Source organism: Macrosteles quadrilineatus, unplaced genomic scaffold (assembly GCF_028750875.1).
Source record: "Macrosteles quadrilineatus isolate MER2022 unplaced genomic scaffold, UCM_ALF_1.0 Scaffold_1__1_contigs__length_201487025, whole genome shotgun sequence".
Lineage (NCBI taxonomy): Eukaryota > Metazoa > Arthropoda > Insecta > Hemiptera > Cicadellidae > Macrosteles > Macrosteles quadrilineatus.
The window spans coordinates 128,281,873-128,568,762 of record NW_026542594.1 but is presented as its reverse complement, the minus strand read 5'-3'; the positions used below and the strand labels follow the sequence as shown (position 1 = coordinate 128,568,762).

At 34.3% G+C, this 286,890-nt stretch overlaps 5 protein-coding genes across 6 annotated transcripts; 4 read left to right on the top strand and 1 right to left on the bottom strand.

Annotated features, from left to right (window-relative positions):
- The first annotated feature begins 62,130 nt into the window (after positions 1 to 62,130).
- On the top strand, positions 62,131 to 65,567 carry LOC128999588 (putative gamma-glutamylcyclotransferase CG2811). The gene is made up of 3 exons (XM_054426209.1): positions 62,131 to 62,206; positions 63,522 to 63,761; positions 65,324 to 65,567. The coding sequence occupies exons 2-3, from the start codon at positions 63,639 to 63,641 to the stop codon at positions 65,558 to 65,560; spliced, it is 360 nt and encodes a 119-aa protein (XP_054282184.1). The 5' UTR covers positions 62,131 to 62,206; positions 63,522 to 63,638; the 3' UTR covers positions 65,561 to 65,567.
- A 5,894-nt stretch (positions 65,568 to 71,461) lies between these two features.
- Positions 71,462 to 119,896, bottom strand: LOC128984690 (F-BAR domain only protein 2-like). Of its 2 annotated transcripts, XM_054404032.1 has the most exons (21): positions 119,698 to 119,896; positions 117,414 to 117,505; positions 115,970 to 116,186; positions 112,728 to 112,985; positions 109,944 to 110,042; positions 107,595 to 107,691; positions 104,615 to 104,707; positions 99,641 to 99,778; positions 91,387 to 91,489; positions 86,486 to 86,622; positions 85,720 to 85,853; positions 84,107 to 84,180; positions 83,215 to 83,372; positions 82,077 to 82,216; positions 81,317 to 81,558; positions 80,082 to 80,237; positions 79,391 to 79,535; positions 78,753 to 78,955; positions 77,473 to 77,702; positions 75,384 to 75,500; positions 71,462 to 73,201 (listed from the first exon to the last, which is right to left on the bottom strand). In XM_054404032.1, exons 1-20 carry the CDS (start codon positions 119,722 to 119,724, stop codon positions 75,394 to 75,396), a joined length of 2,850 nt encoding a protein of 949 aa, XP_054260007.1. In that variant the 5' UTR covers positions 119,725 to 119,896; the 3' UTR covers positions 71,462 to 73,201; positions 75,384 to 75,393. The 2 variants fall into 2 exon arrangements, with proteins under 2 accessions (XP_054260007.1, XP_054260013.1); XM_054404038.1 differs by lacking the exon at positions 99,641 to 99,778.
- A 2,045-nt stretch (positions 119,897 to 121,941) lies between these two features.
- Positions 121,942 to 223,000, top strand: LOC128984682 (ubiquitin carboxyl-terminal hydrolase 32-like). Its single transcript, XM_054404024.1, has 33 exons — positions 121,942 to 122,147; positions 135,614 to 135,741; positions 138,235 to 138,340; positions 142,088 to 142,209; positions 143,335 to 143,500; positions 145,447 to 145,686; positions 146,121 to 146,240; positions 147,242 to 147,384; positions 148,020 to 148,202; positions 149,387 to 149,527; positions 150,169 to 150,227; positions 150,407 to 150,509; positions 152,052 to 152,189; positions 152,870 to 153,020; positions 154,541 to 154,713; positions 171,880 to 172,036; positions 174,682 to 174,823; positions 176,733 to 176,838; positions 181,375 to 181,548; positions 182,069 to 182,243; positions 183,529 to 183,680; positions 193,201 to 193,402; positions 194,882 to 194,961; positions 197,257 to 197,412; positions 212,142 to 212,332; positions 214,524 to 214,610; positions 215,749 to 215,869; positions 216,850 to 217,041; positions 218,049 to 218,203; positions 219,104 to 219,156; positions 219,982 to 220,070; positions 221,050 to 221,142; positions 221,843 to 223,000. The coding sequence occupies exons 1-33, from the start codon at positions 122,090 to 122,092 to the stop codon at positions 222,008 to 222,010; spliced, it is 4,524 nt and encodes a 1,507-aa protein (XP_054259999.1). The 5' UTR covers positions 121,942 to 122,089; the 3' UTR covers positions 222,011 to 223,000.
- A 6,773-nt stretch (positions 223,001 to 229,773) lies between these two features.
- On the top strand, positions 229,774 to 238,012 carry LOC128983291 (gamma-glutamylaminecyclotransferase C-like). Its single transcript, XM_054402535.1, has 4 exons — positions 229,774 to 229,881; positions 234,375 to 234,569; positions 236,518 to 236,768; positions 237,677 to 238,012. Exons 1-4 carry the CDS (start codon positions 229,783 to 229,785, stop codon positions 237,942 to 237,944), a joined length of 813 nt encoding a protein of 270 aa, XP_054258510.1. The 5' UTR covers positions 229,774 to 229,782; the 3' UTR covers positions 237,945 to 238,012.
- An 11,327-nt stretch (positions 238,013 to 249,339) lies between these two features.
- LOC128984675 (uncharacterized) lies at positions 249,340 to 278,699 on the top strand. The gene is made up of 10 exons (XM_054404013.1): positions 249,340 to 249,834; positions 255,556 to 255,659; positions 263,847 to 265,118; positions 265,667 to 265,855; positions 268,963 to 269,103; positions 272,245 to 272,384; positions 272,975 to 273,114; positions 275,010 to 275,149; positions 276,052 to 276,202; positions 277,992 to 278,699. The coding sequence occupies exons 1-10, from the start codon at positions 249,408 to 249,410 to the stop codon at positions 278,486 to 278,488; spliced, it is 3,201 nt and encodes a 1,066-aa protein (XP_054259988.1). The 5' UTR covers positions 249,340 to 249,407; the 3' UTR covers positions 278,489 to 278,699.
- The last annotated feature ends 8,191 nt before the right edge of the window (positions 278,700 to 286,890 follow it).

Below are 286,890 nucleotides of genomic sequence, written 5' to 3'. Positions count from 1 at the left end.
TCTGATTTTCACCATTCTTTAAGTTTTTGTAAACACTTCAAAATGAGGTGTCACTTGATGGGGTTCACTTGATGGGAAAGTCACAATGAAAAGTTTTTAGTCGCCCCCCAAATCCCGCCTTTTGGGGGGACACTCAAAATTTTTAAATGTAAACCCCCATTTGGCGGATTTATTTATTTCATACTAAGCTATTGATATTTTAATAAAAACATACTTTATTAGTTTCCCTGTAGCAGCTAACCTAGGTACTCGTTAAACATAAATGTTAATTTAATAGATTAATTGAAAATCAATCTAGGCAAATGGAAATTCGCTTAGTTGGCAGGTTTGCTGCAGTAGGGGTATTTTTATTATAGTTAATATTGTACGTTGATTATAGAATTGCATAAATTAAGTTGTCAACATTAACTTAAGTCAATAGTCAATAATTTATTTTCATACAACGTACAAAGAACCAGAAAACTCAAGAAGTAGGTGAAAAATTGTAAAATAATTAAATACATTACAAATAACATTTAAAAAATGCTAGGGGTTTCCTAGCTATATTTGACAAATTACCTCATGCATGTAAACATTGAATGTGTATTTCTATTTCTAAGGTTTTACACAAGGCGTATTTAAAATACTAACAATAGGTACATATATTAATATTTAGTATTTGCTTAAAATATTCTCGACGCAAAAACGACGCCATCACTTAAACAATTCAGAACCTAAACATATTATTATTGACATTTTCAAATTCGTTCAACAGTTTTTAACTTAGTGAGGGCTCTAGAATCTGAGAAGATGACCATTATAGGCTAACTATTGAATTAAGCATATGGTTCCTCTTGTTCATGTCTTTTTTTTTAGCGAATTTCTCTATAGGGAATGAGCTATTGCTGTATGTGGCACAGTAAGACCTAGGCCCGGGACCGATTTACTTGTTCATTTAGCTGTCCCCAGAGGCCAAACAAACAATTCGATAACATTTGTATGTATGTATATATATATATATATTCAAAATTTTTGTCAGCCATTCTTTGACATCCTTTTAAAATCACCTATACATCGAAAAAAATCTGTAAGTATAAAATTCTCAAACGTAAATGTATGTTTCATAATTCAAGCGAAAAATATTAAAACAGAATCTATTCTTTGTTACTTTTTCTGTATTATATGTTGATTTCTTCTATATCAATTAATTCCTATGATACTGGAACGTAAGGCTTTCAAAAATAAGATAAGGAAATAAAAAACTATTAAGTAACCTGGGCAATGAAATAATTCAGAAATCAACGGGGTTATCAATGCCTAACCCATATTCTCAAACTAACACAGATTGAATAGAAAATATTTATATTTCCCATTAATATACAAAACTGAAAACAAACAATTAATACCTTAGAAAAAAGATCATACAATTATTTAGAATGAAAGCATATTAATAACCAACACACAAAAATCAACATGTACACAACCATTTTCATTTCCTATTAACATTAACATGTAAATTACATTGCATTTTTTATTACTAAAATAAACTACAAAGTTGTTCTTGGAAAAATGAACATGAATTTACTTGAAATATAGCAGTAATCAAAACAAAAAGAAAAGCACTACATTGACTTATACATGGATTGAGTTGGATAACTGATTATGTATATATTTTCCAATAACTACAAACAATGGTCTAATAGAGAATCCTCCAGAGTAAAAAATAGAGATAATTAATTATGAGATAACTCCCAAGATAAACAAATGCATCTTTGTAGGCCTATAGTTTGTTATTGTTTACTTCGGAAAATACCAGTTGGAGGTACGTGGTTGAGGAGAGTTACCTCATGGAATGACTCACGTTTTGAAGCTGTAATCGTCACGTTGAGGCAAGTTCAATGTCAAATTGATCGACACGTGATCAACTCACGTTCTGATCAACACCTGATCATCGGCATGGTTTGTTCAATTCACGATAAACTCAAAAAATATTAATGAATCGAAGTATGAAGTAATTGTTTTTATTGCTTATTTGATTCTAATTTAACCCTAAATGTGTGGGTTATGCTCCATTTTTATTACGCATTCTCTTTTTTGCATAAATTGATAACCATTATTGTATTTTGTAATCTCCGATTTTCATTTTAAATTTATTTATTTATCAGCTGATAAAGATGTTTGCCTTCCATGTTCATAGCATAATGCAATATTATGTGTAAAATTAAATTTATTGGTTGAATTTTAAACTAAAAATATTAGCTTCTGTATAGTATTTTCCAAAACTAGGTAATGTAGTAAAATCATTGTAATAACCGATCTATTTCATTAAGTCAAATTCTCATTCGGTCAAAAGAAGAAATATGTGAACTTTATTATTAAAATTTAATTCGCTGTTGCGTAAGGTCAAATGTCATGAAGGTTGGCTGTACTAAATCGTAGCTATTGTATTTAAGTTTGATCTAATCCAAATTTCAATTAAGATTAATGACGATTATTGATTATTGTGCTCACAAGGAGAACAACAATTTGATCAAACAATACATTTCGCTTTACTCTCGTAGTCAATTTAAATGCTCGATTCATCAAATTTAAAAATAGATTCAAGAGAAGAATATCTAACTGTTTCCATTGAGACATCTAAACTAGACTAGTAAAATAATTTGCAACGATTTCTTACAATATGTGTATTTTCTAATTATGCATACAGGAAATAAGTTTCAATGGCAGTGAATCATCATTGTTGCGTAATTTCTTCATGCGAATGATAAAAAGTACATAACACACTCAATTCCTATCTCGTGTTTGTATAACATTTTATTGTTCTTTCTGCACTTGAAACTAATGAAAAAACCTGAGCCTATGTATCATAGCTTGGTGAAAATCTAAGGAATAATAAAAAATCATTTTGAAGTCCCATTTTCAAGTTTTAACCCCCCCCCACAAAATCCAACATGGCGGACATCTGAAAACTATCCTAGACTGAGGTTCTAAAACCTCATATATTAAAGTAATTTAGCATTTTTAAATATGTACCCCCCTCAACAAATAATTCAACCCCCAACTGTTATTGAACCACTGTCTTTCATCGTCGTAAGGATTTGAAATCTTCCACATTTATCTAGCTCATATGGATGGATAAGAGGTACTCCATAAATTATAAAGCTCGCCAAGCACAAATTGCGGCTCAAAAAGATGACCACTCAAAAATTGCTTGGTTGGACTTTCTCAGAGTTCCCATAATCGTTTGCGTTTCTAATTTAATTAAGAACATGTCTCAAATATAATAATTAAATTATTCCTCCAACCTGAGTAAACAAAATTGTTATTGCAATTACTATAACCCTTTACTTTCGTATTTGTTTATTTCTTATGTAATAAATAGTATATATTTAGTAACTACAACATGTGTAGTGGTATTTGAAAAACCTGACAAGTGGTTAAATCACTCTCCTCATGAACGATTTAATTCTGAGGAAAAATACTTCAAGCTAGGAGCTTCAAAAAGCTATACCCAACTATCCTTGTTGATTCCAGCTCCAATAATCAATTTTGGCTGAAGTAACAGCTGATTAGTTGGTAACCAAAGTTACACAGCTCATCTCACCCCATTCTGCACTAACACTGCATGTATTCATGTTCAACTGAAACGCTTCTATAATGTGCTGCGCTGACTGCTGACCTAAAGAATGTTTTAATGGTTGACGGAGTTTATGAATAGGTCTAGTAAATAGTCGTATTTGCTATGTGGTATTCATTGACAATGACAACATCCAATAACTAAGAGGTTGACGGAACCTTGCCTTAGAGGCAACAATACATACAGAAGACTATTGGTAGACGGACTGACTTCCACATCATCCACAGTTGTAAGTCGGTAATGAATTTATTAACTACAAATTACGTTTTCAGGACATTCATTGGATTGACCGTGTATTTGAGTTCTGTTCTGTGGCTATTGGAATGTATTTGCGAGTAGTGGGATGGATTGGTGTAGTAAAGTGACGGTGGCGATTTCACAATACCATGGCTGTCGGTAGTTATGGCCTTGGCTGAGTGAGTGTGTATTGCTATTGCTATTGGTATACAATGTAGTGGTATGGTATAGTTTGGCGGGGCGGTGGTGACGACGGGTTACGCAACACCTTGGCTGTTTACATGACCTTGGGAACCACGTGAGCCCAGACCACGTGTCGGCGCAGCTGGTTCGCCTTGGTACTGTACATTACATTACATGCGGCTTCGATTGCATAACATATTGCAGTTCTAGTCCCAACCACCTCGCCTAGAGCTGAGATACTCTAGCTATAGCTGTAGTAGCTGCAGACAGGGATGGCTGTTGATCCGCTCTATCCTCTCGGGTAACCACGGCTAGCTATCGTCAGTGCTATGGCTATAGTAGCTGCAGACAGGGATGGCTGTTGATCCGCTCTATCCTCTCGGGTAACCACGGCTAGCTATCGTCAGTGCTATGGCTATAGTAGTTGCCGTCAGGGATGGCTGTTGATCCGCTCTATCCTCTCGGGTAACCACGGCTAGCTATCGTCTGTGCTATGGCTATAGTAGCTGCAGACAGGGATGGCTGTTGATCCGCTCTATCCTCTCGGGTAACCACGGCTAGCTATCGTCAGTGCTATGGCTATAGTAGCTGCAGACAGGGATGGCTGTTGATCCGCTCTATCCTCTCGGGTAACCACGGCTAGCTATCGTCTGTGCTATGGTTGTAGTAGCTGCCGTCAGGGATGGCTGTTGATTTGCTCTATCCTCTTGGGTAACCACGGCTAGCTATCGTCAGTGCATTTGCTATAGTAGCTGCCGTCAGGGATGGCTGTTGATCCGCTCTATCCTCTTGAGTAACCACTAACCACTGCTAGCTATCGTCAGTGCTATGGCTATAGTAGCTGCAGACAGGGATGGCTGTTGATCCGCTCTATCCTCTTGGGTAACCACGGCTAGCTATCGTCAGTGCTATGGCTATAGTAGCTGCCGTCAGGGATGGCTGTTGATCCGCTCTATCCTCTTGGGTAACCACGGCTAGCTATCGTCAGTGCTATGGCTATAGTAGCTGCAGACAGGGATGGCTGTTGATCCGCTCTATCCTCTCGGGTAACCACGGCTAGCTATCGTCAGTGCTATGTCTATAGTAGCTGCAGACAGGGATGGCTGTTGATCCGCTCTATCCTCTCGGGTAACCACGGCTAGCTATCGTCAGTGCTATGGCTATAGTAGCTGCAGACAGGGATGGCTGTTGATCCGCTCTATCCTCTTGGGTAACCACGGCTAGCTATCGTCAGTGCTATGGCTATAGTAGTTGCAGACTGGGATGGCTGTTGATCCGCTCTATCCTCTCGGGTAACCACGGCTAGCTATCGTCAGTGCTATGGCTATAGTAGCTGCCGTCAGGGATGGCTGTTGATCCGCTCTATCCTCTCGGGTAACCACGGCTAGCTATCGTCAGTGCTATGGCTATAGTAGCTGCAGACAGGGATGGCTGTTGATCCGCTCTATCCTCTCGGGTAACCACGGCTAGCTATCGTCAGTGCTATGTCTATAGTAGCTGCAGACAGGGATGGCTGTTGATCCGCTCTATCCTCTCGGGTAACCACGGCTAGCTATCGTCTGTGCTATGGCTATAGTAGCTGCAGACAGGGATGGCTGTTGGTCCGCTCTATCCTCTCGGGTAACCACGGCTAGCTATCGTCAGTGCTATGGCTATAGTAGCTGCAGACAGGGATGGCTGTTGATCCGCTCTATCCTCTCGGGTAACCACGGCTAGCTATCGTCAGTGCTATGTCTATAGTAGCTGCAGACAGGGATGGCTGTTGATCCGCTCTATCCTCTCGGGTAACCACGGCTAGCTATCGTCAGTGCTATGGCTATAGTAGCTGCAGACAGGGATGGCTGTTGATCCGCTCTATCCTCTCGGGTAACCACGGCTAGCTATCGTCAGTGCTATGTCTATAGTAGCTGCAGACAGGGATGGCTGTTGATCCGCTCTATCCTCTCGGGTAACCACGGCTAGCTATCGTCTGTGCTATGGCTATAGTAGCTGCAGACAGGGATGGCTGTTGATCCGCTCTATCCTCTCGGGTAACCACGGCTAGCTATCGTCTGTGCTATGGCTATAGTAGCTGCCGTCAGGGATGGCTGTTGATCGGCTCTATCCTTTTGGGTAACCACGGCTAGCTATCGTCAGTGCTATGGCTATAGTAGCTGCAGACAGGGATGGCTGTTGATCCGCTCTATCCTCTCGGGTAACCACGGCTAGCTATCGTCAGTGCTATGTCTATAGTAGCTGCAGACAGGGATGGCTGTTGATCCGCTCTATCCTCTCGGGTAACCACGTCTAGCTATCGTCAGTGCTATGGCTATAGTAGCTGCAGACGGGGATGGCTGTTGATCCGCTCTATCCTCTTGGGTAACCACGGCTAGCTATCGTCTGTGCTATGGCTATTAGCTGCCGTCATGGATGGCTGTTGATCCGCTCTATCCTTTTGGGTAACCACGGCTAGCTAACGTCTGTGCTATGGCTATAGTAGCTGCCGTCAGGGATGGCTGTTGATCTGCTCTATCCTCTTGGGTAACCACGGCTAGCTATCGTCTGTGCTATGGCTATAGTAGCTGCCGTCAGGGATGGCTGTTGATCCGCTCTATCCTCTTGGGTAACCACGGCTAGCTATCGTCAGTGCTATGGCTATAGTAGCTCAGTGGATGCAGTCAGAGAAGCCTGTTGAGTTGCTTTATAGCTATGGTAGCTGCAAAGAGAGCGAGGTGGCTATTGATCTATTCTATATAATTAGGTTGTATTTTCCATCTCGTAGATATATTATATAAAGCTGTCAGTGTTCCGCAGACATTCAGAGCAGGCTACCGAGCTGATCTTGTTTTAGCTGTGGAGTATATATAGTATCGTGTTAACATTTTGTAATAAATATAATAAATATTATAAATACTGGCTATCAATATACCACATACCTTTAGCCGTTGAGCTGTTCTTGTTGTATGTATAATATCCCCATACGGAACGCACGTCTGCAATGAGCGTGCTATGATAGCTGTTAGCCGTGGAAGGTTGTTGATTGACACTGGAAGATGACGAAGCGTGGATTCAGTCACGTATTTGTTTTGATTTGCGTCTGAGCCGGAATTGTCAACAAGGAAAACGCTTTGATTTATCCTTTATTCATTTTAGGTAACTGAGAATTCACCAATGAATATTTCAGTACGTATCGTGGTTCAAGGTTAAACTACTTGTCCAAGGAATAAAAACTAATTATTTTTGGAGAATTAGTTGTTTTGTCAAAAACAAATATACGTCTGTTAGCATCATCAGTTCTTGCCTGAATAGCTTCGTATCATTTGAAGTCATTAGTAAAAATTACAAATTTTCATTTCCCGGAGTGGAATGACATACAGTATTTTCAAACTATAATGTATTTAGCTATTTGTTAGTGGGTTTCTAAACACAATTTAGGAGACCGCTTCACAGTTCAATATAACATGCAGAAAGGTGATAGCTTTTCTAACTATTGACCAGTCTAATCTGTTTGGTCAATCATAGATTAGGTTGATGAAGGACATATTTCCAGAGATGGATATTTGGACCCAGTGGAATCTCTTACGACACACACTTATCCACTCATCGTGTCACCAAACGTCACGAGACCTCCGATAGATTGTTTTGTTGCGAAACTTTTTTGTAGCACACATTTAGTAATGTCAAATATTGGTTTGCCTCCGGATTACATAATACGAAAATTGTGAAGTACCTGCTCACGGCAATTCACAGTTTTACAGAGCAACTGGAATTCGTAGTTTTGGCTATAGAATGACAAGGTACATAACCTCTTTTTATACTTATATATTATACTTTATGGAAATACCTCAGCATGGTGCCATCTTTAGGCTGTACCCGGCCAAACGGGTGTGGTAGTAATCTTCTGTTGAAGGCCGGCAATTAAAAAATCACTCCTTTCCTGAAAGGACCACTCATTCACAAAAGATGTTACAATAACCACATTTTCACGTTGAGGGTGGCACTTTGGTGCCGAATCCCGAATGTAATAGTTACTAAAAGCAATCCTAGAATTACCGTAAGCAGGCATTTTCACAATTATCAATAATGTTCTTTGAACGATAGTTTCTGCACGAATCGGGATGAGGACACAATGCGAGAAGAATTTAGTTTTACTGATGTATTCCATATATTACGTGATAAAATGAAACGTGCCATCAATTTTGAGTTGTTTAAGATTATAATTCAGTAAAAATCTGGCTATTTTATTTATAATTTAATCATCGGTTATTAATTAATTAATTGAAATGGGGACGCCTCATAGGTGCGTATTGTTACGCAAATATAAGTTAAGGATGATTGTAGAATGGTGTGAGATGATCTGTGTAGCTATGTTCAACTTTTCTTAAATAAGGATCATTTATTTAAAGCCCGATGATCAGGGCCAGCTGGGTCCAGTTCCGAACCATCAAAAAGCTACTGATTTTTCACAGGGACAGGATCGACTCGGGTTGCTGAGATGTAATGCTCGCCTAGTTAGCAATAACTAATTGAATTTAGAGAAAAGTGAGTAGCTTTTGAAAGGTTTAAAGCTGGACCCAGCTGGTGTTTACTAAATTAGCCGGGGTAAAAAGGAAGTCCCGATTTTAGTCAGTAACCAAGCATCATGGCATCGACTACCTGTGGTTGCTGCTCTACACTCATCCTTCACTAATAATCAGGTTAAAATACGAATATTGTGTTTCTAGCTATCGTCAAAGTAGTCGAGAGTAGTAGTAGAGTTTTGGGTCATCTCTATGTCATGAAGTGATGAACAAATATTAAAATGGTCAGTGAATGGTATTGATTACTAAGATTTTTAATGAGGGAAAAGTTCCAATGATATTACTGCATTTTAAGCTAAGAAAGGCCATTAAAATAATTAATCTCTATTGTTTACCAGCAGTGTTCGTTGGGGTTTTACACTGATAAGAACTCGATCACTCAGCGTTCATCGTCGATGATTGCAAATCTTTAGCAAAAGCAAACTACTTAAATTATATTATTTATTTATCAGTTCAAAAGCTTAAAAATTTTTTATTTCTGATGTACCGACTGGTGAACACATTCCAAATGGATATTTAACATCAATGATCTGAAAACTAAGTTACAGTGTTGGATATTTATTTAGCATTTGGGATCGTGCTCAGATTATGATTTGAATCTAGAACCTAGCATATAGCTGTTTATGTAAAACAATCCTGAAAAATATATTTGGACTCATAAAGCCCACTTACCTTAGCAAAGGGTTTGTCGAAAACAGCATAAATTTAGTGCAAAAGTAAAAAATTACGTAATTAAAACTAGTAATTTAACGAGAGTTTTGGGTAAAAAAAACTCTAGTAAGTTATATATATTTTTTAAGTATACCTTTTTACACTTATAATGCTCTAGTTTCAGACATCATATTCACATTCATATTCTTTTTACTCGAAGTTAAATCACTGTCTGATTTTTTATCACAGTTTTATTTCGAAATGGCTAGAGTCATTTCATTAATGGTAAGGTTAAAACATTATTAATAATCAGGATGTCCAGCTGTTTACCACTCTAAATATTTATAAGGGTTTGTAGCAATTTAGAATTTCAATGTCTACATGTTAAAATTTACGGATACGGAAGGGTAATTATATTGAGAGTTAGAATACCTGAAAAAACATTTAAAAATATTATTAATAATTAGAATATTTCAACAATTAATTTTTGTTCGCTGATACCACAGACTTGTACTTGAACTGTATATATTCCACGTCCATCCTTGAAAATAATGCATTTCTAGATGGGTAAGCAACATAAATGTTTATACCAAGCAAAATGTGTCTGCTAATACATACACATACATCCTCAAAATCACCAGGTTAATGTGCTTTTTGACATTTCTAATATATGTATATTATAACTTTATAATCCTTAGATTCCAAAGATACTCTTTAATAAATTATCTGGGTGGATGTTATTCATTACTAAATCGTCATCAACTAAACGAAATTATAGGAAAATGATAAGGTTTTATTATTAATATTCACTTGCAACTATTTTTTTTACTAATACCATAGATGAAGTTACTTCATCTATGCTAATACACCCGTTTTTATCCGGCACGAAGGACCATATTTTTAAAGGTACAGCACAGTGAAGTAATATTACTTCTCTGACGGGTACAGTTATTTTACACTCAATCATTCGACACGTGATTAACCGACGCTGTAGTGTAGGATGTACAACGGTTTTGTCTGCGTAATAGGTACATCATTACTCGAGTTTTAATGATTTCTAAATCGAATCTTGTATTCAAAAGTTATGTTTCCATGGAATAATGCCTAAAATGATACATTTTAATCCGTGATAGCCAAAGCATGCATAATGAATTGCCATCAGTTAATTTTTCTTAGCTCACAATTACCCAATTCCAGAATTATCTTTTTATAATCGTACGTTTTATATAATTTTGTTCCAACTATAATTATAACTAGCGAACTGTAATGGTAGGTCTGAGTAAACTTTCTTCGTTTTTACAATTTTGGTAGTTGTAAGTTACACTAAAGAGTTACACGTAAGCTGAAAATCAATCAAAAGAGAAACAAATTACATCGAAACTCTTTAGATACATTGTCATATCTAGGTCACAACTGTACACTATGCTTGCTGTTCTAAAAATTACATGATCATATTAAATGGGGGCGGGGGAATTAGACCCTGTATCATACAATTTCATTATTTCAAAAATTAAATGCCATTAGAAAGTCGGTTTGTAGTTCTAGAGGTAAAATTAAAGGTTTTAAAAAACATTTACAATGAATCTCATTTCGTTGTAATCAGGTAACATAATTTTGCACTATACCAGCTGTTCACAAAAAGTTACATTTACTTATCCAACAGGGGAATTACAGTTTATCAGGTGACTGCATCGACTAGGAAGTGAAATTGAATTATATAGTCAAAGTTTGGGTAAATAGATTTTTGCGTACTTGGTTTTGTATGTCGAGTGGTGCATGGGAAGGAGGGGATGGAGGGGCGAGTGAAGGCTATGGCCGTGATGGAGTGGAGTTGGAGGGCGATGGAGGGGGAGAGACCGAGAGAGAGCTAGTGAGATCGCTCCAGTTCCAGGGAAGTGGGCCACCAACCCCAGGGTCAATGTCCCTCTACCTCCGCTGACGACGACCCGGCTGAGCTGACTCTGACATAATCCGGTGGATCCGTTGATATAATACAGTACAACAAACATATCATGTTATGAGACAAACATAACCCTGGCGTCAATGCACCCTCCAAGACAAACTGAGTGACACAATAGAGATTGTGAAAGAAAAATGCACACTGTAAGAATGTGACGTTGAAGATGAGGAAACTTTGGGTTCACCTAAAATTGTTCATGGTCAATATGGGATTTTGAGTTTAGGATCGTGAAATGTGCAATTCATGACTTGCCTGCAAATATTTATTTCTTTTCCTATCAAACTTTTCAGTATGAGCCGCTGGAGATTGCAGATCGTTGGGTTCTCCTGAAATTGTTCTTGATCAATTTGGAGTTTGATACAGTGAAATGTGAAATCAATACAAAACATGTAGATAAGCTTCGTCTCATATCATCAAGCCCTTCAGAATATGACACTGAAGATGGAAAACTTTTGGGTCACCTCAAATGGTTCTTCTTCAAACGAAATTAGTGTTTGAGAAATTGGCAATCAATCGTATGGCTGTAGTTCATCTTTTCGTTTCTTATCCTACCAGCTCCTACAAACATGACAGTATCAATAAAAAGGGGAATAAAAATATGTCTAAATGTCAGTAGTATCTCGTATATCATGGTCAAAGCCACTAGGCCTCCCACTGTACCTAAGAAAAATTTTCACGAATGTGTTTTTACAGGCTACCAGAATTTTCACCACCCATGAAAAACAGAACAATACCTATTAATTTGTATCGTGTTATAAATAACTGTATACGTAGAACCTTGATAAAAAGAGTCCCATAGGGATCATTAAATAAAACTTAATATCAAGGTTGACTTCTTATCGAGGTTTACAATAACATGTGATTAAGGGGAAAATAAATTCAGGGGGGGTCTGAAAATTACACTTGTTATCAAGGATGACTGTTTCAAGGATGACTTGTTATCAAGGGACTTGTTATCGAGGTTCCACTTTTAAATTTCCCCCCTCTGTGAAGAAGTTTGCAACCCGAAGAATCGCAGCCAAAATTCGCCCATGCTACTTCACTAAAAATAGGATTTCGTAACAAGACATTGATCTTCACAAATTTGGGGGATTTTTATTAACCTGTGATGATAATTCAATAAAGTTTTTTCTCAAAGTATTTAGTATTGTATCTCGTACCTGTCTTTTGTAAATTGCATTTTAAAATCCGTAAATGAGGGTAAGGTAGTTTTATAATTGAAGTACTATATTCTTGTATCATCTATTGTAATCATCTATTGGCTGTGTTACTTAGTTGAGACGTGATTTTTCACTGCCCTGCATAATAACAAGTGTCAATAAATTTGAAATTAAATATTTGCACATTATTTACATTAAACATAATCAAGTTCTGTACAGAAAATAATTAAAAATGGTTTTTTTTTCGAGAAGCTTTTCATTGTGAATGGCTAGCAGCCCCTATTATATTAATTATAATCCGAATTAGGTACTAAAACATAGTACTGTAAACCTAATGTAACATTAAAATATATAAACTTACTCTTTATTCATAACATACAATTTTTTGATTCAAGGTCAATGTAATCTTGAATCATATGATATCGTATGTATATCATGCGATAATATACATACACAATTTTCCGTCACAGCTGTAACTTGTCCTAGAAGTGAATGACCAGAGTTTCGTGTTTTGCGTTCTTCATGAGTAAATCTGTTCGTTGTTGCAAGAGGAGTTTTCTAAGCCATGAAGAAAGATACGATTATGACTTGATAGAATCCGGAACCCAGGTCATCTACCACAACTCGAGCCAAAGCGGTGACGGAAAATTTAATATGCACATTGACATTATAAAAAAAATTGAAATACTAGATATATATTATCTTAACTGAATGATTTGAATGATCATATATAAACACATTAATAATTAAAATAAGGTTTGTTCTGTTTACCCAAATCTAGCCTATATAACTACATAACCAAACAAATTACACATGCACCACACCGATGCTTCTAGGCAACGAGGTAATTTGCTTAGGATTCCCCCCTTTCGTGAAATTTCAGTAAGTTCCGTAAGGACATATCGATATTATTGTAAGTTATTCAGGTAGTAAAACTATGCCGATTGAAACATTTTACTAGAAACATACTATGTTGCATTCGTGATGTAGTTGCAGTAGAAAGTTGAAAGTTGTCACTAACTTGGCGAAACTGTTGTTCTATTGTGTTTTTATCGGGTCGTATGTGTAATCTTGGTCCCTTTTGCTAGTTTAATAGCTTGTGTTTGCAATAGCAGCTAGCTCATCGCTGGCGAGAGGCCCCATTATAGTTCGGCGGAGAGAGTACCTACTGCGCAGCCGTGTTGCTGATGCTACTTTCTCCCTTCTACTTCTAGAGTCTGCTTGACGCTACGTCTGCGTCGTACGTCCTGAATTCGCCACTTCTTCATTCTCTTGCAGCTAAACTGTATTTGATTATGAAAAAATGTTTGACTAAAGTTGTGGAGATCTAGGGGTTTTTGCCAAAAAAGAAAGCCTATGGTGGTAAAGAAAGCATCAAGATACTCTCACAAGATTTATGTCGATTGTCTTCATAAGTCATGTTTCTATACCCACGCTGGTTTATTGGATTATTATGAGCTATTCGCAAAGATATTTGCAATTTATTAACGATTATTTTGTTTAATTACCATTTGTATGTCTAGATGATTAGAGGTTCTGTATGCAGTCAGTATTTGGGAGATAATAAAATATTGTGAAATTCCAATGGCTAAGCGATCTTAAATTAGGCCTACCTTGAAGTAGGCGACAAGTTTAAAACTATTCTGTTGCCCCGAAAAGAAAAGAAGATAAAAACAACCACAGCACTAAATTCTTTATTAGTGTAAGGTAACTTTGAAAAATTTTCTATTTTTATAAAATTTTGTAATCAAACAAAGACTTAATACGATTTAGAAAGTATCGATCTGTTAAATTAAGAACTCGTCCAGCTTTATGGATTAAACGCGTTGAAAATAACCTCCCTAGACTTCTTGTAATTAGTCAAAGAGTATTTTACCCACCAAGGCTTGCTGCTCTGCAAGAAGCTCTTGCATCTTATCGGGTCATTCCTCATAGACAACTAAAATAATCAATTTACCCTTGCTTCAAAACTGCAGCAGGTGTGAAGGAACAATCACAATGTCTTTGATCATAGGCTTTGGTGAACTTCTGTCAGAAAACTATAAAATCACTATGAAAATCCTTATGGACGAACCATCACATCACAGAAACGCAAGCACATATTATCCTCCAGACATCCTATTATATCAATTAGTTTATTCTTTTGCCACTCAACTTGCTGTTTTCGGACCAATTAGAACCTTTAGACGCAAAAGACTGACTTGAAAGCTTTTAAGAATAAAAAAATCGAAAACTTCAACATTAGTAGTTGCAGTAAATTGCGTTTTAAAAATTATAGAGACTTCTACGATGTATCAGCTTTGTATCAGCCATCAAAGTAGCCAATGCCTAATGCATATCTGTCTAGGCCAGGGGGAATAAAACGTTATCGCTGCTATTGTACACGGGGCATCGGTCGGAATGAGAAATCCAATGGGAATATCTCTGAACTAGATATACCGATATTAGATGGATATTATGAGAGTTTCTTTTGTGTAACTGTTTTGTGTAGAGCAGTTGAATCTGATTTTTCCGATTTTCCCACACGCCATTTTTACTTTAAGACAATTTTAATGGCATTTGGAAAATATAGTTACCCGGAAATTTCCTAATGGAAGTACTTCAAATTATATATAAATAACAAATCGTTATAACATACTTGATTTATTTTTTATGTTCATTGGCTTGTTATAATACAAACAATAAAACATTGTTTTATATTAGATGCTTTAAAACTGTAGAGGTGGATCTATAATGACTTAGATTACTTCCATTTAAACCCCTGAACATTTATAGTACGAACAATATACAGTACTATCATAGATGAAGTAATATAAATGGTATAAATAGTATAAAATAGTAAAATAGTATAAATAGTATAAAATGGTGTTTATTTATTCCATAATACTATATAGCTTGATAAGGACAAATATCGCACGAAGTTATATATATTCAAAAAAATATGCGGATACAAGTAATACAATCTTTAAATATAATTGTGGTACATGTATAGACCTATATTTATTTAGTTTAATACAGGATTAAACTAAGTTTAACTATTGTTAATTTAGACCTAGTTTTACCATTGTAGAATTTAAGTACTTGACAGTCAGGTTAAATTTAGTAACTACGTAATTTAGAAAACAGTTCAATAATAAGTGTGGCACCAACTGTACAAATACAGTATACTAATACTGGCAGATTACTAGCTTCGCACCGCCTGATGGAGAATACCTAACATTTTCATATAGCAAAATACAATACAACACATGACAATATTATACAACTCAACATAAGTCAGTACAATAAGATATCATTTAGTACAGTATAATGACACAAAATACAATGTAAACACATAATAAAACTACTTAATTCAATTTAAAACAATACAATACAATACAATACAATACAAACAACGCGAAGCAAACACAATAATGTACAACAATGTTGAATACATTGCACAAAGTAAATAGTTACTGTTATAGATTTAAAATGGCAATACTCAACTCAACACAATACAACATAATGGAATACAATTCAATATCATACTATACAGTATGATGGAAACCGAGACTATGATACATTTAAAATAGCAATACAAAACCAATAAATACAATTCAAAACAATGGAATACAGTATATTGTAATACAGACAAATTCAATATAACGCAGTACAGTATAATACAAACTTACAAACAGTAAACTTGCAATACAAAACTACTCTACGTAATGCAATACAGTACAGAACAATAAAACAATATACAATATGATGCAATGCAATACAATATAAGTACCATATGATGCAGTACAGTAAAATTTAATACAATAAAAATAATTATGATATAATTACAGTTACTAAATTAATCGTAAACAAACTATTAATATTTTGAAACCCCACAAATTTTGACTGTTTATTCACATAAAATATATATTAATTTTATTTCGTTTTATTTGTCCTAGGACGCTAGGCAAGAGCCTGAGATTGTTTTTCACATTACCTCAGGCTAGACCTAGGGGTTGTGGCATTATCACTTTAAGATTAAATCATAGCCTTCTCTAGTACACATTAAATCCATTGGTAATTTGGCAGAATTTGAACCCGGGACCTCTGGGACTGAAGTATCGCTCTCTAAGCACTAGACCAGCTCGCTCCCCCAGAATTGTATTTAGTATAGTAATGTTAAATAATCATCACAGCATTGTTCTTTCATCAGTACTTGACATTTAGCAATAACCTTGCACCAAACTATTGGCGTTACTATCTTCATCAACGCGCATTGTCTATAGTAAGTGAAGCAGCACTATAAAGCATAACTGCATAACCTTGCACACTATTGTATGCATTAATCATCAAGTGACAGATAAGGCTATGGTATCAGCAAAGAAGTGCACTTAGATGTATCATAAACCTGTGATCGTATCACTTCACTTATAAGGATCAATTAGAGAGCTTTAAAGGCTTAAAGAGCTGGAGTTAAGATACTCTTGCCGCAACAAATTAACACACTCGACAATCGACACGAACGGCAATGCATATTACACGAGTCTATTCCCTGAATATTAATTTGAACAGAGGGTGATTTTGGCCTCTGGGGACCTCAAAATGAAAAAAAGAAAATCGGCCCCGGTCCAGGTCTTACCATGAGACATACGGCAACAGCATAACCCCTATCGGGAAATTCGCTATAACGCAAGTGGGCACAGTTTCGTTACAATGGAAGACCACTTACATAGCTTCTACGTACATTGTAGTGACTTTGAAAATATTCATTAGGCTAAAATAACCTACAAAAGTTTCTTTCGTTTCACCATGTTTACAACCAGTGAACATCAAGATTAAATTAACACATAGGAGAATATCGGACCGGTATTTAAATTTATCAAGGTAGATTTGAATAAAACACAGTTACGATCTATTGTCTGATATAATCCGTACAACTCTTAAAGTTGAACTTTAACCATTAACAACAGACAGAGTAATATTTTAAAAATAACCAAAATATAAAACCAGTCATAGATAATCTGTCAAAATTTGAAGGTTATGTAACTAATCGATTACTATCTGTTGAATAAGGGACGTCGTGCAAGTTCTGCCTATGACATGTTTGGTTGCAGCTTAATATGATACTAGCACACGTGAGTTTGTAAAATGTTAGGTAAATTGTTATGTTTAGTGAATAATGTAGAATGTCTCAATTTTCGTAGTAAAAGCGTAGATTTCTTAATATCATATTCAAATTATTGTAAGCTTAACCAAGCAAGTCGGAAGTAGCCTACTTAAAAAATACTTGCATTGATTTTGGATAGTTAAGTAGGCTTCATATCCTATTGTAAAATCTGAAACTTGTCGTGTGTGTTGAAAGGCAATGTTTAGGAGGCGCTGGTGTCGAGTAAATGTTAATCTTTGGGGAACTTTAGAGGATTTTTGCTTTATCGTTTGTTTATAATACAAGAGGAGATTGTTTTATTTGGTTAAAAGGGGTTTAAAATTAACTAAAGAAAAAAGTAAAAACAAATCTCTACATGAACCGTATAAAACTAAAGTTCTCTTAGCCATATAAGAGTTGATTTCATAGATGCTCTATCTAACTACTTCTGTATCCGGAGGTCATATTGGATTGAACACTTTATTTTAAGACACATTTTTATAGAAGTGCCTAGAAAATGAAAACCGGACCAATATACTTCAGCTTCTGGTTCATCTTGGGAAGTCAATGCACAATTCTACGTACCTCTTTTCCTTGTCTCTGGTTTTCTCAGCAGCTCCAAATAGTGTACCGTGTGACAGAACATCGTGCATAGGCCTCCACAGAGTATAATGTATGTTTATATTATTAAGGGAACGCCACCTATGTGCATATTTTAACCCAAATATGAGTGAAGGATGAGTTTAGAATGGAGTGTGATGACTAGTGTAGCTTTGTTACTGACTAACATCAGCTGTTTAATTAGTCAGGACCATTTATTAAAGGCCCAATGAGCTAGGACAGCTGGGTCCAGTTTCGAACCATCAAAAAGCTAAACATCAACGCATATTATGATATTACATATCCCTCTTCCCTATCTTCCAGTGTTCACACATCTTGGATCCGCTGTAAAGAGGCTTTATTAAGAGGTTATAAACATTCTTCACTTCTTTCTTGCTACTAAATAATATGTACGGGGCTTGTTATTTTTAGCATGATTTGGAGCTTGTATTCTCGTCGTCAATCAAAGAAACTATAAATAGTTAGGCCTAGAAAATAAAGGTTAATGTTACCTATTTTAAAACCAGATATTGTAGCACAAGTTAACTGTAGCTGTTTAGTGCTGCGTAAAATGGATATTTTAAATTATAACAATGACAATTGCAGAATTGCACCCTGATGGAACTTTGAATCTCAAGCAAGACATCACACGAAGACGTGCTGCAAAACCCCATAAAATTTTTGCAATATAACCATTTATTTGTAAATTCAGACGATCGAGAGGTCATATATCATAAATGTCTAGGTGTAATTCATGGATTTCCTTGAGTAGATTCGTCAACAAATAAATCTTAAAAATGAGTTAAAATGCATAGAAGTGTTGGAATTATGTATAGTATAATGTATAACGGCACTAAATGTATTCTTTTATAAAAGTCTATTAATGCATTCGTGTCCAATCTAACTCTCACATACATTGTCTGTGTAGTTGAGTTATAGTGCTCGCCTTCAAATATGAAGCGTGCTGGTTCGATTCAGATCAATATCAACGTTTGTACCATTCCCTTCCAAACACGTAAAATGTCTTTGACGTAGAAAATAACAACAATAAAATAACGAAATCATAGGCTACACAACTGACCAGGGGGCACGTCGCCCTTTAATATTACGACGAGGTTACTACGAAGAATTTTTGACCGAGGGAGGCAAGTGCGCGTATCCACTTACAACAGGTTTAGAATATCCGGGTTAAAGAAACTTGGGGCAGGGTCTGAGTCGGCAAGGTGTTGTATAGATGTCCAAACACCCTCGGTATGATATTCCGACCGTATCATTGGTCCTTCACCTACTAAACCGGTTGTCGTGGGTTACGTAACATACAGAGGGAGGGTACAGTCCTCATATGGCCAAGTGACATTGATCCAGTGATCTGTTACATTGTTGATTATTCAACAATGGTGATTAAGGGAACCTTTATGTTTTACAAATAAAAAAAAAACATTTAGTGTTCGATTGGGTGTGGGGATTGTTGCAATAAAACACCATGTGTAATCGTAATTGTAAGCCTCAAGTCAGATGGTTTACAGAAATTAAGTTTCCTATTTATTATTTAACATCATCATGTAATTAACTAACTGTTCTATATGATCATTAAACTACTGTACTTTATGTAGGAGAAGTGTTGGATATATGATATACGTAACAGCTAGATGTGAAGTTAGATGTAATTAAACTGATAAGTTTTAAAGTTGATAAACAATAATCAATTGTGTGCAAGTGAGAGCCAAACCAATAATTATCTATATAAACAAATGAATAAATGAATTTATTTCCATTGAGAACAAACTTATTACATGCATTTACAGTATTGGAAATTGACTGGCCGCTTTTCAAGTAGTGCGGTCAGTTAGAACAAATAAATACAATAAATTATAACATATTTTGAGTCTAGCATCATGCATTAAATTAAAAATACATTCTTCACGTATTTTTTTAATTTCGTGCTATTGGGGTTCATTGGCACTTGAGAGAAAACTGATTACTATATCTCATAATAGTTGTGGGGACAAATGAACTATCTCTTTGTAGGCGCTTTTGACCACCGAGAGAATCTATACAATTTCTATTTGACTTTTCCATATAACTAGATGGAATCTGAACCATCTAATTTTTTGTCCCTTTAAACACAGAAAACATACTAGTATGTTTTATGTGCTTTAAACTAGGTGGACAGCTGAACTATTTCGTCATTCACCCTCTTTCACGAGGGAGTATCTAAACTATCTCCCTTTTTGTTCATTTAACCCAGGAAGACAACTGTACTATCTATTTTACTCTTATCCCTGTTGATCAAAGAGGGGTTGAACAATATATTTAGTGGCTGAGGATTACTAAAATATTTCGTTTATTTTTTTGACCAGAGGAGGCTGAAAAAGCTCTTTTGCCCCTTTTAATCAGTAGAACTTCTGAGCTGACTGAGGGAGGTGGCTGAACATCCTCTCTGAGCTGACTGAGGGAGTTGGCTGAACATCCTCTCTGAGCTGACTGAGGGAGTTGGCAGAACATCCTCTCTGAGCTGACTGAGGGAGGTGGCTGAACATCCTCTCTGAGCTGACTGAGGGAGTTGGCTGAACATCCTCTCTGAGCTGACTGAGGGAGTTGGCTGAACATCCTCTCTGAGCTGACTGAGGGAGTTGGCTGAACATCCTCTCTGAGCTGACTGAGGGAGTTGGCTGAACATCCTCTCTGAGCTGACTGAGGGAGTTGGCAGAACATCCTCTCTGAGCTGACTGAGGGAGTTGGCAGAACATCCTCTCTGAGCTGACTGAGGGAGTTGGCTGAACATCCTCTCTGAGCTGACTGAGGGAGGTGACTGAACATCCTCTCTGAGCTGACTGAGGGAGGTGGCTGAACATCCTCTCTGAGCTGACTGAGGGAGTTGGCTGAACATCCTCTCTGAGCTGACTGAGGGAGTTGGCTGAACATCCTCTCTGAGCTGACTGAGGGAGGTGGCTGAACATCCTCTCTGAGCTGACTGAGGGAGGTGGCTGAACATCCTCTCTGAGCTGACTGAGGGAGGTGACTGAACATCCTCTCTGAGCTGACTGAGGGAGGTGGCTGAACATCCTCTCTGAGCTGACTGAGGGAGTTGGCTGAACATCCTCTCTGAGCTGACTGAGGGAGTTGGCTGAACATCCTCTCTGAGCTGACTGAGGGAGGTGACTGAACATCCTCTCTGTGCTGACTGAGGGAGGTGGCTGAACATCCTCTCTGAGCTGACTGAGGGAGGTGACTGAACATCCTCTCTGAGCTGACTGAGGGAGTTGGCTGAACATCCTCTCTGAGCTGACTGAGGGAGTTGGCTGAACATCCTCTCTGAGCTGACTGAGGGAGTTGGCTGAACATCCTCTCTGAGCTGACTGAGGGAGTTGGCTGAACATTCTCTCTGAGCTGACTGAGGGAGGTGACTGAACATCCTCTCTGTGCTGACTGAGGGAGGTGGCTGAACATCCTCTCTGAGCTGACTGAGGGAGGTGACTGAACATCCTCTCTGAGCTGACTGAGGGAGGTGGCTGAACATCCTCTCTGAGCTGACTGAGGGAGGTGGCTGAACATCCTCTCTGAGCTGACTGAGGGAGGTGACTGAACATCCTCTCTGAGCTGACTGAGGGAGTTGGCTGAACATCCTCTCTGAGCTGACTGAGGGAGTTGGCTGAACATCCTCTCTGAGCTGACTGAGGGAGTTGGCAGAACATCCTCTCTGAGCTGACTGAGGGAGTTGGCTGAACATCCTCTCTGAGCTGACTGAGGGAGTTGGCAGAACATCCTCTCTGAGCTGACTGAGGGAGTTGGCTGAACATCCTCTCTGAGCTGACTGAGGGAGGTGACTGAACATCCTCTCTGAGCTGACTGAGGGAGTTGGCTGAACATCCTCTCTGAGCTGACTGAGGGAGTTGGCTGAACATCCTCTCTGAGCTGACTGAGGGAGTTGGCAGAACATCCTCTCTGAGCTGACTGAGGGAGTTGGCTGAACACGCTCTGTGAGCTGACTGAGGGAGTTGGCTGAACATCTTCTCTGAGCTGACTGAGGGAGTTGGCTGAACATCCTCTCTGAGCTGACTGAGGGAGGTGGCTGAACATCCTCTCTGAGCTGACTGAGGGAGGTGACTGAACATCCTCTCTGAGCTGACTGAGGGAGGTGGCTGAACATCCTCTCTGAGCTGACTGAGGGAGGTGACTGAACATCCTCTCTGTGCTGACTGAGGGAGGTGGCTGAACATCCTCTCTGAGCTGACTGAGGGAGGTGGCTGAACATCCTCTCTGAGCTGACTGAGGGAGGTGGCTGAACATCCTCTCTGAGCTGACTGAGGGAGGTGACTGAACATCCTCTCTGAGCTGACTGAGGGAGTTGGCTGAACATCCTCTCTGAGCTGACTGAGGGAGGTGGCTGAACATCCTCTCTGAGCTGACTGAGTGAGGTGACTGAACATCTCCTTTGAGCTGACTGAGGGAGGTGACTGAACATCTCCTTTGAGCTGACTGAGGGAGGTGACTGAACATCTCCTGTGAGCTGACTGAGGGAGGTGACTGAACATCTACTCTGAGCTGTCTGAAGGTGTTGACTGAACATCTCCTCGGAGTTGTCTTAGGGAGGTGACTGAACATCTTCTCTGGAATGTCTGAGGGAGGTGAATTGGCATTTCCTCTGAGCTGTCTGAGGGAGGTGGCTGAACATCTCCTCTGAGCTGACTGAGGGAGGTGTTTGAACATCCTCTCTGGAATGTAATAATACATATCATGCGAGCTTTCTAAGGTGATAACTATACATCCCCTGTGTTCTAACCGATTGATGCTACTAATCCATCTTAGTTCACTGTTTTCGACCAGAGGGAGCAGGCGAGCAATCTCTCTGTATTGACTAAAGGGGACAACTGAACATATTTTCCTCCTTTTAGTCACGGGGGTAACGGAATACCTCCTATCCGCGGATAGCGCGGGTGGGTAGGCTGGTAGGATGGCCCGTTCCACCAGGTCATTGTCCATGAATATGAGCTCTGTTTCTGGGTTCGTTGACTGGCAGTTGGGATCGCGGATTGCAACATCTACTCGCTTTTCTACCTCCTCAAGTCTCAAGGACATCCACAATAACTTTTGGTACTGGAACCTCCAATTGGTCACACTTCTTGGTCCTTTGTTTGTTAAAGTAACACAGGTTTTGGTTTCCTATTGACAACAAATCAACATTTTATGTCCATTAAGTTAAGGTCAGAGTGTTTTAATACTGATAAAATCAAGTGTTTCTTTTTATTTGTAAGTTCAATATTTAATACATTTAGGGTTCATTTATTTTTTTGTTAAAAATCATGTTGGCTTAGGAAATATCTGTATGTATTTTGTGTGGATGTGTTTTGTAGTAATTAGTTTCAATTGTACAATAAGATAAAAAAATGAACACTCAAAATAGATTCAATGTGATTAAAATTAAAACAAAAGAGTTAATCAATAATCTTGTCTGTTCAACAAAAGTGGTTTGAAGTAAGGAAACAATCACCGAAAGTTTAATTATTGTAATTTCTATTGATTGAATGGGTATTCAAAAATGTACATATTTTCATGAACGTCATTTGTACATATTCGTCAAATCAATAAAGTTATAAATGATGGCAAAGATCCAGTTTAAAAGGTTAAGAATTTAATTATACGGAGCCAGCCCTAAGTATTATATGAAATTATGCCAAACCAACGAAATACACGTTATCAGGAATCTGCCACATACTTTCTCCCATTAGCTTGTCAAAAACACTTATCATGGATTCGTGTAATAAAGAGGTATGTATATTAGATTTTTGATTGTATAACACTGTATGCTACTGATATGCTGTAGAATAGCGCTTTGTAGATTTAATAAAAATTGAAAAAAGTTTATTCAATATTAATTAAAATAATGATGGGGTTTATTTTCCTTCTATTCTGTATGAAAACCATATAACTGTTAAAACTATAGAACAATATTGTTCCCCAGATATGTAACGAATGTGTACCACTTAAATATAAGAGGATGTCTACCATTATAGCAGACCCTCTACTATAAATATATGGAGCTATTTATCGAATAGGGGCAACTAAGTGCAGAAATAATGTTTCGCCATGGACGCATGACTCAACTCTATGTGGCAATGTTGCATTATCTGGGCAGCCACTACTCGCCTTTTGCTCGCTGGTTTTCAAAATCTCAGTTCATACATTCTCTTACAAGCTTGCAATTCTAACAATAAAATGTTTAAAATGGGATTAATGTTTAAAAATCATATGCCGGCCTAGAATAAATGTGTCTGAATTATAACTATTTCATAAAAAAGAAATGCCCATTGGTTCTCAAATTATTTGGTGTATATAAGAATATTTAATCCCTGTTTTATGAAAATAAGCCACAGTAAAGCAAGGTTAGCTGTTTATTTAAAAATTACCCTTGCTGAAGTAAATTCATTCACCTAATTCAAAGGTTCGTGAACCCAAAAGGGTAAATACCCCCGCCGCAGCAAACCTGCCGACTAAGCGAATTTCCATTTGTCTGAATTGATTTTCAGTTAAATATATTTTAATAACATTAGGTTTAACGAGTACCTAGGTTTGCTGCTACAAGGAAACTAATAAAGTGTGTTTTTGAGTAAAATATTGATAGCTTAGTACAAAATAAATAAATTTGCCAAGTTTGATCAAAATATATCCATAAACAAGCAAACTACAACATTTGACAATATTCTCCTTAAGAATAACGTGGGAATTTTAAATTTACAATTTTTTTAATTTTCTCCGTTACTAATAATCGAACAAAAATACTTTTATATACTAAATTATTTGTTTTTTTAAGCTCTTTAAAAAGGTCTAAAGAGAAATCGGTAAATTTTGTGTTTTGAGGGTCAAAAGTGAGAAAAACCAATTTTTACCCCATAAAACCCCCCGTAAAGCCCCGTTCCCATGGTCCGATCATGCTGGTTCGCGAACTCATTCAAGTTTATCCCGCTTTACACCTTTAAACCAAATTTCATCAAAATCGGACAAAAATTACTCAAGTTATCGCGTTCACGGACGTATATATATATATAAGTCTATATATATATATACATATATAATTTTAACGAATGGTGTTTTTGGCCTCTGGGAAAAAAAAATGATTCATCAAAATGAAAAAGTAAATTGGTCCCGGGTCTAGGTCTTACCGTGCCACCTACGGTAATAGCTACTTCCCTATAGGGAAATTCGCTAAAAGCAACTAGGTGACATTTGGACCGTCTATGAAGGAAATGTTCTGCATACAATCTACTAGCTAAATTACCATCTGCAGCTTCACAAATAAATGTCAGCATATTCTTGAAATGTAAAACGGTTCATAATTTTAATCGATTACTACACTTGCACTCAAGGGTGGGGCTGGTGCAACTCTGGTCACAATTCTTAAACATGTTTAACATAATACAATACAATACAAATCATCTTTATTCATCAAGTATTTTACAGCAAATACATGAATTGCGTCACAGAAAGGAAAAGATAAGCAAAAAATTAGGTATACAAGTATCCTAAATAATAGATTACAAACATAAATCATAACATAACATATTTCTAATTATTTAAATTCCAAAACTCTTCTATTGAATATAATGATTTAGATTGCAAATAGTTTTTCAGTAGTTTTTTAAAGCTACTGTAATTATGTTCATTGAAAATATTTTTGGGTAGGCTAAATAAAAATTTTTTGCCAATGAAACTAGTAATCAAAACATGTTGTCTTACCATTGATTTAAGGTTTAAGATTGCAGTTTTTAAGTACTGTATGATTGATGTTAGAAATGTTTGAGTACTTAATTTGACTTAATTTTTATTAACAATAGATAATGTTTGGCTTACATAATATTGATGAATATAAAGGGAATTGAAAGAACCGATTTCAATCCAACCCCGCAACCGGTTTGAACTAAATAGGAAAAGTCAAATTAGTATTTGTTTGAATAAGCCATTATAAACACTTGGATTTAATTTGACATTAGTGCAAGTAGACTTCTAACCCCATTGTAAAATTGTAAGCTAGTTCTGAAGTTTGTTTCATGTGGAAAAGTTTCAACAGTACGTTAAATGTAAAGAAAACGACTTCAACAATATACCCTGAAGTTGCACTACAAGAAGAAAACACTATGTAGCTCAATATTTTGTTCAGCAATGAGTTAGTTGTTTGATTGGAATCAGCTATTTACTTGTGGTCAGCTGTTTTGTTTAAATAAGCTTATTATTTGATTAAATCAGCTGTTTAGTTGTTTGTTCTTTTCAAGTAGTCGTTTCAATTACCTAAGTAACACATGCTAAACAAAATTTAATTTTCTTGGTCAAACCCCAGTGAATAAGAATAAATTATTCATAATTGTTTTGCTTAACGATTTTGTGTCTTAACAATTTTTATAACAATTTGTACTTTATTTATTATTTAACTTTCAATATTTTTAACTGCTGCCATCTTCAAACGGAAAGTTGTATGAAAACGAAATTTTATTGTAAAATACCTACAGCAACAATCATCAGTAACAATTCAAGTGTAATGATTTTCCCTCAGTTTCGAAGATAGTTTCAACACACGTAGGCACATACAGACAAACAGAAAACGGAATGAGATAGGACACATGTTATATTACAATTTTTGTTTCTTTAGACATGCTGAATAACGCGACAAAATTGTTCATGTGGTTGCAAAACACCCTGTCTGTTTAAATTTGGCCAAATTCTTGTAAATATTATTTTTGAATTGATTGCCAATGGTTTTAATTATTGATTAAGTCTTGATTCTTTATTTTTTCATAAGTTGGGTCCAAATTTAGTTGTTCAATTATGTTTGGGATATTGTTTTCGTTACTGGTTCTTCCTAAGTATTATGTAAGTTTCTCTTTAACGTCCACTCTTTCAATTTTTTTATCATAATATAAAATTTTGACGATGTTTTCTACTTTTCCATAATTATGGTTATGGGATAAAATATGTTCAACATACATTTATTAAAAATATTAAAAAAATATATACAAAGTTTGCGAACCAGTATGATCGGACAACGAAAACGGGGTTGCATGGGGCTAAAAGTGAGGTTTCCAAATTTTGACACTCCAAACGTAAAAATTTGCAATTTCTTTCCAAACTATGTTGTAGAGCTCAAAAAATCAAATAATTTAGTACGTACTTTGAAACATTGCTGTAGGCCTACACTTAATGTTTATGGTAAAAATCTTAAAAACTAACGTATGCATTTGAATTAATTCTTATGGAGAATAATAAATCTATTCTAGTTTTCTTGTTTATAAATATATATATTTTGATCCAATTTGACAATTTTATTTATTTCATACTAAACTTTTAATATTTTACCAAAACCTCCATGTAGCAGCAAACCTAATTAATCATTAATCCTAATGATTTTTAAATAGGGAATACATCTGAAAATTTTAATGATATATTTGAGTGGAAAACCAATCGGGCAATTGCAAATTTGCTTAGTCTGCAGGTTTGATGCGGCCGGAGTATTTTTAAGTTACAAACATATTTAATAAATTATGGATTAATCAATCACAATCCTTTCCTCCTATCTAAATAAATACTAACAAACAATACTAATATTAAATTTTTCAAATTTTATTTGTAATTTAAATGAACCGTAAACAAATAAATTTGCTTTAAATGTATTTGCAATAAAATTATACCCTGTGTAAACTTATTTTTAGTTAACCCATTGCATCTTTCTAATTAATCAAGCTCAATCAGCCTTTTGAATTTGGTCAAGACGAATTTCCTCCTCTATAGGTTAAAGTTCATACCATCACTTGTAAATTATAAAAGCCGATCAGGAAAACATTGAATTGAATTGTTGAAAACAGATATATCAATCTTGTATAATGGGCATCACGTTTCATTCTTCCTATCTACTCTACATGCACACACAGCGGGCCACGTGACCGTACTGGCTGCTAACATACGTAGTTATCTGTTTACATTCAACTGTTACACAATTGCGATAATCCAACTTGTTGTGTCTAAATTCCATCTCAAAACTTATATCTTTCACCGTTCTGATTTATGTTACACTTATCTCTACAACTATGTTATGTGTTACTTCTTATCTTTAGGGTTATGCAACTGCGCTCTTCACTTATCAAAGCTATGTAAATGTACTTTCGCGCGACCAAGAATGCACAACAAAAGCTCTTTGCGAAACACCCGTACGAGTGTGTTGATAAACACGTGCATATTCATATGCAACAGAAGAGTTGGAGGAATATTCTGTCTTTTCCCGCTTGTATCTTATTTTTGTCTTCAGTTTTATTTAGGAGTGCCCTGTTCTTGAGTTGTAGAAGGATTGCAAAACTTTCTTCTCTAGTGAGGCAGTGTTCTATGGTTCATGAGAATGTGGTTGATGTTTAGAAGGCTTTGTAGAAATATTTCCATCCTCGATTTCATATGTACCTTCCACCCTCCCAATTATTACCCAAACACCTTTCCTCCAAACCCCTTCTGGGAAATCTTATTCCTCCATCCGTGCAAAACACTATCCCCACATCTTTAATCTTTGTGTTTTAGCCCCTGTCATATTATCTACTGGCTAAAAGACTAGCTTTGATTGTAGCATTTCTGTCGCCTTAGTACAAGTAGTTATTTTCACTCCACAGGTAGATTTACTTTTTGTATTGATGCCTAAATGTTTTAATTTGTTTCCTCATATCATAATCCTTTATAGCCTTGGATGAAGCTGAAGCGAAGTGATCCTGATGATAATGTTTAAAAATCATGAATTAATGTCTTATAAAAATGAATTTCCAAAATATGAGTCTAGAATTTCTGACGCATGACAACTTCCAGCACAAACTTAATCGATAAGTTGTATCGATTAAGTGACAAGCTTTTCATATTTAATTTATTGGGTGAGTTATCATTTGGATTTTGTTGTTTTCATGCAAATGTTTCCTTGGTAGATCGCACGCCTAATTCTTTCGTAAAAAAGAGTCATATACAACGAAGTACAAAGTACAGTAAGTTCAAGGTAAGTTCAAAATTGGGCAACATATAATCGTGAACTCCAGATCAACGTATGTACTGTATAATTCCTGCTTGCTCGACCCTTGAGATATTAGATCCAGCAAATTCAAACCAAATAAACGGATCCAAATTTTCAGGATATCAAAGGATTAAATTAGTAAAAATCTCAACCTTGTCAATTCTATGAATAAAAACTGCATAGACTAGGGACATTTTTCAACAAATAAGGGTTTCCCCATATTTTGCTGCAATTGGTACCATACCATCACGAGGAAAATTAACATGACAATCCGGAATATTGACTGACTTCTGATTTTGTTGATTCTGAATACTGAATGTCTTGGATATATTTATTTACAAGAAAGAAGAAATATACATTAAATTTACTCTGAGGTAAGGAGTATCTTGTTGCGAAGCCAGAATATTTAAATACCTTAAAATTATCCTAAGTCTGAGCTCTTTACTTATCTAACCCCCTTGATCGCCGTGGACTGACCCTGGAGCTACATCTGAAAATTTGCTAAAATCCTATACATTGGATGGTTCAAGCACTAATTATGTTGTCTTTAGCTGAAACAGAATTTATCATCAACTACAATCTTCTTTAGTTTCAATATAAAATTATATTAGACCCAGGTTATGGAGGACAAGCGAGCAATCAGATTGCTGACACGATCAACATGTTCTCTTTGTAAGAGTAAATTTCACGAGGATCCTCAGAGAAGTTATATTCGGTATGTGGATATTGATACCTATTGGTTTATTTCACTGAAAACGTTTAAGCTTTAAGGTTGATTTAAAAGAGCTTTTTGGGACCTCAGATTATGTTTTCGTCTCACTACTGCGTAAGAGTGCGATGACAAGTCCTTCGTTGACAAGGTATTCCGTTGACTAAAGGTTCCGTAAACGTCTGCAACTGGATTTCAATGTGTAGGCCTATTTAAATATTAGATCTTCTACCTCGCAAAATCCAAGAAATTACCTCGGATCTCTTCGTTTCTCGGTGAGGCTTAGTGCATCAGATAGTTTTGAAAGATGATAGGCCTACGAGGAAAATAATTTACGTTTATTTACTCAGATCAAACAAACTTGGAAGTGGCTTTGATGTGTCCAAAGTTGGCTCGATAGAGTTGACAATATAGGACGAATTCTGCCCACACCCAAACATAAATGCAAGTAAGATTGCCGACGCGCGGAATAGTGCAGGGTTGGTTAGACCTTTCCAAGACATTGGCATGGCATTAATGATTTGGTTTATCATTGTCGTAGCTACACAAGGTTTGATTAGCAAGAATGAAACTAATGAAAAGACTCGAGTGAACGTGAATGTCGTGGCACCTTTCACCGCAAGTTCAAAGCACAAGGTCATTGTCCGACTTTCTCCATCCGGCATCATAGTGTTACACTGGGTCCGCTAACGTTACCAAACGCAGCGTTACCAGCGCCCATACAGTCCGTCTTCGGTTCTGTTGGCACCTTTCACCACAAGATCAAAGCACAAGGTCATTGTCCGACTTTCTCCATCCGGCATCATAGTGTTACACTCTGCAAATGTTACCAAACCCTCAAACGGACCTCCTAACCGCTCCTAACGGCCTCAAATGGGTGCCCTTAATATCTGTAGCGTTTTCATGAGGCGTGACTCGATTAGGGTTCCCACATAACCTCATTTAAACTAAATAAGCTTATTGACAAATTTACAGCAGTTGGATTTCTGTAAGCAAATGATTCTTTTGAGAATGTTCAAATTTTCTACCCTCGAGCTCATTTATTTAAAAGGGATTTTGAAAAAAAGTGCATTGCCCTATAAATTTTGAGATTTCTTCTTTCATATGTGGCAAATATGACTTACCTATGACTTACCTTAACAAATGAAAGTCCGAAGTTCCTGTCGAAATCCTTCCATCTTCAATATTCATGAAGTAAAAACGTTACTTGATGACTGTAGCACGACTCTTGCTCAAGTTTTTGATAAAAAAACAACATTTTTATTCTAACTTTTTTATTTTGAAAAAAAAATTTATAAAGATCGATTTTGGTTGGCATAAAATAGAAAATTGATGGCATAAATATTTTGGTCCGTTATATAGTCCAATATAGTCGTTGGCAATATTATTTTTGTTGTTGTAAAATGCTCTTGTTTAGTTGTTTCTCTCCTTGTTCCTGTAAAAGTCTCTTTTTGGTTCTGCAAAATAACGGGTCAACATTACTACCGTTCGTATTCCAACCCGGGCCCGCATGGGTCTCGGTAGCTCATATTGATGTGAAAGAATGCGTTGTAGTTTATAGAAACATGCTTTACCAGACATCTCATAAAATAATACTTATTTGTGGACTTACTAATTAGACTGCTAATTTGGCACCAAATCTTCTACAATATACCGTATACAGGGTGTTGAAAAAGTCTAACACACCCAAAAATAAATTCAACGGTGTAAGATAAAATTTTGCAGCTTCAACATATCATTATATGATGACTTTTCTAGCTTTTTGCAAGAAATCAAAATTTTCCCCCTCCCCCTTTAAGGGCAGATAGGTGGCAACTAAAATATTTCAAATGTAAAGATCCATGTTGTTACCCCATTTTAAGTTGCAACATTTTATCTTAGGCAGTATAATTTATTTTTGGGTGTGTTCAGACTTTTTCAACACTCTGTATATCTACAACACAGATTTACTCCTACTATTTAGTTGAAGTGTTGCTCTTCAACTGTATCAACATACAGTTTACTTTTACCGCGCGAAAGATATTTTAATACGACTTATGTTATGTGATGTTATTTTAATCACTGATTTACCAATAACTTGCTGCAAAGTTGGTGGTTTTAGATTTTCTTGGCAATTTGATATATGTATCTAAAAATATTAACGATGCTTTGCAAGTTTTAGCTGCTGCTAAAAGAAAAGAATAGCTGTTTGTTAACTAACACGATAGTTTATGCACTTTGACCTTGTTATCAATTGATTCATTTGAACTTGAAAATATTTAAGAGGTTATTACCTACGCAATCTGCGATATACGCTCATCTAAAAATTATTACTCTGCTGATATTTTAATTCTTTTGTTTCTTTTTGAGAGAAGTGAGGGTACTGAACAATGTTTTTGCCGAAAGGGCTCAAAATAGCTTAACAGATATGTATTTATAAACACAACAGAATTGCACAACTAAAGAGCAAAGTCCATCTCGAATAGAATCTATACATGTACGTAAGCTGTCTTACTTACGTAAATCTTGAGTAACGGAACATTGTTTTAGTAATTTGAAACTATAAACTTGCTTGCATAGCATACATAAATTGTTAATAACTTACTTGTTTTAAATTTAGCCTCTCTAGTATAAATGTTGCAGTTAGCATCAAAAGTTGATAATAGAAGGTTTGGTCAAGTTGATAAGAAATTATGTTATTTGTTTAGTGATGGGTTGGTTCGTCCATAATCAACAAAAGTATTTTTAAAGGAAAATCTTTTGGTTCTAAAAACTTGGACAGTCTATTGTCTATACGTATGAAAAAAAAAACTCGTAAACGTAACTTCCGAGCCAGGAAGACGTAATTTACAAGGAACTTAATTATTTTGTAAATCAAATGAGTGTTGTTACATTAGCGGGTGCACAAAATATTTTGCCTAAAATCAACTCATCAAAAACTAAATCTACTTTTTTAAATCATGTTAGTTAAATGTTAAATGATGTTCAAAAATAGTTTTCACACTCAGACCTAAAACCTAGATGCAGGATCTATCATAAATTAATATTCCAAGATTCAGTGTTCTTCCATGGAAATAATATTTATCGTATGACACCACTGGAGCTCTTAACTGATCGTTGCTTCATTTTTGATTTGCAGCAGATTTACTGATATTGCTTATGAACTTAATAACTTCATAGCATAAATACAGAGAGTCTCTTTCTTCGTTCTCTGATAACATTTGACTAGATTCATTCTCTCATTATTTCTTCATCTCTATATAAAGCGTGTGACATCAGTCACCAACCATTTGTAATTTAAAATAATGTGGCCAAGTGGACTTTCTAAATTCTAACAAAATCAAAAACCTTTAGTTTAAACAATACTCTTGTCGTTACAAAGCCAAATCTAGATCTCTTAAGTTAGCACAGCTTCGCCTAGGTCGCTGTACCAACTTGAATTTCCATGATTTGCTTTCCTCCATCTAACATGCATTCATATTTTGCAGATTCAATATAAATGTTCCTTGACTTCAATAAACATTTTTGTATTTTTGGATTGCAAGACATTTCAGCGGCTAGTTTCTTTAGGTAACATAAACACTTATGACAGTTCTGTCATAAATTGTTGTTGTCAAATCATCCAAAAAAGATTTCCACGAAATTCTCTATTAGGTTTTCTGTGATTGTGGTCACTCTTCTATAATAAAATGCAGACAGTTTTCAGTTTGAAAGGAAGTAGCTTTTAGTAACAGTATTTATGAGACCTAATATGTAGGATAAGTGATTAAATTAAAAGGTTTAAATAAAAGTCTCAAAGCTTAACAATCCCAAGTCTTATAAGTAAAACTAATATTATTATTTCTCTCAATTATGATAACATTTCATATTCAGTCGTATACTGTATTTGCTTATTTCTTCGTGAGTATTTCCATACCTTTGGGGTCCTATTTATACGATGTCCTAGTTTTCTGGCATCAGCTTTTTACAAGTATTTTTTTTCATTGATCTTGATTATGTTGTGTTAAACAAACTAACAAGTTTTATGGAACATTTAAAACTCATAGGTTCTTAAAATTAATTGCGAACGTATGGAGTGATATTATTCTATACTCTAGGTTTTTGAGATAAATGAACCAAATTATATCAACAAGCCTTTTCCGTGATCTCATGTACATGTACTTTTACTGTTTGACGATTCAATAATTTCATTAGCATTATAATTGGTCTTGTTCCTTGTACAGAATTTAATTAAAACGGACCTTGTCTTTCAAAATCGCTAGCTCAATAAACATTTTACAAACACATTTTTCAGAAATAATTGTGACCCATTCTGGTTAATATTTAACTAAACGTACAAATACCAATAACTGTATACTAGTGTATATAGTCAATGCAAATAACCTTCTAAATGCTGTCGTGTTGTCCTGACATAGAACACGTTAGTTTGAAATCTAATGTTTTGTTATGTAAAATTTCTTAACTTTGATCAACGTTTTAGGTCCTCCAATGTAATTCGATAAGATAACAAAAATACTTACGTGATTTCGGAACAAATAGCTTATATCGTGACCTCATAAAAATCTGAGAATGGGTTAGGTACAGGCACATTAAAACATTTTATCCAAAACACATTGCATTCGAGCAATCTATAATCATGTTGAAAAAATGTTCATAAAGAAAACTATCCTGATCCTGATCTGTTGTCTAAAATAATGCTGAGGGAAGTCAATCTAACTAAACAGTGGACAATGAAACGTGTTTATTGACGTAAAAACCAATAGAAACAACAGAAACACTATAGGGTTGATGACATTTTTATGCAATCTACAAATAAACACAATTATCTACAGTAAGAAAATATGTAGCTATGGCTTTAAGTTTAAATTGTCAATCAAGAACATCAAGTTAAACAGAAAATACAGTATTCGTTTTTATTTTCAGTCCTGAACACATCGAAGGTCTTAAGATACATGTTGGAGTAGTCCTTAAAACAATATATTAATGTAGAACGTTGTATTTCACAAGAGAAAACCCGAAGTTTTGTCACCTTTCTTGTAAGAAGGTTTTATATGTTTCTAGGCTCTAACATAATTAAAATCTCCTAAGTAACCTAACCTAAAGCTGAATTGGAAGTTGGTTTTCCATGGATACTAAAAATTATCCAGAACTTTCTCAACCTTTTTAACCTGTTTCGGCATTCTGTACAGTACGTACCCTACGATTATCCAGGGAAGGCAAATGTTGTCGAATTCATGCTAGCAAGTTCGTTACATTAAAGTCTCGATGGTCTTTCGGTCTTTCCTGACGGTAGATGATGCAGCGCGGAAGAGAAGGCGATCACTGACGTGTTTTCTTCGTTCTGATCATGCCTCCTTTCTTTTTTTCGCAGAACCAAGATTGTTCATGTTACTATAAATCCGTTGATGACTCACCCCTTACAATCGGAAGTAAAAGTATATTCATTCAAAGTAAATGCTGGATGTTTATCTTTCTTAATCGGTTAGCAGAGAATTGTCTAAAGTCAATTGTAGACTAACCGTGGGAAACTGTGGAGTGAATAGTTGCGATGACATTTATAAATGTTATTAGGTTTTAACAGATATTAATCGCATGTGTTAATGTCATATAATATTTTATTAGGAAAGATGTATAGAATGATCTATTTTTAAAAATTGTAATATTTATAATATCATTGTTTGTACAACCTACGACAGTTTAGGTGATGTGTGTAATCATGTGTAGATACAGAGAATGACTAGGCCTATGACAATATTTAATTAATACGTTTTGGAAATTTCCTAAATGAGAGCAGTTATATTCCTAAATGTATTTTAATGGACTGCAAAATAACCTAAACATTTGCAAATTGTGTAATCAATTTATCAATATCAATTGTGTAAATAATTGTTGTACTTACATGGAGGACGTATTATCAGGGTGTCTACTAAATCACAAATACATATTCTATAAAACCTAAGTTTATTGGTCTTAATCAGTAACATATATTTACATGCATGTTCAAACAGATGTATTTGTAAATTGTCCTTGAGTATGATTAAAAAATGGATCAAAGCTATATAAATTAGACCATAAATTTAGTTAGTTGTTAAAAAAAAGAAAATCCTCAAAATTAAATTATTTCCTGGTATAATGATTTTTTCCCCTTTGGTTACAGTAACTTTATCTATATTAATAATTTTTAGGTAATATTTTAGTGAAACTTGAATCAGGTAAATGGAAAGTCTGCAGGTTTGCTGCGGGGGATATTTCTTTTTGCATCTTTAATACATGTTTTTTTTTAAGAAAGGCTTTCAAAGGATTTCAAATATCTCAAATGGTTGAAAAGTTAAGGGGGGGGGTGCAAGTTACTTTTCAGCCACCCCACCCTGTATACTACCACCCCTGTATACTGTACTACGACGAAATTATGTGTAACTTTATTGTCATACCTCGTCGTATTAAGTTAGGTACTTTTAAGAAAGTGATAAGTGGTAAAAACCAAGGTTTTCATAAACCGAATTTATATTTGTTCATTGTTTTACTTCATAATTCCGTTGAATAACAAAACACTAACCGTGAAATTTCTTACTTGGTATATCATAACTTTGGAATGTATATAAGGTCACGTTGGAAGATAATTTAACGAGTTGCTACATGTTAACAAAAAGAGTGAGCATTCTCATGACTCGTATTGCAGGAATTATGGAGAAAGAACAAGCATAGTTTTCGAAGAAAAGCTGACACTTGTGTGACTGAGGTAGTGTTATCATCAGAGAGAGGATGTGCAGTCAGCACGTATGAGATAAGTACAGGCTACATAGTCAACAAGTAGAAGAAACGAAGAGGATATAGAACACACGTGTATATCAAGGTGTACGTACACACATACTGCATGTATACATACAGTGCAGAGCTGGTCTTATCTAGCATAATATGATGAATCTTACCCTGGTAATATTACTGTGAATACTATTACTGTACATTATTGTAGTTTAGTATCGTCATCTGAACTGTTTAATGGTCGATTCACACATATCAGTTCAGTCACAGTTCCGTAGTCCAGTTACAGTTCAGTCTCAGTTGCATCCGCAATTTCTCAGTCAACTGTCCGTCAGTTGGTTTCAGGCAGTCTTCCGTCGCTAATATTTTCATTAATTTACAGTCAAAAACTTTAAATTATAAACCTATATTCTATTAAATTTTACTGTCCATCTTGTTGATTGTTACAAACAGTACTCAAAATATAAACACAATCAATTAAATAACAAAAACACTATTTTCTAACCTTAAACAGGTCCGTCAAGCGTCCGAACAATCCAAAAATATCGGTGGAAAGAAATCTGAAACTGACTGACGGACGCCAGCAGAGCGACTGACGGAACTGCCACGGGTGAGTGTAGATAGCGCAATATAAAATCCATTAAAGAATACTTTTGTTAACTGTGACATGCCTGAAGTGACTGGACTGTGACGTGCCTTATGTGTGTGAATCGACCTTAAACGTGCGGATAAAATAACAAACCCGCTGATTGTGCCTTCCTATTAGGAGTTCTGGGGTTGTGGAATACTGACCCCAAATATATATTTGTTTATTCTAAATATTGTTTAAGGGCAATACATGTGAAAAAATCACATTTTTACAAACAATTTCTTAATAGTTTTAAGTAAATTAATGTTTAAGAGCATAAGAGCAATATGAGTATTTACATTTACACTTTTTCTTAGAATTTTCTTCATAAATTTTAAGCGTGCAACAATGCGTTAGTATGATAAATTATTTGTTTTTTAAGCTCTACAAAATGGTATACTGTATAAAGAAATCGCAACATTTAATGTTTTGAGGGTCAAAATAAGAAATTTCAGTTTCAACCCCATATAGGCCTAACGCCGTTTTCGGAGTCCGATCATACTGGTTGGTTTGCGACCTCGTTTACTTGTTTGTATTTTGTTTTAACTTTTTATTTTTTTATACATATGCTATATATTTTATCGCGTGGCCATGACTATGGAAATACTGTGTTATTAGCTATGCGATCCTACGCTCTTCACCTCAAGCTTTATGTTCACCTGGAAAATAATGATGGATAGTTCTCATACTGGATTATAATCCGAGAATTATCTCCACTATAACTCATATAGTCCAATCCTTGCAGGTGTAAGGAAACGTTTTCTTAAAAAAAAAAGAACTTACTAGGGAAGATTTACACTCATATTTAAATGGTAGGGACTGGCGAACTCTAGGATGTTATTTAATTAATGCATGGAAATATAGATATGAGCTTGTGTCAGAATTTAATTTTGCATAAAAAAAAACACAAAAATACATTGTTTGCCATCCTAACGTGTTGCAGGGAATATGGAAAATAAGGAGAAAATAAAAATATTTTGTACGAAAGCTGCCAGCCCAGCTGACAGTCCTTTGGGCTAATGCTGATATAGTGCAGTTAAACAAAACAAAATGATATTAAGGTAAAACACGATAGAATAAGTGTGATTCAAGGTTGTATGTAGATATTTTCTTTGTATATGGAAGAATTATTTATGAAAAAATCTTATTATTTTGTAATGCATTGTTTTAATGAAAATAAAGCACTGGTTTCATTTCATTTCATTTCATTTCAACTCATATATGTTTTGTTTTAAGCCGTGTGATCCGGTGGAGCCCACATTAAAATCTATGACCTCTTATCAAGGAAACACAAAAGGGGTTTCTTACCAACCAGATCTTAACCAGTACTAGAAAACTGTACGATGATGTTTTTAGTACATGGAACAACCAAATTATTCGTAGTAGTCATATAGATTGAAAAATACTTAGGAAAATACTTATTACACCCTTGGGTAATAAGTCTTTTATTAATTTATCTCTTTAAATTACGTTTGGTACTTACTAATGGCTAATTATGGACGGATGTAATCTGCTCAAACAGCTGTGTTTTAAATATGTGTTTTGGAATAGTCACAGGTTGTCCATTTTAATTCTGCGGCTCCTTTATACACATCAATGAGAATAGTAGGACGATGTTGGTGTAACTCAGGGTTGGTCCCTGGTGCCGGTGCTGATATTGCCTATCTGGCTGCTGGTTGGCTAAAAGCGACTGTTGAGAGTTGACTGGTTTAAGCACCACATGTATCGCCACGTGCTTCATGTCCTATGTCCTCTAGCTTCCTACCACACATCTGACATTCTTCATGTCTGAGCACTTTATTAATAAGTCGTTGCGTCACAAGGAAAATTGCAAAGCTACGCCATTGGCTGTCCACGGAAATCACGTTGGAAGACCGTATCAGTTTTACTCGAGATTCACTTCGTTTTTAACTGGCTATTGTTAACACGTGAATGAAACGTTTCTTAGTCAGACAAACATTGGATTGTTCTTTTGTAATACCGAATAGCCGTATCTTAGCTTCACACATGAAGATACTTTATTGTTGTTGTTATGTATACTGGACGAATCTGCTATGACGTGTTTCACGAAGAAAATATTCAATATACTATGAAAATAGTTTACATCTTTTATATTTACATATGGTACTAAGAAGAATGAACGTAACATTGTATGTAAGGGCTGTATTTATTTTAAATTGTATAACATTATTATCATAGCTCTTTAATTGAATAATATGCCCCGTGTAAATTTGGTATAAGTAAAGTAAGTAAATTTGGTGATAAGACAAACTATGTGTGTAGTCCTCTAAAGTGGTCCATTCTTTCAAATTTGTCAACACATTTTCGGGCAGCTACAAATAAGCAACTAAAAAGCAAGAATGAAAACCACTAATCAAATCAGAATATAATTATTGCATTAAATATTAACTTCTCCACAAAAACTAACAGATAATCAAAGAAGAGTACGATTTTGGGTTTTTTACATTGTACAGTATAAGCTATTTTTGTATTTTAAGTAATTAATTCGCAATTATCGTTAAATGTTTTCAACTTTGATGTAAGCCATTTATGAAAATAAAAATACACTTGTGTCCATATCTGGCCATTGATTAGTTACTCTTAAACGTGTACTATTAGCAAAGGAGACCCTGATCAGGCTAAAAACGGTTAAATCAATCAAGGAGGACAGAATTTATAAGCAGAATTTGTAAGACCCCAAAGTTTCGTCAGTCAATTTTTTGAATTTGATTCGTCAGGGATGTACACGTAATCGTTGTCCCTCCAGCGGGGGCATTGACTTTGCCCCGGATCTTCAACTTGTTCACCACGAGTAAAGTTAAATGAATCGGTTCAGCCTTCTGAGAAATATAGGTAAATATTTTCCCATTACTTCGAATTATTCTTGTTCCTTCATCTTACTTGTCTTGCTATTCAATTGATGGAAGAGAATTTTTCCATCCATTTAAATTACTCCTTTTATACTGAAAGGCCATAGTTGATTTGGATTGTTTACTTTTTATGCTATTATCTCCATCATCAAAAAGTAATTGCTTAAAAGAATTGAACAAATTACAATAACCTTCCATAAATCGCCAACCCCTTGCACGATTCGTTAATAATCCTACGTTATAAACTCGACAAAAACACCACCCCTTCCCTGGACAAACTAAGAATCATGATATCTAGGAGTTGATGGAGTTTTAGCTGAGATACACCATACACTGGTTGTACTGGCTGGGTAGCTGAGTGGTAATACTGTAGTGCTCTCATAACAATCAAAAGATCGGTGGTTCGGTCCTAAGAAAATTTGGTAGCTTGTTGAAGGTTCGAAACTGGACCCAGTTGTTCCTGATCATTAGGCTTTAAATAAATGATCCTGACTAAAGAAACAGCTGATCTCAGTCAGTAACAAAACTATACAGATCACCACCCTTCGTTCTACACTCATCCTTTACTCATATTTGGTTTAAAATACGCTCCTAGGTAGCGTCCCCATCTCGATCGCTAGTATGGTAACTATTATGGTCGTATGGTCGTCGGTTGGTGGAGGGGGCCCGTGTCGGATACGTTACATTGGCATATACATATACAGTGTACGTTGTATATCTGTTATGGTGTATTACCGGTACGCCATACACCAGTCGGTTGGTGGAGGGGGCCCGTGCCGGATACGTTACATTGTCATATACACTATACAGTGTACGTTGTGTATATGTTATGGTGTATTACCTACCATACGCCATACACCGGTCGGATGGTGGAGGGGGCCCGTGTCGGATACGTTACATTGGCATATACATATACATTGTACGTTGTATATCTGTTATGGTGTATTACCTACCATACGCCATACACCGGTCGGATGGTGGAGGGGGCCCGTGTCGGATACGTTACATTGTCATATACATATACATTGTACGTTGTATATCTGTTATGGTGTATTACCTACCATACGCCATACACCGGTCGGTTGGTGGAGGGGGCCCGTGTCGGATACGTTACATTGGCATATACATATACAGTGTATGTTGTATAGTATATCTGTTATGGTGTATTACCTACCATACGCCATACACCGGTCGGTTGGTGGAGGGGGCCCGTGCCGGATGCGTTAGACATGTCGGACGCCCAAGTAGGTCTCCCGTAATAGCAGTCACAGCTTTCTCCCAGCTTTCTTTCTGCACATAGTTGGCTTACTTTTCAGGGCCATGAACTTCTAAATATTACGTCTTGGCTTCCGATGCAGGTTTCTCTGAGTTTTCGGGGTTCGTAAGTTTTACTTAACCGGTTCGTAACTCTGTCCGTACTGATTAAAGTCCTTACGTTGGTGTAAAATATTTAATTAATATATTTATTTATTATTTTTTATCGATGCAGTTGTATTTACTAAGGGTGTATTTTTATCATATTTGGTAATTTTTAATGTACAGTATTTTCAAAGGGTTAAATTCAACGTAAATACAATTGCAGCGTACTTTCTAACTGACTTTCTTATTGCATTCGAAAGTCTTTGAGATGTTCTATAAATTGAATTATTAATAATTCCAATGAAACGAATTACAATCAATACCTCAGTTAGCAATGTCAACTTTGTTTTCAACTAAGGAAACGATGCATTGATTTTCAAATTTACTATTTGATCATCGTGTCTTAATATCTGTTTTAACACTAAAAATACCTAGATATACGAGTGTATGCCTTCCAACAGTATTTGATGAATCTACCTATATATGATATACATAGTACTTTTTCCTGGCATGTTTTTGCTAGGAAGTTAAATTCGTGGTTTTTGTCGATTGTTGTGGTCTCACATAGACATTGGTTGCTCGGGAGGGTAATCAATTGGTCATACTTGATTAAAATGTGTCTTGTTCATAAAATGTGAACTATAGATATTTAAATGATACAATAATAATTCCATTAGTTCACGCTCATTTGGACTTTTATCGACTGCTATATTAATTACCTTGATTATTGCACTTACAGATAAATATTTTGGTCTGTATCTTCATTATATTATTACTCAACTGAATAGCACAACCTAGATTTTATTTCCAACAATAAAAAGGATTTTAGTCTTTCCTTATATTTAATACGAAAACCTACCAAATACGTGATCACAAAGATAACCGAATTTGAAAATGTCTTTTTCAGTCTATAATTAATAGGGAAACTATCAGCAGTATTAACGCGGATTTGCACCAGCTGGATCTCCAAAATCATAAAGGATCTCAAACTATCCTTCCATTCAATATGATAACTTACCAATTATCCAAATCACCCTACAAGGACGGAGCGCAGCATTTTGAGTTGTCGTTTCTATTCATTCTTCGAAGAAACCCGTAGACAGTATTCACACCCACACCAGCTAGATATAATTCCAACAACCAAAAAAAGATTTAAAACTTTCCTTATACAGTACGAAAACATACCAATTACCAATAACACTACAATGACAGAGAGTTAAATTGATATTGTCGTTCCCATTATAGTTTTGAGGAAAACCGCCTCTGTTTGCAAATGTAATAGAATTAATCAAAACTGACTTTGCCGCAAACTTAACGTGTGGGAGTTTAAAACGTGTGTGTGTTTCACGTGTTGTATTCGCACGTGAAGCGAAGCACGAGAAAACGTCGAACGTGTAAAGAACCGAAGACGGTCATCGAACACATTCACGTTGTGATGGAAAGTCCTTGGTCTCAGGATTATCACTCAAAGGATAATCGCTTGAAAACTGACAAACTTCCATGTTTTAAGTAGTGGATTAAGTAGTTGATTCGAGAGTGGAAAAGTAAAAGATAAATTAGTACTGTAATTTAGAAGTGATTATGAAATGTTTATGTTTTAAGCTTCATAGGTTGGTGAGAGGATGGTTAAACATTACAAGATTTATTTGAGAAAATCCAACTTGATAATCAACTTGATAATAATTAAATTTTTAAAGTACAAACACAAACAGATATTTAGGATTGGTAAATATTTTACTACATAACTGGGTATTCAATGTATTAACTGTCAAAAAGAATATTTAACAATCAATACTTCTTATTGTAAATGTAGGAAACTGTATGTAGAAATAACTTATGTTACCAAATCACGTAAGTCCGGTTATACAAACTTAATTTTAAAATGTTTAATGGAGATATTGAAAGTCTTTCATCTTTATCAAGTACCATCGACCGAATCTAATAAATATGAACACTAAAATGTATGATATATGATTATACAATATGATAAATGTATCATCATAGCATAGTGTTATTGGTTCTAATAACTTTCTTATAACTTTCATATTTATTAAAAACATTTTATAAGCCACCACAGTTTTATTGTTACAGTGCTAGTCACATTGTCTTGTCTTATTAATGCCAACTGTTTTTTGTTTTGTTTCATTGTTAAGTCAAGTAATAGATTGGCTCATTCATTACTTTGGGCAGTTTTGTTCTTATCTTTTTAGCGAATTTCCCATATAGGGAATAAGCTATTACCGTAGTACTCATGGTAAGACCTGGACCCGGGACCGATTTCCTTTTTCGTTTTGAGGTCCAGAGGCCAAAAACACCATCCGTTCAAATTCATATATATTTGTGTCCGTTAGCACGATAACTCAAGCAAAAATAAACCGATTTTGATGAAATTTGGTACAAACGTGTAAACTTACATTTATTCGAATGAGTTCGCGAACCAGCATGATCGGACTATGGGAACGGGGGTTTATGGGGGGTTTTATGGGGTAAAAATAGGTTTTTCCCATTTCCCCCCCTAAAAACACAAAATTTCACAATTTCTTTCTAAACTATTTTGTAGAGCTTAAAATCAAATAATTTAGTATATTGAAGCGTTATTATGTGCCTAATGGTTACGGAGAAAATTCCAAAAATTGTAAATTTAAAATTCCCATGTTATTCTTATGGAGAATAAGTCAACTGTTGTAGTTTGCTTGTTTATGAACATATTTTGATCAAATTTTGAAAATACATTCATTTCTTACTAAACTACAGTATTAACATTTTACAACAAAAAACACTTTTTATCCTCCCTGTTGCAGCTAACCTAAGTACTAGTTAAACAAATTATATTTAAATAGGGGATAAATTAGATTATTTTAAGGAGACATTTGAGTGTAAATCCAATCAGTCAAATGGAAATTTGCTAAGTCTGCAGGTTTGCTGCGGCGGGGTATTTGTTTTTCTTGTCACACTTCATATCACTCTTCCTATGTTGCTCGGATTTGTATTTCTAGATTATAAATACTTCAATAATTGTCACAGTGTTTATATTATACTGTACCTGCTTGCTGCTAAAATGTATATTCTGTTATCTTGTTAATTGTAAAATGCTTGTGCTAATTTAAGTCTATATTGTAAACTGGTCTATGCCGTTAGGAAACGAATTTAATAATACAGGAGTTTAGGGTAAAAATCATAAATATATAGCTTATAATCTTTCCATTCACTAAGGTAAATAATTGTTATAAAAGGGTAAGTAAGTAAATCGGGGACTCGTTGAGGACCTTTTTAACAAACCAAATAGACAGTACGAACCGGTCAAACAAAAGAACAATTACTTAAAAATCTACATATTGTATTAAAATTTCTGATATATACATACAAAATGGAACTCGACCAATTACAAACATTTTCCAAATGCGTAAAATGTGAATCACATTGCGCTCAGTTTAACGGACCATCGGTATACAGGTATGATGATCAAACCAAACGCAATCCATGAATGTAACGCTCGAAAATAAACAACAAACAATCTAACGATAGGGGGGGGGGGGTTAAGTGGGTCAACTATCAACATTTTGGGGTTTCAGGGCCACTGACCCCGCTGGCTGCTTTCTAACCGATTTCGTTCGCGGCCCCGTCGCCCCACCCCCACTACATCAGGTAAATCAGGTCCCGCAAACACAACATTATGAGGTTACGAGTCTAACTGTGTAATACATACTGTATTCTCTCTGAATACACGTATGGGGAATACGAATATGTTTTTTGATCCCAAGCAAAAATCAGGACATTGTTGATAGTTTACTTCATAAGGCTCAATTGGCTATTTGGTTAACAATAACCGTAATCTTCAAAATGTATTAGAGTCAACCTGGACAAAAATGAAATATTTAGTATATCACTATATCTTTTGTAAAAATAATATTATCATTTTAGCGAATTTCCCATATAGGGAATAAGCTCTTAACGTAGGTCTCATGGTAAGACCTAGACTTGGGACCGGTTTACTTTTTCGTTTTGAGGTCCCCAGAAGCTAAAAACACCATCCGTTCAAATTCAAATAACTCAAGCAAATATGATCCGATTTTGATGAAATTTGGTACAAACGTGTAAACCTACGTTTATTCGAACGAGTTCGCGAACCAGCATAATCGGACCATGGGAACCGGGGTTTATGGGGGGTTGTATGGGGTAAAAATGGGTTTTTCCCATTTTTAACCCTAAAAATACAAATTTTTGCAATTCCTTTCTCAACCATTTTGTAGAGCTTAAAAAAAGAAATAATTTAGTATATTGAAGCGCTGTTTATGCCTAACAGTCACGGAGAAAATTCAAAAAAAGTGTAATTTAAAATTCCCATGTTATTCTTATGGAGAAAATTAAAACTGTTGTAGTTTACTTGTTTATGGATATATGTTGATAAAATTTGGCAAATTTATTTATTTCATTCTATACTATTGACATATGGTCAAAAACCCCTTTTTGCCTTCTAATGTTACCGTCCTTGTTGCCGTCTAATGTTCAGCAAAATCTAATGTTATTTAAATTGGGAATAAATATGTCTCATTTATGGAAATAATTTAGTAAAAATGTAATCAGACAAGTTGAAATTCGCTTAGTCAGTAGGTTTGCTCGTGTCGTAACACTTCGGCCCAAGTAACACTTCGGCCCAGTAACATTTCGGCCCGAAACCCTCAGATGTGGCCTACGGTCCAACTCTCTACCTGCCCACTAGTAACACTTCGTCCCAACAAAATATTTGACAGGTTAGGTTAGGTTAGGTTAGGTTAGGTTAGGTTAGATTAGGTTAGGTTAGGTTAGGTTAGGTTAGGTTAGATTAGGTCAGGTAAGATTCCACCGATTCTCCGTCATGTGAGGTCAGAGGATGCATAAGGGGTGACGGTTGGGCGACATTCCACCAGAGGGTGGTTGCAAAGTATACAGGTCATGTACCTCTTACTACCTGAACTGCGTTCCTCAACCCTTGTCAATTTTTCGTCGGGCCGAAATGTTACTCCATTAGCTTATTTAATCATCTGTAAAAACAAGTGGGACGAAGTGATACTGTTTTTCTAAGAAATTTGAGTTTGGCCGAAATGTTACTGGGCCGAAGTGTTACTACATCGGTTTGCTGCGGCGGGGGTATTTTAAATTTATGACGGATTAAAAATGTCTCTAGAATACAACAGGTTAGGAGTGTACTGTGTATTCTCTCTACATGGATGTTTGTATGAAGGCATCTCAAGATGTTTTGTAGTCTCAAAAAAATCAGGATATCAAAATGTATTAAAAATTGGTTCAGTCAAAAACGTAGGACTTAGAATTAAAAAAAAATATCTTATAAATACATCTTAGAATAGAATATAAAGATAAGATTATATATATTTTATTAGGTAGTTAGTGACTAGTAAAAAAAGTGTATAACACAATATTATGAGATCACTAGCGTAACTGTGTAATGGATATTTTCTTTGTATGCACGATTCTATGTAGCAAACTAATATGTTTGTGGTCCCTAATTTATGCAAAAGTCAAGACTTTATATTTAACGATTTCTTCATTAGGCTCGACATTTAGAAAAAAGGTACTAGTCTCTAAAAAACGCAGGATTTACCATTTCGGATAACATTATAATTTGTAATTATAATATTTTTTTGTTGTTTTTTACATTTTGTTAAACAATGTTACGCAAACACAACATTAGGTAGTTATGAGTTTAATTGTGTAAATACTATTTTGATGTTTGTGTGTAGCATCTTAATATGTTTCGTGATTCCTAATCTATTAAAATATTAGGGAATTATTGAATAAATTCTTCAGTAGGATTTAGATTTCATTATAATTTGTACAACAATATTTTCAGGTTTTTAAAATTTTGGTAAAAAAGGTGCTACATACACATTATTGTATGAGTTACGAGAGTAACTGGTGCGACTAGATAGACATAGTCAATAATAATTGGCATTGTCTTCGAAAGGATATGTTTGTATATAGCATATTTACAAACTTGATATGTAGCATACAACACTTATTTATATCCCTGTATATGTATAAATCTAAAAGTTATTTAAAGATGTCCTTATAATACTTAACAATCAATTAATTATAGGTAAATACAATTTTTATTTTGTCAATTTTTATTATTGTATGTGAACAAATTACTTGCAAACACAACAATATTAATCTCCAATTGTTGATAAAAGCAAAGCTCCCATACCCAATACTGTGCCCAGATTTAGAATATAATTAATCGTACTTGAATAATGCTTGAATAATGCTTGAATAATCATATTGGTCTTTAGTGCTCGCTGGTCCAATATGATAATTCTAAATGGGAGCAGTTTTATTTTGTATATCTTAAATTACAAAACTATTTCAAATTTAATGGATTTACACCAAGGACACATATTTTGCATTTAAAATTCCCTATCAAATGATGCCAACATCAAATAACTAATAGCTGAAGTGTCACGTTGTGCTGAAAAAGCCACAAGCCAATAATGTAATAATGTATCCATGTCCACCAACGAAACGATCACGTTTAATCAAATCTCAAATCCAAATTGATCACAGCAATTCAAAGAACTCCAATCTTTATATCCCACATTCTTTTGTAAACATAATAATTATAGGTCAATAGAACTATCACAGTAAATAGTTTCATATGATTGTTTTAATCTGAGAGTCTAGAATTATTGTTTGTTTACAAATCGAATTTAGTAAATATATTTTAGTGATTATCTTCATAATAACCTAAGATAACTTATGGATGCAACCACACTGAAAATCAAACGTGGATAAACAAAGTGCACGGTTTTGTAATTTTGTTTACAACAGTTTTAGCACTCATGTTATCTCATACAATATGGTTATTACTTATTCAGATATGCAGTATTACCAATATTACGAAATGAACTCGTCACTCTTATTTGTTGCACTCCTAGTGCAGCTAAACCAGCTACGCATAGTTCATGTTATATGATTATCGGGTTTATTGCCGAAAACTAGGGAACACATAATTTATAATACTGAGACGTAAATTTGTTGATTGGTTTGATTATTTGTGGTAATCTCTAATATATCAACAGTTGGACTATTTTTTAAACTTTCCTTTATGAGGCTAAAAATTCCGTTACAAAACTTCTCTTTCGGGCGTTAATAATTTTTGTCGGGAAAAATCTATACATCATATAATTTGCTTTTACAATTAAATTATTGGTTTTATTAAAAGTTGTGTTTATCCTGAGCTATAAAATTTGCTTGCTTCTACTATATCCGTGCATAGCATGACTCCTTTGCTAGTATGAAGGCAACACAAAGTATACAAAGTATTTATAAACCTGCTCTTAAGTGATGTTTTTATTTCTACAAACAACTAACATTTTCACCATCGATGCAATAAATAAACAAAATGTGCAAAATTTAAAATTCATATTATTCAACGAATATTTTATAAGTACAAATCGTAATCTCAATTTAAATTCTATCTGCATTTTTACAAAGACAATCATTACATTGGTGATGTGTAGAGATATAGAATAAACACTATTGTAGAATGGTTTATTTACTCTATAGTAAAGTATGATGTCGGTATATGTTATTATATTTGTTACAAGTAATTAAAAATATGTTTTCCTAGGTTCCGATTTCACAGTCCCAATCACAGATGGCCAAAACTAACAATACAAATAAAAAAAGTTAAAAATTTGTAATGAAAAAAAAAATGTATATTATTATCCATCGTCACTTCATGACTTCAAAATCCGTGATATGTTTGAATTAATTTACAGTTTTCTATTGCTTTGAGTTAAGTTGAAAATCATCGATCTTTTACGTAATAATCATTAACCTATCACTGACTTGTATTTTTTTTAGCTTACCCTGAACATAGCTCTGTAATTAGATTTTCTAAATACTAATGAAACATACTGTGAAACACAAAATCTATCGTAAGTTATTTTATTCTTAACATTTCAAACAAACTATAATACTACAATATTTTACTTGAATTCACTAAAACATCAATAAAACATAATATGAAAACACAAAATCTAACGTAAGTCATTTTATTCTTTACATTTTATACAAATAATAACGTTACAATATTTTACTTGAATTCACTAAAACATCAATAAAACATAATATGAAAACACAAAATCTAACGTAAGTCATTTTATTCTTTACATTTTATACAAATAATAACATTACAATATTTTACTTGAATTCACTAAAACATCGCCAACTGTAACGATAACCCCATTTTATTATGGATCTAAACAAAATTGTACCATGGCCATATGTTTTGAAGTAAACTTGAAAAAGTGCAGATGATTTACAACAGAATTCAGCACAATCTCTGGAATTTTAAAAGCCTATAGGACGAAGGGCTTTCACGGGATATCATCCTAACCCGCAAAAGGCACATCCAGAGTATAATAGCTTTAAATTGATACCTAATATGCCTATAAAACATATATTTAGGGGTCGATTTGCTGAATTGAAAAATCCGACAAATTCTTTTAATAATAAAGATTCAAAATATGACCTAATCAGCTGTTTTGATTTAATAATTTCTTGAGGGTAATCTTTAATTTCTTTAGAACTTAAACCATAAGCTCGAGATTTGATTTCGACTTTGTTACCATGCTGTAGTTAGATTTCTTCATTGCAATAATGAGCAATATTATTGACATTTGATAATACGATCGCTATTATATCTATTCAACAGCACAATCTATTGTTAGCTCAATTAAACTAAATTCTTTTAATTTCTAAAAATGACCCAAAATTTAACATCGGAATGGATTTTTTTCTTCGTGGAAGTGTATATAGTTAAAGGCTACTAAACATGACCAATGCTAGAAAAGAAAAAAATTTACCAATGTTAGTAAGGTGCAATAATTGTATCAATATTTGAGCTAGTTTTACAGTTTCGTGATGAGTTTGACCTGTATAGTGTACTAAAGTGATAGACCAATATACTGCAGTCAATAGTCTGTAATATGATCCAAACAAGACTCAGCACGTCTAAGCTCCATAGATGGGTTTGTTCCATTCAGGCACCGATACGATCACATTCACAGAGTTGAAACCCAATAACAACCATACAACAATGGTGGTCATTCGATTGACTATGTTTTAGACCAGTTTTTATACGGTCTCAGAAGATGAGTATGAATAAAAACGTTTAAAATGGTATTATTTAGTAATTGAATACGATTCGTTTATATTTACTATTTGTGATTTTGCAGCCATTCTCTCCAGTACCATTTTAAGGATTGTTCTTGATTTGACTTCAGAACATGGAGATAATAAAGGGCGATACACAGAAGAAATCAATTTTACTTCTCAAACCAAATTGATCACGTGGACAATTTATTAAGGTTGTTAACACATACAATAGAATAATTATAATTAAAAAATATAAGGCGTTTGAAAAAATAGTAGGCTAGTTTCCTAGACTAGTTGACTTTTTAGTCTTCTTATAAGGATCAATTGATTTTGGATCCTGCAACAAGACTTCGTATTATTGAAAAAACAAGCGAAAAGATTTTGGTCGTATTCCATGTCTGATCGCGCTTTTGCAAAATTTAGTGTGTATTTATTTTTAGGGTACAGTGTAAGCTTTATTCTTTGATGCAATACAACGTTTTATTTAGTATTTTTAGTATTATAATATTAAGTTGGCCTAATTGTTTTTCCTAGTTATATTCTATTTCAATATATCAATTTTTTAGGTTATCTTTCTCAATTTATTTGCCTTTTTAAGTTAGGTTGAAATAGGCTGTTAATAGCTTTTTATTTTGCATCAATCTGTAGGGTAGGAGGTAGGATAGACTTGAATGAGTTTGCGAACCAGCAAGATTGGGTATGGGAACGGGATATTATAGGGGTTTAAAATGTTTAAAAAGTTTGGATTTTCAAATTTGTGCCCTTAATACTGTACATGCCCAATTGTCAATGCAACCTTCGTTTAGAGCTTAATAAAACAAATAGTTTGGAAAGTGAAGCGTTGTGTGTTCCTATACTGTATGTATTGTTCATTAACTAAAATATTGTTATACAATAATTTTCAATCTCTGAGCTTATTGTATAGTAAGCAAAAGTCTCGACGAACCCACAAGAGTTCAACGTAAACGTACACATCTTTAATCCGAGTTTAAACATTTTTAGATTGTACAGAAACATGAAATTCGTCCGAGTGGTAGGAATGGAGTTTAGGATGTCAACCACCGCAGCAGACACCCTAGAGTCAAACACCTGGCCACAGGAACGGGAATCGCGACTCACTTGTGGTGATAACAAATACAAATTAGGTCAATAAGGAACGACCTCGGGGTTTGCGGAAACGGATCTGAAGGTTTAGAGAGAGCTGCGAGCTAGGCCGAGGATCGTGTGGCTAGAGCATGGCTGACTGCTCACTACGACTGTTCACTCACTGCTCGCTGCTCAATGCTCATTGCCTTCTAAACAGGTCAAAGCCTCCTACGACCCTGGCGCAGTCTCAGTCACTGCGCATGTCAACTGTTTGCATCTTTTGGTACGGCTAAAGTATTGTGTGTTGCGAGGAAATGTGGAGTTGAATTATAGGTCAGATTCCGTTAGATGCTTAACAAACTTAATTTCTTTGATAACCTTTCATTCTATGTAACAAGCTTTTTATAATAGTGTCTACGCCAGTGGAAATATTAACTGAGAAATCGCAAACTCTTTTATTGGAAACGGGCAAAAACGCTGTGATTTAAGTGGGTACGCCGGGATTAAAACCCCATTTCAGTTTTATACTATGACGAAAGTATTGGAATTAAAAATTCTTTCAATGCATTTCGTGATAGCTCATCCCTTAGAACTCATTCAAAAAACTTTTGGCTACAAGCCTGCTCCTTCTGGGTGATCCCGATAAACTGTTTTTCATTGTTGAACTTCGTTGACGAATTTATTGAATTCCTCGTCGTTGAGCAAGTTCGTGCGAGGTTAAGTTATTATACATTGTTGTACAGCACTTTAGCATCACATCAGTGTAGTGGTGGCCAACTAACGAACTTAAATATATACTTCTCATGGACGTAGACTATTTGTGTAAATTTGGTGTACTGCATTCTAAAGTTACAACAGAGACAAAATAATTTGTTACAGTGGAAGCGTAAATGTACCACCTCTTCAGGTCTCCTAGAGGGTGTCCCGAAAACCCACTTATCTAGAGGGGGGGGGGGGGTGGTCGACAGGAACACAAAGTCAAATTGCAGTACCATTATGAACGCCCGCATATCGCCTAGATTCATATCAAGATTAACCTATAAAAGTCACTCAGTAACAATTAAATCCGTTATTCCGAACAGTTTAATATGGTTGACGTCATTACCATTACCTGTACAATTCTATACACTCATATATTGTTGGGTTTGGTTTTACAAATCAAACCTGAGTCATTAAAAGTACAAGTCAATACTTGTATGCTCTTATAAAAGTCGTGTTTGTTTATGATATACAAATCGTACTTAAAATTATATTCAATACCTTGAGAAAATGTCGTAGAGAATTTTGTGAAATTTAAGGGAAATTTAACTTTTCGAAAAGAATTACAATAACAGGTGTTTTTCGTAAGAAAAATATTTGTCAAACAAGATCATTTACCATTTTGAGAAACCCAAGTTTCGAAGGTTATGTTGAACCTCCCGTTCGTCTAGTTATTAGCACTGACATGCTTTACTGCGGCGAAGTCACGGTAAAGTCACATGGAAACAGTTATAACCTAGTTTTGAAGGACAACGACAATGTCAGAAGACGTCAAACTAGGAGAGCGAAAAATCTGGCACCGTCAAAGTCAATGGGCGTTATACACATGTACAAACTATGTATGTTATGACGCAAATGTTTGAGTTCATATGAAACTAACTTGGAATTAAATCTTAACTTAAAACTGAATTTAACGTCCCATCTATCGAGTGTTAAAAACTGAAAATCAGCTATCTGAAGGAAGACCCATTTAAACTCTGCGTCACTATTACCTAGGAGCTAAATAACTTCTTCATCAGCATCGTACGTGTTATTAAATTACCTGAAAGTACAATAATACGTCAAATAACACTTTAATAATATATTTACACTTATACTTTGTACTCACAAGACGGTAAATACATGTAAAAGATTTCGATACATCTTTTATATTTATTGTGAGTACACAGTATAAGTGTAAATATATTATTACAATTGTTATTTGACGTACTTTTGTACTTTCAGGCCAAACATGCACTTCTTGTAAGAAATTTCTGGTAAGGATAAATTCCATACATTTTTCTTTATTATTTTTGTTAAAGAATTATCATCTTTCTAATGGAGTAAAAATGCTTTAAATAACTTATTTTACCTTCCGATTACGAAACCTTATCACGTTGGCTGACGGGTATTATGTAAGTAGTATACATAATTAAGTAATAATTGGTCAAACTATGTTTCATTGCCTGAATAAGAGCATATTTACAAATACAACAATCTTCAAAACATGAGATCTTTGTCCTTAAAAATGAATCTTGAACTGACATTTCTTCGAAGTTGCAGCCACACTTACAATTTTGCCAGTTTCGACAACCCTTAAACAGTTTCTACCTCAATCATAGCTCAGTGAAAATAAATCATTGTTTCTTTATATCTAAGCTGGTTTATTCGATACTGCAAGAAGACATCTCAACCTCCAGCAAAATTTAAATGTGTTTCACACACGGTTGAGTTTGATTGCACTGACGTTGACTGTATCAACTTAGACAGCTTAATTATTTGGGCTTTACTATTTGGTTATAATAGCAGAGGGGAAACATGCTTTACAATCAAACAGTTTCTTTACTTAAAATATTTTATTTAGCTGATCAAAAACAAATCACTAAAAAGGCCAATACTTTATAGTGTGCAAAGGTTATACCGGGCAGAAATGTACCTTGAAACTGTCTTCAGCTGATCTAGAAGAATGAGGTGAATAATGATACGAGGTAGTATGTTTATTCTATCCTATAATCAACTTTGATAACTATTCCTACTATAATCATTTCAATAGACGTGTTTATAGAGTGTACAACGCGAACTGATTCTTACTCACGTATTGTCTACAAAACTAGATGACAGAAGGTAGTTTTTAAGGCCATTCTAAGACAAACATACGTGTAAGAATAGATAGAAAAGCGGGAATACTTGCATGTATTGGTTTGTTTTAAGACGTTATCTAGTTCCTAGAAAGTGTCGTAGGTTATGTTTGTTTGCAAAACAATGTTTTACGTGTTGAGAGGGTCGTGGTCTAACGTAATGGCATGGTTTTAACTCGACCATGCATTGTGAAAAATTCACGTTTTTTTCATTGTTGCTGATTATTACATGGCTACATTATGACAATAAGTTTGCTATCGTCATAACAATGGTAGTAAGGACGAAGAGGTCCAAATTTCTTATGCTTTGTTGCTAAGTTATCTCCTGTATCAGCTGTTTATGCATGTGCATAGAGTTTAGTGTAAAAATAACTGCATACGAAGTGGATTCCTGTTCGCTTTATTGAGTTTTTTCAAACAGGTCTTACAATAACAGGAATTTCTCATTTAGACTTAATCTCAGAGTATATAGCATTGGCTCAAGGAGTACTTAGGTTCGTCAATTAAAGGAACAACATATATATTTAGGTCCAACTTAAAACTACGATTACATAAATGACTATTTCCAGATAAGAGATGTATTTTAACAGGAATTCTACAATATCTAATTTATTCTCCATAAGGCTAACACTGTAGATACTGTTTTGATACCTCGGTAGACGTGGAATATAAATCCAATATGTTTGTCTTTTGAGCAGATTTTAACTATGGAAACATAGATTTGAAATGTCAAAACATTTGGGTGAAAACAAAAACGACTGGTTTTAAGGCTCAAACCCCCGAGATCCAAATCAAACTCCTCTTACCAAAGACAGATAGGGGTGATACACAAACTCGTTCAATGTATGGTTTAACTTTACTCTATATATTTTAAAATCAGAATATTTGTAAGAGAGTTCTCGTATCTACGGAAACACACATACAATTTTATTTAAGGAACAATGCTTAGGCTTTTAGGATTTTTTTAAATGAATAAATACAAAGGTCCCTGGCCTGGGGAGTACATAACTAATTAATTGCCAATTTGATTAATTGGGCAACGTCTAATTGCAGCTTTACGAATATTTATCTATGAATAGAGAAAAAAGATATGTAAAACACTTGGTGCTTTTATAACTGTGGGCAAATACCCATTTTTCATAAATATCTGGGTATTTATATTTAGGCGGATAAATATTTCAGATACATAGTCTAAGCATTGAATCAAATATTTCTGGTATTCGACTTTTATTATCCTCCTTCATTATATAGACAATTCAAGTAAATTCACTTTCAACATAAACACTTCACATTTGAATAGGTTAACAAAAGATTTAGCAGTTTGTAGAAGAGTACACATCATTATTTTTTATCATTTATCCCTCAGAAAATCTGTAAAAATCTACGGTTAAGCATTAAAAATCATGAATACACACTTTTCCACTTTTTCGTGAGTTGCTTTAGTTTTCAGTTCACCACATATCACAAACGTATCGTTTGTTTCTCTCTAACAAACAAACCACCATCATTTGGCACTCGTTTTGATATGACAAATCCAATGAATTATCCAAAACATTGCTAGGGTCTATACTTTATATAAATACCCATACTTTTAGGTATTTACACAGACCTGGAGTAAATACCAAATTGAAAATAACCTACCCAAAGTATAACGGAAATATTCTTCTAAACTTCAGTTAGAAAGTATGGTTTTCAGCACTGTCCATACTAATCATGTTAAGTTAGTGAGACAAGAATATTTTCCTGATTCTAAAATAGCATGGAAATTCATAAACGACGTTGCATATCAAATGTTGGGTACAAATTCTACTATTCTGTATCATAATCAACAAAGACATCACAAACTAATGTATACGTTTATTTTAAAATTAGTTGTTATGAATTGTGACAGCTTTGAAAACTTTGTTTAGTCTTTGAACACGTGATCTCAACTCACGTTAGTCTAGCAACATTCCACAACAAAGTGAAATGTCCTCTTTGATTAGGTAAACTACTTGCAGTAAAATGTATTTGATTCCGTGGGTTGAAACTGACGTCATACGGAAGGCGTTTTATACAGAACCAAGATGGATTTTCAAAGGTTAAAATCACACCTGGGATCTTTTATTTAGTGTGCTGCTAAAATATATTATATAATTTATTTGAATCTTTTTAGTGAATCTACCCAAAGGGAAGAAGCTATTGCCTTAGATGGAATGGTAAGACATAGACCCGGGACCGATTTACTTCAACATTGTTATGTCCCAAGAGGCCAAAACCACCATTCTTTTGAAATTGTACATATAACTTAATTTGAGTAATTTTGGTCAAATTTCATGAAATTTTTTTATAAATGTGTAGGACTGAATAAACTTGATAAGTTCGCGAACCAGCGCAATCTTCCATAGAACCTTTTATTTGTATTTAATTGAATATCAATATAATTTGATATAATATTTCAAAGCCTTATTTAATATTAGGATTGTCGAACTAGACCTCTCAATAATTTCACATACTCATCACAACTGGTTTGTTGTTTGCGGATAAAATAATTCTATTATAAAATTGAATAAAAAAATATGAGTGTCGATCAAAGATGAAGCAATAAAGTAAAGCAATTATTTTGGGCTAATTTTAATCACTACTATTTTTTTATGCACCTAATGATTCTTAACGGTCTTTAGGAGACTACTTACGCCTTCGTTTTCATTTCAATTAAATCTGGATACGATTTTGAGTTTTAATTTACAAGTTTCAGTGATTTTAGGAAGTTTTTAAACTGATCACACAAGTCTTAAACTAGACTAATAATGTATAATTTGTCTCCATCAGCTGTTGAGGGTATTATTCACGTATTATTCAAATTTCTGCATTAATGTTGATTTCCAAACAAAGGACTGTAGATGGAGGTTTTACAAAGAAATTACATCAGAAATTGTGCAAGATTCTGAAAGCAAAAATTTGGGTTAGATTAGTGCCAAATATTTAAAATTCAAATCTTCCAATATTTAAACCGCGCTCTCAATCATAGAATTACATATTAATCGATATTACGAATGCTGGCATATGTGTTGGCCATGTGCTGGCATTGCAAAGTATCGGTTTGCAAAACGAAATTTGCAACATTTTCCACTCTTCTAGACATAATGGCCTGAATTGCAACCTAGACATAGTTTCCAAACACGTATTGGTTTCTGTACATAATATACGATGAAGACTATAAGTAAAATCATTGATTAAATATACTTTCTAATCCATTTGCTATCCTCATGAATTTGCAAAAGACGGTCTTGAAATGTTTCTCATCTGTTTCTGAGAAATGCATTTTTATGTTTACCAACTTTAAAAATACACAGACCAAAAATGAATGTAATTGAATTTGCTTGTCCTCTGATACTCTACTATTAACTGGAAAATGCACAGAGCAAAACTTACTCTAAAATAGGGGAAAAACTTTTAGTTGATACAACCTACTCACAAGCATAAGCGGGCGTGAAAGACGCTTCAAAACAGGCTAAGATTTGTCTAAATACTCTCAATATCCAAAGTATATAGAAAAACTATTTTTGATCAAACTTGCGAACATAAGGAAATACTAACTCCAATTTTATGACACGTGGGAGGAAATTAAATATTTAACAACAAAACTATCGACTCCAAGAATTTGGGTTGAAAATTGAACTTTTAGTTTTTCATATTTTTAATATGAATAAAATACGTTGATTTTGATTTAGAGAATTTCCCTATAGTGAAGAAGCTATTACCGTAGGTTTGGCATGGTAAGTCCCGGGACCGTTTTACCTTTTTAATTTTGATTTTCACAGAGGACAAAACACTATTCTTTCAAAATTCGATGCAAATATAACTCGAGTAGTTTTGGTTAGATTTTTATGAATATCGGCATGAATGTCACATTTATGAATGTCAGCACATACTATAGAGTAACGTACTCTTTTAGTCTGTGGTTTAAGGCTAAGTTCGCGAACTAGTAAGATCGCATGATAGAAACAAGGTTTAGTTCTGATGGGGTGTTTTCTCCTCTAATTGTTACTCTTAAAGCATGATCATGTGCAATGTTTATTACAGCCATCGTGTAGAGCTTAAAATACAGTATGTAAATTAAGTCTTGAAACAAATCTGTATTTTTTAAACCGAAATAAATAGAAATATTCTGTTGGTGGCGTTGATTGTAAACAAAGGTTCCGTAATTTTTTACATCAAAAATATTTTTTAACCCCCCTAACTGGGTAGGGGGTGACTTATTTTTTTAAATATCAACCCCTATTGAGTGACTCCTCATTTTGAAGGGTTTGTCAAAAGAAATATAATGACGCAAATCCGAGGTAGATATTATTCCTCCCTAGCCTGAACGGCGGGTATTCCAAAATTTGATTTATGTGAAAAAGCTCCCATTTTGGAATACCCGCCATTTAGGCTAGGGGTGAGATATTCACCTCGGGTTTGCGTCATTGTGTTTCTTTTGACAAGCCCTTCAAAATGAGTCCGCAGGTTTGCTGTATCGGGAGTTATAACTAGTCTCTGCTAGACAAAGGTGGCGACAATTATTCGATGTGTGTTTTAAATTAGTCCACTCGACTAGGGTCAAGTTTATTCCGTTACATTTCTCATTTATCGGAAGTTACTATGTTGTAAAGGAGTATTTTTAAAGTGTTAAGGTAGGGTTGTGATACACGATTTCAATATGGGGTTTCACAATATAAGCGGAGCGCTGTAATTAATTTGTGGGCTACGGTATGCCAATACGATTCCGAGAAAGAAACTTCGGTGGTTGGATATCTTCCTTGTTAAGTCAAATACAAAATAAGAGGGAGACTGTGTTTTTCTTAATTATTTAGTATGTTATTGTCCAACACTTTAACAGCTTAACATGGAAAACAATCGCTTTAAATTTTAAACACCCGCTTCAAAAATCTCCCAAAATAACATTATAAATACGAAACATAATAAAAACTAAAATCCCAACAAAAATAAATTTACTATCAAATTTTGAAATTATTTTACAATACTTAAAAACATTATAATTTACTACTCTCATAATAAGAACGATAATATTTCGATTTAGCGCGGAGAAACAAAAAACAACTTTAAACTATTGTAGATGTTAGCCTCCGGATAGCCAAATAATAAATACCCCCGCCGCAGCAAACCTGTTTACTAAGCGAATTCCCATTATTGTCTGAATTGATTTTTAATTAAATATTTTTCAGGTAATTAAATCTATTTAAATAACATTAGGTTTAACGAGTAGGTACCTAGGTTTAACTAAAAGGTTTAAACTATTAAAATGGGTTTTTTAGTAAAATATCAATAGCTTAGTATGCAATAAATACATGGCCAAGTTTTATCAAAATATATCCATAAACAAGCAAACTACATACAAATTTTACAATATTCTCCATATGAATAACATGGGAGTTTTAAATTTTAATTTTTTGAATTTTCTCCTTTATAACCGTACAAAAACACTTTGATATACTAAATTATTTGCTTTTTTAAGCTCTTTAAAAAGGTCTAGAGAGAAATAGGGAAATTTTGTGTTTTGAGGGTCACAATGAGAGAAACCATTTTTTACCCCAAAAACCCTTCGTAAAACCCCGTCCCCATGGTCCGATCATGCTGGTTCGCGAACTCATTCAAGTTTATCTCGCCTTACACCTTTAAACCAAATTTCATCAAAATCCTAAAAAAAAAAATACTCAAGTTATCGTGTTCACGGACGTAAATCGGTAAATCGGTCCCGGGCCTAGGCCTTACCGTGCCACCTACGGTAATAGCTACTTCCCTATAGGGAAATTCGTTAAAAAGGTTTAGGTACAGTACCTAATATTAAAAATGAATCTGCTGATGATAGTTGATAGTGTAAAGGTATGTTTTGTCCGGAAACACCTATAGAGAAGTGAAGATATACTTCCTGTTCATTTGGTTACTGTACAGCGATCGTGTCCAAATAGTCCTAAAGTGTACGCACACTAAAAATGAAAACAAAAATATATCTCTTTGTAAACTATTCATATCCTTTAGTATTACAGAGGAAGGGTAAATAGCAAGCTCACATAGCGTTAACGGATCATACTCATAAAAGTTCGCTTCAGGTTTATCCTGATGTGAAATATACTGCAGTATCCCAAGTAGATTGACAGAAGCTAAACTTGTAGTGAATGGTAGTTACATAAGGGTCCACGTGAGGATACTACACGTGACGGGGGGCACATGGAGAGCCTCGCGACCCCCCTCGACCCCCCCCCCCCCCCCGGCCACTTGCATAATATTGGCGCTATCGGCTCGTAGGGCCTGCAATGTGACCATCCTCCTCTGTGACCTCACCTTCGTTACGAGGTAGAACCCCTAACTCTTCGGTAATACGATTGTCAGATAACCGATGTTGCGAAACACACAACGTTCGCTAAGTATTATGACAATTCCCTACATAATATTACCAAAACAATAAAGATCCTAGGTGTTTTACGTTCTGTATTTGTACAATAGTGGTTTAAATTTGATGCTTAGGAATATCTATCAGATTGAGTGTTTGGGCAGTTTTGATCTTTCAACAGTTTTTAATTTACAGATTTTACGTTTACATAATTCAATTGTTTATGATTCTGATTGTTACATTCCCATTATGATAAACAATTTATTTTAAATATACTAGGGGTATTTTTGGGCATTAACTCCCTCTCGACAGATTTTAATAATTTTGGTAGAAAAGAGTGGAGTTCATCATGCGTTTGTTTCCGAACAAATGAAAAAAGTCAATCCTAATAAGGACATAATCTTGAAGTTTGATCGCTTACTTTAGAAATGGCAAACATCTTGGGTGTTTAGTAAGAGGGATTGGATATTTGACTTCAGATATACTATCATGAGTTTAAAATGTTTAAAAATGAAGTTAAGAAATTGGTAAGATTTGGAACCATTCTCACTGCCGGATTTAGGGTACCTGGTACCTGCGGCCTTAGGCTAAATTACTCGAGCGCTCCACCCCTATGGGGGAAATTCCTGGCCGTTGAAGAAAATAAATAGTAAATATCCCCCGTGGGCTGCAATCATGGATACATTCATCGACACCCACAACCGTGGCAAAATCATGAACATTTCCCATGGGCCGCAATCACGGTGATATCATCAGTGTCATCGTTAACATCTTCTGTGGGCCGCAATCACGGGGACATTATCATTGTTGACCGCAATCGCAGCAAATTGATAATAAAAAAAATATTTATATCGTCAATCCATTGCGGCCCCCTTTTACTTTAACATCTAAATAGGGGTTTGGTATCCAGACTCCTTGAAGAGGGGGGATTTCAGATATGTAAGTTTAATATAAGTCCATATAACAGAATATTTACAAGTTAACAAATCTTTATGAATTTCATGCAAAATATTGCGGGGTGGACTCATCTTTTTGGATCGATGCTTGCTTAGCTTATATTCATTAATGTTTCAAGAATATCAGGTATCAACACAGGACAGTTGGTGTGAAAATGATAAGTAAATATTTCTTAAGACAAAATCAATACATCCATAACTTTCAAACAGACATTCATGGTGCTTAAAAAGTGATAAGAGATTGTTAAGATATGCTGTATTTCTTGTCTGTATGTCTATTCAACACAATCTTTTATGATTATTGGGTGAGAGTAGATGCTAATTATTTTAAAGATGTAAGTATAATATCAATGTGAAATTAATATTAAGCTATGCTCCAAGAAAGGATAAAGTTAAATGATGCTGTTAAATGATAGAATTTCTTTATTTCTAAAGCTAGGATTACTTTGATTTAATTCTAGGAAAAAAAATTCTATTAGGGTTGTTATAAGGTCCCTCCCCTCCTTTTCCACTATTTATCTTCATAAGTGAATTTCAATGATAAGATTAGGTCTAAGATGTAGGAGACTGTCCAAATTTCTTATGAGAAAACAATGCAGAGTGTCTAATTACACTGCTTTCCCTCTTAAAACGAGTGGTGCAATTTTAATTCAAAAAGTTTGAACTATTTTCAAGATATCCAAGATCCAGGGTGTAGGAGTTTACATAAAAGTTTTAATGAGAAGCTAGTTATAGGACATCTCAAATACCACCACTTCCCCCCTAAAACAATGTGAAATGGAAATTCAAAAGAGTTGTATTTACATATTCTTTGAAAAGATATATATTTTTTTAATGGGAACAGATATATTTATCTGGTTTTATTGAAAAACAGGCAGTGTTATTTGGAGTTTCTCATTAATAGCTTCTCAATAAGGTTGACTCATACATCTAAGACCTACTTACTATTAGGTCATATTTATAAATCTTGATTTCACCAATGTTTTCAGGGGCCAATGTTGGTGTTATTTGACATGTCACATGACTAGCTGGTTAGATCTTAGAGCTTAGATAAACCCCCCCCCAATTTTTTATTACGAAAAAAGTGCAAGTATATGAACAATCTATCACACCAATACACTATTGAAAGTCACTTTTATATATAAATTGTAACAAAACATAGTTAGGGGAAGGACTTTACAACCACCCAGGATAGAAAGAGTTGAAGAATTACTATAAAGCGGAAAGTGTTGATACGGAAATAACATGAAGTAAACAATGAATAACAAATTTGTAAAGCCATGTAAAGCCCAGAAAAGGAGATTGATAGTGTATTTTTGTTAAACCTACTAAGTTCGGATGGAATGTTTTATCTCGACTGTCTAAAGCCTGTCTGATGTTCACTGAGTCGGTGGATGGTTGGTAGACACTAGCCAGCGATGTTGAAGGTTCGAACCCGGTGCTGCATCTTGAAATTTATAAGTATTGTTTATTCTTGTACTGCACCTCTTCACACCTTGCTTTGTATATGTGCCATAGAGGCCAATTTGGTCAGTCAAATTCAAGGTTAAAAGAGGCCACCAACTTCTTAAAATAACAAAATAAAAAAGAATATACTATTCATGTTTGATATTAAAACATTTCTTAGTTTAAAGCACTGTCGATTTTCAGAAATATGGCGACAGAAGTGTGCACGAGCCTTTATGGAAGCCGACTCCTTACACCCCTCAACTTTACAACTTGTTTGTCTATGGCAAGACAAAGAAAACTGAGATTAATCACTACTGGATGAGTAATCCGGAGAATGGACTCAGCAAGTTCATAGGAATGGGCCAAACAGTGAAGAAGTATCCTATGATCATTGGCAAGTACAAGACACCGGTCCTCATGGATAAGCCGGGCGTGGGACATGTAAGTACAAGATGTTGGCTTTTGAAATTGCGTAAAAGTGTATTTTTTTACTGTGTTGGGTAATGAGCAAGGTCACATATGTATGAGTTTCTTCCTAATTTTGACTGATTCACACCTAATAGAGGCCTAACATTTGTAGAGCTATATAGTAGGGGGAAACAGGTAATTCAGGCTGTTCCCTGTGTTTAGGAGGTAGCCAATTCGATCCTGAGAAAAGTCAAAAGCTTTTTGAAGGTTCGAAACCAGACCCAGCTGTCTTTAATCTTTAACCTTTCACATTTGAGATTGATTTTAAAACACAAGAGTTGACTTAAAGCAACTTTCCTAGGGTAATGAAATCATAGACAAATAGTGTAAATGTATATATATATTGGAAATAAACACATATACAGCATAGATTAATGAGATAAATATGTAATAGACTATAAAAAGTAGGGAAATAATAAGAGGAAATAAAATATAAGAGGTGACACGGAACTCCGAGGCCTCTTTTGTGTCTGCGTTGTAACATTGTATCTAATCCACTCCAAAGATTTGGGGTACTAACAAAGCCCCAAACAGGGCTTTTTATTTACAGGGTTTTAATATGTAAAAATGTGTAACCTGTACTTTGGGGTAGTATTTATAATAATTATTTATAAATAGGCTACATGCCGTGGTTCAAACTAATCACTTATTGCATATAAGCACATTGGTTCCTCACTAATCAGGCTAAGTTGAAGTGTGCTGCTTACTAACTCATTAAAAATTATCATACTAATTGTTACAATTCCTTCAGCAATTTCAAACGAATTCTGTGAGTAGCAAGCAAATACCTAGGTATATGAGCATCCTGCCTCTAGACCTTATGGTTGAGATAAATTGTTAAGATAATGTAATAATGTAAAAAAAAAATGATTTGATGTAATAATGGAGGTAGTTAAAAAGTGTTTGTAAAAGTTATATTTCATGAAAGATGGTACAGCAGCATAAGGTGTTATACTATAAATTTTGAAAAGAGTTATAATTTGCTTCTACTTTTTTTCGTTTTACTCTAAACACCTTAAAAAATACTCTAAATAGCTAAAAAAAAGCTTAACACGTTAGAGTCGTATTTGTAGTTACAGAGCATATTTTAAGGGATTTCCACTGGGCGACAGTGGCGCCGGACTTACTGGGGGGTATGGAGTACCCCCCATCAAAAAGGGGAAATTTTTGCATAAGTTAAAGTGAAAATCACACATTTCTACGTATATTTTAATGAATTTGACAATTATATTTGCTTGTAAATAGTTCATATAATCTCACTTAATTACGTATTCTAGAACGTTGTAGGCCAAGGTTCCCTTCACAACCTATTGGACCAAAATCATAGCTCGATACTCTAAAATATTTACATAATGTTATTTTAAATTCTGATACATTTAAATGTGAATCATAAAAAAAATATGCCGGCTCCACCCACAGTCACTGGGCGCATGTTATTTTATGCCCTGTAGTTGAAAATAGTTTAATAATAGGTGTAAAGGTTTAAATTTGTTTATGTTACCGGTAGCTAATGTTTTGATTGTTTTTTTCTTCAGAAAATCTTAGGGGAGATCTATCTGGTTGATACCTTCATGATGAAGAACTTGGACATGTTAGAAGGAGTACCAGTGTTCAACGCACGAAAAGTCGACTCAATCAGAATATTTACAGAAGACTATCCCAAAGGAAAGGAAATGCTTTGTTGGATGTACTATGCTAAAGTAAAGCCAATCACCGTGCCTGGATTAAACTATGTTTCTGAATACATTTCTAAAAATATACCTGAATATTAAATAACCTTTAAGCGATTCTATGATCAACTTCATCCCTTGATATTTTCTAAGTTCTTCAATTTCTAAATAAGCGTACCACATAACAGTTAAATTTGAAATCTCATATTACATTTAATTTATGTCTTAGGTATTGGCAAACATAAAAATTAACTAAAAGGATGTTTTATTACTACAGATTTTTATACTGTATATGAAGGTGATTTTACGTTATTTATTTATATGTTGGCATTCACCTAATAGCCATTACACGGTACAGTAAATGTCTCTTTGTTGATTCATTTGTACCTTCAAAAATGAATGTAGTTATCAAAATAGATAAATAATTACTTAAATTTTATCTGATGATGGAAGCTAAGACTTCTGAAAGTGTAATAAAGCTAAAGGCCTGCATGTGGGATCTATATTTGTTATAATGTCAGAATGTATAAAAACAGTCACAGAAGCAACACAATTGCGAGTAAAGGAAAAAAGTGATGATAACTAAAGTACTTACAATTTACAATCTTTTTATGCAAATTCATTCTAATAATTTATATACTTTTTACTCAAAATTAGAACATTGGTAGCGTGTTTGAAATTATAATCTTTCTTAACAGCATTTTTTATTTACAAGTAAAGTCATTAATAGTTTCTTGAACTACAAGAAAAACTATTGCTGTAAAGAAACCAGTAATATGACTTGAAATTGATATTATTACATCTATACAACTACACAAATTTTAGATACAAAACATTTCTTAGATCTAACATATACGGGAGACAAAAACAACTCAATTGTAGATAATAATAATCATTTATTTGCTCTTTCAAAAATCTCAAACAATATCAGATCAAGAAGACCTGAAAACTTCCATTCTACAATGTCCATAGCACCTTATCCATACATAGTCTATCGATAGGAATTTTGTTTATGTCCAGCGTCCTCTAGCGAATACAAGTTGTCAATGTGTCAACACTTGAAAACCATTTGATTATCACATGATCCAAAAAAATGTTTAAACTATTAGAGATAACAATAACGGATTTAGATTTACAATAACTAACTAGTAACCTAGAATCATATCTTGAACTGTATCTATTTGCAATGAAACAGAAGAAAAAGTCAAAAGTAACGAGTATTTTTTATACAAAAAGAGAATTGACAATTCTCTAATGTTTATTACTAGAGAAATACAGGTGAAGCACTATGTCTAAGTTACCAGCTGTGTAGAGAAGAGCGTAATGCCAACATTGCGAATAACAGAAATATTTGCTCCTCTTTTTACAGTTGAAACACGCAAACTCAACACATTTTAGACTCATAGGCTGTTGTTAATGTAAAGTCATCGGAATAATTTACCGTCTGAAAAATTTAATGAACATTATTGATTTGAAAATTATTACTAACTTAAAATGATCGCACATAATTGTTTTGGCAAGAAATATTGTAGGGCATATTTGAGGAGAAATTAAGAAAACATTATAAATTGACAAAAGCTTTCCAAAGAGTCAAGTTTGTGGGACTCAACTATATACTTAAAACTGCATGCTATTTCTGTATTAACTGTTTATATTTATTACAAGGCATATTACAAAAAGTCTATTCATTTTATAAACTAATCTAGTTTCAAAAATTGACTGATTGAAACAAATTTGAAAAATAGACAGGTTGAAAGATATGCCACAAACATTACCAGAGATATAACTAACTTATTAATTCTATGCATTTTTAATACGTGCTATAAAGGATAAAATAAATATAAGTATATTTGACATATTTGTACTTTTTGAAAGATTTTGTAATTGAATAACCATTTTGATATTAGTTTAGTTATGAAAGCAAAGAGTTGAAAATGTTAGTTAACAAACATGCATCATGATTATTTGTTTTTTTTATCACAAGTTAGGTAGCATTGTATTTAATACATCATAACTATGTACCTTAAACGGGTTTATTCCAAAATAATTAAAAAAAAATTTAATCACGATAACAGAAACAAAGAATTGTAATGTTTTGCTCAATATCGTTATCCTTCTACTACAAAGGAGGGCAATAATGATCAGCATCTGCTCAATGTTGTCTGTTAGTTCAATTTGTTTTCAAACTTTATAAGCAGTATTACAAATAATCCTTTAACTCGTCAACTGTGCCAATCTAAGGGGCAGCTTTTCAGTTGCTACAAGTACAGCCTGGGTAAATGTTTTTAAAAATTGAAATTTTGTTTATTACTAGTATTTTAAATTGTGATTTCTCTTAGCAAATTGAGGTTTTGCTCTGACTTGTAGTCTACCTAATTTGGAGTCTTCTAACACTACAAGGGCAAGCAACGTTCAGACTTTATAAGATCAGTCAGCTAATGGGTAATGGAATCTGGCCAAGACAGTTGTCATGACGACGGAAACAATCAATATTACAACTCTGTTGGTGAGGAATAACCTATTCCAATGTTATTTGGCTGTACCTAGCAAATTAGGTTTGATTTTGCCGAATGATCCAGAGCAGACATAAAGATCGATGTCTGATAATAAACGGACACAAATCTTGAAAGTAATAAAATAAAGATGAAAGTAAATGAGATGCTAACGATGTTTTCACTGTCAATTTAGGCTTCATGATACAATAGTTATGCTGTGTTTAGGTAGTGAATACTTCAGAGATTCGTGGCGTATTAATAGGAATTCAACACAGTGGTATATTTTTAATATTTTTAAAATTTGTAATTGAGCGAGCCTTTAAAATACGTAATTGGAGTCATTACACACTTTTGTGTGGCTCTAAGAAAATACTTAGTTTTTACTAGATTTTCACGATTTAAAATCTATTAATATGTGCTTGAACTGCGGAAGAAGACTGTTCTTCAACATTCTATATGTTGAACTCTTTAACATTAAGTCTGTAGACAACAAAATAAAAACGATCCTTTATGAAACTTCCTTCTTAAGCCCCCTTCCTCTACTGTCATGCATTCATGACCTTAGAGCCATCACTGATCCAGCTTAGCACAGTGTGAACCCTGGTCTTTTACAGTCCATATGTAAAAGCTGAGAAAGAGTAAGACTTACTGCAAAAGTTTCTTTAAAGAAAACAGTGGATTTAAAAACAAACAATCATGATGACATATGACATATGTCGATAAAATAAATACATTTTGTGAGAACTCTATGATAAATACTGATAAGAATTTAGGAATTGCTTATCTCTTTGTATGTATTACACATTTTATTTAATAATTCCTTATATATATATTGTATATTATGATAATATATTAGTATTCAATATTATGTAATTCATTATGTATTAGTATGTACTTTAAATGGATTTATGATAACTGAAATGAGTTTTCATCACAAATAAAGAAGATACAATTAAAATTTTAAAGAAGAGTTTTTTTAAACATTAATCACTCCCTTAATATAAGATTATACAATGAATTAAGCACTATTCATTTGATGAAGAATAAAATGTCATGAGTATGAATAAATGAAATGACTTTACCTAACTAAATAAAGCATTACAAGAAAGTAATCTAGAATTATACCATACAACAAACATGTCAAGTATTATGTGTACATTGCACTCATTGTTTGTGAAGCTAAAAGAAAAAAGATTATAATATAAAACAATAAAGACAAGCGAATATAATTGATCAACAACATATTCCAGCTATAGACTTATAAATTCTTAAATTATATTTCTTTTTTACATGCAAAAAATATTTCCATATAGTACAATAATATTATGTAACTAAGCATAAAGTTATACAATGTGCATTAACACAAACTTTACAAATGAATCTTTAAACAAAGATTGGTGAGTCATTTCTGAGGAGTCCAGAAAATTTAAACGAGTTAAAATAGTATGTTTCATCACTTTGAAGATTCTTTTTGACAGAAGCTCAAACTTAATAACCGAGGAAAATCCGAGGTTATAAAATGAGCAGGGGTCAAAAGGACTTTACGGCCCTTGCTGAATTATTTATTTGTCATACTGCATTATTTTTCAGGCAGGCTAAATCACAAAACAAAATGATGTATGTTGTGTATCCATCTTAACAAATCAGCTCTCAAAAATGTGTTTACAGTATCTTGTTTTGTTACATGAATAAACAGCTATTCTGATGTGCTACACTATTTGGTTGTTTTGGTTCTATCATAGACAAAAAGAATGAAATATAGACTGTCAGCCGTGCTGTGGTTACCATGGTTACCATAGGTTCCGGCGCACACCGCTGTAGTTTACGTAGCGCGTACGCCGTAACTACCGTGGCGCTCCCAGCGGTGTGCGCCAGAACCTATGGTAACCGCAGCACAGCTGACGGTCTATATTTCATTCTTTTTGTCTATGGTTCTATGAAGTAAGTAGGAATGAAAACAACTACTTTAGTCCCTCAACATATGTATACAAACAGCTGTTTTTGCAGCAGACATATGTAATCAGCTGTTTTTTAAATAACGCCAAATTACAACTTTAAGTTGTCCTTTGAGCAAGATGAGTTCTGGGGGTTTTCAATAAGTGCAAATTTTAAAATAATTTAGTTTTAAGTTCCAATTGGGGTCAATTACATAGAATCATTTACTGAATAAAAAATCATTTTTAAACAGAGTTTTCAGAAAGTTTTTATTTTAATTTTTACTCAATCAAATTGAAAAGTTTTCTATAAGTTAATTAATTAGTTTTCTTTTTACTGAACTCTTTTCTCCTTTTTTACACAGATGTTGTACTAAATGATCTTTCTTTTTATTAATTATAGCCAATTGCAAATGGTAGGTTTGGGTTAATGCACTATAACTGATATAAGGAGCGATAAGGATAGTGACAACTAATTGAAAATTATCATTCATAAAATATTCAATAACATGATAAGATCAAGAGACTCTAAAACATTTATGGAAATTAAAAATATCATTAAAATAAAAGGAAGTTAGTATTACAGTATGCAATTTCATGACTCTTATATATTATGTACTGTATTGTAATTACAGTTAGTATTATGTTTAATTCTTTGAAATGTGAATGTTTAGTTATCATAGTAACAATTCCACAAGCCTGTTTTGGAATCTGGAATGTTTACTCATACGAAAGATATCATGAAAAACTCCCTTTTTATACATATTTTAAAACTTAATTATTTTATTTGTAAAGATTGTTTTATTTAAAATTTACAAAGATTTTGGCACCAATTAAAATTATAATTTTTTACTTTACCTGTTTTACCTAACAATATTATGCAAAATCATTAGAACAAAAAAATATTTAAGCTACATCTTATCAAAAGGTTAATATAAACTAAAACTTTACAATATACAAAACATAAAACGTGAAACATAATAAAATAAATCTACTATATAAATAATACATGTGGATTCAGAAGCTTTGGTAATAAATAATACAACAGCATCCAACATGTATCAATTCAATTCACATACTCAACACATTTCAAGTATTCTGCAACAACAAGGTATTTCAACACTAACACTATTATTTACATATTTTTATTTTAATACGATTTCTTACAAGTATATTACATAACCCTACCAGTGTCATTGTCGAATTATCTGCAAAGTATATAATTAATCCGTGTAGGGTTATGTTTTCAGTATTATAACAGAGACTTAATAATTTTTACTACTATCTTTGAACTCTCTCTGGATTATATTTAACTTACAGAAATGATAATAGATCTATCTAACAAACTAAATCAAACAAATATACATAACAAAATATAAGCCGGTTAATGTGTAGATAGAGTTTTTGAAAGTTGTTATTTCCTCTAACCGATTTTGAAACCTGATTTTGTTTTTTTAAATTTATAATTCAACATAAGTAATTTAACGAGTGTTAGTACATCTTGATGCTTTCAAACTAATATTAAACATGGAACGATTATTACACATCACAAAAAAAAACTGTCTTCTTGTTTGGCTATTTAAGACATTCTTAAGTTCCTTACAGGTAGATGTTTTCTAATTTTTTTTCTTTTCATTTGTTAACATTAATGTTTCTTCCTTGAAACTTTTGGTGTAAAGAACTTTCATTCTGAAGAACTGACACCCCGACAAGCTTTGAAAAGAACTTAGATCTTGACAGACGGAATTAGTGTTACCAACATAACCACTTCAAAACCAAATATAGGTTCCTAACAAGTAAAAAATGTCATGTTATTTGACAAACCATCTTAAAAAACATCAATGAAGAAAACCATTATCGCTTGCATTTAGTACCAAACACTCTTAAAATTACATAAACAAATAAAAGCCAACCTTATTTAAAGATTTTTATTCATGAAAAAATAACATATTTTCTTCACATTTTCATGTCTAGAATTAAATTAGAGGAACAGAATTTCTGTGAGATAAATTGATTTTCCTACAGTAAAAGCCCTCTAACATGTTAATGTTGAATCCAAGGTTTGGTCCATAAATCATCTAAGCTGGACAAAATTATACTTAGATATGAGTTATCCAACTGGTATTACTTCATGAACTATAACAAAGAAAAGCCTTTTTAAAATTATATAAGACATTACATAAAGATCAAGTTGATTCAAAAGTTGATTGTTTCAAAAGTTGTTTTGTTTAGAATAATGGTTGGTCATTAATCTTAAATTATTCAGCATCAAAACTGTTTTTATTTGAATGCATTTTCCTTGAAGGAAGAAAATGTAAATTACATCGTTGCACAATTTAAATTTAAACAGAGCTATAGTCAATCTTAAAAACAGAGTTTAGCTGTTAAATGGGCCTTTACTGTAAATGGGACAACTACTGTAATTTGTATTGTACCTTAAAAACTGATCAAATGGTTCAACATAAATAAATTGTCATGATAAAACTGTTAAAATGGGGATAAAACTAAGTGAAAGAAAACATCCACTTAAAATGTCCAACATTTATTTTTTGCACTTAAAAAACTGGCTACCATTTAAGTCTATTACTTAGTATTTTTTGTGTTTGATTATTAACTTAATTAAATATTTATAAAAGATTGAATTGTAATTTTTGATTGCTCTGAAGCAAGTAAACATTTCACCATCCTGTTTTCTAAGTAGAGAGTGACAAATTAATCAAACGCAGAAAATCTATAACCAGCAAAATCTGAAGACAAATCTTTATTGGAATTTTAAAATCCAAATACACGAACAGAATCAATAATAACAAAACAAGTAACAAGTGATTAAACAAAAGCATAAAAATTATTTTTTACATCAACAGATTTAAGTAGTATTCTAAGACAGAAGTAAAACATAACTAACACTGTATTAAGCCTTTACAAATAATATTTTGATTACAATCAAATATATTACAATTTACAGACCTTAGAGTTACTTTAAACTACATATAGCCTGTGCATGTAATGGGCAAATCTCTGTAAATGTACATTTCTCCATTGGCTTATTTATACTGTGCCTGATCAAACAGTTAGATAGCCCAAAGTCTTATGAACAAAATTCTTCACATGCTAGTCAGAATACATTCTTACAGGAACCCTGTATATATAAATATATCAGTAACCCTGTCTATAAAAGACATATCTTGTAAAAAAATAATTATGTTTTTCACACAACAGAGTATGTAAATACTATCACTGAAAGTACACTAAAACGAATATAAATACATTATTATGATTCCATCTCTAGACATACTCTTCCTCGGGCATCGAACCTAAAACAAACTCAATTTATGTAGTGGTCAATAAAGTACTATTTGTCATTATTCGAAATGAGATTCAAATACATAAAAACTTTAAATTGCAATAGATAAGCACTCAAAGTAAAGAGTCCAAGAAATGCTTAGTAATTTATATGTATCCCAAAAAATAATTTTGCAAACCAACAAAAACTTAAACAAGTGATATTTATAACAAACAAATATTATATTACATCAAAAATAATGTAATTCTGTACGATCTCAAAAGTTCGACAAATGTTCAAAACGGCCAATCCAAATTCCACAAACAATAGGTTTACTGGAATCTGTTTTAAGTGGGATGCAGGGTTATTAAGAGTTGTGGATAGTAGAACATAAGCTACTGGTTCTGTTGCACTGAGCGGATGTAAACACCAAATCAACATTCTTCATCAACTTCAACTTATGATACAGTGCTAGGTAGTAAAACAATGCACAAAATACAGTATCAACACTATGACATATTCACTAGCACAGATACTTCCTCTACCTTGCAAATCGTAACCATTAAATGAGAAGATACAGAGTGTCAATGGATAAAAATCACATGTTGTTTGTTAAATGCAGAAATCACTCAGACATTTGAATCACACAATCGGTAATCGATTTCTAAAAGAACTTTTTATTGATTAAATAAAAACAGTAGAAAACTCCATAAACCAAACTAACTAGGACTAATCAGTAATCACTAGGTTAGTGAAAATTAAGGTTAGGCAACGTTTTATTATTATGATGTCAATTACAGTAGACTCCCTCTTATCCGAACACCTTTTAACCGGACATCAGTTTAACCGGACTACACTCGGTGGAAATGACATTTCTTTAACTGGACAATTTTTATCAGCATATCGGTTTAACCGGACTAGATCAGCAGGAAGTGGGCGGTACTGAAACGACTGTTCTCGTGGGAAAGATTTGAGACCAGTGATCACGTGTCTAAATACAGTGCTCTCCTAAATTTAAGTCAAATACTGCATACAGTATGCATTTAAACGGTCCGTTTTAACGAGTTTTTGGGGACGTCGATTTAACCGGAAAAAATGTTATCCTGTAGTAGACTGGAGTAGACTGTATTGAGTTTATAAAGGGTCAGTGGCGGTTCTAGGCCTTGTCAACAGTGGTTGGGGGGGGGGGAGGGCTAACGGGGGTGTTTCAAACTAGGAGGGAGATCCGGGAGTCCTTCCCCAGAAAATTTTCTATTTAAAGCCGTTTGGTGAATTTTAAAACCATTTTAACGCCTAGAACTGTGTCCAAAAACCAATGTTACGTTTTTATGAAAAAAATTATATTTCAATTTTCCCTAGGCTCCAACTTGGAACCGCCACTGTAAAGGGTATTAAGAATCTGTAAAAAAGTGTAAAAAGTTAAGGCCATAAATGATGTATTCTAGTAGGCCTTCACAACATTTAAAACTGCATTGTACAATCAAGGTATGATGCATATGACAGGATAGTGCTTAACACGTTCAGTGCTGACTACGTCAATTGATGTAGTCGCCCCACGAGCGGCCTACATCAATTGATGTAGTTGCGCAACTCCCACTTCATTAGTTCAGTATGAGCTCAGCCATTGCCGGGGAACGTTAAAATCGTTGCTAGCCTGTAGCTTAGAATGAGAGCTTTATTTGGGTGTAGGTTGGTACTAAAATTTCCCGTAAAATCCCGTCTGACAATGATTTTGTCCCGGTTTCGGGGATTTTCTCTCTTCAAGCCATATTACAAAGCCACTGACTACTGATCCAGGCAGTGCTGCTACCTTTGGGTGTTTTAGGGAACTCGGGCTAACATAGTACAATCGCCGCTGCTCTTTTGTTATTCGTCACATTGTAATATTTGAATGCCAATTGCGTTCGCTGTTACAGTATCGCGCCGGGGCTTTGCCCGGACCTCGCCGCCATTGGCGAGCGCCTGTTGGAGTGCCTGCCGCACTGAACGTGTTAAGATGCAAGAAGGCAAATGACCTAGACCCCTAAACAAAACTTGTAAATTCTTATGCATACTAAATGCACAACTGAATAGGGTAAGGCAGAATTGTTTACTAGTAAAGTAAGGCATGTTTTTTTATCAATGGTTCTCTACTATGAAAACATACTACTTGACCTCCTTGATAGTGTGTGTATAGTTTGTGGGTTGTGGGTAAATTCTACAAGGTTACTCACCAGCATCCTGTTAGGAGTCTGAAGACGAGGATGAATGATTCTCATTATTTTCATCGTTATTTTCACTACCTTCAATGCAGCGATTCTTATTATTTGAGCCGTGACAAATGTATTTTCCTGTAAATATTAATGTCACATAATAATAGTGAAATGAGTCATTATATTTGAACTAAGAATATTCAACAAAGGCCTTAATGGATAATGGATTATTTCTGTCAGGTGACGTCATTAAAATTGTTTTCAACAGAAATCACACCTGTATATCTTCTCAAAATGTAAAGGTCGCAAGCCTTCAAGTTTTCTGTCATAAGTCATTTTTCTTCACTATTGACATCTTAGTTATAGACATAATTCATTTCCTTTCCTTTTCCTAAATAAATGCATAATATCCATCAATAAAGACTTTGTAAGGAAACAAATTAAAGTTGCTATATATTTTATCACTCACAACTATAAAGATAAACTACAATTTGCATGATTGGATTCTAAGTTTGGTTAAAAGTCCTTTGAAGATTTTGTGAAAATTATGTGAAAAGTTAGAATAGATAAGTCGTGAGTATTCTTGAAACTGTGCCCTTGTTAGCGAATTTCCCTATAGGGAAGTAGCTATTACCGTAGGTGGCACGGTAAGACCTAGACCCGGGACCGATTTACTTTTTCATTTTGATGTCCCCAGAGGCCAAAAACACCATTCGTTCAAATTTTTATATATGTATATATATATATACGTCCGTGAACGCGATAACTTGAGTAATTTTTGTCCGATTTTGATGAAATTTGGTTTAAAGGTGTAAAGCGGGATAAACTTGAATGAGTTCGCGAACCAGCACAATCGGACCATGGGAACGGGGCTTTACGGGGGGTTTTATGGGGTAAAAATAGGTTTTTCTCACTTTTGACCCTCAAAACACAAAATTTCCCGATTTCTCTTTAGACCTTTCTAAAGAGCTTAAAAAAACAAATAATTTAGTATATAAAAGTATTTTTGTTCGATTATTAGTAACGAAGAAAATTAAAAAAATTGTAAATTTAAAATTCCCATGTTATTCTTATGGAGAATATTGCCAAATGTTGTAGTTTGCTTGTTTATGGATATATTTTGATCAAACTTGGCAAATTTATTTATTTTTTACTAAGCTATCAATATTTTACTCAAAAACACACTTTATTAGTTTCCTTGCAGCAGCAAACCTAGGTACTTGTTAAACCTAATGTTATTAAAATATATTTAACTGAAAATCAAATCAGACAAATGGAAATTCGCTTAGTCGGCAGGTTTGCTGCGGCGGGGGTATTTTGCATAACCATAACCAAGTAAATAGGATTTCACAGTTTGAGTTTTGGATTCTGAGATACAATCTTTTAAGTTTTAGTTTCAGTTTTGATATTGTAAATTTTGGGTTTTGAACATAACACTGATACTATCTTTTGAGATACCAAGAGTTATAGAGAACTGCTCACATGAGTTATAATTGTTGTGGTTCAGTAGATAATAAAAACAAGTACTGTTCCAGTAAACTAAATAACCCTGACTTCTCATAGGTCAAGTCTCATGGGTCAAAAATGTAGAAGCACTTGTCAGGTAGATTTTGTGAAAACAAGTCACCAGTAAATAGAATTTTTTTTTAAAGATAAAAGTGAACAAAACAAAAAAAAAACAATAGGAAGTAAATTGTCAAGATTTTAACACATTCTTTGTGCAAACATTATATTTGTGAGTTTGTGGTTCAGACTGTATAGCGGACTTTGAAAAAATAGGAGCAATGTTTTTGTTTTTTATTTCAATGACACAAAAAATTTTGTTTGCACTGTTATTTACGTCTATACTCCCTTTACCAAATAGACTGCATGAAATTTGTTCAAGTTATTGGAATGTTGCTAAATATTTATTAGATTCTATTGAGTTAGAATTAGATATTAAAATATCTATCAGACCATTTTTGTGTGATTTGCTTCAGTTGTATATGATCTATAAACATCAAAATTCAAGGTCAAAGAACCTTATTTGTTTTATACTAATCAAATCCCAGTTCCTGTTTTGCTTCAGCATACGCTCTCAAAATATAGTATCTGTACTTCTAGTACTAACCTGACACAAATCTCTTCTTGACCAAAGACACCCTAAATCCAGGCCCTTGCAGTTCTAGGTCCACGCCAGAAAGAGTAGTTCCCTCACAGTTGAACTGGACAGCGATGATGCCGATGGAACTGGGACCTTTGGCCACCTCAAACCTGGCACGCAATGAGCCAATTGGACCATTCTCTGTGAGATCCGATAGCTCTGTGAACCTCCAAACTGCGCAGTTGTTGTTCTTGTCCCTGAAATAAATCCAAAATATCAGTAAAAAGGTAAGTATTGTTAAACAATGAAGAGAAGTTATATAACCTGCTTCTTCACTCCCCTTCCCCAAGATTGCAGACACTGTGACGATCAACTTTCCGAACCTTTAGATAAGACAGTAGATTTTGTTACAAGGTATTAGTTTCAAATTGTGTATAGTTTTTGTCAGGAGTTTTGCTATTCAGGTTTCTTTTAGTCCCTCACTACAGTAACTAGATTTAATAAATAATAGAAGGCTCGAATCTTAAATTTTCTACTCGTGTCGTTAACACTATTTATGGGAGTTGCATACACTACTTTACCTACGACAGTGTAAAAATCACCAAGTACTCATAACTTCTAAGAGAGGTTATTGTTTTTGTTTATAACCTCTCATTGCCACTGACGGTGATGCAACGAAACATTGTACCAAACACGAATTGCACCACTCAACAATTAAATTGGCCTGAACAGCTGATTAGTTAAAGTTCGAATCATTTCAATTTTACTTCTTCTCTCTTAAACCTTGAACCTCATTGGTCCGTTACCCGTGTTGTTATTAGTAAAACTATGGTGCTATGAAAGTAAACAATGCTGTTATGTGAAACTTTTCAATTCAAAGAACTGAACTGAAACGGCTACTTTAAAAAACGGTTATAGATAAATAAATAAACCTATGCGTTCAAATGGTTAAAGCTTTTACATAATTGTTTTGGCGTAGCAAGTTACCAGGTTAACATTGCCAAAAATGGACCAAAAATGTCTATTCTATTATAGCAATTTAGATTTTTCAAAATTTTTTTGTATTTTTAGTAACTGAAGTAACTATCTTAGGAAAAAAATATATTTAAACTTAAGATAGTTTTAATTTTTTTAAATGAATAAAACAAGTTACCGTTTTACAATGGTTGAACATTCATGATGGTATTCCAGTTCAAAGAGGCAAAGTCAATCTCTAGTGTTCTAGCTATACTAATCCACCCTTGCTATTTATCTTGAACATTTTGAACACACATATTTTTGTTTTGAAAATGAATAAAGTAAGTTACCATTCAGCTTGAGGCTCAGCATTCATAGCTTTGACATCCCCGTCTACAGGCACCGACACTGATAGGTTCAATAGAGGGGAGGGTGATCCCATAGCCTTCTTGTTATACATGTAATCTACCCTGATGTCTGTCTGGTTCTTCTCGCACTTCCAATAAGCCACTAGTTGGAACGGACAAGATGCAGCCCCTATAAACGGTTTCACCTACAACAGTAAACAATGTGAATCAGAGTAAAAGTTAGGTTAGGTAATGTTACATAGTTGCATATCTAATGGCACCAAACAGTCACCAAACACGAACTAACCTTAAAATTTCTTTCTTAAACCTTCTCATACCACATAACAAAAACCTAAAACTTCTAGATGTTAAATATTTTTTCAACCATAAAAACCCGTATTTCATGGATCAATTTGGAAATTTTAAAATAAAATTGTAAACACAAAAAAATGAAACAATGTGAACTAAATTCAAAGCCTAAAAAAAACTGCTTACTTTCTTATACAAATGGTTTCTCATTATAATGGTGATGAAAAAGTCATTCAGACCTTCGTCATTTATTGATTATATTCAGGGATTGAACACAAACAACTAAAACTAGCTTCTATTTTTTTGTAGAAATGTAAAACACTGATACATACTTGATACTTAAGTATGTCTACATTGAAGTAGGAAGCTGTAGGATTCTTTTCAGCCTGGCGTTTCAATAGAGCAGTTAAGGCACTCATGTTGAATTTGAATGTAGTCCAAGGGGGCAAAGTTTCTAGGCACGGTTCATCATAATCCCTGGAAAAAATGACATAAATAGGAAAAACATATTACATAAAATAAAACAAGTGTCAAATTTACTGTACTAACATTATAACAATCAAAACCTACAGACACACGCTCACGTAAATTAATACTAACTGATTCACTTATACATGTCTAGAAAAGGAAATATTTTTGTATCAACAAAATTCACTTTCCGATAAAAAATAAAAATACACATGTATATTTTCTACATTTTTAGTCCTGCAGAAATCAATGGTTAAGTTTCAAGTATAAAAAACAAGTTCTTGGCAAGTTTCTTGGGTTTCTAATTCACCATATGGCAAGTACCAGAAATAATACTCTCTTACCAAATAAATAGTCATCATTTTTCACTATTTTTTTACATGACAAATTCATTGAACTATACAGAACACTGCTGGTGCACTTTTTTAAAACACCCACACTTTTGGGTATGTACCCAGGCCTGGGGTAAATACCAATTAATCAATTCTCTATCCAATGGGTATTTTTACCCAGCCCACATGACTAATAAGAATACACAATATTGAATCTACTTACCAAATAATAAGTTGCTTGTTAGGGAACACTTTGGTCAATCTAGAAGAGTTGGTGAGCTTAAAAATGAGCTGGGCTGGGTTCGGATTATTGGTGAGCAAATTTACGATGCCGGCAGGAAAAGAGAGCATCATATCTCCTGACAACTTCACTTGGCACCTGAACAATAACAAGCAAACATATAACAAAACTTAAAAAGTCACCTTTATTGTTCAACAAAGGAAAAAGGAATAATATGCAAAATATAAAAGTAATTTTGACTTATTTTAGAGATTGTAAGCATAACTGTTACTCAATCACAGTTTGGTTACGTAGTATAGTAGAAGTAGGATTTTAGTTATTAGTGAAAGGACAGACATTAAAATATATTAGTATATTATTAGTGTAATTGACGAACTCTGTCCTTTAAGTGATAAGAAGAAGAACGCCACTCTAGACGCCGAGACGGATGACAGTACGAGTATAGACCCAAGTTAGTAAATACGTAACTACCTGTCTGGTCAATCTTAAATATTTAGTATTTCTTTAGTCGAGGTTGATATATATTATATTTAATTAATAGTCGTATTATTAAATCAATAACATGCTGAAAACTTTCTAACAAAATGCAAATTTACTGACCAATGCCATGCACTGTTGTGAAAGAAGGTATATTCGTTATGGTTCAGGTTGTTTCACCAGTGATTACGTTCAGCACAATAGAATAAGAAGAAAGGGGAGAGGAGGGATGACAAATCAAACCAACCACAGAGAGCTAAGATAGGAGGAAGAGAATGGTACTAATTTGTTTCTCGACTCTTTAAGAAAAACTTGAGCACAGTAGGAAATTTTGTAAATAAAAACTATAAATAGTACAACTGGTTTGATTTGAACAAAACAATAGTATAAAGAAGGAAAGGGTAAATCCAAACTATAATACATTGGTTTGTTTGCATTAGTATTTCATAGAGAGCAAGAAGCAAAGATAAATCAATAATTTCTGTCAGCTGGATTCTAAATTTTAAAATCCTGAGTGATTCATACAAGGTGATCAAAAGTGAAACAGATTGAATATGACAACTGAGTAGTATTGATACTTGTTTACTAAACTTGTTATATTTTAGGTACCTTTTTCCAGTGGATGGGATCAGATTCCAGATAAAAAAATCTAGAAAACTTGTTTTTTATATCGTGGTGGAGAATGTCAACAAAGAAAACTGATTGTATCAACCTAATTTAAAAGTAAACATAAGTCTTACTTCTTTTCGTCAGTGCCATGGAAGTAGGAGTGTATCATCTCGTGAAAGGCCACTGCCAGTGGTATAGTGTCAGACATGCCCAGTGTAAGAGGGGACGGCCCGCGGGACAGACCCACGGGCACTCCTGCTGCACGGAACTCTAGACTGCTCACACTGTCTGCACGCGCGATGTTGCTGGGGCCTGGGCTGCTCCTCAGTGCTGGACTGTTCCTACCTGCATTGTTGCGACTCAGTGTGCCACTCTGGAACAATGTTTATGCGATTGGTCTTTTGATAAGAAGATTATTTGTATACAAGGGAAAGGTAATATCCAGAATTCTTTCAAGATAACCAAGTGGCTGTTCAGGAGTGTTTTTGGATAGAGGTAGAGTTTACCTGAGAAAACTAAAGGTGCTAATAGATATACAACAACACATCACAAAACATTATACTGATATTTTTAGGCCTTGTTTAGAGTAGAATGAAGGGAAAAGTCAGTTGAAATTCAAAACTGGGTAGGCACCAGTTTCCACCCTATCAATAGATAACTTTGCATTGGTCTGAAGGAATCGCCTGTATTACTTTAGTGGTGTATCAAGAATCAAAATATAAACTGTGTAAAATATGACTGTGTAAAAATATATAACTGTGTAAAAATATAAACTCAAGGTTTAGTTAAAAGAGGCAGCCAACCTCTAGAAAAAAAGGAGTGTAAATGTCTTATTTCCCAAACTAACTGAACCGTTACAATTATTTAACTTGTGTCAAAGCAGTAACTTACAGAAGTAATGTCATCTCGACGGGATGGAGGCCTCGGAATGGCAATACCCGAGGTGGGGGTAGGAGTCTGTCTCTGTGTCCTCTCAACCCCTACACCTGCAGGCTGAATAACACCTACCTCTTGGAATAAATCTTGCAAATCTAGAAAACACAGAGTTAATTAATTACACTGATTATTGGCAATTACATTCTTCAGCTAATTTGCAAAATAAAGAATAAGGCATTTACCTCCCACCAAGATGTTTGATATAGCTCTACTGTTATAATGTTTGATTCTAGATAGAGTGTTTTGCTAGCCCGGTACTTAGTATCTTGAGATATCTTTGGGAGCTTCTCACTGATTGATAAATCTTTTGAGGGCATAGTTCACCTTTTTTTGGTTTACACTCACAACTCATCAGGTAAAATGACCGTTGACAAACACATAAATCGTCCAATATATTATAATGTGTGTCATAGTTTTTAACAAGTCCTCGATAAAGAAAAAAAAACTGAATAACGCCCAAAAAAATGTATCAATGATAAACTCTCCTAAAAGCATGTAATTCAATAACAGCTTCTCACTCAGTTCTGTGCAGGAGTGATAAGGTTCCTTACATGACCTTGAAAGATTTTACCTTTTTCCTAGAGATAGTTTTTTCTAGTTGCGAGACAAGTCAAAAGCCTCTAGGAAATTAACCCTCAAGATACATAGAAGCATACCTTATTGATGATAAAACTAAGGCCTACAATACACAAAGCAACTCTGATAATGTAATGTTTCACTCTTTATTATTGTATATAGCCCTTACAAAGCAAATGTTGTTATAAAAGTGAAGCTACATGTACATGAGTCAAGTTTCAAGCCATGAAACAGATCACAATCAAGCCTGGCTGAGTGGTCTGACGCTTTTTCACCCAGCTTTTGATACAGCACCGAAGACTTAGGGTTTGAATCCTCTTAGTCAGGTCTAGTGTGCAATCCAGGAGGACAGATCAGGTTGAAATTAATGAGATGGGTTAAGTCTTTCTGAAAAGCACCTCTGATCAGAAATTTTCTACTTTTTAATCTTTCGTACTGTCCCACTGTTTCAGATTTATAAGATAAGGGATGGACACACCGGTAATCGTTGGATCTCAAAGTTCTAAGTACTACCCACCTGAGTATCTACTGGTGGTAACAGGTGCAGGACTAGAGGCCGAAGTTAGCGTAGGACTCTGCAACGGAGCGTAGGGATGACTGGTGGTGGGGGTTGAGGCACTTGATCCTATTGGACTTTGGAACAGTGTCAGTCCTACCAGGTCATTGTTCAGCTTTCTATTAACAAAGACATATTTTCATTCAACTACAAACTTAAATATTTGTAAACACTAACTTGGAAACACATTGACCAAATAACATATATTTTGATAAGAAAGGATGAAGGATTAACATGCAATTTATTAAGCTGAGGGGGAGACAATGAGGTAGTTCAAGTAAAAGAATAATTAAGAATCTGATGTCCCCAAAGGTCAAAACACTATATGTTCAAATTTTTATATGTGTATATAATTAATACATACGAGGCACGTTTTTTTAAGTAAGTACCGTTTTGAAATAAAAAAAAATGTTCTATAATATTTCAATAATTGATATTTTTAGAGAACAAAACTTGAATAGTGTATTCTGTATTTAAAAATACAAACAGTAGTCATTAACTAAAATACACTTACAGTACAATGCATGAATTGTAATATATATACTACACATTTCAGATGCTATTTTTGCTAACAGTATCATGAGAATGGTGTGTAGTTCTTACCCTCTCCAGACTCACACCTAGGCACTAACAACAGCAATACAGCATGCTACCCAACAAGAAAATGTGTAACTTCACGCCCACCTTTAACTAGAGGCCGCGGCCTGGTAGTATAACTTCCATACACTCCTACCAAGCTGTGAAATGTTTATTAACTTCTGTTGAATTGCCCTCCGGATGGAGCAAAATGTTTATGAGGGTCTACTGTACCTACAAACTTCAATAATGTTGCACTTTTCAAGGTTCAACTCACCCCCCTCCAATTTGCTGCGACACAGACTGAGATCTCTTCATTGTGTGATCTTCAGCATTAGAACCTCGCCTTCCCTGAAACAAAAACATCATCTGCATTCTTCCCCTACACTCAAAAAATAACAACACCTTCCATAATTGTAAATGAGGAGTGTCATTAGAATTTTACCAAAGGGTAACTAGTTTACAGTCTGGTGGTAGCTATCTACATTATTTGTGACTCTGATGGAGGTAAATGCCCATTAATTACTAGGGGTACAAAATGGAAACAAAGATTGGCCATGCAATTGACAACATCCTAACTTTATGGAAAATTCAGAAAAAAGTTCAATAATTTCCAAGAACATATTGTACTTTTTCAGCTAGGTAAAAAAAAGAGTACAGAAAGTATGGTACTTACGTATTAAACGGAGGCCACCATTACGAAACGCGCCGCGGCACTTATAGAGGGTTAAATTGTTATAGATGTTGTAGTAGAACTATTCTAGTATTGTTGTGAGTCGAGCGTTATCAAATGAATCATGTGTCTACTCGCAGAATCCCCTCCAAGTAGGCCAAGGTCAGGGTCGTTGACCGGAGCGTGCGCCATTACCTGTCATCGCCTGTCACTGTGTCTGGTCAACAGCGCGCTGCAGCGGTTATGTTAGGTTGGGTTATCATAAATATATGTTTTTTTATCAAATTAAACTATCTTAACCTAACCTAACCAACCAAACTTGCTGATGGTGAAAAAATCGCATGTTAGGTGGCCTCCGTTTAATACGTAAGTACCGAAAGTATTATAAACTTGGATAAGCTAATTATTCTCAAAAACTCAAGTGAAATAAGGCACTGAGATTTCAAAAGGAACCGAAAAGTTCTCCTATATGTCCTCAGTCCATTTAAACTACTTCAAAATTATTTCTGATTAGAAATGGGCTATTGCCGGAAAATTAAGAAGACAATGGACAGGATAAGCAAGCTTACCATAAAAATTGTAGGCATCCCACTTCACTATAGTAACACAAAATAAAATACTGAATATTTCGAGACCACTGGCCCCTTTCTCAACATTAAGAGTCACATTAGATTCTGGAACTCTTTCACCTGATTCTAAAATCCACACATTAGATTCTGAAAGTCTTCCAGAATCTAATGTGACTCTCAATGTTGAGAAAGGGGCCAGTGGTCTCGAAATATTTAGTGTTTTCTTTGTGTTTTATTTTGTGTTACTTTAGTGAAGTGGGATGCCTAGAATTTGTAAGGCAAGCCTTACAAATATGCCTTAAGATATTTCCCGATAGCCTTTTTTTAAGTATTTGTCCACAATACGGTATTTGTCCATCACTTCCCTTAAATTCAAAGAAGGTTTATATGCAACATCTTACAATTTCCTGATGTAATTGTTCAAAATACAATTACAATAACTTACTTTAAAGAAGAAATGGGAATCAATCACAAAACTGATGGATAACAGTTTCTTTTGTGTGCATGTTTTAAAGAAATGGTTTCATTAAAACATTAAAACCAATTTCATGAAATCAGTTTCCAGAAACGGGTTTCTCCAGTTTGTACCCTGCCTTAATTTACACATGACCCTCAAAGTAACATATGAATTAGCATTTCCAAACTTACAGGAATAGTTCCAAGTGGGGAGAGGGAGATGTTTTCAACAGTGGCTCTAAGCTCGTCCACACTCGCACTGATGGGTCCTGTTCCATTGCCGAGAGGTTTTATCTCCACGTGAATCTTCTGTTCTCGTTCATCCTCTATAATCAAGTCTTTATTTTAGTCAGAGAATAACACCTTAAGAAACTTATACACAAATTCTCATCATAGCCCCAATATAAAAACTGTTTTTCAAAATAATGACAATTATAAACTTTTGCACATAATTGTATAAAACTATCTCATTTTGAAGTTGCAACTTTTATTTTTCTTATGTTTTCTGCTATTTTACCTACAAATTAATTTTTCAAAAAAGCGATCGAAAGAAGCGATGCTGTCAGCCTTGTAACCTCATCATTTAGAGCCGAAAACTAGTTGACATAGCAACCAATTTGGATGACCGATAAATGATAATACAGGTATATAAAACCACTTATAGTTTAAAATTCAAAATATTTACATAGCCTAGTCATAATTTTGAATCCTCAAATTGAAACTCATTATCTACTCCAAAAAGGGTATCTATAGAAGCACAAGTTAAAATCCAAAAAATTAAATAAAACAGTTTGAAAATACTAGTAAACATTATTTTGCAAATAACACAAGATGTCAGATGTTTGGGTAGGTATGCATAGGTTATACTATTACTGGAAGTATTTTCTGTTTATTTTGATGATTGAAAAATGACTTTGGATACTCTAAAAGAAGTATGGGTTGAACAAGTATGCCTTACCAGAATCTGTATCAGAGCTAGAGTAAAAGCTGCCTTTATCATGATCCCACGGGTCCAACTTGGGTCGAATACAGTAACCTTCATCATCAACTTCTGGTGTTGGAGTTTTAGACTTGTGAGTGTCCTCTTTCTCTTCCCTGAAAAATAAACAATAATGTACCCCTTGTATAACTTTTAACAACTAACTTATCTTAATTATTCATTAGCATTAAATGTGATGGTCCATTTTATATTGATGAAAAAAGACACTTCCAAAAGTTTACATAAATAACAGATTTTTGTAAATGTTTAGCTAATATCCCATATAGGGAATATTAGCGAGTTTCCCAAATAGGGAATAGCCTAAGCTATTAATTACCGTCACAGGTCTCATGGTAAGACCGAGACTCGAGACAGAGTTTTTTGTTTATTCGGTACAAATGGGTGTACCTACGTTTATTCAAACGAGTTCGTGAACCAGCATGATCAGACTATTGGGAACGGAGTTTTATGTTGTAAAAATTTGTGTTTTTTTTCATTTTCGAGTCTGAAAACTTTTTATGAGCTTAAAAAAAAAATATTTAGTATATTGAAGCATAGCTGTACACCTAATGGTTATGGAGGAAATTTTAACAAAATTGTAAATTAGAGTAAAAGTAAAGCACCTCTATTTTTGATATTAGGCGAACATAGCCTAAAATCTTAAACAATCAAACAGGACATATTTGGAACGTGGAGCCGAGCTTTCACTATTGCTATATTATTGCAACATAGAAAGCGTCTGCAAAGATAGCACAATAGGAAATTTACTATATAGCATTAGATCATGCGAGACTATCATGAAATCTGCATGATCGTGGTAGATGTTCACGATTTTGACACAATTCCATGAGATTATCACAATAGTGCCACTATTTCTGAAAATCTTGGCTAATATTAAGTTGTTAAATATCTCAATAGGATAATATTATGGGTTTTAGTCATTATCAAATTGTGATAAAAGCCTATTACACTACACCAAATGTACAAATGTACTAATGCTAATACTGTTTTTTCTGCTTGTAACCAAGCTATTAATGTTCTTAAATCCTACATAGTTAAATTTGTGGTTACATTGTTAAAAACCATCATATTATTTAAGTAAAATTGAAAACATAAACAATTGACTTTTTTTACACATTGCACGTTGCTAAGGTATAGTGTTCACGAAGAAGGAAAGTAGCCTATAATAAAATGTAAAATTCTTTGGTTACCACTATCTTAAGTAAATACTAGATTTGTTATATAAATAGGTTTAACAGCACAGATGGATATTTTCCTAAATCATTCCAAATTTGAGGTTAACAAATTTTCTCTAATTTTGAAATAGAACTAGATTTATCCCCCTTTATTAGCGAATTTCCCATATAATAATAAGCTATTACCGTAGTACTCATGGTAAGACCTGGACCTGGGACCGATTTGCTTTTTCGTTTTGAGGTCCCTAGGGGCCAAAAACACCAACCGTTCAAATTCATATATGTGTCCGTTAGCGCGATAACTCGAGCAAAAATGATCCGATTTTGATGAAATTTGGTATAAACGTGTAAACCTACATTTATTCGAACGAGTTCGCGAACCAGCATGATCGGGCTATGAGAACAGGGCTAATGGGGGGTTTTATGGGGTAAAAATAGATTTTTTCCCATTTTTGACCCTGAAAACACAAAATTTCACAATTTATTTCCAAACCATTTTGTAGAGCTTAAAAAAACAAATAATTTAGTATATTGAAGCGTTGTTGTGTGCCTAATGGTTATGGAGAAAATTTAAAAAAATTGTAAATTTAAAATTCCCATGTTATTCTTATGGATAATAAGTCAACTGTTGTAATTTGCTTGTTTATGAACATGTTTTGATTGAATTTGGAAAATACATTAACTTCTTACTAAACTATTAACATTTTACAACAAAAAACACTTTTTACGAGCCTGTTGCAGCAAACCTAAGTACTCGTTAAAATAATTATATTTAAATAGGGAATAAATGTGATATTTTTAAGGAGGCATCTTAGTGTAAATCCAATCAGGCAAATTGAAATTCGCTTAGTCTGCAGGTTTGCTGCGGTGGGGGTATTCTGTATTCTTTCAAGATTTGAGTTTAGTGTGTCAAATATATTTTTCAAAGCACTTTCATGCTAATGTGCTTTAAGTTAGTTTATTTCTATACTAGGTTTAAGATCATACTAAAGAAAAAATATATAAAAATATGCCTTTTGAAAACGATAATATGAGGTAATATTTATTTCAAAACCAGTTTCTTGTTTTATTATCGTATGAACTTTTAAATAATATTTTACTTTACACTATCTATCAACTCAAGTTTGGCTTGCACACCTCTACTTTGTTATTCAATAAAGTTATGACTATAATAACTTAATAACGTAATTTAATAAAATTATATCAAGTTAAAATACAATTTCAAAGGCTATCTATAATGATGTTGTTTTTATGTCAAACTCTATGGAAGACTTTGCATCAATAATTATAATTCATCAGGAAGTCAATGTCATAGAATCTTTATTATAATTTCATTTAAAAATACGTGTCATTCATGAGCTATATACAAATTGACAAAAATAGGCTAATCGCACATAAATACTAACCTAAACTTTCTCAAGAAACTCATGTTGTAATTCTGATTCAACTGTCCGCTGCATGACTGAGTCACTTATCAGCTGACTAATGTTAAATGCCTAGCTCGACATAATCACAAACACTACTGCAGCTTGACTCACAAATATTTGGTCAAGTAACCTGACGCAACATTGTCTAGAATCAACTTCTTTTTACAAGAAAAACTATTATTTTAAATTTTTAATATTAAAAAGGAACTTATGTTTCCAGGAGGACGAACTTTTTATTTAGAACAAAAAACTCCATATTTGTCATAAAAAAATAATAATACTATTTATAGAGGTATATTTATTTATTTAATTTCATTGTAAAAAGTAACTTAATTGGCAAAGTAAGAGGTGTACACTCTGACTTCCAGTTTCAAAGGGTAAGGGGAACTTTTCCAAAAAAGGTGCTTATCAATAGTTATTTGTGCAGCTAGTGAGCAAAGTTAGCAATTGCCCCACTCGAGAGAAATCCTTACTCACGAGCCGTAGGCGAGTGAGGTATCATTTCTCGAGTGAGGCGATTGCACTTTGCACTCAAGTTGCACATTATATTTTTCCTACAGTTACCATAAAACAAATAAATTGGTAAAGAAACTTGCCTTCACGTTGCAAATCTGGAGTGAGACAAAGTAATTAGAGGGAGACAATGTTAACATTGTTTCACTGATGAGCGAAGCACTTTGCTCTCAAATCAGTGAGAGAACATGTATGTACAAAAACATTAAACACTGATACAACAGTCACAATGTTGTAACAGATACAGTTGTAACAATGTTGTTAGGTAACTGTAGGAAAAGTAAGTAAATTTGAATTAACAAAATAATATGTCTCTTTATATATAACAATTAATTGAAGATAATTAACAATAGATGCATCAAGGTTTTTAAATAGTGCTAAAACTATACAAATAACTAATCATGCTATCTCATTTTAATCAGCATAAAAGGTAATAACTTTATATTAATTCACTTTATGCTCATATACTGTATAATCTCCAACATAATCAGGGCTCTAAACCAAATGAGTAGAGTAATCATAACAACTGATTTGATGACTCATTAAAATATGATAAGAAATTTGTGGTTGCTTATGGTGAGTTTATGGTACTTAAGAAATTATTTGGACATTTCCCATCATAGTTACTGAAAAAGGTGTTGATAATGTTTCGAGATCTGAATACTAAACTTAATTCTAAGCTAAGATGGTAACTAAAGCATAAGAAACTTCCCATGCAATCCATCTGTACCTGGAAGAATCACACCAAAATAATCATGCATATATTTTGAAACATAAAAAATAACTAGGCCTACAAATAAGAATAATTATTAACAAAAACTACTGAAGATTTTAATTTAAAAGAAACAATATTTGACTGTATAATAGGCCTGTTCCAATAAAACTGAGATCCCAAAGAAATATTGCAGTAGTTTGTGTTAGTTTTGTGAAGTTTAGTGCAGTAATTTTCATTAGTATTAGTAGAAGTACCTAATTTGGCTACTAAAGTAGAACCTCTACTAACCGTCACCCTCGGGACCGGTAGCATGATTGTTAAACAAATAGCCGGATAATAGAAATTCTATTATAAACCTGTAGGCCTACAATAAGTTTATTTAAATGGTTTTGGAAGAAATTTAACCCTATACAAGTGAATAATACATATTTGTTTAAATTACTTATATACAAGAGTAATACAGAACTTTCCATTCTGTATGTTGTACTTGTTCAATGTTTGTACTTGTACAGTGAAATAAAATAATCTAAGTAATGTAGCGGGGTGACGGATAACAGAGAGTGACATGTTTGTATATATTTATTATGTGTAAACAATTTATAATGCATGATTTGTACTGACATGTCACATATTAATTGCCGATATTCAGCCTCTGTATTGTAAATTTTTGTGATTAATAAATTGAATTGAATTGAATTGACGGTTAAAAGGGTGACAGTTAATTGAGGTTCTACTGTACATAATAATTTTTATGGTTCTTTGCTATGTTTTTGCTGGATTCTGTACAACATTGAACATTGTTATTTTTTTTAGTGCTACGGTGCTATCTCATCTAAGGATGGGATCAGTTTCCAGATCCCAAAATTTGGAGAAAACTTATTTATTAATTGTTGGCCAATTCACAATAATTAATTTTATTACATTGCATTAATAGTTCTTAACAGTAAAATGTTAATAACTTATCTATAGCAAATGTTACCATCAATTATTATTGATGATAAATAAAAATTTGGTTCAATATTGACTTACACATCTGACTTTTCATCTTTACAGCTCGTACTGTCTTGACTCCCATCTTTCTTCTTCTTAGCTTTCTTTTCCTTGCGCTTATCTCTCCTACTCCTTAAAAACCCTAAAAATATGGATAAAACAGACTAAAATTAATATTAGTGACAGCAAAAGCTATACTGAGAATTATTTAATTATTGCTAAAAACTGTGAAAGCCTGAAAACAATCATACATAATAGGTTAAAATTTAAGTTACTAAATATTTTTTTCTAACTGTAGAAAATATTTTCCAGTTATTATCAATAAATATTGTTTATGAAAATAGCTTTAAAATAATAACTATAGTAAAATATATGAAAGATAATCATGTAAACTTAATCAAAATAGACTACAAAATTATTCTACTTTCAGTCGACAGTGGATGTAAATAAACTATGAATTGTGTATTGTGTTTCAGTTTGAAACAATCATTAACTTAATAATAAAAAAAATCAAATCAATCTTAAAATCCCATTGCCTTCAAATTGACAATATTATTCCTCATTTCCCTTCTTTAGATCTTTAGAGCATTTTAACTAAGTTTAATGCTGGTACTTGTCAAAGGGTATTTCCATACACAATAAAAGAAAATGGGTTTGAAATCTGATATATTTAGAGAAAAAAACTGTTTTGGCTGGGGAGGAAAAAATTAAAACATAAGAAAAAGTACATTCTTAAGGACATGAAAAAGTTTTAATTTGATTTTAACATAATTTTAATTAGGCTGGTTTTAAGTAGGGTGTTTTTCAAAGAATGCCAGGATTTTAAATGGTAATTGCTTGGATACTATTCAAGGTAACTAAACATTTTATACGTCAAATTGAAACTAAAATAACTACGTTTTGTCTCCCATGTAGCAAGGGAGGAATCTTTGACCTTGGCATGCATAAAACAGGTGCGGGGCGATAGGCCGCTATTGTGAGTCATACGCTTGATGCCAGTTGCCAGTACGTTTACGGCGCAACAGAAGGCAAAGATTGTAAACTGTAGTTCACAGAGTTAAGTGTTTTGAAAAGACATTCACCTGGCCAGCTAAAAACAAGCGATGACATAGTCGAAGAAATCCGACAATTCTGCATCAGAAGCCCGAAAAAATCGATTGCCCAACAAAGTCTTCAGTTTAACAAACCTAAATTGGTCACTTCATGATGTTATCTATAAAAGATAGAGCCTTTGTGCCGAAAAAGATTCATTAAGACATCAGATAAACCCGCCGATCGCCCTAAGCGTACAGACTTTGCCAGTTTTATGCTCATATAAGATTGATGAAAATCACCATTTTATTAAATAATTTTGAATCGTATGAAAGAATGAGAAAAAAAACTTTATTCTTTTCCCTTCAACTTGACGTTTAAATCGTTTAATTATCATGAATAATCCCCGAGCAACGACCGTTTGAAATCCCGGCAGTCTTTTAAAAACACCCTGTATTTTTTGAAATCCCGGCAGTCTTTTAAAAACACCCTGTATTTAAACTATAGTTTAGGTTATTCTACCTTTTAATTTAAAAAATGTAAAGTTTGAAAAACAATAAAAAAATTAATTACTTCTTGGCATAGGATTCCATAAATTATTTGACAGTTAATTTTAATTTATACCTAGGGATGTTATACTTTTAGGTATTTTTTAGGTTTTAAGAAAATTCTTGTAGTTTTAGCATCTTTCAGTTGGCCCTAAATAAAGTTCTAAAACAGAACAGAAAGAAGACCTAATAATAGAGCGACTAATTCTATAGCTGCATTTGATGAGGCATGCAGAAAGCTGAGTGGAGTGCTGAGCTGCAGTTGATATTATATGCCTTAGTTTTAAAAACTAAAGTGCAAAAACTCTGCTGAAATCAAGTCTAACTGAAATTACTAACTAAAAATTGATAAATCTTAAATACTTCTCTTAGTAAATAGGGGAAGCACAATAAGACACAACAAAAAACTTTGTAAATTGTGAACAAAAACAGCACTCTTAAAGTTGCATAAGTATCTTAAAGATATATAGTTACCAGTATTGAAATTATTTATGTGTTTGATTCATTTAATTGTTTTTAAATGTTTTACTGATGTTATATCTCCTGATAAAGTAAAATGAGAATGATTTACACATCACAAACAGTTTTTCCATGACAAATTATATTATCTAAAATCATTAAATAATTTACTCACAGTTGATATTTTTATAAAGGACAAACATGTGCACATTAAATATTTGATTCATATATATATATTTAAATAAAGACTGAAATTTCTTCATGTCTATTTACGTTTTATTAACCCTTTAGGAGTTATTTTTCCAAAATTATTTATCTTTATTCTTTTAGGAGCATAAATACAAAAACGACAACAAACAAAGAAGGAAGTAATTGTTTACAATTATGGACGCTAAACAATGGACTTAAAACAAAGTACTTTACTGACGTGCTACAGAATAAAAATAAGCATAAAACCAGACGGAAACTAAATCTAACAACAGTTTTAAAATCTTTAAAGGTCAGTCAAATTTTATCCTGCTCTTACAATTAGAATGTGAAAATGTAGAGATTAAATTGATTTGTAATGAGAAGGAGTTATAGTTGTAGAATGTAGATAAGTTAATATGGATATGGATCCAAAGGTTGGGTCTATGTCTTAAGCTGGTTGTTGATCACAAATGCGGCAACTAGTGCCTTATTATTTATCTTTCTAAAGTCATCAAATATTACTTAAAAACATCTGAGGAAAGAATTAAAGTAGTTTTTTATTTTGTTACTTAGTATTCTTTTTTAGTGGTATTATTTTCTGTTAACTAGGCCTATCTGATATTTTTATAATTTCAAGGTTTGAGTTACTTTTTATAAATTTCATTCAATGCGGTTCTTCAACATTGCACATTGACACCTCAAAATTAATTATTAGCTGATGGACTAACCTTTTAAAAATAAATGGTATGGCCATTAGTAGCGATTTTAAAATATAAAACGTAATATTGTAAAGACAGAACATTGTTGTCAACACGTCTAATTTATTGCTTTCAGAGTTGTTTAATACACTTTATTGTAATCATCCTAACAACACGTCTAATTTAGTATTGTTTAATATAATGTATTGTAATCATCCTAACAACACATCTAATTTATTACTTTCAGAGTTGTTTAATACACTTTATTGTAATCATCCTAACAACACGTCTAATTTATTACTTTCAGTATTGTTTAATATAATGTATTGTAATCATCCTAACAACACATCTAATTTATTACTTTCAGAGTTGTTTAATACACTTTATTGTAATCATCCTAACAACACGTCTAATTTATTACTTTCAGTATTGTTTAATATAATGTATTGTAATCATCCTAACAACACATCTAATTTATTACTTTTAGAGCTGTTTAATATAAATTATTGTAATCATCCTAACAACACGTGTTATTTATTACTTTCAGAGTTGCTTACTACAATTTATTGTAATCATCCTAATAACATGTCTAGTTTATTACTTTTAGAGTTGTTTCATATAAATTATTGTAACCATTCTAACAACACGTGTAATTTATTACTTTCAGTATTGTTTAATATAATGTATTGTAATCATCCTAACAACACATCTAATTTATTACTTTCAGAGTTGTTTAATACAATGTATTGTAATCATCCTAACAACTCATCTAATTTATTACTTTCAGAGCTGTTTAATATAAATTATTGTAATCATCCTAACAACTCATCTAATTTATTACTTTCAGAGTGGTTTAATGTAAATTTATTGTAATCATCCTAACAACACGTCTAATTTACTACTTTCAGAGCTGTTTAATATAATGTATTGTAATCATCCTAACAACACGTCTAATTTATTACTTTCAGAGTTGCGTAATATAATTTATTGTAATCATAATAACAACACGTCTAATTTATTACTTTCAGAGTTGTTTAATATAAATTTATTGTAATCATCCTAACAACACGTCTAATTTATTGCTTTCAGAGCTGTTTAATACAATTTATTGTAATCATCCTAATAACATCTCTAGTTTATTACTTTCAGAGTTGTTTAATGTAAATTTATTGTAATCATCCTAACAACACGTCTAATTTACTACTTTCAGAGCTGTTTAATATAATGTATTGTAATCATCCTAACAACATGTATAATTTATTACTTTCAGAGTTGTTTAATGTAAATTTATTGTAATCATCCTAACAACACGTCTAATTTACTACTTTCAGAGCTGTTTAATATAATGTATTGTAATCATCCTAACAAAACGTCTAACTTATTACTTTTATAGTTGTTTAATATAATTTATTGTAATCATAATAATAACACGTCTAATTTATTACTTTCAGAGTTGTGTAATATAATTTATTGTAATCATCCTAACACCTAAGTTAGAATTAAAGTGAAAAACAGCTATTTCAAATCTTTCATAAAGTTCACCCTAGAAATATTTTTTTCAGATTAAATCAAAACTTAAACATTTTAGGCAAAATATTGGACATAAATTGACTATATTTGAGGAAACACAATCGATAAATCAAACTATAGAAGTGATGTGTAAAAGGATGAATCAGAAACGGCAAAACTAATAGTAACTACAAAACATGAATGTGTGCTCTCGTTCTACGCAGTGTTGTTGGGTTTTAAACCTGTCGTCCAGGCGGTGATGCTAGAATAATACATGGTAGGTGAAGATGATATAGAATCCCTCGACTCGGGCCCTGTCAACATACTCCAGTCAGTCAACATATCACTGAAACACACTTGGCAAACTACAATATCACACTAAACATAGGCGTTAGGGCCTTCTTTCCTTCATACGCTTGCATTTTGTGGTTGTCACGGCTTGAATACACTTGAATTCCTAACAGAGAATTTATTTAAAAATTGATTTTTAAAACTTTATTAAGATGGTAAATATTAAATTTGTGAAACAATAAAGCCTTACATTTTGTCTTTACATTTCAACAGAAATCTTTCACAAGAAAATCAGGATTGTCGTAATGTTTTGCCAAAGTTGTAACTGGAAGTTATAATGTTATCACTAATGATTTTGGACGAACTTGGTGAGTTTATAAACTGACAAGTGCCCTAGAAGTTGTTTCATTAATACACCATAAACATAAGCGGATAGATTAGTCTTCTAATCTAAGTTTTTTTATTACTTAGAAAGTAATATGTTTGGCACTCTACTTAGAATTCAGAAAATTTTAAAGACAGGCAAACCAAAAAAAGGTGGGGGATTTGTAATTTATTTTGATGTTCATAATACTGTACATGCACCACCTTGAGCATGAGATTCACGCTTTACTATGTCCACGAAGACATTAGAAATGTGTATGCCAGAACGATTTTTAACGTAAAATTTTATGGAATTGGTCATATTTTAAAATATTTTGAACAACTAAGTTACACAACACACTTTACGAACAACTCTGCTTATCAAAATAGGATTTTCCCAAATATTGGTGTGAATGGAAAGAAGCCCCCTACATTCTTAAACATAAAAACAATCCCGCCATATGGAAAGAGGAGTGGAAATAAAACAGGAAATTAGGATGATTATAATGTCCAGGTAGTTCACTTTTGGAGATATGAAACTGAGAAGAAATTGGTAAGAAACACTTAAGTAAATACTATGTAAGACTGTTTAGACGTTTGTCTGCGCATTACTATGAGAACTTGTTTAATTTCAGGATTGCTGGATTAAATACACTATATGATACCTTGAGTCCTAATTCAGTGTCATAATAAAAATAAAAGAAGAAAGAAGAGTTTAAATGACCCAAAGAAATGCAAGTTCTGTGAAAATATAACAGTTTTACAAACCTGACAAAAGCAACTGGAATTGGCAACAATTTAAATTTCATTTCAAGCCACTAACAATTCACTTAGTGTACACATATTTGCTGTGACAGGGGTATTAAACTTCTGATTCTGATTTTAAATGATCCTATCACCCATTACTGTGCTTATTTTTTATGTGCAAACCATATTGTGAATTTTTCATGTTCATGATACTTGATAACAACATTGATTTATTTGGGAGTTTAAAAAGCTACAAAACTCACTGTATTAAAAAATTCCCTTGTAGAATATTAGACAATGTAATTGGGGAAAAAATCTGCTTGCGAACTCTACAGATCACCGAGTTGAACTTACAAACGGTAAAAGAAATTAAAAATATATTTCACATTGCTTTCAAGCTACAATTGAACAAATAACGAATTTACAACCGTAGTTTTATACAAGAATTATTAGTACCAAAGTGTGACTGTACATTAAATACATAGTGGCTAATCTAGTCACAGAAAACATACTACTATATAACCCAGAATGCCAAACCGCATGGTAAAAAGCATTAAGTGTTTTGAGAGAGCTTTGCCTGTCAATTGGTAGGCAGCGCCACCAGCGTTGCCATGCACTCAGCATAGCAACGCTGGTGGCGCTGCCTACCAATTGACAGGCAAAGCTCTCTCAAAACACTTAATGCTTTTTACCATGCGGTTGGCATTTTGAGTTATAGTAGTATGTTTTCTGTGATCTAGTTAAGTTGAATCTTTAGATATACAAAAATATTTTATTTTTACAAGATCAGGACTATGTTTAATCTTTATACAGATTTTTTATGTTTATGCAGATTTCTTCATAGATCTAAATGTTGCTAGATTTTCTAAAAAAACTTGTTCGTAGTATTTACAGTATATGACTACAATAGGAGTTTCATTATATAAAATTTAGTTTTAATGGTAATGAATTATGAAGCTTGTGTTTATAAAGTGTTAACTATTTTTGTGGTTAAGCTCGGAATTGATTATAAACATGCAGTTCAAAACAATTAAATCTTAAATTATAACCAGCAAATAGCACATGCAGAAAAAATTAGTACACAACCCACATGCAGATGCACAGAACACCATAGTATTAAAAAAAAACACCTACAAACAATGAAATATTCTTCAACTATAAAAAATTTAATCTTAGTATCAGTAAAAACTTTATGTCTTGAAAAAAATATTTTTTCAACTAGGCATATCTTTTTAAATATATCAGTTTTAAAATCTTTTAGGGAGGAATCCTAATAAGATAAAAAAAGTTTTGCAATGAGAAATGCTCTAAACTTGGTTCAATTTTATTTTAAAAATTGATTATTTGCAAAATTGTTATAATAAATAGGCTATAATGGATTTTTCTTATTTCATCGTTTATCATTAATTTTAAAAATGGTCCATTTAAAACTATGGGTAATTTTAGATGATTATAGTTAAAAAATTTACTGAAATAAAAAAACAACTTAAAGTCTCACCCCCTCCCCCTTATTAAAAACAATTGGTGTGATATACAAAATAGAAAGTGGATAAACATTGAAACATAAAAAAAATTCCACAAAGCAACATAAAAACATAAAATAATGTGATACATTACTCTTTTTATAAAGTAATGAAACAAAAAATGGTTCTGCTATTGAACCTAGATTTTTACATACAAGTGCATGTGACAAAATATGTAAATGTGTCTGAAAAGGTAACACTGCCAAACAACAATTAGATATGTATAATGTGCTTACATCAATAATATAAACATGAATATGGACAAATGGTTAAACTTGGACTTTTCCTTTAAAGTCTACTAAGGTAGAAAATAAGATAGCATAGTAAAGAAACATTTCTGATTAAATCTATCTTTTTTAGTTAGGGTCTGTGCCAGTGGCATTTTGTATGAAAGTAACTCTTTTAGGAAAGCGTTCTAAACCCCTCAATTTCCCCCTTTTTGTTTGAGGAATTTGGCTTAAGCCAGAAATCAAATTTGTTCTCCCACACTGAAGTCTGGTACAGTAATTACTAGGCTAGCAACACACTCAAAATCTTATGGTGAAGCTTCACTTAAAAATCTTTAAAAGGCTGTTAAAACAGGTGGTATTATCATGGATACGGAAAAAATAGTTCAAATGTCATCTTAGTTCACCAGTTTTTACAAGAAATACTTGATAAACTTTAAAATTAGGATACTTTCAAAGATCAATGTTGAAAATCTAAAAATAAATTTGCTGTGTCCATGCCAGTGGAATTTTTGTTGAAATAATTACAAACAATTTGAAAGAAACAAATTGGTATAAACCCGTCAAATTTTTGTCCAGGTATACCAGCGATCAAACCCGTCAATCCCGCACTGAAGTGCAAGATGCAAACCTCTAAGCTACACATTCAGTATATTAACCATTTGTCCACGTACAGAAAAGAAAATGTATGCAGAGATATTAATTACATTTTGATCCTCGCAGGGGGTTTCTGGCAAGTAAGTTGGTAGAGATGGCAGATGGGGGACCGTTGGCAGAGGTAGTGGGGCTAGTGGGGGCTGAAGTTGGTGCCCCCCCGCCGTCTTTGGTCCCCACCCCTCCGCTGCCTGCAACAAGCACACTGCACTCACGCACCACAACACAATCCATACCTTCCCTACACATACATCCCACTGTTTGGACACTTTTAAAAGGTGTATAATCTAGTGTAAGTAAAAATTAGAGTATGGCTACTAGTAGAAGTAGAGGGAGATCTTCAATAACGGACACAGTTCTTCTCAGGATTTGATTTGACACAGCTTAAGGTGGGTTCTGAACCATAAATTTTAGCATTATCACAGTGAAATTTCAATTATTTTTTGTTTTGTTTCAAATACATCTTAGCTGCCATTTTTTTCCCTAGGACGCTAGGCACGAGCCCGGGATTGTTTTTCACATTACTTCAGGCCAGACCTAGGGGTTACGGCAATATCACTTAGATAAAATCCATTGGTGATTTGGCAGGATTTGAACCCGGTACCTCAGGAACCGAAGTGCCATGCTCTAACCACTACACCAGCTCGCTCCCCATCACTATAGAGTGCAGACAGTGGTCTTAAACCAGTAAAGACCTTTTTGTCTGAGAATGATTATTCAAGGAATTAGGACAATAATTCAATTAAGAACAAGTAATCTCCATCAGATAATTTTGTGTCTAACTCTTTGTCCATCCCAAACATTATTTTGTAGGCCTAACTTTTTAACGTCCAAAAAATTAATGTGTCACTTCATAAGTTTTGACAAATTTTGAAGTCTTTTAATTACATAGAAGTAAATAAATCACTCAAATTGGTGACCAATATCAAACAGGAGGATGTATGTGCTAGGGAAATTATTAATGACAACAGTAGGAATGTTACCATATATATTAATGTGTGAATACCAATATTTGCTGTTTGGTAGGGTGGAAGAGAACTGTAAAAAAAATAAAAACTGAAAATTTAAATTAGGTGTTAGAGAGTAATTTACAAAAGATTGCAAACAATTTAAAAGACTTTCTGATTTGGGATATTAAAAATTAAGAAACATTAACCGAATATTAAGTATGCATCAAACCACCATCTACTGAAACACATTTAAAAAAATAATCGTATTCAACCCTTGACAAGGTGGTAGTACCATTTTGGTTGGCTTTCAACAAAATACTAAAAAAAAAACTGTCCAAGCCAGTACATTACTCTTGCAAATCCAGGACTTAAAAAAAATGCCAGGGTACCGAAAATTCTGAACTGCTGAGTATCATCTTAATGAGCTGTTACTGCAAGGATAACGAAAGTCCTGTTAAAATAAAGAGTTACAGCTATTAATGGGTGTCACGTCATTTTTATTAGTCTAGTCTACCTTAGCCAACTGCCCGAAAACACTGTCGAACGTGTCTTGTTGTCAACAAATGCTCCCGGGTCATTGGACACGGTTTTAACGAAGTTTTACTTTATACCTTGGTTGTACATAACATAAGCTGTATCCTATGTGGGGAAACTTAAACTAATCTCATCTGCTTGTGCAATAGCACTAGGGTTGTAAAGCAGTGAGACCACCAACCATCGGGTCTGATTGGTAGCCGAGCAGTCCCCGAGTGGTTTTTTTAACTGGGTGCAGGACGGATTGTTTTTCGCATTAGGCAAGGCCTAGAAATGTTGGCATTATCACTTAAATTAAATAATTGGTGATCAGCGGGATTTTGACCCAGGACCAGGGGAATCTAAGTCCCACGCTTTAAAAATAACTCAGCTCGCTCCTGAGTGGTTATAGATGAAAATTTATTTTTAATTTATTCAAAAATAATTAGCCTAACACATATTGTTTCAAATCCCAAATCATGTCTGCTTTGGTGTATAAATTAGTTTAACCACTCTATTAGAGATATTGTACTCATCCCACAACTTTAGGAACTGGATGAAATTCAACTTAACTGTAGCTTGTAATCAACCACCCATACCAAAACACACATAAAACTCCAAAGCTATTGGGTTAGTATCCAACCTTGATGAATTTTATATGTAAATAATAAAATCCAAGTAGCACACCTGGTAATATATATGCAAGTATACAGTTCAAGGAGTAGATGAGAATACATTCAAGGAAAAACTGTATAAACCACGATTATAAGAGACAAATATAAAAAAATATTAATTCTTTCATTGTTCCGTATAATTTTGGGAAGTCCATAACATCTTTGTTAAATATTTTGGAATAGGTAATTCAGATCATAAAAATATTTAAAAAATTCCTAGGATAAATGGTAACAATGTTTTTAATTCACATTGAAATTTTAATTTAATTGAATGGTGGTTTTCTGGGAGAATATTCATTGACAATTTTACTTTTCAGTGTAAATTTTGTTTTGAGTCAAAGTGATGCACTATTATATTAAGCTTTAACTTTTGAAACCGATGATGAGTTCTTTGCAAAGGGTTCAATTTAACAGTAATAACATAAATAATAAATTTCATTAACTCCTCTGAAAAAAGTACTTTAATCCATAGTATGGGTATTATATATAAATTTAAAGATTTATTACACACTGGTAAAATATTTTGAGAAAAAAAATTCTTATTAAAAATGCACATATCTTTGTGTGTTTAAGATTCTCATAAATTTATTTTGTACTGATACACTTAACTAGATAGTTTATTTTGGTAAAAATTAAGATGATTAATAGATGTAGGCCTACTGTAATATTATCTGGATTAGCATAGATGCTATTATTCTTCAAAACACACTGTTATACAAAAATGTTAAATATCCTACAAGTATTAGATAGTCAACAATAAAAAATGCAACAAAACATAAACAAAGTGCAAACACTAAGCAGTTAATATACTCAGGTTCAAAATCTAAAAACAAACAAATGATGATGGTTAACAATATGCATTATAAAAATTAATAATGTTGTAGAAATTATTTGCTTTAGAATTATAAATGTTTGTGCATATTCATGTGTTATGTTTAGTAATATTACCTAAAAATGATATCAAGATTAATTATATGGATCCAGAAGTCTCTAACAGATACATTTTGTTACCAACCTATTGTATCGGTTCAGATTCTTCTTTTCGGGAGATATAAAAACCTAGAAGAAACTATAAAAACAACTTTGAACACAGTAATAAAAGATGTAACAAAAACAAAACAGCACAAATCCATGCAAATTACAACATGACTTACCAAAGGAAAAATGTTGGGGGATCTAAAACAAGAAAAAAGAACAACAAAACAAATACAAAGACAGATTTTAAAGGAGTTAAGAGAGTTGTAAAAAATAAGACAATTTTCCAAAAAAATATCAAAAAATACTTTAAGGTACAAAAAGCAGAAAGATAAGTGTTCTAAAAATTTCTTGGGATATTCTTAACAATCGTTAACAACCGTCAATTATGTGAGGATGTAACGCAAGACTTATGAAAGATTTGTTCAAACATTCAAATGATGGAGAACTACAGGGACATTGGAAAACACACATTACATATTAGGAATGTGCTTCAACATTCCTGAGGGACCCCATAGATCAAGGGAAATATTGCTTTCGTTCATCCACATATTTTGATAAAGAATTATCACAACGGCGCCTAAGCTACAATTGATAATAGTTACATTACAGGTGATACGATCATTCTAATACTTAAACCCTAAGTTAAAAAACATACGTTGATTCACATTTTATTAAACTTTTATGTGAGGAGAAAAATTCATCAAAACTAATCTTTAAAACAAATACGTTATTTCTGTTTGACCGATCCTAATAAATAGAAAACCAAGAGGTCAGTTCCCAGTATTTTAAAGTTTTCCTTTATACTGTTTTGTATATATACAGACAACATAATACATAACCATTTATATACAATAAAAAAAAGAGTACAAATATCACGGGCATATACATAGAAGCAAAAGACTTTCAACGTTAACCCATTGCCCAAGAGTTTTCATGCCAAAATATACAAAGTGTATCAAGGAACTGAATGCATGTTTGAGCATCACGTTTTGATTAGTGTTTATTAAACTCACATTATACCCTTACCATCTTCAAAATCAGGAGACTGCAATATTGAAATGTATTTTATAAATTGATAACTCATAGTTCATTTGCTATCGACAAAGAAAGTACGTCCTTTTTCAATTTATCTTCTTTAATTCACATTATATCATCAGTTCTTCTACGAGCAAGGTGAAAGATATGGACATATTTTGACCAGGAAGTTTTGTGGTCAATGAAACAGAGCTCCGTTCCTTCATTTTACCTTTTGCGTTTACTAGAATCATGAATTCATTATAAATCATATTGTTTGTCAGTTATTGGTTTTGATTCTTCTCTACCAGTATTAAAAATTTCCTTTTGGTACTGTGATGTTAAAATAAGACATTTTAAAAGAATTTTCTTGTAGCCTATATAAATCTCTTAACCATCCCAGTTCACTGGCATTGAATCTTAATATGATTATGTGCTTTGAACCTAAATAATTGTTGGCAATTATATTTAATATGGCCCTGAATAACAAGGTGTAACAGAAAATCAACAATTGAACGATTCCTCAAAATTTGAAAGCGGTACAATAAGTATTAAAGAATTTGATCATACACCGGGATAATTTGAACATTTTACATGAACTAAAGTCAGTTCGGTTGGTGTCACCTACCAAACATAACAAAAGTTGGAAGATCAAAGCAAATCTGAACTTAAACGAAGCGGAAATCTAAAAAACAAAATACACGTATCATAATGCTCCTACACCAAAATAAACTGCAAAATTGGAATAATAGATAGGGAAAAAACGACAAAGAATCGAAGGGGTAAATAATAAAAGAGATAAACAGGATGAACGTACCGTGGGAGTTGGACATGAAGAGGTTGAGGAGGGAGGTGGTCCGGCGGGACTGTTTACCTCCAGACCACTGACTTGCATTACCTTCTCGCTTGACTCCAGGGGCCGTGGAGGGCTTAGCCTCTTCTACCCCAGCAGCCGCTACACTCACCGGAACCTCTTCAAACTCAATACAACCTGTACACAGAAAAACACAGTCACCACAGATACACAACAAAACTACACAAAGAGAAGGAGCTGTGGAGGGCTTAGTCTCTTTTACCCCAGCAGCCGCTACACTCACTGGCACCTCTTTAACCTCAATACAACCTGTACACAGAAAAACAGTCACCACAGATACACAACAAAACTACACAAAGAGAAGCAGCTGTGGAGGGCTTAGTCTCTTCTACCCCAGCAGCCGCTACACTCACCGGCACCTCTTCAAACTCAATACAACCTGTACAAAGAAAAACAGTCACCACAGATACACAACAAAACTACACAAAGAGAAGCAGCTGTGGAGGGATTAGTCTCTTCTACCCCAGCAGCCGCTACACTCACTGGCACCTCTTCAAACTCAATACAACCTGTACAAAGAAAAACAGTCACCACAGATACACAACAAAACTACACAAAGAGAAGCAGCTGTGGAGGGCTTAGTCTCTTCTACCCCAGCAGCCGCTACACTCACCGGCACCTCTTCAAACTCAATACAACCTGTACAAAGAAAAACAGTCACCACAGATACACAACAAAACTACACAAAGAGAAGGAGCTGTGGAGGGCTTCGTCTCTTCTACCCCAGCAGCCGCTACACTCACCAGCACCTCTTTTAACCTCAATAAAACCTGTACACAGAGAAACAGCCTCATATTTTTTCTCTACACTGTCACTATCTTTGAGATGGGGGTTTGTCTAAGTGGTCGAGGGGTCAAAGAATCCAAGTTAGGTTAGATTAGGTGCTCAATCTATCAGGTCAAGGTCACTGCACATCCTCACCATGATCTTCTGTATACAACATACAAAACTGTCAGGGTGCAACCAAGAAAGGTGTGTAAGTCTTCAGCAGAATTTAGATGGGTACAGACATAGAGTAAAACCCCTCATATCCAACCATAACGGGACCAAGCCATGGTCGGAACGGCCAAAAGATCGGATACGGATATCGGAAGAAGCATATCTCTCCACAGTTATGAAGAGGATTATGTGTTTTAACTATGGTACCTGCTTGAAAATGAACCTTTAGGTTTGAAACCTGGGTCGCTGACCTAAATTCCAGGATCACTGACAGTACTACAGGTATTTAACCTTTTTATTCATATCTTACAGTTTTGGCGACGGCAAAAATCATCTACCAAGACACTGGTTATCGTCTTCCGAGACCAACACTCATGAACATATCTTGCACTTTCGGAGACACAGGTATTGGTTACCCATAGTAACAGCAACACCCGTGAGCTCATCTTGTGGTATTTTGGCAACAGCGGTGATGGTCTGCTGCAATTAGGGCAACAGCCGTGTTTGACCTTTTGAGGAGCCGAATGCACTTGGCGTTATGGCTCCAGACAGGAAACGAGTAGACGGTCGGATATGAGGGGTTCTACTGTAGTAATAATCTAGCTTAAGCCTATTGGTGTTTATACAGGGTGAGTTTTAATTGTCCCCCCCCCCAACTTTTTTCTACATTTTTTCAAATATCAATCCCAGACCACTTCCAAACATTGTTGGGTAGTAAGTACTTCATTTTGACATTGTGGTCATTTCCGGCCGCCATCTTGGATCCGCCATATTGGATGCAAAATATTTTTTTCAAATGTAAAGGTGGGGTTGTGACCCATTATTTCGAACTAGATTTTTACCCTGATTACAATGCCGCAAACCGTTTTAAAAAATCTAGATTCATTCTAAAGTTATGAAGCCTTTTTAAAACTTTATTTTTAGCCCATTTTAACATTGTGCTTGTACAAACTAAGACCATAATCTCAAAATAGTGCTAGATAAAGATAAGTATACACTACCAGTCATTGCCAACCTATTTCCATTTTGGTTATGAATGATGTATTTTTTTCGGCAGCCATCTTGGATCCGCCATTTTGAAATGTGATAAATTATTTTTAATATAAAAGGGGTGTTGTGACCCATCATTTCGGATTACTTTTTTAAACTGAACTCAATTCCATGGTCCATTTTTTATTTTCATATTTTAATTTTGAAATATTAACATTTTTAACAAAAATATTGCAATAATTCATAAATAAAACTTGATAACAAAAAATGGATTGCGGCATTGTGTTTAGCTTAAAAAAGTAGTTCAAAATGATGGGTCACAACACACCCTTCATATTTAAAATAGTTTATCCCATTTCAAAATGGCGGATCCAAGATGGCGGCCGAAAAAATGCATCAGTCATAAATAAGTTAAAATAGGTTTACAATAATTGGTAGTGTATACTTATCTTTATCTAGCACTATTTTGAGATTATGATCTTAGTTTGTAAATGCACAATGTTAAAATGGGCTAAAAATAAAGTTTTAAAAAGGCCTCATAACTTTAGAATGAATCAAGATTTTTTTTAACGGTTTGCGGCATTGTAATCAGGGTAAAAATCTAGTTCGAAATAATGGGTCACAACCCCACCTTTACATTTGAAAAAAATATTTTGCATCCAATATGGCGGATCCAAGATGGCGGCCGGAAATGACCACCTTGTCAAAATGAAGTACTTACTACCCAACAATGTTTGGAAGTGGTCTGGGATTGATATTTGAAAAAATGTAGAAAAAAGTTGGGGGGGGGACAATTAAAACTCACCCTGTATATATATATGATAAATATGCTAAAATATAAGATGCTAAAATATGTGCGAAATATTTTATTTCTACTATTTCTAGTATTTTATCTATAAAGGCATTTTAAATTGTTAGTTAATAATGGTGGGTTGATGCTGTTTTTGCAGGCATTTTTATTTTTGCATTGGTATTATAAGACAGTATTAACCATTAGAGTACAATACATAAATGACCATCCTAAAATATGGACCTTAAAACATTGTTTTGTGGTGCCACTAAACTAAATTCATACCTGGCTTTTCCAGCCCAGTGTATTTGCTGAGGACAAACTGTTCAAGTAGCTTTTCAACAGTCATTTCCACACATTGCCTTTTGAATTCAATGTATTCCTTAAAAAGAACAAAAAATAAAGCATGGATGAAATAATTTTGGTTTGACATTAAGCACAACAATATTACACTAAAAATATTACACTTCAAAAGAATAGGATGTTAAGCAACAAATGATATGGTAAATTTAATTGAAATCAGCATTTCAGGATAGGTATACAGACATTAAAATTTAATCATACTGTTTGTTATAGCCGAAGTATGTTTAACGAAACGCTACTGAAAAGAGTACCTAGTCCATTTAGTTAACGATAGCAAGAACTGTCAAAATACAGATAAGGGGAGTCATTGGAGTTTGCTAGTTTATAGTAAAAATAAAAATACAGTGTTATAGTTATAAATAAAAGAGTTAGTGTCAATAGAAAAAGCGAAAGTAAAAATTCTCTCAACCCTCAATCTTTAAATAACCATTACTTAGACTCTGTAAACAATTTGATTAATAATTTATCAACATCGAACAAATCTTCTGAAGTCTAAATAAATGTGTTGAGGGGTATGGACACAATGGCAGATATTAGTTTTGAATTGAAACCATTTTCTGTTGAACAGGTATTTGAGAAAATTAATAGGTTAAGTAGTAGTAGATGTCTAGATGTTTTTGGACTAAACTCAGATATCATAAAAATGGCTGCAGTTTATATAGTTGAAGTACTAACATACTTGTTTAAACTTTGTATTGTTGAGGGTATATCCTGAATGTTTAAAATGTGTCAAAGAAATTCCTGTATATAAAACCGGTGATAGGTTAGATTTAATTAACTATAGACCCATCTATTCCTGTTATTAGTAAAGTATTAAAGAGTTTGATAAATGATCAAGTTGTATCCTATTTCGAAGGAAATAATCTATTTAATTACAATCAATTTGGGTTCAGAGCTAATAGAGGAAGATGCAGTTCAGAAGCTGATTTCTTATTGTTTAGATGATGACTTAGAAATGCAAAATAATGTATATTTGAAGTGTTATGATATGAAAAAAGCTTTTGACACTGTATCTGTGTTCCATGAACTAGTAATACAAAAACTTGCCTTTTATACGTTTGAAGAAAATACTTTAAAATGTTTTGAATCATATCTGTATAAAAGATATCAAAGTGTTTATTTCAATGGTGTTTTTTTCTGATTATAAACAGGTGTTACATGGTGTCCCACAGGGCTCAATTTTGGGCCCAGTATGGTTCATAATATACATTAATGACTTGCCTAAAAATATCCTAAACCTCAATGTTAAGCCATATCTATTTGCAGATGATTTAGCAATACAAATGAAAAACCCCAAGATTTATGTATTAGTTTTAATAATAGGCTTAATAAAATTTTTTTAACATTTGTAGGTGTTTACATAGAATCTAACTTAAAGTGGAGAGTCCATATTGATTATACAGCAAAACAACTTACCAAAGGAATATTTATAATAAACATGCTAAAGAACAGTGTAGATTTTAATACTTTGAAATGAATTTATTATGCACATATACATTTCCATCTCAGTTATGGAACAATTGTATTGGGAGGTAGTAATTATAAAAAAAAACTTTTGCTATTGCAAAAACAAACTTTGAAAATTATGTACAATGTTGAATTTAGTACACACAGTAAGCCTTTACTTAGGAAGGCTAATATTTTAACTGTACAAGCAATATATATTTTAGACTGTCTTGTATTTTTGCAAAAAATAGTTTTAGTTAAACAGGCACGCATGAATATGTACACAATTTCAACACACGAAACCACTGTAATATTATATCTAGAAAGTGTTGACATAGCACCACAGCTACTAGTTTTATTGAAAATCCAAACAGTATTTTAATATGTTACCCTATAGAATAAGATGTTTTAACTGTTCTAAATTTAAAATAGTACTTGAAAACTACCTATTAAACCCGTGTCCGTAAAGAGAAATAGACTTCATTAATGATGTTAAATTAAACCTTGGTTAAAACCTTAGTTCTAAGAAATTTCCTTGACTGTGCCATACATGTAAACCAATGTAACAGCAATAAAGAATTCTTATTCTTATGGTGAAACCAGCCTATTATCTACACTATTGTCAGAAAAAAATCCTCAACTAAATTTGTAGGCTATTATAAGTGAAATTTTTAACTTTTAAATTCATTAATTTTAAATAAAATGATAACTGAACAAACATAATGAAAATATGTTTTAAACATCTTATGAATTTGATATTGTATGAATAAAACTGCCAAATGGATAGTATTGAAAGTTTAAAAATAAAAATAAGTCTAATCTTACCCGCCCAATTAAGTCATGGTTGTTTTCAACAAGTTCAGAGTAGGTGTTCAGAAACTCCTTCATTTGTTTTAAATGTGCTTCTTCAATTTTTTGAAAGTGCTGAAATTAAAAATCTGGATTAGTATGAGCTTTTTAATTAACAGACATTAAGACAGTGGACTCTCTATTATCTCTTTTCTTTATTGCAGGAGAGTCAATTTCCTTTCACAACATTTTTGTTTTTGGATACTAAAACAAGACTAAACGTCCCATCACAGAGTGGGAACCAGCTAGAATAGTAGTGGATAAAGTAAGAAACATGACGTTGGATTAAGATTCGAACCACAGTAGACTCCCTCTTATTCGGACACCTTTAAAACGGACATTGGTTTAACCGGAACACACTCGGCGGAAATGACATCTCTTTAACCGGACAATTTTTATCAGCACATCGGTTTAACCGGACTAGATCGGCAGGAAGTGGGCGGTACTGAAACGACTGTTCTCGTGGGAAAGATTTTAGACCAGTGATTCTGTGTCTAATTACAATGCTCTCCTAAATTTAAGTCAACTACTGTATACAGTATGCATTTAAACGGTCCGTTTCAACGAGTCTTTGGGGACGTCGGTTTAACTGGAAAACCTGTAGGGATTCTACTGTAGCTCACTTGGCTGTGACTGGAGTTTAATGTTAATTCACGGTCAAACCTTGTACATGCGAAAGTAGAAAACTATAACCAATTTCCGAACAAATCCGACGAGAAGAAATGAACTTATAACAATAGGCATAGATGGTTAAAAAAGAAGCCAAGACATGTGAAAATGCTTAAATACATACCCTATTTATGTAGATTATAGGTATCATAGGAAACAATCTTTTAATTTGTTTATCTCAGGGTTACCAAACATCAAGAAAGACATCCTATTCTGTGATTATAGAAAGCTAACCGTTTAGAACCTTAAAAAACTTTTGCAGATTTATCTCAGGTTTGAGAAAATTTGTCTGCATATTAATTTAAATGTTTTGTATTAAAGGTGAGCTGAGCCTAGCCTACAAGCTTAAGGACACCAAGTCAGGAAATTGAGCTTGAACTGATTTTTTATGATCGCGATGCTATTGCGATTGCAGAACGTGTCCGTGAAGATCACTCTGTTGACAAGTTCACGCTTTTAATGTGGTCACGAATGAAGACTATAACGTTTCCGTGGTTACAATAGACTATGATGATGTCCCTACGACCACTGGAGGTATTCAATATTTTGCCGGGTTTGATAAAGAAAATGACAGTGTCTAGACACGAACGCGGAACATCTCAAAGATTTTTCAACGATTTGGGAAGACGTTGATGATGTTAACATTACCATGGAATATTTAATATTTTGTCACAATTGTGGGAGACAATAATGGTGTTTTTGTGATGGTGGAAGATATTCAGGATTTAGCCACAATCAAAGGAGACAATGATGATGCCCACCGACTGTGACATTTCTGCAAAATACTGAGTCAGTGTACAATGCACAAAACACCAAATTTGTGATTACTGGATTTAATGCTGCTTTTAATGCTGTTTTTCCAAATACATCAAACATTAAATTGCATTTTGAAAAGATGATTTGTGTCAGTTTTACTTACATGTAACCGTCAACAAGTTCCTGAAATGAATTTCTGTAGACATTTAGCGTGATCGCCAGCGAGAAATTCGCCTTGCAGTAGTTGGTACACATCCTGGGGAGGGTATTTCGGTAGTGGGAGTATAGCTGACGAGCCGTAGTCTAGCATTGGAAAGTCTTTTTTTGTGTACCTGCAAGTCTACATTGTCGGTTACTGTCCGTTGTGTACCTGCATTAAAAAATAGCAATTCACAAACAGCGTGCAAACATTAATTTCTGTGTTTTACTTAAAAAACCACCTAGTGAGACTCTTGAATTGTTAATTCAAGCTTATGGAGAAGAGGCGATGAAGAAAAGTCAAGTTTATGGATAGCACAAACGGATTGTGAAGGCCATGAAAGCAATGACGATGACCCTCATAGTGGATGTCCTTCAACAGCAGTCAAAAACGTAAACATTGAGCGAGCACAATTTCATTGATTTTAAATTTCCGATTTTATTGCACAAATTGTCGTACTCGCTCAATGTTTACGTCATTGACTGCTGTTGAAGGACGTCCACTTGAAGGGTCGTTGTCAATGCTTTCATGGCCTTCACAAAACCATTTGTACCACTCATAAACTTGACTTTTCTCCATAAGCTTGAATTAACAACTCAAGAGTCTAATTAGGTGGTTTTTTAAGTAAAACACAGAACTTAATGTTAGCACGCTGTTCGTGAAATGCCATTTTTAAATGCAGATACACGAGCGACAGTAACCGACAATGTAGACTTGCAGGTACATGAAAAGTGCTTTCCAATGCTAGACTACGGGTCGTAAGCTAAACTCCCACTTACCGAAATACCCTCACCAGGAGTCGTACCAACTACTGCAAGGCAAATTTCCCGCTGGCGATCACGCTAAATGTCTACAGAAATGCATTCTGCGAAATTTTTTACTAAAGTAGTATTATAGCCTGTGACATTAGGTCAAATTAATTATATGGATAAGCTGGTTCAAAAAACCAGAAGCTCAACTCAGGATCGGCTCAATCTAAAATCTCAGGCTCCCACAACTCTATTTTGTATGAATTAGAATAGTTCTAACCTTTTAATATTTTTTGACCATACTAATTTACAAAATATTTACATAAACCAATTATAATGTTTTCCTTACAATTAAGACTTTGATAAAATTTGAAAAATTTGAATTACCTGACATGCCAGGGACATTTTCTTTTCAAAGTCCTCCTTGACTGAACTATACTTATCTACAAGGGTTTTATACTCTTCTTGTGCTTTTTTTAGTTTCAATTCTGCTTTTTCTAGCTCTTTCGCTGAAGCATTATCTTTTTTCAATTTGTCCAGCTCTTGTCCTCGTTGAACGTAAATATCTTTTGCTTTTTGTAGGGTAACTGACGTTGACTGTATTGCCTGAGCAACTTCTAATGTTCCACATTCTTCTTCTTTTACCTGAAAATATGTCATATGTTATATGCTCAAAGTGAAAAATCACTGGTTGGTTTAATTTAGTGGTTGACACATTAGAATATTGTCAATATGTAAAAGTCCCATGTTGTGTGATGGAATACCCCACTGACGTTGTAGTATTTATGCACTTTAAATCATGTAGCGTGTAAATAAATTTCTTGGCCAATTTGGTTTCAGAATGTATTTGAAGACTTTTGGTCAAAATTGACTGTCATTATATCTACATGATATTGAATAATCTCGCATTTTGTTGATAGTGGTAAGAAATGTATAGGAAATATTATCATAGCAAGCCATACAATGACTCACTTCCTGGCAATATCTTATTTTGTTAGATAAATAACTGCTCTATAGTAATTGTCTTCCTGTCTTCTTGAGTTCAGTATTAAAGAAAACGCTGTTAAGGACAGACAAGTGACAATGTTGTGTGAGAAGTGTTAAATCGTTAAATGTGTTAACACATATGTAATACAATCTTGAAAGATTTTTAGCCATTAAAACATAAAATTTAGTGTTTTGTGGAGCTCCAGAAGAGGAAGAATGTCATACAATTTCAAGTGGTAATGTATATAGCCTACTGACATTATGTTTGAATTTTTTGAAATATCAGATGAAAAAATGTTAATCTGAAAACTTGTTTTTTTTTCAGGCAGAACGCCTACAGGTGGTTATAAAGCTGGGACTATCAAGACCTTAACTTCTGCTTTAAACTAAATTATAGATGTTACAGAAGAACTTGCTTACTTTGACTAATAAAATTTCATTACTTGTGCTGTTGACAAAGAATGCAAATACATAGTAGTCCCACTGATAAAAACTAGGAAACCACAAATTATACTGGTGAAATTGTGAATACACCATTTTCGATGATAAAAACATTGGTGGTTTTGTTAGGTCCCTTTTATTCACCGCGGTAGCCCGCCGCGGTTTTGTAAATGCATTGCCGTAAATGGGTGCTTTTATTCAAATAGGAGCGGTCTCAGAAGTTGCGGGTACCCGCGGAGGTTTGTAAATTCACCCGCTTGCGCTTAGAAATCGCAGGCGGCGAGCGGTTCGTATATGCATTGTGTTTATGGGATCGTTTAATCAACGCGGGAGCCCGCCGTTGCTCTTGCACTGCTGCCAACCCAAGTCACCAGTGTCACTCACTACACGTGGTCTAGTCATTCGGCTGTGCGCATTGTACTTAATGTAGTTGTTTTGTCTCTCGCCTTTCAAAATGAATTCATGTTACGGACATTTTTACGGAACGATTTACTGTATCGACGAAGTAATAACAGCTAAGTTCACTCAGTGACTGTCGACTATCGGAATGGGTTGGCAGCACTGTTACACTATACACGTGACAGCGGTCGATCGCAGGTGACACATTGGTGCAGCGGGCAACCGCAGTGAATAAAAGGAGCCTTATGGACCAGAGTAATACCATGGCATTTATCTCTGAGGGCCAATTAACAAATTAGGTAGGTACATTTGTTCACTGTCTCAAATATTTGGATATTGATCTTATGTGACCAATCACAAGAAATTCTAGATAAATAATTGCATCACAGATTGAATAAACTATATACAGAGTGTCTTGCAACCACATGAACAAACTTTGTCATGTTATTTGTGTATCAAAAGAAACAAAAAATGTAATATAGCATGTGTCCTATCTCATTCAGTTTTCGGTCTATCTTTTTGTATGTTATTTTTACAAAAACATTCATAACTCCTTACTGTTTGAGCTACAGCATAGAAATTCTGTAAAAATGTTTATCTTATTGACTAGGCTACTGTTTTTGTGCAAAATAATACTAATAAAAAATCTTGAACCGTTAAAAAATGGCACCTTTTAAAAATATTTTAAGCCAAATTCCATGAAAACCATTAATTTTACAAAATATTTGCAGGGAATGTAAAATTTACCTACTAAATTTTATGCAGATTACATATGCAGATTGCCGGCAACGTGTTCCCTAACTAAAGTGAGGTTATCCCACACTATGAAAACCATAGTTTTTAACCCTAATTGTTTTACTATTTTCGTGTCCACTATGACTTGTTTTGTGTTAAATGTTATGACACTTTCTACGAAACCCAACGGGTGGATTCAACTAGGCTATACAAATTTGGTCAACCTAGACTCCGACTGATGATGGACCTTCGGGTCTGAAATTAATTTCGGATCGATAAAATAGGATTGCTAAGGTATAAGGTCCTATCCTATAATATCCTAATAAGGTCCTTATAGGCTAAGGTCCTTATATCAATTAATTATATATATATATATATATACAATCCAGAGGCTAAAATGATTGATTCTCAGTTATTATTTGTCTAAACTAGGCTTATAAGATATCGTTGTAATCTGCATAAAATTTAGTAAATTTTACATATCCTGCAAATATTTTGTACAATTAATGATTTTCGTGGAATTTGGTATCAAATATTTTTGAAAGGCGCTATTATTAAACAGTTTAAGAGTTTTTATTCATATCTTGCACAAAAATAGTGGTCAATAAGATAAACATTTTTACAGAATTTATACGCTGCGGCTCAAGCAGTAAGGAGTTATATGAATGTTTTTGTAAAAATCACATAGGTACAGACAGATAGACTGAAAACGGAATGAGATAGGACACAATCATGTTAGTATAAATTTTTTGTTTATTTTGACATGCTGAATAACGTGACAAGGTTTGTTCATATCTTTGCAAGACAATGTTTTTGCAAGAGATGTTTTTTTTTTCATATCGTAGACCTATAGGTTATTTAAAATTACCACTATGTTTAAACAGTAAGAAAATGTTATTCACTCTCGCAATTCACGCATTACATTTTTGGGGATTTCTTAGTTCATTTAAGCATTGCCTATTTTAATATGTTATAACATGTTTAAATGATTTACTGAAATGATAAGCCCTATTTTAATTTAAAAGTGAAAAGACATACAGTTTTCACAGTAACTTGAGCAAACTTACGGTTTTATGCTTTTTATGTAGCTCATCAGCGTATTTTGTGACCTCTTTGACAAGCTCCGATATCTTGTGGACCATCTGTAGGTGGAGTTGAGATAACTTCTCCGCTGTTGATCGAACAGCCTGCCATACTGGAGCAAACGTTCCTTGCACACATCCACTGCCAGCCTGCTTGGCTAACTTTCCCAAAACTTTCGAGTTATACTCTTCTATGTTTGAACTGGGAAAAAAATAATTAAAAATTAATCTAATAGATAGCAGTTTATTAGAAACATTTAAAATTTATTAGATATATACTTGATCAGCATTGTTCCTGAACCTGTTATTAAATCTACAGGAAGTAAATAAAAAATATATCTGATAAAACTTAAAAGATATATAATTAACTTAGACTTATGCAAGACGGTAAATTGTTAAAAGATCGCAAGTGGTGATCAATTTCGATAAAAGTATAGTGTAAATATATGTTTTTAAGCGTTATTAGACATACTTTTAATTTACTTTCCCTGAATAGATTAAGTAGGCTAGACATACTTTTTATTTACTTTCTCTGAATATATTAAGTAGGCTAAACAGTTTAATTAGACAGAAAGTATTATGGGTATGATTTTACATATGTATACGCTTAAATAATTGTTTTTACTTTTTTTATCTGTGTGAATTTCTAATTATCTTTACTCATACCTGAGAATAAAAAATAAAAAGATATTTTGCAGCTTAGGATTCATTAAGAGTAAATACCAAATATCAAATGTGGTTTATTTTTAGTTCCAATAATAAACTATTACAGTACAGAGACGGTTTTATGTGAAGCCTGGTCATTCGCAACGTTGGTTAAACATATGAAGAAACAAAAATATAATTGACATGTGCACCATGTTCTGCGATTGTGGAAGACAAACGCTGATATCGCCGAGACTGAAGGATATAGCCTACTAACAAGCGTTGCTCGATTACCAGTGTTGTCGAGACCTCAAGAGATGTTCACAGGCATTGCTAAAAACTCGGGAGGCCATCATTGGAGTGACCGAAATTGCAAGATAGGCATAAGGTCGACACAACAACTAGAGACGATCACGAGTACAAATTATTTAAAAAATACAACAATAAGCTAAAATGTTATCAATCAAAGAAAGATATTGTTCCGTATTCAACTTCTTCCAGCAATGACCCACTATCCGAAAAAAAATCAGTCTTCCAGTCATACCTTACCTCCAATATTGTTTCGGATAGTTGGCTCTATACTGTGCCAGTACTAAGGTATTTTCGCAGTGGAATAAATTTTGTTTACTAATATATATTTAGCATGATATGGATTGGTTTGGCTTCAAGATCGTAGTAGGCCTACTTATAGCAAATTATACTTACATGGTTCAAGACCAGTAGTTTGGCTGGTCTTTTACAAAATCTATAAGAAATACCATTTAGTATAAAAGATCATAATCACCTCTCCCGGAAGAATTCAGCTAACTCCTTGCTGGCGACAAGGCCAAATTTCATATTATGGTACAAAACATCAAATCCATTATTCTTCTCACCCTGAAACATGTATAACAAATGGTAAAGGTTGCCACTAAAATTAAAATGACATCGCAGAAAAAACAATACTTAGTCATGAAAAAAGGACATTCTCACAGGTTATTACATAGGTAATCTTGTAAGTAGACCTATAAATAAATCATTGAGTGAGTGGAAAATGTAGATAATAATCAAATTTTACAATACAACAAATAACAGGAAATTTATCTTAAAAACAGAACTTTAATCCAACAAAGTGGTAGACTTTTGTTCTTAGGTCAAATAAGGGTAGGCTAACAGGTCTGTGAAAAAGTAAATGGAGCATGACATGAAAAGTAACCGTTCAACAACATGAGCAAGTCTAAAATAGAGAATTTATAGAATGAGATAAGCAGCAACTGTTGCTAAATTGCTGTTCTAGGGTGTAACATCTAGAGCCTAACCAAACATCGTCCATCACTATTTGATTAAAATGAAAAATATTTACGATAATTTAACTTTAAGTTGAGGTTATCTGATATTGAAATTGTGTTTTCCTTTTTACTAACCAAAACCCAGAAGTGTAAACATCCTCCCGAGGGATAACTTATCTGCCCTGCCAAAAGGAGACAGCCTAGTACTTAGGCCTAGCTCTATTTCAGGGAAACATATTACTTTGAATTAAAAAGAGACTATAATTGCAATGTGGTATGTGGATGTTTTCCATTACTAGAAAGTAAGTTGAATAAAGCAGACAAAAAATTGAAATATCATCGATGTTATCGGTATAGCGACGGTTGACGTCAATATTACCATCGATGGTTGACCAATCGATGCTCATCCCTAGCCTATGTATTTTTTATGTAGGCTGCCTATTTATGTCTTGATGTAAAACTAGATGTTTTGATTGTCAATTTTAAGCCTACTGATAATAATCTAACAATAAGAATAATTAAAATGATAGGAAGGGTAATTAGACTGTTGTTTGAATATCATAAAGCCTTCAAAGTCCTCAAAATCCTTAAGAAAAAATAACACTCACGAAGTGTAGCCCAACATGAAATTGCCTCTCACGACTACAGATAGCCACCATGAAATAAGAGCTTATTATTATCGTCAACCAGTTGGCTTTGACTAAATAAAAGGGGCTAGGCTATAGCGACTGAAGGTGTCGCTATTAGATGTACGGGACTGTAGGAGTGTAATATTCAAGCCTCCTAAGAGCCCAATCAAAATTTTATATCTAACTATTTAATTTCTTTCATATTTAAAAAATAATCATCCTTTTAACCGTGATTACACAAGGCTGGTAGACAAGCGATCTACAGTAACCTGCCTCCGTTAATGTATTTCTGAAAGTTACCTTTGACCGGATATCCTGCCTGCCTAACTAGCTTCTTGTAAACATGTATTTTATGAATAGCCTATGTCCTTATCTGATCCTAAAAGGTATGATTTAAGGTAGGCTATTAATTAAAACAGCAATACAGTAACTTAGAGTAGGTACATACGACAAAAAACTACGATTCAAAACTCTAGCCCAAAAACTTTACTGGTTATTTTGGGTACAGTTTCTTAACTGGGCTATGCTAATATTGATTGAAACTATCGATTTGATTAGTAAACCTTCATGCGATTTTTTCACCATCAGCAAGTTTGGTTGGTTAGGTTAGGTTTTGATAGTTTTATTTTATAATAGATATATTTAAAAATATCGATTAATAAACAATATTTTCAATTCGATAGTTTCAATTAATATTAGCATAGCCCAGTTAAGAAACTGTACCTGTTATTTTTAATGGCAAACTATAATACTTTGCTACTGAGCTAAATTACGAGCTATATATGCCTACAATGAGAGTAGGCCTAGTCTTTTACTGTAACGACTCAAGAGCATAAGTGAGAGACAGCAGTTACAAAAAGTACATAAATGGCATAATAACATCGGAGTATAAATACCAAGGTTGACTATAAATACTAACTGGGACCTAGCCTAGGCTATAATAGAGGGGTTGTGGGCTAGGTTATGAAAGACATTATCAGCAGAGCCTAGGTAAAATCTTGGTGCTATAATAGTAAAGGCTTCACAAGCACCATGGATAAAGATGACGTTAAAAAAATACTGGGAGGATAATATACAACTTATTTTTTAATAAGATTCAATAAGAAGGTACATGGAAAGAACATAAGAGAGAATTTTTATTAGTCTAGCCTTGTGAATTATCTCTGCTTACCCAAAAATAATCACTAAAATCAACCATATTGACTACAAATTTTTCATAACTTAATGGAACTTTTAACAACAACCGTTAAACACCTAAACATCCCCGTGACAAATTACACCGACTTTTATTTTTCTTTATGCTAAATATTTAAAGTTTTAACACTAATTGTCGAATTGTTCAGTCCAATAGTGACTTTTGGTTTTGACTTTTGTTTAACAGTATTCTGTGAAGTGAAGTGAAGTACAGGAGTGCCACAACACAACTAAAGCTTTTTTCAGATGCTTGGGTAGTTTCGTATCAGCATAGAATAAGAATTCTCAAGGGATATGGTATCAGAATCAGAATCGGCAAGGGACATTCACTTTGGATGCTGCAATAAGAATACTTCTCATCATATCCATCGTTGGTCAACAACTATTTTTTTCGGACCAAATCAACAAAACATAGCGTAATTAATATAAAAATGTCTTTGTAGTTCAAATAAACCAAAATAGTGGTTGTTAAATTTTAAATCAAAAGTTTATTTCAGTGTAGGCTATGTATTTCAAATCAGGTTACGCTTGAGTGCAATGATGCTAACTGTATCTTTGTTTGTTTGTTCATCTAAGTTTAAATGTGAGTAGTGGGTGCTCACAAGGGGTGCACTTGGTTCTATGTGTTACCAAATAGCGTAAAAATAGTTTAAAAACACTTTTCAGACATTTTCCCGGGGAAGGCCACCCCGACCCCCAGATGATCGTTAAACCCAATCTCTGATCTGTAGCCTAAAAGCTGTGGAGGAGGAGGACCCAGTAAAACTACTCGGCTTTTGGATAGACTCCAAATGTAACTGGAATTCCCATTATAGAAAAGGTGGAACTTTCCCGCATAATCTACCTTCTGAGAAAACTGAGATCAGAAATCACTCTGCCTTATCTGACGAATGTTTACCACGACCTCTTTCACAGTCATATAACATACGGCTTGGTCCTGTGGGGTCACTGTCCAGCTGCGCATCAGGTTTTACTACTGCAAAAGATGGCACTTCGCCCACTTCGGGTGATTACTTTTGCGGGATACTATGACCACTGTCGCCCGATTTTTGAAGAACGACAAGTACTTACTGTGTTCAGCCAGTATGTTTACAACATCCTTGGTCTCCTGAAGGAAAAGGAAACAGACTTTGGCAGAAGGAGAGACCAGCATACTTATGAGACACCCGGAATGCAGTAGACTTAGATATGCCCCGATGTCGTCTAAGCAGATCTCTGAAATGCTACCCACGGTATGCTATTAGGATTTTTAACTCACTTCCTAAAACGATAAGAGACTTGAAGATTGAGCCCTTCAAAAAGACCCTCCTTAAAGCACTGTTGAAAAGGCCATTGTACTCGTTGGCCGAGCTAGAGGAGCCACTCTTTCCACCCTGAGGAGTATTCAAATAAGTCTAAATCCAAACCGCCATGCCACAATGTTTTTGTAGTGTTGTAAAAATATTAGTTTTGTATAAATTTGTATATAGTAATTAATTAATTGACGCAATCTATCTGATAATGTCGGTCAAGGATGAAGACATCAAGTATTAAGTAAGTAAGTAAGTTATCTATTGCACCCCCCTGTTCCAAATCCTGCGGGCGCCCATGATGTGAGTGAAATGTTACAGTGTTAGGTTTACTCTTTAGTAATATACCATTGATCAAGCATCCTTCCTTTCTGTCGTTAGTTAGTCTATGATAATACCCAGGGGAAAAGCTTTACAAATACATTTTTTATTTGATTGTTAATCGTCATAAATTCATTCATAAATGGTAAAGTGGAAAAACAATAAGAAATAAAAAGTGTATGGCCATAAACTCTCAGCATATACTGTACAGTTTATAGAAAAGAAACTTACCTTACAATTAATTGCCTTTAGCTTATCGTTAAAAACTATCATCCAGTTTGCGGGGGGGGGTCAAGTAGGAGCGGTCAATCTACCGGAGTGTGAAGGTAAATTGTACAGTATAAGTTAATTTGTACAGTTCATTAGACATCTGATCTTTTAATATTTTAAAATCCGCTATCATACATACAGATCAAACCAAGATTTAAAAACAAATGTAAAAATTTCACAGTTTGTTTTTTATATAGTATCTCGTAATTTTAATTTCGATTAAAAAGGCGTCGTTTAAGATTCCTTTCTAAAAGCCTTTCTTTAGAATCAGCTGACTATGTATAAATATTAGTTTTTACCATTCATGTCATACTTTGTATCGTCTAGTTGGTTACCTACCTGTCGTCATTCGTAGTTAGTTAGTTCAATTCATGAATTAGGCAAGATACAAGTGTCATTAAACTGTCGTAAATAAATCAGATCGGATTCTTAAGATGAGATTAGGAATAATTTAATCCAGGCCCTGATTTTTAAATAATTTTAACTGATATGGGAGCTAAAGATTCAAAGCAAACTTGCATTACATATGAAGAGGCTGTCAAGAGAGGTAAGATTAACACTTCCCTATTTAATGTAAATAATACATTTGCGGATTACATTGGAATAAAGCAACGGATAAACCATAGCTAGTTGGTTTAACATTCGAATAACCATCTTAGATCTTAGGAAATGCAAGATTCTTTGCATATAAATCCATTTAGTGTTTACACTTCAAATAACCCAGGGCCTTGGTATCAAGTGTTTTCCTGGTGCCATATAGGCCTCTAGGCCCATTTACACTTTTGAATCTTTACTCATAACTAGGCATATTCATTTCAACCCAGGATAGTTCTTTCCATTCAAGGGAATGTAATATATTTGAGTGAAATAGGCTTTTAAATTTGAGGCGGCGGCTCTATTAGATCAATAACTTGCTGTAAGCTATATTTCCTACCAGCTCAAATCTTCTGAAGAGTATAACAGTCAGCTTTTCTTTTTATTAGAAGGGATGTATTATACTAATTAACTATTCCCAGGAACTAGTTTTAACATGTACCTAGTTAGTTGGCAAGAAGGTTAGGAAATTAATCTCTGGACACTTGTTTAGGAATGGCCTGCCTGTCCAACAGGCTTTTTACTGTTGTGTTCGTGGGTTGAGTTGGACTTAGGAAGTGGACTACTGAAATAAATAAATACGATAGTTTTACATGTTTAACACACGGCTACAAACGGGTGGTTAAAGTTTGAATTCTGGAGGTAGACTCGCTGTTGTAGGGACGGACGGACATGGTCGGTGGTGTGATGTAGGTGGAGAGGGGATCAGGTGATGTTTGTAGCCAATGAGATTTATTGAAAATCATACGATCATAGTGGCGTGATGTACAAGGAAATCATAGTTACAACGGATATTAATATTCTTAAGATATATTACAATTTCCTCCCTTTTAAATTTGAACAAAACACTGCAAAAAAATGTGAACTTTTTATATATAGTCCATTGGTGGTAGAGTGATATTTCTTGACGCTTAACCTAATCAACAATCAGAAAAAGTATAATAATCATTAAGTATAACATAGTATTAAACATCAAGAATCATGGTAAACAGAAAAAACACACACAAATACAAATCGGTAAAACAATCATAAGTCTAATCTATTTACAGGTTTCCTAACGCGTTCAGGATTGCGTCGTGGTTGACTTTGACAGGTGTTATTACTATTACTACTATCACTACTACGCACAGCTGATTTTACGCACGCGGATACGGGCATAGTACTATGTGCGGGGGAAGGGGGGAGTGACTTCCTGGCTGGTGGTGTAGATCGCCGCGCTGGAGAAGCGGGGAGTGACCTCCTACCATTCGCTGGGGTGGTTGCCATGCCAACCGGCTTGCTGACTACGTCCTTGGCGGGGGAAGAAGTACAATGCCTCTGGTATTGCGGCGTTGCCAACTCTGGGTCTGAGCTAGCGGATGTAGGGGTTGCCACGTTTCTATGTACAATATTTTCAGCAAAATCCGTATCTCTGTGCAGCGGACTGTTATTTAAACCGATCAGCTGATCAATGTGACGCTTAGTAACAATGCCTGAACTTAACTCTATTTCATACATAACAGGACTGATTTGCTTGTGTACAGTACCCTGTAACCATTTGTTGTTTGACCTGTAATCTCTCATCAAAACAGTTTGACCTGGATAAACTATCCTAGTACTCTTTGACTTAAAACTATTTTTACATTCTTCTTGTTTCTTATTTACAAAATGTGTTACGTTTGGTCTCAATAGATCCAAACGGGTGCGCAGTTTTCTGCCAAACATCAGTTTACTGGGTGTTTCATTGGTAGTTGAGTGAACAGAGTTTCGATAATCGAATAGTATTCTACTCAAGGCTACGTCAACATTTACATTGTCATGAAAAGCGCGCTTTATTTTGTCTTTAGCAAACTTAACGCTGTTTTCAGCTTGCCTATTACTTTGAGGATGGTAAACAGGACTGAAAGTATGTCTGATACCGTTCATTTCCATGAAATGTTTGAATTCAGCTGACGTAAATGGTGGTCCATTGTCAGAGTGTAGATTAACAGGTAATCCAAACCTACTGAATAATTCTCTTAAAAACTGTATAGCTAGTTTTGCGGAAGTTGAACTAACTTCACCTACTTCTAACCATTTTGAGTGAGCGTCAATAACGATCAAATACATTTTATTTTTGAAAGGCCCTAGGTAGTCAACATGAATGCGTTCCCAAGGAGCGGATGGGTAGTGCCAAACGTGTAATTGGCTTTTGGACGGATTGTTCCGTTCCCGAAGACAGGAAGAACAGCTGTTAGCTATGTTGGTGATGTGTTCATCAATACGCGGCCACCAGACATAGGATCGAGCAACCGACTTCATTTTCACGATGCCTAAATGGCTAGAGTAAAGCTCTTTAAGTACATAGTCCCTTAAAGTTACTGGTACGACTACTTTATAACCCCACAAAATAATCCCAAATTCAACTGTCAGTTCGTTCTGTCTTTGGAAATACGGAGCAAGTTCTTCGTTTCCCTCTGGAATGACATTAGGCCATCCGTTTACAATATAACCATATATTTTACTTAAAACTGGGTCTTTCTGTGTTTCTGACTTTACATGTTCAAATGTCAAAGGTAATGAACTCTCCTGTAAACAATGTAAATAAGTACCTTGCCACGCAAACTCATCAGTAGCATTGTTGTGATTAACACTCAACGGCAATCTAGATAACATATCTGCGTTGTTTTGATCCGATTTTACATATTGAATGTCAAATTCGTAACCGGACAAGAACAAAGCATATCTTTGCATGCGACCAGCAGCAAAAATAGGCAAACCCTTTTTTGAGCCAAAAATAAGTGGTTTGTGATCAGTGTACAAAACAAACTTTCTCCCATACAAATATTGATTGAATTTTTTGACTGCAAAAACAATAGCAAGAGCCTCTTTTTCTATTTGTGAATAGTTTCGCTCAGCTGTTGAGAGTGTGCGTGACTGATACGCTATCGGTTTCTCTACGCCATCTGGTGAGACAATACTTAACACGGCGCCTAGGCCTACTGAGCTAGCGTCTACAGCTAATTTTAAAGGTAAATTGGTGTCATAGTGAGCCAAAATAGGAGCATTAGAGAGTAGCTCTTTTACCTTGTCAAAAGCTGCAATACAATTCTTATCAAAATTGAAGGGTGTGTCCTTTTTGAGCAGGTTGTACATAGGACTTAATATAGTGGAACAATTAGGAATGAACTTCGAATAGTAGTTAATTAGACCTACCAAAGCTTTGACTTCTGTCACTGTTTTAGGAACTGGAGCGTTTTTTATAGCTTCTACCTTAGATTCGGAAGTGTGTAGACCTTGTTTGTCAATACAGAAACCTAAATACTCTACTTTAGGTGCAAAAAATGTACATTTACTCTTCTTAACGGTAAGACCATTTTCTTTAAGACGTTTGCAAACTTCCCTGTGACGCATAGCGACACGCTATATTTTACATAGTGTGTGCCGTTCGCGAAGCCGGGCTGCATGACTATCTCGTTGCCTGCCGCGACTGCATAAACGCGCTATCCCCACCCTCCTAGACTCTTGTCCTCTCCTCCTTCTTGCTCAACCAACCGTCAGACGAAAAGGAAGCCAAAAATTCGCCGAACCGGACTCTCATGTTACGGATAAGTTTTTTACCTTAGCTTAGGACTAAAATTAATAGCAATAATGTCTGGCTAGTTCAGGAAACAAGCGGGGAGCCCTTCTGGCTCACCCGACTATTGAAATGAGGTCAATTAACTCTTAGCTGAGATGGCTGCCTTCAGCACCCATCCTTATCGAACATGAAATATTAAACCACATGTTCCCAGAATGTAACTTAGCAATTATTTCCAGTTATCCAAGTTCAGTTCTTAGTGGGAAGGATAGATTAATATGTAAATAGTTAGTTCCATAGTTCAAATCAAAGCTGGCTAGGCAGGTGTTCTGATCTGGGTAAAAGGTCTCCGTCCCTCTGGTCCCCAGCAATCTTCCTAATTTTATTGGTAGCAGATTCAGCAGGCTTAAATTAAGTTTGGTCCAGACACACCTATTCCTAACCTATTAGCCTTACCCTGTTTATTCCCTCCAACTAACTAAGCTTTTGATAATGTAATTCATCATTTACATCAGTAATCAAAATGTCATCTAGAAAGCAAACTACATTAGGTAAATCTTGTAAACATTGTTCAATTCTGTACTGAAATATGCTAGTTGCGGATGAGATTCCGAACGGCATTCTTTGATAACTAAACAACCCTTTATGCGTACTTATGGTACATAGTTTTTTAGACTCTTCATCTAATTCAAGTTGCATATATGCTTGGCACAGATCTATTTTACTAAATTTTTCACCCTTCTGTAAACTAGTAAACAAATCATCTATTCTAGGGATTGGGTACTTTTCTACCTCTAGACTTGGGTTTAATGTAACCTTAAAATCTCCGCAAATACGGATTCCACCGTCTGGTTTAAGAACTGGAACTATGGGAGTGCCCCAATCAGAACTTTTGACTGGGAGAAGTACACCTTCTTCTGTTAACTTCTCGAGTTCTTTTTCTACTTTAGCTTTAAGTGAAAAAGGTATAGACCGTGGCTTAAAGTACCGAGGTGTGGCGTTAGCTTTCAATTTTAATTTAACTGGTTCACCTTTGTATTGACCTAATTTATCAGTGAAAACCTCGGGAAATTCTGTAAACAATTCTTTGGTTAATTCAGTGCAATGTTTACTGGGTACAGTTTGATCGATACTAGCGTTATTATCAATGCCAAAAATTTTATCTTTGAAAGATATTTCCACACCAAGGCTCTGAAGCCAATTACGTCCTATCAGAGGATGAGCTCCCTTCTTAATTACATACAATTCTAGACATTTGCTTACTCCTTGATACTGTACATCTACTTCAATTTTCCCTAACGGAACGATTGGTTCATTTGTGTATGAACTCAGAGATAAGTCAGTGGATAACAATTTACAATTGTTGAGATTCTCATTGTAAAAGTTTTCACTACATACACTTACGCTTGCGCCTGTGTCAACTTCAAAATGAATTGGTTTTCCCTGAACTGTTAATTCTAATTTAATAGGGCTTACTTTAGCATTTTCTACTTCACTTTCATTCATTTTGAATAAATTTGGAATATCTTCCTCATAGCTTTCAGCTTTAGGGTTATCATCGCTTGCAATCGTTACTGCTTCTACATAATTATGCCTACTGTTATATCTATTACTAAAATGATGAGAATGTTGTTTTTGTGACTTACTCTTAGATCGGCAAACCTTAGCAATGTGATTCTTCTTTCCACACGCGTTACACCTAACAATCGACACTGATTACGTAAATGAAATGAACTTCCACAACACGAACACTGCACTTTGTTGTCGTGCGAAGAGCTGCTTTTGGGGTGATTGTGGTGACCTGCAGGTGCGGTGACGGTGACACTTGATGGTGCGCTGCTTCCGCCTGGTACTCTGCGATGGTGTGACGTCATCTTTTGTAGTCGCTCGACGTTGCGGCTCCCGTTGATCGACAAGGCTGCGGCATTCTTCTCAGCGGCTTCTGCTGACGTGATTATTTTGACGGCTTGGTCCAAGGTTAGGCTGGTTTCTGCTAACAATTTTTGTTTGGTCGACTCGTTCCTGATTCCGGAGACTAGACGATCCCTCAGGTAGTCATTTAAAGATGCGCCGAAATCGCAATGTGTAGACATCTTCCTTAACTGCGCGATGTATTCCGCAGCTGATTCTCCCTCGTGCTGAATTCTTTTGCTGAACTTGTATCTCTCGGCGATGAACGATGGTTTCGGGTAGAGATGATCCTTAATGATAGTCACTATTTCCTTAAAACTCTTCTTCGATGGTACGTCGGGCGTGCACAGATCCCGTAGTAAACTATACGTTTTAACACCAGCAACAGTCAATAAAGTGCTAACCTTCTTCTCCCCCTTAATATTGTTACATTCGACGAACAGTTCGAATCTTTCTATGTATGAAGACCACGTCTCGGAGTTCTGGTCGTACTCGCCGATGCTGCCAATTATCCCGGCCATGTTGGAGTAACCCGACACTTCACTACTATCTTCAAACAACGGTAGTAAGTCTAAGTCCACTTCGTCGTCCGACATTCACAAACGCGTTCGAAATTTACACTACGCGGCACAATCGAACAGTTGCATTGCGCGGTATGTAAATTTGACCGACCTCGTCGCCATTTGTTGTGTTCGTGGGTTGAGTTGGACTTAGGAAGTGGACTACTGAAATAAATAAATACGATAGTTTTACATGTTTAACACACGGCTACAAACGGGTGGTTAAAGTTTGAATTCTGGAGGTAGACTCGCTGTTGTAGGGACGGACGGACATGGTCGGTGGTGTGATGTAGGTGGAGAGGGGATCAGGTGATGTTTGTAGCCAATGAGATTTATTGAAAATCATACGATCATAGTGGCGTGATGTACAAGGAAATCATAGTTACAACGGATATTAATATTCTTAAGATATATTACATTTACGTGTTGTATTGGTCTTTATGGGGAAGATAACTTGATCTCAGGACACTCGTTTGCGGAAAGGCCTGCTCAATAGGCTTTTTTACGTGTTGTATTAATCTTTATTGGGAAGATAAGTTCAACTATCCGCTATATACAACGGATAGTTAAGTTCAAATTAACTAGGCAACAGTGGTTATTCAACTAGTACCCTACTTAGCTAATAGTATTTGTACTCAACTGGTACCCTATGGGGTGCCGCAAGGCTCGGTTCTGGGTTCCCTACTGTTCATTTTACACATCAACGACCTTAGTGTTGAGGGGGGAGTGCTAATGTTTGCAGGTGACAACACTCTTCTCAGTAGGGGGCGAAATCTTGATGAGTTCATTGTCAACCAGGAACTAGCTTTCGACCAAGCTAAGACATGGTTCCAGTGTAACATGCTACAACTGAACGAGTCAAAAACACAGTTACTACTCTGCAGTCTCAGCGAAATATAATTTCACAAAACCGCTGATCCCGTAATACTTTTGGGTTTCACTCTGAACCGTAAGCTATCCTGGGATAAACACATTTATGTGATCACCAAGAGATTGTCCAGAGTCTTGTTCCTGCTGCGGAAGCTTCAAAGCCTACTCGACCGCAAATACCTAACAGTGGTTTATCTTGCCCTATTCCATGCTCACATTCATCGACTGCTTCTTTGGGGGTACGCTTCGGAGTGCTACAGACTGCTTTTGCTGCAGAAGGCAGCATCACTGCCAGCCCCTGTTTCGGAGTTTGCGGATACTCACCGTACCATCGAACTACATCTTGATTTCGCCTATGTATATGTTATTGATTGTATATGTTAAGCGAAATGAGGCATTCTTCACCACCCGAAGCGAAATTCATGACCACTACTTAAGAAGCAGATCTAATCTGGACATCCCGAGACGCAGGCTAGTTAAGACTTTAAAGCACTTCCCGGACTTGGCGTTGAAGATGTTCAACAGGCTTCCAATTGATGTTAGGCTGCTTGAGAAAAACCGCATTGAGTGTGTCTTGGTGCGGTGGCTAAAGGCATTGACTATTGGATACAGAAGAAGACACCCCATCTATATGGATCAGCTGTCGCCAATTTTTGACTAAAAAAGAATGTAGCCTAGTTGTGTGAGCCAGTCACGGATTGCGCTAGTGTCTAAAACTCTATTTTGTACCTTATTTCTCGTTACTGGCATAATTGCTGGGTCACAACAGTTGCTATAGCTCATAATAAGTCATTCCATCAGTTTGACTTTGTAAAAACCATCATGTAATCGGCAGAAATCCAGTAATTTAGATCAGCGCAATCTGTAGGTGGCTCACATCAACTAAGACAAATTTTATTAAAAACCTGGCTACAACTTTAACATGGGGATGGGATGTCTAGTTGTTGAATTAATAGTCAAAGCTAAAGGACATGGCTTTCTACTAAATTGATGAATTTTTTTGCCGATTCACTCATTTCCCTGCTCGCCAATAGTGCTCTGTACATATTAGGGGTAATGTCACTTAAATGGTTCCATATTAAATTTTATGCATGAAGTGTTGTTTAAATTTTATTGAGATGAACAATCCATTTTCTCTGGTAAAAGTTCACAACGGAAGTTAAAAGGTATAGTTTTCGCTTCAAGAAAATTAATAAATAACACACTTTCGCAGTCATCACTTGTAGGCTGAAGGATGAGTTCATCTGTACATGATGATATGGTCTCAGGTCAGGCCCTGTATTTTACTTAATAAGCAATGGTTGACCATTTGATAGCAAGTACCTGGATTTTAAGCTCATCAAGTTGGGAAATATGGGTGTACGTTGGGCCCAAATAAGTTAGGCCTATAATAAATTAAGATGGATTTTTTGTTGGCTTGGTTTGGATACCTATCCAACCATAAGTTAGAAGCTGCTAGCCATGATGGGATATGATAAAATCTGCGTTAGGTTTCCTAATTACCATCCATAATAGCCTAAGCCTAATATAAATACAATGTCCTGCAGACTCTGCACCCAATACCCCTGGCAGTTTGGATTTCTTGGTGCAGTTCTTCAATGTTCGGTTTGGTGCTTAATCACTTTCGTTAGGTGTGCCTATTTTTATTGGGGGGGGGGGGGGGGAGACTTGTAGTAGGCTGGAGTGAAATGAAAAGAAATGAAAATCCTTCTTTATCGAGGCAAACTTAGGGCCTCATGGTCCTTTCTTACAGTTAACATCTGAGTAGACATACACATAGCCTTAGTCCACTGTGTCAGTTAGGGAATGTTGTTGAGTAGGGTATTTGAAAGTTTTTGTTTCCATAAGTCAAAGATTATTCCTAAGACTTTTATATTGTTAGTCACTGGCCAATATCTTAAGGTTCTAGGTTGTGTAGAAGTTTAAATTCTTATGAAAGAGGAAAATTTAATTAAACACAGAGTAATCCATACCGGTATGTATTTTTCTATTTAAATTATATGGGGAACTATAGGGTTTAGTAAATTCTAAATCAATGATAGATTAAGGTAGGCCTATTGATTGTACTAGATTCTTTAAATAGACGGCTTTATACTGTAGATGTTGTTTTACAACTAACTTGATTAGCATTTATGTGTTGGCTCTTTTAAACAAATACAATAAAATAAGTTTCCTAGCACTTTAAAATGCATTCACAGTATACATTGATAAGACTGCAATTATATAAGCCTATCAAAGATGTTAGAATGGCTATAGATTTTGACCAGTGACTACAGTCATCATTTGGCCCAATCGGAAACTGTTGCTGAAAATTATTTTGATGTACAGTTTAAAACGTTCACTACCGATCGTCAGCTATAGTCTATAGTTAATGCCAGTCTTTAAGACACTAACCTATCCTGCGGGCCAGATTGCCCTTTTGGACTAAGCTTATTGAATTAAAAATACCTACAGACCAATTTTTTATGGGGCCTATTTGTTTTGATATCAATTAGGGTCTAAATTTATTAAAGCACTATTTATTGCAATAAAAATTTCAATCATGTATTTAAAAAAAAATAAGTTTTGTCGTCAACTACGATAATAGTTGACATCAGTCCATCGCTTACTTCGTTGTAGTCTATGTAAAATTCATTGTTAAGCCCCTGAGCTGTAGATATTATTGTAAGACTAGATTACTTACGTCAATAGCTCATTGAATTTCATTTCATGTTTCAGTACATGTTCAGTACATGGGACAGTCTGTCCCCGACCCGCGGCGTGACCGTGTGTTTTGTTCGAGCAGGCCTGCATGTCTAAAGCTTTACGTGTTGTAAATGTATATGTTCCGTGTCGTGTCGTATTTGTGTTACGTGTTTATTTAATTGAAGATTGACGAAACCATATGGTGAATAAAAACTTCACTAGTACTCAGCTGAAGATGACAATGTGTCGAAACATGTACTGAAACATGAAATGAAATTCAATGAGCTATTGACGTAAGTAATCTAGTCTTACAATGTAGTCTATGTATTGATTTCTTTAACCATGAGTAATATGACAATAATTTTTTTTAAATGTCGGTAGCAAACGTGTTTAGTAGAATAATGACGGAGAGTTTTACTATATTGAAAAAAGGAGAATTATTTCTGAAAAACCTTTGTACAAAAAGACAATTTTGTTTATGTAAATATCCTTTACTTCCTGCTGATTAACCATAATGAGTGATTCTACCGATGACAATATTCTATTTGACCAACTTTGACTCTATTGGAATCTTCCTTACGCTGATTGTACTGCAAATGCACGTATACCTGACTAAACTTGTTATCTACTGTTATGCCAAGAAATGTAGTTTGACTTGCATCTGTATTGCATGCTTTGTGTCAGATTAAATAATAAATCTTTAGATTGAGAAATACACTTGTGCTGCATTGAATAGGTATTTATAAAACATGATTTAAATTCAACATTCACTTTTTAAGCCGGGTTTTCCTAGGCACGGAAGTGGAGAGCGGAGAGAGGACTCCACTTGTCTTAGGTAATTTAATGTTACTGTTTTCCTAGAAGCGGAGCGGAACACCACGTAAATCTCTTTTCCGCTCTCCGCGTTCCTCTCTCCGCTTCCGCGCCTAGGAAAACCCAGCCTTAGATTGGTTTTGGGAATGTTTTTAATCAAATTTAATTGGTCTACGGTAAGAACAGTTAAGTTCGATGAAAGATGAGAGTTGTGTCAAAAGAGAAACAGAAAAAAGAGAATAGGGGTATCCATAAACATGGCAAATGAAGCAGTCATTAACAAAAGAGGATTATAACCAAAGTTCATGTGGCTTGTTTTAATGTAGACCAATTCTAATAAATTATACCTAGTTGTCTAAAAGGGCAACTAAGTTATTTAATTTAACATTGGAATTCTTAATTTTGGAGATTTTTTATAATTCAGATATTGACAAAGGTATTTAAAATGGATAATCAATGTAAGATGTCCTGTACATTGTTTACTTAGCTTTTTTTCTTTTTTACATAAAAAAGTTAGTCTTCTGTTTAAATCTGTAATAGAAGCCACCCAAAACTGAGTGAAAGTTAGATTTTATCAGAGATACCATGCAATATGCAAGCTTATCAGCATCTGAATTCATTAAGTGATCATTAGAACTTGCAATATTGATTTTCTTAGTTTGTCAATAGACCCATTTACAGTAGGCTATAAGAAAACCATCTGTACATTGACAAGCCCATCACAATTTTTTATTATAGGCCTATTTTAAAATTTATTGATCTGATGTAATAGTACGTCTAGGCATATGTTATCAGAATTCATGGTGTTGATAAATCAACAATCTTAAATGTTGATTGCAATTCTGTAATAGTTCAAATATATTGTCATATGTTGTTTATTTTGTATAAACATGAATATAATGTTATTGCCACTGATTCTAGTAATTCTTATATACTCAGGATACATGGTTTGGAAAATATATTTAACTAATTGTTTATAACCTTGGAGGAAACCTCACCACTTAACTGGATATTATGTCTGGAGGTACAGCACAGTAGCACCAGTTTAGACCTTTATTACTTCAAACGTGCCTTTGGTTCATAATGTTGGTAAGGTGTACCTTGTATTTGTATTCACCATCCAGTGTTGCCACACAACCTGAAGCACTGAAAACCTGTCATTAGTATGCTAAATATAAACCACAGCGACACAAAACCCCAATGAGAAGTACTGTAGCCTACCACCTCCAGATCCTATATATTAATAGGCAAGCATGTTTCTTGAAAACCTTTTTTCTCAGCTCGAGTTCATCACAGGGAAAATCCACGCATACTGTTAAAAAGATATTTTCCTGTAGATGTGCATAATCCCTTTATAAATTAAAATAGGCTCAAAAATAAAAACAAAAAATGACTTTAAAATAAAAAAAAATAACATGGGCCTTACGGGTTGCCATGCTGGTGACAAAATAACAACAAAATATAAACAGAAAATCAAAAAGAATGGAAGAAATTCCAATCACGTGTTTTATTTACAGTGTGAGGTGAAAACAGAGAAGTCTGTACATTACATATTTTTGTTTGGATTTTAGACCACTGGACGACCTCTAGTATTTGTTATAGCTCAGTGAATCTTAGGGGGTCACACTTGTAATTTTTAACCAGCAAAATTGGTTTTCCGTTTTCACGTGCGACGCACGTGGAAGAGTTTGACCGTGGCCACTCTCGTCTTACGAGAAATGTTTTTCGGGCTAACCAGCAAGACTGATAGAGCATGCCACACTACCAATAAAATTGCCCGTGTCCATGATCCGCACTCCCCCCCCTCTCCACGCTCTGCATGTTAAATCAGTCACGTTAAAACTAGAAACGTCCGAGGATAAAATCCAGCGAGATAAGATGAGTGTGTTCACTCCCATAAGCCGCAATGCCCCGCAACTAGTTTTACGTGCAATGCCCGTGGAATGTTAGTAGAGAATACACCCGCGAATCTGTTTGTCAGTCTCGCTGGTAAAACCAGTGAGACTGATAAACGCATTTACGGACGTTTTTACTCTAGTGTGGCCTGCCCCATATACCGTAATATAACTCTCAAACCCACGGGGTGGAAAAAAATCAGCGAGGTAAGATGAGTGTGGCCCTGACCTTAGGCCTACTTTTTGATGAAACATGTCAGTTTTTCCTAGGCTATCAAGCTTCATTTAAAAAACCATCTAGCTCAATAAAAAAAAAAAATTGCATTGTTAGTTGCATCGTGTCCGTCACCGCGGTACTTATGGCCAGCCGTGCATTCATTTTTTTAAATAGTTTGTGTCCGTGTTCGTGTTTATATATGTTAAATGTACTATGTGTAATGACGACGACAAGATGTCCCAATATTTTTAAGAGGCAAGAGGCTCGACAATGAAACCACTGATGTTTCAAAACTAGTTGCCATAGCCTAATTTTGGGATTGACAACGTAAGGTATGTTAACCTATTTATATTGTCAATAATCAATCCTGGAGGCAATGATGAATAAAAAGAATGTATCAAACCCTATAGAAATAAATCTTTGAACTTAGTACCTACGTTTTAGGCTACTATCAAACAATGTATTAGAAAACAATTTAAATTGTCCAAATATACATAAGTTACCTATATTTAGAGTTCATTTCATACTGTATCATCAAATATTAATGAATATAAATTTTTACCTTCTTACTTTCTGCAGCGAATAGGAATGCTAGAAGATAAAATTTATAATCATACATGTATTGTTTGAATACCAATCATGCAAAATGTACGGTAATGTATTACAGTAACACATGGTAGTTAAAAAATGCCTGGCTATTTACAACTAAATTTAATATGTCAAAATAAGTTGTTGTATAGTTTTTTTTTGCTTCATCTAGCTGTATTCAACCATACTGTATTATTGAAAATAATAATTATTTTTAAACCCCTCAGTGTATTTTTCTTTTAAATATTTTAAGTTGATAGGGTATTTAAACATAAAGCTTACTCATGAAGGAATCTTTGAGATGTATAAATATAACTCGTCACAATGTTTGTTCTGTTTCAGTCAATGAGGCCGAATACAAACGCTTGAAGGAAGCATTCAAGAGACTGTCCAATCTCAATGGTTTCATCAGTAAGCAGTCTTTTGTAAAAGATGTCCTGGGAGATGGAGTCCCAGTACCCGTTGCCGAGGTAAGACTTTCTATCAGCATCAATTCAGTTGCTAATTTACCCTAAATTGCCGACCAGTCATTTTATGGCTGATCAGGGTCCTTTCTGTAGTGCCATCCGCCACAAAATGACTGATCCACTATTTTACATATATTCAAGCTCATAATTAACAAATTTGTTTGCTATCCTACTAACTAGCCTGTAATATTTTTATTGGGTTGGTGTAATTTAGGTCTTGTTTTCTTTGTCTGATGACTTGACAATTCCCAGTCAGCTGATGAAACAAAATGTATACCTATGTTAAACTTATTTTTGGGTTATTTTTACCAATAAACATTTATAGTAGGTATGAAATATTTTTTTACAACATATAAACAAAGAGGTCAACAATTGTGGTTTGGTTTTATTTCCATACAAATGATGTAACAATATTCTCTTTTTTTTAAAAAAAAAGATGTGTAATACAATACAACTGCCTTGTAAATGATATTTTAAATTCATTTGTTAGTGATCTATGTAAACTGCAGCAAAATACTGTGGGTGGCATTTTGGAAAATCTAATCAGCAGTTCCAGGGTTCGTAACTTACAAACAAAAACAACAATTTATTAAGTTACTTACCGGTACTTCATGAAAATGAATTCAATCATAAAAGAAAATTAATTCAAAATAGGCTACAAAGTATTTTTTTTATGATTATATATATATATTTAACAATTAACAGCAAGCAGCCAACAACTACAGTAGAATCCCTCATATCCGACCTTGGCATAACCGACTCCTCAGGATATCTGAACTTAGGCACCATTAACACGTTCACTGCAGTAGCGCAATGACAGGCTGTGGTCGGGTGCGGGAACAGCTAATCTGCTGTGTGAATGAGTGTGTGAAAACGTTTAAATTTAGTTTAATCCAAATGAGAGGCATATTATAGCATGAACTGCAGGCTCCAGTCATTGTGGACGTACCAACAAATAGCTGCACTAAACTAGTATAACAAAGTGGAGGGAAAAAGCAGGGGCGAAAAACCCGATTACACCATGAAAAAATACCGCAAAAATTGCACTAAGCACAATTATGAGGTTAGGTTCCTTCCACAATGTTACACCACAGTCATTACCATTAAGTGTCACTAAATCCAAGCCAAAACCCCAAACTACACTAAATGTGGAACAGTCCCCACAACCGAAAAAATAGTCGGATCTGAAAACGAATTATACCGGATTGAAGTATAAAACTGGCACAATAAGTGGCAAGTGAAACAACGTCTCACACTGGAACAATACTTTAGAGGTGGGAGTGCTTCATTATTTAACGTAGTCCGCTGCATGCACTAGTTCCGCACTTCGCTAAATAACGTAGGCCGCATTCAAAGTGTTAAAAGCTACAGTCTGCATATCTACAAAGGTACCTTCTAGCAGCTTGATTTTTGAGCATCTAAATGACCTCTGAGATTTTCGATCGAGAGATAGAACGTTAGGTCAGAAAATCAATCTCTGCTGAGATTAAACGATTGTGGTATATTGTAATTGAAGCACTCGTCCGCAAAGATCTATATTACTGCGATAAAATTGTGACATTGTGATGTATATGAATTGCAGTATGCCTATAGTATTAGGCTATTTATAGTAATGATTTATCACTTTGAATTAATATTTTATAAGAACACTTTAATGAACTTTCTTACTTGCAAAATGAGTTTCTTGCTCCTCCTGATAACCAACCTTTTGGCCGTTCCGACCATGTCTCGGTCCCGCCATTGTCAGATATGAGGGGTTCTACTGTAGGCCCACTGGTATTATGTACAATACTTTCAAGATGGTAAAGTCTACATGTGACACTACACCAATTAGTTACCAGGATAGTAAAAATGGTAAATGAAGTATATTGTCTCCTCTCCTGTATTATCTTGATAAATTAATTACTTTATATGCCCAGCTTGTTTAGGCCATACAACTTCTTATTATATCTTCAAAAAATTTGGCAAATAAGTGTAACAAAATGGAATAATTAAAGATGACTTATAATAAAATATAACAACTCAGAACCACTTAAAGTAAAAATATTATATTGCTATACTAGCTAATATGAAAATATATATGATAATAAAATATTTTAGTATTAGTTTGAGTTTATATTGTCTTGAAATTGTTGATAAAACAAATTTTACTTAGCAGTACTGGTAGCTGTTAAAACAATTAAATTGCTGAATCAGATCTAATTAATAGGGACAAGATTCTTGATATAAATTATATTTATGAATAGAGATTATATTTACACTGATGTAAAGAGAATCAAAGAAGTAGGCCTATTTAACTCAAAATAAAACATCAAGATTTTTGTTATGACAATAATTATTAAAAGTTAAAGGAATAAAAATCAAAGTTAAAGATACAATTTTGACAGAATTTTGTATAAACAAATTTATCCGCTTATGATGTCAAGAAACTATTTCAGTAAACTTACCTCAGTAGTTGGTTTTTGGTCAAGCTTATTTTGTTCTGATTTTTTCCAGTACATCTACACAGCTTGTGGAGGAACAACCAAAGGAATTGCTCTTAAGGAACTGCTCTGTGGACTTGTTCTTATCACTCGTGGTCGGGAAGAGGAGAAAATCAAATGTAAGATTGTATCTAAGGTTCAGTTAACTAATTTTAATCAAATTTAAACCCTATTTTAACTAAAATGCTCTTGTTTGTTATCAGATATGGTGACGATATTTTTTCTAGCAAAAGCCTACAGTATTTAAAAAGTCTTTCATTCCTATTTTATGCGAATCGATTACTTGGATTATTTTTTGAGGTGTTGCCTTCCGGATTACTTAACAATATTATTCTAGATGTTAAATACCTTATTGTTGCCACTGTAATCCCCTGTCGTCTGGATGGCGACCGGTTTCGACACTCATGGTGTCATTGTCAAGCCGTAAAGACGTGTTGTCACTCCTAGGAGGTCGTCATAAAGTCTTGAAAATATATACACGAGACACGCACAAACATATTTACAAATAAATAATATAGTATGGCCATACAAGAACACTAATTCTCACGGCGCGGCTGCGGGTTCAGAGTGTAGGTCTAGACTGACCGTCGCCGTGTCCTTTCCCTCTCCCCCTACCCCTCACATTGTTATCAGTGTCTTTGTCTTCTGATAATCCTTCTATCATTGCGGCTGCTTCATAAATTATGTCAGATTCAAACGACGTTTTTTCGTTAAGAATGTGTTGGGGGGATTTTTTGCTGGCCTTAGAAGAATATGAGATTTTCAAGGCCGGCAAAAAATCCCCCCAACACATTTTTAACGAAAAAACGTCGTTTGAATCTGACATAATTTATGAAGCAGCCGCAATGATAGAAGGATTATCAGAAGACAAAGACGCTGATAACAATGTGAGGGGTAGGGGGAGAGGGAAAGGACACGGCGACGGTCAGTCTAGACCTACACCCTGAACCCGCAGCCGCACCGTGAGAATTAGTGTTCTTGTATGGCCATACTATATTATTTATTTGTAAATTTTAAATATGTTTGTGCGTGTCTCGTGTATATATTTTCAAGACTTTATGACGACCTCCTAGGAGTGAAAACACGTCTTTACGGCTTGACAATGACACCATGAGTGTCGAAACCGGTCGCCATCCAGACGACAGGGGATTACAGTGGCAACAATAAGGTATTTAACCTCTAGAATAATACTTAGATTACTTAGATTAATTTGAAGAGTAAATCAAATTTTTGTAGACCACATATTTATCAATGTGTCCAGCCAACTTGGAAACCGGGAATTGTATGTGAATTCTGATGACCAGGGTAAAATCGGTGAATTGCACCTGAATTTGTAAGAAACCGGGAAATTTAAATCTTTTAATAATAAAGAAAACACCTGAAATTACTGATTTTCATCGTTTTGCGTCATCGAAAATTTTGTGAAAGTGTTTTGTTTGGAAAGTTAACCTAAGTACACATTGAGATCATGTCATTTATATTGTACTAAGTGTGACTCCCCTTTCACCATAAAATAATATTTAATTTCAAACAAAAAATTATTTAGAACTTTTTCTAACTATACAGTAGTTGTTAAAAAATTAATGAAAAAACTATCTGATTGAACGATTTACTGATTTGCTGTGACAGGCATGCCTATCATGTTATATTGTGAATTTTATGTTTTTGTTGTACAAAAGATAACTATCTGCCCTGTTAATCAGTAGCGGTACCCCCCCCCCCCCCCCACTGTTCTATTGGTAATCTTTTAAGAATTGTGATCTATGCAATCTCAATAACAAATCCACTATTTTATTTTTTATTTTCTCTTAATCTAGGCCTAACCCCTTGTGTTCTTCAATAGACTAAAAATTGGTTCTCAATTAATTTTTTTAAAATATTTTAAAACATCATTGCTGTGAGCCTAAGAAACTTTAAGATACAAGTTTACAACTTTTTGAATTAAAAGATATTTAATTGTAAAAGAGTTTTTATAAACATTAAATTCATCACTGTACCATGAAGTTTTGTTCTTAAAGAAATTTGTAAAATGAGATAGTTTCATGGATAGTGAATTCATTCTTCTTAAAGTTATATAAAATACACAGATTTTTAAGTAACTTTTAACTTAATCCACAGAACCTTAGAATCAGAAGGATAACAATTGTTATCAATATTTCCTTCAAAAATTTTATCAAATCCATGACTTTTACATTTAGTTTCTAAAAATATTTTGGAAGACCAAGACGCTATAGTTGTAGTGTTGTTGTGGAACATCTCCCCCCTCCCTTCCCTGATTACAAGATCTAAAACCGCCAGTTTTGTTGATTGACATATATGAGCAAGGTGTTATTTTGAGAACCAATTTCCCAACTGAATATTTCCAGTTGTACAGTCTATAATCATGCATTTATATTCAGAAATATATTCAGTTTAAGTATACCTAGACAAAATATTCAGATCACTAAATAATTGAAATATTTATAGTACAGTGTCAATATTTTTGCCATTTATACTCTTAAAATTGTCCAGATTCACTTTGTTCTTTTTCTTTGTTAAATTAAATATTTTTGAATCAAGCTTTGTTGTAGAAATAGTTTTAAAGTTATTTAAATTCATTATTTCATTTTAGCTCTGAATTTTCTTATTGCTAACTGAAAATACAGCAGTTTTATCACATATTTTTTTATCTGGCTCCAGTGGTTCAGTAACAATAGGAATTAGAGTCCCACTAATGCACTGATAAAGCATGCCTCCGTGCATGATAATTGACATGTTATCAGAACCTATGAAATCCAATCTAGGTCACCAAGGTGTTAGGCTTACGTCTACATGCCATCGCTGCATTGTGATGATGGGAGCAGGGATCAATGCTGTTTCCAAGTTATTTTAGTTATTGGTTTGTGGTTTCACGATTAAACAAATTATTTGCCACGTTTGTAATTGTTATTTTGGATAATACTTGGTTAAGATCTCACTTACCAAGATGCGGGTGATAATGATCAACATCTTGGTATTGCTGAACCACAATAATAAAATAAATAAAATATATATTTTTGAATAGGCTACACAAATTTATCTATTCAAGATATTCTAACATTTTAAGGCCCTCAAAAATCCAATATTCTACAAAAAAACTTAAAAATAATACATACAGATTTGTTTAAACTTTTACAAATCTTAGGTTTTAATTACCTAATAAACATTCCAATTCAACAGCTTGTCATTTTAGGTGTTTCTCATTTAAGGGTGTTTATTTTAGCCTGTCAGTATTAAAATAAAAAGCCACTATAAGTTTTCCTGGTATGCATTTTTTATACCAGATATCAATCTTTAAAAGCTAATATCTCTGAATTGGTTAGGTTTTAAGAAATGTAAAGGAAAAATGTTTTGAAACTTTGTAAACAAATATTTTAACCTAAAAAGGTGATTGGACAAAGTTTTATTTGATTGGTACTGTACAATATTTTTTTTACAAAGTGGAACAGTTTCTGTTTTAATGATTGCTGAAAGTATTCCCGATAAAATTATTCTTTAAAACTGTTGCATTATGATGCATACTATTTGTGACCCATATAAAATCCGCTCCGTTTTTGTGCATAGGTCATTAAAATAAATTATGATATAATGTTTGATAATTTATTTTCTTCATTGAATTAGTATACTATCGGAATGAATTTCTATAAATTAGCTTGGTTTGAAGTTGAAAACAAATTAATTGCTAGTCGTAAAAATGTAGGCTAATGAAAGTAAAACATTTTGAACAATTTAATCATGCTTTGCTGGTGTTTATTTATTTTAGCTGTATTTTTATGACTTGTCAAGTAAAATGATATCCTGGAGAACACAGTTTTATCAGATGACTAATCTGATTATTTTGTCGACAGTTTTGTTTATGCTGTATTCCAATGAGAGTGGCACTCATGTAGTCAGAGAAGAATTCCAGAAACATCTACATGTATGTGAGAGTGGTTATATACCCGACTCAATCGGAAGCCTGTTCAATGAGGTACGTTCAATCAGGTTCATTTATTTGGAGTACTATCTTGAAACACAAGTCTTTTAGTGGAGTTAGTTCTCTAGAGAAAGTTTTCCTTCTTTCAGAGACCTACCCATTTATGTTTTTTAAATAGGTTGTCTCCAAACCACGATATTACTTATTAAGTCCATTGGTGACTGGCGGGATTTGAACCAAGGTCTCCAGGACAGCTGTTCCACACTGTAACCACTAGACCAGCTGGTCCCATAATGAACAAATGAATTGGCTTTTCAGTTTACAACTGCTTTATTGACTGCTGTTTAGTGTAATTTAACATACAGCACAACCCCACTAATCCGACGCTTACAGGATCGGGACCATGCTGGGATAGTGAAATTGTATTTTGGGGTAGACAATGATAATGTTTCCATTACCTCAGAAGATGTCCTAGGTTTGGTTGTGATTACGGGGGATGACCATAAAGGCTGAAGATTTGCCCATAATGGACAGATTTTTGCCACAATTAAATATTACTGTGATTATATTGTCACCGATAGGAGACTGCAGTCAGATTATGCGAGGAGTCCTACTGTAATTCAAAAAAATATAACAAAAAAAAAAAAATTCAGCAATAAATAATTTTAAAACAAATTTCCTTGGTATTTTGGTGCTCTTTATATTAAAGTGGAGTCTTGAAGAAGTGATGAAATCATCTTCAAAGCTATCTGGAAGTTTTTCATTGATTTTTGTTCTTTTGGAAAATAAAAACAGGCAAAGAATATTTAAAAGCTTGTCTAGCATCAAAATACAGCACTAATGCAGCATAATATTCTACAATGTTAATTATCTTCTCACTCTAATCTTTTGTACGTGATTAGCACCACTCCCATGTTTCTAAATTTAGGGAAATGAAGTAGACCTATTGTGTAATGTATATTACTGTGGAAAATCCCTCTTCAAATCAAATAAAAATGACTTATGATATCAGAATTTAAACTTTTAGAAATATGAAAGCTTTGAATATTGTATATATTTTCTGGTAACTTAACAACCTAGCTTTAAACCAGTTGTCAAACTATCTACATCCTTAATATATGATTAGTCTGTTGCATTATTAAATTGTGTTAGTTAACTTTTTAAACATGTTTATTACAGAGGAGGAAAGACCAAGCAACATATGAAGAGTTCCGTGAGTGGCTGAAGGAGTACCCAGATGCCACTTCACTCAGTCGTTGGCTTCTGTGTGAGCCTTGCACAGTCACTATCAGCAATGAAATGGAGACCCCCACATTCTACCAGACACTTGCTGGGGTTACACACTGTAAGTTCATTATATACAGTATAAATAATGTTGTACTATTACCAAAGACTTTTTCTTAACCGACACCGGCACCGGATCAACTGGAACTGATGCTCAGATAAACCACCTATCTGGGTAAAAATGGGGGTTGTTTCATTCACCCTGAATTAAAAAAAAAAAAACTATTTGGTTTAAACTAGCTTTACAAGGAATCTACTGACATTAGTTCCTATCTCTATCACAGTAATAAAATATAATAGTGTCTGTGCAGCAGGGTTTCCACCCCTCCGGACAGTCCCGATTTCGGTGCTGTGCTGGTTTTGTTTTGAACACACAGGAAACTCAAAGAAATGAAATCCCTCCGCTGCATCAAGCCTGTAGAATTAACAGATTTCAATTTGTATTGATTGGATTTTCATTAAAACATTTCAGAAAACAAACCATATTTAAAAAATATTAGATTTATTATGATTAAATGTTTAATAGTATAGGATGAAATAATACATTTGCCATACCTAATTGTTTTAACTTGTTCAAATAAATATGTTATTATCGTTTCAACTTTGCCTATATTATTACCTCAGAAACTAAAAAATTCTAATTCAAATTACATACATTATTTTACATATATATTTATAAAAACATTAATTTTGGTCATTCAAAAATTGGTGCGATATAGTCAATTTAAATGGTGTTTATAACAACTAAAAAATTAGCCATATATATTTTTAGTGATAAAAAAGTTTAAATATATCATGACAAAGTACTAAGTAGGCCTATTAACACTTTATTAATTATATCGAACAAATAAGAAAGTGACTTGATTATTCATTTGCTACAGCATTTTCACCATTAATAATTGTAGTGATTAGACAATCTAACAAATATTAAATATTTTTAGCAATTAAATTTCTAACACAATTCTAATGATTTCACTATCACAAAAACAATTCTGATTTTCAAGAAAAAATGATGAAAGTAGGTTCATAGGATGCGTTTAGTGCTGATAAAACTAAAGTATCGGAAGGCCTTAAATCATCCAGTTTAATGATGTTTATCTTTACGATTGCGGTTGCTGCTTGAACAATGCACATTTGGCATGCACAAGATTATCTAAATAATGCTTGGCTTCATCCAGTATCTGGAATATTGGAAGCACTTGGCAATGAGGAATGTGAACTGTGTTGGTATGTGTTAAATAGACATACGTATGTCACAATCAAACCTTTTTATGGATTTTAAATTTTATAGTTGGTTTTTTAAACATTGAGCTGAACAATGTATTATTCATGTTGGTTTTATAAACAATTTTCATATTCATGTGGTTTTCTTAACACTGCAAAGAAGAAAAGAATTTCAAGATCAAAAGTAGGACATTGTAAGTATTTGAAGATAATAATTTATTGTTTTTTTACATATTCTTTATTTGTACATTTAAATATACAAACAGTTTTATTTCAAGCTAAAATAACAATAACAACAAAAATACCTTTTATGTGTAACTCTTCATTCCTGTTAAAATAAGTTGTAAGTTCATTGTTTAGCAGATAAAAGCAATTTATTTTTGTTATAAATTAAAATTTATTCTTCTTATGAACAAATAATCTCAATGTACAAAAAAAATATGGTTCAGTTCTTATTGTGTTAGGTAAAATTTAACATTAGAAATAAAATTAACAAAAATTTTATCACTTGGTCATAAGTAAAATAAAGTTAAGACCTCCGATTAGGCCAAAACTATTGAGGACCGAGGAGTAACATTTAACGATATGATCATTCGCAGTCACTAAAATACATTGTTATATTTTTTTTGTAATTTTACTACATTTCAGACTAATCCGAATAATTTGGTAAACCGAACAGGGTCTGGTCCCAATTTTTTCAGAGTAGTGACTGTTGGTTTTAGGTGTTTAATTCAACAAATTATTATATTTTACACTTTTCATACAAGTTATTTTTGGTTACAGTGGAAGAGAGGGACATCATTGAGCTTGAGAAGCGCTACTGGGTTCTGAAGGGGGAATCAAGAACTGGGAAGTTAGACTTGGACACTCTCCGGCCCCTGATAAGTCCTCCTGTACCGTTGACTGTGTGTGCTGGAGTCTTTGCAGCCTTTGATGAGAACAGAGACAACCACATAGACTTCAAGGAGATGGCGTGTGGCATCTCAGCCGCCACCAGGGGCCCGATGGCAGAACGGCAAAAGTGTGAGTTTTCCCTTTTATCTCCAATGTTCAAAACAGACCTATTCATTTTGGATGAGCTTACAATTAATTATTGATGTCCAATTAGAGGTAATCAAGATCACCTTAGGTGGGTGGCTAAACTTATCTTTTACATATTTACAGTAAACCCTTGTATATGGCCTCATCAGGACCTTAAACGCAATCAGAAAACAATTTGGGCAGTTAGGTGCCCTCAGTAAATATTTTACCGATGTAGGTTGATGCAACTCCTAAAAATTCACGTGCGGTCTATGGATTTGAAACCCAAACAATGAAACATATAAGATTGAATTTCCCTTTGGTAGAATTAGTTATCTTCCAATTAAATTTTAACGAATTATCACTGGCTATGATCTTTAAAATAATTGAAACTAGTTTTCTTTTTATGGTTGTTAATGTCAAAAATTTGTTTTCAGTCTGCTTCAAGGTTTTTGACCTTGATCGTGATGGTTATCTTTCCGAAAGCGAGATCAAACATATGGTGACAGTCCTACTTCACGTACGCAACGAGAACCACACTATGACACCAAAACTTGGTAAGACTTAGTAGTATTTAATTTAGTGACATTTGGCATTTAAATTTGTATTTAAAAATACAAGTTTATAGATTTTTAAAATTAAGTTGACAGGATCTTTTATGCATCAAATCCTGAGAGACGTCAAGTGAAAACCCCAAAATCTTACAAAAATTTCTTGATAGATTCCAAAAATGATTAATTTTTAACGACTTCTGAAATTTTACAATTATAAGTATTAATATTTAAGCAATTTTAATAACTTAATTGTAGGTTTAAGTAACAAAAGAAATTATTATTTTTATTTATTAATCAATATAAATTATAGCCAATTGAGTTTTTAAAATGGCTACCGTAAAGTGGTAAAAAGTCATAATGCTTGGCAAATGTAATCATTATGAGAATCTGAATGGGTAAATAATCACACATTTTGTAATAGGCTACATTAGTATGTTAAATATTGATTTTAAACTATTTAAATATACTTAAACCTTGGGGTACTGTAGTTAATGCAAGGCTAAAATTCTACAAAATAGCACATTTATAAATTTTATTGCACCATCAATACTCCCTTAGCTGACTATTTTCAGATTGTAGTGTTTGATTCTTTGGGTAAGCAATTCATAAGATGTTACCATAGTATACCATTTTAAATTCAAATTTGAACATAGTTGCTCATGACTTTTTGTAAATATGATTACCACATTTATGTTGTTTTTGTTATTGATCATGCATCACACCGCTTCTTAATAAATCCTTCAAACACAACTCATACTAAAACAACTAATGATGAACTTTAACATCAATTTGACAGCTGCAATGTTTTATCCTTTAATTTTTTTCCACAAAAGTTTTTCCAAAAAAATTTTTGTTCTCTCTTCATTTTTTTTATTTAATTCTCTTGAGTGCAAATTATGTCATTTTTGTCCAAATACAAGACATTAGTGTGTTAATGTGAGAGTTCTTAAGAATTTGAAATAAATAACAGTATAAAATCTACTGACATGATTAATTGATTTCAGGATGTGACGCTAGTAAGGAAGAAGAAGAAGTATTGTCAGAGTTGAGGAAGCGTGCTTCACCCAAAGGCTTAACTATTGAGGAGTATCTTATTTGGTCCATGGAGAATAATCTCTCTATGGACTTTCTATGCCTTCTATTTCAGGTTGGTTCTTCAACATATACTTAGAAATGAAAATGAGTATGGTAATGATTGAAGTTTAAAAATAATTTCTTTAGACAGGCAAACACTTATTTGTAAAACATTTATGTTGCTGGTTGATCATATAACCTTTATCAAACGGTACTGAGGTGTATATGATCCTTTTGTGTAGTTTGCTGTGAGTACATTACTCACTGTAATACACTTTTGTGTTTGATTGTGCTATCAACATCCTGTGTTCAGTAATATTTTTAGTAATTTGAATTTTGATTCAGACTTTTTATTAGTAAACAAGAGTGTATTTTTATTTTATTTTGTTCATTTAAGTAGTTGTATCTGTTTCCTCCTTAGCTTAAAAAGTTATTAGGCATTTGCATTACTGGTATATATATAACATATACAACATATCCTCTTCCAATAAGTTATTCCCAGCCCTCCAAGGTTCCTCTTTCTCTCCCATCTACCATCTCACTCCCTCTTTTATCAAAATCTCTTTTCAGCCAGTATCTTCTAGGTTTTCCTCTCAACCTCCTTCTCTTTATCACCATCAACTCCATTTCCTCACCAATTATCTTGTTTCACATTCTTCTCACATATTAAGCTCTGCAACTGAGGTAGTATACAGTTGTATGTGACAGGTGTGTCATATCGTGCTGGGACTGCGACCCACGTCTAGTCAAGAGGAAGGAGAGATTGTCAGAGGGTGGTTAGAGAGGGAGGAGAGGAGGGGCTACAGTGTTGGTCAGTTCTGGTACCTGATAGCCATGGACTGGTGGGTGTCTTGGTTGGAGTATGTCGGCTACCCCAGGAATCTTGGAAGTGTGAGTTTTTACCTAACTATTCCTAGTGCCAATGATACTAAACAGTGCTCGATTTGTGGGGGAACAGAGTTCCGGTACTTCTCTTTCGGAATGATAAAAATATTGTCATAAATAGGTATTAATCACATTAAATAGGTTACAGTTCCGGCTCGTCATTTCTTATAAATCGAGCACTGTTACTAATTGATATGACGAGTCAAATACTTTATTAAATATGTCAAACAGGGGTTTGACCTGAATTGATATTTTTCCTGCTCCTATAGTAAACTATGTTGTTGGTTTGTGAATTTGTCACTAGACGATTCTTTGTGCTACAATTGCGAGCTTGCTTATGTGTTGGATACTTGGGCCTAGTTTTCGGAATCACCTTTACTAAATAATCATCACAAACGAACTATAGATGGCTTAAATAGTTATTTTATGTTTAATAAGTTGTTGGTGGGGCTGGATGTTGAAATACACATAGCTTAGAAATGGATGACTAAATTATCAAACACAATTTAATTAGTAAACTGGGAGAGCATATACTAGGTGGTAAATAGATTAGTTTATTCTGCCCTATTCATTGGTATGTTACTTTAGTCTCGATAAAATAAGATGCATACCTAGTTTAGTCCTCAATTCTCCGTTAAGAGTCCATGGAGCCTAGACGTTTTAACTCATAAAACAATTTAAAATCTACAAAGCAAATTTCCAATCTCTCAGTATACTAGTTATTTTAATTACAATAACTTTGATATTTGAACAAATATTTTTAGGTGGTAAATAACTAAATATCTTCAGCGGATGTTTGAAAATAACAAAATTAACATTGCTCTTATAACAGGCATATCCTAGATGGCCGTTGGCTTTCATGGACTCCCTGGAAATACATTCAAAACAACAAACAACATTTCTAATCTCACAGTGTACTAGATATTTACATTATAATAACTTTGGTGTTTTAAAAAACTATTTTTCGATGATAGTTAACCCTTCAGCAGCTGTTTGAAACTATCCTAAATGGTCACTTTCCTCCAAGGACTCTTAATCACTAGTTCTGGAGTTTCATTGTTTCATTTTCAAATCCAACTGTTAGAACTGTAACTATGTTGTCCTCAATCAAAACAAATATTCATCGACTATATTTCATTTACCATTCTGGTTCTTAAATTGATATATGTCATTTTTGTGGTGTCATTTAGATGAGTGGCAGTGAAGTTTCTCTGAACAATATTATATCATCAGATTACAACCCAACTGGCAGCCTGAAGCGAGTAGCTCAACGACTGACAGGCAATAAGAGGACTATCGTAGAAAACTGCCTGGCACTTGAGAACTCTCCAGTAAGTTAAATCATTGAATTATACTCTGTATACATATACCATTACATACAAGTACGGTACTTTTAGTTTAGAGAAATAAATTTATGTATTTTCCTGTGGAATTGGCTGGATTAACTCAAAACTTACACAACTACATACCTTGTGTAAACAACCGCACCTAATAATTAACATTTAGATTTGTTAGTAAAATTTAACAGAACTAACTTAATAGTTGATCATAAAGTCATCCACCTCATATAATAATAACATGAGGCAAGAAACATGCGTTCACTTCCAATTTCATGAAACTTGATTACAGTGTATAAGGACTTGCAACAAGCTCCATGAGAACTCTTGACTTTGAGTCACAGAACATGAAGTTCCATAAAAGTCTTGTTAATTTGTTTGGAATTGCACCAAAACATTTTACAAGTCTTTATGTCATTAAATTGTTTCTGCTTTCATATGAATTCCAGCATACACTTAGATACCTTTAATTCATTAAGTGCTAAACATAATTTGAACTAGTTTGAATAAAGGATTGTAAGAGTTTCAACTGGCAGTTTTTCATACATATTACAAAGTCCCTAAAGAGATTTTGTAACTTCAACTCATGTAATTATTAATGATATTTGCACCAACTTATCTTTTTTTGTTTTCAGGTGGTGGTGACTGGAATAACCTCCCTTGAACCATCAGAGCCTCCAGGCCTTAGTCTTAGGTAATAATTGTTTTTCTTAATAACAAATAAATATAGCAATTAAGGCTACAATTTTAATTTACACAATTTACTCTTCTACAAAAGATAAAAAAGGGTAAATTTTTAGTTCAAATACCACTATTGTTGTTTATCTAAATACTTAACTGAATTAGATTCAGTAACTGGTAGTTGTGTTTCAGTGTGACTCCTAGTCCATCCCAGTCACCGAGACCCATTCGGCGCTACCCTGTCAAGCCTGGACCCATCGACAACTCGGGTCTGGTTGCTCCTCCTATGTTCAAGGTAAGATGTGTTTATTGTTTAAGTTTTTATCAAGTGTGTCAATACTTTTCTATTTTCCGCTTAAATTTATTGCACTGTAGTTGTTTTGAATGAGAGAGGCTACAGCTCCAAGATATTTCCGATCTCCGAAGTCCCTGATATTTCAGTTGGGTCTCAGATATCCCCGAAATTCCACAGAATCTTATAGTGCAACCCCAATTGTTATTAACTTTAAGAAGTGATATATGGTCTGAACCAAAAGATAATTTTCATCTTTGTAACGGTTATTTGAGAGTTTGAGCATGAAAAATGAAGTTTCACTTCATTTTACCCTGAATTGTTGCTCCAAGTAATTGATTCAAGTCTTTTGTCAGAAAAAAAACAGAGAGTCTTGGAGTAATATGTAAATATTTTCTCATACTTAACTGTAACATAGCCTACGTTAAGGTGGGTTGAAAAAAATCAATATATATATTTTTTTCGAGTTGTAATACCTTCGAAAAGTTGCTAAATTGTAAGACCAAAACAGGGTAAAAATATTGGTTGTTATCTTCCAGCTGCACATGTGCTCTAAGGTTTGAGAGAAAAATTAAAAACTCATATTTTAAATTTTCGATTTTTAATATGTAATAGTTTAAAATCTCAACTACAAGACACTAAGGAATTGACGTTTAAATAATAGTATTATATGTTAAGATCTTCTGGTTGTGCATCGGCTGCAAATATTGCCAAAAATCAAGAAAAACGTCATTTTGTACTAGTTGAAAATATAATTATCAATATGAAAATGTAATACCGAAAATCTGCTTCTCCAGATTCAGATAGTAACTTAACAAAAACAACGGACGAAGTCAGAATTGATCTTCCGGTCGCACATAGCAGTAAAAATCCACTTGAGAGCGGCACTATCGGGTCAGTGTGACCGGGCGACGCCATGTGATTCCGAAGTTTAAGTTTCCAAAATTTAAAAGGATGGTAAAGATAATGTACCCCTGTGCTCACCAAATAAATTGACGATCGTAGTGAGAGCAACCAAGAACTTTAACCTAAACTTCCTAAAAAGAAGACCTTTGGTAGGCAAATGAGAATTAACCTTATTTTACACCTAATGTATTCTTGAAAATTGCTAGGTAAGGTCCTTGAAAATTCATAAAACACTCGATTTTGGTATGTTAATGCCATGTCAATTAATGTGACTCATATTATGACTAACTTATTATAGTCCATTCACAAAATTTAGGTGGTTTGAATGGAAATTCCCCCACTACCTTTTTTGGTTAATGTATATGTTGCAGCTGATAGACGTTTCGGCAAACCTCAGCTGTTGACGTGTTGTTTTAAAGATAGGATCAAGTGGAGGGGATGCATTTCTTCCCCTAAAACAGCCTAATTTTTTCAATGGAGTATTCTACTTCTTAACTTTATCATAGGTAGCCCAAGAAATAATTTTAAAACTAAACTATTCATAATTATATAATTTTTGTCATATTTAATACTAAGTGTCAGAGACTACACTTTTTGGTAGAAATTTTTATTTTAATCATTGGCATATTTGATTTACAGGTTAATAGTCTGACTGGAGAGGGAGGAAAGCTCAAGAAGAACTTTGGGATTCGATCCCGAGACTTTGAACTGGTTCCCGATTCATTGTGGAAAGCTCTTTCTCAGTGGTATGGAGGGTCCCCTGCACTACCCCGCCAGGTAATTCAAAACTTTTGATGTGTACAATTTATTAATTATTTTAATATGTAATTTTTGTCTTTGGAAACCTTTATAGTTCAAGATTTATATTTGTCACTAGTCATACAAAAATGTTGCATTGGACATTGTCAGGTTAATCTTAAATCTATGTAGTTGAAAACTGACACATTTCAAAACCAATTTTCAGTCATTGTTGATAACTTGAAAGTCTATGTGTTTAGTGCAGCATTCTGCCCTCTCAAGAATATTGTGTGATGCAGCCATTTTCATAAATTATTTCAATGAACTGTGTAACATTGAGGTACCTACAAAAAAGTTTCTTTGGCCTATTCATGGCACCTGTTGTCCTTAGCTGCGATTTGGCTTGCACACTGTTAGGGAGTTTTTTTACGCTGCCTAAAAGTCTGACTGTAGATTACTTGGTTTGCAATTTTCTCAATGGCGTGATTGGCAATGAATTACCACATTTGAACAAATATATTTCAATCCATGTCCAACTAAAATTATTTGTGGTCAAAAAGTTAACAATATTAACCCCATAAAACAATACTGTATCAAAATAAAAACTAAAGGAATTGTGATGGTTCGCTAATGGTCTTAATCTGCCACTGCCCTTTACTAAATGTTTACAATAACAAGACCTAAGTGGGGCTCAACTGTATTTGAGTGTGTTTTGCCAGGTTATATTGCCCAAGGGGGGTAGCCAGGTTGAGTTGGAGCTGTACCCCATCACAGTAAAGTTGCTCCGTCACCAGAGCCAACCTGTTAGGCTACCTCAGCAGCCTAACACATGGTCTGGTATGGTCGGGGGTTACGGAGCAGCAGCACTTAGTAAGTATCATCTATACTAGATGCTTACATTTGCAAAGGTATATCTGTTTAAGACTCTAGAGCAGGATTTTGATTTGTAGAATGAAGGAATAGCAGCTAGCAACCTCAGAAGGGGTACAGTTAGGCTATAGAACACTCAAAAGATCCATAAGACACACAATATTTAGCAAAACAAGAAATCTCTTTGTTTACCCCTGAAAAAGTCCCTCAGGGGACGAAATATTGTGTGTTTTATCTGTGACTTCTGTATGTTCTATAGCCACCTGTACTTTTAAAGTAGATAGCTGCCACTTTCTCATTCCAAGATATATTTAACCTGATCATAATATTTTCCAATCCTGATTGAATACTCGTAACCTTGACTTTGTGAACCTCAATATTACAAGTAATAGTAATGGACTTTTTAGGATTAGTAAATATTATTTCATTATGTTAACCCGTATAATATCATACTTAAGATTAATTCATTTTATTTATATAAGTGTATAGTTTTATTTATGTTTTAGAGGTTAAGTGGTCCTCCGACTTGCAAGTCCTAACTTCACCTCTTCTTACATAAAGACATTTTTCATTTAATTTCATTTCAACACAAGTAAGAAAGTGTAAAATATAAAGTATGATTGAAAAATTCTGGAGCGGTGTAATATATTTTTTACCATTATAGATAAAGTAATAAGACTTGGTATATCAATAAATATCATAAATGTCTACTATTTTAAGCTATTAAAACTTTTTTATCCCTTAGATAGCCCACGAGGAGTCACACAAAATTCTTAAATAGCAGCATAGGTCAAGTTTGGTATCACATTAAATGTCTTAGTTAGTAAAACACATTGCCGAAAACCCAAACTCGAAAGGACAACCGAGTCAAAAATGACAGCTATTCAAAGATTCATCGAATTTGCAATGCTATTATACGCCAGCTCCTCAGGCCCGCTAGAATTCGGAAGAAAATCAAATCATAAACTTAAGAATAGGTCGATATGCACATCAAATTAAAGGTCTTTATTAGTAGAATACAATACCGTAAATTTGAGCTCAAAAGAACAAATGAGTAAAAAATGGCAGTTGTTCAAGAATTCAAAATGGCAGATTCAAGAAATATGTAATATCTAAACAACTGCCATTTTTTACTTGGTTGTCCTTTCGAGTTTGGGTTTGCGGCAATGTGTTCTTCCAACTAAGACGTTTGACTTCTCGATGGCTGTCCCCCTTAGGGGATAAAAAATTACTAATCGTTTTAAAAAGTAGACATTTATGAGTATTATTGATATACCTAATCTCATTACTTTATCTATAATGGTAAAAAATACATTACACCATTCCTTTTCAATCACACTGAATGTTGTTTAGGCTAATGATTTCAACCTGTCACACCAGTCATCATCAGGCTCAATCGGAGACTGAGAGAATCAAAAGTAGCATCCTTACTTGGATACTACTGATCTAAAGATTACATTTAAGAATCCCTTAGCACAGCTGTATACTTTCCAGATGACTTTGAATACTTTCTATGTCAGTAGGTACAACAGGCTACGCATATGTATCCAACCTGCCGACTGCTCCGAAGCGTTATCTCGCCTACTTGGCTACATTCAGCAGAATGGCCACTGTCAATCAAGTCTACGACTTCCTATGCGAAAGGCTTCATTTCCGAGCAGATGACATGCGTCTATGGCTCTACAGAGACGAGGTATGTATTAGTTCAACTGACTACTTGTGTGAAATTAAAATTAACATAAAATAGTGCATAATCTCAAATCTGTAATACTGACTGCCTTTCTCATGTATCAGCTGGCCAGCCTTCATGTGGTGCCTTCCTACCAACTCAGAATTATTTTTGTTTCAAAGTTTCACTAGACATTACCAAAAGTGGACATCAATAACATAACAATTGGTTTAAAAAAGACGAGCATTTTGGCCAGTACCGCTGGCCGTCGAAGTGGTAAAATAACCTTTGGGGTGGGTGAGTAGTGAATTTTTCAGTTGTGATAGTATCGGATGCTAGTACTTGAGTATCGAGTCGAGTCACTAACTATTGCTAGTGTATTGTATCTTATAATTGTCAAGTTTTCTGTTGCATCTGGACCTAGCGTGAAGGTGTGAGTACTCAAAAAAAAGCACATTTTATAAAAAACTTCATTAAGTACAGGAGCCAGTGAGGTAGGAAGACGACTACAAAGTAGGATGGGTAATCGTGGTAGCAGTGGTAAAGGTGGTGTGGTAGAACAATCAATGTGGTTTGGTTAGTTTTTTGGATCAGGCCATAGACGCTACTTTGTATGATCTAACGGTACATGGATCAAACTGGCAGGTTAAATCAAAGTAACCAGGAGAATTATAAATAGACAATATAAAATAAATTTGAGTTGATACACAACATTTCTTCTACCCTTACGTTTAAAAGGTTAATTTATTTTAATAATTATTATTTTATTTTTATTTTAAAAATTAATATTTATTTTAATTATCATAAACATATAAACGGGGTCTGGCAAAACACCCCCCCCCCCCATTTTGAGTGTCCGCTTTGTGAGTTATGCTGATGATACAGTGTTGGAGACAGCAGCTATAAAAAATGGTAGGAATGCAATTTTTATCGGCAATCTTACATTAATCTTACTAAGAGATCTACAAATCCATCCATACAAGATTACTACGAAGTTACTATTTAAAAAATAAGTGAAAGAGATTTTGAAATCTGCAGGGCTACCTACGAGAACATTCTTCACAACGTACACAATCACTGTTGTTCAAAGGTTTATTGCGGACATTTTCCATCACAATTGTAAAAAACAATACACAACGTTTCGGGATCTGGAATCTGATCCCGTCCTCAGGTGAAAAAAACTTAACTAACACATTACAACAAACAATACACAAACGCCCAACCTAAGTTGGAATACACTACAGAAGGTAGCAGTCAAAAATATGCACTGTGTGTTTGACTGCTACCTTCTGTAGTGTATTCCAACTTAGGTTGGGCGTTTGTGTATTGTTAGTTGTAATGTGTTAGTTAAGTTTTTTTCACCTGAGGACGGGATCAGATTCCAGATCCCGAAACGTTGTGTATTGTTTTTTACAATCGTGATGGAAAATGTCCGCAATAAACCTTTGAACAACATTAACTCACCATCACCAACAATGAACTTCAAACAAAGAGTACCCAATCACGCTTTTTAGTGTTTGTCTGATAATGGTGACCACTTCCACTTGTCATGTACTGTAAATAAACAAGATTCCCTCTACTGGGCTGCATAAAACCCACAGGAACTTCACCAACGACCACTTCACAGCCCCTTTTATTAAAGTTAGGCTTTTTTCATGATGGTTGGCCACTGGATCGTTAAAATTAGCACTAATAAGGTTTATATTACCTGGCTTCTGTCTCCGATCCTCGGTAGTTATAAGAAACTACAGGCATGAAACAGCTGTAGTTTCTTATAACTACCGAGGATCGGAGACAGAAGCCAGGTAAGAAACCTTATTAGTGCTAAAGTTAGGCTAACGGTATGGTCAAATTCAAATCGCTACTGTTAAATGATTTGAGTTCCTCAGACCTACTAAACATTTGAGGTCAGTCAATAGCAAGAAATCTTATTTCAACAAGAAGGGGACATAGCACACATTTCATATTGATTCCTTTTTCTATTCCTAGCAATTTTCAGAGAGTTGTTTCCTAAACGACTCTCTTTAGGAAGAGGCATCACATCGCCTGCTTGGTCACCCTATGTTTTTTTTCCTGAAGCACTTAAGGACGCATTCACCCAAGCGGTGACTGCCATTTCACTGAATATGGCACAATAAACTATGTTAAACTTCCAGAAAAGAAAAAATCTCAATGTGTCAACAATGGAGGGCACCATTTATCAGCCATAGTTTTCAAAAACAAATATTGTAAAATGATATACAGTAGAACCCCGGTTAACCAAATTCAGGTTAACCGAAACCGTTTTATAAAATAATACAGGACTAAAATATAAGTAACACATAGTGTAATATGCTTTACCTAACCCGCCATGTTAAACTTCCCTATCCCAAGCGTGATGTATATAACTTCGTTACTTCTCGAGTGATGTAAAGTTGAAAAAAACTCACTCGGTGATGTAATGAAACCCATTTAAATAACATTGAATGCTTAACTTAAAAAATATACCTCTATGGAGCCAACGACTTTCAACGCTAGAAATCAGCTGTGCGCTTGAATTTTATTGTTATGTTTTGAAGAATTTTCTTAACCTAGCTTTTGTTTGTAAATTAACGTTACTGTTAGAAGATGAGTGAAATGGATAATGAAAAATATTGTTCGTAACCTCCTGTACATTGTCAGGTCAGGTAAAATCTTGTACGTTACACGTTACGCAAGAGCGTGTTTACATCACTTCGGTAAATTATGCAACTCGCTTCCGCTCGTTGCACAACATTCACCTGCGTGATGTAAAAACGCTCTTACTACACTTGTAAGATAAATAGCTATTAATAACTTCAATTGGCCCACGGCATTGTATGCGCCGTTGATTGATTAAATTGATAGGCCGATCAGTTATTGTTTTTAATCGTTTTGTGTTTGTGATAAATGTGTGTAACAATTCTGACGACACCTCAAGAAGTGGATCCTTTTGTGTGCCTAACAATGGTGGAGTTGAAGAACCACGGAAACATGAAGCAAGTAAATTTTGACACTACAATATATGTCAAGGATTGTCTGACAAGGTATTTTTTTACCAATAAAACACAATCCTGGGGCTATCAAAATGAATTATCAATTGTTTTGTTTAAAGTATTTTCCAACCCATTGTAACATTTCTGTAGCTAAAAAAAAACACTTTATTATATAGACATTGTTTTAAATTCATTATTCTTACACACGGTGATAATACATAGGCTATTTTTAACATATGACAGATTGACCAAAAAATTGGTTATCCGAAATGGCTCTCCCCCCTTTATTTGGGTGAACGGGGTTCTACTGTATTAATTAATTTTTAAAAATAAGAGTATTAATTTTAATCATCTTTTGAAAAACGGGAGGTTTTTTTCCGGATTGTGTCTATGAGTCCAATATAAATAGACTTAAATAACCAGTCGTTTACATAACGTACAGCACACATACACTCAAGTTGAAATGTCAGTATTGAGTATTGAAAACAAACAGTAACCCAAAATTGAACATTCCAAACAATTACAAATCAACCCTTTTTTGGGTTTCCTATCATGTTGTGAATGGCGCCTAGTATTTGTTGTGACAAGTGACATAGCTGACAGCGAGTAATGAATGGGGATTGGAAACAATAGGCTTATGACGTTTGGATTGGAAGGGAATCGTTGAGTTGTGAAGAGTGGGAAAATTCAGTTGAAGAGGCAGAGAGTACTGGCAGGTCAGCTCAGCTGGTGACGACACAGGAAGCAGGAACAGTTGATGATGGTGAAGTCACAAGATCATACATAGTTTCTGCTATTGTCACAACAAATTTTACTGCCTCATTGTAAACCTACCAGCTGGTCTGTTGATTGAATGTTAGGTCATGGGCTACTAATTAACAGCTGTTTCTAAGGATATGTCGGCCTTAGTCACTAACAAGACTACAAGATCGCGCCACTCATCCTACACTCATCTCCATCCATACTTGGCTTAAAATACCTACTTAGTATGGTCGCCATTTCATTGAAAAGTATTAAAAGTATTAAAAGGTCTCATTTAATCCAACCTATTTCTTAATGGTTGATTAAACATACGTTTGGCAGTGAATTTACAAGTAGTACTATGAACTGTGTTACGAGTAGAGATCAAAAATCTATTTAGTGCTAAATTCACATCTTTGTTTTCAAAAATTGTAAATTTTAATCTTTAGTTTGAAGATACATACATAGTCACTTAATTTAAGTTCCTGAATAGTTGGTCAACCATACAAAATGTAACAAAAGATTCTGTTTAACTCACTGTGTTATTTAGTTTCCATATGCACATAATTTAAATCTGTCGGTAATGGAACTTGAATAGACTTTTAAAATATGTTCCTATATAATCAATATATACATTTATTCGCATAATTTAAATTTAGTGGTAGTCTAAAAAATCCATCTGTGTTTCCATGATTTTGTGACGATAATTAATTTTGTAACCTTAACCTGTAAAAAGTAACCTGTAGTGTTGTAGTCTGCTTGCTGCAAATGCTGGAAATTCCTTTTTTGGACCAAGTATAGCTAATAGTGGTTTACAATTGGCTACAAGACCATTTATAAACTATTTCTTTCTCTAGTAATTGGTACAAGGGTGTTAGAATGGTATCAACATTTGCTACAAACGTTGAATAGTAATTAATTAATTACACCTAGGAAACCCTTGAGTTGGAACTGGTTCCTTAACAATTGATCTGACTTTATCTTTGGAAATAGCAAAGCCATCTTGTCTAATTACATACCCTAAATACTGTAAGCTATCGCTGAAAAAATACATCTTTATTAACGGTTAACCCTTTTGTCTTCAACTTATTACACTTGTCTCATAGTCTCGACAGGTGTTCAGCGGTGTCAGCTTCAGTAACAATAATATTATTTTTAAAAATTAACCTACACCGGGGATACCTTGTAATGTTCAATTAATCTTTGAAAAATTCCAGTGCCGGACAATATTTTGTAACTATCTTAATGCAAGGTATAGTATGTCTGTTTACTTCTAGATATGAACTTAAGATTACCTCAGTCTCTACTAATGCACAATTTACCATTACGTCTCAGTACTGGAACCATAGGTGTACCCCTAGTTGAAACGGGTAAAATTATATAATAGTCAACTAAATTTAATTTTTGCTCTACCGGTACTTTTTCTTTTAAGGAATATGGTATGAATCTAAGTTTGCACATTTTATTTGATCTTAAACTTTACAGCCATTGTATACAAAAATTTGATTTATGTAAAAAAGCACCCAATCCACCATTTAAAAATTTTGAATATCGAAGGATGTGGAATTAAGTAACCCTTCATTTTATAGACCTTGTGACACTAAAAATATTGATTTAAGATAAATTGAAACCGGTGGATCCAAAACAAAATGGCGGTCACAAAATGTCTATATTTACATCATTACAATCTACAGTAGACCCCCATCATTACAATCTACAGTAGACCCCCTCTTAACCGACCCTAAAGGGACCGGACCTAGGTCGGATAACTCCAAAGGTCGGTTAAAACAGGCAATCCCTAAAATCATAACATAATGAAGTGCTATTTGGAAATTATATAATCATTTGGAATTATATAATCATTATTTTGAAGTCATACTTGCATTATTTATAAAATAAACTACTCGTATCTCCTTTCTCGTATTCATAGAAAAGTCATAAATAAACAAACACAAAACATGGTTAAGTCAAATAGGCCTACATTCAGTGGAATTATAATTCTTATTTTTTTTTGCGCTCAAGATGGCCGCTTGCTTGGTTCTACTGTAGGCGACAGTTAAGAAGTCCCCTGAGTCCTGGCCTATTCTAAAAGTGCAGGCGCTTGCTACTTGAGATCTAGGCGGGTTGAGAGGGTTACTCATGTTCCACGCGGCAGTCAGGGCTCACATCCACTGCGTTAAAACCAAAAGAACACCTGCAAATACCGCGCGGCAACATACAAACACTGCTGCATATTACTCTGGCTCAGAGGACTTCTTAACTCTCGCCTACAGTAGTGTGAATTGTGCTCCCATTAAAAGGAATGTATTATAATACTTCTTTTTTTGTGCTCAAGATGGCCGCTTGCTTGGTTCTAGTGTGAATTGTGCTCCCATTAAACTGCTTTTTTCCTATGATTAACCCACTTGTATGATCTTTACATATATTGCATTGTTTCTGCTTTGAGCCGTGAGTTCTATGTGGCCTTCCGTCTTTTTAAATAACAAATCTAACAGCTATTATCAAACACCTAATCTAATTCACTACTGAATTTTGAATTAACAGGATTAAACCAGCTTAACATCTCAATCACATCCGTCATTCTGTCAACCACCTGTATGTCACTCTTGTGACGTCACTAATACAGATTCGTTTGGTCTGGTTGGCAGCTCAAAATCATATGCTAATGGATCTATGAAACTTTTTTTCCACTGCCATCTTGATCAATTGTTGTTACTAGAAATAGTACAAATAGTACAATTGGTTATAATGCCTACCAACAAACGCATTTAAGGATTTGTCTTTCCAGTTGCATCTGTATTGGCACAGACTTATCTGTTTCAAATCAGTCTTAAGAAGCTATACTATACAAAAATCAAATCACCATGATGAACGTTGAAGGAGCCTGTATTGTTTGTATGAAATAGGTGCTGGATGATGAAAAAGCCATAGGTTGCGACAGTCACTGTGAACGATGGTTGCACATTGATTGTATCAAGATGCCACCTACTGAGTATGCAAAGTTTGCGGGAAATAAGAAACTGAAATGGAACTGCAACAGGGTTGATTGCGATGAGGCTATCAAGGGTCCCATGGTTCAATTAATAACTCAAATTGCTGAACTCACAGGGAAGATGGATCAGCTTATTAAGAAAGTTGATTCACTTATCAATTTTGGTTAAAAAAACACAGACTTGTTTCCATATTCGTGAAATTGGTGCTATTTCACATAAATCAAATTTTGAAATACCTGCCATTTCTGCTAGGGATGAGATATCTACCACGGGTTTGCATCATTGTTTCTTTTGACAAACTCTTCCAAATGAGTTGCACAAAATTAATCTCCCCCTACCCCCTATCCTGTTGTGGGTGTTTAAAACTGTTTTTACAGAATATTTCTATCTATTTCGGTTTAACAAATACAGATTTGTTCCCATACTTAATTTACACCCTGTATATAAACTCAGACTTCAGTAGCTTGATTTTTTTTCAAAGGTACAGTAATTCATTTATAAAAACTGTAACAATAACAATGGTATAATGTCATGTCTCAATATAATGTATAGTGTACAGTAAGGTTTAATATTCATTTCATTTTACGATGGTCCCTGCTTGAGGGCTTTGCAGGGACCTGATTTCATAATATACACAAAATGTTTTTTCCTGAATAAATTTTGATATATAAATATAAGACCAAACCAAAATATTTAGTGAGGTGTAAGAAGCAAATTTTTATCAGTCTGTTTTGGTTAACTCAGGTTCTATGAGTGTAATAAATTTTCCTAGATTCTTGAACTGTCATGAGATGTGTCTATACCAAAATTCATTGATCCTTGATCTCGATACCGGAATAATTAACTCATTACCATGGTGCCATACTTTTTTTCTTTTATTTTTCGGAATAATTACATTATTTTCATAGAAAGGGTACTCTTCCATATCTGTTGGCACAAAAAACCGAATGAAAATATCGATTGATATATTGTTTGGTTAGTTAGGTAAGGTTAACCTAGCCTAACTAACCAAACGATATATCGAATTAAACAATCGAATAATCAATATTACTCATTCGGTTGTTTGTGCCAACAGATATGGAAGTGTACCCCATAGAAATGCAACAAAAGATAAGTTTACAGGATAAATATCATATAAGTTAATGGTAGGCCTCTTACAATTCATCTAAACAAATATAAGGAACAAACCAAACTATTTTTAGTGATGCAATTTTTATTGGTTAAAATGGATTTTATTGGCTTGATAAATTCGACAAGTTGGATGTCCCCTCAAAACGTTCCAGAACAAGCACCTATCTCAGTTTATCTAGCATTGGTTTTAAACTTTCTTATAGCCTACAATTATCATTTAACTTAACTTCAAAATTTATTACAGGTTTATCATTCTAGATGAATACAACTGTTACAAAGCTCTTTCTGGAAATAAAGGAAATAGGTTCCCAGCATATTTTACAGCTTTTCTGTAAAAGAGTTAAAAGATTCAGTCAAACTAAGTACAGCCTAATTAGTTAGAAGGCCCTATTTAGCACTTACTGGCAAACATTGAGGTTATGAAATAGCAAGGTCATAGCATACTGTCCTTTTGTATGTAGGCCTAACACAATAAGTTAGTCATATGTAACTGGTTCGCTATATTGTTATGTTATACGGTTGTACTAAGTTAATCTTATTAGGCCTATTTATTTATTGGCAAACTATTTATTGTCTTAAGACAATAAAAATATGTTATAAATTATTGTAAAATGTTAAGGCCCTATACCGTAAATAAATAAATTAAATCAATTTATTAAACAAATATAATAAACAAAAAATAACATGAACCTTAACAATCAACAATAGACAAGGTCAAAAACATAATCAGCCTAAATGATTTTAGGGCAGTAACTTAGTCTACTTATTCTGAGGAATAAAAACAAACATGGGAAGCAGCAATGCTTGTAGTTGTGTAAATTAAAAGATACAATATCAATAAAGATATACAGTATTTAAGCTATAAATGCATTGCAGATTAGATAAAATTTCAAAATAAAACCATTAAGTTAACAGTAAGTAGGCCATCGCCTAAATGGTTTACATCACAAAATGCACAACTTGGAAGTGGGAATCCAAATAAACATATAGGCCCTACGAATAGTTTAATAGCCATTGTAAAATTGTATTAGCATATCTTTGTCATAATGATTGCATCATTACCCCAGCAATAAATAAAGTCGTAAACAAACTTAATATAAGCCTTGTTTATGGTAGGTACCAACCAACTACTGTACTGGACTTGATCCCGCGATCACGGCAAAATTATTGCACAACAGATAAACCAGAACCGTCATTATCAATTTATTAATCCTTGGTTTTTAAGTTTTATATAACCTTAACATTTAGTTTTATGTAAAATCATAAAACGGGTTTAAGGCAGAAGGCAGTAACTTATGATTGTTCACACTGAGAAATAGGTTATGCCGTACGGCCAGAAATGGAAAACCATATTACCGTAGTCGTCAAAATACAATAGCCTTTACATAATTTTTATTGTCGTGATAAAGCGTTAAAATATAATTGTAATTTCATGATTCCCTTTGTAATAAATTATAAGGAATTCGTAAACAAACCTCTGATAAACCTGTTTATTTTCTGCTAAGCAAAGCAACTAACCGGCGATTTTGACACTTGCTCATCCCGTATCCCGTTCATCCCTGTTCCCTTCCCTTCCATTCCATAGTTGGTGACGTTTCAGTCCAGGGAGTCGAAACGAAACCCTACTGGGACTGGACTGAAACTGTTGTAGGACCATGACCTCTTCCCTAACAACCATTGAGAAATGTTATACAACCGGCTGTGGCATAAGACCAACAATTCCAACAATTGGACAGCTGACTACCCAAACCGCAAAGAAGACAAATTTAAATACCTAGTATTTCCGATTGGAAAAGGTTGATAGTAAGACTAAAAATGTCTTTTTTAAATTATTAGTTTTTGTTTTTAAGAAAAGTGTAGGAAAAGAAATAAATTCCAGATGCGTGATTCCGTTTGGGTATGGTAATTTTGATAATTTGGGTTTAGAAACCTATCGTAGCTTAATAGTTTACAACACACAATTAGGCCTACTGAAAACCTATAAAGAGCTCATTGAAGCTTAGTTCATTAGGTTTTGCCTTTTCAATATTAACTGTCCAATGTCAGAAAACAATCCTAATTCGGTAAGTTGATCAAACTAATAATTAATAATACTTATAAATATATAAACTAATTAAACTAATACTAATACTAATTAAAATAATTTAACTAATTATAAACTAATAATTATAATGTAGGTCTAATTATTAGGCCTAGGCCTACACTTTTTACAGCCATAAACTTAGTGACTGATTTTAAAGATTGGGTTTAATTTTATTGGTTTTAACTTATCCAAAACATATTACAGCTAAAATATTAGGTTGGGCTTGAAGCCTAGACGAGGTTTCCGTCTTAGTTTAGGGTCTACAAAAGATTTTCAAAAACATTTTGTTCTCATTATTTAGCCCATTTTGAACACTTTTTTGTGTGGCACTTTGGAGAAACGCATAAGTAAGTTATTTCACCCTAACACGTGAAAAGCGCTAAAAATCTGCAAATGTTTTTTGGATAAAATGATGTTTTTGCATATTTATATGCAGGATTTAGCTTATTTAATGAATTTTTGTTAATAGCCATCGTAAAATTTTATTATCATATCTTTGTCATAATGTGAAATGGGGTTTTCCCTTGGGCAATTTTTCGACAAATGCTGTTTTCACTCTGGAAATCAGGTTTAAAAAATCATAAAATGTCGAAATTTACCTATTTTTGGGTATCCTAAACCAAAACAATTTTTTTTTTCAAATTTGCAATATAAGTTACAGTACTGAAATATGCTAAACTATGTTAGTAACTTACTTTCAGTTGCTCTAATCTAATTTAATTTACTTTGCCTAACCTAGGCTTAGGTTAAAATTTTTTTCTCTTTAGTTTTATGTTTTGGGCCATTTTGAGCAAGTGAATAAAAGATTAAATAATTTTATTTGATCACTTTTGGTGATTTTCAGGGTGAAAATTGGGGTTTCCCTCAAAAATTTCAGAGTTCGAGATGGGTTCGTAACCTAAAGAACAAATACCCCCACCACAGCAAACCCATAGACTAAGCGAATTTCCTTTAGCCTAATTGGATTTACAGCAAAATATCTCCTTAAAAATATCACATTTATTCCCTATTTAAATAGCATGAGTAAGTTTAAAAAGTACTTAGGTTTGCTGCTACAGGGAGGGTTAACAAGTGTTTTTTTGTCGTTGTGAAATGTTAATAAACTTAGTTAAGTGTAAAATAAATGTGTTTTCCAAATTTGATCATCATTAACAGGCAAACTTTGTAGTTTAGGCCTACTTATTCTCCTTAAGAATAGCATAGGAATTTTAAAATGAAAATTGTTTGGAATTTCCTTTGTCGCCATTATGTGTAGGCCTATAATAACACATAGGTATACTAAATTATTTTGTTATTTGAAGCTCTACAAAATGGTTTCAAAAGAAATCACAAAAAATTATGTTTTTAGGGTTAAAAATGCGAAAAACTTATTTTTACCCCATAAAACAATTACAATTTATACAATTTATTGTCATTTTTACCTCCATTTAATATGTTTTGTTACCTGGAATCATAATATTTGTAGCCTACATTCATTACTTACAGTAATGACTTTAACCTACAAATATTTTTTTCCTTTTTACAAACATGTTTATTTTTCTAAAAATGATCCCAGAACAGAATTAAATGATACTTTTGATTGCATATATTGATTACCTATTATTACTGTATTAGGTATGAATTGTCATTTTCATAGTAGGTTGGTTTATCCGGCCAAATTGTTATCCGGCCAGGGGCTTGGTCCCGTGGTGGCCGGATATGAGGGGTTCTACTGTATGGGAATTTCGCAAAAACTACTTTTTTATAATATGCCAATTTTCAGTGCTTTTTACAATTTTCAACTTTGATTTTCCAGGTGAAATAGGCGTTTCCCCCATAACTACCAGGGGCAAAATTTGATCAAAGTGGGCCAAATAATGAGATTTTCAAAATTAGTTTAGAGATCCTAAACTAAACAAATAACTTACTGGATTCTCTAGTAGACATAAGCTTATACTTAACTATATTCAATATATAGGTCTACTAGCTCTAGATTCTCGACAGTAACTAATTCATCCATCAATTGCCCTCTTATTAACAAGATAACTAAGGCTCAGTACTGATTGCCAATGTCAGTTTATTGTTTCTTATCACTTGTACATCAGCCACAAGTGAAGCAATATTTATTATCACTAGAACTGTATGAACCCTCGTAGATTTGTTAAAATATTTTTATCTGACTTAGCAATCTTAGGATTATAGTTTTTTGTTTTTGTTTTTTTTTAGATAAGGGCATAACTTAAGGTCTAAATTATTTTTTAAATTGTTAATCGCGAACTGCTACCCGGTTGTGAACAATAGTGATATTTTGAAATATAGTTCAGATAGGCCTAAACTAATTCTAAACCATACAAATGAACTATGAATTAGAGATTTCAAAGTACCAAAGAAATTAAGGCTCATATTTGTATATTTAAAAAAAATACCACAGGCAGCCCTAGATTTATAAATTTGAATATCTTTGGCCCAATGGTGTATCCTACTTAAAATTAATACTTACATCAAGAGCTAAAACAGATTAACAAAATCTGTAAGATCCATCTATCTAATTCAAGTCATTGTTGCTTCATTTGGGTTCAATGATTCAATGATTCAATGATTCAATGATTTATTCGGCCATTAAGCAAAGCAATAGGCTAAGTCAATACAATACAATACAAAGTAATTAAATAATAAATAGTCTCTTGATTCACAAATGAATGCATGTTAGATAAATATAATAATAAGGAAACAAATAAAACCATGCAAAACAAAACTGTAGCAAAACCATGCAAAAAAAAAACAGGCAAGAAAATAGCCATGCAAGGCAGTCAGTGCATGAGCATTACCTATAACAAAACTGGTAGTCCTACTTTATAAAATTCAGACAGGTCATAAAAAGGGTTTTCTGTCAACCAGTCCTTCATTACTGCCTTGAACCTTGAAATAGGCAAGTCCCTTATGGCTACTGGTAGGTGGTTGAAAAATCTGTAACCTGAAACAGGGAAGCATTTAATTGTTCTGCTCAGCCTGTGTCTATGTGCAAAAACATTTAAAGAATTTCTTGTGGCATAGTTGTGTACTTGGTTGTTTCTCAAAAGGTGCACTTCATTTGCCTTAATTTCTAAAAGACATTGAAAGATATATACATTATATACAGTCATGATGTGGTTTTGTTGGAACAGAGGACGGCAGTGTTCCAGGTACTGGGCTCCACTCAGCACCCTGACAGCCTCCTTTTGCAACACTAGAATTTTACTTACACCAGAAGAATGGCCCCAGAGCCTGGTTCCGTAAATAATGATGGAGTGGAAAAAAGCAAAATAAGAGGCTTGAATGAATTCCCCAGACAAGTCAGTACTCAGTCTTCTGAGCAGGAATATGACCCTGCTCAGCCTACCGCACACCGACTCTATGTGGTCTCCCCAGGTGAGGTGTGGGTCCAGAGTGAAGCCCAATAACTTCACAGGTCCAGTCTTTTCACATGCCATGTCCAGACTGAAGGTCATTGATTGGGTTTTGGACTCATTCAAAACAAGTTTGTTATCATTGAACCATGAGGTGGCCATGACAAGAAGGCTTTCAACCTTAGATCTAGAAATACTGAGGATGGGATCCTTGGCAAACAGGGTTGTGTCATCAGCATAAAATATGGCTCTACCAGACACATGGTAGTACAAGTCATTAATAGACACAAGGAACAGAAATGGGCCCAAAATGGAGCCTTGAGGAACACCATGATTCACAGACAAAAGAGAGGAGTTTCTACCTCTCCAAGATACTACCTGTTGTCTATTGCTAAGATAGGATCTGAGCACCTTGAGTGCATCGCCGCGTACGCCATATCTTTCCAGCTTCAGGATTAGGATATTGTGTGAAACACAATCAAATGCTCGTGAAAGGTCACAAAGCAAAACTGAGACATTTAATCTATTTTCGAGTGAGTTGAGCACAGTCTGGAGAAGGGAGTCCACTGCCGAGACAGTAGACCTGCCCCTCCTAAAACCAAACTGAGCTGGCACAAGCAGGCGATGGTCCTCAAAGTGCTCGTACAACTGTTCTAGCATAACAGCTTCAAACACTTTGGCAAATATGGGGATAATAGCAATAGGCCTATAACTACTGACATTGTCATGGGCTCCTTTCTTAAACACTGGGACTACCCTGGATATTTTCATTGCATCAGGAAAAATTCCCTCTTTCAGACAAGCATTGATCACATTTGCAAGGTGATTTGCAACATAGTGGACAAAACCTTTTAGTAGATCAGTTGACATATCAAAGTAATCTTTACTTTTAGATTGCTTGAAACTGTGAACAATTTTAATTATGTTAAGGGCAGTAACAGGCTTCCAAGAAAAGTCGAAGGGAACCATAGGAACCTTTTCCAGGTTACATCCAGTACTGTCTACATTGGGGTTAGCCCCTTGTGAAATATTATTTACAGTGCTACAGCTGTTTACAAGTTCCTCCACAGAGTTAAGGAAATATTCATTAAAATCCTCTGCTTTAGCAAATTCACAACTAACAGGAGCTGACTTAGTCCTAGTTCCCTTGATAAAATCCCAAGCTGCTTTACAGGGATTAGGGGCCTGTGAGATAGATGAGGCAAGGTAAGCTTGTTTTGCCTCTTTTACTTTTATTTTATAATCAGTCCTCAAACTCCTTAAATAAGGTATGAGAGCAGGGCTACTTTTTGAAATATCGCTAACTAGGATTACTTGATCTCTCAACTTAGACAACTCTGGATTGTACCAGTTACCAGACTTCTTAATTTTATTGTTTTGAGTAGGCCTACTATCAGTTATCTTTGTTTTGAGGGGGACACAAGAGTCAAAAGCATACTTAATGTTGTCAAAAAAATATGTAAATGACATACAAGCTGGAAGATAGGCCAGAGATTCATTCCATAAATTCTGATATGATTTCAACACATCGTGAAATGCCTTAACATTTGATGGGCTGAGTAACCTAAAGCTAACCTTAAAACTAAGTTTACCAGCTAACAGTTCCTCCCCCTTCAAGTCAAATTTAGGTCCAGTAGACAAACTTAGGATGACATGTTGATGGTCAGCAATCTGGTCTCTGCTAACCCAAGCACGATAGTTCCAGCAGTCAAAGTTGGTTAAGAATGTGTCCAGAGATGCTTTACCTCTTGTTGGCTCAATAATACTACTATAGATATTGAAACTACGTAGTAGGTTTAAAAAATCACGAGCCTCACTTGTAGGCTTTAGTAAATCTATGTTATGGTCAGTTCCAATAACCACAGAGAGACCAAGAGTGGTGAGATAATAAAGACATTGGTTCAGAAGTCTTAAGAAAGTGACAATACTACCACTTGGTGACCTGTACATGGTAACAACAACAAGAGATAGTTCATGTATTGCTACAGCTGCAAATTCACCTTGTACTTCAATAGAAAAGTTACTCAGGTCCAAAGGTATACAGGTTAGTTCATTGCGCACAAACAATGCCACACCACCCCAGGGGCGTGAACGACAAAAGTGGGATACAAGGTTGAGATTTGAAATTTTACTATAATAGTCTATTTCATCGTTTACCATCCAATGCTCTTGAATACATAGAATGTCAATTTTTTTTTCCATGCACAGAATTTCTAAAAGAGGAATTTTGTTTCTCAAGCTTTGGGTATTTACAGTACAAAAGTTTAAGATATTTTCACAAGCAGCACTGGGCTGACAGATCACATCCTTTTCCCTAAAAAAGTACGAGAGGGCACGTAGTCTCGGTTTTGTCTAGGCCTAACCTCAAACTCCTTAACTAAGGTACCTACTGGCCAAAAGGACGAATCGAGAACCCTGGTAATCTCCGCTGGAGATATTCCTACTTTAAAAGAACTGTACGAGTCGTACTTAGTATTTAATTTTACACACTCACCAGCTATTTTACTGTCTTGGAGGTATGAGGTAATTTCATCAGGTTTAGTGTCACTGGCCAATCTAGAAACGAACAGCCAACTTTTCCTCTCAACCGCCCTAACCTTAGATTGGGAATTACTGGAATCGTTTAACTTACTCCCAATAATGATAGACTGCTTTCTATTGCTAGGTCGGGATTGTTTAGCCACTTTGTATTTCCACTCCTGATTACCAGATTTCGCGGTAGCCCTATCTCCAGTACCTTGTGTAGCCTGGGCATAGGACTTGGCCTTCACTGTAGGCCTATCAGATAACTTGGTGTTGTTTAGGTCTAAGTTTATACACTCCTGAGAGGTTAATGGAAAGTCAGTTACTTGTACAGCAAGATCTTCCTCTTTGGTGAAAGACTCAGGTAAAACTAATTGACTAGATATATTAGCTTCTAGGCCAATATTGACACTAGGATCAACCGGCTTTGTATGTGAATCCAATATTAAATCTAGTTTGTTGTTGATACAAGCATTATCAGAAACAACTTTGTTAACAATTTTAAGTAAATTCAAAATACTTAACTTAATTTCTTCGACATCTTCAGCCTTCTCAATGACTTTTTCAAACCTAACCTCACATGCACTACAAGCCCACTTGGACTTCTTACCTAATAAACTCATATAATTGTACTCTTCGCAACTTATTAGCACACATTCAGAATGATACCATTTACGGCAGAAAAATTCACAGAAAACTCCTTTACCATCATCTAAAACAGCATTTTTACAGACTGGACAGATATCTTCGTTCTGCCCACCAGCCATGACAGTTCCACTCTCCTAATTTGTGTTTGTCCTGGTTGTAATGACAAGTTACCTAGTCAGGTTTGTAAACGGGTATAGTTTGCTGCAACTCACTTTAGCTATTGTACCTGAGAAAATTGAAGTCCATAGAACTATTGATACACAAAAAATAGAACATTAAAAAAGAACACAGATGTGTCTTCCTAGTACAGGACTTCTTCCAAGAGTAAATACGTTTGAGAAATGTTAGTCAAAATTCAGTACCGGTACTGTTATAATTCATAGTGTTGCCAACAGTTTTGAATTTTAAGTGTCATTTCTCATCTATCTACTTGCTCAAGAGGTCCTATATGAAGTATATAGCACGAAATATTAGTGTTGTGTTATGTGTGATGTTATATTTTTCTATGTACCCATAAACCTTGTAGATTTTAATTTTTTGGCTTAATGAGTTAAAAAAAAAAAACATTAAGTCTCATGTTTTATTTAAAGTACTTGAATAGTGCTATAATTGTTCGCCAAAACCACTACGTACTGTACTCAATATCGGATAGGCCTACTTTAATAAATAGTAATTTGATGGTTGATATACTATTGTCACTGTGTATTTTGCAGAACAACATGTTGTTGATGGAGGAGGAGGAAGCCACTCTAGAAGATCTTGGAGTGTGTGATGAAGACCAATTGCTGATTGAAATTAGAAACAAAGACCAAACATGGCCTGAGGAGATAGGCTCTCTGTCTATGTCTCCCAATGACAAAGCAAAACAACGTAAGTTGAGAACCAATGTATATGCTTGCTTGTAGAACATCTTTTGCCTACTTCATTTTTAAACTAGTTGTGTAGCCTCCGGATTACTGTATTATACTTAAAATGGTTTACAATACCTGCATATAGTAATCCTTTGTTGCTGATTTAGGCAACTAGTTTCGGTTCTTGTTTTGAACCATCATCAGGCCTCAAAACAATAAATCTCTATTCAGCTATTAGGATACTGGAGGGAAACAATGAATGAATGAACACGCACCAGGGATAAGAAGACAGAGACAATGTCATAGACCACTTGGACTACCAGTCTAGACTTTACCTTAGCCCGGTCACGATCGATTGTCAATGTCCCTTCGTGTTTTTTGTAATGTGTGTCAGTTTTGTGTTATCGTGTTTTTTATATGTTTTATTTATTGAACTCTGTTTGGTAACGACCTTCGAATGAAGTGATTACCTGACACCTTGAGGCCTGATGATGGTTCAAAACAAGAACCGAAACTATTTACCTAAATGAGCAACAAAGGATTACTATATGCAGGTATTGTAAACCATTTGAAGTATCTTTTGCCTAAATTATGTTAGCCCTTTCTTAACAGATTAAGTTTGATTTGTAAATGAAATACTACTGTGATATAGAACCTACAGGAAATTACCACTCTGTTCTGTTACGAGTGCCACTATTTTATATAGTGCCACACAACAAAATCGCATAATTTCGCGATCAGCGCCCCGCTTTCGGTCTGCAGCTTGTTTGTGTTAGAAACGGTCAAGGAGCGACCGAATCGAGAACCCCTCCTCCTTGTTTTAGAAGGTTCTTGAAACAAATTGCAACACCGCCATGACTCTTGTATCTTCCATGTGGATAAGCTCTATATATTAAGTTGTAGTTAACCTTACTTTTTATAACTTTTTTTCATACTTTTTCTTTTGAAATGGCGACCATACAAAGTAGGTATTTTAAGCTAAGTATGAATGGAAATGAGTGTAGGATGAGTGGCGCAATCTTTTAGTCTTGTTAGTAACTAAGGTCGACATATTCCTTAGACTCATCTGTTGATTAATAGCTCATACAGCTAATGACAACTAAGGGACCTACAGTTTATAGTGGAACCCGAACCACATTTTTGCCTGTTGGTATTAACAAATTGGGGAAGCCGGGCTTTCGGCCCATTTTGCAAAAATATAAATTCCAGAATTATGATTACCTTGCTTAACGAGGTAATTCTTCCTAGACATGCAAAAATCACCACGTTGAAACCTTAGGAATAATTCATTCAGAAAATGTCTTAGAGTTAAGATATTTTCAATAAGTAGTTAGGGAACGCAACAGACCAGTTAAATTATCGTCTCAGACAATGTATGGGACCTCTCACTATATTTAACAATTTTGTTTGGAAGGTTAGTTATAAGTTAGTTCAATGTTCTATTTCCAAGTAAATTAAAAATCTCTTTTACTAAAACATTATATAAATCTGGTAGCAATAAGGACCCTTTAATTACAGACCATTATCTATTTTGCCATGCTTATCTAAAATCTATTATCATGCCATGAATTAACCATTAGTGAATTATAAAATCGTCTTTGAGGTGTATCAAATATAGTGTACCTCAAGGTTCGATTCTTGGTCGCATTTGATTTCTTTGTTATATTAAAAGTCTGCCAACAGCATTAACAGATAAAATGGCAAAATTGAGTCTATATGCTGATGATGCAAATTTGTTAGTTTCTGGTAATTTTTTTAATAGTGGGCTTATAGTGTGTTTCAAGAGTGGGTCCAAAACAATTTGTTATCTATAAAAAAAAATACTTAAACTTAAACTTACTTTACTTATACTTACTTAAATTATTACTCAATTTCAGTACAGCACAAAAGAAAAGTCCAGAATTCTGTATGATGTATGTATGTAAATTATCTCCAAATTACTCAGGTAAAGGTGACAACATTTTTGGGTTTATTGCTTGATGAAAATTCATCATGGTGACTCCATACGGATGAATTGTTACATAAAATTTCCTCGGGTTTATTTTCCTTTAGAAATCTGTCAAAATGTTGTACCCTTGAGATATTGTTTAAGCTTTACCATGCACATATCAACTCACATACATTTGGTATGAAGTTATATGGCCCAAATATAAGTTGAGTTGTATGGGATTTACATATTTTTTTTTTGTGGCAGTTGGCATTTTACACTTCTTCCATGGAAATTTGACACCCCTGGATATTTGCCATCCTAGGTCGCAGCCTGATATACTCCTGAGATTTCATTCTATAACATTTTTTAAATGTATATAAAGCTACGCGCGCACTAGGGCAGCACGGCACGGATGACAGCACTGTGAGTCCGACTTCGGCGGTGACCATGAGACCAGCACCTGGTCGGTACGGCAGCTCGGAAATGTCCTAGAGTTCTGTCTCTCAGACTTTTTAACAAACGGCGGAAGCTGCCAAACGTCCGTTGCCGGCCGTCCCGCTGTAGTGGGCGCACTCATATTACATTCAATGTTATTAACTTTTCAAATTTGCCGTGCCAAACATCCGTCCAAGCCGTAGTGCGTGCATAGCTTAAGTTCAAAAACGGGGTTTCAATTTTAAAGCTAATTGTGGTCTATTCTATTTTAAGTTTTATTTATTCTTTGTTTGTTTCAGCTGTGGCCACTGAAAAGGGTGCTACGGGACTGAACAACTTGGGAAATACTTGTTTCATGAACTCTGCACTCCAGTGTGTTAGCAATACTAGAATACTTACCAGATATTTCCTTAACAACTTCCATCTGTATGAACTTAACAGGTAAACCTAGGCATATGTGCCTCAAACAGATTTTTTAAGTCTTTGTATATGTTATTATATGTGCCAATTTGTTGGTGAACAGTAATGTTTTCTTTTAGTTTGAATTTATTCAAATAATTGTTACTACGTTATAGTTTTGTCTAGATATTAGCCTAAATTCTAGTGTTAAGTGCTTAAATAAAAATTTGTTTTGTAGCCTACCATAAGATAACCATCCAATTGTCTATGTATAGATTGTTCTTGGTGTAATATATAAACTTGTCATAAACACATGTTCAAGATGCATACTTGGGAATAACGAATAGAATTTCTTACGAATAGCAATATTCATTAGTTCTTTCTGTTAACTTCTATTTTATTTGTTAGTTTTTTAAAAGTGCTGGAAATAACTTCTACTCAGTTATATTTATAGCTAACGAATAGTTTTGGTCAGGTGAAAGTATCTTAAATACGGGTTATTTATGTTATGTGATCAGTGAGGGTTGCGTGCGGTCGTGAGGGGTCAGCGCCCTTGTTGACAAAAAACGCGGGGGTGGGGAAAGAGAAAGTCAAAGTCCAGTTGCTTTGGTATTCAGTGGGCCCGTGGAAGGGCAGTGACGGCCAATAACAACACCCCAAGCTTGGAGGGGTGGGAAGGGGGAATGTTTGTTTGGTGATTATACACTCAAGTTAATATAAGTGTAAAACATTGTCCTCAGTTGATGTTTATTATCTGACAGTGACAAGTTTTAAGTCAAATATTTTGTTTCTGTTGTAGCAATGTAAAAAGTGAAAATTTTTGATTAAAACAAAAGTAATAGGAGACTGAGCATTGCTCAAGGTGTTTCATTTGTTCAAGAGGTAAAAAAAATAGAACTTATAAGTCTACAAATATTTTCAGTTTTACTTCGATTAATTAAGTTGTAAAGTCAATTTGTTTTCGGTAGACATCCACTCATCCTTAATTTACCTAACAAACTTTTTCATGTGGATGAGCAATTTATAAAATTTCTACAATAAGCTTCTATATAAAACTCATGATATCTGTTATCTACTTATCTGTTGACCGTTGTTATTGCGTTAGCCATTGGGATCACGGAACGTCGCAACGATAACTACGGGATGGTGTAATAACGCACCAATTTGTGCGGCACATCGTCGAAAACTACAAAACGTCCTTGGCCTTTCCTTTAGACTTTAATTCAATATCAGTGTATAATGTTTTGCTGTAAAATTAATGTTTTTAAACAGTCGTAATTATCCTTTGGTTAGTAATACATCATACAATCCAAATGTATTATATAAGCAATGCTCAATAGCATTCAGAGAATTCATAGCATTCCTTTTCCTTTGTACTGTATTTTGTAATTTGCTACTGTACTGTAGATGATTTGTTACAAGCTTATGTTACAATCCATTTGTTTACATTTTCGTAACACTGTCATAGCTACTTGACAGTCCATAAGACAAATATTAAAATAAGTTTTTGACGAAAAATTGAATTTTCCCAGAACAGAGCCTGGTAGGGATATTGTTTTTAGCCTAAAACTAAGATATTTCTAACTATTTGGAGGAAATCGTAGGAACCGTTTTTTAAATCATTGTGCGCAAACTTTACTCATATTATAGTATAGATTAGTTACCATACCAAGATGTGTCATTATTTCATTACATACGAAAGCCTTTCAAACAACTGCCCAACAAACAGCTAGGCCTACTTCTACAAAAACTAACTTTATTTTCTATCAGTTAGTTTTTCAACTAACTAATAACTTCTATCAGTTACTTTTTAAATTAACTAACTAATAACTTCTAACTAGTTAGAATTTTTGACTAACTTTCCCAAATGTGTCAAGATGTAACTGACTTGCTGGTTGAAGTATTCCCAATGTATAAGCCATGTTGTAATCATATGGTTATGTTTTTCTAGGACAAACACTCTGGGGATGAGGGGAAACATGGCGAAGCGCTACGGAGATCTGATTCATGAGATATGGAGTGGGTCTGCCAAAACTGTGGCTCCTCTCAAGCTAAGGGTAAAGTTTCTGTTTCTTTCTAAAATATTACACAAAAACATTACAGAATGGATATTTGACAACTCTAAAACAACACCAGAAACCAATAAAACAATCCAATAACACAACATACCATTAACATCACCCAAACAACACTAGAAACAAAACCACAGACACCTTGAAATTCCAAATAGGTTCCATTTCTTTTGAAGGAAATGGCTGTTTAGCTAGTATACCACATTTTCTACTATCACGTTCTCTTAATTAGTCCTTGATGGCTCCATAAGTGATCAATTAAGAGTTTTTGTACTTTTTTTATTTGTTATATGTAAAATGGAGATGTCCGTTACAATTAGGGGTGTGCGAATAGTGATTTTCAACCTCGAGCCGAGCCGAGCCGAGCTTTTTAAAATATTTTCGAGCTCGAGCTTTTTTGAGCCGAGCTTTTCCTAGCGTCACCTTATAATAATAATAATAATAAATCTTTATTGTCGTTTGGTAATATAAACATTACAATAGACAAGGTCAACATGTTTTGTTACATATTTTAAATAAAATATTAAATATTCTACAGAAAATGTTAAAATAAAGTTAAAAGGATAAAGCATCAGTAATAATAAAAACTTTAAAATTAACAGGGAAAAGACCATAACAAGAACAAAGAATCATCAAGACTGCTTGGCCTCACATTTAAGCGTTAAAAAATCTTCATTCTGCAAAAACTCATCAACTGAATAAAAAGCACGACTTGTAAGCCAATCTGATAATTTTGACCTATACAAATGAATACTTTCCTGATTTCTAAAATATATTGGAAGTTTATTAAATAGTTTTATTTGCAAGTATTTATAACTTTTGATAAATTTTGATAGCCTGGCTTGAGGAATATATAAATCTTTTGATTGTCTGGTGATATACCCATGGATTGAGTTGCAAGGAACAAATTTATTCAGATTCTCTTTAACAGAAACTAAATTGTAAAAAATGAAAATATTAGAGAGTGTTATAATTTTATTTTCAGCAAAAAATGTTTTGCAACTAACCCTATCTGGAATTTCAAACATAATTCTGAATTCTGAACATTATCAAAAAAATAAATTATTAAACATTTTTCTTCAAAAAGTGCATAATAATAATAATGTTCAGTCAATTTTTAAATAAACACAATATTATTTTAATATGTCTAAAAACATTGAGAATTGTCAAGACATCAAATAGTAGATAATCACGATAAGAACTGAACTGAACTAAATTAAGATGCAAGAAATAAAAGGATATGATTGAAGGCCTGACGAGATATGCAGTGCAGACTGAGCCAATCAGATTGTCTTTCATAACAGAACAGCGCTATCTTGAATGACAACAAAACAACTAGCAAGTCGATTAAATATGTATATTGTAACTACTATGAATATTTTATTCCATTTTGTATAAATAAATAAATATAAAAACACGTGATTATTCTTGTTGTTTTCCATGCACAAAATATTTTTGTTTTATGAATCGTATTAATCAAAAAGAACATGATTGGTTTGGATCCAAAAAGGTGAAGAGACAAAGTAAAAAGTAAAATTATATATTAAAAAATATATAATTGACATATAGAGGAAATAGACCAAAACACTAAAATTAATAGAATAACACACAAAGTAAACAAGAAATGAAATAATGAACACGATGATTTAACACTATCACTAAATTCTGTTATCTAGAAGGGTCGGTGAACTAATCAATAAATAGCCAAAACCAGTTTCCTCCCCCATTTCTCTCTCAGTCTCACCACCACCCCTCCCCCCCTGAGCCGGGAGGCCCAGCACTTTGTCCTTGAAACACCCTAGCCTCTGAAACAATAAACCCTTACACCCGCGTTGCTGTTTTGACAACAGGGTTATGAATGCATTCACTATTTTTCATTTTCCAGGATTAACTCTCAATTATTATTATTTGCAAGTTACAAATAGGAAACTACATCACATTATGGTATTCAATGACCCATGTATTATCAAAAATTAATAATCCATTACTTATTTTGATAATAAAAAGCATTCATTACAGCACGCACCACTTATTGATATTTAAATAATCATCAAAGTAACTGTTACTTTATACAAAATAAAATAGGTACAAAATTGTGTGGCCAGTCAAACTTTATAAACAAACATTTGATTCTATAAAATACAGATGGTAAATAGGGGTTGGTAAAGGAAATAAAATACAAAACAGACAATTAATTATTTTGATAAACATTAGAAAGGTTATGGGATTGATTGAACTAAAATAACCGCAGGGAAACTTATAAGTAGAAAAGTCGTCAACCACAATCTGTTTAATCAGTACATTGTTAGAGAGAGCAGAGAGAGAAAGAGAGATAGCAGATAGGGGCGTTTGATAAGGAATCTGAAAAAGTAAACAAACAAGGAACAACGACACGACACGACGATTGATACTTGTTTACAGCCTTATTGTGTCGCCCACTACATTTGCACACGTGACCACTTTTTGTTTTTTCCTTATCTTTCATCCGTCCCAAAATAGAATTCCTGAAATTGTTTGTTGGTATAATCTCCCCTCCCACACAAGGCGCAGTGCTCAGTGCGCACTGTAGGTTGTCACGGCAACCGTGTGTCGTCATAGCGACGAGCCAATCACGCACTCGCACTGCGTTGTATATTACGATACGAATAGCTGTGTTAGAAAGACAAGCGATAGGTGGTAGTTTGTCTCTTTACTATCTCCTCAAAATTACGATCGATAATCATTGCGTCTTGACTGAGCTGAGGTTCGTGCTTATCAAACCTCGAATGATTGAACAACGTAGAATTGTGATAACATTGTTTCCAATTACGACCCAAATTAAGTGTTTTTTTTAGTTTTGACTTGGTATTAAAAGCTCGGCTCGAACTTCGAGCTTTTTCAAAATGCCTCGAGCCGAGCCGAATAATGAAAAGCTCGACCAAAAAGCTCGAAGGTTCGAGTACTCGCACACCCCTAGTTACAATAAATAAATAAATTATCTATTTGGCCTGTGGTGCATAGTTATAATAACTACCCTCTAGAAGACGTTAAATAAATAATAAATATTATGTATATTCATATTGTTTCTTTATTTCTATTTCATTTGCCTATTGTTATTATAGACATTGTTAGACTAGGTTTCTGCAATTATACAAAGATGGTACAGTAGACCCCCTCTTAACCGACCCTAATGGGACTGGACCTAGGTCGGATAACTCAAAAGGTTGGTTAAAACGGACAATCTCTAAAATCATAACATGAAGTGCTATTCATTTGGAATTATATAATCATTACTTTGAAGTCTTACTTGCATTTATAATGGTTTAAATACCTGCATTCAGTAATCCAATATGCTGCTTGTGGCAACTATAGTTTCGGTTCACAGGGAACCATCTTCAGGCCGTACAAGGCGTCGTTATTCACTTCCATATGTGAAGGTCGTCATTTAATAAATAAGTACATAGAACACGAACACACGAAAACGCACATTGACACGAACATTTAACATTAAAAATACCGAGTACTCGGGAACACGAGACAGGTGACGCGACCGGGTGGAAGTTGTAGCTCGAACTGGTGGTCAGTGGTCTAACGGTATGACGTCAGCCATTGTCTCCTTATCACTGCCGGCTCGCATTCATTCCTTCTCTCCTCCTTACTTGCATTATTTATAAAATAAACTACTCTTATCTCCTTTTTCGTATTGATAGAAAAGTCACAAATAAACACAAAACGCCTACTTTCAGTGGAATACAATATATTATAATACTAGGCAAGAGTCAATAAAACTCCTATTTTAATAACTTTAGTACTGTAATAAAATTAATTGATGCTTTCCAAATCCATCGAAATACAGTACAGAACCTTTTGTCAAAATTAAAGAAAGATACAAGCAACCATTTTAGTACAAGACAGGATGTTTATTTATAGCCACTCACTGGAGGCTCCAGGCACAAAAGCTATCTTGACCTTGGAGTTGTTAACCCCCCTTCCCTGCCCTCCCTACAAGTTGCATTGTTTGTTTACTCTAGCGATAAGATAATCAGTTCTCAGAATCGTAACACACTTTATGATGTTATAAATTTGCCGCACTGATAACAAATCAGATCAGATGTGCTCTAGCTACGAAGGATGTTGACAAACTGACAATAGGCTATGCTATATTTTTTGTGATCAATGCAAAACAACTTATTCTTAGTTATATCCTATGGAGATAAGCGTATGGTTCAGTTCTCATCGCCCAACGTGGGAGCGGAAATGCCGAGATTCCTAGAAAGCGGCGGTTAAACCGAACTGCTCTCAAAGCAAGGTGGGTTAAAACAAACTCTATTATTTTACGATCGAAGGCGGATAATCCGATTATCGGTTAATACGAGGTCGGTTAAGAGGTGGTCTACACTGTAGTACAAGTCACATGGACAAAGGTGACTGTGCTATGCTAGTCATGCAGCGAACCCCAAAAAAACCATGCCTAGTTACTAATCAGCCTTAGATACTTCAACAACCTTGTATGGTATTTTTACTTTTTTTGTTTTTATTTAGTGGACAATCGGCAAGTACGCCCCTCGCTTCAATGGTTCGCAGCAGCATGATGCACAGGAACTGCTTGCGTTTTTGCTGGACGGTCTTCATGAAGACCTTAATCGAGTACATGATAAACCTTACGTAGAACTGAATGACAGCGATGGTCGCTGTGATGTCAATGTAGCTCAAGAGGTAACTTTTTATTTTCTCTGTTCAGTGATTTTTTTCTGTGAAAGTGTTGTTACTGGCTGTGAAAGCCAAAAGATCTCAATAAAGTTGAGTGAAAGGTTAATATACTTCAGTGAAGCAAAATGAAATTATTTTAAAGGAGTGTAATTTTTATATTAATCTTTGGAGTTTTTAAAAGCTTGAATTTGGATTGACTTTAATACTTTCTAAAATAGACTGTACACAAATCATCAGATAAACTGTAGGAGCTTTTACTCCTACTTGATTCTATACAGAAATACTACAGCTTTGAATTAACTTTCATAGAACCTCTTTATGTTGTCTATTCAAAATAATCTTATAAAACTTATATGAAAATTTGGTTGTTCTGTATTCTTTAGCTTCAAACTATACTGCACTGTTAATCAATAGTTTTCACTAAAATTACAGTCCATGTCCATCGCATAATGGACTAAACCTCAGATAACCTATCTGAGCTTAAAAATTCAAATAACAGTGTTTTATTCATTTATCATTGTTTCAGGCATGGGAGAACCACATACTAAGAAATAAATCTATCATTGTTGATCTTTTCCACGGCCAGTTGAAGTCTAAGGTTCGATGCAAGGAATGTGGTCATGAGTCTGTAAGATTTGACCCATTTAACTATCTTTCTCTGCCTTTACCCATGGAATCCTACATACATATGCAAGTGACAGGTTAGTTAATTTTAACACCAAGGTATTACTAACAAATTTGAAATGATTGAAAACTCTTAATTCCCAAAAGTTTAATCAGATAAGTTTTGCCATAAAGGGCTTGAAGTCACATTTTGTATTACAACTGTACCCTTAAAACAAAGTTAATTTAATGGTTAATTAAATCTCTGCTATTTTTTACGGAAAAGTAGAAGATGTGTGGGTTGGTTTGGCTTTGGCATAACGACCTTGTGGCTTGATTTTAAAATGGTAAACTATTTCTAAAATAAAAAGTGACAAATGACAAAACAGGGTGTTCACATTCTGGAAAGTCAGGGATAGTCATGGAAAAAAATCTGGTCATTGAAAGTCATGGAAATTCCTAATGATAAATGGATTTGAGGGAACCTTTCAATGCTCTAGTCGGCCGTAACCTAGACTATTGTAGCATTTTTCACAAATGTACGACAATTCAATTTATTACAGTTGTATTAGTTTATGAGTTTTGAGTTTGTATTATTTTTTTTCAAAAAGAGGTTGGCTCTTAAAAGAAAAAGAGGTTGGAGGAGGTGCATGTTATTTTGTTGTTGTTCCTATTGTACTCCATTGTTATCTGTTAATACATATTTCAGTATTTTCTATGAAATAACTTGTCTAGGCAGTATTATTTGTGTGTGTGTGTGTGTGTGTGTGTGTGTGTGTGTTATATTATAATTCTCATGTAAAGTTTGTGATTCATGAAAATCAATGGTAAATGGTCATGGATAGTCATGGAAAGTTATGGAAATTAAAGACAAATTTGTTGTCGGCACCCTGCAAAATCTCTTACGATGTGAGAGGTTCACTGTGAATATTCAACGGATGGACTTTAATACTTTAATACTTTTCATTGCAATGGCGACCATACAAAGTAGGTATTTTAGGCCAAGTATGAATGGAGATGAGTGTATGATGAGTGGCGCGATCTTGTAGTCTTGTTAGTGACTAAGGCCGACATATTCATAAGGACAAAACAGTACAAAGCAAGTTTTGGAAATGGGGGGTAAAATACTAGCGACCAGCCAAATTTAAAATACAATCATTAAGGATAGTGAATGAACAGAGGAGAAGACGTTTTTCTTTTAAACCCTAGTCGTCATAGATTATTTTTTGGACAAATTCAAGTAATCTAATCTATTTGAATTACACTATTTGGACACTGATTAGAGATGGTAATTCTTAGGACCTAGAGAAAAGAAGTCCTGCATTGTTCCCTCAAATAAATACCATAGGTAAACTTGAATGAATTCTTTATGTCTGTTTCCAGTGATCAGATTAGATGGATCAATCCCGACAAAGTATGGACTACGTCTAAATCAAGATGACAAGTATGCCGCTCTCAAACAACAGCTGGCTAGTTTGTGTAACATTCAGCCTTTCTTCATCAAACTGGCTGAGCTGAGTAACTCACAAATTAAGGTGATTGGCAATTTTTTAATTGAACTCAATTAGATTATAGAAATATTTTTAAATATTTATAAATAACTAAATAGCTGTAACAGGGTTGTCAGCGACCGGGAATTCCGGGAAAATCGAAAATTATGTGTGAATTTTAACATGCTTGGTATTATTCAGTGATTTTCCGTGAATTTCAACTATATTATCAGTATGTTCGTTTATTTACAAGGAATTTTATAGTTCTAACAATTTTGGGCCAATTTATCCGAAAAATTTTACAGTGAATGTATATTTATGGAAGATTCAGATTAGAAATTAACCAGATTCGAGAATCAAATCTCGGGTCCGCCGACAGAATACGCCGACTCGCCACCAGCTCTATAATAATGTGAAGCGTGTAGCAGGGTAGCAGCAGTGTCGATATACATACACATAGCTGGAACAAAGCGAAACTCGCGTCTCAAAACTCAAGGTTATGGCTTGAATTACGTCCTAGTTGAATATTATTTGTATTTTAATTAGGGATAGGCCGATAAGAGAATTTCTCGGTTCTATACCAGTTCTGAAATATTACTCACGATTCTTGATACCGATTCCATGTAAAAACTCATATTTTTAAGGAAGTTGCCATGGTCAATGTTTTATTGTTCATATCATCCATGTTTGAATTCTGAATCAGACAACCAACGTAGTTCATGCCGGCTCAAAATTATCGTGCGATCTCAGTTATTTATCGTATCCAAGTCTGATAAGTAAACGGAATCAGGGAACCGCTCTTGCTTTTTACGAAACGAAATAGTCGTAGACTGAAAACATCCAAATAGAGGTAGCACAGCAACTCTGCTAGAAAATTGAGACGCTGTAAAATGTTGTTTTGTTGGTACCACTAGAAGAATCAACCTGCTCATTTTATATTGGCAATTCCACAATCCCCTAGTTTCAAAGTACTATTCCCCTAGTGCATATGGTGGCCAACACGTCTCTCAATTCTAGCATTCAGTGATACCAAAGAGAGTTTTATTGTTTGTGGTGATACCTTCAGTTGCGTTGTAGCTCTAGTTCAATGGGCAACTATTGCCGCCATTGCAGGTATCGACTTAACCTTGACCGCAATGTATTTGTCTGCGTTCGCGTTGTGCGTTCGTGTAGCAAACAATGTCGGAACTGTACTGTAGAGTGTAGCCACTAGACAGACGACACGACAATTTACGTGATGACAATACGATTCCCAATCGACGCTCGACTGTGGATTGAATTGATGTTTTAGCTTTGACTTTAACTGAAGTTAATTTTGGAAAATACATAAGTTTTAATTGTAATAATTATTGGTTTTTTACCGGTTTACAGTTAGTCATAAGTAACTATTGGCAAATATAACGCGAAAATCGTTTATTTTGCAAAATTTTAAACTCATTAATGCTAATTTTTAACCTTAATTTGCAGTGTTTGTCGAATGTCGAGTGAATATTAAGAGTTAATTTTCCTCAAGGGCTGTAATAAATGTATTTGGGTTTTTAATTATTTACCAATATCCGTTATTTTAATTTGTTTTACAACTTTTATTGGGCTTTTCTTATAAGTAGCCTATATTAGTCGCCGGGAATTTTGTACTTTTTACTTTGTACCTGATGATGACCTCTTAGTAGGTCGAAACTAGTTGTGAAATAATCCACAATTGGATTGCCAGAATCAGGTATTCAAACTACTATTATTAGTTATTCTACGCAATCCGGATTCTATTCATACTACAAATAAGTTGAAAATTGTTTGACAGATTATAGACTGAGATACAAAAATAATGTTAATAGAAAGAATGTTAGTAAGGTAGTAGAAGAGTGAAGATTCATTGTATATGTTCTATTACCCGTTTTAAATATATCTACAACAAAAATTATTTTGAAAACATTAGACATTTTGTTGGATATAACATTTTCTTTATTAGATAGGGATTTGCTGTTGCCTAATATGCTATTGTTTTCAAATGTAGAAAGCTGGCAATAACTGGCAGTAACTTTTCTGATGTTCATTAGTAAAATATCCTGTAGTTTCAAACATATAAGACTTTACTTTGGTTTGATCTCTGTGTGTGAATAGGTGGAAGTATTATTCTTATATTTATGTATCAAGAGTATCAAGTGTATCTTGAGACTACGTCATCAAGATGGCGGATAGCTAAAATAATCTTTAGAAGTGCTCTCCTTTATCTTTAAAAATCAGTTATTTTTAGCCTATAAAATCTATTTTTAATCAGTTAAAGTGAATTATTAACATACCTCTTTTCGTTCAGAAAAACATAGAGTGAAATAGTTGGTGATAGTAAAAATCCAGGACGTTATCTGTCCAGCACAGTTGGAATGTGAAGATAACTGATTGCACAAATTTCCTGATAAGACCTGGTTGCGCAAATCTCCTGATAAGACTGGACAAGGTCAGGCTCACTATGTAACCCAGGTGGACTTGTGTCGTCTGTTTGTTTACATTGTTTTCTGGACTTTTATTAATTTAACCCATTATTATTATTATTTATTTATTTTTTTAAATGGTAGTATAATTCTATATTCTAACTTGCTGAACATTTTTACTATTATTTAATTGACAAGTGCTTAAACACATTTTCTTTGTAAAAAAGAAATAATAATACTAAATAAATTGTATTGCTCTTTAGTAAAATTAAAATGAGCAAAAGTAATTTAAAACCTATTAAATATCCGTGTGGTGTATGTCAGAAAAATGCCAGCTCTGGAGCTATTTTGTGTAATGGGATTTGTAAGAAATGGTTCCATCTAAAATGTGTAAATCTGACTTATATTGAAACAAAAAAATTCTCATCAACCTGTAAAAAGTCATGGCAGTGTCCTACATGCTCAGGCATTAACTCTGGCGAGGAAGATATCTTGAATTTAAGCCATATTTCTGCTGCTTCGGTGGAGAAAAATGATTTTGAAGATTCCCTTACTTTAGCCACCGAAATTGGTAGTGCAATGTTGCGTGAAAATGAAGAGTTAAAACAAGCCTTGCATGAGACAAAAAATACTAAATCTTGCCGTGAACTGGAACTAGAGGATATAATAATAGGGAAAGACAATGAAATAAAAAATCTGATTAAAACCCATCTAGAAAAAGAAGATGATTTAATTTCTAAAATTTCACACTTAGAAAACCAGATAAAGAAGTTACAAAATGTTAATAAAGAACTAACGACTGAAGCTGCTATCGAAGAGGACACTTTGAGAAAAATGTCTACTGAAGCTATTTGTAACAGATGTGAAGTACTCAAGCAAGAAACCAAAAATATGATTGACTCCATAAAATCTTTAGAGGCTGTAATTAGTGTGCTACAATGTGACAATGCTGAATTAAGGAAATCAAAATTAGAATCACAGGAAAGTAATCAGTATAACTCAAAATGTCTAAATTGTTTTCCAAATTTGAATAAAAGAAATTCTCAACCTTATTGTGATCAGTGGCAATTGCCTAAAAATCCCCTAAAAATACCAGAGAACAATGAGGTCCCTACTATTGAATGTAACAACAAGTTTTTGGTTCTTTCTGAAGCAGATGCCACAGGTGAAAAAGTAACCCACAATAACCCATCGGGTGAAACTGTGACCCAAACAAACAAAAAGATTATGCCTGTAAAAAGAAAAAGAAATCCATGTTTGACAAAATTACAAAAATCTAATAAGCTACTAATTTTGGCTGACAGTCATGGCCGAGGACTTAGTAACCTCTTATCGCAGAATACCAATCTTAATGTAACGGCCGTTGTAAAACCTGGGGCATTGTTGACTGATGTTATTCGAGATATCTCTGAAATTTCAAAAGACTTTGACCAGAATGATTTCATTTTGATCATGGGTGGAACCAACAATGTTGACCACAAAGGCGCAAAGAATGTCATGAAAGACTTTCACACTTTACTGAATAGTTCTATAAAGGCTAATTTAATAGTTGCTTCTCTTCCTATGCGCCATGACTTACCTAGACTAGACAGTAAAATCACTCAAATTAATTATGAGCTTACGGAAAAAGTGAAGAACTTAACAGCAAACACCAGACTTCTAGAACTACATCTTTTGCCCCGTGACCTATATACAAACCACGGACTTCACTTTAACAAGAAAGGAAAAAGGAAAATTGCTGAGGAAATTAAAAGACTACTCCAGGATTGCTGTTTAAGTTCGTCGTCTTACAGTAAACTTAACATCAAAATGCCTACTGAAGATGCACCGATCACTGTGATGGAGGCGGACATGAACACCGTAATTCACAAGTTAAGGGGTCTAAAACATACAGCTTTTGCCCACTGCATATCTGCCGACATTGACAGTGACAGGCACATGAGCGCAGGTGTGGCAACTGCATTCAAGAAACACTTCAACAAACCTTTGATGACAGATTTTGTTAATAAAACTCTGACTTACCAAAAATTCCACAATGCAGTTGTTTATGGGCTAGTAACTAAGCCTAAGTTTAACACAAAACCCAACATTGAAGACTACAATGAATCTTTCGAAAGCTTCATACAGAACACATCACTAGAAGGGCATCAACTAATTGTTTGTTCCCCAATGGGTTGTGTCAGAGACAATATCCCCATAGAACATTTTGTTATAAAAATATGTGAGCTCCACCAAAAAACAAAAGCCAAAGTCATGATTGTAGTAAGCAACGAATCTTCTACCAGAATTCTAAGATGTGGTCTTTCTTATGTCGAGTTTGTTGAAAGAATTAGACAACACCTAGGGAACCTGATGAAGACCTTTTATGACGCTGATAGAAGACCGGCAACAGCATCAACTTTGGAGAAAATCACAAGTGACAGTGGGGATGCACCTGTTTCTGACACAAGATCACTCAATGTAAATAGTAATGTAAATAGTAGTTGTAGTGAAAATGTATCCCAACTTGACTCCAATCCCATCCTGTCCCCTCTCACTTTAAACTGTCAACACCCACTCATCGACCTAACAACCTAGATAAGTTAGAAAATAAGAATTTTCAGAGTATTATGCTCTTAAACATTCAAGGCGGGATTCCAAACAAGCTCAATAATCTTAATGTTATTTTACAGAACACTAATATAAATGTTATATGTCTCGTAGAACATTGGCTAAGACCTGATCAAATAGCTGTTCTTAATGCTTTAAATTCTTTTAGCTTAGCTGCTTTTTACTGTAGAAAAGAAGGTATACATGGTGGATCCTGTATTTTAGTTAGGTCTGATGTAGTAGTCAAGGAGAGAAATGATTTAAATGTATATTTTGTAGATAATGTATTTGAGGGATGTTGTATTGAGATACCAAGTTCAAAATCAGTCATCATTTCAATATACCGTGTACCAGATGCTAGTAATTTTAAATTATTTTTAAAAAAGTTAGAACAGTTTTTTGTTTTATTAAAAAAGGAAACCAAAAGCAAATTTGTTTATATAGCAGGTGATTTCAACGTTGATGTTCTGAATGATTGTAAAAACAAGCAAGATAAAAACTCTTTTTTAAATGTTATAATAAGTCATGGTTATATGTACTACTCAGATGAACCAACCAGAATTAATCAAAAATCTCAAACGTGTATAGACAACATACTTTTTAATAGAGGAAGAGACCTTTCAAAGTATTGCAATATAGAATTAGGATTATCAGACCATAGAGCCTTGTTTATCTTAACTGATTGTGGGTTAAAAACTGAGCTAAACACTAGCAATAGTTTAAAAAAACGTATATTTAATAAAAGAAACACGCTAAGGTTTTTAGAAGTGCTTAATGAATCCTCATGGAATGTCACTGTACTTAATGATGCCCAAAAAAATTTTGATAATTTCTTACAAAAATTTAAGTTAGATTTTCAACATTGCTTCCCTTTACAAAGCATTAAAGCAAATTGTAAAAATAATGTAAAATCAAAAAAGTGGATCACCCAAGGTATTATGGTGTCAAGTGCTAGAAAAAGAGAATTATGCAGGCTAGCTAAACATTCGAATGACCAGCATTTTATTCAATATGTTAAGAGGTATAAAAAGGTGTTCAAATCTGTTTGTAACTCAGCCAAGAAACTATCTCACAGTAATTACATTAAGAACTCTGTAGATAAAAGTAAAGCTGTATGGGCAGTTGTTAACTCAGAGCTAGGTGTCCTTAAAAAGAAATCTAGTTTCAGTAATATTGAAGACAATAATTGCATAATTGGTAATGGCACAGAAATAGCTGAACACTTTAATAATAAATTTGCCAACATTGCGAAATTTAACTCTGCTCTCTTCAATGAATTAGATGCCCACAAATTTCTTAGCGATACTAATCTCAATAATCATTACATACCTCATTTCAACTTTCAGCCTGTTTCCAGAGAGAATGTTGCAAAAGTAATTTTTACTCTTAAAAACAAAATGTCAGCTGGTTGGGACGAAATTCCTGTTAAACTGATAAAGCAAACTGCCAACATTGTTTCTGGACCTTTAAGTCAGATAATAAACCAGTCTTTTGAAAGTGGAATTTTTCCTTATCAGTTAAAATATGCTGATGTGAAACCGCTTCATAAAAATGGCAGTAAAACAAACTCAGATAACTATCGCCCAATTTCCATCTTACCAGCCTTTTCTAAAGTTTTTGAAAAAATTATTACTGACCAAATTTCTTTTTTCCTTGAACGTAATAACATTTTTGTAAAAGAACAATATGGCTTTAGATCAGGACGTAATACAACTCAGGCTCTGTCTGACTTCTTGTGGGAGGTCGGCTGCAGCATTGATAAGTCTCAGAATGTTGCTGGAATGTTTTGTGACTTGTCAAAAGCCTTTGACTGTGTTGTACATAATATTTTATTTTCTAAGCTTAAATTTTACAATTTTTCTCCAATTGCTTTGAAGTTTTTGAAATCCTATCTTACAAACCGCTTTCAAAGAACTATTATTTTTAAAGATAACATCTATAACTTTTCAAAATGGAAAATGATCTATTGTGGTGTACCTCAGGGCTCTATATTGGGACCCTTGTTGTTTTTAATCTATATTAACGACCTGCCTTTTAACATAAACTCAAAGCTTGTTCTATACGCAGATGACACAACAGCTATATTAAAATCAAACAGCCCTAACAATTTACGAAATTTGATAAACCAAACTTTTGAAGATTTAAACAAATGGTTCAGAGCAAATGGTCTGAGTCTAAATTGTTCTAAAACTCAAATTGTCAGGTTCAAAACTACTCATGACAGAGAAACCATCGAATTAAATATAAATTTTCAGGGGGAAATTATTAATGAAACGTCATCTACAAAATTTTTAGGTATTCAGGTACAAAACACTTTAAATTGGGATAAATACACATCAGTTTTAGCTAATAAACTAAATACAGTCTGTTTCCAGATGTCTGTCCTGCAGCATGTTACTGACCTCAGAACAAGGATGATTGTTTATTATGCTTTGTTTGTGTCAAACATGTTGTATGGAATAGAGTTCTGGGGCAGCTGCTCAAATGCCGAAACCATTTTCAAAATTCAAAAAAAGATCCGTAGAATTATGACATTTTCAAAGCCTAGGCAATCCTGTAAATTATTATTTAGAGAATTGAAATTATTAACACTTCCGTCTGTTTATATCCTGCAAACATTAATATTTATTAAAAAAAATCTTGAATATTTTATGAATGAAAACCATAACCATAATTACTTAACACGACATCGAAATGATTTACAACTGCCCATTCATAGACTTACCTCACTAGAAACCCTTCCACAATACCTAGGGAAAAAAACTGTATAATAAACTTCCTGATAATATTAAATCATTAGAATCTTTTGAAAAATACAAAAAAGAAGTTACCAAATTGCTGCTTAATAAAGGGTATTACAAAGTTGATGATTTTTTAAATGATGTATATATTTGATTTCTTAACATATTGTATAGTTATTATAGTTGTATGTATTTTAATTGTCCATGACCATTTCACCTGTTTCCCAGCTATGCTGGATCTGTAAAACGTTATGTGAAAATAAATGATTGACTTGACTTGACTTTTTTTTTTTTTTTTTTTTAACAGAGGGCCAGGCTTACAAGTTACCATGGGATTGCATCGCAGCTAGAACAGCTTATTGTGCACCCTCGTTCACAGGTCCTCATTCTCCGTCAAATCCCAGGTCCTTGGTGAACCGTGAGAGCCTCTTGACTATGGTGACCTGTTCGTCCCTTTGATCTCCCATCAATAGGCCAAGGGATCTCATACGCAGACCTTGTAGGGCTGGGCACCTAAATATACCTTCACAGCTTTCACAAGGTCTCTGGCTGGGGCAAGCCGTAGCGAGATTTCCCTGAAAGGAATCAGCTCCTGAACTTGCTTGACCAGCCAATCCTTTGTGGCTGCGTCAGCACAGCCTCCACCTTTCTTCCTGGAGGCTTCATTAGAGTCAGCTTTGGGGGTACCACCCTTGCCCTGCTTTTTCCCAGCATCCTATTTCCCGGAGGAACTGGCTTTGCAGGCAGCAGAGTTAGGGTGCTTGGCAGCCCACACCAGCCTCCTCTCACTTCTGGATAGCACCTTTTCGCCTTTGGCTAAAGCATCCGCTATCCTCCGTCTTTGCAACTCACCCCTAAGTCGTTTTTCGTACGAGGGATCTCATACGCAGACCTTGTAGGGCTGGGCACATAAATATACCTTCACAGCTTTCACAAGGTCTCTGGCTGGGGCAAGCCGTAGCGAGATTTCCCTGAAAGGTCTCAGCTCCTGAACTTGCTTGACCAGCCAATCCTTTGTGGCTGCGTTAGCACAGCCTCCACCTTTCTTCCTGGAGGCTTCATTAGAGTCAGCTTTGGGGGTACCACCCTTGCTCTGCTTTTTCCCAGCATCCTAGTTCCCGGAGGAACTGGCTTTGCAGGCAGCAGAGTTAGGGTGCTTGGCAGCCCACACCAGCCTCCTCTCACTTCTGGATAGCACCTTTTCGCCTTTGGCTAAAGCATCCGCTATCCTCCATCTTTGCGACTCGCCCCTGGAAAGTCGTTTTTCGTTCCTTTCCGGTTTCTGCGAGCTTGTCGTCATCGTCAGATTTCAGTAGACCTTCCTCCTCCATTTGGGCCAGACTGTCTACATTGTTCTCACGAATACCGGGTATTTAAGTCCACCTCCCCAGTGACCCGATTAGAGAGGTAAGGGGTGTGTACGACTGGGTTACCCCTGGTTCCCAGAAGGCTCCGTTAAGACACTGAATATTAGGCCCCCAGTGCCACAAGACTCTTGGCACGGATCGCATTACACCTTAGTCTAGGGCCCCCCTCACTTGGTTCTGTAGGTGGACCAACACCCAGTGGCAGAAGGTAGCTCTCCGCAGCTAACAAGTGAGAGTTGGGGTTTAGGTTGTGGCCAATCTGCCGAACCAACCCCGCATGCGAGGTTTGGCCGGAACGGCGCGAAATTTTCTCCCACTCACTAAACCCCCATACCTTCCTTGACTTGACTTGACTTTATAACATTTACCATTCATAAAAGCATTATTTGCAAAACATTCAGGTCTGTGTTGAGCATTTGAATGAGATTAGTAGTTTTTACAGAATGTACCCAATGATGATCACAAGATCAAAGCCCCCCCAAGTGGCCAAATTGGGATTTTGTATGCCTACGAACTACCTCCTTGTCAGGGCGGGTCTGTGTTTGGAGACGAGGAGAGATTGTCCATCAACAGCCTTAAGTCTCAAAGGGAAGCTCAGACGTTTCAAGCTATCCAGCGATCTACTCAACCTACTGTTACCCCAGGTAAGATTGGTTGTATGTAAAATATTATAACTAAGTGTTTGTACCAAATTCACATATTATAACTATTGAGCGTGCCTGTAGAACTGAAACATTAGGATTTAATGTGAAATTGACAAAGGAGTCAGGGAACAAGTCAAGGTAGTTCTTGTTTTACACAGTTCTGGTTCGCGCACTTTGACATGCAAGTGATTCATAACTCCTAATTTTGTTTGTAGGTAGTTCTGTATTTAGTAATTGAATACTTTCTCTTGAAACTGGCAATGTTATTTACAATAGCAAAACAATATAGGTTAAGAACTAAATTTTAGTGGTGGACTTGTCCCAAAATTTCGGGAAATTTTCAGGAAAAAAATATTCTCGATTTTCGGGACGGGATTACATTTGAGTCGGGAATTTCTCGGGATGGGATTTGATCCAATCGTCGGCAATTTTGCCCCTTCGCGAGTGACGATTATGCCGCTATCGCGAGAGATGTTTACGATAGTTCCGTGAACGCAGGAGGCGGAGTCATACCGACGATCACGCCGTGAACGCAGGAGGCGGAGTCATACCGACGATCACGCCGTGACCGCAAGTCATACCGACGATCAGGCCTTGACCCCTGAGTCATACAGACGATCATACCGTGACCGCGAATCATACCGACGAGACCGCGAGTCATACCGACGATCATGCCTTGACCGCGAGTCGTACTGTCAATCATGCCGTGGCCGCGAGTCATACCGACGAACACGCTGTGACCGCGGAGTCATACTGATGATCGCACCGTGACCGCGAGTCACAAGTTTCTATACCTGTAAATTTTTACCCATTTTTTTGTTTTGACAGACCAGTGCCTCAAAAGTTAAAAATTAAATTGATTTCGTTTGTCTTTTTTGGTAACTGCAATACCATACTCATGACTCTTTTTATGCACAGGAAAAAATCCCGTCCCGTCCCAAAAATCGGGAAGGAATTAAAAATCCCGTCCCGAACATGAAAATTCAATCCCGTCCATCCCTACTAAATTTCTGTCAGGATGTACACAATCAATTGCTTTGAGCAGACTATCTGTTCCATAGGCACAAAAGTGAGGTAAGGTTTTTAACCAATCATTCCACAAAATTGTAATAGGATATATGATGTAACATAACCTATCAAATTAAACTACCCAACTGTCACCTGTCACTTACTAGCTGACTGATATTTTTCTTAGAAACCTTAAAAACAATTACAAACTTTTGATCAAAATCCTACTTCTCGACAATGATCCCAATACTACTGGAGTGCTACTAAATATTTATTTTATTTTACAGTGACTGTTATAAAAATATTAAGTCATTGAAAAAATATTTGAACTTCTCCTCCTCAATTTGTATTTGGGTTAATAAACAGGACAACACTTACATAATTTCAAAAATGTTCTTTTTTTAGATGTGATACTAATTAGTTTTTAAACTACACTTAAAAACTTACTAAACAAAATCTTAATCGTTTCAGCTGTTCCCCATAAAGTGTACCAACATGCAGTATTCCACAGCGAAGACCACAATAACGTTTCTAGTCCAACTGATTCTGAGGTTTGTGTGACAGTGTTTCAATCCATAACAATTTAGTCCATTCAAATATTTCTAAGGCATGGAACTGTTAGTAAATACATCTCTTGTAAAGGTGTGCTACAGGATATATTTTGTTAACTATTATTTCCAGTAAATTATTAGAACATATCTTAAACAAAAATAAGTAAGGGCCGTTTGTGCAAGTAACTTCTTAGTTTGCATTACGCCTCAACGAGGCTCCTCGCTGTGTACTGGCATGATTTGTGAACAAAACGGTGCCATTTACAGCTCTGTAGCTGATGTGTACGCTTCGCTGTGTTAAGTAAATTTGTTAAATCCTTGAATCTCCTGCCGCATGCGTGATGAGGTCAGTCATACAATTTTTGACCACAAGAGACACATTTAATGACATGTAAACAATAATATAATGACAGATTCACAATTTGGATTCCGGGAAGGAAAGTCAACTGCTTCTGTAGTTCTAAAAGTCATTAATAAAACAATAAATGTTTTGAGGACAAAGAAATTGTTTCTCTCACATTGTTTGACCTCACAAAAGCGTTTGATTGTGTTCCTCATAACATTTTGCTTAGTAAACTCAAATTTTACGGCATTGAGGATGAACAGTTAGGTTTCGTTCATTCTTACTTAAGTAATAGAAAGCAGTATGTTTCAGTTGGTGGGATGCAATCTAGTTTAAGAGACGTGGTCTCTGGTGTTCCACAGGGCTCGGTCCTTGGACCATTTCTATTTCTAATATGTATCCATGATTTGCCTCAAAATGTTGGGATTGACTCTGTAATATATGCAGACGATACTACCCTAATCGCCACTCATAAAGACATTCATACTATAAATACAATGACCAATGAAGCCATAAACCTAGCTTCTGTTTGGTTTTCTTTCAGCGAATAAGCTTAAATGTAATCAGGATAAAACTCAAAATATTTTAATTGGCCTCTCCAATGAAATTGAAAAACACTCAGTCAAATTGCTGGGTTTTTGTATAGATTCTAAATTAAATTGGAAAGAACAAATAGAAAACATCTGTAAAAAGATTTCCCGCGTTAATTGCCTAATCTGGAAACTCAAAGATTTTGTTACTTTTGATTAGGTATTTAAGAACAGCGTACTTTGCTTTTTTCAGTCACATATTTCCTATAGACTAATGCTGTGGGGGCATTCGTCTTATTCAAATGAAATTCTTATTTTACAGAAAAAAGTCATTCGGACCATTTGTGGAGTGGGTCCTGTGGATCACTGCAGACCTCTTTTCGTCAAGCTTAGAATTATGACAGTAATTAATTTATACATTTATCAAATAATGCAGTATACAAAAATTAACCTACATGAATTTAATATAAGACAAGATTTTCATTCTCATAATACAAGGAATAAACTACAGTTAGAAATAACAGCTCATAGACTTAAAAAGAGTAGCAATAGTCATAAACTAAACTGTATTAATTTTTTTAATAAATTGCCTGATTCAGCCAGAACTGTATCCTTCAAGATATTCAAATCTAAATTATGTGAATGGTTGATAAGCAATCCTATCTATGGCATCCATGAATTTCTTAAAACAAAAGTTGATATTGAATTTTGATGTGTATATACACGATCCATATTCTCTAGACATTTCATATGTTAATTAACTAAGTATTTTTAAACTTTGTATTTTATTTGTTAATTTGGAATGTTTTGTATGTGTTTTGACTATGTCTATTCCTTTGTACAAAGAAAGGTCAATGACAATAAAACTCTTGATTCTTGATTTGATGTCAATATTTATTGCCTGATGACTAAAGGTTATGGCCCTAATGCAATTAATGAGGGTAAGATGTGTAAATGGGATAAGCAGTGTAAAAAATGGCTTGAAAACCATTTTCTTTGTAGTATTCGGTGAGAAGTCTGGATATTCGCCAGAAACACAATTTCTTCCAAAATGGACTTTTTTACGGCCATTTTTAAACTCTTAAAGCCATTTCTACACTTTGTCCTCTATCATTGCATTAGGGCTATATACTTCAATCATCTAGCGATGAATGTCCGCAGCCGATATGTTTCTTGTAGTAAAAAACCTTATCATTGACCATACCTCGCACGCGGCGTGTGATCCAATAATTTTAAACATTATCTTCTAGACACACAGTGAAACTTGCACGTCAGCTACAGAGACGACTTTGCTATGATAGGAACGTTCCTTAGCTTTTCGGTGAAAGATAAAATAATATTACCAATTTTATCACATGTTACTATTACCAAGGTGGCACTCCAGTGTATTATTTAACGTTTGATGTTTGTGTTGTGCCTCAGGTGTGCCTTACTACTGCAGACGGACTGGTCGTGGAGGTGGCTGAGACTATTCCTGACAGTGGCAACTGTAGTGCCTCCAGCTGTAGCCTAGCTGACAGTATAGACACCAACTCCTGCCAACAACCCAGCTATATCACCTCCTACCATCGCAAAATGGTACAGTACTTAGTCACCAATTAAGTTAACGCATGTTTAGCTTGATCCTTTTTTGGGTTGACTCTTTTCTTCCATGACTGTCTATGTTTGACCACCCAATTAACACCATAAAAGAATGTTATTACCTATCCCAAGCTAACCTAACCCTAACGTAACCTGGTCAACCACTATGACAAACTCCTGTCTTAAAGACAGTGGCAAGGAGGATAAAGGAAGTAAGTACAACAGTCAGGATTATATGTAATTACTGTGGTTCCTCATAGACACAAACAAAACATGACACAATGTTTACAATATAATATAGTTTGGCAAAAAAATTATAATCTACTAAAATGGTCATCATTTATCAATGCATAAAAAATAGATAATATTGATACCTGATTAGGCACTCTTTGCATTATATTGGCAAGTTGAGTGATGTGACCAATAATTTGGTGACCAAGGTCTGTCACTTAAGACTTAAAAACGACCATAACTACTGTAGTCATTTTGAAATTTTGCCAAAACTTTATAGTTCATAACAGTAGTCCAATGCCTGGCTATCCCAAATTATCTTATTCTTGAGTCACTTAAGTAACAGACAAATTTGTAAGTCTGTCTTCTAATAATGCTTTTGTTTAATGTTTATGATGTTGAGTTTTTTTCACTAAACTTTTAAAGTGTAGAGTTTGACAAAATAAATAGTTGTTTCGAAACTTGTTGCCCGAGACTACAAAAGGATTTGACGACGTAAGGTACGTAAACCTATCTATTTTGTCATAAATCAATCCTGGAGGCAATGCTGAATGAATTGTACAGTTTGATTGTCAGTATCAGGGTCAATTCATGGGGCATGATTAGTTGCATAAGAGTTTGATATAGTTTTATTTGATTTATGGCAAATTAAAAAATATGGTAAACTATCATCAAAGACATGCACTAACTTCCTTCTTTCAGCATACTTTGAAGGTTTTTACCTATCCATTTGTATATGCCTTGTTCCATTTTTTTACTCAGTTGACACTACCTTAACAACAATTTACAGAGAAAAAGAAGGAGAACCGTCAAGGAAAAATTCCCATATATCATCGTCTACCACCGCAAAATGGTACAGTATTAAGTCTACTTTTTTTATAATTTCAACCAATTATGTAAAATTTTGTTTTTTTGGTTTAACCATTTTCTTCTACATCTATCTATATTTTACATCCTATTTTGTAAACCATCAAAGAATAGTATGACCTAACCTAGTCCTAGACCTACCTAGACCTAACCTAACCTGACCCGCCTTTTACTACACCAAAAGCACCCTGACGAACCCTCAGTCTTAAGTACAGTACTGGTGAAGAGGAAGCAAGTACAACGGTCAGGACTATATGCAATTTCTGAGGCTCCCCTTAAACACAAACAAAACATCACACAATGTTTACAATACAATATATTTGTATCAATCAATTTTAATCTACTAAAATTGAAATTTCATAGGAAGGAAAGATAGTACTGTAGTACAGTAAATATTTGTTACTAAACAAAAATGTTTTCTTTTTTTGGAGATTAGTTATTTATTCCCACAATAATTGTAAAAGACAATACTTAATTAAAACAGAAATGTGACTTTTATGTATCATCATAAATCTGCAGCTACTGATAAATATCTTTTTCTAATTACTTTTCTCTTGGATTAATAAGACACGTAATAAGATACATATTAAAAGTTTTTATTTTATATACTTGATTCAAAAATACTCTTATTTTGGTTTACCTTTGTACACGCAGCCTTTTATTGTATGTGGTACTACCTACCGGGTCTTGCTAATGGATTGAAACATTAAATGGCTCCGGTCACTATTTACAGCCATTACATCATCCATGACAAATTTTAAGAAAATCATTTTTTAATAATTTTAGTAGTCATAAAAAATGTTGACACAATGCTATCGTTCACAACAGCAGTTTAAAATTAGTAATCCCAAGCCTTATTCTTGAGTTATTTAAGTAACAAACTCATTTTACCATACCTTGTGAAAACATTTAATATGATGTTTTTATACAACATTTGATTACATGTTGTGTTGATTTCACTAAACTTGTAAAATATACAAACAGGGTCAGTTCAGTTTGGGCCTTGGTTAAAATTAAAAATTGCTGTGATTAGTTGTATAAGGATTTGATTATAACATTATTTGATTTGTGGCAAATTTAAAAATTTGGTAAAACAATGTCAAAAACGTGAACTGTTCTTCTTTCTTTTAGCAAACATTTTTACTATAAACCCTTTCGGTGCTAATGATTATTTTTGATGATTTTCAAAAACTGCCAGCATATTTTAATAATTGCACCCCTAGACTGCTAAGGCAATAATGGTAATTTTGTTGATGTTTATAAAAAAAAAACCATAACTCCCTTATAAATCAAGATATTTGCCTGAAATTTGTTTTTGCTTGTTGAATACAAAATTATCTAACTAAATATATATATATATATATATATATATATATATGTTTGAATACAATTTCAAACTAATGATTATATGTATGTAAGTATATGTTTTTTTAGGCTAGGCCTATATGTAAATTATTAAAACATTGACTTTGAGGCATTTCAACATTCAAAAATAAAAACAGGGATGCCGAATGTATCATTTCCCATGTCAATAAATCCAGAAAATTTCTATTAAATTGATATATTTTCACAAAAGTTACAAAAAATTTAAATGTACTTACGTATTTGTGTTGTTGCTTGGGAATCACAAAATACTCTCTGGCACAGATGAAAATTGTCTATTTATATGGCAAAATCTATGTCTTTATCTATAGGCCTAAATTTAAATTTCAGAATATATTTACACTATTTACAAATAGTTTTCACATTTTTAGTGGCACACATGTTTTATCAGGCACTCCAGGTGTACCCCTGCGTCACACCGAACACATTCGGTACGCGAACAAGTTTTTTTACCTTCTGGATTATTAATTCAAGAGCAGTCTTTACGAAGTTTCTCTTTTCTTTCTCGCAGCTTTCTAAGGCCAAATCCATCTTAGGGACCATCTCCTCTATTTTGTGGACCATCTCCACCACCACGAACATCATCGGGAACATATTTGGTAGCCAGCCACTCATTTGATAACTTCTCTATAATGTCTTTCATACACAGTCAGCTCTTTCCAGTTTGCCTTGGGTGGGGTTCAACAAAATGTAGGAGTTGAGAAGCATGCGCCCAATAACATTTTTATTTTAGGCATGCTCTATGCTCTTGTCCATGTACATAGAGCATTTGATCAGGTGAATCAGTGCTCCCTTCCTCATCATTACTCTGTTATATTGGAATTGAATTTGTGTTTTATTTCTTATCAAAACTTTTCCACTTCTATATTGAGTAGCAAACTTGTTTGGCTTGGTAATCACTTTATATTAGGATAAATTGTTTTTGGTTTGTTGGCTTTTCTCTAAAGACTATCATTAAAATAGGACCTTTCCTGACTATGTCTTTTGACCAACACAATATTTTCCTTTCAGTTATTTAGGAACGCCAACTCTGTCCATTCTTACAATCCAAGTGACAAATGTTTGATTATTGTACTGATCTCTAACAAGAGGAATATATGTAAAAAATGATCTAAGTACAACTTCTTCCTCAGACATATCATCATAGGGCCTAGGCCCAGTTCTGGATAGAAATGGTAAATGTAAACGTCTTTGGGAGAATCCTGATGATGTGCTAGGAACATCAAGATCAAAAGTGGGATCTGCACCCATATCATCCACTATGGATACACTGTCATCACTATCTTCTATAGAGCTAGAGTCCACAACTAACATCATTAACGTTTTCATTGTCACTGTTGTTTATGTTTAGTTCAGATTCCCTTGCAAAATATGCCAAAGTATTTTAACTTACACGTGAATTATTACCGGTAAGTTTATTTTTACTCTCAATGAAAGTTATTGATAATTGATAATCAACACTAAATAGCAATAATAATCATAATAAAACACTGAAATACCATCACTTAAACAAATCACAGACAAATAACAGCCGTTCTTTTTTATTGCACACCTAACAGCCACAGCAGATGCCACTGCCTCTTGCATTTCGAAGCCATCATGGTTAAAAGTATACTATATAAAGTGAAATGAAATGAAAAAGTGTTTTATTGCTGCTTTTATTTACATTTCCAGATACCATGCAGGGCATCTGCCAAAAGAAACACTTTAGGCATTGGCCGGAAGGGCCGTCGGCCAGGTTGGCTACACAGCAAAGTTACATTTACACTTAAAACAAATATATACACACATATGCATACATACATATATACATACATATAAATACACGCACACACACATATAATACTATATAAAGTGCAAAATGATAATTCATATTTCTCTAAAAAAACATTTATTCATCTTTCATTTGCCGCAAATAACGTAAATAGTATTAATAAATAACACCGTAAAAAAAACTCCCAACAACGATATATAGTTCCATAGCAGTCTGCGGGTAAAAGACAAACAATATATCGTTCCAGAGCACCGAAAGGGTTAACATATATACCTTGTTACATTTTTTCATTTAATTGAAACTGCCATAACACCAATTACAGGTACCCGAGGAAAATCCTAAACCCGAGGAAAATCCTAAACCCGAGGAAAATCCTAAAGAACCTGAATCTGAACCCAAACTGAAGGTTAAGAACAAAAACAAACTTGTACTTGTACGTATAATCTAGTTTGTTTACAATGCATTACTTAGGATAAACCGCAAATTTTGCTAACAAATACTCTGTATTAGATAAGTTCCTGTCACAAGCAGTCTTAGAACCAATCAATAAAAAAACAATTGTGTACTTTAAAAACCTTTAAAATCTTAATTATAATTCTCTGACTTTTAATATGGCTTCATCATCACCTTCCACTGCAAAATGTTACAATGTTTTGTCAGCTAATCAGTTTAAACAAATAATTTAAAACAATAATAGTCAAGTTCTTTTAGTTTGATGATTTTTTTTTACTCTTTTCTTCCATAGGGATATGTATATTCAACAACCCATTTTATACTACCAAAGAGTATTATGAATTACCTAGTTCAAACTAACCTAAGTTCTTTTCAAGATAGTCGTAAAATGTACAGTTTGATCGACCTTACTCAGGGTTGATTATTTTGGTTCTTGGTTATATAAAATTCAAAATTGTCATGATTCAGTTAAATGTTTGATTTGTGGCAAATTTAAAATATGCTGAACTAATCTTCCTTCCTTCATCCCTATCTACCTATATATTCCTTGATCCATTTCTTCCTATTAATTTAACATTGCCATAACTACAATTTACAGGATCTCTCTGTGGTGAATATCAATGAGCAAGGAACAAGCATTGACAGCAAATTTGTATGTATAATGTAGTTTGTCTATAAGGCAATTTCTTTTTTACTTAGAATAAGGCACATTTTGCTACCAAATAATCTGATTTTGAAAGTGTCTGCCAGTTTGGGTCTTGGTTAGAATTAAAATTGTCATGATTCAGTTTTGGGTTTGACAACTTCATTTGATTCATGGAAATCAAAAATAATATGGTAAACTAACGTGAAAAACTTGAACTAATCTTCCTTTTCTAAGCTTACCTTGTAGATTTTCCCTACCTACCTACATATTCTTTGTTCCATTTTTCCTTTTCATTTGAAACTGTCATAACAGCAATTTACAGGATACCATTGAGCAGAATCCCAAAGAGCACGAGACGAAACCAAGTGTTGACACCAAACTTGTATGTATATTTGTATATGTAAGATGACACAACAACAACTTACCTTGATCTAGGACTATTCAAGGATACATGTCCTAATAATCCTATTCTAGAATTTTCTACATGAAGAAGTAAAACATACGGGTACAAGACAATAGCTACAATACAATTGAAGAATTTACCCAAATCTTTTAATTTAACAAATTGAAATTATAAAAACATACTATCATGTATAAATACAGTACTGTTAAATGTACAACGAACCCGAACAAACATACCCCCCCCCCAATCAACAAGAACAATCACCAATCACCACTACAATCATATGCCCCCCACCCTAAACAATCACTCTCTTTCATCCTCTCTCTATATCCCCCTCTATCTTTTCTCTCTCTCCCCTTTTCTCTTTCTCTCTCTCTCTCTTCATTCCCCCTCAACTCACAACAACAAATACTACCTCACTAACATGACCAAATATTTTTTTCAGTCTCATTAAAGTTATTAAATCCTTTCCATTCATGACTACTGATTTGTGACAAATTTAAAAATATGCAAATATAGTAAAATAATAAAAAAAACTTGAACTAATATTCCTTCTTCTGACATATTTTTAAGGTTTTCCTTATTTACCTTGTTCCATTTTTGTCCTATTCATTTGGCACTGCCAAAACAACAATTAACAGGGTACGATTGAGGAGGAACCAAATGAGGAAGAAACTGATCAAAATTTTGTCAGCAAACTTGTATGTATAATGCAGTTTGTCACCAAGGCAATTTCTTTGATGCTTAGAATAAGACACACATTTTGCAACCAAATAATCTTTTTTTGAAGGTGCCTGCCAGTTTGGGTCTCGGTTAAAATTAATTATAAATAGACATAATTCAGTTATGGGTTTGACAACTTCATTTGATTTTTGGAAAATAGGGATGGTCAAGTCTCGAAATTTCGGGAAATTTTCGGGAAATTTTAAATCGAGATTTTTATCGAGACGAGAATTAAAAAAAAAAAAAAAAAAAAAAAAAAAAATTAAAAACGCCTGCAGAAAGTCAATGCAATACCCGCAATACAGGAGCGTGTTGTAGTTGCGTTTCCTTTGCGAAGGCGTTCTTATTTAATTAATTCTTCAAATGTAAATATTACTTTAGTTATTTTAATAACATTTGAGAAGTTTTGCTAAGTGTTAGCAGTGTGAGGAATGTTTTATTACTATAAAAAAGTCGAAACAAGTAACTTTTTTATAAAAATTAATATTTTATTTTATGATTTATTTTATTTTAGGATAAGTTTAACTCTATCCTAACTGATATCACTATGTTTCCTAATCGTAGGCATTTTTAATAAGTTAGGCGTGATTAATAAGTTAGGCGTGATTAATAAAAAAATGTTATGCTGATGTTTTTTAATAAAAGATTGTAAATATTCTTGCCTATTATCATTATTTTTGTATTTAAACAGTCATCTAACAATGTTACAAAATCAGGTAAAAATTCCGAACGTGCATTTCCCGTTGTGTATGAGAAGGGAAATCCCGTCTCGATCTCGTCTCGAAATTTTATGAGAAATAAAAAATCTCGTCTCGTCTCGTCTCAAACTAAAAATCCAATCTCGTCCATCCCTATTGGAAAATAAAAAAGAAATATTCCAAACTAACATGAACAACTTGAACTAATCTTCCTTCCATTAACTTCTTAACTTCAGGGTTTTCCCTTCCTACCTATACACCTTGTTCCATTTTTCTCCATTCATTTGACATTGTCATTGCAAACATTTACAGGGAATCATTGAGAAAAATACAAATAAGAGAGAAAACGAAGATAGTGATCACTTCAATTTTTCATGGGTAATATAGTTTGTTTATAAGTCTATTACTTTGTTACGTAGAATAAGGTGCACATTTTGTTACCAATTAATCTGTTTTTGAAAGTGCTGCCAGTTGTGTCCTAGTTAGAATTAAAATTTGTTTTGATCTAGTTATGGGTTTGAAAACTTCATTTGATTCTTGAAAATTATAAAATATGGTAGACCAACTTGAACTAATCACCCTGCTTTTAACATACTTGTAGGTCTTTCCTTATGTACCTTTATATACCTTGATCCATCATTTTCCTATCAATTTGACTTTGCCCTAACAACAATTTACAGGATTTTACTGATGAGCCGCCAAAAGAGGAAGAAACAAAACTGAGTGTTGAGAGCAATCTTGTATGTATAATGTAGTTAGTCTCTAAGGCGATTTCTTTGTTACTTAGAATAAGACACACTTATTTTGCTACCAAATAATCTTTTTTTGAAGTTGCCTACCATTTTGGGTCTTGGTTAAAATGAATTATAAGTAGTCATATTAAATTATGGGTTTGACAACTTCATTTGATTCTTGGAAAATAAAAAAGAAATATGCTAAACTAACATGAACAACTTTAACTAATCTTCCTTCTATTAACTTCTTAACTTCAGGGTTTTCCCTTCCTACCTTTACACCTTGTTCCATTTTTCCCCATTCATTTGACATTGCCATTACAAAAATTTACAGGGAATCATTGACAAAAATCCAAATAAGAAAGAAAACGAAGATAGTGATCACTCCAATTTTGCCTGGGTAACATAATTTGTTTATAAGTCTATTACTTTGTTACTCAGAATAAGATGCACATTTTGTTACCAAATAATCTGATTTTGAAAGTGCTGCCAGTTGCGTCCTGGTTAGAATTAAAAATTGTTTTGATCCAGTTATGGGTTTGAAAACTTAATTTGATTCTTGAAAATTATAAAACATGGTAGACCAACTTGAACTTATCACCCTGCTTTTAACATACTTGTAGGTCTTTCTTTATGTACCTTTATATACCTTGATCCATCATTTTCCTATTAATTTGACTTTGCCCTAACAACAATTTACAGGATTTTAATGATGAGCAGCCAAAAGAGGAAGACACAAAACTGAGTGTTGAGAGCAATCTTGTATGTATAATGTAGTTAGTCTCTAAGGCGATTTCTTTGTTACTTAGAATAAGACACACATATTTTGTTACCAAATAATCTTTTTTTGAAGTTGCCTACCATTTTGGGTCTTGGTTAAAATGAATTATAAGTAGTCATATTAAATTATGGGTTTGACAACTTCATTTGATTCTTGGAAAATAAAAAAGAAATATGCTAAACAAACATAAACAACTTGAACTAATCTTCCTTCTATTAACTTCTTAACTTCAGGGTTTTCCCTTCCTACCTATATACACCTTGTTCCATTTTTCCCCATTCATTTGACATTGCCATTACAAAAATTTACAGGGAATCATTGAGAAAAATCCAAATACGAAAGAAAACGAATATAGTGATGACTTCAATGTTTCATGGGTAATATAGTTTGTTTATAAGTCTATTACTTTGTTACGTAGAATAATATGCACATTTTGTTACCAAATAATCTGTTTTTGGAAAGTGCTGCAAGTTGCGTCCTGGTTAGAATTAAAAATTGTTTTGATCCAGTTATGGGTTTGAAAACTTAATTTGATTCTTGAAAATGATAAAATATGGTAGACCAACTTGAACTATCCTTGAACTCCCTGCTTTTAATATACTTAAAGGGTTTTCCTTGTCTACCTATATATATACTGTACCTTGATCTACCATTTTCCTATCAATTTGACTTTGCCAATAACAACAATTTACGGGATTTCATTGTTGAGCAACTGAAAATAGAAGAAACAAAACCAAGTGTTGACAGCAATCTTGTATGGATAATGTAGTTTGTCTCTAAGGCGATTACTCTTTATTTTTTACTTAGAATAAGACACAGATATACCAAATAATCTTTTTTTAAAGTGCCTACCATTTTGGGTCTTGGTTAAAATGAATTATAAGTAGTCATATTAAATTATGGGTTTGACAACTTCATTTGATTCTTGGAAAATAAAAAAGAAATATGCTAAACAAACATAAACAACTTGAACTAATCTTCCTTCTATTAACTTCTTAACTTCAGGGTTTTCCCTTCCTACCTATATACACCTTGTTCCATTTTTCCCCATTCATTTGACATTGCCATTACAAAAATTTACAGGGAATCATTGAGAAAAATCCAAATACGAAAGAAAACGAATATAGTGATGACTTCAATGTTTCATGGGTAATATAGTTTGTTTATAAGTCTATTACTTTGTTACGTAGAATAATATGCACATTTTGTTACCAAATAATCTGTTTTTGGAAAATGTTGCAGCAAGTTGGGTCCTGGTTAGAATTAAAAATTGTTTTGATCCAGTTAAGGGTTAGAAAACTTAATTTGATTTGTGTTAAATTATAAAATATGGTAGACCAACTTGAACTAATCTTCCTGCTTTTAACATACTTAAAGGGTTTTCCTTGTCTACCTATATATATACTGTACCTTGATCTACCATTTTCCTATCAATTTGACTTTGCCAATAACAACAATTTACGGGATTTCATTGTTGAGCAACTGAAAATAGAAGAAACAAAACCAAGTGTTGACAGCAATCTTGTATGGATAATGTAGTTTGTCTCTAAGGCGATTACTCTTTATTTTTTACTTAGAATAAGACACACATATACCAAATAATCTTTTTTTAAAGTGCCTGCCAGTTTGGGTATTAGTTAAAATTGATTATAAATAGTCATATTAAATTATGGGTTTGACAACTTCATTTGATTCTTGGAAAATAAAAAAGAAATATACTAAACAAACATGAACAACTTGAACTAATCTTTCTTCTATTAACTTCATAACTTCAGGGTTTTCCCTTCCTACCTATACACCTTGTTCCATTTTTCCATATTCATTTGATAATGCCATTACAAAAATTTACAGGGAATCATTGGGAAAAATCCAAATAAGAGAGAAAACAAAGATAGTGATGACTTCAAGTTTGCATGGGTAATTTAGTTTGTTTATAAGTCTATTACTTTGTTACTTAGAATAAGATGCACATTTTGTTACCAAATAATCTGTTTTTGGAAAATGTTGCAGCAAGTTGGGTCCTGGTTAGAATTAAAAATTGTTTTGATCCAGTTAAGGGTTAGAAAACTTAATTTGATTTGTGTTAAATTATAAAATATGGTAGACCAACTTGAACTAATCTTCCTGCTTTTAACATACTTAAAGGGTTTTCCTTGTCTACCTATATATATACTGTACCTTGATCCACCATTTTCCTATCAATTTGACTTTGCCAATATCAACAATTTATGGGATTTCATTGTTGAGCAACTGAAAATAGAAGAAACAAAACCAAGTGTTGACAGCAATCTTGTATGGATAATGTAGTTTGTCTCAAAAGGCGATTACTCTTTATTTGTTACTTAAAATAAGACATATTTTGCTGCCAAATAATTTTTTTTTGAAAGTGCCTGCCAGTTTGGGTATTAGTTAAAATTGATTATAAATAGTCATAATTCAGTTATGGGTTTGACAACTTTGAAATATGCATAAAAAAAAACAACTTAAAATAATCTTCCTTCTATTAACTTCTTAATTTGAAGGTTTTCCCTTCCTACCTATATATACGTTGTTCCATTTTTCCCTATTCATTTGACATTGTCATTGCAAACATTTGCAGGGAATCGAGAAAAATCCAAAAAAGAGAGAGAAAGAAGATAGTGATCACTTCAATTTTTCATGGGTAATAAAGTTTGTTTATAAGTCTATTACTTTGTTACTTAGAATAAGATGCACATTTTGTTACCAAATAATCTGTTTTTGGAAAGTGCTGCAAGTTGCGTCCTGGTTAGAATTAAAAATTGTTTTGATCCAGTTATGGGTTTGAAAACTTCATTTGATTCTTGAAAATTATAAAATATGGTAGACCAACTTGAACTAATCACCCTGCTTTTAACATACTTGTAGGTCTTTCCTTATGTACCTTTATATACCTTGATCCATCATTTTCCTATCAATTTGACTTTTCCCTAACAACAATTTACAGGATTTTACTGATGAGCAGCCAAAAGAGGAAGAAACCAAACTGAGTGTTGACAGCAATCTTGTATGTATAATGTAGTTTGTCTCTAAGGCTATTACTCTTTATTTGTTACTTAAAATAAGACACACATTTCGCTACCAAATGATCTTTTTTTTAAATCGCCTGCCATTTTGGGTCTTGGTTAACTAATGAAATAATTAATTAATTATAAATAGACATAATTCAGTTATGGGTTTGACTACTTCATTTGATTCTTGGGAAATAAAAAAGAAATATTCTAAACTAACATGGACAACTTAAAGAATCTTCTATTAACTTCTTAATTTGAAGGTTTTCCCTACCTACCTATATACACCTTGTTCCATTTTTCCATATTCATTTGTCATTGTCATTACAAAAATTTACAGGGAATCGAGAAAAATCCAAAAAAGAGAGAGAAAGAAGATAGTGATGAATTCGATTTTGCCTGGGTAATATAGTTTGTTTATAAGTCTATTACTTTGTTACTTAGAATAAGATGCACATTTTGTTACCAAATAATCTGTTTTTGAAAGTGCTGCAAGTTGGGTCCTGGTTAGAATTAAAAATTGTTTTGATCCAGTTATGAGTTTGGTTTGAAAACTTCATTTGATTTGTGATAAATTAAAAAATATGGTAGACCAACTTGAACTAATCTCCCTGCTTTTAACATACTTGAAGGGTTTTCCTTATCTACCTATATATACCTATACATATCCATAATTTTCCTATCAATTTGACTTTGCCAAAACAACACTTTACAGGATTCTATTGTTGAGCAACTGATCAAAGAAGAACCAGAACCAAGTGTTGACAGCAATCTTGTATGTATAATGTAGTTTGTATCTAAGGTAATTTCTTTGTTACTTAGAATAAGACACATATTTTGCTACCAAATATTCTGTTTTTGAAAGTACCTGCCAGTTGTGGTCCTGGTTAGGATTACTGATTTGCATGTTCAGTTACAGGTTTGAACATTTTATTTGATTTGTGACAAATATAAAAATATGATAAATCAACCTAAAAAACCTGATCCAAGCATCCTTATATTATCATAATTTGAAGGGTTTTCCTATCTACATATGCATACTTTGTCTCATTATGTTTTTCCTATATTAATTTGACGTTGTCATAACAAGTCACAGGAAACCACTGATGACAATCCAAATTAGCAAGAAACATAACAAATTGTTGACATCAAACTTGTACCTATGTAAAATGTAGTTTGTTTACAAGGCATTTCTTTGTTACTTAGAATAAGACACACATTTTGCTACCAAATAATCAGTTTTTTAAAGTGCCTGCCAGTTTAAGTTAGTATTAAATATTTTCATTATTCAGTTATGGGTTTGACAACCTCATTTGATTCATGGCAAATTTTAAATTTATGGTAAACTAACTTAAACACTAAAAAAATTTGGAAACATTAAAAAACTACAGAGTTTTTAAAATTCATAATGGCGTTCGTTTTTTTTAATATGTTCTATATTAAATTGGACTATTTCAACGTGTCTCGTGTTTAAAACTACATAACGTTTCTGGAGGTGGGTAAACTCCTCCCGTTATCAACGAAAAATACTATGCTACATTAACCCTAAATTGACCCTCAAAAGGGGAACACCTAGTTGAGAGAGCATTACACTCACTAGAGTTTTAAAATAACTAACAACCCTAAATTGAACATTTGCAAACAGAAATGATGGTGTTTTTAACATTATTGTACTTATTGACATAAATTGTATTAGGTAGTTATATTATAAGGATTAGTTTTAAGAAATGAGGCATGTTCAATGTACTTTCATTACAAAACAACAAATAAAATATGTTTTGACTTTGACTTTGAAACATCTTTAAATAATCCTCCTTCTTTCACCATGATTTGAGGGTTTTCCCCTCTCTACCTAGGCCCTATATATTCCTTTATCCATAATTTTCCTATTAATTTTACACTGCCATAACAACAATTTACAGGTAACCATGGATGAGAATCCCCAAGAGCAGGAACCAGAACCAAGTGTTGACAGCAATCTTGTATGTATAATGTAGTTTGTCTATAAGGCAATTTCTTTGTTACTTAGAATAAGACACGTATTTTGCTACCAAATAATCTGTTTTTGAAAGTGCCTGCCAGTTTGGATCCTGGTTAGGATCAAAACTTGCCATGATTCAGTGATTTGATTCAGTGGTTTGACATCTTAATTTGATTTGTGGAAAATTTTAAAATATAGTACACTAACATAAAAATCTTTTACTAATCTTCCTTCTTTTACCATAATTTGAAGGTTTTTCCTCTCTACCTATTTATTCCTTGATCCATAATTTTCCTATTTATTTTACACTGGCATAAAAACAATTTACAGGTAACCATGGATGAGAATCCTCAAGGGCAGGAAACAAAGCCAAGTGTTGACAGCAAACTTCTATGTATAATGTAGTTTGTCTCTAAGGCAATTTCTTTGTTACTTAGAATAAGACGCAAGTTTTGTTACCAAATAATCTGTTTTTGAAAGTGCCTGCCAGTGTGGGTCCTGGTTGGGATTAAAACTTGCCATGATTCAGTTTTGGTTAGACAACTTAATTTGATTCATGGAAAATTTTAAAATATAGTAAACTAATACCTTGCCAACAAATTTTGTAAACCTGGTGAGACCAAGCCATTGTTATACTAGGAATAATTTATTAATTAATAGGTTATATTACCCTTTGTCTCCCTAAGTTAAAATATTTGTAGTTTCATGTCATAAACATGTTTCATGTATGTTTCATGTTTCAGTTTCATGTACTTAAACTAACATGGTGTCGAAGACCTTGATGGCTCCATTTTCTAGTTTACAGGACATAAAGCGTGTTCAATCCTCTTCAACCTGGACGGTGTAAAGATTTGTCGTACTAAACTTAAAACACAAATACATCAAACAGTGGTAACGATTGAAAATCTTGTTGGACAACGTGTGGGAGCAGCCGGTGGAAGTTCGGTCATGATATATATGTCCGCGATGGTCATGAATAATTTAATTTGAATTTGAAAGTATCATGTTGTGTAATATTTGCAGACTCAACAAGACAATTACTTTGTGTCATCCCAGAAGAGCAAGCCCAGCCTGTTTGGTCTGCCTGTGATAGTTCCCTGCTGTGACAACACCACACACCAAGACTTGTACCAAGCAGTATGGCTACAGGTGGCTAGACTGGTCTCTCCGTTACCTCCCTCCGAGACTGCTCCTCCCAACCACGCCATGGACTGGTAAGTAAGGCTCATAACGAGTCAAAGGAGCTAAGGGGATAAACATTAAAGAGATTTGTCCAATTATTTTATTAGGAGTTTTAAGGGATAGATTTCACCTAGCTTATTTGAAAAATAAGGGAGTCTAGGGGCTAATAGATGATTAAATACCCCCGCCGCAGCAAACCTGCCGTCTAAGCAAATTTCCATTTGGCTGAATCGATTTTCAATTGATCTATTTAAATAACATTAGGTTTAACGAGTACCTAGGTATGCTGCTACAAAGGAAACTAATAAAGTGTGTTTTTAGTAAAATATTGATAGCTTACTATAAAATAAATAAATTTGCCAAGTTTGATTAAAATATATCCATAAACAAGCAAACTACAACATTTGGCAATATTCTCCATAAGAATAACATGGGAATTTTAAATTTACCATTTTTTTTAGTTTTCTCCGTAACCAATAACCGTACAAAAACACTTTGATATACTGAATTGTTTGTTTTTTTAAGCTCTTTAAGAAGGTTTAGAGAAAAATTGGGAAATTTTGTGTTTTGAGGGTCAAAAGTGAGAAAAACCAATTTTTACCCCATAAAACCCCCCATAAAACCCTGTTCCCATAGTCCGATCATGCTGGATCGCGAACTCATTCAAGTTTATCCCGCCTTACACCTTCAAACCAAATTTCATCAAAATCGGATAAAAATTACTCAAGTTATCGTGTTAACGGACACATATATATATACATATATAAAAATTTGAACGAATGGAGTTTTTGGCCTCTGGGGACATCAAAATGAAAAAGTAAATCGGTCCCGGGCCTAAGTCTTACCATGAGACCTACGGTAATAGCTACTTCCCTATAGGGAAATTCGCTAAAAGGCCTCAAAACATAAAATTTACATATTTCTGGTAGGTAATCATTCTTAATACAGTATAGGATTTCTTCTGAGAGTATATTCAAAGCCGCTTTCATAAATGGGCCGGGTGGGTTTGGGCCCTCCCAGGGGCGCAAGGAGGTGGAGAGAGGCGCAATTATCTCACAAGCCCAAAATACATTGCATGCAAACCGCAGGCCTGAATATATTGAATAGAAATAGAATATTATTATATTATTTATTTTGTCCTAGGACGTTATGCACTAGCCCGGGATTGTTTTTCACATTACTTCAGGCTAGGCCTAGGGGTTGTGGTATTATTGCTTAGATAAAATCCATTGTTGATATGGCAGGATTTGAACCTGGGACCTCAAGAACCGAAGTCCCACGCTCTACCACTAGACCACCTCGCTCCCCCAATATTAATGTATTAAATTGAACATTAATTATTGAATATTAATTGTTTTATTGTTATATGACCTTTTTTGTATCTATTAGATCTTGGAATCTAAATTTCTCAAATAAGCTAGAGGAACCCTTAACTCAGAAAAGAATTCCTAATCAGCCAATTTGTTTTTATTTAATATAATATAACCTTCTTTCTTAAATTATAACCTAGCTTTTTTTGTTAGTAATCACTAATCATTCATAGCTTAGTTCCCATTTGCTACATCAAAATACTGCTGAGAAGAGAGATATTTTTGTTTTGTTACACCAAATTCTTGGAGCATTATGTAAGATGTAGAAATAAAATCCAGCTTACAAGTATATTTTAAACACAAAATTTTAATATTAAAATAATGACTGGAATTTTTTTAAGTATTGGGTTTTAACAGTCAGACAATTGATAAGTGCATTCCTGGTCTGGAAACGTGCTCTCGAGCCTGGGCTCCTACCTCCGTGTTCTACATCGTCTACCAACCAATTGTAAAGAAACGAATAGTGTATAATTAAAGTAAATAATTATACTTTGCTTCTTAGGATGCGACACAAGTGTCAAAATGTAGATCAAACTTCACCAAACCAAGTACTTCACGTAACTGCCAACCATATGGTAATCCTATGAATATTTTCCCCGTACTGTACATAAGTACAGCCTCCTCTAACACAAGGCCGCAACCAACAATGTGGCAGCACTGCATTCCCCTGCCTTTTGCCATGGTAATAACAAACCTGTAAACATTAGCACTACACTGATGCTCCATATGTTTTAGTGTGTTCTACAGCTGTCTCAGTTGACGCTTTGTCTTGCCACGGCCTTGTATTAGTGGAGGCTCTGACATAAGTCATTGTATGATTATCTTCATATAATTCAAACCTTGTTTGTTTCAGTGATGACAGTCTAGGTTACGAGTTCCCGTTTGTACTCAAGGCAGTGAACAAAGATGGGTTTCTTTGCGCCTGGTGTCCCTGGTACAGGTAAGGCTGGTCATTGGTCAATGAGTTAATGAAAAACAATGGAGGAAACTATATTCCAGTCAAATTGTGATTTAAATATGGGCCATGCTGTTTTGAATATGCTTTTAAATAAATAAGTTTGAATATGATTGTATTTATTGCAAAAATTGTGTAAATTGAGATTGACAGTTATAATATTTTATTGGCTTTTGTAATGCAATGTCGTTTGTTAAAATAAATACTACAAACATAAAGTGTCTAAGTGAACGCTGAAGCAAAATTTGTTGTAACCCTCAAAAGCCATTCATTGTATTTACCCTGATGGTTTGTTTACATTGTTATAAAGGAATAATCCAAACCCCGATATTGTTTCTTTTTAAAATTAACCTGTTAGAAAATATCCAAAATTGTTAGCCCGATGAAAAATTCCAACTGAGTCTAGTGTCAAGTCTGTAACCTTCTCCAACCTCATAGCTTCTCAGTCATAAATGAGAAAAGCTGAAGCTATAACATGGGTATCTGAGAAATAAAACCTGTCCATCTTAGTCCACAATGCTAACTACTATCTTATTCTAGTTCAGTCATGAGTGCAATCGATATAACTTGTCATTTAACTACCTCGAGTTACTTTGTTCCTAAATTATTCTCTAAGTTTTGAGTCAGAGGTGAAATTTTTCACTTAACAGTTTGTTAACCCTTTGAGGTGGAATTTTTTTTTTCGGCGAGTATAGGTTGCCATTTGAGCAGTCGGGAAAATGGCTTCAGCAAACCTATACTCGCTATACGACTATTAAAATAATCTTTTTTATTTTAGATTTTTTTTTCTTTGTGAGTATAGGTTGCCATTTTCGAGTAGTCGGGAAAATGGCGGGCGGCGACCTATACCACCATTCAGCCGCAAAGGGTTAAAGGGTTGTATTCAACATTGTAATGCGTTCGTGAATATCTGTTGGCCCGTTCTTACAATCCTTGTATTACATTAAAATAAGAAATTGGAAACATTTTGTGGTGTTAAAGGGTTGTAAACAATGTAATGCCTTTGGACAATTTTTTGGACTGTTTTTTAGGATCCTTGTATTACACTAAAATACAAAAATTGAAAACATTATGTGGTGAAAACTAACATTGATCTTGTAAAAACAGATTTGATATTTTGCAGGTTTTGTCGCGGATGTCGAATTCAGTGCTGCGATACGGAGTTCAATTTTTCAAGTAACTATCTGGCCATTGACTGGGACCCAACTGCCTTACATCTGCGTTACCAAACTGCTCAAGAGAAGGTAACTACAATTCCAATCCTTGGTTAGAGTTTTATTCTCTTTTAAGTATAGTGTATTTCCTACCACTGCATAACAATGATGATATTGCCACACCTGTAAACAGTACCCAAAATAGCCCATTTCCGCTTTATTCATTCTCGCTCGCTATATCAGCTGATTTTACTGTTGGTATTTATACAAACCACTAACATCCAATAAGAAAATAAAATTACCTAAAAAAAGCGAACACAACCAAAATGACATCTTATATAGGCCTACAACTAAAATGCTAATCTGTGTGCTATGATATGTTATAGTGGTAGGAAATATCTTGTGATAGGGGTGGCTTGATTGAAGGGCAATATGACATGGAAGAGCTTTAGTTTCAGAAAGATGATTGCAACTTGCTATACAGAACAAGGTACCAAAAGTGTATTGCATTGTTGTTAATTTTTTACATTTCATGAGCTTATAATTTTGCGAAAAGATCATTGATTGTTTTACATGGTATGATTGTTATTTTTCTTTTTGCAATAACTTTCCAATGTTCCGTTTTCGTTTAGGGATAAACACAATGCTTACTTCTTTCGTTTTGTTCGGCAAGCTGTATAAAGTTCACAACATAATTGCTACGTCCACTTCCACCACTTTCTCGTCCATTTTTGTAAACAAACACCCCACACGCACTGTGTTTTCACTACACTGATCTACAGGGGACTAACCGATTTTATGTTACCTCCAGCTTTTTGTCCTTTGAGACTACCGTAAACCGAAGCAACATTTTTGTTTTCTGACAAAACGTCTTTTGAAAAAACGTTTTGTCTTGCCATTGTGCCTTACAAGATGATCATTGTAGCCTTAGAAGTTAAAGAACCAGCTACGTGATGAATTGTAAATTATTCGTTCAAACAATCAGGTGGTAACTTTTCAAACTTGCAAAACCCCAGTCTGGTTCTACCTTATATACAAGGTTGATGATGGAGATGATCCTGTTTTCCCAGGTTGTTGAGGAGCACAGCAGTGTACAGACAGTGCGGCAACTACAATTGGAACCAATCAACCTAGACTATTGTCTGGAAGCTTTTACCAAAGAAGAACATCTCGGAGAGGAAGAAAAGTACTACTGTTCGAAGTGCAAAGAACATCAACTCGCCTGCAAGAAACTAGAGATTTGGAGGCTTCCTCCCATCTTGGTGAGTCATCAAAATCTAAGGAATTTTTTTAGGTCCTAAAAGTAGTTCTCGAAACATACAATCATTATTATTCGATTCACGCAAAAAATTCACTTTGCCTGAATAAGTTTTAGCGAATTTCCCTTTAGGGAATGTAACTATTACCGTAGGTGGCACGGTGAGACCTAGGCTCAGGACCGATTTAATGTCCCCAGAAGCCAAAAACACCATTTGTTCAAATTTGTATTTATACAAGTATATTGTGTATACATATGTGTGTGTGTGTGTGTGTGTGTGTGTGTCCGTAAACGTGATAACTTGAGTAATTTTTTGTCTTCTTATCTAAAAAAAATGTTCCTTGTGGCTTAAAGACTATCCCAAATAAACAAAACAATATGATAATTTATGTTCCTTCTTCTCACTGATATATTTATGCAGTAGGTTTAAATATTAGCAGAATGTATTCATGTTGTTTGTCTATCCCTCCATACATTACCATTCTCTAAGGCAAACTACTGAAATCCATCTCTCTCCTAAATAATTGCTTGATTATTTAGCACTCTAGATTTCCTTAGCTTGTTAACTACCTGTGGCAATTTCTTGTCGTTTTTTTGGGTTCTTCTCTCAACTTTAATAATCTTTAGAATAAAATACAAATTAAATACTGTCCAAAATTTCTAATTTTAAAAATTCTAAGAAATGTAAACTAAATACTGATGTTAACAAAATAGTAGTGGGGACCATAACCTTACTATTTAAGAAACGTTATTCAAATACTTATCTGAAAGTATACTCCATTAATTAGGCAGTTTGAGGGGAAGTTCCCCTGCCACTTTTTGTTTGTTTAAATGTATGTTGCAGCTGATTGACGTTTTGATAAATATCAGCTGTTGAGCTGTTTCAATGGTAGGATCAAGAAGTGGAGGGGATAGATTTCTTCCCCTAAAATCACCAAAGTTTTTAGAACAAAGTACAGTACCAGCCGTATCATTGCTATTAAAACAAGTTCAAACATCTGTATTTTTTAGATTGTTCACTTGAAGAGATTTCAATACGTGAATGGAAAATGGGTGAAATCTCAAAAAGTTGTCAAGTTTCCGTTCGAAAACTTTGAACCCACTACATATTTGGCTTCAATACCCCGAGAAACGGTGATTAGACACAAGGCTTCTCTTGATCAAAAGTAAGTGTTTATTTGTGTAACTTAAACAACTTAAGACTTTTAACATATTTCATCACGAAACCAAATTTTTATAAATACATTATTTTAAATAGTAGCATCAACTGTGATTTGTATGTCCGTCCACCTAAGAGAAAGAATAAAGAATATCTTATAAAGGATGATTTTAGCTTAGTATATCTACATTGAATCTAATCCACCTGGATTATATACAGTTTTAGCTCTTTTTCTCTTTTATTTGATGATAAGCCAGTGTTATTGTTTCTTCTTATATTTAAAAATATACCAATGCTGCTGCTTCTTGTGGTTGTTTCTGGGTAGTAACCGAAGTGAAGAAGTTGTCTAGAATAGAAAGAAATTGTCTATTGTCAATGCGGGTTTATGATACATGCTCTAATATACTATTCTACACTCTTATGATAACTCTATATATTACTTTTTTAAAACCACTGTTGCATAAAAGGTCAAATTAATGTGTTAAATAAGTAATGAAATGAAATGAAATTATTTATTGACATTAACTATGTACAAAGTTCATGACAATCGTCAAAAGAAAAACAAAACAATCAAGATGGCTCTGGCAACTAAAATGAGTAAAACTCTAAACCAAAGTACTCTTCATGTTTATATAGGCAAGCCTGGGTTAAAGTAGTTTTTTAAACTTGTTTGAATTTTAAAACACACAGGTTTTTGATGGATGCAGGAAAGAAAATGTACATTTTAAGTCCTTAAACATACATATGTTCAGAACATTCAGTAAGTATTAATAAATAATTGAAATTCTTATCCAAATCAGAAACTGAACATTAACTGTATTTATTTAAGAATGAAGCTTTAGTGGTCGAAACTTAAATTGTACTTTTTTTTAAGTTTAAAAATAATATATACATTTTTTTTTTACAGAAGTAGTGATGACAAATCCAAGGCAACTACCTCAGAGAGCTCAGTGGAATCTGGTGGGTTTTTCTTCTTTATTTGTGAATTACTCATTTCAACTTTTCTGTAATGGTTTGGGTAATGTTTTCTGTAACAACTTGTTTAAGGCACTTGAAACGTCCGTCAAATCCTGCTAACATTTCCTCTAAATTTTTTTTTATATTCATATACTCTAATACGAGTAAGTTTTGTATGCTAGTTTGCAGAATTATTAAAGCAATGGCTCCAACAATTTCTTTTAAATTGTCAGGAATATGATATTTTTTTATAGAATAACCATAATATTTATGGTTTGCTGGTTTGCTCTGTTTAAGAATAATTGTTTTTGTGCAAATTTTTAGTTGATTTTGTTTTTATTTTTAACATTGGCCTTGTAGGTTTTCATGTTAGTTATGGAATAACAAAACAAATTAAACAAAAGAATCTTAACATGATTTCAGAGAAGCTAACTATACTTACATATTACTCAAAAAAGTCTTAGATCGACAAATTTAAGCAGGAAAGCATTGAGGCAGAATGCATGGATGCACAACTAAGTTACCCTAAGAAGAGAGTCCAGACAACTACCCAAACAATTGATAATACATAAACATGTATAGCAAAAGTACATATTTTGCCCCTCTGACGGGCAGAAGGCAGTGTTTTACTGCTTCTACTTGTTCAATGCAAAGGAGTTTCCTGGGAGAAGAAAAATATCAAGTTAATAGTATTGTGAAAGTTTTCTTGCGTGAGTTATTTGTGCATATGTCTGTCTCTTATTAATTTATTCCTTAGACAAGTGTTGTTTTTTCTTTTTCTCTTTTATATCTCATGTCCATTATAAATGCATGTTCTGTTGCAAGAAGAGATGAATCCACTGCAGGATTTCCACCAGCATCTGTTGAGTGAAGAGGCAGATCCGTTTGATCTACGATACAACCTATACGCCATCACGGTAAGTTGATGTATCATCTTTAGTGTCAATAATAGTCATTTATTCCATCTTTAAACAATACAATATTGTGATTGATTTAATCAAAAATAAGTAACTACATCCTAATCTTGGCTACATTGTAGTTGACAAGAGACAACATGGCATGCATATTCTAATTTAAGTTCTGAGCATCTCCACCCAAGAGTTAACCATAAGGATCTCAATTCAGTTTTCCAGACTTCTTAAACTAATACACAGAATACAGTAATATCACAGTAGCTATAAATAAATATCACAGATCGAGATTGGCTGTACTAAATGAATTGTAAAATCATGAAAACTACAAACATTAGACATACCGGTACACAGTGTAAATTATTGATAACTGAGATAGAATTTGTAACAACTGTGCTTATTATGGCAGTGTTCTCAGAGTACTCCTTTGATCCTGAAACATCAAACTTGATTCATTGTAGCTTTTGCTCCATGGTTGAAATGCTAGATTGTTTTTTCACTAAATATCTTCTTCAGACATATCAGCAGCAGCAAAATGTTGCAAATCAGGGAATTTAATTTGGCAAAGAAACCAAATAATTTTTATTCTTTGTCAATTGCCTTGTTAAAATCTTACAAACCATTGTTCTAAGGGCTGTAAATCCTCTTATACAAACAAAAATTCTATTGACGTGAAGTGTAAACAAATCTTCTTTTGGAAAACTTCAAAAGTAAAGAGTTATCATTTCCAAACTTAAACTCATAGCTATGCCTTGATTTAAAGCCATTTAATGTTTATGCCCTTCAGTTAAATTTTACATTTAATGTCCCTGTTTTAGCTTTTTTGAATCTTAAACATTATTTTTATTTAGCGTTATTAACATTACCGGTAACTTACACAGTTTTTTTTCACTAGAGATTTCCCATTAGAGATTAGTAGTGAATATAAATTTAGAAAAATGAACAACAAAAACTGTTAAATTTCACGTTAAATTATTTGTTATAGAGCCACTCTGGAATCCTTGGTGGAGGTCATTACGTGGCTTACGCCCAGAACCCAAATGGAAAGTGGTATTGCTACAACGACAGTAGTTGTAAGGTTTGTACTTACAAAATCAGTAATATTACTCGAACTACAGATTAAATCCTAGTTTTAATTTTTTTCCTCCCAGCTTAAATTCATTGATTTTGTTTGCTCCTTACACCACCATCTTCTTAAGTTTTGACCACTGATTGTCGCCTCTATAGTTAATTTAATCGTAGAGAGGTTGTCTGAAGCAATATAATGTTTACCAACCCAACCTTATAGTTTCCATTGAAAGATAGTTTAGCTTGTGTTTAAATTCTGAGAGTCAAGCTAGGAACTACTTAAAATGGCCTTTTGGTTGACCGGTCTTATTAGTGTGGTAAACATTTAGGTATGACCAAAAGCTTTAAAAATTTCAAAATCATTTCATATTTGTGTTCATGAGAATAAATCACTGAATAACCCATGGAATTCCAGGGTTTAGCTGGAAGGTTGTTTAATGTGCTGATTAATGAGTGATAAAACTACTACAGTAAAATCTTGCTAATCTTCATGTTCAGGACATCAGCAAGTTGCCTCATTCAGAAAAATCTTATGATGTTGTATTTTTTAAATGTGCATTGTCACTATTAATTATTTGTAAGGCATTCAATTCTATTTAATGGTGCAACTAGCAGATAGTGCTGATACTAGTATGGTTGGTTAACAATTGTTTTTATCTTTATCACAATCTACTGAGTGTACTACAGAGTGTCTGTTTTTCTGACTGCAGGAAGTTGTGGACTTGGACACTAGTTCTGCGTACATGCTCTTCTACGAGAGGAAGGGAATCTGTGAGTCGAGGTACATGCCTAACATCACAGGTCGACAGACACCTGACACAGTTGAACTAGATGAAGACTTTGAAAATGACTTCAAGAAATCGTGCTTACTCATGTAATCAAGACACTTTGTTCTCTCGTCATTATTTAATTTGTGATTGTTGTAAGTAAGATACTTTGCAAATTTTTATGAAGCTGGGTTCTTTCGAGCAATCTCAAGCAGTTGTTGTTTTCATATTTTAATGATCATATAATTTGTTGGTGTTATCAGTTCGTTATTTATTCAATAATTTATGAATTGTTGAATTATGTTTCAATTTTTGTGTTTAATGGATACAGTTGTTATTTGTACACTGAATTGTTTATGTAACGATTAAAACAATAAATTACTAAAGTTTAAGTCATGTATTGATACAGTTCAGTGATAAGTGTGAAGTTAAAAAATTATGTCTCAAAAATATGTTGAGAAATAAATTTGAAATTAAATTTTGCTTTTTTTATTCTTTAAATTGCTGTGTTATAAAATGTATCGGCCCGTATCAGTTAGCCAGAGCCCTTAAAGTTTGTAGGAAAAAAATAATGTTTAGTTAAGTTATAGCTTTCACCACAGCTGCTACTGTCTGGACTGAGATTTCAACATTTTCACTTTCATTTCATTTGTGTGTCATATTTTGTTAGGAACTAGGTATAACTGTTTTATACTCTTTGTTTGTATCACATAAAACGTAATTACTTTCCCACAGCTATGTGCCATCTTGTACAATTTTTCAATTGAATTATGTTATTCCTAGCTTAGTAAAAACTAAACTTTTGTTTCTCTATAACATTGCCCTCTTTAGGAAAGTAGTAATGCCCACCTATTTTTTAACTAACTTTTAAAATATGCCAAGTTGCCAATTATATCCTGTTGACACAAACTATTTTGGTTTTTTTGGGGGGGAGGGGTTTTAGAAAGGTTTTAGAAAGCTTCATCCGACACCTCCTAAAATCAAATTTAAGTATCTTACATTATTTAAAACTTAATACTGCCACTTTTGTATGTGTAATGAATTCTGTGTTTGTATAAGGGCTATCCAGAAAGTAGATTACGTATTTGTCTGTATCCGCTAGGGGCGAGGCTAGCGTGACCATCTTGGTGTTAATTTGTTATGCAGCTCAGTCGGCATCTAGCCGTGCTAGTAAGAGGTTTCTGCTGTACTCTGTTGAATTACTGTGGCAGTTTAAAATGTCTGTGTTAATTTAAAATACTGTGAACTGTGAAGTGTGTGCAAAAAAAAAATGAATGGACTCTTTGGTTACAGTTTGGCAACCAAGCTTTTTGGTTATGATCTTGTGCAACAAACTTCGCAAAATTTGTGGAAACCCCATAGAGAGTTCTGTTATTGTGAACTTTCGAGCTTTACGGACATCGGCATCGACTTTTTCGACAAGTTCGGCAGTCACAATGATGGGTCTTCCACTTCGCTCTTCATCGTAAACGTTAGTTCGGCCATTTTTAAATTTAATGACGCACTGACGTACTCCACCTTCAATAATAATGTTTTCCCCATAAACTTCACAAAGTTGCCGATAGTTTTCTATCGGTTTACAGTTTTTTGCAGTCAAAAACCTTACAACTGCACGCATTTCACAGTTCGCGGCATTTTCAATTAACACAGACATTTTAAACTGTCACAGTAACTCAACGAAGTTCAGCAGAAATCTTTTACTAGCACGGCTAGATGTCGACTGAGCTGCATAACGAACGAACACCAAGATGGTCGCGCTAGCCCCGCCCCTAGTGGATACAGACAAAAGCGTAATCTACTTTCTGGATAGCCCTTGTATAATCCATCTATTTTCTTATGTTTATTAAAATACCTTTTAATGTATTTTGATATGGTGAAACCAGTGCCTGGGACCATAAATTTAGAGGATGGGCAGATGCTAAAAGTAGCTTATCATCATATTTGTACATATGTATAGACCCTCATTGTCCCGTTATCTTTTCACCAAAAATACAAATATTACACCAATGTTTCGATATAATGTGAATACTTTAAAAAAAAAATTATCAATTTTTTTGTTGAATACATTTACAAATGCTTTCAGTCAAAATCCTCAATTTACTTTTGTTTATTTCTCCCTACAATTATTATTTTATGAGGTAAAATTACTTGACACAGCTATAAAAGATTTTTTCCTCAAGTTCAATCCACCTATTGGATGCATTGCAAGTTAATTGCAAAATAATCAGTTTTGAAATGCAAATTTCATTATCAGCATAGTGGACAATATGGAGCCAGATTCATGCAGACATAAAATTATTACATAGCCTACTGCAAATTTCAAAAACCTCATCAATTTTGGGATAAAGAAATGTGGTACTACTCAAAAAAATATTTGATAAAAAAAATTGAAACAAATATTTGAGAATAGTTAAGTCAATTAAAATTAAAATGTATTCTTGTATCACAAATTGTTAACCAAGACTTTGGCATTTAAGGTTAATCCACATAACATAAATATAACTAGACAAGCATACGTTATGGTAGCTCAAACAACTTGTAGATTTTCCAAAAGTGTGTTTAAACTCCACACAAAACGCCTGTACCTCCGAGTCAATACAAAACACAATATAAATAAAATGCAATACTTTTATTTACTTTCCGCTTCATGATTGAATCAAAGTGATAGAGAAGATCTCTTCAACTCTTTTGTTTTCTGTCCAATCAACGCAAGATGGAATTGAACACTGTCTATAGAACTTCATTTCAACATAAACATTAATTACATTGCGTAAGCTTGATAAAGTCCAGAACTGGTTATTTTCCAGAAGGGTATTTTAAAAGAAAGTCGTGATATTTCTGTTTCGTACCAGATTAACTTTCTTATGGCCAATACTTTTCATTGATTAATATCTGTTAAATTACATGATGGGATGGCCTCTGGATTGTCTGAATTAACTGTATAGATAGTGGTTTAAATTACCTTGTTACTGTAAAAACAATCCTTTGTAGTTTATAAGACTACAGCTGTTTCATGCTTCGAATGGAGCACATCATCAGGTCAGAAGAATGTCAAGTAGTCTTCATTGGATATTTTCGTAGTGGAGTTCGTCAAAAGTTAAATAATAAATAGGTAACAAAACACATAACACACGGAAACACAAAACGTTTAGTATTGGTCCCGACTCACCCTCAGCCGGCGCCGTGTCACGTGTGTTGTTACTGTCGTCTGGTCAACCAATACTAAATGTTTTGTGTTTCCGTGTGTTTTGTGTTTTGTTACCTATTTATTATTAAACTTTTGACAAACTCCACTACGACGAATATCCAATGAAGACTACTTGACATTCTTCTGACCTGATGATGTGCTCCATTCGAAGCATGAAACAGCTGTAGTCTTATAAACTACAAAGGATCGTTTTGACAGTAACAAGGTAATTTAAACCACTATACTGTTAAATTAATTTATTAATACTTATTTTAAAATTTGAAGAAAACGATCAACCTCTAGAGAAGTCCTCATGTTAGACATTTGACATGATTTAAAGTTTTTGCCACTTATTACAACTATTCTGTAGGCTTTGTTTTTCCAAATCTCTTGTACAATTGTTGTTATGCATTCTTGATTTATGGTTCTTAACATAAAACCTTGTAAATTTATAATTTTACATAGCTTATCCAATACAATAACTAAAATCATCATCCTCATTTACCTTTCTCCTACAATTTTTACTTGAAATACTGTCATACTTTGTCTGTACTTGTTCTAGTCAAGACTGTGCCTTATATTGACTAGCTTCTTAGTATCAGTTACTGTGGTTGAAGGTATCACAAAATTTGAAAGAATTGTTTGTCTCAAAACTCAATGCACTATGGTCTTTTGCAAAAAGAATTAATTATTTGAGATAGTCAGTTACAAAAACATTTTAAACTGATAACTTTCTATAAACTTTTGATGCCCTAAAATTTAAGATAGTTTTGGTGCAAGTAAATGTAAAATAGTACTAAGCACAAAACATTTTATAAATTAACAGTTTAAGCCTTCAGCGTTAATAATCAACATCTCATTTTTAAGCTGAATGGAACATTTATATATTGTTAAATCTATGCTTTAAATAAATGACTATTTTTACAATCTTAAGCCCCTCACATGGTATGGTTCCTAGAAAATGTCTTATCAAATGAGCATTCATTACACCTTATTATTTAATTGTCTTTCACTCTGGGTAGGAAATCACTCAAGTTCAGATAAAACAAATGATTTTTGATGGACATACTTTTCTCTATGGATTTTTATTCCTTGATTATATTTTAGGGGAAAAATTATGTTGATAGTTAAAACCTGACTAATCATTATAACTAGTGAATACAATTTGCACATGGTCTGCTTTAGAGTTGATCAGGCCAATTAATATAATTAAACATAAACTATGATTTCTCTCTAAACCAATATAAATTAATCCTATATGAACAATGTAAAACAAATATATGAACAACACATAAAAGTACAATTGCTAATGCTTACAGTTTTAGGCAGCTTTCCAAACAAATCCATCAACTGTTCATAAATACATTAGGGAATATAGAACAATTTAATGCCTATGGGGTGGATGAGTTCTTTTCTCATATATTAGGCTATCTATCCTATTTGTATATATCCCCTACTCTCACTTAAAATATGTGTATCGTAAAGAGTTATGTTTTGTGATCTGTACAAACACACTTTATAAATCCACAGATCCCACTCACTAGCATAAGTGGTTCATTTTATTCTGTTGTAATATATTTTTCTTATATTATGTTTATATTTTATTCTAACCAAAGTGGGTTAAAAAATGGCTAAACTCATTACAATTTGATGAAATTCCACTAATTAACAATTATTATAATGGACTCTAGTGGATGCCTGAACACCATCATACTATTTTACCTCCATTAATTTTGGGTTATATTAGATCATGCCATTACTTTATGTGTTAAGTTTGAAGAATAAAGACCAAAGAAATTAATGTAGGCCTATCTCAGAATGTAATTTCAATTTCTATAGTTTAAAACAACCTAAATCTTAAACACATTTTACAATATTGTTTTTCCATTGTGTAATGTGCTATACAATTCTTTTCGATCACAAAATTGTAGTTTTTTTTTTTTTTGGGACTGATTTTACCAACTAATTACAACGCTTAACACATGGCACTGTGTTTAAGATATAAATAGTCTGCCCTATTACTTCTATATTTTTTCCAACCTTGACTATGCAATATATTTTACTATATGGTATCTTACAATATTCAGTTATATTATTTATCTTATGCTGTGATTTATTTGTAATTCGTAATAAGCTTATCTTAGTGAAGTTATATTACCACTCTACTTTTACTTTGCTCGCTGTGTATATTCGTATTATTTATATTATCTACGGTTATTCAATCATAATGATATTGGGTTACTGTTATTACTCGCAATATTGAAACTCGAACAAATGACAATATTAGTTAAGGGTTTCTAAATGAAAGTATAAAAATAATTGTTAAAATATGAGCTATTGATAATGGTTCTATAATGTATGTATAACTTTTACCATCGACTTATTAATTATAAACAACTGAGATGTAACAGCAAATGAGAAGGCATCGACAACACAAGCCTCCACTTTGAGAAAAAGATATTGTTTTAGAATGGAATTGAACCCAACGTTCCTCGACTATTGTGCCAGTCCTCTTGCCAAGATACAAGATAATTGCAAAACCAATTTTCTTTCCTGCCGTTATAAATATTCCATTCATTTATCAATAATGATAATCTTTTAAATTGATTCAACTTATTATTGCGTATGGTTAGATATTTTTTAGTGATTTCCCAACCTTTGATATTAAAGCTTTGTCATTTCTACTATACAACCTTTGTTGTTTGCCATTTGTTAGTAAGTTTACGGAGGCATGACTCGGTATCCAACAAATTAAATTTTACTATAATTTTTAAATTCTCTATATTTGTATATTACACCGTGTTCACTTTTTGTGAATTAGTACCCTAATGCTATCTACTCTATGTTAAAGTGGGATTTCAATTTATAAATATTTGTGTTTCAATTTCAAAATTGATAGACAATAATAATGCTTGTTATACAGTAAGCTTATAATAAAACTGTAATTGCAATACCTATTGATGATTTTTGTCAGAATAATAATTTGAAATATGGAATTTCAGTTTAAAAATTTGTTTGCTCGTAAGGATTTTTATAAAAAGTTGTGCTTATATTTAATGAACATTTTTGTTTCCTTGTCAGTATATTAATACTTTCTTTTGATTTAAAGTCTTGCAAAGAAAACTGGATGGTACATCAATGAAATGTGATGTACTATTTGTTAAACATACTTGGCACTGTCGATATGTTTGGGCTTGGCATGTTATAGCCATGTGGTTTGGTTGACTTTGGTCGAATATTGACTAAAGATTAGCTTGGATGGGAAAATAAAGTTGCCATAATCGTACATTCCACTAGTCAAAAAATGTAATGTAAGTAATGGCTACATTTTGTGTTGTTAATTTAAGGTACCTTCTTTATATAAATATTCAACTTATTGTGATTCTCTTGTTATTATTTACCTATAAACAAAATTATTTACTTCTTAAGCGTCTCATTTATTTGATCCTTGCCATTATTTATGTTACCCTACTTTAATATTTAGTTTTCAAAATATCATAAAACCTTTTTTCCAAACAATCTCCTAAGCTTTTTTGATTTTTCTTGTACCGGTATGTATCAGCTGTTTTTTTAAATGCAATTTCATGATCAAAAGTAGTGTTTTGATAGGATCCAAAACTGAGACTTCTGGCCTCAGTGTCATAAATCAGCTGGTGATTTGTTCAGTTTTAACATTTTTACTAAACTCAATACAAAACCATAAAATTCTGAACGTTGTATTGAAGTTTTATATCATGGCGGGCAAGATGTTTTGTTTCCCGTACATTTTTCCTTGGGAAGTATATTACCATAGACTTATGAGACCTAGGTCTGGGAATACTACTTTTTGTTTCCCCCCAGAAGGTCCCCAGATATCACAAACCTCATAAACTCTAATTGTTGTATATCAAGGTTTGTCCCACAAACTCACAATAACTCTCATAACATTTCTTGGATTTTGATTAAACTTGGATGAAATATGTAAACCAACTTTTAGTCTAGTTTCTAAATCATCTTATTTTTTACTTTCAAATTTAGCTTAAAATGACAAATTATATATTCCATTTTATGTCCACAACAATTGGTTGATAAGATGTACGGCTAAAAACCGCTACTGTATTAGCTTTTGTTGCAAAACCTATTATTTTAGCCTTGGGATCCTTTTCACTTTTATTCCTGCTGTCATTTGTAAAAGATTGTTAGGGATAACATTTGGTAGCAGTTGAACAGTTTGGTTGAGAATTTTAAATGAACAAAAGTGAGCATAGTGCAAAATATACAGATAATATTTCAGACTTTCTGTTAATCAGAAAGTGTTCATTTTTTTGTTTAGTGCTAAATCGGATACTCATCATCCTTAAAGTAATATAAGAATAGTGTCTTATTTACATTATGGAAAAATTAATAATTACTTTGAAAATAATATAATTAGGCTTACTCTGTTTTATGTGTGAAAAAGCCAGCCAAAATACCAGAAGGTTTCTTTTTATGAAAACAAAAGGTATTTAGAATGGTATTATTTTACTTAAAAATGTTTAAATGTAGATAGCCTATACTATAAAGGTAAAATTATTAGGCTATAGGAATAAAATTATAAACCGTCTAACCATACTATAATCTGCCTGACAACAATATTTATTTTGCAGAATGAAATTAAGAATAATATATTATGCCCCAGGCATTATCAAACAAACTATGTTATCAGAATCAAGATAAGATGGACACCAGAAACAGTGTAAACTATGTTTACTTTGTGTTTGTTTGTATTTTATTTTTATGCAATGTCAAGAAATCTTGCTGTGATACAATATATGGGGTAAGGTATTGAATCAGAGTTCATACTTCTTAAGGAAAATACAATTTTGCCTATATAAGTACTACAGTAGAACCATTGACTGTATAGTCAATGGTAGAACCCCTCATATCCAGCTACCACGGGACCAAGCCCCTGGCCGGATAAATCAACCTACTACGGAAATAACAATTCGTTCCTAATAATAATATTTAATCGATATATGCAGTCAAAAGTATCGCTCAAGTCTGTTTTATGGTATTATTTTTGGAAGAATAACCATGTTTGTAAAGAGAAAAAAAAATTGTTTTGTGGTTTAACTTGTTAAGCAATAAACATACAAGTATTATGATTCCAGGTAACAAAAACTATTAAATAATAATGGAGATAAAAATGGCAATAAATTGGCCTTGAAGATCATTAGGACTTAAATGACATTACTACTCAACTTTCTTATCCATTTTGTGAAATACAACAATATTAATGTACTGTACTAACTAATCCCGCTTTGGAAATAATCAACAAACTGTTCAGAGGTTAGGGCTACTAGCTGAACTGAGTAGTGACACAGTAAAATGTATAAACGCTCAAGCCGCAAAGACTATGCTTGCGTCTACACGTCTGTAAGCTGTGAGAAAAACATTCTGATATTGGCTTCCTGGAAGGGGCCGGATAAACAGAGGACCGGTAAAACTAAGGCCGGATATGAGGGGTTCTACTGTATGCTTTACTCAGTGGCAGAAAACATTACCCATGTAGCACAGATGGTTGGGCCAACGTTGGCCAATTGGTCGATGGTTGGTTGGAGCTTTCACAACTAACCAACTGTTGTCCAACTGTATATCTCGTAGTTAGGCCAACCAATATTTACAACTGTGGACCAACATTGGTTCATTGTTAATGAAATACATTAATATGCATTGCTGGGTATCGTACATCAAGCCAACCGTTGTACAACCGTTTTTCACTCCGTTGGACCAACGATGGTCCATAGTTGAGTTTACACGACTTTCATTCTCTGGATCTAGCTTTCACAAAATAATTATAATAATGCAAATATTTTTTAAATTAATATTCTTTAACTTATTTGCAACAATTTAAGGGGAAAGAGTAATTAATCATATAATAGTATTAATAATCTATTTTCAAATACCAGTATCCTCTCTAACTCCCAAAAAAAATTCAACTACTTGATGCCTAAACAGATTAACAGAATCATATTACTGTATATACTGTAGTATCAAAAATGTTGCAAGTATTGCGACCATTGCAACTGTCGGCTACTCTTTCACCACTGGAAAACTCTCTCTATCAACAATCACAAGATAGCTCAGTGGTAAGGTAAGAGGCTCATAATTCGAAGGTCCTGGGTTCCAGACCCGTCTGGGCAAAAAAATTTTGTTTTTTTTTTGGTTGGATATCAGTTGTGTTATGGTTAGTTGGCCCCAGACAGCACACTTTCTCCTCAGGACATCCCACGGATATTGCGACAGGATATGCAAGATATCCCATAGTGGTCCTATGGGCAACTTGGGATATCACAGGATATCCACAGGAATGCCTAATGTCCCCGCCCGGGGATGTCCTACGGATAAGCTCACACGCATATCCGTGGGACATCCTAGGTCATCCCAGGGTAGTCCTCAGGACATTCTCAGGACATATGGGACTACTATGGGATGTCCCTGGGATAAAGTGTGGTCTGGGCCTGAACATAAAAAACACAAAATAATATAGATTTAGTATGAAAAGCTTAATTATAAGTTTAGTAAATTGATTAAATAGTTAATAAACACAAATTTTGAAGAAAAAAACGAGAAAAAAGTTTTTGGCCCAGACGGGTTTCGAACCTGGTACCTTCGCCTTGTGAGCCTCTTACCTTACCTCCTGAGCTATCTGCGCTTGTTGATTATGGGTGTTTTCAAGTGGTTAAAGAGTAGCCGACAGTTGCAATGGTCGCAATACTTAAAATATTTTTGATACTACAGGATATAGGATTCTGTTAATCTGTTTAGGCCTCAAGTAGTTGAATTGTTTTTCTGGTAGTTGGAGAGGATACTGGTATTTGAATATAGATTATTTAATCACCATTAGATTAGCACTGTAATAATTGATTGTTATATGATTAAAATTAGTTTTTTGTTGTTTTATTAATTTAAAGTTGGAATTAAATTCACATTCCACACAACTATGATAGAACTCTAGTTTTCCTGAACTCAGTGGTAGTAATATGTCAGTAAAGTAAAGTCAACCCTTGCTAGCCATAACATTAACAAGACATATTTTCAATCTCGGAAACCTTAAACTTTTAAAATAAATTATAAAACCTCAACATCTTAATGCGTGGGAATCTTATTTTTAGAAAGAAAAAACAGACCAAAATTATTTGTTAAATAATGAAGACGGCCCAATTATAAATTCGGAATTACTGAAAATAATTACATCAAGAACAACACTGTAACATATCCAAAATTCAAAAGATTAATTTTTCTAATATTATTTTTTATTTTTCTAATATCCTTTAAATCATCTGTTTTAACTTTGTTTAAAATTAATTTACTAAGTAAATATTTACTTTTTGTACTAGTGTAAACACAGCCTGAAGATGGAAACCAAGTTTCTGAAAGCACTAGTGAAAAAAACAAATTATTATATATTGGCCTTGTTGAACATTTAAATTTAGATATACTGTACATTTCATCAGTGGTAGTATTTTTTTTCTTCAGTTTGTTACCGGGACATTACGGGACATTACAGGATATCCAGTGGATTTTGTACATGTCCCGGGATGTCATGGGACATTCTGGGATATCCTATGGCGTTCGTACATATCCCGGGACTTTACAGGATATCCTGAGGTTAACTTACAAATCCCGGGACATTACGGTATATTGTAGGATATCCTGTGGATTTCGTACTCGTCCCGGGATTTTGCGGGATATCCTGAGGATAGCGCACATATCCCGAGACATTCTCAGGACATATGGGACTACTATGGGATGTCCCTGGGATAAAGTGTGCTGTCTGGAGCCATCAGTATTTTTGGATGTTTGGGCCATTGTTGGACAATTGTTGGTTGGAAAACAGTTTAAAGAGGTGACATTTCTACCGTTGGCCAACTGTTGTGTGGCTCCACAATTTACCAACGTTGGCCCAACCATCTGTGCTACATTGGATAATTCCATTGAAACATCCCAGTGCAATTTCAAATCATTTAATATACAGTATATATGAATTTTACATACCTGATGGTGACAAAAATTTCATAAAGTGAAAATATTGTGAAAGGATGAAAACTAACCTCATATTTTACCAATAAACTTTTTTTTTTATTTCTTGTATTGAAGTTTTGTTTTCCAGTTTTTTTTCACTACTCTTGTACTGACCTGTGATTTTTTTTTCTGCTTCTGATGTAAGATTATTGTATTTACATGTAAAAATGGTGCATCCGTTAATAAATAAATAAATAAATAAACTAAAAGTATATATATAGGAATATAGAGTTCAGATAGATTACATGAGAAAATTAGAGTCCTGGGTGTATTTATAGATGCACATCAAAAAAACACAAAACATAGTACTGATATTTTGTCCTGATGTAGTCTTCTTCAGATAGTAGGTTGAAGAGGAAATCGATTAAGAGAAACAAACTAAAAGTATACATAATGATTACGGCACATTTTGTGTTTTAGGCTGTAAAGGTGTATCGACTATTCGACTGTAACACTCTAAATCGTTAATTTATTTGGTCATCCCAGGTTTAAGAACTTGAATTATATTAGATTACCTTTTTTTGTTGTGCCTATGTTCTTGAGTAAGATGTTGTGTGTCACCCTATGGATTGTGTGTCACCCTATGGATTGTGTGGCATCTTCAAGGGGTATTCTCAAGCTATCTTCCTATCACTAACACTATTATACTAACAAAAATATTTACACGTCACTGGTATGGCGATCGGATGAAGCTAACAACATCGGCATCAACAGTCATGGTGGGAGGTTTTTATTCCTTTATTTGCTTTATCCCAGCATTTGTTTAAATTATTTCGAGTCAGAGAGAGATTCGTTCTCCAAGGGACGAGTTTCTATAAGCCTACAGTTTACAGGTCCCTGAAGTTGTCCCTTGACTCAGGAGTTTGTACGGATATTCACTGCGACCTTTCTAGTTTCAACCCAGACCAGAGAAAGCATGGATGTCCTCTTAGCATGGATTTCACCTCTTTCCCAGTACCTTTTTTCTTTCAAACTCACTACTACAACAGTGTTTTTTGTTAAAGACTGTGAAAAAACTTACCAGTCTTAGCCCAATGAGGAGAAATTAATACCATAGAAATTAGAAATGGATCTTACAACCTTTGAGATTAAATTTACTATGCTCAAAAGTGTTTCACTACCCAAATACTCTATTGTGCTTATGAAATTCAGGGGAGTTACTATTGCAAATACACTCTTCACTTTTCATCTTATTATATTTTGAAAACATTAAAACACCTGCAATGAGTATTTGTTCAATCGTAGGAAGATGATACAATGCACCCAGTCTTCATTTTTGGTCCCATGAAGAGAGGTGAGCCAATGCACCATTGGCTAGAGAATCCAGAAAACGGTGTTGCTTTCTTTATCACAAAAGCAAGGACTGCCCAAAGATTTCCCATGGTGATAGCCACAGAATATAATGTACCATTGGTTCTCTTCAAACCAGAGTCAGGCCATGTAAGTATAAAATTGGTTTTTAATCACATCTAAAAATACCCCCGCCGCGGCAAACCTGCAGACTAAGCGAATTTCCATTTGCCTGATTCGATTTACACTAAAATGTCTCTTTAAAAATATCACATTTATTCCCTATTTAAATAACATTAGTTTAAATAGTACTTAGGTTTGCTGCAACAGGGAGGGTAAAAAGGTGTTTTTTTAATGTTAATAGTTTAGTATGTAATGAATGCATTTTCCAAATTTGATCAAAATATGATCATAAACAAGCAAACTACAACAGTTTACTTATTCTCCATAAGAACAACATGGGAATTTTAAATTTACAGTTTTTTGGAATTTTATCCGTAACCATTTGGCGCATAATAATGCTTCAATATACTAAATTATTTGTTTTTTTAAGCTCTACAAAATGGTTTGGAAAGAAATTGCTAAATTTTAAGTTTTTAGGGTCAAAAATGGGAAAAACCAATTTTTGCCCCATAAAACCCACCATAAACCCCTGTTCCCATAGTCTGATCATGCTGGTTCGCGAACTCATTCGAATAAACGTAGGTTTACACGTTTGTATCAAATTTCATCAAAATCGGATGATTTTTGTTCGAGTTATCGCGCTAACAGACACATATATATGTATATATATATATGAATTTGAACGGATGGTGTTTTTGGTCTATAGGGACCTCAAAACGAAAAAGTAAATCGGTCCCAGGTCCAGGTCTTACCATGAGTACTACGGTAATAGCTTATTCCCTACAGGGGAAATTCGCTAAAATTGGTTTCAGATCATATTTTATTTTTTAATTAGTTCGTGATACATATGACTCACTGTATAAACCATTTTCTGTTACCAATTAAAAAAACTATTAAGTGTATCCACAGAGAAGTCAGATACAGATGATACATTTAATGGTACACTTAAGTGGTGTTTAGCATCAGTTGCTGGTGTCTAGAGCAAATTCTATTTGTCCTCCTCTTCCGCTCTCCTTTCCCCCTCGCCATCTCGTACTAGAGTGATCACACTGTGCGCTATAACTGCTGTACAAATATGGCCATCGCTTTTCGGGCTCTTCCTTGCTCGATTCTAGTACATTTCGGCCCCAACATACCAGAGCTAAAAGCAGACGGTTGTCTCATAAGCTTGTATCCTCTGTATCTGACATCTCTGTGGTTTAACACATCCACTTCATCCGAGCAATCATATCAACTTCTAATTATAATAACTTCTATAATAAATTCTTATCTGTAATTATAATAACTCCATAATGTAAACTGTTATGAAACTAAGCAAATCATTTTTGTGATTTCCATGGATTCATAATTTTTAATGGAGAATTAATTTGAGTTGATCGTAAAAATAAATAGGATTTTAAGTTTGTATTTCAACATTTCTTTAGAATGGTAAATGTTGCATTGGTACCTGTTTTACATTTTAGAAGAGTAGAACTTGTTTTTATGGTAATATCTTTGCAATATTGTAAGTCTATTAAGTTGGTCAAATTTTTCACATACACAAAATGGCATTACTTAGACTTAGACATTCGGAACATTTTTGTTATAAAATACAGGAGACTCACTCTCATTTAGAAATCCCAGAATGATTTGTCCTAACTAAACATTGGAAGTTAGAACAAAATGAATTAATACATATCAAAACCATGCATTATGTGCACAAGATAAGACTTATTTATAATTACAGTGGACTTAACTTATCGTTCTATTGACAAATTGGCACTTTTGTATGAGAGTCTCTTAAGTTACACCGACACCCCTGTAAGTCTATGAAACCTATTTGTGTTTTGTGGTAACACGGGTGTCCGTTCAAACCAAACATCCAAACGAGAGAGTAGTAAACCACCAGTATTTGGCACAGTCGTCTACTGTAATGCTAATTTAAATTATTTAAAATGTATCCTCTTATTTTGAATTAAAATTTTTGCATTCACAGAATATCCAAGGAGAACTTTATGAATTAAGCTTAAAAATGATAAAGAAATTAGACAGATATGAGTTTATGCCTAATGAAGTAATTCCACGTATTGAGATGATAACTTACAACGATACTAAAAAAAATCAAACAATTTTACGGCCAGCTATGATGTATGTAAAATACTACTTGTTAGATGACAGCTATCTGAAACTGCCTTTTATATCAAACTACCAATCAAGAGGAGATCATGGACTCGAGTTTCGAGAAAGGTTAGTTTTGAGAGTTAATCCTAATCTTCAAATTATGTTTCTTAATACTTTTTTCCTCCATTGTTTTTATTTTATGACCTCCTTCTTGAGCTTAAACACCCAATTTAAATAAGAATTTCGGGAGAGAAGTAAATTATTATTTCTTATTAATAATGGTAGAATGCTGATGATTTATTAGGAAGCTAAAAGCAAGCAAATGTTTTACGTGACAAGCAATGAGCCACCCAAATCTATTCCACATTCACCGTGCAGCACAGGTCGTAAGGATGATAGTCAGGCTACTGAAAATATCATGTGAGTTGTGTAAACTGCCTTCTTGACCTTTATAAAAATTAATTTTATAAATTGTAATTTCCTGCTTTTTTATTAAGATGTATTCAACTGACAAAAGATATTTTGACAGTTTTTAGTATTACAGTAAAAAAGCAATGGAAAAAGGTCAAAAATTAATAGGAGCGTTTTGTTGGTCATAATGTGTTAAGGATCTCTAGTATTGCTGTGACTATTGTTTGAATTGCATATGAACACTCAGTATTTCACAGTGAACATGGAAGAGTATAGTTAAGGAATCTGACTAAATATTCCCTAGGGCAGGAGAGATTATACGAATTAAGAAATGGTTTGGATAGAGATAGAAGAAAAAATATGATCCTTGTCAATATGATTTTGCACACTGAATAATGATATTTTTATCTATAACAGCGGTTGCTTACCAAATTGCCAAAATGACAACAAAGCAATGTGTTGTCAAGAGCTGTTCATTAATGGTTTATTTTGAGGTTATTAACATTTGTCTATAACACATAAATATTATTTCAAACTAATTTAGTCGTAGGATGATGTCCACTTATCTGATCTAAATAATATATTTATTTTTGTTATAAGAAAGTTTAAAATTTATTTTTTAGACCACCGAAAGAAAAAAGAAAAGGTGTGAAAAAGAAGAAAAGACTTAAATATGGATTCAAAAAAGTTGAAAGAAGAAATATTACGTATGTGTCTGAAGCTGGTAATTATACATATGAAGTAGAAGATCTCAGTGGCGATATAAGGAGAATGCAAAGACGCTTAGAAAGGAGCCAAAGAAAGAAAGATAGGGAGAACTTATATACAAGCAAAAGACCTACTTTCACAAACAACTTTTTAAAGGGTCTAAATGGAACTAAGTTGAACTAGCTAAGCATCAAAAGTTTATTGATGTAATGAAATTTATAACTTCAAAATAAAAGACCCAAAACCAATAACCATGTTGGAAAGTTAATTTGGTGTTGTGAGAATCTTGGTATAATCACAATCCTTGACCTAAAATATAAATAACAACTGCTTCATACAATTATAATTAGTCTCAACGGCCACATACAGATTGACCAGTGGTTCAAGGGTTTGTTCTAACATACAGACTGACCAGAGCTCCAAGTGAGCAGGGACAAAAAATGGGGGAGGAGCTTGTCTAGTAAAGTATTCATATGTTTGTCATAGCTTTCTAATCCTAACCAGTCACAAAAGGGTGGCCAAACTCAAGAGACGCACTAAGTTTTATGTAAGCTGTTGAGTAAACAAATAAGGTTGTTACACTCAACTGTAGCTTACATAAAACAGTGCGATATTCAAATACATATACAGTAATATAAAAACTAATTGTGTATAAGTTAGATTTACTTAAACCAACTATCAATTCCTTATAAAGTACATCTTTTGGGATTTTGAATTATAGCAATAATTAAGAAAATGTTACCATTTTAAAGCCTTGAAGGGTTTTTGAAGGTTCAAAGCATAGGCAAAGCATTCTTGTTTATTGTCTTATGGAGAATAATATAAATATTTTACTAAATAAAACACACTTTATTACCCTACCTATAGCAGTTAACATAGGTGTTAAACATTATGTTGCTTAAATAGACTTTTGTCAAAACAGGCAAATAAAAATTTGCTTAGTTAGCAGGTTTGCTGCGGCGGGGGTAGTTATTTTATTGAGCTGCTTGAGTAAGTTGTGTGCCTAGCTTAGTATAGGAACAATAAAGGTTTAATATTGAACTTTAATAAAGAAATAAACGGGATACTTATAAATTACTTTACATGTGAAAAAGTCCAAACTAACACTAATAAAAACTTAAAAATAACTTTCAGAAGTTGAAACTTATGAGCGTAAGTATATGCTACTGAATCATTCAATCAATCAATCAATCAATCAACTTCTTTATTTCATAAAATGCACAGATTGGTACATGAAATTGTGTCAACATAGATCGCTAAAACTAGGGATTTTACAGTAGTCAAAACAGAATATATATAACAATTAATGACCTTCAAATTGATTTTCCTTTCTTTAAATAATAATAAGTCCAGCTGATTAATACATCAAATGCAAATTAAAGTAACAGAAAACAAACATAGAACAAATCAATGGAGATACTTAAATGTTTTAGTTTTTTAGTGATTTTCAATTACAAAAAAAATTCTTGAATGGAGTAAAATGCTAATTCAATTAAAAATCTTTTTAATGATTTTAAAAATGTATTTGGATTTTCTCCAATTTTAAAGTTTCTGGAAGGTGATGTAAAAATTTGTTTCCTAAATAACTAGTTTTTTTCTTATAAAATTCCAAATTGTGCTGCTCTACCAATCGGTGTGATCTTGTGTTATATTTATGAATATGGTTACCTATTGCAATTATCATTCATCAAAACAAATTTAATTGACTCATAAATGAAAAGACTGTAGACTGTGAATATTTTATGTATACAAAAGACTTGCCTTACCGAGGTCGTTGATCTTAAATTCAACATTATCCTCAATGCCCTTTTTTGCTAGAGCAAAACTCTGTCCATGTTTTTTTTTTTTGTGGTAGATCCATAGACACAGACGCCATAGGCAACATGTGAATGAATTAATGCATAATAGACTGCTTTTAACGTTTCAATATTACATGATGTAGCAATTTTTCTCAATGCGTAAAGGCTACCGGATGTTATTCTAATAAGATTGTTAATATGATTATCCCATGCCAGATTTTCATCTGTGATTAAACCTAAAAATTTTGAGTGGTCTAATTGGGTCAATACATGATTATCAACAAATATTGTAGGCTTTATTTTGTTCCTAGTTTGTTTTGTTGAAAATGATACAAAATTGGATTTTTCTGAATTTAGAAGGAGATTCCTGCTATCTAAAAAGTCTTTAATTAATGATAAGCCATTCAACCTATGTTGTTGACAAACACGTGAATAGACAAGCTTCTCCACCATAAGCTGCTGTAAGCTCCTCCTCCATTTTGTGTCCCTGCTCATTAGTAGCTCTAGTCAGTCTGTATGTTAGAACAGACCCTTGAACCACTGGTCTATCTGTATGCATGCAGTCTCAATAGTAGAAATTGCCAGAAACCAGGGCATTTATTTTCTGAAAAAACCTTACTCATCTTAAATTTTAATACACTCGATAACAAGACCTTCGATAACAAGTCACCCTTGATAACAACGGTCATTTTTAAATCCCCTTGAAATTATTTTACCCCTAATCACATGTTATTGCAAACATCGATAAGAAGTGAACCTTGATAACAAGTCTTATTTTATAATAGGCTACCTATGAGAATCTTGTTATCAAGGTTCTACTATCAAGTACTTCAACAATAACATTAAATTGCAAGTTTAATTCAAACAGTATTTTGGGATTTGCTTGTTTTAAGATTTCCAACAGCAACTCATTTACACAGTTATTTTTCTTAAAATAAAAACACACAGTTAACCAAACTCTTTATTGTAATAAATACATAATTAAATTATATACAACAAAGGAGGAATTCTCTCTGAACTGAGATATATGTGAAAAACTTATAAAAGAAAATATAAAGTTCATATTTTAATCCGGTTGGACAAAAGGATTTGGGATACTTTCCATTCCATCCACAGGACAAATGAGCACAACTGATGTTCCTCGGCAGACTACAAGCCCTAACAACCTTGTGTCCCTGGTGAGTTTGTAGGGGTCATCAGGATCTCTGAGGAACTCTGTGGTGTTATCCAGGACAAGATTCAGTAAGGGGTCAAAACCTTTCAGCACTCCTGCTACCTCCCGTCCGCCAGAAAACTTTACACGGATGACTTTCTCCAGATACTTGGAAAGATCAAGAATGCTTTCTTTTCGTTTCCTGTCTCTTTGTTCAGTTTGTGGTGCTGCCGCTGCCATTTTGAATCTGTAAAAGAATTATTAGTTAGCCTAGTAACATATATTGAAATTTTTTTTATCACCGAAGGATCAAGGTTGAATTTTTTTTTTAGATTAACCCTTTGAGTGCCAACGTCCGGGGAACCGGACGTTTTTAGAACGAGCCAAAAGTGCCAACGTCCGGCTGACCGGACGTTTCGTAATGATCGAACAGTTGTCATAACAACCGAATGGATACTCGGATTCTTTTAACCCATATATTAACATTGAGTCGAAAGTTACTAGATGCGATACATCGATTTTCGTTGGTCGAAATATCAAAAATTCGATTTTTACGAAATTTTAACCTAAAAATCGCCAGATCGCACTTGGCAATTTTAGCGCGACCTTCGGGAAAAATCATCGGCATTTTTTGAGCGTTACTTTTATTTCTCGCCTGGCACTCTAAGGGCTAACTCCCTGAATTAAAAGTTTCACTACAGTAGAACCCCAGTTAATCGAAATAAAGGGGGGAGAGCTGTTTCGGATAACCAATTTTTCGGTTAACCTGTCATATCCTAAAATAGTACCACGGTGTATTGGAAAAATGAATTTAAAACAATGTCTACCTATATAATACAGTATTTTATTTCAGCTACAGAAATGTTACAATGGGTTAGTAAAAATTACTTTTAACTAAATAACTGAAGTTAGCCTACTAAAGTATTTTGCATTACGTATTTATTAACTTATATTTGATCCCTGAAAAAAATTTATAAATATATACAATACGACTCTCTTCCACACACAGAGGTATTCCTTCTTTGTGGAAGATATTTTGCTAATTTAAAAAGCTTTTTTATATGTTTATGTTTATATTAAATTTTATATTATTAAAATACCAAACAATATTGTAAACATTTCTGTATGGTACTAACACGATGTAATTTGTAAATATTTTGGCGGAATAAATGCTATTTTGATTTGATTTGTATTATTTTATGGAACCGAATTTGGTTTAACTGAAACCCTGGTTAACCGGGTTCTACTGTAGGCTATTTAAGTCATTTATCCACACACAAAAATCCACAAAGCTTGGAAAATATAAAGTAGGCTATTTGTGACTATCAGATATTTGGTTATCCAACCCTCCTTGCACACAATCATGAGTTTCCAGAAATTGCATGCTATCCTATGTGGTAACGATGTGAACCATAGCATGTACATTGAAACAAGACCCTTTTCTGCCCGTGCCTGTGTCTTAAAAGATAGGTACACCATTCTCTAGACAATTTAATCTAGTGTGCTTTCTAATTTTTTTAGTACACCTCATACCACGTAGATTCTGTCCTAACAGTTATTATCGGTTCATAAAACTGACCTGTAAACAACCAGCAGATTCATAATGTTCCAAGAAAGTGGAATATACCAGGACTGAGCCAATAATATTTCCTATAAAGTATCTATACCGTAGTACCTAACCTATAAAGTAATTTCATTGCCACAGGCGATGCTGATTCTGCTAATCATCTGTTTAAAAATTATAGAAGGCTAGGAGAGGAAAAGAAATGGGTAAAGCTGTTACGAGAACAACTTAACTTAACCCTTCTTAGTAGGCTAGTCCAAAAGAAAAACTCGGTAGTCCTACCTCCTGAGGTAACTGTCTTAACAACAAGATAACCCATGTCTAGATCAGTCTTATAGAAGAAGATAAATACAAGCCCAATCAGGGTTGGAAAGCTGATTAGCCTAGATATTTATCGAAGTTTATCAAACGTATTCTGTCATTTTAAGATTAACGCCTAGCTACTAGTTTACCTAAAAGTGATCAAATAGCAGGAGCTTTTAGAAGATTCTAAGCCATGAAGCCAAGCAAGGGACCTCAACAAACGTAACCCTCCAAGTGTCTCAAGTTTTGGTCTTAATGTTCGCCCATTTATTGCGCAATCGCAGGGTTTTATTAAAATGTATCTTAGAAACTTAAAAACAATGTAAAGTATACTGTTTTATATATAATTTTGTTTGGAAAATTATGGGCTTCAATGTAACATATAAAACATTACAAAAAAATGTTCAACAATTTTTGTGGGGTTAACATTTCTCAAAAATTATAAAATAAATGAAAAAAATGTATGTTTGCGCTCAATAAATTGTTATAATTTATAGGTCTACAAATATTTTAAAATAGCCACTTTGTTCAAAATTTTATGAGGATTCCAAAAATATAATAATATAAGGAGGTAGGTTTGCAAATAAATAAGTTATGGGCAAAAAACAGATTTCGGTACATAGCGTTTAACTAAGAATGCATAGCCTAACCATAGATCAATATCACTACCTACTTCTTCAGGATCATCAACCAGCCCTTCAAAATCACTAAAATCTTCTTATAATGCACCACGTTTATCACTACTTTTGATTTTTAACACTAAAACAATGATAAACATAATAAAACACATCAGTCATCGGTGCGAGGTTAACCAAGCTGTTTACAAATACGCACGTCAGCTGTCAGCTACAATATTTTCGGAACTAAAATGAAAAGCGTATAGAAACAGACATCAGGAGAAAGCTCTGAATCTGCTGAAAAAAACGATAGGCCTACCTAACTTGATCCAGTTCAATCCGATTCAGTCAGCCCCAGTGCCGTCGCCGTAAACAGTGTTTGTGAGTCGCAAAAGCGACACATAACACTACAGCGGATGTGTTATGAGTCGCTTTTACGACACATAACACTCGGAGGGTCGGAGGGTTAATTTTGTGTAGGCCTAGTCCTCCACAAAGCTTAAAATGCCACATGCTTCTGGAGACACTACCTGTTATATGAAGGACTGGAATGAATCCATCCTCAATACTAGCATCTCAGCTGGACAAGTTGGATTCAGAATTGAGCGTCAGGCAAGTAGGTACAGAGCTACCATACGTGAGTTTGGTGTTAGGTTGACAGTGACACTGTTTGGCGTTTGTGTGTGTATTATAATGTGTATTATTATTTGTACGTTTTGTTTATTATAGAGAGAAGTGAATAGTACAGAAAGAAAAGGACAACACGGGGAGTACGGAGTGCAACCAACGATCAAGTTTTACAATTGATAGAACGGTACCGTGAACGTACAGTATATGGGACTATAAATTAGGCTAATTAAAAAATGACAAACACACTAAAATTATGGTGGCGTTGTGTTGCAGGCAGGATGTGAAATACAATATGTCACTGTCCAAAACAAAAGTACACCATTATCTGTCAATTACTTGTCTTTGACTTGTGTTTGTGACTTGTAGTCTGTGACAAAAGTCAATGACAATTCTGTCACTGACTTTGGTGTAAACGCAGCTTATAGATAACATATTAACATTACTTCCATTACCATTGCTCATTATATATTTAACTTACCACTAGGTCTTCAGCTTAGTTCCTAAATGAAGGAATTCAAAACGTTCAAAACTTGCCACCTACTCTGTCTCGTATAAATAATTATTGCTCTAACTTTAAAGTGACCAAACAGAGGTTTGTGTTACACAGAACTCATATGTAATACTGTAATAGTAATATTATAATGTTAAGTTTTAAACATTTGATACTTTATCGATTCTTCTAAAGAATTAGACAATAATGTCAATAATAGACATGAACTTTGAGGTTAAGTTAGCTAGGCTTGGCTTACTTTACCAAAAGCACAGGCTTTTAGTTTGATTTTGATTTGGCGGGGCGGGTGGAAGAAAAAAACTACTAGCGTCTCGAGCTCCGATGATAACCTCTTTTGCGATTGCGAAGGAGTGGGTTGTGTGACGTCACTCTCTTATCTTGAGGCAACACCATTGATTACCGCAACGATACAAAGTTTAGCCATCGGTGGACGGTGACCGTGGTGAAGTGGATAGAGTCACGGCCGCCTTTAACTCCAGGCGTTGACCTTCGAAGTGGCAACGTTGCAAGTAGGGTTTTAACAGCTGTTTTGTTTGGAAACAGCTAAATGGTATCTGTGTATTTACGAACGCTTGGTTAGTGGACTATGAAAATATTGACTCCGCTTTAAATGCACATATATAGATTTTCAATTCATATTATATTGGTTTTCAATTCTGTTTGTTTTATTTTCAATATTTCAATAAATTTAAGTTCATAAATTTAAATTGAAATCAATCAAGTGCGAATTAATGAGCTGATGTCACCTGTCTGCCATGTTATCTTATAGGACGTTTGAGGATGTTAAACAACGGGTCGCGTACCGGACAGGCTCACGGGAGCAATCTGTGATGTTATATTAATGGTCCGTAGATCCATGACGTTATACTTAATTATAAATTAACCAAAATTATAAAATTAAACTGTCATAATCTAACCTAACTAACCAAACTTGCTGATGGTTAAAAAAATCATATGAGGGTTTAGTAATCTAAAAAAAGTTCTGTTCATAAAATAAAATAATAAATGCCTAAAATTCTAAAAAAAGATGTACAGTTAAGAGTAATCGCATTCTAATAAAAAAATTTGACAAAAAGTTAGTGTTATCTGTGGGATTCGATCTGGTTACCACTTGGACATCAGCCAAGTATATGCTATCCACTACACCACGAACACAGAAGGCTTCACTTCGTATCGTTGCGGTAATGGTATTTCCTCGAGAGAAGAGAGTGACGTCACGCCATGACAGCCAATAGAATTGTGCGTCACGGAGCGTCCCGTGAGCCTTGCATAAACTGGACCCCTAAACAACCCTACTTGCGTCATTGCCAATTCTACCAGGCCACGGCCTGGAGTTAAAGGCGGCCATGGATCAGAAATAAAACAAATAATTTATGAGTTAAAAAACCAGATAAGCTCGGGAGCTGATGAAATGCCATCAATGATTATAAGAGAGTTTTCAGACTTCATCATCAATCCTCTAACCCATCTCATAAACCACTCTATTTTGCATGGACAATTTTCCAATGCACTCAAACTTGCAGTTGTAAGACCAATACTCAAAATGGGTGACCATACGAAATTTGATAATCAGAGGCCCATTTCTATGCATCCGAGTTTGTCTAAGAATATGAAAAGGCTGTTTTAGAGAGGCTCTGGGCATTTTCCGAAAAGAATAATATAATATTCAAAGATCAACATGGATTTGTCAAAAGCAAAAATACTACAAGTGCAATATTGTCCTTATTGAACCAATTAAGTGGTGCAAGATTTGGATACAAAGCAACGCTCAACGGGTATTTTCTTTGATTTGAATAAGCCTTTTGACCTGGTTGACCATGACCTCATACTAGCTAAATTAAACAAAATGGGAGTCCAAGGAGTTCCCTCTGAGTGGTTTTGGTCATTTTTAAAAGGCGGGAAACAATGTGTTGAAATACAATCTATAGATCACACCGGGCTTCAAAGTAGATTTAAGTCTTCAGAAACCCCTGTATCGAGAGGTGTGCCCCAGGGATCCGTTCTAGGCCCTGTGCTATTCCTCATCTTCATAAATAATGACCTCCCCTCATGCATAATCCAAGGTAAACGTTGTCTTTTTGCAGATGATACTTCCCTAGCATTATCCAGCCCTTCCCTAAAATCACTCGAGCAAATGGCAATTATAGAGGCAAATACCTTGCTTCAGTGGTTTGATGATAACCTTCTGAAAACCAATACTGCTAATCAACTTTCGAGTCTCAAACCGGTCCAACAAAGATCCGAATATATCACTTCCTCTTGATCAAACTTTTCATTAATCCTGTACAGTCTGTTAAATTCTTAGGCGTCCACTAGACGAATGTTTAAACTTCAAATCTCGTTGATTACGTGATAAAACGTGTAAGAACAGGCATTTTTGTACTACGAACAATAGCTACAACAGTCTCGTTGGAAGTTCTTCTTTCTTTTTACTACGGCGTAATATTCCCATATATATATATATATATTATGCTCTGCCTGTTTGGGGATATGAAAACAAGCGTACCTCCTTTCTTTTTAAAATGCAAAAAGGCTATTCGTGTTATATTTTTACTTTTCAGAAGACGATCTTGTAAGGAATCACTCAGGTCAGCTGCAATCATGACTCTTCCCTCACTATACATCCTTGAGACCCTTTCATTTGTAAAAAAAACATCAGTCATTATTGAACACCAAAGTTAACTCCAGCACACATTCCTTACGCACATCTGTCAACTTAAAAATTCCCGTCCACTCAACTTCATTTTTCCAACATCACCTTCTGTACGATGAAATTACACTTTTTTTTAACCAACTTCCTCAACATCTAAAGCTGGAGACTGATCTGCTCAGGTTTAGAAGAAAACTTAAAAACATGTTTGTTGAAAATGCTTGCTACAAGGTCCGCGATTTTTCCGCTGGCATTTAGTCAGCGATTTATGTTCTGTTAGAGTTACTCTAGACTAGAAGGTAAAATTGTTTTAGTTGGTAGAGTTTTTTTTTTATATTTTATATTTTGTACATTTCATTGTAAACTTGACTATTCCAATACAATGTAATTTTGTAATTCTGGAATAAAGAACTTATGACTTATGATGACTATGGGAAAATGTACTTAACCCTAGACATGAATGGGTGGCATGTCATAGTGAATCAGCATCTCACAGTGACAGTGCCTAATTCAAAATTACGATTAGACACTTTAGGATTATGTACTGTGAGACCCCATACTTATTTATGGCGGCCAAAGACCCTCAATAATTCAGTCATTCAGTGCTAAATAATGGGTGTTTACGTTATTATATAGGCTATGGTATCGGCCACGGTCCCCTTTAACTACAGGCCGTGGCCTGGTAGAATTGGCAACGTCGCAAGTAGTGTTGTTTTGTGACAGACGTCCCTTAAAATAACATGGCAGACAGGTGACATCAATTCATCAATTCGCACTTTATTGATTTAAATTTAAATTTATGAACATAAATTTATTAAAATATTGAAAATAAAACATACAGAATTAAAAAACCAAAACGATAAGAATTAAAATCTATGTATGTAGATTTTAAGCGGAGTCAATATTGTCATAGTCCAATAACCAAGCTTTCGTACATACACAAATACTATTAGTTAATGCCAAACCAAACATCTGTTACAACCCCACTTGCGACGTTGCCACTTCGAAGGCCGCGGCCTGGAGTTAAAGGCGGCCGCCAAAATCGCTAGTAGGGTTGTAACAGCTGTTTTGTTTTTCAGGCAGCTAATGGTATTTTTAATAATATGAAAGCTTGTTTGCTGGGCTATGAAAATATTGGCTCTACTTTAAATATACAAACATAGATTTTCAATTTAAATCTTGTTTTGGTTTTCAATTCTATGTGTTTTATTTTCAATCTTTTAATAAATTTATGTTCATAAATTTAAATTTAAATTAATAATACGCAAATTAATGAGCTTGTGCCACCTGCCTGCCATGTTATCTTATGGTACGTCTGGCGCTAGACAACACCACTTGCAACGTTGCCAATTCTATCAGGCCGCGGCCTGGAGTGCCGTGTGGTGGCCGTGCCGTATCTCTGCCCGTAAATCCGAAAGTTGTGTGAATTATGCTTAACCAATGCGTGTGTGATTAAACAAAACATGGAGGGACAACACTGCTTGGCATTTTTAATTCTCCATGAAGCTGTGCCGCACATTGGCAATTGACCTTTAAGTTCATAATTTTGATTAAAAGTTCACTTATAGTTCATAATTATGCACTTACTGGAGATAGTCCTATTAATTATTTATTCTATGCTGAAACTAATCTGACGTCAGTATATAGGATATACCGAAACATATTTTAAAATAAATATTATGTCATATTGTTATGCCAGTAAAATTCTCCTTCCTACTTACGTTCTGGCAATTCAAGTACTGTAACTTTGTAATCTTTTTGTTGCAGGTATTTTGCTTCTAATGACTTTAAAGCAATCATCTTAAGAAGCTAAATGTGCCTAGTATTTTGAAACTAGTCAAGCTTTTCGTGATATTTTGTTGTTCCCTTATCAGAGGAGGTTACTTTTTATACCATATATATACTTTTTATAGTGTATATACACACTAGTGGTAGCTGTAAAACCAAAACACCTTGTAACTCGGCCCCTAATACATAATATCTTAAGTGTGCATAAGTATAACATGCCTGGCTATTTTACGTTACAAATAATTAAAACCCCTTTAATATTTTAACCATTTTATTTTAAATAATAATAAATAAATAAAATAAAACTAAAACCCCATTCCAGGGATAAAATCCTACTCAAGGATACCTTGTGCTGCGAAAACCTTCATTTCTCAGCAATTCGTATTGGTTGCTTCATTTCACAGTTCCAAGATTTTGGCCAATCATAATGTATCCCGGTCTTTCGCACGCCAATAGAAGGGTCGCTTTAAAATTGCTGTAAACTAGTATGTAGTATGTCCATGTTCTTGTTTAGTTTTCTTATCTTTAATTGAGTATCATGGAAACAGAAGCAAGAACAAAAATTTTGTCTATATCAATTGATCATAGTGACACTATTCGTGAAGTGAATGATGTTTCTGATCTTAAAAGTATGCATATGAGTGATGCTTCGTCTATTAACAGTTCATCAGTGAAAATGTTGGAGAATGACATTATGGGTTATTCAGGTTTACCTTGTGGTGTTGTGATAAATAATCAATCATCTAATTCAAAACCTATCAATTCTGATATTTTAAACAGTGTTATTGGTGGTAGCTGTGTAGGAAACAAAAGTGTTTGTTTATCAGGGTCTGGAAATACGAAAACTCCCCTCGATTCTGCCAATGCCAGTGGTGATCCTTCTAAACGTAAGAGAATGCACCATGATTACAAAAAGCTGTCAAAATCTGGCTATGTTGATGATAAAACTAAGTGGTTTGCACATTCTTCTGATGCAGGGAATTTTGCCTCCAAAAACAAACCAGTGGGGTCTACTCAAACTGACCATAAAAGTTCTGGAGATGAGAAAAGTCCACAAGGTAGGTTTGACTAAATGTTTATGTAAGTTAGCCTATGTTATCACCTAGCCTATTTACTTACCACATTTATAAAGTGTTTCCCATGTTAATTATTATTTTCTATAAATTTAGGCCTAAATTAACCATTAAAGCCGTCCACTTAAATTGTGTTCTTTGTGTATTACATTAGGCATTGCCTTGGCCTATAATACTTCCACAGTTGTTCACCGATGTAATATCAAACCAAACAATAAGCTTTCAAGTTATTTTTTTAATGACCATGGTTGATTGGTCCTAAGTCATCGACAATAATGTTAAATAGGCCCATTTTGCAGTGAATTAAAGACAGTGTGCACACCGTTTCAGGAAACTGTTTCTTTAAATCTTGCACACATAAGAAACGGGTTTCTATCAGTTTTGTGATGGATTCATAATCAATCTATTTCTTCTTAGAAAGTAAAGTTGTTGTAAGTTAAGGGTTTATTGATTACAATAAAGTGTTTTGCACAACTACATTAATTAGGCCTACATCCAAAGATCAGAAGGTCTTCCATGTAAACCTTCTTTATTAGAATTTAAGGTAAATGATAAAAATGTAGGCAGAGGATACGTGTCCGGTAACCTGGCGTGGATTAGGCGTCCGGCAGTTACTGTCATAACCTAACCTAACTAACCAAACTTGCTGATTATGTAAAAATCTAATGAATGTTATATATTCTGTTCATAAAATAATATTATATATGCCTCAAATTCTAACAACTTGATGTATCTACAGTTAAGAAGAAATGGCATTCTAAGCAAAATTTTTGACAAAAAGTTAGTGTCACCGGTGGGATTCGATTTCTCTTGTACACCAGCCGAGTACTCTATCCACTACACTACGAACACCGATAGCTGTACATCGTATCGTTGTGGTAATGGTGTTCCGGGCCTCCCACAACCCGGTGACGTCACTGCCGGACGCCTAATTCACGTTCCGTTACCAGACGCATAACCTCTGGAAAAAATTATGTATGCTAACTGTATCGTGGACAAAGACTTAAAAACCCCAAAGGCTATAGGCCTAAGAAATTATCTTAAGATATATTTCTATAAGCAGCTTCTGCTAACTTTCCTTGGAAATAAATGTCTGCCATAGGCTACTAAAAACAGCACACACGTGCCGTGGTACCGGTTATTTAAGCACTTTAAAAACTTTAAAACCTTTATTTAAATTTAAGACGTACAGTAGGGGCCAAGGGGCCTACTTAGTACTGTACATAGGCCTAAAACAACTAGAAACGTGAAACCGAAGCTTAAGCCCCGTTCAAACGGGGCAAGTTTACAAGCTACACACTGGCTTTTTACACGCAGCTTAGAAAAATAGCTCAGTGTGAACGATGTACTCGCTCAAAAGCTGCTTGTAAAAAAGCTCTGGAGAAAGTTGACTCTGCGGCTACTTAACACTCCAACTCGCCAGCTTTTGAGCGAGTAGGCGTGTAAGTAGAGCCCAGTTTGAACACAGATGCTTGTGCTTGTGCTTATATTATTCAAAGATGTCAAAGGATTTGATTCAAGTCAGCATCATGTGAACGACTACAAGCAGACTTGCCGGCGTTTTTCTATAGGTACGTAGGAGGGTTGGCGAGTGGACAAGCTCTGTGTAAACGAATACAAGTGCACTCGCCGGCTTCTTACACGCTGGCGAGTAGCTTCTAAACTCGCCCCATGTGAACGAGGCTTTATATAGGCTATGAAATTGGTTTTTTGGATTCCTTGTAAGTTAACCCAGTTTTAAGAAACCAATGAAATTACAATTTGATGCAACACAGTGTGCACAACCATGTGTTAAACTGATCCATCTGTTGCAAGCAACTAAAGTTTCTCGTTTCATGAAATTGGTTTTTGTGAAACGGGTATCTCCAGTGTGCACCCTGTCTAAGTTTTTATCCCAATCAATAATCGGTAATCTAGTCTAGTCCCATACCTTAGATAGAAAGTAGGCCTACTAACCTAGCTTCTTGGGCTGGTTTTATGTTGTGACGAGGCAGTTATTTGATTTGTGTTGAGGCTTCTCCACTCCCATACCCTATATTTTATGATTGACATTACTAGTTGATGTCATATTTAATTTTAAAAAATAAGGTCAATAACTTCACTTACGGTATTTTGCATTTGATTAAACATTGATTTAAGTTAACTTAAATTGGATACATTTTTCTAGCTAGCCTTTAATAGGCTTATACTCTTGATGTTGGTGGGTTATGTGAGTACCTAATGCGTGGTAACCATTTTGATTCATAGCGTGATAGTAACCGTCATAGGCTAGCTAGACCTATTCATTACTACAAACATCCTCCCTAAAATATTTTCCCAAGGGTGAGTGATTCAGCTTTTAATTCCTCAGTTAAGAGTTAGGCTATCGAGAATTAGGTATTTTGAACAAGTGTGTCTAGTTTATAACTTAGGATTATAGAACATTTGGTCGCACAGGTCCAAGATTGATTTTGAAATTTCATAATTTAGCCTACCGTAAGGAATCAAGATTTCATGTTGTTAAATCACCGATTGTCTGAACTGACTAAAGACCGTTTGACTGAATAACCACTTATATTACAGCTATAAAAAATCCCGACAATTGTAGCCTAGGTATTAGAATATGACATCTGTCTATATAGTAACCTACAGCCTAGGTGTCTGTAGGGGAAAATAGAATGGCATGTATGGAGGTAGGAGGGAAAGACTTCCAACATCATTGAGAGTTGCACCCCTAGACAGCATTAATCCAAAAGCAACGGCTGTAGGGGAAGGGTTCTTTTTGTGCATGGGCATCCTTCATAACTCTAATTGACAGGATTTACAACTGGTGTCACACATGCTTTTTATACCCTACATTTTATAAATAGTCCCCTATAATATTTAGGCCTCAGAGACCAGTGTCACACCAATACTGGACCTGTTTATAAGATCTTTGGCATCAAAAAGCTTTGAAAAAACTGTAAAATTAAAAGCGTAGCCTACTCGATCAGCATTAATCTAAACTAGTGCCTCAATAGATCTTTGATCTGATCTAAAACAATTTCCTTAAGTTCCTTTTACTGTATTAATGCGTAGACAGTATTTTACATACAGGAATCCTATTCTGAGTTATTTAATCATGGCGACAAATTAAAACTCAATTTGTAGTTTGGCTTTACCTATTTGTTTTGACTAGAATGAGGTAGCCAACAATTTGTCTAATCGTAGAACATTGGAGACGACTGTCTGGGAAGGGGAGAAGAGAGTGAGCTTGCTTGAATATGAGTGAACTTGTTCAGATAAACCTGTTTATTGAACTTTCGCTCAAAGACTTTTATGTGAATATAACACATTGGGGCAAATGGGCGCTTTTAAGCTGCAAACGTAGCATTACCGGTACCGGTACGTCTCTTGTAGGTTTAATCGGTATTACAGTAAAGTAGACTTTCAAGACAAAAAGTGTTTTAGTACCTAGGTACTGGTAAAACCCTTTGTGTGTTAAACGGACCAATCACTGTTCACAAGGCCTTTTCGATAGATTGATTAAGTTTTCAAAATAATCAATTAATAAGTTTTCAAAATAGTCAATTAAACAAACCTGATGGTAACTTAATCAAACATTCAATTTCTCTATAGTGAATGGGCCTAACAAACCGAAGACTGTTTGTTGGAATTTTGAGAATCAAAGAGAGTTTTCTATAGAAGAAATAATGTATATGAATGGGTAACATGGATTCTTATTGATTCAAATCTTATTGTGAGAGTCAATAGAAAGCAATGACACAGTTATTTCATACCCTGATAACTAATCTTGTGTTCTTTTGCATTTCTGTAGGCCTACCTAGAGATTAATAATACATATGTCATAAAATATTTAACATTGTATGTTATTGCGTTTAAGCTAAATATACTGGAATGGAAGAATATAAATCTCTTGGTCCATTCTGAATTTATTTTACTACAGTATCTAAGTTATTTGTGTCATTATGTATGAGCCTACCTAAAATCAGTCATTCTATTGAGTTTTTAATTTAAAATCATTTGGGTTGGCTAATTTCACACTAGCCCATTTATTACTTGAGTTTAAACTGGGTTAAATGAGTAGGCTATAAATAGTTGATTCTGTGTTGTTCCTTTACATAATGTAAAACCAAACAAAACAATATTATAATAATTTACCAGGCTACCTTCATGCTATCGCACCTATATAGTTCTATTATAGTCAATGAAATTGAGTTTATATACATATGAGTGAAAGTCATTAGTTCAGTGTTAATTTAGTTTCGGATAGTTCTGGTAAAAGTTTCTTTAATTCTTCTAAGTCCCCTTATTCCATGTCTATTTTGGTTGAAGATACGGGAACCGGAAACAGTGTCCTCCCAAATACCTTAAACAAACAAACAAACGTGTAAAAGTGATGTGTACAAAGCTGCGAAAAAAGGATTACGGTAACTTTGACTTTAGAGGGGCTAAATTTATGTATTTTTTATGCCTCTCACATTCCGTGGTACGAGTTAAGACATGGTGTGTATTTCTCACATGGGACAGAATCAGACTCCAGGTCCCTAAACTTTGTGAAAACTTTGCTTTTGACCAATTGTGATAGAACATGTTTGCGATAATCTCTTAAATAATAGTTCTAAGTTGAGAATGAGAATGAGAATTTTATTTGGTCTTTTAAACATGCAGTTACATGCAATCAGACAAGTCATTTATAATAATCATCTGTCAACAATCAGTTAGGCTAACAGTCCCAGTTAGTAAACTTATGTAGTAAACTTAAGGTTGTTTCATGAATAAAATAATATTTTTCAGTTCCAGATTTTGGAATCAAAAGGTATTTTGGAACTATCAAGAATAAACATAGAACTAGGCCTACTCTGTAAGAAATAAGATTAAACATTTTGGGAAGGCTCTTTTGAGTAGGCCAACTTCACATTATTACTCCCACATACTCATCATATGATCTATCAATATTTTTGCAAAACTGCCTAGTGCCTATCCAAACAATTTGTTTAAAATGGTTACTTCCTTTGTACAATTCTATCAGTATGTACTTTAAACCAGTTAATAAATCAGAAGTAATTTTTATAAGCTATGTATCCTTGTTTCAATTGCTTGGAAGGTAAAAACAATTATGTATGCTGTCAAACTTAATCAAAATCTTTGTTTCTGGCCACTATTTTATTTTATTGAAACAATAACAGGTTTTTTGTCTTAAATAGTTCAGAAATTTCAGGTTGCTTAGTACCTTCAATATGTTTCGTTGCAAAGACAATATTCTAACAATGTAATACTAATAAAATGTATATAAGGCCACAGTGATCTTCTTTATCCTATATCAATCCTGAAAGTTAAATGGTTTAATGTTAGCATCTAATTTCCAACTTCTAAGATGGACTAGTTTTACTAGTCATGCCATGTGTTAAACTGTAGGATTTATTCCAACCACTTTTTAGACACTTCTTAGATAGGCCTATAGTTTTTTTTACTGTTAAGAATTTTAATTTCAATATGGTTCTTCAACTAACAGATTCAATTATGTTTTGGATAAATATCTTAGCAACCATGGAAGTAGCCAAATATGTAATTTAATATACAAACAATAATTTGTTGCTAAAAATCCCCAAGTACCACCAATGTCATCGTTCTATGTCACCCTCATGCTCAATGTCAATGGTTTTGAAGATCAAACCTTTATTTAAAAGCAAATTTCTAACATATTAAACCTTTGCTTACTTTCAGATCCGAAAAAGGTTGTAAAAATTATCAAAGTGAAAAAAGGACACAAAGAAAGAGACAAAGAAGGACAGGAAAATATTTCATCAGATATACCCAATGAAAAGCATGTAAGTACCTATCTATATTGAAAACTTAGCACAATTAACAATGAAGTAAGGTCTATTATGATCATCCAGGGTGTCCAGTCAACCTGGAAACCAGGGAAAAATCAATGAATTGTACATGCATTTTGTAAAGAACTGGGCAATTTGAATTATTGATCATTCGCTGAAAAAAAAAAAAACGCCCGAAATCACAGATTTTTGTTGTTTTGAGCCACCGAAAAATGATCACGAATCACGAATGTTACCACAATCGTAGGAAATGATCTTGGAAGTTGTCGCAATCGTAAGAAATGATCATAGAAGTTGCCGTGATTGTAAGAAATGATCACGGTCCTTGCCGCTATCGTAAGAAATAATGATAATTTGCTGAAGAAAACGCCCGAAATCACAGATTTTTTTTTTGTTTTGTGCCATTGAAAAACAATCACAAATCACTGTCAGAGCTTAAACACACTCCCCACGGAGTGCCGCAAGGGTCCATTTTAGGCCCCCTACTCTTCATTATTTATGTAAACGACTTACCTTTTAATATCCAAAGTAATGATGTTTCATGTTTTATGTATGCAGACAACGTGTGTTTGAATATCAAGTCTAGTAAGTGTATGCAGGACAGTGTAATTTCTGAGTCTGTTAAAACAATGTCCGACTGGTGTAAGGCCAATAAGCTGTCTCTTAACGTCAACCTATAATGGTTTTCCCATATTGATTTTATCGCTCCTAAACTCTTTAAAGGAATTTTTATTTTAAGAAATTTAAAATCAATTGTTTCTCCAGATGTATTGTTAACTGTGTATTTTAGTTATGTTCATTGTCATTTAGTGTATAGTGCCATTCTCTGGGCTAATTGTAGCCATGCCAACATCTTGTTTGTTTTACAAAAAAGAGCCATTAGACTGTTAAGTAATGCTCCACCATGTTGTCATTGTAAGCCTATATTTAAGAAATTGTCTGTGATGCCCTTAGCCTGTATTTATTTATATCTTTCAATGCCTGTTATACAGGGTGTCCCGGAACTCTCTACCAATATTTTAGGGCATTGCTCCTGGGTAAGAAACATACCTAAATATCATATTTAAATTGTCCGGAAGTCCTTAGTTACTCACACAGCCGCCATTTTGTTTTTTTTAGTTATTAATTTTTTTCTAAAGAATGGTTAAACATACGAAATGGAAACTTTGCACAAATATTTATGACAACTAGACAAAGCTACAAAAAAATTATGAAGATTTTTCAAATTCATAAAACAAAATGGCGACCTTTTAAAATTTTGTTTCTTAAATAACTCAAAAACCGATGATTTTATAAAAATTTTAAATGGTCGCCATTTTGTTTTATGAGTTTGAAAAATCTTCATAATTTTTTGGTAGCTTTGTCTAGTTGTCATAAAGGTTTGTGCAAAGTTTCCATTTCGTATGTTTAACCATTCTTTAGAAAAAAATTAATAACTGAAAAAAAAAATGGCGGCTGTGTGAGTAACTAAGGACTTCCGGACAATTTAAATATGATATTTAGGTATGTTTCTCACCCAGGAGCAATGCCCTAAAATATTGGTAGAGAGTTCCGGGACACCCTGTATATTAAAAACAACTGTGATATTTTACTTTGTATTAAGGATGTGCACAATTATGCCACAAGGAATTGTAATAATTTTAGAATAGATCAGTGCCTTTATGCCACCTCTCAAGCTAGCTTTGAATATACTGCTACCAAATTGTACATGTTACCAGTTAGAGTTAAAAAGTTACCATTAAATGTTTTTAAAGTAGCCATCAAGAGAATTCTACTAAAAAACTGTTTTTATAAAATAGAAGATTATTTTGCCTCAACCTTAGATTAGTCTTAAGTTGTATTATATTGTTGACGCAGTCTATACACTATTGTACTTTTCAATATACAATTTGAGTCTATGGAATAAAGATGATTTGATTGGATTTGAACCAGAGAAGTTTGTGTGTTAGTCGAGCCTAGTATGAAACAACCATTGATTCTTGGTACGGTATTGATTTTTGGGAGAAAATGCAGTTAATCACAGATTTACATAATAGAAAATGGGATATCACACAATGCCAACCTATCCTGTAAAGTAGGAGAGCCGAAGCAGGCTGTCTGAGAGCTTCTATCCCTAGACAAACCCCTAACCAATAATTTCTCGCCTCCGCTCAGCTAATGTGACTCTCAATAAGGACAAATGTCATTTGTGTCGTAAGGAGCTTCACTGACTTCGCCAAAATTTAATAAATGCAATAGTTGTTCCCTGTATAAATAAATAATTCTACTAATTTATTACAGTGTGTATCACAAATAACAATCCTACATAAATACAAATATTTAAATATCATCAAATATTTCCACCAAAGATAATCACACTAGTTCAAAGATAGATACAAATATGAAATTTTGTAAACAACTTCTTGTGATAATGCAAGGTCCTGGAAATTTGGGGAATATCGGTCCTAGGGGTTTGTCTAGGGATAGATGCTCTCAGATGGCCTGCTTCGGCTCTCCTACCTACAGATCAAAGATCCTCCAAAGATTTAATATCACACAATAATGCCAACCTATCCTGTAAAGTAGGATGCAGATTATTCAAGATCTGAGAAAGACGAGTTTGTTCAGATGCCGTAACTGACAAGCGCCCATAGAGTCCCTCCATTGCCGCAATGTACAAGTCGATAGGCTCATTCTCTCCCTTAAATCTGCTTAAGATCTCCTGTTGAAGTCTAAAGTTGTAGTCTGGAGACTGAAATACTATTCTCATCTCCTCACACAGTGAATCCCAGGACTTTGTACGGTTGATGGTAGACCTATACCAAATCAATGCCTGACCCGAAAAAAGATCAACAGCAGACTCAAATAATTCCTGGTAAGACACGCCCCGAGCTCTAGAGAGTTCTTCAACCCGCTCCAAAAATGCTCCACTTTGTTTGTCTTGATTGTCAAATGTCAGGCCCCATTTATAGACTGGTACTGATTATAAAGCATAACTTGAAATATAAAGCTAACTATTGTTGTACATAAAATTTTGGGAATATTGAGTGAAGTAAATTACAATCATTGTTGGGCTGTAAATGTTAAAATATTAAAAATCCAGCAGTACTTTTAATTAAATTAATTACTTGGTTTTGCTGCAAACTGTAAATAACATCGCAAACCTTAGTAAATTTGTAAATATTATATTTTGAGCAACCAACATTTTATGTAGATATTAAATAGGGCAAATTTATTTAATTGTACATATTTTATGTTCTATTTTGTAAATTTTAACTGGGTCAAAAATTATAGTTAGTGTTCTCATTGTTTGATGTATAATTTAGGCCCTGTACACATGAGGGCGGCAGCCGCCGCGGTTGCCATTGTGCGGGAACCGCGGCGGTTGAAAGTACAAAGGAGCAAATGGGACCGTTCACATGCAACCGCACACTTCCAATCAACCGCAACGAACCGCGGCGGTCGTAGATTTCCCTTCGACCGCCGCGGCTCCCGTGCGGTTGAAGTTACTAGAGTTGGCATGAGAGCGTACACATGAGGGCGGTAGCCGCCGCGGTTGACTGCAGTTGCTACAATCACAGATTAGGATCACAGATATCTGCGCGCTTGCCCTGTGGACATCGCTCTCTCTCTCTCTCTCTCTCTCTCTCTCTCTCTGTGTGTTGGTGAAGTGTGTAGCTTTGGCTGGAGTTGATGCAGTGCTCGTAGTGTAAGTTTACAATGGCCATGCGTGCTGCTGTGGAACCAGAAAACTTTGACACTGAACTGTCCATTAAAGAAGTACAAAAAGAAGATACGTTTAGGACATAAACTAAAAAAGAATGCGTGGCAAAGAGTTAGTTGAGTTTTTTGCTGAAAAGAATTATCAAGCGTTACGCGTTTAAAAGAAATAATTGGGTAAATACAATACTGGCTGTCGAGCGACGGTCAATTCACACCGCAACCGCAGCTCCAACCGCTGCCATGTGTACGGTCCTAGGCGGCCGCCGCTGCGGCCACCGCGGCGGCTGCCGCCCTCATGTGTACAGGGCCTTAATGTGTGATAGATTCTTGAGGTTAAAATAATTATTGTATGATTTCAGTACATCATAGTAGGTGTGATACAATGATTAAATCATACTGTATAAGCTTTTGGGCAGTTGCAACTGTAGCATATTATTTGGAATATACAGATCAAACTGATTATTCTGCAGATAATTTTCAGGACCTTGCATTATCACAAGAAGTTGTTTACAAAGTTGCATATTTTTATCTATTATCTTTGAACTAGTGTGATTATCTTTGGTGGAAATATTTGATGATATTTAAATATTTGTATTTATGTAGGATTGTTATTTGTAATACACACTGTGATAAATTAGTTGAATTATTTTTTTATACAGGGAACAACTATTGCATTTATTAAATCACCAAAGCAGCATCCACTACTAAATTTATTTAATCAATTTGGAGGTGGATTTATTAAATCAACCACTATTATTTTAAATAGTTTCGAACTTCGTTCTGCAAGACATGACACCACTGGATACACTCCTAACTGTCTAAATTTTGGCCGGGAGTTGAACTTAAATCTGTAAGATGAAGACAAGACTGAAGATTCACCTGATGAAGTAGAGGACAACCAAGTCTATGGACAAAAGCTGAGGGGTCTAAGAATAATCTACTCTACAGTTCAAGAGAAGATGGAACAGGCTTATCAGAAGAATGCTGCAAGGTACAACCTGAGAAGACGACACCAAGAGTATCCCAACGTACAGCACCTGCATCGGGCAGCACCACATGACTCAGAAGTTTGCTGAGTTCTTCGTCATTTCGTATGGCCATACGGAACGACGAAGAACTGAGAAAAATTCTGAGTACAATCCAAAACTTTGGGAATCCAAAACTGCCCTACATTTCTTTCCAAAAATCCTAACGTCTAAATAAGGCCTATTATCTTTTCCGTTGGTCTGAAAACATAATTCATAAATACAGTGGGGTTGCTACATGATAGGGAGTCAACCTGTTGAGAGTGGATGGCCCCCAAACTTATCCGTTTTTTGGATTGCATTTAGTGCAGTCAGTTTTAAAGTCTCAATTTATCTCAACAATAATGGCACCTAGTGGCAGAGGAGCGAAGAAAGAAGGGAAGAAAGTGACCCTTACTATCTCAAACGTTAGTAAATTTGTAATTATTATATTTTGAGCAACCATAGCTAGGTATATTATCTAGGGCAAACTTATTTAATTCTACATATTTTATGTTCTATTTTGTAAATTTTAACTGGGTCAAAAATTATAGTTAGTGTTCTCATTGTTTGATGTATAATTTAATGTGTGATAGATTCTTGAGGGTAAAATAATTATTGTATGATTTCAGTACATCATAGTAGGTGTGATACAATGATTAAATCATACTGTATAAGCTTTTGGGCAGTTGCTATGATCCGGAAGTTGTTGCAATCGTAAGAAATTATCACAGTCGTTGCCGTTATAGTAAGAAATGATCACGGTCGTTGCCGTTATCGCAAGAATTAATCACAGCTGTTGCCGCAATAGCGAGAAATCATTTTTGGTGGACCTAATTTGTTGGCACCAGTATCCAATTACAGGATATGTTTTCTAGCTTTGATCGTTTTTTTAAAATATTTTTTTCAGTTTAGTAATCTAAACTTCCTTAGTTTTAACCCTTCCAGGGCTATGGACGGATATATCCGTCAATCTTCGTTTACTTTCCGGGCTGAAAACTGATATATCTGTCCCGAGAATTTCTTTTCTGGGCTAAAGACGGATATACCCATCCATAAAACAAATCAATATACATTGTTTATAATACAAAAATAAACATTACACTTCATTATAAATGGGTTATTTTGTTTTTGTGGTTGGCAATAATAATTGCCGCAGCTGTTTCAGCGATTATTTTGCACCATAGAGTTCGTGAGTATTGTGAAACTGTCACTTCATACATGGTTGATCGTGAGTGATGTTTCCATTTGTGTTTTGGGCTTTATTTTTATGTTATTGAGCTAAAGTGACCAATCCAAACAATCTGAAATTTAAAGGAGATGCTTAGTAAAAGTATTACTGAATTCTTTTGGCATTGAAAATAGTATGGAATGTGATGGATATGATGAACCTGAAGAATACTCTTTACATAGGTAGTGAAAGTCTTGGTGGGGAATGGGAATGAGGTTATGGGAGCGGAACTGAGTGGTTAGATTAACTTCAGAATGATTGATACATTTTTATGTATAAAAAATAAAACGAAGGAATAACCTAAGGTTGACGGATATATCCGTCTGCCGCCCACAAGAATACTCTTAAGATTATTGGCGGTGTTCATAATTTGTGATTATCACTGAGGGCGGCAGACGGATATATCCGTTCACCTTATGTTTTTTGTGGGCCTAAGACGGATATATCCGTCAAATCAAATTTAATTTTCTTCATAACTTTGGTACAAAAATTAGTTCAGCGTTAAGAAAAATCTTTTTATGATCCATGAATTATTTCAAGCAAATTTAATACAAAACGTAAACACTTTAGTTTTAGAATTTTGGCAAACAATAATTAAGCTCCAGCCCTACATTTAATTTAGCCCTGGAAGGGTTAAAATGTTTTATACAATTCTTCTTTAATCTGAGTTATTTTTGGTCCTTTGAGGGGGTTTTTAATGTCCTAGTTTGTATAATTAAGTAAGTCATGCTTATTTTAAGCGGCAAGTTTTGTCCCGAAAATAAGTTTTTAACCTGGAAAACTTGGAATTGTCCTTGAATTTTATTTTGATGGGACGCTGGACACCCTGTCATCATAGACTAGGATAATAAATGGTTAGTTTTGCTAAGTATATCTATGCCAGTTAGCTCGTGTCTTTAGATCTGGTTGAGGGTCATTATTTATGCCAGATTTTATCCTGTTCATGTATTAGTCTAGTAGGGTATCTTTATCACTAGGGCTAAGTAGGTCTAATGCTTTTCGAGTAAAGGAAATTTAACAGATAAGATAGTGGCCGATAAATCAGGATTGAAAGATAGTTTTAGGGCCATGTGATGAACCAACAATTTTTTTTTGCTGTACAAAACACACTTTCTAATTTGGCACTAGCTATCGAGTGTTGCCTGATTAACAGAGTCATGATTTATATAAGTGATGAAATCACAAACAAATGTCCCTTATAGGATGTCTATTAGGCCTACTCTAGTGCCATTTTACAAGGTGTTTTTTAAGTACAACCCAAATTATTACAACTAACATTAGATGTTTTTTAACAACAAAACCAGCTCGTATAATGGTTTCCCTGTTTTCTTTATGTCATTGCCGATCAGATGCATTGTTCCAGTTATCTATGAGGTTTACTCTTATTGACAATTTATTGTAAATAACATGTGATATTGTTTTATTTTGTATGTTCAAATAGAGCTTAAGTGTAAACGCTAACCCTTGGACTTAATTCACAATAAATTACCAATAGCACTAAAATTCATTGATAACAATACATATTAGCTGATTGGCAATGAAGTAAAGAATACATAGATACCAAAATGTGAGCTTTTTTTGCTGTTAAATAGTGTCTCCGCTTGTAATTTGTGTTGCATGAAAAAAACACCCTGTAAAATAACTTTTTCAATTTTTTTATATTTGTATCCAAACCATATTTAAACCTACAGGAATGAAATTTATGCAAAATTACTTCATAAAAAATATTATTACTTAACAAAGTTAGCATCTGAAAGTAATATGCCTAAGCTCAATCATTTGCTTCCAACATAGTTTCGTCTTATTGTCTGTGATGGTTTAAACATCTGTTACTGACATATTCAGCTATAACATCTGTTCAGTTTGTCATTTTACTATTAACCAAACCTAGTTGACTATGCCAAAAACAAGTGTGGCTTTTGAGTGTTATAGATGTATTTTCATACTTTTCTAAGACCCATTGAGAATTTTAAAATTGTAAAAAGGATCTAATGAGTTGAACTGATCTAAATATTAGAGTGTTTCAATGAATAATATACATAGGCTTACTGGCTCTCAATGTAATTGTTCTATGAACTTTTTCAAATGAAATACAAATTTTAATTGGTACAGTACCAATCACCCTGTATATATATATATTTTCAGTCTCAAAAGCATTTAATGGCATTATCTAGTTCAAAACTTTTGTATATAAAAAACGGTACTGGTAGTTAACCTAACAGTATACCTGTTTTTATTTTCCAGGTTAAGGAATCTCAAACACTATTGCCAAATAATGAAGAAAACAGGCCAAAAACAAAAGTAGGACAGCTATACAATGTGTGGGTAGATTCAGACAGTGGCGTTTGTATTCATCCGTACCAGAATAACTCTTCTCTCAATCAAACAAACTCGAGTGAAGTTAAAGAGAAATCTACAGATAGTGAAAAGTCCTTAGATGTAAAAGAAAAACAGGAGGAAAAAAATTGTGAGGGTAAAGAGGAGGTGAATAATTGCAAGGACAAGCACGTAGAAACCAAACAAAATGAAAATGGTGAGATGTCTGTTGAAAGTAGGGATAAATCTAATGCTAGGGATAAGAAAACGGAAAGCAGGGATAAAAGTAGTGAAAACAGGGACAAATCTGGACACAGGGATAGGTTAAAAGAAAAAGTTAAAGAATCAAACTCTATTGCATCCCACAGTTCATCTTTAGAATCTTCTAAAGTAGAGAGTCTAAACACGTTCATTAAAGTATCGAAAGAACATTCTGATTCAGATAAATCCCACATTAATAAAAAGCCTGCAACAACAACAGAAAATCCAACAAAATCTATACCTGAAGCTACAAATGACCATAAGAGTAAAAAATCTGGAAACGATTCTTCTGCAAATAAATCCCATAAATTACCATCATCTGTTCCTAGCGCCTTTGAATCTAATTTAATGCAGATGTACAGCTCAGTTCGAGCACTGAAGGAAGCTGGGAGGCCTACGGCAAATACCGTGAACGGAACGAGGGAGGAGAAGGAGTCAAAAAACCACTGCTTAGAATCCCACAGCTCCAGTTCTAGTCAACCGAGACGCAGCGAGAGTTCTGACAAACATCACAGCAGCAGTAGGAACAAAGAATCAAGTCATAGGTCCAAACATCATGACCACAGACACGACCGGGACCGCAACCGTGACCGAGACAATAAAAGCAGAACACATAGAGATTCATCCTCCTCTCATAAATACTCTTGCTCTCGATGTCACAAGAGAAGTAAAATAAAGAGAGCAAGCATAGGTGTTCAGTGCCGCAGAGATAAGACGTTTGAAAAGTTTGTCTCCAGGAGTGGCCGACCTGAGAGTTGTGCGCCCATGCCGAGACCCGTGCCACTCTCCCACATCAAGGGAGAACCACTCAAGTACGGCCACATGATCCGAGTTGAAACCTACCCCAACGGCGGGGCATCTGTTGTTCATCTATATCAGGATGAAATACAAAATCTGTCCCCTCTAGAAATGGACGAGTTGGTGGCTGAATACTTTAAGGTATTTGAAATTATTTTATAGATAATCCACTGTTAACTTAAAATTCATCAGTAAACCACGGCCTACTGTTTTGTAACCTTAAATTTTAGTTAAAATAATAGTTTTGTTAAGGTTACAATAATACAATAATAATTGACATAGTAACTTGATCATAGACAAGAGAAAATTTAGACATCTACGTATGTTTTTTGATTTCATACAAAAATGAGCTTGTCAACTACATTAATATATTCAATGTTACTTGTATCAAGAGTTCATGCAATTATTTATTCACAGTTCATTTAACTAATTAGTGAATAACAATCTCATTTCAAACGTCCTTTATTATCTGCAATTTATTTTTAAAGTAGAGGATAACAGTGCACACTTAATATGATAACTAAATGCTAATTTTCAATTGGATTTCCTATTTTAAAATGTTACCAAGTTTTGAAGTACCATTTTTTTAACGGTAGGTACTGTACGAGGATAAGATTTTGATACAATTTTAGTAATTTAATAAATAATAACCCTAATCAAAGTTCTTAAAATGTATTTTGTGATTTCAGATTGTTTTTGGTGAAGATTCAAATGGAAGTGCATATCACGTGATGGGAATAGTTCATGACGCAGCTAGATACCTTCCTGATCTCTTAGACTACATGGCAGAACATTACCCTTCCCTTACTGTCAAAAATGGAGTTTTAGGCCGCAGTTCTGACATCGAGACAACTACAATGACACAATACAAGGATCAGGTACTTACTGCTAGTTAATTTTGCTTGTTTGCTTGACAGACATTATGTGGCATACAAACAGAAGATGGTACAGTCCTCGCTGTAGATGTGTTATGGTGCAGGAAGCAAAATTGCTTGAAGCGAAGACATTTTTATATAATGCCCCTGTTGGTAGAATAATCTTTTTTGCCGCCCCTTCTAAAAGATGTTAAACAGTTTGATGCAACTTTTTTAATTTTTACGAAATTTAAAGAGTGATTGATGAGCTGAAATTTGTGTGAATTACATATTTTAAAACTGGGATTACACATTGTGTAGTCAACCTGTGTAACTTGTATTATTGGTTTTAGCAGGTTAAAATGGTTTGTGCCAGACCTGCAGTTTGTACCCACTACTTAACTACAGGGTGTCTAGTAGTCGGGAAAATCGGGAAAGTCGGGAATTAGTATTGAATTTCAAAATGGTCTTGAAAAGTCGGGATTTAGTCTTAAATTTGATTTCAAAGTCGGGAATTTTCATGATTTTGCCGCGATCGTCGTCTGCGTTTACGTAACCGCAAAAGCCAATGATAATGTCTACACGGCCTCGGGAAATGTTCACGATTTTGCCGCGATAGTGGATGACGACGATGACGTTTCCGAAACCACGAGAGACGACGATGACGTTTCTGTGACAGCGGGAGACTACGATGACGTTTCCGTGACCGCGGGAGACGACGATGACGTTTCCGTGACCGCGGGAGACGACAATGATGCCTACGCTGCGGGAAAGGTTCATGATTTTGCCGTGATCGCGGACGACGACGATAACGTTTCCGTGACCGTGGGAGATGACGGTGATGTCTAAACAGCCGCGGGAAATGTTCATTATTTTGCCGAGATCGCGGATGACGACGATGGCGTTTTCGTGACTGCGGGAGACGACGATGACGTTTCCGTGACCGCGGGAAACGACGATGATATCTGCTCGGCCGCGGGAAATGTTCATGATTTCGTCACGATCGCGAACGACGACGATGACGTTTCCGTGACCGCGGGAGATGACGATGACGTTTCTGTGACCGCGGGAGACGACGATGATGTCTACACGGCCGCGGGAAATGTCCATGATTTTGCCGTGATCACGGACGATGACGATAACGTTTGCGTGCCCGCTGGAGATGACGGTGATGTCTAAACAGCCGCGGGAAATGTCCATGATTTTGCCGCGATCGCGGACGACGACGATGACGTTTCCGTGACCGTGGGAGATGACGTTTCCGTGACCGCGGGAGACGACGATGATATCTGCTCGGTCGTGGGAAATGTTCATGATTTTGTCGCGATCGCGGACGACGACGATGACGTTTCCGTGACCGCGGGAGACGACGATGATATCTGCTCGGCCGTGGGAAATGTTCATGATTTTGTCGCAATCGCGGACGACGACGATTACGTTTCCGTGACCGCGGGAGATGACAATGACGTTTCCGTGACCGCAGGAGATGACGATGACGTTTCCGTGACCGCGGGAGACGACGATGACGTTTCCGTGACCGCAAGAGACAACGATGACGTTTCCGTGACCGCGGGTGACGACGATGATGTCTACACGGCCGCGGGAAATGTTCATGATTTTGCCGTGATTGCGGACGATGACGATGACGTTTCTGAGACCTCGGGAGACGACGATGATGTCATTGATGTCTACAAGGCCGTGGGAAATGTTCATGATTTTTCTGTGATCGCGGACGACGACGATCACGTTTCTGTAACCGCTGCAGTCAATGATGATGTCTAAACGTACGGTACGTGGAAGATTTCATGATAAAAAAAAAACCAAATTTGCTAGTTAGAACTTTTTATTGCTGCATTATTTCTTTACTTGAAAAAACCACATTATCATAATACTACTTTGTGACAAAGAAAGGGGTTGGTGTAGTTTTATTCAGAAAATTTGGTTAAGCTATAAAAATTGGTATCGGTATCAAGAATCGAGAATCGATAAATTTTGGTATCAACACCCACTAATTGTTGAAAAAACTAGTCTTGAAAAATCTGGAATTAGTCTTGAAAAGTCTGGAATTAGTCTTGAATTTTATAATGGAAATAAACTAGACACCCTGTAACTACTTAAACAGCGATACCAAGATGACACACTGATCCCCTTATAATACTACACATATAGCTATTTTTCACCCATGTCTACAGTTTACTCCTTTTATAGATTATTACTTTTATTGATGTGAAGTAATAGTATAGTCAGTATTTGTGTGCTTTGAAAGGTCCACAGCAGCTGTCTTGTTGCCCAATGCCAACTAAGCACCTGATTGCCCTCTTTTGTTTGATAAGAAAACGTGTTCTAGGTTAAATGCAGTGATTCCTGTCCAGGTCTCTATATCATATCTGAAATGAGATTCAAAAAGAGCGAATAGGACACCTTCGCTGCATCTGTTCCATTTATTAGTTTTATTCCTCGGATGACATAGGTGGCAGAAGAAAGTTGTTTTTATCGTGTCGTAGGTCTATGTGAGGTTTTCTCGTTATTTTGGAGTCAATGGTTATGCTATGCTTAAGTACTTTGTCTTTTTTTCCTTTCCAGGCCAGGTAGGGTGATGTAAGTGGTTGCTGAAAATAATTTGTACAGTTTTTTTTCTTTTTTTCATTAAGGACAAGTTTATTTTCAAGCTGGTCCAGTATATACACTCTGTGAACTGTACTAGGGCTGTGGTTATTGAGCGGCCTGCAAGGAAACCATGTTATTGGTTGGTGAAAAGATAGTTCAAGGTGGAACATTAGTCTTTCAAAACAATCTGCTCTATTATTTTTGTATAAGTTGTTATTAATGAGATTGGTGATGGAATCATGAGATTTCAGAGAATTTATTGCATTGGTTGTTTCGTCTTCTGTTGCAACTCAAAATTTAAAATTGTGGTTATTGTTGGTTGTTAATGGTGCTTTGTGTTTGATGATTTGTTTACAATCACAAAACTTATAAACAAGGGTCCTTTTACAAATTTCTTTACTAAAATGTATACTTCTCCATATGCAATTTTCTTTGTAAGACAAAATTCTCGGTATAATATATAAGATTGACCAAAGTTACAAGTTTTCTAACACAGGTTTACAATTTATTCCCATCTGTTCTAGGTTTTCCGACACTATGCGAATGGTACTGTGAGACATGGACCCTTACACCAGATTAGTCTTGTGGGAACCGTGCATGAGGAAGTTGGAGGATTTTTCCCAGATCTTTTGGCTCGACTTGAAGCAAATCCTTTCCTCAAAGAGGTAACATATTTTTCGAGCTTATGTGTATTTTCCACAAAAATGTTGGCTTAACATAAGATGTTTGTATGGTACTATACAGTAGAATCTCGATTAACCGGGGGCGGATCAACCGTGGTCAATAGATGCCTCTAAAAGTATGTTACATAGCCTCATTATCCAAGAAAATTTTATAAATTGATTCTTAGTCTAATTTGTTGAAATGCATTGTATAGTCTTTTTCTGTAACTTTTTCTGTCCATTATTTATATGCAGTAGGCTCCCACATTATTTTTGAAACCTCTCAGTTCATTCGACAAAAATAAAATGGAAGCATAACAAAAAATATCACCGATAACTTCAAGATCAAGCTATACCTTGCACTTAGAGTTTTTCTGCCCATTATTTATATGCAGTAGACTCCCACATTTATTTTTCAAACCTCTTAGTTCATTCGACAAAAATAAAATGGAAGCATAAAAAAAAAATATCACCGATAACTTCAAGATCAAGCTATACCTTGCACATAGAGTTTTTCTGCCCATTATTTATAAGAATAAGAATAAGAATAAGAAATTTATTGATCATTAAGTAAATACATTGTTTACAATAGATCTCGTCAAATTAGTCTAAAGAAGTGTCAGGCTTTAAAGCTAAATACTATTTTCTATTTAAAGCTATGTAGGATGACAGCATATTCAAATAACTATTTCAGAATTTAAAAACTCATCAATCTGGTACATTGGGTTTTCTAGGAGCCATTTATACAGAATTTCAAAGAATACCTTATCACTAGTAATATCTACAACATAGTTTGGCAGTTTATTGTAAAGCTTTAAACCCAGAGTGTGATGATACTTTTGTGTTCTTGTCAATCTACATCTAGATATGTCAATTTTATTCCTAAACCTAGTAAAGTGATCATGAACATCAGTCCTAGACATATATTTATCAATATCTTTTCTCACTAGCCTTATAACTTCATAAATGTAAAGATTGATCACAGTCAAAATCCCTGTTTGCACAAACAAAGGCCTACAATGTGCCGGGAAAGATGAACCAGTTATGAGTCTAACTGCTTTTTTCTGTAATATCAAGACATCATCGATACCAATGCCATTACCCCAGACAACCAAACCATACCTCAATATACTTTCAAAGAATGCATAATAAGCCATCTTTAAATAAACATCAGGTAACATTTTTCTTAACTTAAACAATAAACATATTACTCTTGATAATTTTTTACAAACTAATTCAATATGATTCTTCCATGACAATTTACTATCAATAGAAATTCCCAACAGTGTTACACTACTTTCCAGGTTTTGATTTGATCTGTTATTAGTCATAGACACAAGCATGTTTTTAGTTTTCTCTTCATTCATAAAAAGCCCATTGACAGTAAACCAATACACAGCTCTTTCAAAACTATCTTTGACCATATTACTTAGTACATCAAGGTTATTATGATAAGAGACCAATGATGTATCATCTGCATATACAGTAGAAAAACAGTCCAGATTAAAGCTAACATCATTAATCAATATCAAAAATAAAATGGGCCCCAATATTGACCCCTGCGGTACACCATGCTTGACCTCTGAAACTTTAGAGACATTTCCCCTAATATCTACCAACTGAGATCTGCCTGTTAAATATGACTTGAAAAAATTTAGTTCACAATCTCTAACACCATAGAATTCAAGTTTCTTAAAAAGAACATCATGTGAGACACAGTCAAATGCCTTACTCAAATCACATAATGTGATTTGAGCAAGGCACCTACTTTCCAAAGCTAAATGCAATTCAGCGACAAGCCTGTCAACCGCCATCACTGTGGATCTACCATGTCTGTAACCATATTGGTTGTCATTGAATAGGCTGTACTCAGTAAAATAATCACATAACTGAAGTTTGACAATTTTTTTCAAAACTTTGGCAAAGACAGGAATGCATGAAATAGGACGGTAGCTAGCAGCATTTATATGCAGTAGACTCCCACATTATTTTTCAAACCTCTCAGTTCATTCGACAAAAATAAAATGGAAGCATAACAAAAAAATATCACCGATAACTTGAAGATCAAGCTATGCCTTGCACTTAGAGTTTTTCTGCCCATTATTTATATGCAGTAGGCTCCCACAATATTGTTTTTGAAACATCTCCGTTCAATCAACAAAAATAAAATGGAAGCTTAACAAAAAAATATCGTCGATAACATCAAGGTCAAGCTATGTCTTGCACTGACAGTCGTCTGCTCTTTACACATCTGTCTGCCGTGCGCTATGTCACAACAGTAGACATAATAATTGCGATTGGGTAATTAACCATGACAACTTTAATATCTTCTGGATGGGTGATTAGTTACCATATGGCAACTTGTTGAATGTGTGGATGAAGAGAAACCCAAGAAAGGATAGATGAACAAAGATAAATAAAAAGCTATGTTTTTGTCATTGTTATATTTTTATATTTTTTTTAAGAGTGTCATTATCTTTAATTACCGGTACTATGTTATCTAATGTTTTTAGCAATATTATTCTGTCCTGAAACAGCATGTAGCAGTAGCCAATGACTAGTGGTAGCTTACTAGACTTTCTATGGCTCTGTTTGTCTGGTTCTTTATTTGATTTATATTCATTTACAGTGTTGGGCATTTTTTATTTATTTAAATTTTTATAGTAAACTGTGATTTTACACGTTACAGTATTTTTAACAGAACCAAGGTTAATGACTTAACATATTATGATTGAGCCATACTAGTTGTATTTTGGTGATGTAAAATGTAGCCTATATTCTCACATTAATTAAGTATTTGGCAGTTTGTATGGGTTTATGTTTATATGCTTAGAAATAATACAATGCAATAATAATAGTTCATTTTTATTTGTTGTATTAATATATTTTGGTATAAAATATTTTGATGGAAATTCAAACTAAATCTAATACTGTACTTTATAACATCTCCAATCTACTAACCCAAACAATTCAATTGTCCGAACTACCCCTGGTCCCAGTTAGTTCGGATTAAAGAGGTTCTCCTGTATTTACCTGGCCCACATTACTAGTAATCTCCTATCTAAATCCGCTAGTTGGAGAAAATTGTGTAGACTTAATAATTTGATTGTAATTGATCAATTACTAACAATATTGCATTTGCAGACAATGCCTTGGGGTCCTCTCTCAGTTGTTCAGATGGAAACTCCACAAGAATCTAACGATGGACCAATTTTGTGGATAAGACCTGGTGAACAGCTTGTCCCCACTGCTGAAATCGGAAAGTCGCCGATGAAACGGAAAAGGTAAAGAAGATATCTTTTACTATTCCATTATGCCTCTGTTATTCCGGAGTACTGGTACAGAAAAAATGTGGATTGTGTAAAATTACTGTTCACGGTGCAAAAATAGTGTTTGCAATAGTGATGCTTTGAAGTTAAAGTGCATTTTAGGTCTACAGTTTAGTATGCTGTATCATATGCCTTATCAAATTTTTCTCAAATTGGTCTAGCCAAAACTATTGGCTTCTTGTTTCAAATTAATTATCTCATCACCACTCATAAACTAATTATTTTATTCAGAATGCCTACATACATATCTTTAGAGCTTAGGGTGGGTACAGATATATCTACTACAGAGCTGGCAGGGGGTGTACTAGAGGACTTTTGTAGGCCTACCCATTATAATAGGATTATAGTCAATGTAAAATTGAAATGTTTATTGTTTTCTAGTTGGTTTTTGTATTTAGGCCTACCTGGACCATCAATTCCAAATTTGGAACCGATGACAGGTAATATAAAACCGATTGGTCATTATTGCAGTACCGAGGCTACCTACTATAATGAATTTGATTGTTGATTTGTCTTGTGTTATAAATCTGCTATTTCAATTACAGGACGGGTATAAATGAGTTGAGGAATCTGCAGTATCTACCCAGGTTGTCTGAGGCCAGAGAATACATGTTTGAAGATCGAACTAAAGCTCACGCGGATCATGTTGGTCACGGACTCGACCGAATGACTACAGCTGCTGTTGGTACGTTGATATAGTGTCAAAACATTTCACAAAACTTTCCATAACATTGAGTAAACACCTGGTAATTATGGCATAGCTTAGGACTACCCTGCATTTGTATAAAATAACAAAACATAGTACCTATTTGATAATCACTTTTAGTGGTGAGTTGAGGGGTTCAGTTGTTATCACGCGACTCACAAATTCAAGTAATGCATGTTGTGGGATCACATTCTAGAGCCTTACTGCTTATTATTACCATGGTTGATTCTTGTACTGTACTGACTCAATCCTTGCCTTGCTCGATACGTTCCATGCTAGCCAGACACCTATGTGGACAGGCAAATGCAAGGTTAACACCTTGAGTGCGGTAAAAATATCAGTGGGTCCCCAGGGCTTGACATTTTTTTTACATAAAATCTTACCTTTTGTTCCCAGAAGTGAGAATCCAGGTCGGAAATAGTGTTTCAAGCCGTTTTTTTTTTTCAATGAAATGGCGTCCACAATCGCCGGTCACTGTTGACCGGCCCGGGCCGTGCAATGACGTTTGTGGGCTCTGTGACAAAAATACCATATTTTTATCCTCACAACACTGTTTGTTTTTGACACTAACAATGTTAAATAGCACTATAACTAATATTTACTAATATTATAGGTTATAGGTATACAGCCTCTTTCTCCCTCCCAACCATTGTTTTTTTCAATCACTGTGAATCATGGAACTGCTGATAGCGATTTGGTATTTGTTAGTCCATCTATATTAAAAGGCACACACTTTTAAATAATAAACAATAAAATATATTGCTGTTTCGTTTCCTATAAAAAAGCAAAACACAAAATTAATATGTCAATAAATGTCCAGAGTCAGTAAATTGTGCAAGTCGGGATGTACCAGTCTCGGGGGACCGGTACCGGTCTGCGGGAACGGCAGGCGAAACACACACAGTATAGGTTATGTAACATTAGCAAAGCACACACAGGTGACCAGGCAGGCCTAAGCGCTAAAAGAAGTTTGCCAACCTCCTAAATAAAATAAAACCTAACATTAAAATTTTTGATCAAGTTGAAGTTACTCAAATTTCCATTTTTTAGTTAATTAAAAAAAATGAAACAATGACCAATACAGTAGAGGAGAGTTTTTTTCCATTTAACTTATACCCAAACCGTCGAATGTTCTGTGGTTCATGCCACCTCAGTTGCCATGTTACAGCTCATTTAGCCCAGTTCAGAGTAAAAGAATTTAGTGTGAGTTTAAGTTGGGTGTATTTTTGTTGCGATAGCATAAAATATGATCCTCAATGTGTTGTTAACTCAAGTAATTATTTGGTAATAGTCATTTTGAAAGATGTCACACCAGTTACCAGGTAACAAAACAGGAAATTGTTTATGCTGAGCCGTACAAATCTTGTGTATCATTTTGCATTTCACATCAGAGAGTGCTACTATTACTGTAAGAATAGATTACTTATGTCAATAGCTCATTGAATCGTGAGTTTCACTTCAGTACATATTTCGTCATATCGTCATCATCAGCTGAGTACTTGTGAAGTTTTTATTCACCAGATGGCTTCGTCATTCTTCAATTAAATTAACGCGTAACACGAATATGACACGATACGGACACATATACATTTACAACACGTAAAGCTTAAAGACATGCAGGCCTGCTTGAACAAAACACACGGTCACGCCGCGGGTCGGGGACAGACTCAATGAATGACAATGAATTTAATGAGTTTAATGAATTTAAACTACTATTACTGTCCTAAGACAATTCCATGCAAACCTTAGGAATATACCATTGTCAGTTAAAGACATCCACGCAAGGAAATGATTATACATTTAGTGCAAACACCGCTTGCTACAAAGGAAGCAATGTAATGAAAATAAAAAATAATTTATATTTATGTTTTTAGGTGTGCTGAAAGCAGTCAATGGTGGAGAGGAATATGACTACAATAGAATAACTAAGGATGTAGTCGCCTTTCATGCTGCAGACTTCCATGAACTTGTGGAAAAACTCCAGTTGGACCTGCATGAACCTCCTATTTCACAGGTAGGCTAATTTAGATAAGAGAAATTCTTAAACCCTTTAACTCCATGAATTTTTTATTGATTCAACTTTGCTTATATTTATCATGCGTTTCCCTCATCTTAGTTGTAGAAAAATGTAATCAAAATATTTTTTCTGTGAACATACACTTAAGGATTTGAGCACAAGGTAGCAAAATCCTGTGATTCAATGGGTTCAACTCAAAACAATACATCCGTCCTATCAACTTCAACCCACCAGCCCACAGTACCCACTGTGTTCAGTGTTCAGTGTGTTCAGTACCCACGTGTTGTCACAGACTGCAGGTAAACTCTAGAGTTGTACGTCAGACTTGACCAAGCCAAGATTCAAACCCTTAATCTGTTTAATGGCTGGACAGACAACTCGGCCAATACACTAACAACACTGGTCAACCAAAAACATAGTTGTTCCAAACTTGGCTCAAGGCTGTAGCACGTATCAAGTGTAGATTACAGTTGTTAATCTTGTGTCCGATAAATCTGCCACTGGAGTTAAAGGGTTAATGTATAAGTAAAGAAATTATGTGAATGTTTTATTTCAGTTATATGATCTTAGATCAGGGTAACTACTGAGTAAATAGGTTAAGAGTAGAAGTGTTTTTGACTAAATTAACCTTATACAATTTTTTGTAAAGATCACTTTAGGCCAGGATTTTAAAGGATTTTGTGGTGGGTAGCTTTGCATTTTCTTCTACTTTCATTAGTAAGGTAAGTCTGGTGTTAAAGCCCACCCACCACAAAATATTTAAAAATCAATCTTATAAAAACATTGCTAAAGCTCGCCAAATCAAATCTCTGACAAATGACAAAACATCAATCAAAAGTGCTTGATTGAACATACATAATTACATTTAATTGGCATTGACATATACATGTTTGATGCAGTGTGTGCAATGGATCGAAGATGCCAAATTGAATCAACTCCGCAGAGAAGGTATCAGATACGCACGCATACAGCTCTGCGACAATGATATTTACTTTTTGCCACGCAACATTATTCACCAGTTTCGCACTGTTTCTGCGGTAACTAGTATTGGTGAGTATAGGGAGATATTTTATACATTGTGCATGTGACTAATTACTTATATGTTATGATAAATTGTATGTATTTGCCTTAAGACCATTAAATATATTAATTCTTGGATAAGTCTATCATTTATCGTGAATAAATATTTTTATGTTTAGGCAAAATGTATTTTTTTTAAATTAAAACATTTTTTCCAAAGTGGTTCAAAAGACAATCCTACCTCCAAACATATTTTTGCGTGCAGCTATACAATCCTTGCCTGGAGGTCCAATGATGAGAGGAACACATCAACATTGTAACTGTTTATAATAGGAAGAATCCTTTTATTTTGCCATTACCATAGATGATTGATGAATTATTTCTACTAGTCACTGTGTTACATTATAGCCTTATGGTCAGAGAAAACAAATCATGGTATTAATTTGTTGAAGATGAGAATCTGCTGTTAGTTATATTTGTGAAGTTTTTGTAACATAAAAAACTGTTAAAATAATGAATTGGTGTGATATATCTGAAGTCATGAAAAACTGAAAAATCATTGGTATTCTTCATACTGGTAATAATTTATCTGAGAAAAGGATTGTTAAGTTTTTACAAGTCAGAGTTGAGTATTTCTTATGGCGTATTGCAATGGAACATACACATCGATGGAAATTATTTATTAAAAGAGCCAAGCTGTCCACATTGTGAAACATATTCAAGTCATCATTTCAATACATGGTATTGACCACTCACTTCTTTACTCCTGTTGCCAAGTTGGTTTTGCCCTGACCAATAAGTTGTCTCAAGACTATGTCCTCCACTATGTCTACTTCTCCCCATTTTGTCTTGTATCTCTCCATTTTAATCTTGGTCATCCTTCTGATCAACCTCTCCACACTTTTCTGATTGTTGCATCCTCCTCTCTTCTTCTCGCATGACCTATCCATCTAATTCTTCATATCATCACCTCAATAGATGGTCTTCTGTACTTGATTCTTAGATTTCTATTTTTCATTATTCTCCAAAGTTTGTCTTCAAATGTTGGTGCAAATATCCTTCTCAATATTTTATTTTTATCTTATTTTTGATCTGTTTTGTTATTGTTAGTGTCCATATCTCTGAACTGTACAAGAGAACTGACTGTATACTATATTGAATATACTCTTGTTTTTATTTCTTGACAAGAGCTTACTCTTCAATATTTTTGGTAGACTCCATAACATCTATTATCAGCACTCAACCTCGTTTGTATCTCTTCTATTTTATTTTGTCTCCCTATGGTAATTCCCAAACATGTTAAATGTTTTAATAATTTTTTATATCTATATCACAACGTTCGGCATTGAGTTGTTGGGCTCTGCCACTCATCCAATTTTCATAGGTTAGTTATTTACTTAGTTATTAGCTATTAGTTATTAGTTATTAGATATTTTAGTTATTAGCTTCATTTACCTGTAATCCTACTTTAATTGCTTCATCTAAATCCTACCGTTTTGAACAAGTTTGATAAAATTTTGAAGGTATTAAATCAGAGTACGTCATTTATTTAATTACAAAACTGTTCGCAAATGAGTACACAGTTTAATATAGTTAGATTGAACTAATTTGTAACAATTATTAAAGTTTTGATAGGCTAATGTAAATAACACAGGAAAATCGTCATTGCATGAAGAAATCAAGATATTTAAAACTATCTAACTGTTCTCATTTCCATCCCACAGAAATAATTAACTTGGACTGTGGGTATGAATGGAATTCGTTAATCTGTCTCCAAACGTATTTACTTCTCTCCAAGTTTCTGAAATTCTGTTTCAAGCTTGGCATGTTCGTCTTAATCAGTACTACCCGTCAGGCACAGAGGGAATCAAACATTCAAGAATTGTCTCGGGCCTAACTACTCAGCAACTGTATAAGGAGAAAAAGCCAGTGACACACAGCGGGCTACCAGGTGTTGTGGTGACACAACCACAGCCGCACACACCACGCAAACACGACCACAAACGCAAGAACAGCAGAAGTGAGAAGGACAGAGACAGGAAGAGGATAAAGGTGGAGTCTGACCGTGAGGAGACAGTGATAAAAGAAGAGATCAAACCTGACGAGAAAGAAAATTCTCCAAGAGATGCGGAACCTCAACCGATGAAGGCTGTTGTCAACCTAAACAAGCAGTTTTCTGAGGTAGAGCCTTCAACGGATCAATTCAACAAGGATGAAGAAGCTGTGAATATTGATGTTAACGAAACTGTAAATGATCTTCCTACAGTTACACATCATCCCACAGAAAATGCAGAAATCAAAGAGGAGTCTCCCTAAGCCAATGTTATTATTATGATCGTAGCTCTCTGTCTTTTGACATTTAGGTAGAGAATTCCGAGAATCTAAAAATAAATATTTTGTGTTATGTTTTAGTATTGATGTTTTGTATACGCTGTTAAGGATATATTTTATATATTTTTAATTGTCTATTGTTTATCCATGTTGTTACAACATTATTTGTTTGTGTGTTAAATTATAATTGTTTTAAATCGATGTAAATATTTATTAAGTGAAAATCAGCTTAATGATTTAACCCGTAGATATTATTTAAATACAAGTTTATTTTAAATATTATTTTTTTGCATGAAGTGCATGTAGAAATCTTTATATTTACAATCATTTTAAATAAGGCTTTATAATTATTTGTTCCTTATTTTGTGTAGATTTTTACACAGGATAATTTATTTAAATAAAACCTTTTAACTTGTATATACATTCATTTTAAACATGTTATTGGTGGTATTGGATTATTATATGTTCTTAGTCAATAATTTATTTAAGACAATCTGTATTTTCTTGTCGCTCGGAATGACTTGTTCTTCTATATGGTGATTATTATGTGATAGCTGGTAGTTTAGTAAGCAAGTAGATTATTAATACACTGAAGTGAATTGAATCATTTCACTCTAGTTTGTATCTTCCTCATTACACTCCTAGGAAATCTTGAGTGAATTGTGTTCTTAAAATCAAGACTCTTTATAACAGTTGTACACACAGAACAACGAACCAGTATTGATAGGTTATAATGTCAATGCCCACGCATGTAAAAAAATAATAAACCCATTGTTGCATTCACAGTACTTTCAGAGGTCACTTTATCATATGATTATATTTCACTATTGACTTTTGGACACTAATGTAGAAATCCCTACTACGTGGACCTGCTGTAGTCTATTTTTTTATTCAAAAAGAACATGGTTGAATGACCCATTCACACACTACAGTCTAAAACTACCCTTTCCTTAGTTTATTGGAGAAAACCGGCCGGAATGCTTTAGAGATGATTTAATGTAGAAAATGGTATAGCTTAAATAAGTGGTCTTGTCAGTTTGAATTGGTTAAACAGTGGCTCAATTAAACTTGTTGACATTTTTTATCTTAAACTGGCAATAACTTTGATAGGATTTCCCACGCAGCAGCATATAAATTATATGTGTGTGTAAACAGACTGTACTACTCGGAAAAATTAATGTAGTTAGCACTCGTTTTTGATGTTACAGGGAACTATTAGTACTCAGAATCAATTTGTAACTGAATTATTTGTTCACTAGGAAATCTTTACGCTTTGAGTTGTGAATTTTCATGTTTAAATTTAATGTACTCTGAATTACCTAAATTCAGAATAACAAACCTTATCCGTCAGCATTCGGTTTCTTGACTGCTTGGTTTCAATGTTTCTCGGAAATACAGAGCACTAATTTGCAACTGTATAAATACTGTAGTTAACTAGGAAATCTCCATTCTTGGAGTAATAAACTTTTAATGTACTCGGTGTTATTTTTAAACTTGAAATTATGAACCCAACCCTCGTGTTTGGGAAAACAGTGTACTTTTACTGGATTCTGTGGTAAACCCTCCATTAGGCACTTAAATATGATTTGGCACATGTGTGTGTGTGTTTTTTTTTCTCCTCCCATACAAAATAAAACTGTGGATTTGTCCTGGTACCTATCCCACAACAAATGCTGTTTGTTTAAATGAACACAGCATTACTTCCAAAAAAGTAACTAAAGAAATAAGTGGTCTCAGTCGGTAACAAAGCTAGACATGACATCTTACTCCTTTCTAAACTCATCGCTTAGTCTCGGTTAAAACTACGTCCAGCAGTTGTGTCGCCATCTGAATTGGTAAATAATAATAATTACATATTAATTGAAGGTCCACTTTACTCAATTTTTTGAATAAATTAAAAACAATAAAATATTAGCTATGTTTATGATGTGTGTTTTCACAGATAGGTGTAATCCCAAAGAGCACCTCATTTAAAGTTAAAGTGCCTGATGAAGGGTTGTTGTTGTGTAACAGTGTATTACAGTTTACCCTAGAATTCAATGTGCTAGCTATAATTTTTTATTGCAGACAAACTTTTTATTTTTTTTATTTTTTCATTGTGATGTTAAACTTTTTATTACAAAATAAAACACCTAGAATAACATTGATGCTATAAAGCAACATATAAACAAGATAATAATGTGGAATAAATCTCTAGTAGTGTGAAGGAAAACAAAACCAATCAAAATGTTTAATTTTACTTCCATGTTCCTGTGATAATCAAAACATGTGCATGACACTAAGGAAGTTATTCTAGGTATTGACATTTACTTTTGGTCATCGTAGTAGACATCCCATCAATATGGATCAGCAGTAGCTAATATTTAATTCATATTAGAACACAGTTAAATAAAGCATTCACATTGTTTGCTTCTGTCAAAATTATATCTCTCTTATTTTTTTATACTTTGACTATTTAAGTGCCATAAACGAATAAATAGTTTACTGAAAGAGTTTGGCTTGCTGACAAAGTTTGCAGATTCAACATAAATCAGTAATTGCCATTGTCTGTTGGTGGCTCAACCCAATTCTAGAACTGGCTACTACTTTATCATGGGAATGTAATGTCCAGTTGTTTCAATTGTCAAAATGTAACATACAAGAAACTAAGAAAACGATCAATGTGAAATTTTGGCTTAAGGAAGTTTGTATCATAGTGTAAATACATGTAAAATAAATATTTAATAAATGTACCTTACTATGTTCTTTTATTTAAATGTAAAGAGTGACTGAAAATAACCGGACCTTTTTAAAATAATCTTTACTCATTTGTTTTTCTGTCAATTATCCTATATATTAATAGGCAAGCATGCCCCTTGAAAACCTTTTTTCTCAGCTCGTGTGCATCACAGGGAAAATCTACGCATACTGTTAAAAACATATTTGATATACAGATGTACAGAATCCCTTTATAAATTGACATGTCCCTTATGGGTTGCCATGCTTGTGACGAAATATAAACAGAAAATTCAAACAAATGGAAGAAATACCAATCACATGTTTTATTTGCAGCGTAGGTTGAAAATAGTTTGCACAATACTAGGGATGGACGGGATTGAATTTTTAGTTCGGGACGGGACGGGACGGGATTTTTATTTCCTTCCCAATTTTCGGGACGGGACGAGACGGGATTTTTTTCTGTGCATGAAAAGAAAGTACTGTATTGCAGTTACCAAAAAGACATACGAAATCAATTTTTACCATTTGTGGCACTGATCTATAAAAACAAAAAAATGGGTAACAATTTACAGGTACCTATAGTAACTTGTGACTCGTGGATCACGGGGTGATCGTCTGTATGACTCACAGTCACGGCGCGATCGTCGTCATGACTCGCGATCACGGCGCGATCGTCGTCATGACTCGCGATCACGGCGCGATCGTCGTCATGACTCGCGATCACGGCGCGATCGTCGGTATGACTCCGCGGTCACTGGGTTATCGTCGGTATGACTCGCGGTCACGGGGTTATCGTCGGTATGACTCGCGGTCACGGGGTTATCGTCGGTATGACTCCGCGGTCACGGGGTTATCGTCGGTATGACTCGCGGTCACGGCATGATCGTTGGTATGACTCGCGATCACGGCTCGATCGTCAGCATGACTCCGCGGTCACGGCGCGATCGTCGTCATGACTCGCGGTCACGGCGCGATCGTCGTCATGACTCGCGGTCACGGCGCGATTGTCGTCATGACTCGCGGTCACGGCGCGATCGTCGTCATGACTCGCGGTCACGGCGCGATTGTCGTCATGACTCGCGGTCACGGCGCGATCGTCGGTAGGACTCCGCGGTCACGGCGCGATCGTCGATATGACTCCGTGGTCACGGCGCGATCGTCGGTATGACTCGCGGTCACGGCAAGATCGTCGGTATGACTCGCGATCACGGCTCGATCGTCAGCATGACTCCGCGGTCACGGCGCGATCGTCGTCATGACTCGCGGTCACGGCGCGATCGTCGTCATGACTCGCGGTCACGGCGCGATCGTCGGTATGACTCGCGGTCACGGCAAGATCGTCGGTATGACTCGCGATCACGGCTCGATCGTCGGTATGACTCGCGGTCACGGCAAGATCGTCGGTATGACTCGCGATCACGGCTCGATCGTCGGTATGACTCGCGGTCACGGCGCGATCGTCGGTATGACTCGCGGTCACGGCACGATCGTCGGTATGGCTCCGCGGTCACGGGGTTATCGTCGGTATGACTCGCGGTCACGGCGCGATCGTCGGTATGACTCGCGGTCACGGCGCGATCGTCGGTAGGACTCCGCGGTTACGGCGCGATCGTCGGTATGACTTCGTCTCCTGCGTTCGCGGACCTATCGCTCGCAATATCGGCGTTATTGGCACTCGCGAAGCGGAAAAATCGCCGACGATCGGACCAAATCCCGTCCCGAAAAATTCCCGAGTCAAATGTAATCCCGTCCCGATAATCGGGAATATTTTTTTCCCGAAAAATTCCCGAAATTTCGGGACCCGTCCATCCCTACACAATACATATTTTTCTATTGTAATTACAATTTTAAATTATATAATTTACAGCAATGAATGACAAGCCCTCCCAACGCTATGATAACTGTCGCACATATACTATTAGTTTGAAAAACATCCGGTTCCTTTCAGTCACCCTGTACAAAACTTCCACTTGGCAAATCGGATATTAAAAGAAATTATTTGTACCTATGAAAAAAAGGTTATTGTATGGGTTTTTAGTTGTATAATGTAGCTCCAAGGCCGCATTTGGGAAGGTTAGTTTTGGGGGAGCTTTGGATAATAACAATCAGTTTCTACCCATCAAATTGTCTCAAAAGACTAGCAATTTGCTACATATGTTTTTATTTTACACCACTTTTAGAAATGCCTAAGGGCTAAACATATTATGATGTTTCCCTTGTTTTCGTTATGGAAGGCAACATATTGATTGTCAAATAGTTTTTCCCAACAAAGAAACCATACAAACTAAAACTGTTAAAACAAATTTCAAAACCGGCTAATCACCCTGAAAGCCACCAAAAACCATACGATAACTTTTTTTAAATGTTCTATTTAACTGTCTTAGTAGTTTCACTTGTTGAAATGCTATCTTATATTAGATGTCCGAAATCTTATTTTATAAATCTCTTAAAATTTCATTTGATTTCCTCTATAAAATGCAATGATTTTCTTATGAAATTGGTAACAGTGTAACATTATTAAAATTGGTAACATATTTACCTACGACTATTTTTATAACTAGCTGTTTCATTTCAGTTCTTATGAATTGAAAAGTTTGACTTAACAACATTGTTTTACTTAACGACACAAGTAACGGACCAATGAGGGTCAAGGACTGAGTGAAAAGAAGTAAAAATGTACTGCTTTGAACTTTAACTAATTAGGTGTTAAGACCAATTTAATTGTTAATGAGTGGTGCAATTAGTGTTTGGTAATATGATTTGTTGCATCACTGTCAGTGGTAGTGAGAGGTTATGAACATAAACGGAAACATAACCTCTCTTTGAAGATATGAGTATTGATTGTTTGATAGTAATTAAAAAACTGTCGTAGGTAAAGTAGTGTACGCAACTCGCATAAATAGTCTTAACGACACTCGTAGATGTTCTAAAGAAAGGCAACCTATGATAGCACTAAACTCTTAAGGTTGCTTTTATTTAATATTGGTGCGTAATTGCATACTCGTGTCGTTAACACTATCTTTACGAGATTGTTACATAAACTACACGGTTGAGGAAGATTGACAGTTGCAAAGCAAGGATATTTCTTTATTTTACTATTGTGTTTGAAACGTAACGAGTAATGTTATGGCTCGCCCAATGCAAGGAATTTTTGTTTGAATTTTATGTAGGTTAATCGGAAAACAGGTTCTGTTATAGTGTGGTAAAAATGAAGTTAAGTATACAAGAATACAGTATAAACATGGTTGTAGTTGGGTACGGTACGGTAATTTTAATTTAGAAAAAGTTTGTTGGAATGTAATAAATCTCTTGGTCACTGGATGCAGTTCAAAAGCCAAACAGCTGTGAATTGATGGTTCAACTAACTATTAATTTGTTTTGTCAAATAAAATAAAAACAACAATAAACTAAAACAGTTGAATAAAATATATTTTTACTATGTATATTATTAAACAAAATATTATAATGCACGAACTTTAACAATGATGATCTAAACTAATTTCCATGATTTTTTAAATAAATATTTTAAAAATTATTTATATACATTCACACCAATAAAACTTGTTTTGTGAACAGACTATGAATGTTGAATGGTATTAAAATTGAGTGTTGATGATTAGTATAAGTAATTGTTATAAACACCTTAGTTTTACCCAAGTTATCTGATTTTATCCATGGACTTGGGTAAAAAATTCCCTTAAAAATATTTCTTGAAAACACAGTCATCTTTGAGTATGTCTAGATCTAATTTTAACTTTACACATTACAGTTACGGGAGCTATTTTGAGAATCGTGTTTACAATCCAAAACTACGTACCTTTATCTCAACTTGTGTAATTTCAACTGATATAATGTCTTTCGGTTATTACCTCAACAAGGTTCTGATCTCATGTAACTTACGATAGAACAAAAATACTAATCTCTTAAGGTTTAACTAAGCAGTTTTGTTTGATCATTTTTGTAAATAGTATTTACGCCACACTACACTACACTATTTTGACGAACTTCCCATGCAATGATTTAGTCCAGAAAACAGCTGTTTGCCACCAGCCTAATCAAATGGGGTTTCATTGCGTACTACTGTACTGCAATGAGTTTTACCGGACACCAATCAGCTGATTATACTATATTTCGGTGGCATTGAGTGTTACTAAACAAAAACATAACCTTTTTTTAGAGGTTATGACTAGTGATTGTTAGTCCTTTATCTGGTGGTAATATATAAGGATTTGTACAGATTTAGTAGTATGGCGTAAACTATCGTACGTAACTCGTCCAAAATGTGTGTACCGGACTAGTATTGCAATCCCGTACTCGACTTCGTCTTGCACGGGAACGACCACACTCGTCCGGTAAACACTTTTTTTCAGGACTAGTAACGTAATATACTATTTTGTATTTGTTTATGACTTATCGAATATAGGAATTTTATTCAAAATAACGATTTTACGCAGTTGTATTTTTGTCATCAGTTCTTGATAAACCATCAGTTAAGAATTTAGACTATTTGAATGAATTTTAAAATATATAAACTGTAGTAGTGTCATACATCAATTCCCATGAAAACTTTGTCCCTTTTATGTGCCTAGTTTAACAACATAGACTTTGAAATCCACCAGTAGGTTTAGGTAGTTGTCTAAATAAGATTAATAATGTGAAGAAAATTGCTTATAATTTGGTCATATCTTTCAAACCCTAATATACTCAATTTTAAATGTAGGGAACCTAATATTTAAAGAAATTGTATAAGCAAATTGACATGCTTTCCAACTGTTTGACACAGTACATCTACAGGGTGGGGCAATGAGAACTATACAATTTATTTTAACTACCAGATGATAAATATTGCAACAATGAATGAAGCTGTGCTTGAATGATACCATTTTAGTAAACATGACATTTTGGAATCCTGAACTCTGTACTTTTGCTGTTGAAACGTTTTTTTAAGAATAATTCTACTTTTATAAAAGCACAGAGCTTGTCTATGAAGTATTTCAATGTTGATCAAAACGGGACTGTTTCGAGTTGGCTAACAACAAGATAGAACTGGGTATAATTATTTAGAAGAACTGTGTCAACATAAAATATGCATATGCAGTATTGTAATACTAAAAAACCCAGAGAGCTTCATCCTAAGCCCTTACACAGTCCTAAAGTGACAGTGTGGTATGTTGTAATAACTGAAAGAATCTTTGTACCTTACTTTTTTTTTAAGACAATACTGGAAGGGCAGCAACCATAAAAGTCAGATAGGTATGTAAACATGTTAGAAACATTTTTATTCCACTAATAGAGGAATTGGAAATAGACACAGAGCAGCTCTACTTCCAACAGGATGGAGCCACTGCCCACACAGGAGTCAGTCCATGAATGCACTCAAAGACAATTTGAAGGTTGTTTGATTTCAATATTTGGTAACATATCCTGGCCAGTTCGATCACCAGATATGTCTGGTGATTTATTGTTATGGGGCTACTTAAAGTATAATGTTTTTCAAAGTTGGCCCAAGGACCTGCTCGAACTCAGGCAGAATCACCAAAGAGGTTCAAGCAATTTCTCAAGAAATGCTTTAAAGCGTATTCGACGGTATTTTCAAGATATGAAATAATGGCTTATCCAGGAAAAAATGGTATAAGATCACCTTTGTTTTGACGTTTTTTTTTTTTTGT

Excerpts from the sequence above, each read along its gene's own strand:
- LOC128999588 (XM_054426209.1), top strand. The coding sequence starts at position 63,639 with ATGAGTAATCCGGAGAATGGACTCAGCAAGTTCATAGGAATGGGCCAA. Across the intron at positions 63,762-65,323 it reads ATAAGCCGGGCGTGGGACAT|AAAATCTTAGGGGAGATCTA; the intron begins GTAAGTACAAGA and ends TTTTTTCTTCAG.
- LOC128984690 (XM_054404032.1), bottom strand. The coding sequence starts at position 119,724 with ATGGTTGATTTTAGTGATTATTTTTGG. Across the intron at positions 91,490-99,640 it reads CCCCCTGCGAGGATCAAAAT|GGTTTTTAAGGAGTAGGAGA; the intron begins GTAATTAATATC and ends CCATATTTTTAG. Across the intron at positions 79,536-80,081 it reads AACAAGCAACTTATTATTTG|GGATTATGATGAACCGTGCC; the intron begins GTAAGTAGATTC and ends CATTTTTTCCAG.
- LOC128984682 (XM_054404024.1), top strand. The coding sequence starts at position 122,090 with ATGGGAGCTAAAGATTCAAAGCAAACTTGCATTACATATGAAGAGGCT. Across the intron at positions 197,413-212,141 it reads CCTCCTACCATCGCAAAATG|ACTCAACAAGACAATTACTT; the intron begins GTACAGTACTTA and ends TAATATTTGCAG. Across the intron at positions 218,204-219,103 it reads AAGGCTTCTCTTGATCAAAA|AAGTAGTGATGACAAATCCA; the intron begins GTAAGTGTTTAT and ends TTTTTTTTACAG.
- LOC128983291 (XM_054402535.1), top strand. The coding sequence starts at position 229,783 with ATGGACACCAGAAACAGTGTAAACTATGTTTACTTTGTGTTTGTTTGT. Across the intron at positions 229,882-234,374 it reads GCTGTGATACAATATATGGG|GAAGATGATACAATGCACCC; the intron begins GTAAGGTATTGA and ends GTTCAATCGTAG. Across the intron at positions 236,769-237,676 it reads GGACTCGAGTTTCGAGAAAG|ACCACCGAAAGAAAAAAGAA; the intron begins GTTAGTTTTGAG and ends TTTATTTTTTAG.
- LOC128984675 (XM_054404013.1), top strand. The coding sequence starts at position 249,408 with ATGCATATGAGTGATGCTTCGTCTATTAACAGTTCATCAGTGAAAATG. Across the intron at positions 273,115-275,009 it reads AATGACTACAGCTGCTGTTG|GTGTGCTGAAAGCAGTCAAT; the intron begins GTACGTTGATAT and ends TTATGTTTTTAG. Across the intron at positions 275,150-276,051 it reads ATGAACCTCCTATTTCACAG|TGTGTGCAATGGATCGAAGA; the intron begins GTAGGCTAATTT and ends TGTTTGATGCAG.